We start from the raw sequence: 204,681 nt of genomic DNA, 5'->3' as shown, positions 1-204,681 counted from the left end.
ATCCACCGGGGTCAACGCGGATGGCAGGGCCCCCAGCACTGTCTTTTTGGCCACACTGCACAGCTTGCGGGATCTTAGTTCCCCAACCGCAGATTGAACCCGGGCCCTTGGCGGTGAAAGCACTGAGTCCCAAACCCTGGACCACCAGGGAAGTGTCCCCCCAGCACTGTTTTTTTGCAAAGATTTTTTTGATGTGGACCATTTTTTTAAAGTCTTTATTGAATCTGCTACAATATGCTTCTGTTTTATGTTTTGGTGTTTTGGCCACGAGGCACGTGGTATCTTAGCTCCCTGAGCTAAGGGATCGAACCTGCGCCCCCTGCAGTGGAAGGTGAAGCCTTAACCACTGGACCCGCCGGGGAAGTTCCCCCGGCCCATCCCCCGACCCCAGCACTGTCCTGACGGGCAGCAGCGGCCCTGGCCGGCACGCACAGGTCAGACAGTAGCAAGGACCAGCCAGGGAACAGCCCAAAGCCCAGGTATGTAACCTGCAGAGCCCAATGCGAAATGAAAATGCAGGGCCTCAGTCTTCAAAATTATTTAGAATTTCGGGACGGCAACAGCAGAGCATGAAATCAAGCATCAAGTCGTGCATGAGTCAGGCATCCACGAAGCTGACCCACCCACAGGCCTCTGCCCAGAGGTCTCACCCCTCCCTGTGGGAGCCTGATGGCAAGACGCCCATGCCCAGGAGGACAAGTGCACGACCCCGACAGCTGTCCAGGGAGGGCCAGAGGTCAGCGTTCACTCCGTGGGGACACTCAGCTCCAACACACACGGCATGAAAGAATGGCAATGATGTTTAAAAAAATTAGGTTTATAAATATTTTCTCCATTGTACAAAGTTTTCCCCACCCTGCCCACCCCCCATCACTGTTCACATTTCTCATGTTTTTAAAATCCCAACTATATTTATTTTTTAAATCATAAAATATAATTTTTTCTTTGTTCATATTTAAAACTATTTACAGGGGCAGAGAGAGGCCAGGGTGGCCCGGCCGAGGTCAGGACGAGTCCGTGCAGGGGGACGGAGGGGGTGGGAAGAGGTGGAAATAGCTCCTCTCCGTGGCGGGCGATGGTGGGCAGCTGTCCTCCGCCGACAGGTACTGGCTGTGGGGTGTGGGCGGAGGCGGGTAGGGGTCTGAGTCCGAGTTCAAATCCAGGTAGTACTTGCTGGCCTTCCAGCGGCTGGCGCTGTAGTCACTGTCACACACGTCTGTGCTGCAGGGCGTCGTAGGGGGCGCCATGCCACGGATGATATAGGGTCTGGAGGGGATACAGCAAGGGAAAGGGGACCTGGGTTCAGAGTGGCCCACATGCACGTCCACCTTTGGGCACTTGGGCCCCCCGGCTATGTGGCCTCGCTGAGCCTCAACATCGCCACCTTTAAAGTGGGTGCACTGGCACCTACCCTGCAGGCTGCCAAGCCCAGGCCCTGACAAGGACTGCAGCCCCAGGCCAAGGTTGCCTTTACGGGGAACGAGGCCTCCAGAGCCTACCTGGCTGACCTTGGGCAACTTAACCTCTCTGAGCTTCAGTTTCTCATTGACACAATGGGGAAGATGAAACAGTATTCATTTCAAAAGGAGCTTGTGAGGATTAAAATGAGATTCTGCCTGGAACGTGCTAGAAACAGCATCTGACACCAGAAAGTGGTCAACGACCGTTCCCCCTTCTACCATTACTGTAAATACTGGAGACCAGTTGGCCTCCCATCTTGATCCCGGAGATGCCTCCCGACCGTCCCCCGTGACATCACCCTTTGGCCTGCGTCCAAGGTGGGGATCACGGTGTGTGTAAGAGCCACAGTGGGGCTCGCAGTGGGCGGGAAGGTGGAGCCAGCACCAAAGGGCCAGCGAGGGGCCCCTACACTGAGGAAGGTGCAGCAGCAGGATATGCCTCGTGAGCCCTGGGAGCAAGAAGGGACGCCCACAGACAGTGGGGAGGGCAGAGGAATTGGAGGGGGACCGAAACCAGGGCAGAAGGAGCAAAGCATGCAGCAGACTGGAGGCTGAGGGGCCTGGCCTGGCTGGTGTGGAGGTGACAGCTCTGGGGACACACGGTGACAGTGAGGCACTGGGGAGCCCCCGCAGGTTCTTGAACAGGGCAGTGACCCAGTAAACGGCTGGGCCTCCCCGGAATCTGCACGGCTGCCCGGCTCCCCGGCCAGGCCCCGGAGTTCCCCAAACGGCCACCAGGTGGCAGGCGGTGCCGCGCCAGGAGGGTCCGCCGCTCCAGGAGGACCAAGGGCCTCCGCCACCCCCAAGCCCTGCTCTCTACACAGGGGGCGAGACTGGCGGGGCCGACCCTCCACCCACCCCATCAGGTAGCTCGCCCGGGGGTGGGGGTGGGGGCCCCAGCGCATCTGGTGGGCGGGCCCTGTTGGCTGAGACCACCAGGTGAAGGTCAGCAGGTTCACCAAGCTCACCCCGGCTCCGACCCGCCCCTGGCCACAGGCCAGCAAACCCGGATCCCGTTTCTCCTCAACGCTCTCCAGCTGGCCGCTCCCCACCAAGGAGGGGGTCGTGCGACCCCTAAAGGGACAGATGGGAGTGCGGGGTCGGGGCTGAGCAGGCCCGGGTGTTTCCTGGGCCCAAGCAGGCCCTCGCAGTGGGTAAGGGGGAAGGATCGCCTGCTCTCCCGCGGCTGTGGATTTGATGCTTCCCCGGACCGAGGTACCAAGGGGTGGCGCCCCACCGGAGTCCCAGCGCTGGATTCAGGCACAGAGCGCAGAGCCCTCCGGGGTGCGGGGCCGGCTGCGGTGGAGACCACTGGGGGCGTCATTCAAGGCCACGTGTGGCCCGGCTTACAAAATACCCCCAGGGCTGCCACCCGTGGTCTCCAGATGGTTTCTGAACTCAGCACGCCCACCGGCGCCCCGACCCCTCCGCGCTTTCTCCCGCGGAAATGGGGACCAGGCCCGGTACCGCGGGGCGCTGGGGCTCCGTACCTGTACGGCCTGGCGGTGGCGGGAATGCTGGAAGGGTAGAACACGTCCACGTTGTACAAGGAGGGGTCCGTGGCGGGGGACGGCGGCGGGTTCAGGATCTGAGGGGAGCCAAGCAAGGTCACACGGGTCCCCGAGCCGGCGGTCCCCACCGCCCACCCCCAACCGGCTGCCCTCCTCCCAGGGCCCCTCCTGGTCTGGGGAGGGGAAAGGGCAGCTGTGGCCTGAGGGTGGGCACGAGGAGGGGGAGAGCAGGGGGAAAGCCCGGCCCGCTGATCAGTGGTGACCCCAGGCCCGGGAGCTCGGCTGCGCGCTCAGGACCCCGACTCAGCCCCCTCTGCACCATGCCACCAGCAGGGAAGGGTCCCTGCAGGCCCGGGAGTGTCCCCACGCCACTGAGGCCACTGAGTGCCTCCCGAGGTTCCTCGGGGACTTTTCTGTCAACTCCCCTCTTTGGTCTTTTACTCCCCCATCTCCTCCCACGTGGTGCGAAGTCTAATCTCTATAATTCATTCCTTACTCCTAACACTCAGGGGACCCGCATCCCAGCCGGACCCCCGACAAGGCACAGGCACCACCACACGGAAGGAGGGGCCACAGACCTGCTGCCCGCCCTCCCCGCCCTCTCAGCAAATCAGGAAAGGGCGCCCCATTCTCAAGGGACTATACTGCCCCCAGACTGTGATAATAAGTACACAACTCTTCCCCGTGAATGCGCCCTCCAGAGCCAGGCGGCACATGACCGGCCCCACAAGAGGGACAGAGGGACCTGGGGCCCAGACACCCGCGGGGTCTGCACCTTCCCCAGCAACCATCACTGCCTGCGCCCCCCACCCCTCCTCTGAGCTGTCCCTGCCAGGGGCACAGCCAGACCTGGCAGTCTGAGAGCCCTGAGGGACTGAATTCCCCCAGGTCCCTGGGGCGATGGAAAGGGCACGGCCTTCCCTCGCCAACCCCCCTTCGGCAGATGTGGGTGGAGTCCTGTTTTATCACCTCCCAGCTGCTCCCTGGTGAGGGACTTCGCCTCTTGAGGCCTCAGTATCCTCATTCCTAAAATGCTGCTAAGAAGATCCGCTTCCCGAGGCTGTCCTGACACTAGGTGAGTAACCTGCAAGACGTGCCCAGGCCCCTCCCCTGCCCTTCAGGAACTGGCATGGACCCGTCTCCTTATTCTGCGGGGGAGGGCCCTCTTCAGCCCAAATAGCCAGCCTGCGGCTTCCTCAGGGTGTGACCCCAAAGCTGGGACGGCACGCCTGGGGGAAGAGGGTGCTGTTCAGAGAGGGGGCAGAAACCAGGCAGGGAAGCCCAGCAGAAGGGGCCTCCCCAGCTGCTCCCACACCCCAGGCCTGTGGGCTCCTATTTCCGCACCTGCCCATGAACTTGACTGGACCTGGCTTCTCTTCACTTCTGCCTCCAAGGAGAGCTCTGGGATCCTGCCCAAATCCCCTCCCCTGCTGCTGTCGGTGCTACTTCCCGCAGGGCGTTGGGGAGGTGAAGGTCAAGGAAGAAGTCTCCCCAATACTACAGTGGGCATATTTCTAGCAAGTTCTGCTAGTGCATAACTGGGGGGGGGGGGGCTAGGGGCTCTTCCCCGCTCAGATCATCTGCTTTTCCTGCGTTCTAAAGAGTTCTCTTTACCTCTCACTGGCCAATTCCCTGCAATTCTAATCCCTGATAATAATTCTGTATATTGAACTTTCTCTCTTCAAATCACCATGTGACTTCTGTCTCCTGATTGGACCTCGACTAATAAAGGCCGCCTTTTTTTTTTTCCTTTTGGCTGCACTGCTTGGCATGCGGGATCTTAGTTCCCCATCCAGGGATTGAACCTGTGCCCCCTGCAGTGGGAGCCCGGATTCTTAACCACTGCACCACCAGGGAATTCCCTAAAGGCCACCTGGTAGCCATCAGCACAGAAATAAAGTCGGATGCCTCCAGCCTCACTCAGTGCACCTAATTACATTCCAGGAGAATCAAAGTTAAATTTGATTCCAGGAGAATCAAAATTAAATACAAACACGATGGACTTCCCTGGTGGCGCAGTGGTTAAGAATCTGCCTGCCAATGCAGGGGACACGGGTTCGAGCCCTGATCCGGGAAGATCCCACATGCCACGGAGCAACTAAGCCCGTGAGCCACAACTACTGAGCCTGTGCTCTAGAACCCACGAGCCACAACTACTGAGCCCGTGTGCCACAGTGACTGAGCCCGCGCACCTAGAGCCCGTGCTCCGCAATGAGAAGCCTGCACACCGTGACGAAGAGCAGCCCCCACTCACTGCAACTAGAGAAAGCCCGCGTGCAGCAATGAAGACCCAACGCAGCCAAAAGTTAGAAAAAAAAAAAAATACAAGCACGAAACTTTGAGAACATGAAGAAAGAGAGCATGGAAAGAAACTTTTTTACGAGAAGGGAAAGCCTTTCTGGGCATGACCAAAAACCCCCCAAACTCCCATAAAAGATGAATAATTTCATTGTATAAATGGCAAAACACAACATAAACCAAATCAGAAGACAGAAAGCTAGGAAAAACATTTTCAACCCTTATCCCAGGCTAATTTTCTTAATATATCTCTATATAAAGAGCCCTTACAAATAAATTTGAAAAATACCAACAACCCAATAGAAAAAGGACATAAATGCACCCATCTGAGAAAATAAAGCTACAAGGGTTATTAAACATACAAAAAGATCTTTGACATCATACGTAATAAGAGAAATATAAATTTCAATTACACCACCATACCATTTTTACCCTAAACAGGACCTGAGGAGAGTGTGTTGAGAGGGACGGTCGTGCTGGTGTGGCCCTCTGCTGGCGGGAAGATGGACTGTCCCCTCGTGAGGGACCCTTGGCAAGAAACGTCAAGATGACCAATGCTCAGCCTTAGCTGCAGGGCATCTCCCTGCCGGCCCCTACCCAGGAGGGGAAATGAGGAAACCGCAGGAGTTCTGGGCATCGCCGTTAGGGTAACGAGATCCTGGGAATGACTGGACACCCACTGGTGCGGCCCAGCCGCACCCCAAATAAGGGCACTGTCCAGTCACCAAGAGGGGGACAGCGCTGCCGGAGAAGCAAAACATACTTCAGGGTGCAGGAGAGGCAGGGTAGAGGAGTGGTCAGCTTGGACAGAATGGCCCCAGGGAGGAGGGGGGCGGGTAGTCACCACTCAGTTCCTTGGCCTCATCTGCAAGATAGGAGGCCGAGAGCGCCCCCTTCTGGAGTCGGGGTGATAAAAGCACACGAAGAGTGTATTCCTCAGAAGTGCTGGGTAAAGGCCAGCTTTCACTGATCCTTGGTAGCAAAAAGCAAGGCTCAGAGAGGAGCTTCAGATGCTATCATGCAAGTTTTAAAAAGTACATATGAAACTACTCTGTATGAGACTAAAATGGTGGATACATGTCATTACACATTTGTCCAAGCCCACAGAATTATACGCCACCAAGAGCGAACTCAAGATGTAAACCATGGACTCTGGGTGATGGTGACGTGTAGATTCATGGACAGTAACGAGTGTCCCACTCTGGTGGGGGATGTTGATAAAGGGGGAGGAAGGGGGGTTTGGGAAGCCTCCCTACCCTCCTCCCAATTTTGCTGTGAACCTAGAATTGCTAGATAGATAGATAGATAGATAAAAGTTGTCTTAAAATAAAAGTGCATATATAAAACTGGTAAACTGTGAATAAAGTCAAAGGGTACCATATCAATGCCCTGATTATGCTACTGTACTATTGCTATAGACTGAATGTTTGTGTCCCCACAAATTCATATGTTGAAACCTAATCCCCAACACAATGGTATTAGGAGGTGGGGCTTTGGGGATGTGATTAAGTCACGAGGGTGGGGCCCTCATAAATGGAATCAGTGCCCTTAAAAAAGCGACCCCAGAGAGCTCCCTCACCCCTTCCACCATATACAGATAAGACGGCCACTACAGGGAGTTCCCTGGTGGCCTAGTGGTTAGGATTCCAGGCTTTCACTGCCGTGGCCCAGGTTCAATCCCTGGTCAGGGGACTGAGATCCTGCAAGCCTCGCAGTGAGAGAGAGAAGAAGAAAGAAAGAAAGGAAGGAAGGAAGGAAAGAAAGAAAGAAAAGAAAGAAAGAAAGAAAAGGAAGTGGGGGAAGACAACTTCTATGAACCAGGGACCGGGCCCAAACCTGCCAGAACCTTGAGCTTGAGTTTCCCAGCCTCCAGAACTGTGAGAAATAAATGTGTGTAGTTTAAGCTGCCCAGTCTATGGTATTTTTGTTAGAGCAGCATGAATGGGCTAAGACAACCATAGTTACGTAAGATGTTACCACTGGGGAAAATTGGTGAAAGGGAGATGGGACCTCTCTGTATTATTTCTTACAACTGCATATACATCTACAATTATCTCCAAAAAAAAAAAATTACTCTCTTTGTTGAGAAAATAAAGTTCATACTCTTGTATACTCGCTTATGTACAGATTTCCTCTGGGAGGACACACAATAAAACTCACCACAGGATGTGCCTCCGGGGGAGGGGTGAGCTCCTGAGCAGATGAGGGCTGGGCCCTTCTTTTCACTGTGCCCTTTGAATTCTGTACCACGAACATATATTACTGATTCAAACTAATGTAGTTAATTTTTAAATAGCTGGCTCCATGCAGGGTTTCTTTTTGGGATGATGAAATGTTCTAAATTTAACAATGGTGATGACTGCACAACTCTGTGAATATACTAAAAACCACCGAACTGTACACTGCAAGTGGGTGGGTGGATTGGATGGTATGTGAATTATATCTCAATAAAGCCGTTGAAAAAAATTGCTGGTGGTCAGTGTCATCTCTTGCTGTCAAATAAGATCTCCCCAGCTCCCAGCAGGGGCTGCGGATGGAGAAGCCAGTTTCCCGAGCATCCTCGTGTCTGCATGGGGGTGCCCAGGGGGCTGTCCTGGGGTAAGCTCAGTCTTACACGGGTTCCTGGTGCTTTCAGCTGGTTACATGGGACATCTGAAAGCCAGGTGACAGTAGCAGCAGGAAGGACAAAAGGTATGGCGGGGAGGAGTCTGAAACTCCAGGCTCCTGGCTCCTTGTTCCCTCTGCCCCTAAACACAGTCGGGCCCTGGAGCTCCCAGGAGATTTGGTTCTGATCCTGCCAACCCGAGATAATGACCCCCGCTGCCCCCCACTCCTTGGTCCTGCCAGGTCAAGTGTGATAAGGAGGGGCAACACCCCGGATATGGGGGACACCCAGAAGGGCAGGAAGGCCCAGCCCCGATGCGTGGGGCTCGCTGGCGACCCCCCAGGGAAAGCTCAAAGGGCTGTCTTCACATCAGAAGAGAATACCATCACAGGAAGTCGGGTTTTGAAGAATTAAAAAGCACAGAACCATATAAAGTCAGAACCTGCTGTGTATCCCCAGATTCACATCCGTGCATCAAGCTTGCCCCAGTTACCCTAGGGCCACGCTTTGGAAATGGGGGTCTTTTCCAGCCTCGAGGAGAGGGTCCCCCTGGGGATCCTGGTGTGGGGCTGGGATACTGGGGGCTTTGGCGCTTCACCCTCTGTATAATCATTTCGTCCTAGGGTGTGGCTCGGCCTAGGGCCAGCCCCTCACCCATCTCAGGCTGCCGGAAGCTCCAGGCAGCATTTCAGCCACAATAGTCACCCCAGGAGTGCCTGTCCTTAGAAAACCATCCAGCTATTTTCTGGGAACCAGCAAGGCTGTGGGCGGGAAAATAGAGTGTTTCTGGCGGGGACGCTGAGGGGAAGCTCGCTTCCATCCAGACAGGCCCTGCCGATGGGGCAGGCCCGAGGAACCAGACGGCCACCCAGACCAGGGAAACGCCCCCAGGAGGTGGGATTACGGCTGAGACTCCCACTTTTTAGAATTTTATGCGGCTTCCAGATTATCCACAATGAACAGGGAGTACTCTTTTCTAAACAGAAAACGATGTTGAAGAGAAAAACTACAGGTCAGGACGGGGAGAAGAGTGAACGCACCCACCGTTCTAAGGCACCCACCGTTCTAAGTGGTGGAACAGCAAGTACTTCTCGAAATCCTGAAGTCACAGGACGTGCCTGCCCCTAGTGGGCAGGGGGCACCCTGAGCTGGCCAGGCCTCCTCCTGCCCCTACTCACCGGCGGGTACAGCGTGGCCTTGGTGCTGGACGAGCTGCTGGACGAGGCCCCGGTGACGTGGTTCCGGTCGTAGAGGGGCACCCCGGCTCGGCCCCCCATCAGGCTCACGGAGCTCATCATGGACTTGCTGCACGAAATGCCTGTGGGGAGGGGGTGGAGGAACGAGGCCAGTTAGGGGCAGGGGCGCCCCACGGCCACAGCGCACTCTCCCCAGCCCCCGCTGCCCAGGAGACCCAGCTTCAGGTGAGGACGCCCTATGAGAGATGTGTCCCCGCCCAGCTGTCCCCGGGGTACGACTCAGGACACACCCCACGAGAACATCTCAGGTCAAGTCCAAAGGGCATTCCTGATGCACTCGCCCCATACCCCGCCCTGTCTGCCTCCGCACCGCCGCCCAGGGTCCTCACCTGTGAAGGGACCGTGCTGGGAGCCGCCGGGGGCGATGAAATTGAGGGGCACGTGGGGGGTCCCACTGACGTACTCATGCGGGAAGGGCCCGTTGGCCCCGGCGTAGCGCTGACACACCACGCGCTGGCACACAAAGTAGACCCCGCCCATGATGAAGAGCGAGAGGATGATGCCGATTACCGGCCCGATGGCGCTGCTGTGGGCCGGGCCGTCGTCCGAGGGCAGCTTGGTGATTTCTGCCAGGGCGCGGGCAGGAAGCGACGGCGGACGTTAACCCAAAGGGAGCGGGCCTCCTGCGGGGCAGGCGCTGTGCGCCCTGGCGGCCGGCTCCCGCCCCGGCCCAGCACCCGCACCCGCCGATAGAGCCGCAGCACCCCCCGCGCCCTCCTCCCCCTCCTCGGCCCGACCCAGCTCTGCCACGGCCCCCGGCCCCTCAGCAGCGGCCCCTCCGAAGCAGCCTCCTATTCATGCCCCTGACCCGGAGCTTCTCGGCTGGAAGCAGGCGCTGGGTCCTCCCACGTCCACGTCCCTAGTACAGCTGAGCCCGAGCACCAGGCCGCAGGAGGGGGCGGGGCGGGGAGACAGGACCACGCGGAGGGGCGGGGCTGACCCAGGCACCCAGGGCCCGGGGCCTCCCTCTGCGGGGCCTCCATCTGAGCCCCTCACGCCTGCCTGCCCCAGAGGCCAGGAGTCCTGAAGGCCCTAGGCAGGGAAAGCGTGAGAAGTGGAATGTGAAGGGCCTGGACTCAGGGGCCCAGTCAAACCCAAAAAGCCAGGAGCCAGCTCAGGGCTGCAAAGGTGTGCCCAGGGCTCCCGGGCAGGGGCACGCCACCTGCGGCTTGGAGGGCATGTCTGGGCTCTAGACTCCACTCTGACAAAAGGACATTCACTTTCCCATCAGGGTGGCACGTGTCTGAGGGCAGTCAACAACGTCCCCTCCGGCCGGCCAAAACCCCAAGGAAAGGGAGGAAAGCTGCTGGTTCCGGCGACGAGGCCTGACTACGGATAAATATCACCCCCAACGACTGGGGCCACGATCACATGGGAGCCTGAAGACAGACACTGTCACACTGGACACCTGCCCAGCAGAGGCACGGAGCTCAGACCCCCCGGGGCTCCCACTGCTACCCTTTGGCCCCCAGACCACGCTCTTGAGATGGTAGCTGAGGGGCCTGACCCGGGTTGATGTGAAGGCACAAAAGCGCTCAGTGAGTCCCCTGGGGACCGCTCCTTCTTCCCCATTCACAAGACGTCTCTATCCTGCAGTCAGAGCTCTCAGCCCCAGTCCCTCTGCAGTGAACGAAGTGGCCATATCCCCAGACACACGGACACATTCCCACTTCCTGTCTGGGAATCCAGCTCCCTTCCTGTCTGAATCAGACAGCCTTTCAAGAGCCAAGGCCTCCAGGAAGCCTTCTCTGACTGCCCTCGTTTCACATTCTCTAGCCCCTGCATCCCTGGCCGTACAAGCTACATCACTCAAGGGGCATGCAGCACATGTGTGTGTGTGTGTGTGTGTGCGCGCGTGTGTGTGTGCGTGTTCGTGTGTGCATGGGCACACATCGCTCCTCCTCAGCCAGACAGCAGGCTGCTAGGGAATGGACCCACCCACTACTCTGTCAGGGTGATCTTGTGACAGATGCTGCTGAGTGAGGGCTCTGGGCAGAAGTATGCCGCCTTACACTCAGGCCTGGCCTGGCACATCTATGCCTTCTCTGTGCCTCTGTCCCAGCTGAAATGCCCCTTGGCTCACAGATTCCCCCTCCCCCTCCTCACAGTCGCCTCCATCTCCAGGAAGGCTTCCCTGACTCCCTACCGAGGCCAAATACTCCTGACCTCCCAGCCTCCACCATTTCCTCCCTCTAGACCCCACGGTCCTGGGACAGAACCCCAGCATAGGGCGACCCTCCAACCCCGCCCTCTGGGGGAAGCCAGCTCACCGCACATGAGCTCGTCGGAGCCGTCGACGCAGTCAGGAAAGGAATCGCACTGCTGCTTGATGAGGACGCACTGGCCGCTGGCGCACCGGAACTGGTTGGGCAGGCAGACGGCTGCAAGGAGGGGCCTTGCGTTCAGAGAGGCTGGAGGGCATGATGCAGCCAGGAGCACTAAGCAGATGACCACCACCGGTGCTCCCTGCCTCGCCACCCCAGACCCAACAACAGAGGTCTGGGCTCCAAATACAGAGCAGACAAACGGACCCTTTCTAGGACCGGGTCGGGGCGTGGTCACAGCAAAGCCAGTCTTCACCCACCCCTCGAGGACCCCAGTTCCGAGGCCCATGCAATGCTGGGGGCGGGCTGGCAGGGAAGAGACCTCAACGACCCAGGGAGGGATTCATTCATCAGGTTCCTACCATGGGTCAGGCCCGCAAAGCACCAGGACTACCACGGCCCCTGTGCCCAGGCCCTCCCAGGTTACCAGGAAGGTGACAGCCAACTAGAGGACCACAAGGAGCCGGGCTCCTCGAGTGGGAGGGGCAGGGGACAGGGGATGCACCAGCAGAGCTCTGAGGGTCAGGAAGGGGGAGCAGAGCTCAACCGGGAAGGCAGAGGCGGGCCACGCAAGGAGGACGAGGAAGGCTGGGTACTGACTGCTGCCTCCCTGCCGACCTGGAAAGGGCTACGGCCCCACGAGGAAGGCATCACCGCCCCCAGTACTTGCCGTCTAAGCTCCCCACCCGCCCTGCCCCAGGCGCCCACTCTGGAAACCAGAGACAAGGAACCCTGTCCTTGCAATAAGTGGGCAGATCTGCTGGTGACCTAGCAGGAGAGGAGGCTTCTGAAACAGAGGGTGGAGCCCAGAGCCTGCACTAGGGCCTGCTGTCCTCCTGATACTTCCTTTCTCCAGGAGAAACAGTCACAGCAGGAGGAGGGAGGGGACGGTCCCTAATCAGGGCTCCTGCCACCTGCTGAGATCTTGGCCACACGACTGTGCTGGGGCCAAGGGTGTAAGGCAGGGCTCAGCAAACTTTTCTGTAAAGAGCCAGATAGGTCTCTTTTGTAACTGCTCAACTCTGCTGTTTCCGTGCAAGACCAGTCAGAGACAATATGTAAATGAATGCGCCTGACTGTGTCCCAGTAAAACTGCATTTACCAAAATAGGTGGTGATCTGGATTTGGCCGTCAGGCCGCAGATGCTCACCCCTGGTCTACAGTCTCCATCGAAAGACTTAACAACTGCGGCTTTAGAGAAACATGTGGGGAAATGACCCCCAGGCCTTCACCTTCCACAAAATGGCAGCTCATCATGAATGGGGACAGTGGGCAGTGAACAGATAACATCTGAGTTATCCAAGAAGAGGACCGGTGGCTGGGGGGTGGCGGCCAGAAGGACCCATTAACAGCTCAGGGGCAGTCATGGGGCCGTGGTGCTGATGGTGTGTGGCAGGAACCAACCGAGCAGGTCGTTTTATGTAAGAAAAACTCAGAGGGAGCACAGAGATTTGTTTCACTGTCACGGCCTAAAAGGAAGACCCTGCCAGTGAGCGTGGACCCAGGCTGACTAAGCAAACCTCTCTGTAACTCCTGGTTCGATGGGATACTAGAAACCACCCAGATGCAAGCATTATCCCCCAGACTGCTCGGTGGGGGACAGCACCGCCTTTTGGGATGGGGCTTAAGCAGGGTGTAAACCATGCAAATCCAGCTGACTACCGGACTTAACTTGGGTCTCTGTAAAATTCTTGACTGAAGGAGGGAAGGCAAGATAGACCCTCAGTCTGCCTTCAAGCCAAACTGCTTGGCGAGGCAGAGGGCAAGAGCCCTCAGTGGGCCTGCGACTAACACTCTCCCCTCCCAAGCGGAGGGGCCGCGGCAGCTTCGCTCCAGGCCTAGGCTTTACGTGTGGGCAGATGGAGCCCGAGCTCCAGGAGGGCGGAGGGCGGAGAGCGCGCGCCTCGGGGAGGGGCGGGGCCTCACCGTCGCAGCCCGCCTCGTCCGAGCGGTCCTGGCAGTCGGCCTCGCCGTCACAGCGCAGCCGCAGGTCCACGCACTGGCCCCGCGCGCACGGGAACTGGGCGGCCGAGCACAGCGGGCAGCCCTCCTCGTCGCTCTGGTCGTCACACTCCGGGAAGCCGTCGCAGCGCCAGGCCCCAGGAATGCAGTCGATCTCCCCAGTGGCGCACGCGAACTGGTCGGGGGAGCACGTAGGAGGCTCTGGGGAGGAGAGGAAGACCATCACAGGCCGCCCCGCTGGGCGAAAACTGGGCGAAACACCTCTGGGTTTCAAAGCGGGGAACACGCTCAATTCACAGGTGCTGCACCCACAGGGTCTCCACTGCCCTGCGTCCTGTCTGCGTCCCACCTCCAGCCCCCAGTGTGGGATGAAGCTGTCGATCCGGGCCCGTGTGCACAGTCTGGCTACGGGGGAATGTCCACCGCACCCCCGCCGGGAACAGGAGGGTCAGAAAGTGGGTGGTCAGCACCCGCACCTGTCACACATTTGGGGCAGCGGAGCCAGAACTCTGTGGGTGGCCAGCGAGCCCACAGGCATGGCTGGGGCGGGGGGGATACCGGTGGAAGACCCAGGCACCTTGTTGAAGAGTGGGCTGAGGAAAGGCAGGTGGTGAGGATACCACAGCGGGGGGCAGAGTGGATGAGGGCGGGGTTCGAAGGCTCCCTGGTGGAGGGAGTCGTGGAAGGGTGGTGAGCCAGAAGGGTGAAGGACAGGAGACCTGGGGCCACCTCCTACCAGGTGGCCATGGCAAGTCACTCCGCCCTCGGGGTCAGCTTCCCCAGTACAGGCCAAGGATGGGCCAGACGTGCAGTAGCACTCAGTGAGTGGCACTGTCCTGGAGGCTGGGATGCAGATGGGCACGGATGCCAGGGCACTGGCAGAGAGACGCAGGAGGAGCCCCTTGGCCCCGGGCTGCCCCCATTTCCCAGGGGGCCCGTCATCATCTCTCCCCTCCTCTGTCTGGAAAATCACAGAAAACTGAGCCCCATTAATTGGCCCAAACTTCGCTTTAACGTTTAGCAACAGTCCTCAATACGCTTGAAATCTGATTAAGGAAAAAGGTATCGGGAGTTCTCTGGCAGTCCAGTGGTTAGGACTTGGCACTTTCACTGCCGTGGCCTGGGTTCAATCCCTGTACTAAGGTACACAAGCCACACAGCACGGTCAAAAAAACAAAAAAAGATATCAATTTCACAAAAGTATTGATTTCAAGATGTACTAAGCCTTTCAACATTTGGAACCCATATGCCTCCCCCATAACTGCGGGGTCCACACTGGGCTGAATAGGGATGTGAGATGGGGGAGGAGATGTGAGCAAAAATGAACACAAGGCCGCTGTTCCCTCTGGGCTCGGCCACAGAGGACAGCCGGGGACAAAGGAGCCAACGACGGATGTGTGCACACTGAGCCACCAACAAAGAACACAGGGGTGCTGGCCACGGAAAGGTGCATGTGGGCAGTGGCCGAGGCCCCGCTCCTGGACTCCAGCCCCCCACAGCCCAGCAGGAAGGAGAGGGTCCACGTGGGGCAGGCTCTGATTCCCCGCAGGGCCCCCAGTCCTGGCAGCAGCAGCCGGAGAGCGAGGATGGGACAGGATGGGGGTTGCACAGACCTGGGGTTGAACCCAGGCTCCCCTAGCAGCTGTGCAACCCGAGGACCCCCCAACCTCCCAGAGCCTCCATCTCCTTGTCCCTAAAACAGAAGCAGCCACCCTCCATCACAGGCTCCTCGCGGGAGTAACGAAAACAGTGGAGAAAGCACGCGCACGCGCATGTGTGAGCAAGTATGTGCACGCGCGCGTGCGCCTGGTTCGGTAATGTGCGCGTGCACAGCATTGGCAGTGGCGCTGCTCTGCCAGTGCACGAGGCACGAGGGTCCATGGCACCTCCTGGGAACCTCAGTCAGCCCTTATCCTCCTGTGAGCCCCCAGAGAAGACGCCAGGGAAGAACGGAGATGGGGACACAGTAAATACAGGCCTCTTAGACCGTGAGGAAAGGCCTGGCATCCTCAAGTCTGAGGGCCAAAGCCCGGGGGTGGGTGACCGAGGGATGCGTCCTCCCCTGGGGAGGCCCAGGGCTGGGGTCCCAGGGAGAGCTGAGCGCCCTGTGCAGCTCTCTCCCCGGCCCCGTCTCCTCCAGGGCAGCCTGGACGTCTGTGGGACCTGCACAGCCACTCAGGCCACAAAGCCATGTGGGCCCTGGGGCCAGAACTCAGAAAAAAGCCACCAGGAAGCTCAGGAGGGTCAAGGTGGCCCCCACCAGGGGACAGTCATGAAATATCCCCTCTGTTCTTAGCCAAGCTCTCCAGGGTTCACAGTGTGAGGTGGGGCAGGAGAAAGCTCCAGAAGGACAGGCCCATGGTCCTGCTTCCTGACATGTGCTGAGCATATGCCGTGTATGAGACACAGCGTGGAGGTCAAGGGGGTGAGCATGAGAAGAAAAGGGACAGGGTAAAGACCGGCCCCCAGGAGCTCAGAGGAGGAGGGGAGAAGAGAGGAACACAGAAACAGCACAGCCAAGGTCACCTGGGGGACCTGCAGGAAGAGGAGAGGAAGTCCTTGGGATCGGGTTTCATCATGGTGACAATGACAATTATTCCTTTTTATTACTACTGCCATTCTCACAACTAATAGCAGCTGGCATTCCTGTGTGCCATGTGTCAGGGACCATGCAAAGTACTCTGTTACTTAATAACAACCCCATCAAGTAAGTGCTCTCAATTTCTCTATTTCACAGAGAAGGAAGTGGAGGCTCAGAAAGGTAAGTGACCAGCCCAGGGTCACTCAGCTGGGAAGTGGCAAAGCTGGGATTTGAACCCAGGTCTGTCTGACACTAAAGCTTACATTCTTGACCACTCCCTGTGCAACCTTAGGGAAGAAGAGGATCAAGGGTAGAAGGCGGAGAAAAGACAGAACTACTAAAAAATTAGACAAACCCACTATTGGAGACTTCAACACCTCCATCAGTAACTGACAGCACAAGCAGTCAGGAAGGATACAGACAACCTGAACAGCACTATCCATCAACTGGATCTAACCAACATTTATAGGACACTCCACCAGCAACATCAGATGACACATCTTCTCAAGCTCACATGGAATATTCACCAAGGTAGACCACATGCTGGGGCATAAAACATACCTGAACAAAGTTAAAGGATAGAAATCATACAAAGCATATGCCGTGTGTGAGACACAACGTGGAGGTCATGGGGGTGAGGATGAGAAGAAAAGGGACAGGGTAAAGAGCGGCCCCCAGGAGCTCAGAGGAGGAGGGGGAGTATGCGCACATACTCGCTCACACATGCGTGTGCACATGCTTTCTCCGCTGTCTTCGTTACTCCCGTGAGGAGCCTGTGATGGAGGATGGCTGCTTCTGTTTTAGGGACGAGGAGATGGAAATTAATTCCACATTAATTTAATGGAATTAAACTAGAAATCAATAACAGAAAGATAGCTGGAAAATTCCCAACCATTTGGAAATTACACAACACACTTCTAAATAACACAAGGGCCAAAGAATTATTGAGAACAATTTTAAAATATTTTAACTAACTGAAAATGAAAATGCAATTTATCAAAATTTGTGGGATGCAGCAAAACCAGTGCTTAGAGGGAAATTCATAGCCCTGAAATGCATATATTAGAAAAGAGAACAAAGAGACAGTCTGCTTGGGATACTGGATGCCACAGGGACTATGTATTAAAAGACTGCCAGGCAGCAACCTGGCAGGCAGAGAATCAGGTCCCTGTTCAATGTCCCAACAGAAAGTGCTGAGGTCACACCTACCACCACAAGTCAACAGGTTCTGCAGGAGCACGAGGTGGACTGGGCATGAGCACCGTGGCGTCCCATCACCCTTGGCAATGCAGATGTGGGAACAGCCGCCATTGTCCCGGGCACAAGGGTGGGCTGCTGTGGAGAGAAAAGAGGGAGGGGGTCGGGCTCTGCCTCCTACCTCAGGACTGTGGCCTAGAGGATGGAGGGGATGAATGCCAGGCAAGAACTCACAAGAACCGGCACTCCAACAGGAGTGTGGTAGATCCTCACACTTAATTCTTAGGGCAACCTATGGAGCCTGTTTCTATTGACACTGTGTTTTGCAGATGAGGAAACAGAGGCCAAAAGCACTTATAGAACTTTCCCTACATCCTACCCCAGCCTGTCTGCACCAGCTCCCACTGTGCCCACTACCATCATGCTACACTGCCCACCTGTGTGTCTGTCTCTCATGGTGTAGTGGGCTGAGTGGTGGCCCCCCAAAAGATATGTCCACGTCCTAATGCCTGGAATCTCTGAATGTGACCTTATTTGGGAAAAGGGTCTTTGCAAATGACGTAATCACGTTAAGGATCTTGAGATGGGGTCTAATTCTGAATTGTCTGTGTGGTCCCTAAATGCACTGACAAATGTCCTTATAAGAGACGACATAAGAGGTGAAGGCAGGGGAGAAGGTCATGTGACGACAAAGGCAGAGACTGCAATGATGCAGCCACAAGGAACACCGGCAACCAGAGGAAGTGGGAGGGGCAAAGAACCATCCCCTCCTCCTCCTCCTCCTCCCCAGCCCCCACCTCCAGCCTCCAGAGGGAGCACAGCCTTGCAGACACCTTGATTTTGGATTTCTCCAGAACTGTGAGAGAATACATTTCTGTTGCTTTAAGTCACCCAATTTGTGGTGACTTGTTATAGCAGCTGCAGGAAACTAATACACATGGAAATTAAAATAATAAGGGTGTTGAACCCTGGGGAACTTGACTATTTCAATTCAGTTAACTTCATGTGCCCAACACCTTGACAATGGTTAGGAGGCTGGGCGGGTGGCTGACGTCCCTCAGGTGAGAGGAGATGTCACAAAGCACTCTGCTCCTCACCCAGACCCCCAAAGACAAATCATAGTTTTTCCTCCTCAACCTTGAGGATTAGGTGTTTTTAAAATGACAGAGTCATGGTTTAGAGCAGGGTCAGCAAACGTTTTCCATAAAGAATCAGAGAGCAAATAATTTTGGTTTCATGGGCTAAGCCACCTATCTATCTAGGTGACCATGACTCCTGGTCGGCCAGCCGCAAAGCAAAGGCGGCCAGGATGACACAGACCTATGGGCTGCAGAGTGCCACCCCTGGTTTAGAGTTTAGTTGTGGGATCTTGTGGGGAGGCAGGATGGGTGGCCCACGTCCCAAATCAACACGGCAGAGCTCACCCAAGGACTTCCCGCCCTCACCCAAAACAAGGAGCCTCTCCATGTCACCCTAGACCCCACACATTAGCACTCATGGACACGTCCCGGTCTCCAACCTCAAATCTGCTCACTGAACGTCTCCTGGCCCTTCCAGCCCCTCGGTTCCAAGGAGCTACCGGTCGATGAGCCTGGCTTTCTGCCCACACCAGCAGGCAGTGGGTCTCGACATTTGTGGGCTCAGCATTCACCATTCTGACCATCTGCCAGCAACAACCAGGAATCGGGACTTGGCTGAGGATGGTGTAAGGGGCCAGGTGAACACAGGCATTCTAACCCATAGGCATGGGGTGCCTCAGTTATCCGTAAGCTAGTTCCTAGTGACTTCACTTATCCAGGATCCAGCTGATTACCCACAAGGACAGAACCCACCGCCCAGCAGTCAACACAGAAGTGACTGATTCAGAGGTCATGGCCCTCATCCTGAGCAGGGAGCCCAACAGAAAAAAAATCCCAGGGGCTAAAATGTGGGCTCTGGCCTCAAATCCAAGCCCCATCAGGTTTATTGGCTAGGTGACAGGGGGAAGTAATATCCTTTCTGAGCCCTACTTTCCTCAGCTGTAAAATAGAATTACTGTGAAATAACACATATAATGTAATAATATACTGAGCACAGGACCTGGGGTGCAGAACAGTCAACACATGGTGTGGCCGAGGCAGGAGGCCAATAGTAATGGGCTGGGGTGAGGCTGGTGGGGCAGCCCCCGGGGCCCTGAAGGCGGCCAGACCGTGGGCACCACAGGACAAGGACAGTGATGGCTCTGCTCACCCAGCTGGCAGCCCAGGTGTATTTACTGAATGAAGAGAGAAAAGCGAGAGGACAGAGGGAGAGGTAGACACTTACACACACACACACACACACACACACACACACACACACACACCCCTCCATATCCACATATAGCCATATACGGAGGTGGGTAGAGGAACCAGAGGTCCCAGTTACCAACGTCATCCCTCTCCCAGGCCCCTGGGCACAGCCAGACTGTGGTAGGCAGAATCCTAAAATGTCCCCGAAATATCCTGCCCTACTCCCCAGCTGGGGAAGATGTGATGAGCTATTACGCCCGTGGTTCTGTTACCTTACTAGGCAGAAGGGATTTACAGATATAATTAAGGTTACTAATCAGTTGATTTAGAGTCAATCTAAAGGGAGACTAGTCTAAAACTGGGCCAAATCTAATCGCAAGCCCTTGGAGAGCGGAGTGGGTTCCAGCTGGTAGAAAAGGAAGTCAGAGAGGTTCGATCTGCTGCTGATGGGGCGAGGGCCTGAGGGTGGCCTCCGGGAGCCGAGAGTAGACTTGGCCGACAGTCAGAAAGAAAAGAGGATCTCAGTCCTACAACTCTCACATTGGCCTGTCCTCCTGCCTTTTTCCAAGGGGGCCAGTTCAGGGGCCGCCGTGCTCTGTGAAGAGGCCCACCCTCCCCTCGGCGGCGTCTGCACACACCGCTGCCTGCTGCCCGCTGCCCACCCGCCACGTACAGAACTCCTCCAGGCTGATGTCCTCCACGGCGTGGATGCCGGTCAGGTGGGCGACACGGCCCTGGACTCGTGTCCGCGCATCCCCTGTGGTCTTGTCCACGCGCTCAATCATCTGCTGCTGGCGGTCGATCCAGTAGAGGTGCCTGCCCAGCACAGTCAGGCCCACAGGCTGCACGATGTTGGCGTCCTCCAGGGTCAGGCGGTTGGCCCCTGCAAGAGGGAGGCGCTCCCCCTGAGTGGCGGCTGACCCCTAGAGCTCGGCCCACGCTTGCCTCGGGAGAAGGGTGGGCTGCCGGGAGCCTGGGGGACGCTGGGCTCTGGCCAGGGCTAGGGGCTGGGGCACGTTCCCTGGAATCAGGCAGATCTGAGACCACCTCTCGGACAGCCCTGCTTCTACCTGGGCTGCCCTTCGACCAGGGCCATGGCCCCAGTCGCTGGCCCCCTGCAAGCACGGTGCCTCCCCTGCCCCCAGCCCACCCCAACTTCCAGAAGAAAAGTCCCTTTAAGCACTGATTCTCACTCCTCTCTGGCCCAGGGGCCTCCCGGACTAAGGCGGCCACGGCAGAGTAGCTGAGCGCATGGGCGCTGGAGGCAGAGCGGTCGGACTCCTGTTCCACCCGACGCTGGGGGCCCTGCACGGCTGGCTCACCCTCTCTGAGCCTCATCGGCCCCTGCCACCTGGGGATCATTTGGGACCCACATCCTGGAACGCGGCGGGGGGACTATACGTGGTGAAGCCCCAGCCCAGCGCCTGCTCGCAGTAGGTCCCCAACAAACGTGGCGGCTGCTATGCCGTGACTGATGACCAGGACGGCGGGCGTCCTGGCGGGTCGGACGTGGTGGTTGCCGAGGGACCGATCCCCGGGGAGGCTCCAGGGCGCGTACCTGACAGGTCGCAGCTTTCAATGCGCTTCAGGTCGGCGTCCACCCAGAAGAGCTTGCCCAGCATGTTGTCCACCACGAGGGCCACGGGGCGGATGAGGCCCGTGGTGAAGAGGACCTCACGCTCGGTGCCGTCCAGGGCCGCGCGCTCTATCTTGGCTGCTCGGTCCTGCATGTTAGTGAAGTACAGGTACCTGCGAGAGAACAGCAGGTGAAGGACGGGTGCTGCGTCCGCTACGTCCTCAGCAAAGCACCAGAGAGACCGGCCCCAGACCCTGCGGGCACCCAGCGGGGCTTCGGAAAGTGACCAGTCATATGACCCCAGCCTCTAGGGGCTGGACCCGGAGCTGAAAGGTCATGCCCTGGAGGGGCTGGAAAATGTCCCCCAAGACCTCATGTCTACCTGGAACCTCGGAATATGACCTTATTTGGAAACAAGGTCTTTGCAGATGTAACTAAGGATCAAGATGAGGCCGCCCCGGTTAGGGTGGGCCCTCAACCAGTGAGAGTGGCCTCAAGAGAGAGAAGAGGCCACACAGACACAGAGAGAAGCCCACGTGAAGACAGAGGCAGAGTGGAGGGATGCGGCCACAAGCCCAGGAGCACGTGGGGCCCCTGAAGCTGAGAAGCAGGAAGCAACCTCCCCTAGAGACTCCAGTGGGAGCACGGCCCTGCCGCCCTTGACTTTGGCCCCTGGAACTGCGAGGGAATAAACCTCCGTGTTTTAAGCCCGCAGTCTGTGGTCACTTGCGGCACCCCCCGGGACTAGTACACGCCCCCTCCTTTGATTCCTAAAGAACCGCCTTCAGTAACTGAGCCCCCGGGTGCTGCAGGGCTGGTACTCCCCGCTGTCCTCACAAGGAAACTGAATCCCTGGGAGGTCACGTCACCTGCCTGAGGTCACACAGGCAGTAGGTGACAAGAGTCGGGATTTGAACCCAGGTCTGCCTGGCCGTCCCCGGGCACAAGCTCCAGCACACAGTGCCTCGATGGGTCTGATTCCCGCCCTGAATGGCAGCCCCGCAGGTACCTGAGGTGGTCACCATGCTCCTGCCTTGCACCCCCAAACCCTCCCCGATTGGCTTTATTTCCCAATCTCACGTCACGTGGTTTTGGCCCCCTCACCCCCCCGCCCTGGTCCTTCCCTTTGGGACCCTCCACATCTGTCAACGTGTCTCAGGTGCTCTTCCACCTACCAGAGAACCTGAGGGCCCATCCGGGAGCTTCAGGGAAGGCAGAAGCTCCCAGTCAGGTAGTGACCTCCCCTAGGCAAGTGAATAACCCGCCACCACGTGGGACACTTTGGAAGGGATGGTTGAATAGGGTTCAAGTTTGGCGGGATGGTACCAGACCTATGAATGACATCCTGCCTGTGCCTCTCAGCAAAGCCCTCACCCCTGCCCAGGCTTTCAGTGCAGGCCATCCCTGGGCGTCTCTGCCTCCCTGCCATGCCTGGGAATGAGCTGGTGTCTCCCTGCCCAACTCCGGCTGTGGATGGGGGTGTCGGGGGTGGAAGATCCCGCCCGGCCCGAGAGGCCGGCATTCACGGGAGGGGCCCCTGGCACGCCCCAGCGGGTGCAGCACCCCACCCGCGCGCCCCGCACCCTCGCTCGGCGTTGACAACGATGGCCCTCGGCTTGTCGCGGTCCCCGCGGAGCACCACGCCCATGGCATCCCCGTTCAGCCGGTGGACGTTGATGGTGTCGGTGGCCTCGCACGTCCAAAACAGTGTCCGGCTGTAGATGTCAACGCTGAGGTCGTGCGGCTGCCTGTCCGCGTTCTGGCTTTGGCTCGGAGAGGTCAAAACGAAGGGCTGGAGGGCGGTAAGAAACGAGCACCGTCTAAAGTCACGGCGGCGAGGGCGGAGGCCTGTGCCCGAGTGCAGAGCAAATGTCAAAACCCCAACCGTGTCTGGGAACCTCTCCTTTCAAACCAGCTCTTGCCCACACATCCGCCTGAGAGTGAAGCTGATCCCTCCAGCAGCCTCCAGGAGAGCTCTCGCCCATGGGCTCCGAGGCCAGGCCCCACCACCAGTGACGGCACCGGACCCGGCTTCCTGGAAGCCACCCCACCCGGGCTGGCCGGCCTGCGCCCGCACGTGCAGAGGGACCACCCGGCAGCTGAGCGGTCTGCCCAGGATCACAGGCCCCCGGCTCAAGACATCTTCTCACTTCTTGTTTCCTTAGACTCAAACTTTTGGATTAAGGTCCTCAAATCTTTTTTTTCTTTTTTCCTTCCCTTGGATTCTTTTTTTTTTTTTTTTTTTTAACATCTTTATTGGAGTACAATTGCTTTACAATGGTGTGTTAGTTTCTGCTTTATAACAAAGTGAATCAGTTATACATATACACATGTTCCCCTATCTCTTCCCTCTTGCGTCTCCCTCCCTCCCACCCTCCCTATCCCACCCCTCTAGGTGGTCACAAAGCACAGAGCTGATCTCCCTGTGCTATGCGGCTGCTTCCCACCAGCTATCTGTTTTACATTTGGTAGTGTAGATATGTCCATGCCACTCTCTCACTTCGTCCCAGCTTACTCTTCCCCCTCCCCGTGTCCTCAAGTCCATTCTCTACGTCTGCGTCTTTATTCCTGTCCTGCCCCTAGGTTCTTCATTACCATTTTATTTTTATTTTTTTAGATTCCATATATATGTGTTAGCAGACGGTATTTGTTTTTCTCTTTCTGACTTACTTCACTCTGTATGACAGTCTCTAGGTCCATCCACCTCACTACAAATAACTCAATTTCGTTTCTTTTTATGGCTGGGTAATATTCCATTGTATGTATGTGCCGCATCTTCTTTATCCATTCATCTGTCGATGGACACTTAGGTTGCTTCCATGTCCTGGCTATTGTAAACACAGCTGCAATGAACATTGTGGTCCGTGACGCTTTCTGAATTACGGTTTTCTCAGGGTATATGCCCAGTAGTGGGATTGCTGGGTCGTATGGTAGTTCTGTTTTTAGTTTTTTAAGGAACCTCCATACCGTCCTCCAGAGTGAAGGCCCTCAAATCTTATTGTTTTTTAAATTTAGGGTGCCAGGACAATAGGTGTCCAGCACAGAGGTCCACCTCTCACAGCCTCTTCCCTGAGGGAGACAGGCCAGGGGTTCAAGGCCAGGTGAGGGTGCAGGGCTGCCCCACAGCGCATGCCGGGAGCCCAGGGGCAGCACGTGCCCCTCGCGGGGTCTGTTCTGCCCCTCACGCTCCCTGCGGGTCTCCACCCCGAGCCTCTCCCGGAAGCGCTGCCGGACTCCCTGCCGTCTACTGCCTCTCAGGGATGAGCCCTGGCTTTCGGAGCCACCGACAGAGAATCCCTTTAAAGGGGACCTTGTTTCATGAACTGATGCAGGAGAAGGAGAGCGCCCAGAGCTTCCCTCGCCTCCCTCACAGGCTAGAGGCCGATTCCCTGCTGGATCTGGTCCCCTTGGGTTCTCAGGTGACCTGACCTGGTGCAAAGGGGCTTCCCAAGCTCCTGGGCTGCTGCCACCAACGGTTTGGATGAAAAGTTCCTCCTCTGAGAAGGGAATCATCTTTAGATGATGTTCTGATCACAGCTCATTTGCAGACCCTCTTAATACACCTCTTTTCAGCAGTCAATAAAACAGGAAGTCTCCTGGTGGTCAAGAGGGGGCTTGCAGCCAAAAAGAAGCCCCCTTCCCCAGGCCCAGCCTCTTGGACTCAGCTGGAGAGGAACCCCCCGCCCCCAAACACACACACAGCAGCCTCTGGTCCCGCCCTGCTGGGCAGCTGGAAGCACGTCACTCGCATCTCTGCAGGTAACAACATCCACGCCCCCAGGAGCTGCGGGCCCTAGGAGCCAGGCGTCAACTCCAGTCGGCACATTCCTTTCCCAAGAGCCACAGAGCTCTCTGGCCAAAGACCACAGCCCAGTGCAGCCGACGGCCTGGGAGTAAAGCAGGATTCCAGCTAGCCCTGGCCAGAGTCAGGCTCCCTGTGGAGGGTGGGTGTGCGGGAGCCGGGCACACGCTCATCGGAACAACCAGCTGAGAGAAAAGTGCATGCTGTAACAACACACCACCCACGTCCCTCCCCAGGCACACAGGCACGAGGAGATAAACTTTACACGGCTGGCTGGTTTTATAAAACCCAAACTCCAATTTTACCATAAGGAACAGCACTGATGCCGGTGCAAAAAATCTTAGCAGAATCCAATTCAACGTCACAATCCACACCCCGCCCCCTCACCAGTACAAAGTGGTACTTAACCAAGTGGGAAAGTCTGCAGCAACGGCTCACGGGAGGATGCAACCCCAGGGTCCACTGATGGATGGACGGAGAAGCAAAATGTCCTCTATACAGACAGTGGAGTGTTATTCAGTCGTAAAGTGGAAGAAAATTCTGATACCTCCTATGATGTGGATGAACCTTGAGGACATTGTGCTAAGTGAAATAGGCCAGTCACAAAAGGACAAATACTGGGTGATTCTACTTATAGAAAGTACTTAGTGCTGTCAAATTCATAGAGACAGAAGGCAGGATGGTGGGCACCAGGGACTGGGGGTATGGGGGGGATGGAGAGTTAGTGTTTAATGGGGACAGAGTTTCCTCTGGAGATGGATGGTGGTGATGGCTGTACAACAATATCAATGTACTTAATGCCATGGAGCTGTACACTTAAAAATGGTTAAAATGGCCCATTTTATGTAACGTATATTTACCACAATAAAAGAATAAAAAATTAGGGCTTCCCTGGTGGCGCAGTGGCTGAGAATCTGCCTGCCAATGCAGGGGACACGGGTTCGAGCCCTGGTCTGGGAAGATCCCACATGCTGCGGAGCAACTAGGCCCGTGAGCCACAACTACTGAGCCTGCGCTCTAGAGCCTGTGCTCCGCAACAAGAGAGGCCGCGACAGTGAGAGGCCCGCGCACCGCGATGAAGAGTGGCCCCCACTCGCCGCAACTAGAGAAAGCCCACGCACAGAAACAAAGACCCAACACAGCCAAAAATTAATTAATTAATTAATTAATTAATTAAATTTTAAAAAAAGAATAAAAAATTAAATAGAAAAACGACAGCCGAGTAGATGATAGCTAAGAATACCATCCTTGGAGGTGGGGTGGTACCCCTAATAATCAAAGCCACCAGAGGGTGGAGTTTAGCAAGAGACACAGGAAGGGAAATGAATATTTTCCAGATTAAGTGTTCCTAAAAGGGCTTTTTCTTCAAAGTCTTCCCCCACTTCTGCCGGACACCATAAAAGAATGCAAAAGAACGCCTCTCCATGGGACTTTAAGGCAATTTGCGCCCAGCAACTTTCTCAGCAGGAAGCCATGGTCCATCAATTAACACTTCCTGTTCTCCAAAGGACTCAAAGGGACTGTCACCTGCGCCCAGGGTGGGATGAAAGAAATCCATTCCCACCATTTCCACCAGGCTCTGCCCCCACAGAGATGCTGATCACAGCTGCTCGGGCACAGCTGGGGCTTTTACCATCAACCAAGGACACACATGTCAAAGGATGACTTGTTAACTTCACATCGTGGGTGGATGAGGTATTTTGTCGCAAGTGAGGCCCAGTCTTACAGGCAGCAATGGCACCCAGTTCAGGGTGGGGAAGAGAAACACCTCCATTACAGACACGAAAATCTTCTGAAAATCTCCACTCACAAGCATCTGCATCGCTGTTCTAACAGTATCAAGATTTCACCACGATGACGTAAGCTGTTACACTGACCACTCGATTGAGAAAGAGACCATTGGGTTCTGTAGCTTTTGTGAAAGGAGTCTTTAGAAACTGGCATGACCGGCCAGGCACGTCCTACTGGAATTCTGGCCACAGTTCCCTGTCACATGGCTGGATACGCCGGGTGTGCCCCGAGGCTGCAGTGACAATGTCCTTCCTGGCATGGGTCACAAACACCTAACACAGAAAACTAGTCAGTTCTGCTAGACTCACATTTGGAAAACATGTATTTGTCCCCATGCAGTGATGTATCAGGGACAATGTGAGCAGAGAGCACGTTTCGCATGCGCTTTGCACAACTGCACCCAGGAGAAACACTAGGCAAGTGCAGAGGACACAGCAGCACCGCACCGAGCAGGGGCCCACGAACACACGTGCCTCCAGCGACCCCCAGCCCCTGTGCACTGGGAGCCACGCCATCCACGCTGGGGTTACAACGTTATGTCCCCTCTCAGACAACCCTCCTTCCAGCGTTCCACAAAAACCCACAAGCTGCAACCTTCCGACCCCCATGTCCTCCGCCAACTTCAGGTCTTTTCAATGTCAAGAGCCATATCTGCTGGAGCATTTATGTACCGAACCACTTCACATTCGAAGGACAGTGCCCCTGTATTGCCAGGTTCCTCTCTTTTTTTCCGTTTGTCACTGATGGCCTTTTGAGTGCTGCACACCTAACCCCCTTTCCCCCACCAGCCCTGTGGTCTGTACTGGGCGATTTTGTACAGTGCAGTGATTTTCAGAAACATGTACATTGCATTATAACAGAACTGACTATACAACTCCCCTAAAATAAAAGATAAATCTAGAATAACCAATATCAACTATCCCTGCACAGAACCACTATGGAAAGGAAAAGAAATCCCATGGGGTTTGACGCCCACCACTGCTACTTAAACAACTGCAAAACCCAGTTTCTACACAGAATCACAATCTAAGGGTTTCCCACTGCTCAGCCTTATACCTGGCAATGACATAATCGGAGCCCAATCACTGTTTACCCCAAACTGTGCCCTCTTGGCACCCCCTCTGCTAAGAAAAGGGGGCCCTAGCCTGGACGCCACCAGTGCGAGCTCCTCGTGGAAGGGCCCCCCGCGCACCCCCACAAGCACACTTACCTGGGTCCCATCGTCCTTGGCGCGTTTGATGTTCTGGCGCCCATCCACCCAGTAGATGAACTTGTCCAGTGGGTCATAGTCGATGGCCTTGACGTTCCTCAGCCCGTGCAGGGGCAGGATGAGGTCTGGGCTGTGCTGGTCATCAGGGATCATCCGGCTGATGGCACACTTCTGGCTGAAGAGCAGGAAGGTGGTGGGTGCTGGAGAGAGGCAAACGGGGGCGGGCGCACGTCAGTGTCTGAGAGCCGAACAGGGAGTGGGCAGGGAGGATGGCATTCCATTTTATGGTAAAATGTAGATTTGCGTGTGCACCTACGAGACGTACATGGAAAAAGGCTGGAAAGACGCAAAACTGTTTCTTGGGGGTGGACTACGGGGAATTTTATTCTCCATGTTACACGTCTCTGTTGTTTCCATATTTTATAAGAGTGTGTGTTATTTTAAAACTAGATATCCAGTTCTTTTCAGATTATCAAGACTTAAGTCAGAAGGAGGGAAAGGTAGTGAACATCAAACTCCCACCCATAAGTGTGTGTGATGCTCTGGTGACAGTGGGATTCGCCAGGGGCTTCTACGTGCGCCAGGGAATGGCTGAAAACCGTGTGACGTGAACAGTGACACCGGGAGGGGACGCTCCTCAGGGCTGTCAGGACCCAGGATGTGTAGAGGCCACCATCTGCAGCCACGTCAAGAGTTACAGCTGGGCCACAAGAATCCAAGTCACAGCCCTGGGTCTGCCGGCCTTGGGAGCCAGCACCCGAGTCACATCCCCTCTGGGCAGTGCGTGACCTGCACCTCCACTTGACCCTTCAAGGTTATGGCCCCCAGTAGCAAGGACAACAGGACCAAAGGGAGCCCAAGAGTGGGGAATCCCAGGCTGTGGCCCCAGGCCCATCACATACGAGGCCTGGGGCCTCGACCAAGCCCCTTAACCCTTCGAAGCTGTAGGTCCCTCATCCACATAATTGGGCCAAGGAAGCTCAGTCCTCTTAATGCCCAGGGCTGCGAGAGGCTCACACAATGCCCGGATGACAAAGAGCTTTACAAACTGTCTAGCGCTGCACAGAGGCCGAGTTATAACTAGCTCTCTGCTGATGTCACAGGAGAAAAGCCTGCCAACAGGACACAGCTGTTCTCCCTGCGGGCCCATGGGAAAGTCACTCTCAGGCTCTCTGAACCTCGCTTTTCTTAGAATTGAAAGTGAAAAGGCCTACCTCGTTCAGAAGGTCGGTGTGAGGATTACACAGTGGACACGAGGCCACACGCAAGGGGTCAGGGCAGGGACTCTGGAGCCAGCCTGCCTGGATTCAAACCTGGTTCAAGTCTTACCAGCTGTGTGGCCTTGGGTGGGTAACTACACATCTCTGTGCCCAGGGCCCTTGTCTGTGAAATGGGGACAGTGATACTCCCTACCCCATAGGCTGGAGGATTAAGTGCCATAAAAAGCACTTGGAACAATGCCTGGCCCTATAAGTGGGTGCTCTCCCCACAGGGACTGTTTTTCACATCCAAAGAGCCTCCCATGGGGCGTGCCAGCTGAGGGCTTGGACCATCTACTCGTGTCTTGATGAAGCAACAGGTCTTCCACCCAGCCTGAGCCTCCAGGTAACATTAGGCAACATGTGAAGTGCACAACCTGCCCAACTGCCCATGTGCACCAAGGTTTCCCCAGATAAAAAGCTTCTTTCCACCTTAACCGCCAGAGTCAGACTGATGATCTAATGTGGGAGTGAGGGACAGGGGGAGAGCGAGGCACTTACGGCTGCAGTTGCGGCTACTGGGGTCCAGGGTGTAATGTGAGGCACAGCTGCAGCGGTGGCCGCTGGGGACAGCCAGGCACAGCTGCCCACACTGCCCGTTGTTGTGCATGCAGTCATTGAGGCCGTCCTGGCGGGAGGAGTGGAACACCAGGATGTCCATCACGAAATCCAGGTGGCCCTGGATGAGGGTGCGGTTCCGGCCACTGGTCTTGTCGGCTCGCTCGATGCTGTGCAGGTTCCAGTCTGTCCAGTAGATGTAATCGCTGTACTGCGTCAGGCCGAAGGGGTGCGGGAGGTCATCGGCAATCACGACCCGTTCCTGACCTGCGTGGAGACACACGGGTACCGAGTCAGCAACGGGCACCGCACGGGTGTCCTGTGGGTGAACCCGTTCAACCTGCAGCCTGGCCACCTGCGTCGGGCTCATAAAGCATGTGACCGCTTTGGGAAACGAGCAGGGTCCACTGAGGCTGGATGTGCACCTGCCCTGAGGGCAGGCAATTCCCCTCTTGCAGCACAAGAGAAATGCATGCAGCATCCACCCAAACAACACAGATGAGAATGTGCACAGCAGCAACTATGTGTAACAGCCGCAAACAGGAAACAACCCAAATGTCCGTCAATAGTAGGATGGATTAGGGACTTCCCTGGTGGTCCAGTGATTAAGACTCCGAGCACCCAATGCAGGGGGCCCAGGTTTGATCTCTGGTCAGGGAACTAGATCCCGCATGCCGCAACTAAGAGCCCGCATACCGCAACTAAAAGATCCCGTGTGCTGCAACTAAGACCCAGCACAGCCAAATTTAAAAAAAAAAAAATAGTAGGATGGATTTAAAAATGGTAGGATCTTTGGGACCTCCCTGGTGGCTCAGTGGTTAAGCATCCACCTGCCAATGCAGGGGACGCAGGTTCGATCCCTGGTCTGGGAAGATCCCACATGCCGCGGAGCAACTAAGCCCGTGCGCCACAACTACTGAGACTGTGCTCTAGAGCCCGTAAGCCACAACTACTGAGCCTGCGTGCCACAACTACTGAAGCCCGCACACCTAGAGCCCATGCTCTGCAACAAGAGAAGCCACTTCAAGGAGAAGCCCGTGCACCCCCGCTCGCCGCAACTAGAGAAAGCCTGCACGCAGCAACGGAGAGCCAACACAGCCAAAAATAAATAAATAAATAAAATGTTGTAACTTTATAAAATAAAACAAATTAAAAACAAAAAGGTAGGATCTTCATACAATGGAAATGACGCAGCAATAAAAAAGAATAACAACAACGTGGGTGACTCTCACAGTTATTAGACTGAGTGAAAGAATCCAGACGCTGGAGAGCACACGCTGTACTGTCACAGTGATAGAAAGTTCTAGAACAGCACAAGTCAGGGCAGCACCAACCCCTGAGGAGGCTGGTGAGATTGACTAAAAATCTTTTGAGGGCTGGAAACGTCCCTACTTTGATCTGCGTGGGAGCTACACAGGCTATGTTGATGCTTCTGTGTATGTACAAGTATCTGTACATAAAAATTCTCCAACTTGACCACTTTTTTGTACTTGACTGTATATATATGTCAATCAAAATTTTAAATACTGATAAAATAAAACCTTCTGCCTAGCAGTCTACCACTGTGGTTGAAACCAGGTTCTGCAGTCAGCCTGGGCCCCCTCGCTTCTCCCCTGACCAGCATGTGACCTTGGGAAAGCTATGTAAGCTTCTTGACTCTTAGTCTCCCCATCTGCAAAATAGGTATTTTGGGGGGGGGCCACGCCGTGTGGCTTGTGGGATCTTAGTTCCCCAAACAGGGATCGAACCCAGAGCCACGGCAGTGAAAGTGCCGAGTCCTAACCACTGGACCACCAGGGAAGTCCCAAAATGGTTATTCTTAAGAGTGCCCTCATGGGTATCCATGATAATTAAATGTAATAAATTATGATAAGAAAAAAACAATGAGGTTTGTGATATAATTGTGATAAATATTCAATGAGATCATGCACGTAGAATGGTCAAAATGCCGACACAAATTAAGTGCTTGATAAAAACTACGTGCAGAACAACATTCCCCCCCTCCCCCCAAAAGAGGTCATCCTAATCTCCAAAATTTCTGAATATAGCACCTTACACGGCAAAAGGGGCCTTGCAGGTGTGACTAAATTAAGGATTTTGAAATGGGGAGACGATCCTGGATTATCCCAGTGCACCCAGTGCAAACACAAGCGTGCTTATAAGAGGCAGCAGGAGAGTGTGAGAGAGGCTGGTGGAGGCTATACAGCTGGCTTTGAAGATGGAGGAAGGGCCACGAGTCAAGGATGCAGGCAGCCCCCAGACGATGGAAAAGGCAATGGATTCTCCTCTAGAGCCTCCAGATGGAAGGTAGCCCCGCCCACACCCTGCTTTCATTTGGGAACGCTGGTGCCATTCTAACGCCAGCAGCAGAGGGCTTGTGAAATGAACCAGGGTCTGATCACATGACCCGCCGAGCAGTTACACGCAGAGCACACACCTGTGTGCACCTGCTAGAACTACTGTGGCCACACGCAGGCTCAGGGCTGCGTGAGGTGGGGAGAGCGGGTGCAGGGCCCGGTGACACTCGACAAGTTCTGTCCCTCCACCTGGGCATGGGTTTCTAAGTCTTCACTGGTCAAAGTGTGTGTGTTGTACGAGCGCCTCACGTATGCTCTATGTCACAGTAAAAACGGTACCAGTGAAAACACGTTGGCGACATGGGGACATGCTTCTCCTGTACAGGAGTGGGAGAAAGCCAAATGAAGATCATACATGGCACGATTTGAAACAACATTTTCAAAATGATTTTTAAAAAGGAAAAAAGTGAAAAAAATCTTCAGAGATGAACAGCTAAAAATATTTGCTTAAAAAAAATCAATCAAAAAAATTTTGAGGGCTTCCCTAGTGGCGCAGTGGTTGAGAATCTGCCTGTCAATGCAGGGGACACGGGTTCGAGCCCTGGTCTGGGAAGATCCCACATGCCGCGGAGCAACTAGGCCCGTGAGCCACAACTACTGAGCCTGCGCGCCTGGAGCCTGTGCTCTGCAACAAGAGAGGCCGTGATGGTGAGAGGCCCGCGCACCGTGATGAAGAGTGGCCCCCGCTTGCCGCAACTAGAGAAAGCCCTCGCACAGAAACGAAGACCCAACACAGCCATAAATAAATAAATAAATAAATAAATAAAATTTTTTTAAAAATCAATCAAAAAAATTTTGAGACTGGAAAGAAATATGCCAACAGGTGAATATACATTATTACTGACTGGTGAAATTATGGATCATTAAAATTTTTCTTCCTGTTGTTCTGCATTTTTAGAAGTTTTCTAAGTTGATTATTTTATCATTAGAAGAAAGATAGTTCTGAAATAAAGGTGCTCCCTGGCTGCCTCTGTCACGCACACGCTGCCCGACCCCACTCCGCCCCGGGCCCCGGACCGGGACTCGGAGTGGACTTTTCCAACAACAACCATCATTAACTAAACACTCAGAGGGCAGTGACTGTGCTCCAGGCTTGGTGAGAAGGGCCTTCACTCTCATCCTTTCAGTTAACTCTCACAGCAGCAGCTGTAGGAGGAAGGGACCACCGGCATTAGAGAACCGAGGCACAGAAAGGTTAAGTCACCTGGCTCAAGTCACACAGCAAGTGGCAAGACCAGGAGTGCAACCAGGATGGCGAGTCCCCAGGTTCACGCCCCACGCCCACTCTCGCCACGCCAGGCGACATTCCCACCCTCCCCTTGCCCGGGGCCTGCCCTGTTATTAACCAAGTGCTCCCTACACGTCTACGCCATTCAGTGGGAATATGGCCGAAAACAGCCTGGCTGGACACACACGACCACCCTCAACCTGCAGAGTCAAGGGGGTTTCCAGGGCTTTCGCTGCTTTTCCTCCGAGTGTGTCTTTACTCTGGGGTAATCAGGGAGCTTAATTATTTCGGGCAACCACAGCTGTGCTGTGACTGGTTTCCCACCTGGCACCAGCCTCCTGTAATTCCCTGTGGGGCTGGGGGTGGCGGTCTCAAAGACACATTCAAGCCTTGCTCTTGGCCTCATACACCAGGACAGTCAGCATGCAGGGGGGGTGCAGCCCGCCGCAAGCAGAAACCAGGCCACTGGGCTTCTAGCCCTGGCTCTGCTCACACAGTACCTGGGGACAAGCCGTTCAACCCACCTATGCCTCAGTTTCCTCATCTGTAAAATGGGCACAACCACACCCACCACAGGTGGCGGCAGCAGCAGCGATTAGGAAGGAAGCCAAATTCTCTCGGTTGCACAGGGCAGCCCCATCATGTGGTATCACCCAGGAGAGCTAATATAACCACCTCCCCCAACCCCGCAAGAAGTCCAGAGTCACGTGATTTCTAGGCTCAAATCCTGCCCTCACTGCTGGGTGGCTTGGAGCGAGGGTTTTTTGTTTCTGTTTTTAACCTAATCCCAGGTGTTGAGTGGTCCCAGAACAATGCTTAGCACTCAGTAGGTATTCAGGGTCAGATGGAGCTGTAGCACGTGGCCCTGGGGTCTGAGTGGCACTCTGTGACCTTACACAAGTCCCACGACCTCCCTGGGCCTCAGTTTCGCCATCAACGAAAACCTACGCTATGTGGTGCAGGGTCAAATTAGAATCCTGGCACGGGGCTGGCTGGGACCCGGCTCTCAGCTGGTGTGTAGGAAACAGCTGTCACTGGGGTCTCTATTGACACATCTACAGCAACAGCACCAGGGGCAGAAAGGGACAACCCTCAGGAGGGGGCAAGGCTGGGTCAGCACCCGGGGCGTGGCCGCACCTCCTGTGGGGCTTGGGCCTCACGGGCCCAAGGGCACAGCGCCATGGGGGCTGAGCGCGGCCAACGCCCGGGGCAGGGACGCCCCCTCGTGGCAGGGCCCACCGGCCCTCACCCAGCATGTTGGACGACTCAATCATATTGGTGTCCAGGTCCGTCCAGTAGAGACGCTGGTCGGCGTAGTCAATGGTGAGGTCGTTGGCCCGGCCCACCTTGTCCACCAGCGTCATGCAGTTGGTCCCGTCCATGAAGGCCCGCACGATCCTGGGCTTGCCGCCCCACTCGGTCCAGTAGATGTAGCTGGAAGACATGGGAGCAGGGCGGGGCTCAGGCACGGCCACCCTCACGGCAGGGCAGGGAGCACACCTGCCGCCATCTCCTCGGCTGTGCCGATGGCACCCCTGCAGGAAGCAGGGAAGGGGCGAGACCCTCGGAGCCCCCTCTACCCCACCGTCCCTCTGGGAGCAGTCACGGAGCTACATCCTGCCTCCCGGGGTCCCACAGCAGCCCCCCTGCAAGCTAAGCCCTGATACTCTCATTCGGGTGCACAGACGGGGTGACCGTGCAACAGGACATCCAGCCTGGGACACCTGTGTCAGGGACAAACGCTAACTAAGCCGGACAGGATGCCAGGGTGACCGGGACGGGCAGGAAGAACGTGGGCAAATCGGGGCGTACAGTCTCCTCTCCTCAAAGAAGGTAGAAAACAAGACCCTGAGGCAAACAGGCATCGTAGGGTCAGGATTCGAACTCAGCTCTGCCGTCTCCACCAACGGGTCCTCCTTCGTCGCTCTTCAGCAGTGGCTCCGGGGAAGGAATTCCCATTCCAGAATTGTGTACGTTTCACTGGTCCTTTCGCTAAAACCTGGACCTTTCTTTTTGTTCTGTCGAAATCTTCCCTTCCCTGGAAGAGCACGCAGCATGCAGGGTTTGGAGTGCTCCCTACACGCCACTAATGCTTTATGGTTCGAGCCCTGAGTGCAGAGGAGGACTCCACCCTGGCCCCTCCGGCCCCAGGGCAGGGCCCCCAGGCTGCCTGACACCTAAAAGCATGTGCCTTGCAAGGTGGGCTTTAAACCGCCGCTAAGTGGCCAGCAAGAAGCAGGAGGGGAGAAGCCCAGGACAGGAGCCCAGAAAGGACTGCACGGGACTTCCTGGCCCAGCCCTGCTCTAACCAGTTACGTGACCTTCAGTAAATCACTGAGCTTCTCTGAGCCTCAGTTTCTGCATCTGTAAAATCACCCACCCCTTGCAGGGCCCCTGGATGCCCAGATGAGATGACCCCCCCTGGGAGCGCCCAATGCGGTGCCTGATACAGAGGCTTCCCTTCCTGCCTTGTGCTCTGGGCCTCAGTGTCTCCACTATGAAATGAACCAGATGACCTCCAAGGGTCCCGCCGGCCCCGGCCACCTCAAAGCTAGTAGCGGTCATTACTGCTCTAACCGCAGAGTGCCAGGTGGGCAGCCGTCTGCCTCGGCCTCGGGTCATCAACGCACTGGCTCATGTAGAGAGGTGACGGGGACATGCCTGCTGGACAAAAACGGTCCTCACCCTTTGGTGGGGTCCAGGGCCAGCGACCTCGGGTTGTCCAGATCCCTCCACACAAGGACCTGCCGGAACTGCCCGTCCAGCCGGGCCACTTCGATCCTGTTGGTCCCGGTGTCCGCCCAATAGAGGTTCTTGCCCATCCAGTCGACGGCCATGCCTTCCGGGTAGTCGAGGCCAAACTCGATCACGTGCTCCACGGAGCTCCCGTTCATGAAGGCTCGGCTGATGGTCTGGGAGCAGGTGAGGAGGAAAGGGGCACCGGTTAGAAACCAGAGTTTTTGCAGATGTCTCCTGGAGCAACTACTGATCACATTTGGGACCAAATCACCAACATTCGAGTTTTTATTCTTTTTATTTCTTTTATATTTTATTTTAATTTTTTCCCAACATTTGAGTTTTTGAAGGAACATTTGAAAAGCAGCAAAATACAACCTTTTTAGAAGAAACAATTTGGTTATATACATAAAATATATACTTCATTTAAAAATATGTAAAAATATTTTATTTAATAGTATACAATTATAAAAAATATATAATTATATATAAGCTATATTATATATATATATGTATCATGACCCTTCAAAATAGTTGTAACCTTAAAAAAATAAAAAATCACTGTATCCTTTCACCCAGTAATCTTCCTCCTGAAACTTTATCCAAAGGAATGAAAACACAAAAGAGGCTTTACCCACAGAGATGCTTGTTACTGTGGTATCATTTAGAGTCGGAAAAAACTGGAAGAACATTTAAAATAAGGGAACGGTTAAGTATGATAAGGAATATATGTGCACTGGAATATTTTACACATTTAAAGAATTATGTTAAAGAGTTTGTAATAGGCTGATAAAATACCTGTTATAATGTGATATGAAGAAAACCAGGATACAGAATTCTACGTAGCATATGATTGTGATTATGAGAAATACTAACATAGGCAAAAACTCAAAGGAAATACACTAAAATGACATCAATGGCTGACTTGGGATGATGGGGATGTGGGCGTTTTTATTTTCTTCTTTATACTTTTCTGTATAATATACTTTTCTCTCTTTCTACAATGAACCCTGTGACTTTTAAAATCAGAAAAATCTTTAAGAGCCATGTAATACCAACAGTAGAATAAAAGACAGGTGATTAAACTGTTTGAGTTGTCCAGTGCTTTAGAACAGGGGTCAGCAGACCTTTTCTGTAAATATTTCAGGTGTCACAGGACATTTGGATCTGTCACAACCTAGTGGCACAAAAGCAGGTACAGACAATCCATGAGCAAATGGGCACCAGTGTGACCCAATAAAACTTTATTGACAAAACACGGAGGCCAGCTCACGGACCAGTATGCCAAACCCTGCTTTAGAAGATGAAAGAGGCTTTCCTGTATTCATCCAGGATGTTTATGTTAGCACCCGGAACAAAGAAAGAGCTTGCTAAGTAAGCGGGCACTCATGAGGGAGTGGATGGGGTGAATCGAAAAATACACGGACACCCAATCACTCTAGAAATGGCCACCTGGTGTGTCCACTGGACCTGCTCATTGTAATCATTCGTGCTTATTTATTAACGCAGGTTCACTAATGTTCTATTGGTGTGAATCGAGTTACAATAAATATTATAGTTCTTTTATTTTTTTTAAATTTATTTATTTTTTTGGCAGCACTGTGTAGCTTGCAGGATCTTAGTTCCCCGACCAAGGATCGAACCTGTGCCCCCTGCAGTGGAAGTGCGCAGTCCTAACCACTGGACCGCCAGGGAATTCCCTATAGTTCTTTAAAAAAAAACCCAAAACTTTTTCTACAAGGGAACACTACTCAGCCATGAAAAAGAATGAAATGTTGCCATCTGCAACAATATCGATGGACTGGGAGGGTATTATGCTAATTCAGACAGAGAAAAACAAATACTGTACGATATCACTTATATGTGCAACCTAAAAAATACAACAAACTAGCAAATATAACAAAAAAGAAGCAGATTCACAGATACAGTGGTTACCAGTGGGGAGAGGGAAGGGGGAGGGGCAACATCATGGTAGGAGAGTAAGAGGTACAAACTATTAGGTATAAAATAAGCTACAAGGATATATTGTACAACACAGGGAATGTGGCCAGTATTTTATAATAACTCTAAATGGAGTATAACCTTTAAAAATTGTGACTCACTCTATTGTGCACCTGTAACTTACATTGTACAGCAACTAAACTTCAATTTTAACAAACCGTTAAAAAAAACAAGGGACTTCCCTGGTGGCGCAGTGGATGGGACTCCGAGGGCCCAGGTTCGATCCCTGGTTGGGGAACTAGATCCCACATGCATGCTGCAACTAGGAGTTCCCATGCCACAACTAAGGAGCCCGCGTGCCGCAACTAAGGAGCCCATGTGCCACAACTGGGGAGCCCGTGAGCTGCAGCTGAGGCGCCCGCCTGCCGCAACTAAGACCCCACACAACCAAATAAATTTTTTTTTTTAAAAAAAGGAAGAAAACCTTTTTTCAGCCTCTGAGGCGATACCATCACCGGGTAGGTATTCACGGGAAAGGTGCACGGGGAGGACGCCCAGCCGCCATACCTTCAGGCTGACGTCAGTCCAGTAGATGTGATGGTTGGACACGTCGAAGTCCAGCGCAGAGGCCTCCTTGACGCCCGTGAGTGGGATGGCCACGTCGTTGTTATTGGTATCCAGGGAGATCCTGTGGATGGCGGCCCGGCTGGTGAACACGAGGAAGGCCTCGGGGACGATGCAGGTCTTCATGTCACTCAGCAGCTCCAGGCCGATGGGGCAGCCGCACTTGGCGGCGCGGGGCGTGAAGAAGCACAGGTGGCTGCAGCCCCCGTTCCTGTCCGCACACGGGTTGGTCCCTGGACGGAAAGACACAGGCTCTAGACGCCAGAGGCCCAGCAGAGAGGGGGTGGGCAGTGGTTCCACGGTTGTACGAGGCTTCGTTTCTGCCAGACGTCACACAGGGACAGCAGGTGGGTGGATGGAAACCCAGGGCCTCCCCAGGCATGGGGAGGGCACGTAACAACGGCTGGCTCTGGGCCCAGGGCATTCCCGCACTTGGACTCCTCCATCCTCATGGCGACCTGGGGACAACCGCACCCCCTGCTCCCCCCACCCCGCCGGGCCTGGACTCCCTGCCTGCTGACCTGACCGCAGCCCGAGACACCACCCAGACAGTTCCTCCTCCTGGTCCCCGGCACTCTCGGTGCCCTCGAACTCAGATGCACCCAGGACGGCCCAAGGCGCCTCTTTCTTATTGTAGCAGACTGTACTTAGCATTCATGTATTTTTGGCCAGGCCGTTAGTCTCACTCATCTGCCGCAGTGCTGTTAAAATTGGCTTTAATTTAGTGTCAAGTATTTCAGCTAGAAAAAGAATCCTCTCTCCCATCTTTCCCAGTAAATCCCTACATGAGAGAGAGAGAAAGAGGGAGGGAGGGGTCCGATTTCTCAACTTTAAATCACACCCAATGGATATATCATTTTTCTTATCTCTAGGGTTTTATTTTTTGTTTTTCAGACACTCACTCACCGGTGGGCCTCACGTTCCACAGTGGATGACAAACGTGTTTTCAAAGGCGGCTGGTAAACTGAGTGTGCTGATTCCATCGCCTTGTCTCAGGAGTGCGGGTTGTGACTAAAGGCCTCTCCCGGAGACCAAGATGCACTAGATCCCCCCAGGATCTCCGCCCACGGCCTCACCTCCAGGCCTGTGCTCAGCTGTCGCTTCTGCTGGGCAAACCCTGACCCCCACCTGCTCCCTAAATTCCAAGCTCAAATGCCCTCCCTCATATTTTAAAGCCAGGCATCCCTCTAACACCTCAACTGTAGTCACCAGCCTGGCAGCAGAGCTAACTAAGGGGTGTCTCACCCACTAGACTTAAGGGCGAGCACTGGGGCCTCTCTGGTCCTTTCTCCCTCCCTCCCTCCAGCAAAGGCTTGCTGAGTGTCTCTGATGTGTAGGTGCAGTACTAGGTGCTGGGCCCCAGCTGGGGACAGGGTCCCTGCTGCCACAGAGCCCACAGTCCCGTCCCCCCATCTGTCCTCCCACCACAGCTGGACACCACTGTCCCCAGTGTAGCCTGTCGACCTGCACTGGGAATCATATTCATAAAGAGACAAATCCTTGTGTTAAGGGAGCTTTCTGCAGATCCTGGCTTTCAGATAAAAGGTGTGTGCTTGAGGGTCCAGCCTGTCACACTGGACAACAATTCCAGCCCAGCCCAGCCAGGAGGTCGAGGCAGACCCGGGCATGAGTCCTGAGCTTGGCCACCCAATAGCTACACGGCTTTGCCACCCTCTCCCCAGCGCAAATAGGGCCACATCGTAATTCGCGTAGAGGGCTGCTCTGGGCACTAAGGCACTTAGCCACAGCCTGGCATGCAGCAGGCGCTCTGCAAGTGTTAGCCATCGTGAGAACAACTATTGCCACCAGTGCCCAGTCACCATGCCTGGTCAATACCCCACCCCCATGCCACTGGTCCTGGACCAATATTCTCACCATCTCCTGTGCTGTCCAGCCCCAGAGTAGTGCCCCAGCCGGGCACTTACACCCCCTGTTTTGTCCTCCAACTGGGCTGCCTGTGGACCAAAAGGGCAGCCACGAGCCTGTGACATGGCTGACCCATGGCTGGAGGCTGACCCGACTCACCGACGGCCTTGGCCACATTCACGGCCTTGAGCCCCATCAGGTCGGGCAGCTGGTCGATGATGACGTCCCGGCTCGCCTTGACCTTGTGCACGCGCTCGATGCTGCGCCGCTGCCAGTCGGTCCAGTAGATGAAGTCCCCCAGCAGCGTGAACCCGAAAATGTGTGGGAGCTTGTCCTCCAGGAGCGTCCGCCTCTTTGTCCCGTCGATGTTGATCACCTGCAGGATGGCAGACGTAGGGCTGAACCAGCGTCGGGCCTGAACTGCCTGGAACAGGTCGGGCCCCAGCAGCGTCTGCACCTGGCGAGGCCACCTAACAAAGCCACGACTCACTGGGGCAGCTGGATGAGTGACGTTTTCAGTGATGGGGACATTCAGCGGCTCTTCCCCACTGCCTCCCCTACCTGGGGGTGGATGCTGGGCTGAGAGGGGCAGGCAAGACAAACAGGTGTCCTCTCTCTCGCCATTGCTGATCGACTAGCAGTGGCTGCCCGGAATACCAAGGTGTGGGTCTCCGGCCCAGGATGGGCTCATTGATTAGTAATGTCTGCCAAGATGTAGAACGGGGAGGCACCAGTTCACACCCTTGACACGGAGCTCAATCTCAAAAGGCTGGACAGCTAACGTACTGCAGGCCCTGGGCAAAGCCTCCCACTTGTCTGTGGACTAACTTCTTGCTCGGTCAACACCAGGTGAACCTGAGGACGCTTCTGGTTCTAAGTCTGAGCCTACAGCTCTAAGATGCTTTCCAACACCAGACACACTAGTGGCTGTTTGCTCCGAGATGTAAAAGCTAAATCTTTTCCTTGAAGAGTCAGCACTGATTAAAAGCATCAACCACAAAAGCCACAGAGGAGAAAAATACTGTCAAACATAAAAACGCTTTAACCAACTGAAACACACAAACAGGATAAGATGTGGTTGTGATGACAGGTGACCCTGTAGGAGCTGATGCGAAAAAGAAGATAAAAACGTAACATCCAAACTCTCGGGCTCTCAAGCCAGGATGAAAGAGACATGATGAATCAAAGGCAAGTCTCAACAGGCCTCCTGCAGCCAGATTATATTCCCAGCTCATCAGAAAGGCTACAAACCTTCAGTTTTGCAGGTGGCAAACACAAGACAGATCGGGTGTGTGTTAAGCAGAAAAGACTTTGGTCCTCTGTTGTTGGACAGCACAGGACAAAACTGCTGGCTCAACCAGGAGTGGCAGGCAGCTCTGGGCCCTGCAGCCAGAGGTCCCACCCCAGCTCTGACCCACAGCCAAGTCCCTGCATCCCACATGGACCTCAACCTCTCCACCTGTAACTGAGGGTAGCAGCTAAAGGCACCCTGGAGGGACTTCCCTGGTGGTCCAGCAGTTAAGACTCCACGTTCCCAATGCAGGGGGCCTGGGTGTTTGATCCCTGGTCAGGGAACTAGATCCCACATGCCTCAACTAAGAGCCCGCAAGCCACAACTAAAGATCCCGCATGCCGCCACGAAGATTCCACGTGTTGCAACTAAGACCCAGTGCAGCCAAATAAATAAATAAATATTAAAAAATAAATAAAGTCACCCTGGGAACTTAACCAAAGAACAGTGAGTGGCTGGGCCCCAACCTGGGGCAATTACACCAAAACTGGAAGGCCAGGTATGAGTCCTGAAAGCAGCTCCCCACAGGTGGCTCCAATGAGCAGCCCAGATGAGAACACCGGATGGGACCACGTCCTGTACCGTGAGCTGGAGTGTAGACCTTGGGCTGTAGGATCTCTGTGCGGAGCTCTGGGCACCACACCTGGCCCACTGGTTAGCCATAGAGGGCAGGTGATGGATTCATGCTCCAAACTGGTCCAGGGTGCTGGCTCCGGCTTCGGCCCCACAAGAGGAAGGCACATAAAGGCGATGAACACACGCTTTGCACAGAACTCAGACCTGGGGAGGGGTCTCACCTGGGATTACCGCCGAGGAGGTGCACAGCAAGAGAAAGAGCGTCTCTAAGAACACACAGCCCATAAGAGGCAGGGCTCAAACCCCTGCTCCTTCCTTGACACAGAATAACCAGGGCTGGGCACCGGGGGTGGGGGCGGGGGCGGGCAGAATGGCAGATGTAGGACATGATCGCTACGAAGAAAACACCCACATCTGGAAGATAAAGACCCCACCTTTTATATACCAAAATGTCAACAGCATCTCTTGAAGAGATTTTTCTCATCCTTCTCTATGTTCATATTTTCTTTATTTCCTTTAACAACTCAATTCCAGACATAAATAAGTGCATGTTCTATTGACTGAGGGGAGGAAGTACATGTTCCCCAGCTTAGGAGGGACGAAAGTGAGCCCGCAGAGGACACGGGGCCAGACGGGGGAGCGGGGAGACAGCCGCTGCCGGCAGCAATCCCTCCCCCCACCTCTGTCTCCCACCCCCACCCCCCGCCCCACCCTCTGGTCGCCCAGAACAAAGTGAGGAGGCCGTGAGCTGCTCCCCCGGGGCCGGGCTGGCGGCACCCACCGCAAGGACAGAACCTTGGCTCTGGGCTGGCAGGGCCTCCCTCTGCCTCGGAAGCCCCCCCCTCACCCCATCCCACTTTGAACGATTACAGACCCCATGAAACACCTCTCAGGCCCTCCAGCTTGGAAGGACATCAAGACTCTTAACAGTTGAGAAAATAAATGATCCCAAAGCAGCCTTTTTACAGCAGCTTTCAACACACCTTGACCAAATCCAACACATCTGTAAAAGTAACTCTGCAGGACCAGGCCTTTCCCAAATCCTGGAGCAGACAAGTAGGAACTGTGGACTCCACGCTTTCACTGCCGAGGGCCTGGGTTCAGTCCCTGGTCAGGGAACTAAGATCCCACATGCTGTGCAGTTCCGCAAAAAAAAAAAAAAAAAGTGTAAAAACCACCGTGCGTTTGAAAGTGGCACAAAAATAGTCATTCTGGCCTCCGGTCCATAGGTTTCAACCGCTGCTCAAGAAGTTCTCCTGCCCTTGATTTTCAGGAGAGGAAACCAGATGCCTCCAGGAAGTTATGTCAAAACGGTCAAGCCAGATGCCGAAGGCGCCCGAGTGTCAGCCAGCCTTGCTCGCCGACCTTTCGGCCTCCGCCCTCCTGTGCTCGGCTGGCTCCACACACCAAGCCCAGGTCTGGAGCGGGGGAGAGGCAGGGCGAGCAGAGCACACACCCATCCCCTGGGCAGCTCGTTACACGACCCGCAGATCAACAGCTGCGTGACACGCAGAAGGGTGGGCAGACCCCAGAGAAGCCCACCCTCAGCTGTACTCCAGGAGGCAGAACCCACAGCTATGGGGTCTGCACGGCCACCCACAAAACAGTAGACCCCAAAAAGTCACCTGAGGTGCAGTTTCCTTACACTGAATCCTCTGTTTCCAATGACTTGGCCATGCAAAGAGGTGCGAGCCCAAGACCAACCCTTTGAAAGCACATGTTTAAAGAAAAAAAAGAGTTCTGCTCTCTGATGGAACAATTATACTCAGACACAAAGCCCCAAATTAAAACTGCTCTGGTGGGCTTCCCTGGTGGCGCAGTGGTTGAGAATCTGCCTGCCAATGCAGGGGACACGGGTTCGAGCCCTGGTCTGGGAAGATCCCACATGCCGCGGAGCAGCTGGGCCCGTGAGCCACAACTACTGAGCCTGCGCGTCTGGAGCCTGTGCTCCGCAACAAGAGAGGCCGTGATAGTGAGAGGCCCGCGCACCGCGATGAAGAGTGGCCCCGCTTGCCACAAATGGAGAAAGCCCTTGCACAGAAACGAAGACCCAACACAGCCAAAAATAAATAAATAAAAATGTACTAGGAATTTGAAAGATTTACATAAACTTGGAGGTGATTTCCTATCAATTAAAATAGAATTAAATTGTATTTTTTTAAAAAAATTGCCTCTTTAAAAAAAAAAAAAAAAAAAAAAACTGCTCTGGTTATTTTGTTTCACGTAACGAAAAAGATCTTACACACCCGCACAGCTTGTGGCCCCGTTGCCCGGAAGCCCTGCACCCTTCTTCCCCAGGGCTCATGGACCCGGACACACAGCCAATCTGTCACTCCTGTAATGAGTGTTTATTCTGTTCGTGCTGGAAGTCACCTCCATCGACTCAGGAAATGTCAGGAACAGGGGGACGGATGTATTTTTAACTTCTCAGGCTGTGATTCATCCTTGGCCCGCCTGCTCCACCGGGTGTGTCCCTCCCCACCGGGTACTCCCCACGAATGCCTACCCTGACAGCACACGGCCACCAGCAGATGTCAGCTGCAAGGAACACAAGCTCCCCATGGTCCTGGCCGAGTAAGACATCGGGGGGCTGCAGAGGGCCCAGGTGACACCCGGGGCCTCCAGCGAGTACAAGGCAAGCCACACACAGGAGACACTTCCTGCCCCAGAGACGGGCCAAACAGCCCGGACTATGGGTCGACCTGCGAAACTTCTGCTTCTTCCATCCTCGGGTCGGGGAAACAGCTGGGCAGGAAGCTTTAGAAAGACAGCTCAAGTCCACAGAGGGCAAGGCCCGACCTTGCTCTTACTCAGTAATGGCTAAAACCGCCATCCAGGGACCTGCCTGATCACCGTGTGAGCGCAAGGGTGTTTAAACGCTTTGCCTATTTCAGGATTAATAATGGGCACCATTCCTCCCTCTACTCTAGAAACAGAAGGAAATGGACAGGATATACACAAGTCAGTGGGAGGAGAGGGCAGGGCTTCAGGACCAAGGTGGCTGGAGAAGCAGCCAGGGTGCTGTCGGGGAGCTTGAACGACCCGCACCCCCTGCCCCCCGGGCCCTCATCCTCTCTGCTCGGCATCCCTCGAGAACGCTGACCACCTCCGACGGGCTGTGGTTGTCCCGGTCACTGCTGTCTACATCTCCCCTTCTAGAACACTGACCCCACCAGGGCATGGGTCTGTCCTGTGTTGCTTTTCCAGCACGAGGTGACATTCAGTGAATGCTGCAGGATGAACAGATGCTCGCCCAGGGGCGCGGAGGGGGTTGGGGGAAAGAGGCAGCGCGAGCTATGACAGGACAGGAGGTCCGCTCAGGGATGATCCGACAGGCAGCTGTGGGAAAGGAGGATGTAGGGACGGGCCGGTGAGGGGAAGCGGGGGACAGACAGAGTGGGGGAAGGACTAAGAGGGAGAGGTCGCTTCTGATGCAGACCCGGTGTGTCCTGACTCCCTGCCAGGGGATCAGCACAGAGACCCCAATTCAAGCTCAGAGAGCTCCCACCTGCTTTGGGAGACATGGCCGCTCACGAACAAGTGAAAAGATGGTGATAATGATGATTCCATAGCTAAGTGAGAGCACAAGCCCTAGACAGATCTGGAAGGCCTTACAGCTTCTGGCTGGGAGAGGCAGCCTCCAGGGAGGAACCAGGATGTTGCTGTTTCGGAAAGGAAGACCCTACACCGTGTGGCCAAGTGAGTGGAGGAGGTGAGCTGCCCCCATACGTGAGACCACGGCATGTGGCGGGAGGCGACTCAGGCTTCCGAGGGAGAGGGCTGGGGGCAGCTGGGCACGTGGGCTCGGGAAAGAGCTCTGGATGGAAGAATCTGCTTGGGAGAGGACCCACGCTGGGCTGTCACGGGCCCGGCACCTGCCAAGAAGCATGGTCAGAGGGAGAGGAGGGAAGTGCAGGGCCCGAGGGGCCATCAGTTAGAGACAGAAGAGGGAGACAGTGAGTCCGAGTTACTTTTACCAGTAAAGTTGAATCTTATGGCACAAGGCCGAAGAGCTGTGGCAGGTCGGAGGAGGAGAGGACCGGCTCTTGGGTTGGGAGCCTAGCTGGGCAGGGAAGGGGAGGGGGAAACATGCAAGCAAAGGGTGAGAGGCCGGGTCCTGAGGATGCGGCTGGAGCCACGGGAAAGGCTGAGCACCTGTGGGCAGGAACCTCCAACCCCAAGGGCTCTAGACTCAGGAAGTGGGTTAAGGAGGCGTCCCAGGGAACCCCCAGCCCAAGAGGGTGGGAAAGCAGGGAGCAGAGGCAGCTGTGGGGATGCGGAAAGAGGCGGGGGCTGCACCCATGTCCACCCCACACGGCTCCAACCTGCGCATGTCAGGACTGCCCTGGGGTCCATCCCTGGTCCCTGAGGATGGGGAGGGGACCTCAGGGCTGCCTCCCAGAGTGAGCCAGCCCCGAGCCCACCCCCACCCCCCAGACGGGGAGCCACCCCGCGCTAATCCCCCGAGGGGCTGCCGACCCGAGGCTGGCCTGAACCCGCTGTCCAGGATGCCGTCCCAGGCAAGGCGGCAGGAGGCCCAGCTGGAGGGCGGCGCGGCCCTGCCCGCAGTCTCGACTCCGTTCCACAAATCCATCTATGTGCCAGGACCACCGTCCAGAGGAATCCCCACTTTGTGGACTCGGCCTCCAGACCTTTGTTCTCCTCCCAGCTCGTCGGGGGATCAGCCACAGCTGCCCTGGGAAGTCCTTTTCGGGACGGGCGGGCGGAGCGGGAACCTGACTGATGGCTCTTCAAAGGGAAGCCGGTCGACACCGCGTGGAGCTCCTTTCTGCCGGCGCCTGCGCTCGGAGCCAGGCCACGCGCACGACCACGCGGAACGGAATCCCTTCTCCCGTCCAAGGCAACCCGGCAAGATATGCCCAAGAAACACGCCCAGGCTCCTTAGTATCTGTGTCGGGCATAACGTCTTAGAGACGTGACCACTGCTGGAAGCGTGTCCCGTCGCTGTGCTGACCTGGAAGAGCCCTCCCCTGACCGTCCCCCCTGCCTGGAGTCCGACTGCGTCCTCAGGAAAGGAGACACGGCCCCTCGCTCTCGGCTGTTCCCCCCGAAGCCCTCGGAATCCACCGTGACCCCAGCAGGGGCTTCTGCACCTGGGCTGGTGGCGTGATCCCAAGGTTCACGTAACGTGTACCAGAGGAGCATCTGTTGGGCGTATTTACCAAGGTGACCCAGCACCTGGAGCAGAGCTGACGCCCACTGGGTGTTCAGCAGCAAACCCTGAGGCCCGAGAGTGGGGGGAGGGTGTCCACAGCAGGAACACATGGGCAAGTCCCCAGGCTTGCTCAGGCCACCTCCAAGAAGCTCACCCTGGGGTATTTCATCACTGAAAAAAATGCCAGAAGGGTCTGCCCTGGGCTCCGGGCTCGACTCCAAGAAGCTGCCATGACCTGAACGCGCCTACGATTCATCGGGGCGCTTCCCACCCTTGGAGTTCACACGGAGAACCACCTCTATGTCCGTCCATGTCAGTGGCTTCCCTGGGGCAGGGGCGGAGGGTGAGTCCAGCACTAACCCCGAAGCTGGGGTCAGCTCTGGACGTGTGGGCAGGCGGCCTAGGTCAGCGTTCCCAAAGTGTGTGCCACCAGAGCCACAGCAGGGAAAGAAAGGGGACCGTAGATCGTGTAGTTTGAGAACACTTATGCAGTTTAGTCCCCCGTGGGAGGTCTGCTTATTAAAGTGTATTAAAGGCTCCAAAGAGAGAAGTGAGGAGGCAGGAAAGTCACCACATGTTTCCCAAGTTTGTTGGATTAAAGAATCCCAAACACTTCCAATTCTTCTGTCTCTCTTTTGGGGTCTCCTGGTGATTAGCTCCAACTCAACAGGTGATAACGCTTGTGGCGCATGTTCCCGGTTTGTCCGTATCAGCCACCGCGTACTCTGCCGGCCATAACTTTGTCACTTATGCCACGCCCCTCCCCCATCCTCCTGCTACCATGATGTCAGCATTTTAGGGCCTCTGCTGGTTACCCTTGAAGCTCTAACCTGCTCCTCCCTTCCCCACCTGTCCGCTCCTAACTTCGGTCCATCCTACTGTCCATAACCACGGCAGATAACGTTTATATTGCGTACAGTAGCCTAATGCTTCGGGGTCTGTCTGTGGATTGACTCTGAAAGCAGAAAATCAAAAAGCACCTACTTGCTGCATGACCCTGAGCAGGTTACTGCCCCCTGGGCCTCAGTGCCTCATCCACACACGGGGACGATGCCACATACCTCAAAATACTATTGTGGGACAGGCACATGGAAGGATGCTCAACATCACTCGTCATCAGGGAAATGCAAATCAAAACCACCAGACACCACAGCACACCCGTGGGGATGGCCATAATAACAGGAAAATTTTACAAGTATCAGTGAGGATATGTTGACATCAGAACACTCGCACACTGCTAGTGAGAATGTAAAATGGTGCAGACTGTGGAAGACAGCCTGACAGTTCCTCGCTAAGTTAAAGATAAACCTAGTATATGCCCGAGCAATTCCACTCCTAGGTATGTGCCCCAAAGAATTAGAAACAGATGTTCAAATAAAAACTTGTACACAAATGCTCGTAACAGTATTCACAATCCCCAAAAGGTGGAAACAACCCACATGTCCACCAACAGATGAATAGATGAACAAAATGTGGTCTCCCCATACAATGGAATATTATTTGGCCATAAGAAGGAATGAAGTACTGACACATGCTACCACATGGATGAACCCTGCAAACATTCTGCTGTGTGAAGCCACACACAAAAGACCACTGATCATATGATTCTACTCACATGAAATGTCCAGAACAGGCAAAGCCATAGAGACAGACAGGAGATTAGTGGTTGCCAGGGCAGAGGGGTGAGGAGGGGAGACTGGGGGCCAACCGCTTAACAGGTATGGGGTTTTGGGTGATGAAAACGTTCCAGAACTAGAGAGTGGTGATGGTTGGACACCAATGCAAATGTACTAGATGCCACTGAGTTGTACACTTTAAAATGGTTAAAATGGTCAATTTTATGTTTATTTTACCAAAAAAAAACACCCCAACCAACCCACTGCTGTGGGAGTAAACGGAGCGATGCCTGTAGCAGGTCCGGCAGTGTCAGCTGGACACACGCATCCCCAACCCACTCCCGGGGTGGGCGTGGCTACGGAGACGGTGGGCGTGGCCACGCCGCAGGAAACAAGGGTCTCGCCTTCAGGCTCAGAGGCTAGAGAGACAAGGGTCTTCAAACAAGATCCTTTCAAAAGTGACAGTTTATAGGGAACTCCAACAGGAAATGGTGCCAACTGCAGCTCCTTGGGTTTGCGTGGGAGAGGGATCTGCCCAGCCCTGAGTCCCCTTAGCGTTCCTGCTCAGAAGCGCGGCTTGGCAACCCGCAACACAGACGCACGGTCATAATCTCACTCCCGCCTTCCCCCTGCAAGCTGCCTGGTGGGGGTCTCCCCATGGAGCCGTGAGAAGAGCGAAGGTGACCCCCAGGTGGTGATATCAACGAGCAGTGATGTGACCAGAGCTGACGAGGATCATCCAGAAGCTACCGGAAGCGAGGGAGGCGTCCATGCCGAGGAGAGGCACCAACGTCAGGGACCAATTTAACTACCGTATTGTCAAGAGCACCGCAAACAACGCACCCCTGAGCAAAAAGCAAGATGTTAAGGAACGCCTACAGAACACCACTTTAATCATGTAAAATCACACAGAACAAGACTACGTGCTGTTCAGGGTGACATCCACATAGTAAATGTCTTTTAATGCTTGGGAATGAATCGTCAAATTTAGGAGAGTGGTCCCCTCTGCCATCAGCTACATTGATTATGTTTTACATCTTAGGCTGGGTGGTGGGTATGTGTTATTTCTTTCTTTTATTATGACTTTGTATTTTGAAACAGGAAGTTGCACACGGAGTTCAGAGGGTTCCTGTGTACCCTGTCCCGGTTTCCCCCTTGATAACTTTTTTTTTTTTTTTTGGCCATACCGCACAGCATGCAGAATCTTAGTTCCCTGACCAGGGACTGAACCTGTGCCCCCTGCAGTGGAAGGGCGGAGTCTTAACCACTGGACCGCCAGGGAAGTCCCCGGTGATAACATCTTACATAACCACATATACCCTATGGTGCTGTTAACTCAGCTACATACCTTCCGTATGTCAGAAACACATCATAGTAAGTTATTTCTTCAAGGATTCTATTTGGCCAAATAGCATAGCACAGACATCCGTCTGCTGCCCACCTGAGACGTACGACGGGCTGCAGGGGCGGCCAGGCCGGCCTCTGCGTAAAGCTCAGGGCTCGACGGCTGCTGTGCTGCGTCCCCACCTGCGCTGAACAGCTCCGTGCACCGACGAGGATGACTCACCTCGATTTTGTCCGTCTTGGCGTCTCCCCAGTACAGCTTCCCCTCCTGCAGGTCCAGAGCCAAGCCATTGGGCCAGCCCAGGGAGGTGTTGACCAGGACGTGCCGCTCCTGTCCGTCCAGGTTGGCGCACTCGATTTTGGGGTTCTCCCCCCAGTCTGTCCAGTACATGAGGCTGGAGAAGAAGTACATGTCCGTGACATTGCCCATCTGTCCCATCCAGGCTGCACCCCTAGGACTGAGAACAGCACCCACCCACCACGCCCGAGCCCATGTGCAGGACCAGGGGCTCCACGGGGACGGTGGGGGCTTAACTACACGGGGCCCTAGGACTCAAAACAGCAGACGCCCTGCCAAGGGACCCAGGGGAGGGAGGGGCTGAGAGCCCAGGGGGAGGAAGAGGCAGAGTGGAACCTCCTTCAAGTAGCTGAAGGGCTCCCACGTGCAAAGCAAAGCAGGCAACACGCTCTCTGCAGCCCCGAGAAGCAAAGCGAGATCCCGTGGGGTGCTGGGGGCCCTCTGGGGTGGGGGGTTCAGCCCAGAGAAAGCGGCCAGAGCTGGGCCCTGAGCACAGTGCCCTTGTGGGCTGGCGGCCTCTCCTCTCCCGCCCCTGAACCCTGTGATCTTATACTTGACCCGACCCCGTTTCCTGAGGTCCTCACACTCGGGGCTGGGGGGGACCCCACCCCTCATTTCACAGGTGATGCCCACAGAGGGGGGTGACTTGACAGAGTCCATCGGTGGCAGAGTGGGCGCAGGTCCCCATCTCCCGAACCCAGAGCCCGCATCCCGACACTGGAGCTGGCCACGAGCTCCTGCCTCCCTGGCCCTCAGACCCCCGGGGACCCGCTTCTCACCCCCACCCCACCTCCCAGGGGGACGGCCCTGCCCCTGACAGCCACACAGAGCAGCGTCTGTCTGTCCACTCCCCCCCAGGTTGCATGGTGCTGCTCGAGCCCTGGGCCCGTCCAGCCACAGCCCCGTGACCTGCCCCCGAGGGCTGTGCCGCTGGGCTTCTATAGACAAAGGCAGCTCCACAGCAAGAGCACGTCTGAAAGCCCCGGGGCGGGAACCAGAGTACAGGCTCCCTGGGCAGAGGGGCTGCAACCCCTGCGCCCCCCATACAGCAGGCACCTTTCGGGGTCGCCTCACACTGAGCCTCAGCCCTGGGGCAATGGGAGAAGCACCTGATGCCTCGTGGGCACTCTGGTTACCAGGGTTACAGTCAATGCAGCTCAGTTACTCCCCCCAGGGACCTTCCCGGGACCAGCTGCCTTCCAGGGTTGCCCTCCCAGCCCCTCCAGGCCATCCCCAGGATGCGGGCCCACATCACGCACTGAGGGCGGGGGGCTTCCCCTGCAGCCCCAGCCCCCAAGAGGTCCCAGCACTCCTCCCCTCTTAGGGTCTGCCAGTTTCGTGTTCTTGGTCATGAGGTCCCAGGAAGGCATTCAGCTGCTACCCTCTGAGCAGCTGAGGGTCTCAGAAAGGCTCCTACACTGATTGACCAGATTCACAGAATCCTAAATTGCAAAGTTGGAACCAGACTGCTAGGTCCAATCCCCACCTCCCAGCTGTGTGACCTTGGGCAAGTCACTTAACCTCTCTGGGCTTCAGCTTCCTCCTCCGTACAACTGTACCTACCCCACGGGGTGAGAGGAGGAGAAAAATGCGCTTGCTACGTGGAACGTGCCTGGCAGAAATCTGGCACATGTGTAGTAACTGTTGCAGTGGCCACCACTCTTGTTACCATTATTAAACCAGAAATCACCCCAGTGGAGGGCTCCATTTTACAGGTGAGGAGATTGAAGCCCAGAGGAAAAAATGACTTACCCAAGGTCTCCAGGGTTTTCTATAAATGTAACCAAGTTCTGTGTCAGAGCTTCTCAAAGTCTGGTCCCCAGATCAGCCCATCACCTGGGAGCTTGTTAAAAAGGCAAGTTCTCCTGAACCAGGACTCTGGGAGCAGGGCCCAGCCATCTGCTTCATCCTGATGTGGGAAGAAAGCTCCAGGACCACCGGCCCCCCTCAGCCTGGCTCCCAGCGCCCACCCCCAGCCTTACCCCATCACGGGGTGCAGCACGATGGCGCGGGGCTCGTCCAGGTCCTCGGACACCAGGATCTTGCGGGAGGTGCCGTTGAGGCGCGTCACCTCGATGCGGTCGGTGCCCGTGTCCGTCCAATAGAGGTTGCGGGCCACCCAGTCGACTGCAATGCCGTCGGGGTCGTTGATCTCGGTGTTGACCAGTGTCTGTGCCCCCGACCCGTCCAGGTACGCCCTGCGGATGGCACGCACCTCGTCGTCCGTCCAGTACACGTAGCCCTCCAGCGGGTCGTAGTCGATGGCGATGGCATGCCGGATGTCGTCCACCTGCAGCACGATGTCTGTGAAGTCCGGCATGTCCAGCGAGATCCTCCGCAGGTCCGTCCGCCGGGCCAGGAGCAGCACCTCCTCGGCCCCTGTGGACACACGAGCAGTGGGATCAGAGGCCAGCGGCAGGAGAGGAGACGGGGCCTGCAGTGGGCGTGGCAGGAGAGGGGCTCAGCCAGGTCCCCGGGGCTTCCTCGCAAGGACAGGTAATGTTAGGTAACGTTCGCCGAGATCTTCCTACACAGCCAGTAGTTCATCCTCAGGAGAGATCCGTGAGGCAGGCGCTATTTGTATCATCATCTTACAGATGAGGCAATGGAGGCACAGAGAGGTTAAGCAGCCAGCCAAGAGCCACACAGCCGTCCGGCTTCAACCACCGTGTAAGAGCTGCCTCACGCTCAGCCCCCTTCTCCCCTGCAAGCCCCTCTCCTGGCCACAAACCAGCCCCAACCACCAGTCCCACCTGGGCCCTGGGCTCCAGGCCCCGCTCGCCCACCATACTCCTCAAAGCCCCAACTGGACTCAAATGCCACCTCTTCCCTGAAGCCCACCCTGCCTCCCCACGCCCATCTGGCAAGGCAGCTTCATGACCATACACGTCCCGTGAGCATACACATCATCACAGGTCCATCGTTCCCAGGTGGCCGTCTCACCCATAGGGGTGAGCGCCCTGGGGGCAGGCGTCCCATCTCCCCCTTTGTCACCCCAGCAGTATTGTGTACTGTTGTGTATTGGTCTGTTGTGATATCCAATCCGCTTGTTTACGACTTAAATGAAGTTGTTTTGATCTAAAGGTGAATCTGTTTACGTGGAGGAAGCTGTGCCAGCATGACGTTATCGACATCTGTCCTTGTCGATACACTCAGCTGGCGACGGGCTCCACTGGGGCTTCTCGAGAAGGACAATGATGCAATGGACATTGAGGCTTTAAATACCGAGAGTCTGTGAGGACTGGGCAAGGCGACCCCTGGCTGAGCTCCTGCCGTGGACAGGCCACTCCTGGTCGGCAGTGCTGTGAGAGCGTGCAGCGGTCTCAGGAAGAGAGGGGACAGCTGTTCCTGCCCTGGTGAGGCGCCTCCTCGTAGGCAGTGGTACAGCCACGGAAGGGCCCCTGGAGTGACGACCTTCAGAGCAGCCCACCTGGCCCGCCGTCACCAGTGTGTCACCTGCTAGCTACATGCCCCGGCAGCAAGGGACCTGAGCCGGCAACCAACATCCAGCTTTTAGTTGGACGGACTGACTACGGAGAACCAACGTGTAGAAAGGTACACCTCAACTACATTTGGACTTGACATCCTTCGCTTTCCCTTTGCCTGGAACAACGATGTAATTGGTTTGGAGTACGTTATTTCTTTATTGACTTATTAAGAGACATTATCCCATAGGGTATTGGCTTGTGAACTATTATTATTAATATTATACATCATAATTCCCACAGCGAACCTGTGTTAGATAAATTATTGGCAAAGACAATCTCGGTCTCTGAGCATAACGTGCCCTAAACAAAACACATCTGACTCTGTCCTGGATCCTCCCTGGACTCATCAGAACTTCCAGCAGAAGTAGCCTCAGGTGCTACTACCTGGAGCCTCACATGGACTCAGGGACCCCAGGGGTGCTGGCCAGCCCTGACTCGGACACCTCCAGAGGCCGCTGGGGTCAGGATGTGGCCCCTCCCCCACAGCTGGGTCACAGCCCACGCATTTATTCTGGACCTTTCTAGACCTTTCTAGGTCTTGAGGCTCCTGCTTCCTTGAAGCAGGAAGATTAGGCTCAGAGACACCTCTGGCACTCTGGGGCCATTTGCCTGGTTTGATGCAAGGCCCAGAATGGGGAAGGACCCACCTGAAGTTACACAGCTGTGAGGGATGGGGACAGGGATGGAAGCAGCCCAGCATCTCCCTCACGCCGAGGCCCCCAGGCCTGGGCTCTGCAGCCGACTGCCTGGTCTCCTCATGCCTGGTCCAGCCACAGCCCTCGACAACTGACCGGCTTTTTGTCACAGGGGTGGAGCCCTCGGAACCCAGCGTTTTTCAGGGGTTCTGGGGCCCCCTGCCCTGCATTTCAATTACGGGCAGGAACCCCATCCGGACTCTGCTGCTCTGAGGCCCAGAGCTCATAACCCGATCCTCCCGCTAGAGGGCGCGCACGGACGGCACGGCTTCACGAGCCCAGTGCTGGGGAAACTGGGACAGACGGGGGGGGGGGGGGGGGGGGGGGGGGGTGGGGGGTGGGGGGGGGGAAGGGAGGTGCCCAAGGTGCCCGGCTACGTCGGAAACCTCCCAGATCCAAACTCAGATTTCGTTAGAGGTGTCCATGCAAGTTCTGGTTTGGTATGTGCTGGAGGGAGGGAGGGGGAATTCTGCATTTCAACCAATTGTCTTCTGCTGGGCTCCATTCCCAAAATGTTCTAGTGACATCAGACCTGTTTTACAAGGGCCAGGTCACAGGCCTCCTCCTCCTCCAGGAAGCTGTTCCTCCCTCCCCTCCAAGTGGATGGACTGATCACTGATCACACATACATGCCGCCTGCCCCTCTGCTTGCGCATCGCCCTTACTGGCTCACGGGGATTCTGGCACATGCCCCTCTGCGCTCCGCAGCCCCCAGCACAGGGCCATGCCCAGAACAGGTGCTAACGTCCTAGGACAAGCAGGGAGAATTCAGGGCAGAAACCTCCTGGCCCTGCCCCTGCTGTGTGACGCTGGGCAGGTCTCTAACCCTCTCTGGGCCTTAGTTGCCTCATTTATAGTGAAGAATCAGCCCAACCTGATGGCGTCTGCGTCCCCATTTAGCTCTGACATCAAAGGGACCATAAACCAAACTCTACGGAGGGCTCTGCCTTAATCTGCCACCATGGGGGCTGGGGGGGGGGAGCTCCCCAGAAAATGCTGGGTCCCGATGGAACCAGACACTTGGTCGCCAAACATATTTCCAGGCTGTTTCACCCGTCCCCGTTCCCATGATCCTCCAGACACAATCACCTGAAATAGCACAATCCTCACACCAATCTCTGAGGTGTGATCATGCCCCATTTTCCTGAGGAGGAACCCGATGCACAGAGAGGTTAAGCTCCCCGCCCAAGGACACACAGCAGCAAGGTACCACGAACACTTCAATCCCCGGAGCTGGCACACGCAGGAAGCCCAACATCGACGCGCTGGCCCAGCAGGCTCGGTCACCCCACCGGTCTCTTTGTGGGCAGCAGGCCAGGCCCCGGACCAGGTGCTGGGGTTCTGAGTGGACACAAAAGATGCGGGAATTGCCCCCACGGTGCTCCTGGGGTCACAGGGCAGAGACCTTCAGTGAGCAAGACCATTAACGAATCAGTGCTGGGAAGGAAAGCTGGGGTCACGGGCACCTGTGAAGGGGGCTGGCTGAGACTGGTGGCAGGGGACTGGCCTCCAGCTGCAAGAGCCTCTGGGATCCATGTGGCTGTGACCACGCAGCAGATTCCAGCAGCCTGTCCCCGTGGGCACAGAGCCACCAGGGGCGAAGTGTGCCTGGCGCCAGCCCTCTGGTAAGCCAGGTCAGTACAAAGCCTCAAGCACACCCCGCCATCAGGGAACCCCATTATCAGCATTCATCAGAATTAAGTCTCTGTGGCTGAGGCAGTAATTAAACGCTGGGATAAATCTGTAGGTGTTAATTGACTCCAAGGCTGGGGCGGGGGGTGGGGGGGGGTGTCTCCGATACCCTTGGGCTGCAGAGCCTTTGAGGTTTTTATTTGAGCTTTGCTGACAAAAATGCAGAGAACAGGACCCCCAGGAAAGAGCCACGGCCTGGCCCGTCGGCCTGAAGGTCTGAGGAGGCGGAGCCCAGCACAGAGGCGTGGGGCACGCCATCCAGGACCAGGCCAGCGGGGGCAGCTGTGAAGAGAGGACCACTGGCCTGGGCCCCTTCGTTGGCAGATGCTCATCAGGGCAACCTCCAGGGTTGTTTGTAGGGAGGTGTGAGCGGCAGCCTGGCGTCGGGCCCCCTGGGGTGGGCGCAGGGCGCTGTGCCGGGCCCGGAAGAAGAGAGGCCAACCCCCTCCCTGGGACCAGACACAGAGCCTGGGCAGGAGTTTGTTTAAACACCAGGGAAGTAAACTGTTTAGAAACTAACAGTTTGGCCAAATGGTTTCCTCTGGGTTTGTTTAAACAAATAGCCTGCCCCACAGAGCTGCCAGAGAAAGTGAAACCTTCCCTCCTGGCTGGGCAGAGGTCCCTGGGGCCTCCTCTGGGTAGGTTCCTGACCTCTGCCCCGCCCCCCGCACGCAGGCAGGAAAGAGGGGGGCATCCGTGCCTCGGAGCCAAGCGCAGGGCACGGGGCACAGGCCAGGCCAGGGCACTGCCTTCCTGGCAGCATGTTCGCCTCAAAACAGAAAAGCAGACTGGACAGAGGGCCCAATGCCACGGACAGGTCCAGCTCAAAGGCCTCCCTCCCTGCCAACAACCATTCAGACCAAGCCACCGTCCATTCTGGGGCACCGTCCCTGGGCCAGGCCCGGGATCGCACAAACAAGGGGACACAGAGAAGGGCTGCTGTAACATCCCCACAAAGCGGGTGGCTCGGATCAGCAGAGACTGATTCCCTCACAGTCCTGGAGGCCAGAAGTCAAAAATCAAGGTGCTGGCAGGGCCACGCTCTCGTGGAAGGCGCCTGGGAGGATCCTTCCTCGCCTCTTCCAGCTTCTGATGGTTGCCAGCAATCCTTGATGTTCCTTGGTTTGTGGCTGGATCCCTCCAATCGCTGCCTCCACCTTTACGTGACCTCCTCCCCTGTGTGTCTGTGTCTAAATCTCCCTCTTATAAGATGACCAGTCACTGGGTTTAGGGCCCATCCTAATCCAGCATGACCTCATCTTAACTTGGTTACAACTGCAAAGACCCTACTTCCAAGTTAGGTCACATCCACGGGCTCCGGGGTGGGGATTTCACTGTGAGTATTTGGCGGGGACACACACACACGATTCAGCTCCCAACAAGTGGGGAACAGAGGGTAAGGGGACAGTCCCCATGGAAGGATGGGTTCAAGGGCAGGAACTCCAGACAGAAGGGTTGGCGTGGGCAGCAGCGTGGAGGCCGGAGGGCGCAGGGGCCGCTCTGCAGCCCCGTGGGCAGGAGTGGGGCTGACCATCGACCGCCCCCTCCCCGTGGGGTCTGGTCTGAGTTCAGAGGCTGGGTGCCCCCCGAGGGTTTGAGTGGTCCCGCAGGCCACGACTCTTCCCTGAATACCTTCTGCCCGCGGGACGCCGGGGCAGCTCTGAGCCCAGCCCTGTCTGCAAGGAAGCCTCGTGCAAATGGCAGCTCGTGCTTGTAGCAGGAGCCCAGCCACGAGACACACAGAGAGCCACCTGGAACAGAGGCCAGCAGGAAACCCAGGTGAACACCCGCAGTGTTATCTCTGGACCGCTCCGGCTGGCCTTCCAGTCTCCAGCAGGGGTCTGTGTGCTTTCTGTCAAGGGCCAGGTGGCAGACGCTCCAGGCTCTGCAAGGCCACGGCCACCTCTCTCAATCCCTCGGCTCCACCGCTGCAGCTTGAAAGCTGCCACAGAGGACGGGTCAGCAAAGGTGTGCGAAGAAAATGTCCTCCGTGGACACTGAAATCTGAAGGTCCTCTCATTTCCCCAGGTCACAAAACACTCTTCTTGTGATGTTCTTTCAACCATGTAAAAACGTAAAAACGAAACTTAGCCCGCGGCTGCCCCAAAACAGGCAGCAAGCAATCTGGCCCATGGGTGGTGGTTTGTTAACCCTTGCATGGGAAATATGTGTGACTTTTACAATATTAGAAATAAATTCTAATAATAAGGGAAACCGCGTCAGGAGGGAGAGCAGGTATAGAGGGGCTGCCAGGGCTCTCTCCACTCTACTGTCCTGTAAACCTAAAACTACTCTAAAACACAAAGTCTGTTAAGTATTTTAAAGAAAGGTAAAAGGCATATAAATCAACAAGAAAACTACCCAGACCCCGACAATAAACAGGCAAAGACCATAAACACAAATTAACAGAAGAAAAAAAACACAACCAATAAACATGAAGAATGGGTAACTTCTCGGTAACTTGCAAGTAGAAGCAGGAGGCCAGTGGCTACCAGCTCGGTCGGAAGACGGGTTAACGCTCCGTGGGCGGGTAGCATGTCCCCCCCCACCTCCCAGGGGACTGTCCCGGGCACACGTTTCCTGGATGGCAATGTGGCTCAGGGACCCTCTGACCTGGCAACTTCCCCTCTGAGAAGCCAGCCCAAAGCAGCAGCTAGAAATGCACATGGATTCCCGGTCACAGAGGGTCACTGAGGCTTGGTGAAAACAGCGAAACCCACACCCGAAGGAAAGAACCTGTAAACGATCTAAAGATCCCACAAAAGGAAAGCATTACATAAATGAAGGGGCTGGGGTCCAGGTCAGTCGTTACAGACGCCCCCAAACAGCACACTCCGGAGAAGGGCAGAGGCAGGAAAAGCTCGTGACATGATAAGCAGGATAAGCAGGAAAGTCAGTCGTGATGCTGCAGGTACAATATGAACAAATCACGCGAAAAGAGTTGTCAACGTGTGCGTGGAGAAGGGACAGGAAACACCTCGAAACCTTAACAGCGGCTATCTTTGGGTGGCAAAATTATGGGTGTTTCTTATTTTCTCCAGTATTTTTTGGGATGTTTTCCTTCCTACAGTGAACACAAATGTTACTTTGTAACAAGAAAAAAACCAAGGCTTTAAAAGAGGGGTGCCCACATTCGTCCTTAGAGGATCGCACAGTCTAGGTGGGGAGTTGGGTCTGGACTCCGGGGACCCACCGGGTCTTTCTCACTAGGCCACCAGGGGGGGGAAGCGCCCTAGCCCTCCACTAAGTTGCCACAGGCCGGGGTTGGGGGGCGGGGGGCGATATATTCAGCCTCCAGATTCTGAGCTGTTTGAGGGGTGGGTAGAACAACAGGAGAAGGAAAGGATGGGGCAGAAGCACCCACAGCCCCCGCAAACAGCCCAGGAGGACACAGCTGGCGGTCGCCCAGTGTGGGAACCTACCTGAAAGGGCCTCACGGTTAAGCCCCTCCAAGCCCCAACGTGGGGAAAGGGATTTTTCACGGAAGGGCAAAATAACAGTGCATCCCAGGCAATAGACTGACCAAATTAACGCAGATGAAAGAGGCAGGGCCCTTGACCTCCCCGCCCTCCCACCCAGCGGGCAGGGTGGACATCACCTCCATCCCCCGTTGAACCAACTGCAGGTCCAAGGTCACGGCCCCCCGCGGGAAGGACTAGCCCCCCCACACGGAGGCTCACGCCCCAAGGTTCCCCCAAGGCCGCACCAACCCCAGAAGGCTCCTCCTGCCGACGTCTTTTCCTGCTGGAGACGGAAGCGGAGAACGGCCCCTCCGCCTCCCTCACACGTCCTCAGCCCTGGTCCCGGCTCTAGGGTCTCCTTGGCCCATGGGAGGCACAGTCGACCTCGACCATGGCCCGGGCCCGGAGCCACACGGGCAGAGCCAGGCCCAGCATAGGCCGCCCTCCACGCTGCAGTTTCTAAGGCCATAAACAGCTTCACAGCCAGCAGGCGGCTGGCTTATTTTTGTATCTTAGCAATTGATTTTCCCCACTGCCCCCCTGGGGTAAGTGGTTGGACAAACACTGAGACCACGAGCTGGCACCCAGGCCCAGGAAACCGCGCCGAGCGGCCGCAGGGTCACAAGGCGCAGAGGAAGCGGCCAGGCCGGGCACTGGCTCCGCTGGAAACCCGAGGCCCAAGTGGCTGTCCCCTCCGCACGGCCCACCCCCGGCCTCCAGGCCAGCACTCGGGGAGGCTGCAGGCCCTGGGAACCACCAGCCCGGCAGGCACCCCAGCCTGGAGCTGTGCCTGTGTGCACGGCGTCACCCCTGCCCTGCGTCCAGGGGCGGCCGGACAGCGGCCAGGTCAGTGCCAGCCCTGTGACCCCCAGAGACCAGCCCCACTGCCTCACTGAGCGACCCTGAGCAAGTAAGCTGGCCTGTCTCCTCACAGGTAGGACTCGGGTGTGGATAAGGCCCCCAGCGAGGCTGGGAGGTCCCATGACAAAGCGGGTGAGCCCCAGAGCTCGAGGACACCGCCCCAGAGCATGTCCCCTCCCAGCGGCACTGAATGAACACACACCCAGGTACCCATGGGGGGCGGGGAGAGAGAGAGACACGTTTGAACAAAGTGTGGTCGGCTGGGCAAATTAGAGGTGGGCAGCCCGGTCCCCTGAAAGGCAGGAGTGCGGGCTGAGGGCTGTCAGACAGCTGGTGACTTGCATGAGGAAGTCTGCGTCCCACCTTTTCAGGCAGGTGGCTCAGTTCTTTAAAAAGCCCACACAGGGGGCCTTTCTGGTCCACATGGAGGGCGGACCAGAGGTGTCCCACAGACGACCTTGGTGCACCACATGTGGATGCCCCCGGGGCCCAGGCGGTGCAGGGCAGGGGCTGGGGCAGACCCTGAGCCAGGCTGCCCTGGTTCAGATCCCATCTCTGTCCCTTCTTCCATGGCCTTGAGCGAGCTCTGACTGTCCTTGGGTATGAAGCAGGCCAGCCACAGACCCTCCCTCACACAGCGCCACCCTCCCCCCGCAGCCCCCAGGAGGCACCAATGAGCACAGAAACGTTATTACTGGGCTTGCCCACCCTGCCCAGCAGTAGAGGCCAAAATCACAGAGTGGGCTGAGCCATATGAAAATGCCGCCTCTCTAGCTCGAAGGTGGTCAAGCATCAGTGGTTTACACGGTTGAACCCAACTCAAGTGCCCTGCACTTGACAGTTTATAAGGCACTTTCAGAGACACGATCTTGTCCGATAACCCCCGGGTCGATGAGGCACGAAAATCCTGCACTTCATCGGGGTCACAGCCACATGCTGCAGGATCCGGGACAGACTCGGATGTCTCGACTCCCACCCAAGCCTGTCCCTGGGGGTGGCCGGGAAGGGACATGGGGAGGCCCCTATTGGCACAGTCGCCAGTCGTTCCCGGTCCCAAGACGACCAAAGAACCTCAGCTCTTGCACAGCAAAAGCTCTTGAAGGCAGCTAACCGACTTCCCAGCACTCTTCCTGGGCCTGGCGATGCCCATGGGAAGCCAGCATCCCTCCCTCCTTGTGGAGGTGGGAACAGAGCCTGACACAACTCCCAGGGGGGCTGGCAGTGTCTGAACGGAGGCCTGAAGGAGCCAAAGGGAAGGTGCTGCAAGCCGTGGGCACAGCACAGGCAAAGGCAGAAAGGCAGGTGCTCAGAAGGTGGTCTGGAGACAAGCCAGAGGGTGAAAAAGAGCCTCCTGTTCTCCCTCTAATGCAAGCCAGCAGCCCCAGGGGTCAACCCAGCACACCTGGGGCCTCTGGTCACCGCCCCCAGGGCACATGGAACTGGAGAGTCGTCCCAGGCACAAGGGCGCAGTTAGTGGTACCCAGACAGGGAATCTGCAGCTGTCACCAAAGCCAGAGAAGGCACGAGGGGCACATGGCCAGGAAGGGCAGCCTGGGGGCTGGGGGGTCTACCAGGGCCTGGACCCTGAGAGCCCAGAACTTGTCTCCAAAGCTGAGGGGAGCCGTCTGAGCTCCGGGGTCAGTCTAGGGCCAGGTTGGAGCTGGGCCCAGCTACAGAAGCAAGGGGCACATCGGACAGGCTAGGAGGGACGGGGCTAGTAGGGGAGGGGGGTGACCGCAGTCTAACTCTGCAGCCAATGGACACGGGCATCCGCACAGCTGACCACACCCAGGAGGCGCCGTCTGCCTTGGGCCCCAGCCCCACGATGACACTTTTCTCTTTCTAAGAATATGACATGCTCCCCTCTCCTTTTTTATTAGGTTTAAAAGTTAGTCTTCAGACTCAGACACAAAAGAACACATGCTGTGTGGCTCCATTTCTATGACGTTCCGGAACAGGCAAAACTAATCCGCGGTGATAGAAGTCAGGACAGCGGCTGCCTCTGTGGTGGGGGGGGGGGGGGGGGGGTGTGTGGTGGTTATGGGGCGGGGGGAGCTGCCAAGGGCACCAGGGAATTCTCTGGGTGGTGGAAACGTTCTGTATCTGTCGTGGGGTGGTGGTTATGCTGATGTATACAACTGTCAAAGCTCATCAAAATGTACACTTAGAATCTGTGCACTTTATTGTCTGCAAGTTATACCTCAATTTCTTAAAAAAAAAAAAGTTAGTGCTTGGGCTTGTTACACAATTTCCTGGGACTGTGCAATCTGATTTTCTTGCTATTAAAAATTCACGGTCCATGGCTGAGAACAGCAGCTGCCTTCTGTTTGCAGAGTCGACGCCAATCACAGCCCGGGCGGCGGCGGCCCCAGCCACAAGGGCCTCTTTTCTTTTCCCTTCGACCTACTTCCCTGATAAGTGACAAGACAGCCAGACTGGGAACAAACGCACCCCTTATTCCTCGGCCCTGAGCCTCGGCTAATCCTCCCGGACAGACGGATGGATGTGAGGGGCCCAGTTGTCAGTCTGCCCGTCAGACCCGACAGTGGACGCCTCTGTTCCTCCCGCTGCCTCTGCCGGCCACAGCCCCGCCGTCTTTTTGTTTCCCGTCCCCGAGAACATCTGTTAAAACTCCTTCTTGGCAAGGTGCGGCAGGCGGACTGTAAATCACCAAGCCCCCAACTCCCGCCCTGCCCCGACGGCAGCCTCATCTGGGAAGGCCGGGGCGGCGGGAGAGAATGATGCCCCAGCACAGCCTGGCCACCCCCAGGCGGTGAAGCCACATGCCCTGGACACGGACCCACGGGTCACTCGCCCAGGTTGCTCAGGCCCGGAGGAGGGGGGGTGCACGGCCCAGAAGCCTCCGGGCACGAGGAACACACAGGGACAAAAGTCAAAACAACAGGGCAGGTCCCACAGAGGTCCAGCCCCTGCGGGCAGCAGGAGGATCCCTCGGACGGTGGTGGCAACTCCCAAAGAAGGCCCCGCTGCTGCTGTTTTTAGCCCATTCTACATAATTGGAAAAACATGGGGAAAAACCAAAGCCAGCTGGGCACCTCCGTCTGTGCAGCTGCGAGGGAGGGTGCGGGGAGGCCGGTGCTTCAGGGTGGAGGGCACGCGGGCTCACGGCCTGGCCCAGGACGGGCTCCTGGCCCGCTCGCCTGGGGGACAAGAGTCACTCGGCCCCCCCAGGTCTCACCCAGCCCCCAGCAGAGCCAGAGCCGAGGAAGGGCCACTTGCTGTGACATCCTTCCCAGTCTCAGAACCTACAGGACCCTCCCTGGGGACCTGAGACACGGCACCCCAGAGCCAGTGGGTGTCACCCAACCCGCAGGGCCGTGGGACATGAGACGTCCCCCAGGTCAAAGGCAGGGAGTCCCGAGTCTCCCATCCTGAGTGTCCCGCCCCGAGCAGGGGGAGGTCCTCTGATCTCCCCACGTCACAGGCAAGGAAACTGCAGCTCGGAGGGCTGACGGACTCCGCGCTCTGCCGGCGCCCAGCAGCGAGCGATTCCACCCCCACTGCATCCTCTGCTTCTCGGGGGACCCTACACGTCCCTGGGATGTCGCAGGCCCCCATTCGCTGGGGTCCGAGCATCACCCCATCTCAGTTCCTTCCTTGGGGAAGGCCATGACCCCTGCACAGGGCTGGCTCTCATTTGCTCAAAATCAGGAAAAGATGGGATTCACACATGTCACAAAAACTTCTTCATATTCAGCTCCACGAAGCATAAAAGGTCAGACGCCTGGGATGAGAGCCCCAGGAATCTGCAAGTTACGCCCTGGCTTCAAATCTTGAGATGTTTCCGGCTGTGCGGGTGTCTCCCGACCCACTGCCCAGCAGCTGCCTGGGGCTTGTGTCCAGTGCAGAGGCAGCTCTCCATCTCCCACGCCCTATCCCTTGTCGTGGAGACTCTGATTTGCTGGGGCCGGGGAACCTGGATGTGACATAAGGGGCCGAGCAATTCCAACACAGCCAGGCCCCTGCCCCCCAGCCCAGAATCCCTCCAGCCCAACGCCGGCCTGCATCCCACAGAAAGGAGAGCCACATGCCTGGCGTCCCCACCGGCTGTGTGAGGAAGGCTCTCCAAACCCCACGCCTCCTCCCAGCTCCTCTCGGCACCAGCTGGCCTCCACGTCCACTTCTGGTTCCAAATGTCCAGGGAAGAACTGCTCTCCTGCCATCTTGCCTGCCTGGCTCCTAGTTCAAGTTCAAATTCAAGCACAGCTCATATTGGTTGGGCATCCAGGCCTTCCTCTCAACAACCCCATGAATCGGGTACTACGATCATCCCTTTTTACATCTGAGGAGACAGAAGCACAGACGGGCTGAGTCAATTTCCCAAGATCACACAGCCGGGACGTGAGTTAAGGTATCATAAAAGGAAGACTGGACATAGAAAGCCATCACATGATTGAAAATCACTCTAAATTCTGGGTTTGCCTGAGATGGAATTTCCTCGCCACCCCAAAAGTCTTTGGCAGGCTCTCAACTGCAGACCAAAGCCATGTTATACCTGGTGAATGTTGCCTCCGACACATCCCATTCTGGATGGAAGTCACACCTGTGCAGGCTTTGTCCATTTCTGTCTTTCCCGAAGGCCTTTCCTCTAGCCCAGGGCCAGTTCCTGAGCCTTCACCGTGTGGCCTCGGCTCTTCACCCCCCCAGCACACTGGACCTCACCAATTCCAAAGCCAAGAAGAGATCCCCAAGTGATCCCAGGGCCTCCTCGGCCAGCCCCGGAATTCCATCCTCCCACCGGACACGCCGGGCCTCAGAAGACCCTGGCGGCCCTCCATGGGCACTGTTCCCTTCCGGCCGGCGAGGTGCCTGCACCAGGTTCTCAGAGCTCGGCTGGTGACATTCAATAGGACTTAGTGTCTCGTTTTCTTCCTATTACCCTCGTGTTACCAGCTACTGTCTCCAGGCAGCGTTCACATCTGATACCCTGCACGTCGTCAGCACTCAAAACCCACATTCCACATGTAATTTATGTCCACCAGGATGCAAAACTACATCGCCAACGGATGCTGGCAGCTCGGAAGGCCACCTGAGAAAAGGAAAGCAGCTACCGTGCTCAGGTGATAGGACTGGGCCTTCTAATCAAACATTGTCTTTAACATGATATTTTGTGGCAAGGAATAGAAACTGGAGGGTGAGAGATCCGTGTCCTAAAGCCCCCAGTTTGCCATGGAGCCGTCATTTTTTGTGACATCTGAGGCCCGAGGCCCCATTAGGTCCTCACTCACAGAACCGTCTCTGACTCGCTCTGTCGCCCAAACAGACAGAAAGGCCCTCGGGGACAGAAGCCCTTTCTCACTCATGCCCAGTTGAAGAATATGGAGAGATGTTTGAGAACCACCTCGAATTTCCAGAAAACCATCTTAGGGGCAAACCCTTGAAATGCTCTGAGAAGCTTCTGGGTTTCTTCTCGACTTCAACGAAAACATTTAGAAAATTGTTTACCCTTTCCCACCCCAGCTGCCCCGGACCCCTTCAACTTCAAACAGGTCCAGGGCAGAAGGTACAGAAGCCGCCATTGACCCCCGGAACTAACCAGTGCATTAGTGGGAAGCAAGTGGGGTGGGAACCAGTCTTATAAAAACCAGGACCCCAGCAGTCACATTCTCATGCAAAGCAAGACTCCTGTCCCATGGCTTTTGTCCCTCTGTGAGCTCTTCCCTCCTTCTGACCTGACACCCTAGACAGGGCATCTGGAGCAAAAGCAGGAGGAGGCAGGCTCAGTGTAAAGACAGGCCCCGCCTGCCTCTGTGCAGACCCCCATCCAAGCAGGGGCCCCTCGGAATGACAACAAAAACGTTTTTCTTCCGCGCGCTTGGCATTCTCCAACTGGGTTATTTGTAAAAGTGTCCTTCACAGCTCGCGGGGTGCGAAAACAGTTCTGGTAAGACCAGGGAAAGTGGCCCCAGCAGCTGAATCCCGGGGAATCTGCAGGCTGGCCGTCCTCCTGAAGGAGGCTGGGAACCAGCTTCCGACAGGAAGGACAGGCTTTGCTGCTAATCCCCCAGTTCCCCCCCACCCCGCCGCCCCGTAGGTGTCGGTATCAGCACCCACTGCAGAGCTTCCGGCCCCTCCTCTAGGAAGCCCTCTACCCCAGGCCTCCTCGCCCTGCAGTTAATGCCTGCAGAGGGAACAAAATCCTCTCAAAGGGCTCAACCCCGGGCAGTGGTGCCCAGAGCTCAGAGGCTCCAGCTACTGGGATGCTGGGACCCCGAAAGGAGCCTACAGCCTCGGCTTCTTCTGGTTGGGAAAGAAATGGGGCCTCCCCCAGGGAGCGGCAGGACCCCTGGACAACAGAGGCAAACCTAGCCCCTTGGGCCTGATGAGCTGCCAGTGGTGTGAATGGTGGGCATGGCTGCCGTATACTGTGTACCCACTACTCACAGGGCACCTTGTAGGCACTTTCAACTCCTGTTAATGCACTGGGTCCTCCACAGCTTCCCTGGCAGGGGGTGGTCCGTGACACCCACCCTCATCTCACAGACAAGGAAGGGAGGCACCAGGCACCGTCCACGCCAGATGACCAAGAGCTCTCTGTACCCCAGGGTAGCCTGGGCAAGTCGCTTCTGGAACTCCAGGCTTCTCCAGCTGTGCAACTTCACTGGACCATGACTCTGGGCTTCTAAGAGGGTTCATACCTCATTTTTGCCCACACCCCACTCCTGGGCCCCTTAACAGAAGCGGCTGCACAAGGTCCCCCGTCGGGGCAGGCACTCCTGCAGGATCCACCTTGGTGAGGGGTTGTGTCCGTCCCTGCTCCTTCCCCACATGTCCACGCGCAGCCTGGCTCCGGACACCCGCAGTGGGCAGAGGTGGCAACAATGCCTGCGTCCCCCTCCCTCTCCCAGAGAAGACATCACCAACCGATCCAACACAGGGCTCGGGCAGACGGCACCCATCGGTGGCAGCAACAGACACCAGATCCAGATCCTTCTAGCTCCAGGGCCAGGCCCCAAGCCAGCACTCTCATGGCAGCAGGACTCGGAAATTGCAAAAAAATAGAACAGAAATGTCCAACAAGGGAAAGATGGTTCAAAGGTATGCCCGCTTGATAAAACATTCTTCAGGCACTAAAACGCAGGTTTTTGAAGCATACACACCTCTTGTCAATTGCAAATGCTCCTGCAGTAATGTCAAGTGAAATGTATAGACACACGTGGACAAAACAGCAGAGTTAGATACATGGAAATATTTAGACTGTCTCCAGATTTCCCTTAGTTTCTCCAATACACAAAGCAGAACTGGCACCATAATATGCAAGAACCACTGCAAAATGAAAATGCAGAGCCCCTTGTTCAAAACTTATTAAGCATTTCAAGTCAACAACGGAGCACGAAACCAAGCACGGGGCCCTTCTGAACTCGAGGCCCCGTGTGACTGCACAGATCAAACACCTGTGAGGTCAGTCCTGATACCAACTGGTTCCTGCCTCAGAGCAGCCCACAGGTTCTTCCTTCTCACTGTTCCTTCTCCCTCCTAATCCTCTAAGCCTCAGCTTAAATGGTGCCTCCTGGGAAGGACCTTCTCTGGCCGTCCATCTCAGGTAGCCAGCCCCCCCAACCCTCGCTGGGCTGTGCTGGGCCCTGGATGTCCCCAGGGACAGGCTGTATCCTGGATGCATATCATTTCTGGGAGAGCACATCCTGAACCCCACACCTGGCAGTAAAGGCCCCCAGGCAGTGCCACGGAGAAGGCACTTTTTTTCTTTAAAAATACCACGAGTCTTTGAAGCAGCAAGTGCCCGAAAACCAAAGGGGAGAATAAAGAGGTGGAAAAATACCTATAGCAAAGAAAATCACTTGTGTGGGGGGCAGGAGATCAACTGAACTTGGTGCATCCAAAGAAAACTCCCATTAAGGATGTGTTCACAACCTAAGTTTCCACGGCATGCCGGGGTATGGGGGTAGGGGGTAGGGTTATTACAGCACAAAGATTCCATGTGAATGGGATGCAAGGATAAAAATGAATTACAGGGACTTCCCTGGTGGTCCAGTGGTTAAGAATCCGCCTTCCAGCGCAGGGGACGTAGGTTCGATCCCTGGTCAGGGAACTAAGATCCCACATGCTGCAGGGCAACTAAGTCCACGCATTGCGACAACAGAGCCCATGTGCTCTGGAGCCCGCAGGTCTCAACTAAAGAGAAGCCCGCGCGCCACAACAGAAGATCCCACATGCCACAACAAAGATCCCACATGCTGCAACTAACACCCAACAAAGCCAAAAATAAGTATTTTTTTTAAAAAATGAATTATAAATTCCATATCAACGCTTATGAAAAAGCAGAAAAGCAAAGACATGAGCTCCCAGGAGGGCCCGAGGTACTCCAGCGGTGGGAGCACTGGGAAGGGGCGGGAGGAGAGGAGGGTGTGTCTGCCGGGAATCTCCTGTCTCACACTCTCTGACACCATCGCTCTTGTTACGATAAACACAGTTTTGGTTTAATAGCTAAAGACAGCCAGCTTTTAGGGTGCAATCGCGCATGCCGGCAGTGCGCTTGTTACCTGGGGTCTCTGCCCATCTGGCACGACCTCATCTTACAGACGGGAACCTGAGCTCCGAGGGTCGTTCGTGCATCGGGCAGCAGAGCCCAGATCTGACCTGAATCCCGGCTGCTGGGCTGCCAACGTTCAGAGCCCGGGCTGCATGAGACCCTCCCCAGGGAAGGCAGATCGTGGGGCACCCAGGCTGGTGGCTGCCCCTCCCACCAGCTGCTCCCCGGCTCACCTGCCTTGCACGTCTGGCCATCGTCCTGAAGCTGCACACCAGTGGGGCAGGCGCACGCGTAGAAGGGCTCCCTCGGGGACAGCAGGCATAGGTGCGAGCAGCCGCCGTTGTTCTCCTCGCACCGCGTGTGGTCTGGGCAAACAGGGCAGGTGGGAGAAGGTTCCGGAACGGGCCCTAGACACCCACGCCCGCCACTCCCGGTGTGGGTGTCCTCCCCGCCCTGCCCCCTCTTCCCGACCTCCTACCACAAGAAACCCCATCTTCTTCTTCAGGGTCCCTCGAAGGCCACCTCCTCTGCGGAGGCTGACCCCAGCCCTCCCCGGCAGGACCCCAGGACCTGCCTGCGCGGTAAGGTGAGGCCCTGGGTCGGGGGGGTCCTGCAGCAGAGGCCTGTCTTATCTCTGGGACATGCCTGGACCCCACGGGCTCGGCACAGAAGCTTGGTGGCCACACCTGGTCACTGGGCCGAGCCTCTGGTAGCTGATGACAATGCTTTTCATTCTCCCAAGCCCTTGCACAACCAACGTGCAGATGAACTGACAAATACTCCTGGCGTCTCACTCTGCCCAGGACAGGGTAGAGGGTGGTACCCATGAAATGTAAAGCATGAAACCCACCTGCGTGTAAGGACCACGATGTTCTCCCCAGAAAACCACTCCAGACAGCCCCACCCCTGGGAGCCCACTCTTAAGTACAAAGTTGGAACCTTCAGCAGCACCGTGGCCAGAATCCGCCCCTCTCCGTGGTCCCCATGGGAACCAGTGGTGGTCCCCGTAAGAACAGGTGGTGGTCCTCGTGGGAGCGGGTGAGCCCAAGGCCCTGGCCCTGCTTGCTGGCTGCCTGTCACAGGAGCTTTTCACCATCAGGGACCTCTGCCACGACCCCATGGGGACCCCAGGCTGAGAACTTTGACTTGGAGCAGATTTTTCATGAATAAACACGTAACTTCCACGGGGCCTTGAAAACAGGGCAACCTTCCTTGGGAATCCCTTTGCCACCCCCGAGGACCGCTGGGGCAGGGCCCTGCCTGAAGCAACCCCGACACCAGCTCTGCAGAGGGGCCTCTCCCAGCCTGGCCCCGACTTACAGTAAGGCTGCCGCTCTGGGCTGAGCACTTGGATATCCATGGGCGAGTAGAGAGCGCTAAGGATCTCCTTCCTCTTGTCTCCAGTCCTCTTGTTACAGGCGTGGATGGAGCGGGTCTGCCAGTCTGTCCAGTACAGAGTGTCTCCAGAGAGCGTCAGGGCAAAAGGGTGCGTCAGACTGCCCTCCACGACCTTCTGCCTGCGGGGTGGGGGAGGCGGGTGAAGGAGCCATCAGGGGGTCCCCATCGTGCTCCCCATTTTGAAAGCCTTCCATTGTCACTGCTGACCCATCGACATCACACAGGACAACAGGAGCAGTGATGGAGCAGCGTGAGACCAGGCCAGGGCATCCCAGGAACCCTCTGCCGGGGTGCGCAGGGCACCTTCCAGACCCAGCCAGCCTCCCGCCACCCCTGACAGTGACGTGGGGGGGCCCTGCACACCTAGCTGCTCCCTGTCTAACCCGTTTCCAGAAGGGGGGCTGTTGCCAAAGTGCCCCACAGAGAAGAAAGAAGGAAGAAGAGTGGCAGGGAGGAAGCCACACCTGGTGACAACAAGATGATGAGAAGCACACCTGTGCTGCCCTGATGCTTTAACAACATAACACAAATCGGAACAAAGGTATTGATATTTGCTCATTCCTACGATGCCAATAATTTATATTATCAAAGCAAATTAAACTTGTATCAGCGTTAAAAAAAAAGCTATTCTCATCTGTGTATTTATAACACCCAGCAAAGGAGAACTTGTTTTTAATGAGATTACGGACGACGGTAATAGAATCGTAATTCACACAGCTGGTAGTGTGCGATTATCTGGTTTAATGACCCGCGCCCCACTATAGGCTTCCTGAGGTGGACGCTGTGGATGGGTGGTCACCACCATGTCCTCAGTCCCCGGTACAGCACTGAGGAGGGAGTCACACTCAAAAGGTATCACTGAACAACCAAAAATCATACACTCGTGCTCTTTCCCAACCTGACCTGACATTGCCTCTTTCCTGTTTTCTTGATGTCAGTTTTTAAAAAGATTCATTGACTAAAAAGGATCATAAGAGAATACTACGAACAACTATATACCAACAAATTAGACAACCTACACGAAATGGATAAATTCCTAGAACCATACAATCTTCCAAGACTGAATCGTGAAGAACCAGAAAACCTGACTAGACCGAGAATTAGTAATGAAATTGAATCAGTAATCAAAAAACTTCCCCAAAACAGAAGTCCAGGTCCATATGGCTTCATAGGTGAATTCTAACAAACATTTAAAGAAGAGTTAATACCTATCCTTCTCAAATTATTCCAAAAAATAGAAGAGGAAGAACAGAACAGCTATTACCAAAAAGACAAGAAACGATAAATGTTGGCAGCGATGTGGAGAAAAGGGAACCCTCGTGCACTGTTTGTGGGAATGTAAATTGGTGCGGGCACTATGAAGAACAGTATGGAGGTTCCTTAAAAAACTAAAAATAGAACTACCATATGATACAGAAATCCCACATCTGGGTATTTTCCCAAAGAAAATGAAAACACAAATTTGAAAAGATATATGTACCCCTGTGTTCACTGCAGCATTATTTACAATGGCCAAGGTATGGAAGTAACCTACGTGTCTGTCAAGAGATGAACTGAATGGATAAAGAAAAGACGGTGTGTGTGCGCGCACGTGTGTGTATATATATATATATATGTACACACACACACAATGGAATACTACTCAGCCATAACAAAGAATGAAACCTTGTCATTTGTGGCAACATGAATGGACCTGGAGAGTATTATGCTAAGTGAAAAAGGTCAGACAGAGAGAAACAAATACCGTATGATTTCACTTATATATGAAATCTAAAAAACAAAAGAGAAACAGATTCATAGATACAGAGAACCAACAGGTGTTTGCCAGAGGGGGCGGGTAGGGGAACAGATGAAACAGATGAAGGAGATCAGAGGTACAAACTTCCAGCTACAAGATAAATAAGTCATGGAGGACTTCCCTGGTGGCTCAGTGGTTAAGAATCCACCGGCCAATGCAGGGGACACGGGTTCGAGCCCTGGTCTGGGAAGACCCCATATGCCATGGAGCAATTAAGCCCATGCGCCACAACTACTGAGCCTGCACTCTAGAGCCCACGAGCCACAACTACTGAGCCCATGTGCCACAACTACTGAAGCCTGCATGCCTAGAGCCCATGCTCTGCAACAAGAGAAGCCACCACAATGAGAAGCCCGTGCACCGCAATGAAGAGTAGCCCCCGCTCACCGCAACTAGAGAGAGCCTGCACACAGCAACAAAGACCCAACGCAGCCAAAAATAAATAAATTTTTTAAAAAACTCAAATCTTAAAAAAAAAAAAAAGTCATGGGGATGTATGTAATGTACACCTAGGGAATATAGCCAATAATACTATAATAACTTTGCTTGGTGATGGATGGTTAACTGTTCTCACTGTGACCACTTCATAATTGAATCACTATGTTTCACACTTGAAACTAATATAATATTGTATGTTAATTATAACTCAATAAAAAAAATATTAAAACCCAGACTCACAGATACAGAGAACAGAGAACAGAACTCAGAGATACAGAGAACCCCTGGTTCCAGGGGAGGGGGGTGGGCAAAATGGGTACAGGGGATCAAAAGGTGCCAATTTCCAGTTATAAGATAAGTAAGTCCTGGGGATGTAACATACAGCATGGTGACTATAGTTAACAATATTGTATTGTATATTTAAAAGTTGCCAAGAGAGTGGATCTTAAAAGTTCTCATCACAAGGAGAAAAAAATGTAACTATGTATAGTGATGGATGTTAACTAAACTTATTGTGGTCATGATTTTGCAATATACACATATAACAAATCACAACAAATCACGTCATACACCTAAAATGAATACAATGTTATACGCCAATTATATCGTAATCAAAAACCAAAAACAGGACCTCCCTGGTGGTGCAGTGGTTAAGCATCCGCCTGCCAATGCAGGGGACATGGGTTCGAGCCCTGATCCGGGAAGATCCCACATGCCGTGGAGCAACTAAGCCCGTGCGCCACAACTACTGAGCCTGCGCTCTAGAGCCCACGAGCCACAACTGCTGAGCCCGCCTGTCACAACTACTGAAGCCCACGCGCCTAGAGCCCGTGCTCTGCAACAAAAGAAGTCACCGCAATGAGAAGCCCGCGCACCGCAACGAAGAGCAGCTCCCGCTCGCTGCAACTAGAGAAAGCCCGTGCGCAGCAACGAAGACCCAACGCAGCCAAAAATAAATTAATTAAATAAATAAATTAAAAAAAAAAAAAAAAAACCAAACATACAAAAAATGTCTTGAGGTGAAATTCACGTATCACCAAATTAACCATTTCAAAGTGAATAATTCAGGGCTGCGTAGCACATTCACAATGTGCAACCATCACCACCAGCTATTTCCCAAACATTTCCATCCCCACAGGAAAACCCTGAACATACCAAGCAGGTACTCCTCATCTCCCCTCCCCCCGCAGCCCCTGGAAACAGCAGTCTGCCCTCTGTCCCTAAGGATTCGCCTATTCTGGACTTTTCACATCAATGAAGTCACACGATATGTGGCCTTTGGTGTCCAGCTTCTTTCACTTAGCAGCATGTTTTCAAGGCCCATCCATGGTGTGGCATCACCTGTGCTTCATTCCTTGTTATGGCTGAGCACCATACAGCTCAGATATGTACAGATATGCCACATCTTGCTTATCCATCCGTCATACATCTGTTGGTGGACATTTCAGTTGTTTCTACCTTTTAGCTATTGTGGATGCTCCTGCGACGGATATTCGCATACAAGTATTTATTTCGATACCAATTTTCAATTCTTTGGGGGCATAAACCTAGGAGCGGAATTGCTGGATCCTACATTAATTCAATGTTCACACCCTGAGGAGCCATGAAACTGCTTTGGATGTAGGGCTCTTTATAGTCTTTTCGATCCCACTTAGAATGAGCATTCTACATTTTGCTATAAAATAGATGCAGATGCCGCCCCAGACCCTGCTTGGGTGGGATATCAGACATGGTGTGTACACTGTTACGGATCTCAGCTCTGAAAAGGCCTGCAGGCCTCAGGCCCCCAGGGTTTCAGGTGTGAGACCACTGGCCTGAGTTGAGAAGGATCAGCCAACGCCCAGCTGGGACTGGCCAGGGACCCGTGGGGAAGGTGGGGGCCCAAGCCGGGCGGAACTTACCGGAAGGAGCCGTCCAGGTTGGCGCGGTGGATAAAGCTGAGCTTGGCGTCCGCCCAATACAGCTTCTGCTCCTCCAGGTCGATGGTCAGCCCGTTGGGCCAGTAAATGTCCGAGTCCACGATGACCTTCCGGGTGCTGCCATCCATCCCTGCCCGTTCGATCCGGGGTATCTCTCCCCAGTCTGTCCAGTACATGTACCTAACAAGGAGGACAGAAGCACGATGAGAAAAGCTCGCTTTTGTTTTGTTTTTGTTTTCTGTCTATATGAACGCAAGCATATGAAACAGGGACAGTGAATTTGCCCTGAAATCTCACCTAATGTTTAGGGCCAAGGGTATTATTACTTCCGATTTGCTTTCTAAGCAGTCAGTAATATATATATATATTATTTTAATTTTATTTATTTATTTATTTATTTTTTCTTTATGGCTGTGTTGGGTCTTCGTTTCTGTGCGAGGGCTTTCTCTAGTTGCAGCAAGTGGGAGCCACTCTTCATCGTGGTGCGCGGGCCTCTCGCTATTGCGGCCTCTCTTGTTGCGGAGCACAGGCTCCAGACGCGCAGGCTCAGCAATTGTGGCTCACGGGCCTAGTCGCTCTGCGGCATGTGGGATCTTCCCAGACCAGGGCTCGAACCCGTGTCCCCCGCATTGGCAGGCAGATTCTCAACCACTGCACCACCAAGGAAGCCCCTCAGGAATATATTAATTTTTTTTTTTTTTTGGCCACATTGTTTGCAGGATCTTATTAGTTCCCCAACCAAGGACTGAACCCAGGCCCTCGGCAGTGAAAGCACAGAATCCTAACCACTGGACCACCAGGGAATTCCCTGTAATATATTAATTTTTAATCAAAGTTGGATAATCAAATATACTTGTTTCCACTTGTTCTCATTTAGCAACATATTCTAGGTGTCCTCTTCTTACTAATCGAAATCTTCCTTGTTCTTTTAATGGCTATATAGTATGGTAAGTTATTTAAGTGATTCCACATTGAACGTTTGCTTTGCTTCTGATTTTTTGCTACTATGAAAACGCTGTAAATGAACTTCTAAAAGGCAATTAAAATATGTAAAACGGAATATTATTCAGTGCTAAGAAGAAATGAGCTATTAAGCCATGAAAAGACACAGAGGAACATTAAATGCATGTTACTAAGTGAAAGAAGCCAATGTGAAAAGGCTACACATTCTATGGTTCCCGCGTACGACACTGTTGAAGGTAAAACTATGGAGACAGAAAAAGATCAGGGGCTGCCAGGGACTGGGGAGGGATGAACGGAGCACATCGGATGGAGCACAGAGGATCTGTAGGGCAGCAAAACGATTCTGTAGGATAATACAACCATGGATACGTGACATGAAATCTTTGTCAAAAGACATTAAATGTACATGGGTATACAGGAACTCTCTGTACCTTGCCTTCAACTTTTCTGTGAGCCTAAAACTGCTTTAAAAAAATGAAGTCTGGGCTTCCCTGGTGGCGCAGTGGTTGAGAATCTGCCTGCCGATGCAGGGGACACGGGTTCGAGCCCTGGTCTGGGAGGATCCCACATGCCGCGGAGCAACTAGGCCCGTGAGCCACAACTGCTGAGCCTGCGCGTCTGGAGCCTGTGCTCCGCAACGAGAGAGGCCACGATGGTGACAGGCCCGCGCACCGCGATGAAGAGTGGCCCCCGCTTGTCGCAACTGGAGAGAGCCCTCGCACGGAAACGAAGACCCAACACAGCCAAAAAATATATATATATAAATAAATAAATAATAATTTTTAAAAAAAATGAAGTCTGTTAAAAACAACAGTGCGTAGGTGAGGTATACACTGAAACACACCAGTTATTCCTGGGTGGGTTGTGGGTGATTCGGCTCTGCTTAACCATGTTCTGAGGGTTTCCAGCCAGAAACCACCGCCTCCTTAGAAGCGTCCTTATTCGATGTCCCTTCCCATGAGCAGAGATAATATGCAGGCATCTGGGCTGATGGGTTCAAACCCCACCAGCGCCCAGATGTCCAGGCGGGGCGCCCTCTCAGCATGGCTCTTCAGTGGAAAGCAGAGGGAACCACACCAGCCTGGAGGACAGGAGTCCCTTGGGTTTCTGGCCCAGTCGGCTGTGGACAAGCCACGGGGCACAAGGGGTGGCAGACCTGTGTCACTTTACTTTGTCCACCAGTGTCTCTCCGCAGAGAAGGGGGACAGTGCCTGGATTTCCCTTTGAGGAACCCCCCCTCCACGCGAGGTCCCTGAACTCTCCAGGTGGTGTGTCTGCTCCCACACCCCCTCCTGGGGTGGGCACAGATCAGTCCTGAGCCATCAGCAAACCCCATTACCCTCAGCCTTAGTGGCTGCTTTAGAGACAGGCAGATGGGAGTCGGCCTGGAAGGGGAGGGCAGGGGGCTCCTGGGAGCCACCTGTGCCATCGTGGGAGGGCCTGCTGGGAAAGAGAGCACAAGCCCAGACGGGGAGAGGCGGGGCCGTGGGACATAGTGGGAGTGAGAAAAGGTCACTTCTCAGATGCCCTAGTTCCTTGGGCCCATAGGCTTGTTTCCCTTAGAGCTGCTTCTATTACCGATCAAGTCCCCTCCCCGCACTCCCTCCCCACTCCCGCTCTCAGCCTCCACATCTTCAGAGGTAAAACCTCAGCCCTTTCAGCAAAGCCTGAGCTGCCGTCCACCAGGGACCAGCAAAGTCATCAGGGACGTGGGGAGAACAGGCCCAGCCTTGCCCTTTGGTGGGGGTCTCTGTCCAGCAGGAGACAGCAAATGACACGCACACAAGCTGCCACTCCCCCGAGATGGGAGCTCCGAGGGCCACCCCCATTCATGGGGCCATGCGGCCTTCCCAGAGGGGTGTCATTTCGGAGCTGGCACTGTTGCCACCTGCTAGATGGGTTATGACAGATGATGAGAATGAGCTCCTGGGGCCTTCACGTGCGGCGAGGGGCCAACCACACCCCGCCATTGTCACCAAGCTCCCCTGCTCTCCAGCCCCCATGGGGACAGAGAACTCGGAACACCTCTCGAACAAGCTTTCCACTCTGCTCTCCAATGAAGAAGTGACGCAGGGACTATTCCCATTGGACAGGTGAGAAAACCGAGGCTCCGGAAGGCTGCGCTGCCCCAGGTCACAAGCTCTGGGAGCACAACACGGTTCTCCGGTTGAGGTCAGAGCCTGGCCGCTGTCTGACCCACCCCCCAGCATGGGGTGGTGGTGAACTTCTCCGGGCACCCGAGGCTCGCAGGTGCCGTCGGCCAGCTCAGCAAAGGCTCCCGCCGGCCTGGTGCAGGCACCTTTCTCTCCCTGTGCTTTTCCCACCCCCAGCAGCCTGGAAAGAGCCCAGCCCTCCCGCCGGCTGCCCAGAAGGTATCAGGAGAATCAATCTCAGAGCCATCCACTCACATGCTCCCTGAATGCTCCTCGGTGGCCAACGGGAAAGGCCGGAAAATGTGCAGGCTCAGGACCTCCGCGAGGAGCATAATTCAAATTCTTTCCCCCGGGTTTCATAACAGAGGCCCGGCTGGTTTCCTTAAATGGGGAATTTGCGAGCCACCCCGTTCCCAGAGCCCAGCTGGCGTGGATGTGCTCGTGCAGAGCCTTCAACGCTGCAACAGGCCCAGCCAAGCTCCACGGAGGAAAATCAACTCCTGAAGCAAAGCCCTGCAGCCTGGTCTCGGCCCAGAGGGCAGAGGCTGGCTGCGGTTGTGGTTGTGTGTTATTTTAGGGAAGGGCCATTTTGCGTTTTAAAGAGGGGGTTGGGTTTCAGGAGCCACTGCAGCCCCTCGTGGGCTGGGTCAGGCCTGGGCCACCCCCCAGCGCTGGGCCGATGTCTTCCCGTCCCCGGGTCCTCAGGGCCAGAGAGGCCTCCCTGGAGCCCGCTCTGCCGCCCACGTGGGCACCTGGTGCTGGGAGGGGAGGTGCCTCCCCAGCCTCGCCGGGACACCTGCCCTTTGCCACCCGTGCTGCTGAACCTGACCAAGTCCAGGCCCTGGGCTCTGCGGGCCCTCCTGGCTACGGGGCTCTTGGTCACGTGCACCCTGAGATGGACGTTCGGACTGAGAACCTTCCTTCCTGATGACGCATCCGGGGCAGTATCCCCTCATCTGAGGAGGGACCCTAGCTGTGAGGCAGAAAGGCTGCATCACAAGAGGACACACGGAGACCACAGAGGTTCCAACAGGGCCGGGAGGAGGCAGCGCTGCCCCCTGCAGACGCGAGTCTGTGGCCAGGACGGAGTATGAAGCCCGCTATCCCCGCTCTCAGGACAGCAGTCCTGCCCCCAGGACTCAGCTCAAACTCATGGCAAGGACCACCGCCAGGCCAGTATTTGGCAGAGTGGGGTGCTGCCCACGGTCCCTATGCACTGGCCTGGAGTCCTCGCCTCCTGGGCAACGGTGTCTAAGGGGACGGAGCGGACACTGCTAACCTCGACCACACCACAGACGAAGCTGGGACCAGAGTCCAGCGTTCTCACCGTCATTCGATCTGGTGAGTGGGACACTTAGCACCACCACTTCGCTCCACCACGCATCAGACACATCACTGGGGGGGCGGGAGATGTGGGGGAGAGGCTGGGGCCTCAGATATCCTGCCCAGGGCATCAACACCAAAGTCAACTCCGCCTCAGGGGCCGGGGTGTGATCCCAGCAGGATCCGGGGGAAGAACTCAGAGGCAAGATCAGAAAAGATTTCAAACATTTAATAAAAAAAGACAGAGCCAGAGACGGACCAACTCCTAGGGATGCTACAGGCAAAGCCAGCCTGGGTGTGAGCATGAAGACGACTGCTCCCAACCAAGCATCAAGCACCTCCCCACTGAGCACCTCCCAACCAAGTACCAACCACCTCCCAACTGAGCACTCCCCAACTAAGTACTAAGCATCTCCCAACTGAGCACTTCCCAACCAAATACCAAGCACCTCCCAACTGAGCACTTCCCAACCGAGCATCAAGCACCAAGCACTCCCAACTGAGCACCTCCCAACCAAGCATCAAGCACCAAGCACCTCCCAACTGAGCACTTCCCAACCAAATACCAAGCACCTCCCAACTGAGCACTTCCCAACCGAGCATCAAGCACCAAGCACCTCCCAACTGAGCACTTCCCAACTAAGTACCAAGCACCTCCCAACTGAGCACTTCCCACCCGAGCATCAAGCACCTCCCAACCGAGCATCAAGCGCCAAGCACTCCCAACTGAGCACCTCCCAACCAAGCACCAAGCACCTCCCAACTGAGCACCTCCCAACTAAGTACCAAGCACCTCCCAACTGAGCACTTCCCAACCGAGCATCAAGCACCAAGCACCTCCCAACTGAGCACTTCCCAACCAAGTATCAAGCACCTCCCAATGGAGCGCACACACACACAAACACTCAGCTTTTAAACCAGCAGCTCCAGAAGGCACCAGCTATTCCGACATCAAAAGCCAGTCTAGTGCACTTTCTCAGTCAACACGCCGAGAAGCCCCCCGTAAGGAGGTTTACTTGGCCACCAAAGCACCCCCTCACCCAGGGTGCTCCCCGAGCTACCCACACACCAGCACTGGCAAGACAGGCCTCCGCCTCCCAAACCTCATTCCACCCACCCCAGGGCGGGCTGAGAGGCCCCTCCATGCTGGGCTGCAGGCAGAGCGGCCAGTGTCACCACCCCTCCAGGGCAAGGAAGGGCACTGCCAGGGGCAACAGCAAGTCAGGGGCATCAGGACCAGAACCCAGAGTCCTATGGTGTTTCTGTTCCAGATGCGCAACAGCCGTTTCTGACACATGAACAGCAGAGAAGTGGGCAGACACAGCAGTGGGTCGAGCACGGCCAGGAGGCAGGCGCCTGGCTTGATGCAGCCTGGCTAAGAGTGTGTCCTTCCCAGCTGGCAGGAAGAGGGAATAGAGGGCCGAGGGATGAGTGAACGAACAGCTACCGCTCATGAAAGTCTGCAATGAGCCTGGCCTGGCCGTGCAGCTCAGTCATCTCCCCACAGTCTCTCCATCCCAGCCTTCAACTCTGCACATGTTCTTAGCTTTACCGCCACTCACAAAACCCCACCTGGAACTCATGGCTGGGCCCTGAGCCTTCGTAGGTCACGTGAGCTCAGCCAGACTGGGAGGCAGGGGGAAGCAGAGGGCTTCCAGAAGACACCAGAGAAACCATCCGCAGCAAGTTCCACTCCTGGACAAGGCGTTTCACTTTTCCACCCGTTTTCAGCTGATGCAGTCATAAAGGAAGCGAAAGGTGTGAGTTCTACCTGTCAGAACGCTCGCACCTCCTCGGACACCGTCACACACACATCTGAGACGTTTAATGATTCGAATCCACGGCCAAGCACATCAGTTGCCTCAGAGGCAGCGAGTTTTAAAAAAAACCCACACTACAGGGTTTCAAGGGGAAATCGTTCGCAACAACAACAAATTCTGAAAGCGAACTCATTTTAAGACTGCTGCGTTTTCTCTAAAAAAGGTACGTGGGCTCAAGTAAGTTCCAGAGGGAAATCACGACCCCACCCACCCGCACCAGGGAGAGGAGAGGTACTGGGTTTACCCGTGAGCGGGGTCCAAGGCGATGGCCCGCGGCTGGTCCAGGTCCTGCCAGAAGAGGACCTTCCGGGACGTCCCATTGAGATTGGCCACCTCGATGCGATTGGTCTCCGAGTCCGTCCAGTACAGCTTCTTGCCGACCCAGTCGCAGGCCAGGCCGTCGGGCGACACCAGGCCGGAGATGACCACATTCTGCACGGCAGCCCCGGTCTGGTTCAGGTAGGTCTGCTTGATGGCCTCCTCGCTCACATCCGTCCAGTACACGGCTCCCTTGGAGAACTGGAAATCCACCGCGGCCGCATCCTCCAGGCCGCTGACCACAATGGTGGACTCCAACTTGACTCCGCCGGCGTCCACCAGCCGTACGTCCCGGCGGTTGGCAAAGAGGAGGAGCGGCGAGGCTGTGGGGGCAGAAGCAAACCGTGAGGACCACAGGCTGAGCCGCGGGCTGCACAGCCCAGGACGGGGGGCTAGGTGCCCGGACCTTGCCCGGCCCGCGGCCGAGGCTCCCGGCTCCTTCCTTCCATCCCCAGCCACTGCCGGGAAGGCACCTGGGCGGGTCCAGCCACCCATTCAGACGCTCTTTCAACGCAGCAGACAGCACTGCAGTTACTGAAATCATGAAACCGTGTGTCCCACCCAGGCCCCTCCTCTGCAGGGCAGGAGGACACGCGGAGGGTTCGAGGTCAGGACGGTCTCCGGGGCTCCACCACTCCCACCATCACCATCATGATGTCACGTCTACAGTTCTTTGTGGCAGAAGGGACACGGCAAAAATCGAACACCGGGATGTAACAACTACATCTGAGCTGGGCATCCTGAATGCCTTGCAAGGAGGAGATGGCCACCAAAGAACACCTGTCCCTAATCTCACCCCTCCCTGCCCCAAGCAGGTACACACAGATAATAAAGAGTGCGCATCCGCACAGGCTGATGGCTCTCTGCAGGTCACACACAGCACACAGGGCTGGGCAGGCTCCTCTCTGAGCCCCCTGGGCTCTCGGCACGCAGGCCTGGGCCGTGGGTGACATGACAGTTCACCCATTTTACATAAGGGTAAGATAAGGCTTCGAGAGGAACAAAGTTCAACAGCACACCAGAGGTGCCACACTCTGGAACATGCATCGTGTGTTGGTTGCACAGGTGTATTTACTTTGTAAAAAGGCATCACTTTTCTGCGTATATGCACTTCAGTAAAAAGGTTTTTTTTAATTAAAAATGGAAGTTTCCCTGTTTTCCCAGCTGCTACAATATGCTGAGGGTCCCAGTGGACCCTGCACTCCAGGACGGCTTGTCTGCCCGTCTAAGAATGCCCTGCCCTGCCCAGGGCCAGCACACAGCAGCTGCTCTATAAATACATTTCATCCTCCCCACCCAGCCCCTAGCACCCTAACTTCAAGACAGTGAGTCACCTCTGCCCTGTGAGAGGTGAGAAGGGAAAGGGTGGGGTGCCCAGAAGGGTCTGGGTCCCCACTGCCAGCCAGAGGTTCCAGAGAGCAGAGTGGCAGTGACACACACCACGGGAGGCACTGCCGGCAGTCGGGTGCCATCTGAGGGTCAGAGGCCGGCCCGTCGGAGGACAGTGGGCAAGGGGATGATACCCAGGATCAGGGAGGGTCCAGACCTTCAGAGGAGGAAGAATCGTACAGACCAGAGGCAGAGGGCCTTCGCAGGAAGAGTCGTGTGGGATCTGGAAGCCTGTGGACCGAGGCAGCAAAGCTGCTGCAAACAGACACCCCACAGCACACGCAGGGCGACGGGTGCCCCCAGAGCACCTGCCCATTCATCGTCACCAGGGCCCCGCCGGCCACTGGAGCGCAGACGACCAGTAATCCCACCCCGCCTGCGAGGTTCACCGTGCCTGGCCTCCTGAGATTCCTCCCCTCTCATCCGGCAAAGGCAGGACCGGCCCGGGTGGTTCCTAACCTCGGAGGTCACAGAGCCCTCTGATAAGCTGACCCTCTCCCCAGAAACAGACACACACAGGTGCGCACACCAAGGCCCCGTGACGGTCCTCCACCAGGGTGGACCCAGCTCCCGCCTGAGAACCCCTTGCGAAGGCCAGCAGGGAGGACGCTGACTTCTCTCTCTTCTCTAAACTAGCACCTCTGGGCGACAGTGCAAGGGACCATCTCAGGAGAAGGCAAGCTCCCCGCTGCCACAGGTATTCCAGTGGAAGTTGGTGGCCACAGGTGAGGGACGAAACTCACCCGGCATCAGCGTCAAGAGGTGGACGGCCCCACAGACAGGAGTCTCCAATCAGAGGCGTTCCAGCCCCCAAGGGAAGCGCTTTGGAGGGAGGTACCCACGGGGCGAGTCGCCAGTCCCAGCTGTTGGCCAGACACCCAGTAAGTTAACTCTTCCCCGCAGCCAAAGTCCCAGAAGAGACCAGGGAGCCTGGGCTGCGGGAGAATCCAGAGGCAGGGAGCCCTGGAAGCTGCCCCCGGCACAACTGCCCCCGGCACAAAAAATCCTAATTCTGCTCCGTTCTTTCTCCCCAAACTGGAAAGACCACATTTTCCCCACAGTTTACACTCTGGGCAGTTCAGGTGCACCCTTCAAAGGCCACAGGTGATGGGGGGTGGATTTCAATTTCCTGCGCTTTTCCCAAACTGAGACTCCTAGGAGGGCCAGGGCGGGCAGGCTCTCTCCAGGAGAAGCCACTCCTGCTTCGAAGACATTTAGAAACCACCACACACTCATCTCCTAAGTTTGAAGAGGCACCCACTTCACTCTCCCGTCACCCTGGGGACTCATGGCGATGGGGGCCTCTTGTGGGGGGCTGCCCCCACCAGCTGGCACCTACCCGCCCACTGCCCCTCCTAGGGCTTGGGGAGCCCCGGCTGATGCGGCCCCAAGCCTACCAGGGGCCACGGGTACCCTGGCTCATCTGGGAGATGTGGCCTCCTGGGGCCCCTCCTGCCCCACGGGAGGAGAGAGGCTGGGGAGGTGGGCAGGATTAGAGTAGCCAGGTGAGGGGCTGGCGTCGGGACAGGCTGTCCTGAGGAGTGATGCACTGGGCTGAGTCCACGACAGAGCCGGCCAGTGGGCAGGCAGCGGGGTGTCGTGTAGCACATGCCAGCCTGGCTGGGACACGCAACCAAACCAAGAACCCACCCTCGTGTCCTGTATTACGTGGGGGGAAAAGACAACAAGCGACCCACATGATGGGTATGGCGATGTCAGTTATGCCTCGCAACATCAATGCTGCGGTTTGCAAAACAGAGCAGGGTAAAGGATTTGGGAGTGGGGTCTGCCGTTTCACATAAGATGGTCAGGGTGGCCTCGCTGAGAAAGCGACACCTGGGCAAAGACTTGAAGGGGGCGAGAGAGGGCCGGAGGGAGGGCATCCTGGCAGAGGGGATGACCAGTGCAAAGGTCCTGGGGCGAAGCATGCAGGAGGTGGCAGACACTGGTCCTGTGTGCTCCTTCCCAAGGTGACATGCCCACGGGCCCAAGACCCTGTAGGTCAGGGGGCTCAGGTGCATATCTCCCAGGTGAGGAGACTGCAGCTCTTGGAAGGGTGCTTTGACCTGCCCCAGGTCACTCCAGGGATGATCTCTTGACCAGTGGCCCAAGCTTTTGGGGCAGTGAGGAGAAGAAACAAGCAGTGTGAGGAGGGAGAGGAGTGCAGGGCAGAGAGGCTGAGAGCTGGGCCGGCAGCCCAGCCACCACTGCACCCCAGGACTCACGTGGGGTCACCTGGCCGCCACAGATGCAGGAACAGCCCTTCTAGGAAATACCACGGTATCTGGTATTAAGGACCATAAAACATTTAAACCCTCTCCCTAGGGATCGGCCTCACAGGACCTTATCCCAAGGAACACCTGAAGGAAGGAAAAGGTCCTAGACACAATATTTGCTGCAGCCTTCCTTATAATAAGAAAAATAAACAAATAAAAAATCTCCAACATCGGGGTGCCTAGGCTGTTCTCTCAGTAGAAAGTTGTGCCCATTAAAGTAGTAAGAAAATGACTGCAGTGACACCAGAAAATGTGTAAGAAATGTTAAGTCAACACACACACACAACGTAACTATAAACCCCGATTTGTACTAGAATTGCAGGTATGAGAAGGTGCTAGGTGGGGACAAAGATTGAAAAAAGGACTGCATAATGAAAGATGACTTTGTTGAGTCTCTGGATAAATATCTTTAAGTGTTTTAACCCCAGGTTCCATTTATGTTCCTATGACATTCTCTGTGCAAGTTTCTTTTTTTTTCAGGACCACGTATCGCAAGGGTACACAGACCGGGTCGGCCCCCCGAGCGAGCAGCCTGGAGCCAGCTCAGGGGCACGGCTCAGATCTGGGCCTCCCTGAGCTCAGCGTCCTGTGAGACAGGGGTCCTCACCGCAACCCCACCTCAGAGACTGTGAGGCTTCAACAGAACAATTCATACAAAGCCTCAGCCCGGTAGCAGCACATTTTAGGCACTCAGTAAACACCAGCCGGGGCAGCGCTGGTACGTGTAGCTCATTAAATGTTTCTTTCATCCAGTCCCGGGCCGGTCCTGCTACAAAGGAAAGCACATCAGCTCAGACTCTCGTTCAAACCCCAGCCTGGCCTCCAGCTGCGAGATTTGGGGCCAGACTTTTTATCTCTGCTCTGAGCCTGTTTCCTCATCCATCCAGCAGGAAATGGTAATTACTTAAAAGGCACCGCTGGCTGCTGTGGCGCTGCAGTGAAGAGCACCCAGCAGGTCCTCAAAAAGTTACCTGTCGAGGGGCTTCCCTGGTGGCGCAGTGGTTGAGAATCCGCCTGCCAATGCAGGGGACACGGGTTCAAGCCCTGGTCTGGGAAGAGCCCACACGCCGCGGAGCAGCTAAGCCCGTGCGCCACAACTACTGAGCCTGCGCTCTAGAGCCCGTGAGCCACAACTACTGAGCCCGCGAGCCACAACGACTGAGCCCGCGCGCCTGGAGCCCGCGCTCCGCAACGGGAGAAGCCACTGCAGTGAGAAGCCCGCGCACCGCAACGAAAAGTAGGCCCTGCTCGCCGCAACTAGAAGAAAGCCCGCGCGCAGCAACAAAGACCCAACGCAGCCAAAAATAATTAATTAATTTTAAAAAGTTACCCATCGAGCTACCACGTGACCCAGCAATTCCACTCGCAGGTGTGTACCCAAGAGAACTAAGAGGACTCAAATAAATACTTGTACATGCATGGTCACACAGCAGCACGATTCACAATCGCCCAAAGGCAGAGGTAGCCCAAATGTCCATCCACGGACAAATGGATAAACAAAATGTGCTCTATCCATACAATGAAATATCATTCAGCCATAAAGAGCAGTGAAGGACTGACACGGGCTACAACGCGGATGAGCCTTGAAAACATGACGCTCCAGAAGCAGACAGACACAAAAGGCCACACAGCATAGGATTCCAGTCACACGAAATGTCCCAAGTAGGCAAATCCACAAAGACAGACACACAGATTAGTAGTGGCCAGGGGCTGGTGCCGGGGGGGGGGGGGGGGGGGGGGCGGGGAATGAGGCAAAACCGCTTAATGGGGACAGGGTTTCCTATGGGGGCAATGGAATGTTCTGGAACTAGATCGTGGCGGCTACCCAACATTGTGAATGCACTAAAGGCCAATGGATTATTCACTTTAAAATGGTTAATTTTACATTGCGTAAATTTCACCTCAATAGATAATTTCTAAAGGCACCATTGCACCCCAAGCCCACTGAATTCCCCCCGTGACCTTCTTCCTTCGTCCTGGCTTCCCAATCGGCTAGCTCAGGCATGGATGACCCTTTCTGTGACCTTGGATTCACGCAGCCCCTTCTTGGCCTGGCCCTCAGAACACCCACAGAGTTCTGCGGGTTCTCCGTGTTTCCCTGCCAGGGGACGGGGAGTAGACCACTCCCACCTATTTCTAGGGTAGGTCTGCCGTTCCCAGCATCCTCGGCCCGTCAGTGTCAGAAAAAGGCCACTCTTTCCCCTCCTGGCCTGGGTACCAGGACCCGTGATTAACGTGCAGTCCCTACCACAGTGGAATCAGGAGTCTGAAGATCCAATGCCAACAATCCCATTTTAACTCATGTAAGCATAGCCAGTATTTATATATAGAATTCATAGCAGATGTCTGGGCTTCCATTCCAATAGCCTGTATTTTACACTGTTCACATGGTTACACTAAACACAACCCAGCTCACTGTAACCCAATCCTCTGCTACTACACCAAAATAAGCAACGTTTTTAGTACATGCCTTATTGATATTCACCAAGCGTTACATTGCTCACTGGAGCAGGCTGGAGGCTGGAGGCAAACTATGGATTTACGGGTCAGGAATGGTCCTTCGTCCCACACCAGCACCACGGGGAAGGCCAAGAAATGGAAGACAACGTGGGGTACACTCAGGGAGCCTACAGCGCAGTTGGGCAGGACACACATTATACACACGTGCGCACATGCAGTTAACCACCTAAGCAGGAAGAGAAGGCAGGTGAGTGACATGGACAGGGAGGTGCCTGGAGGAGAACAAGCTGTCTGGTGAAGCTGGGCGGCCTCCCTGGAGGAGGCAGACATGAACAAGACTTAGCGAATGCCTAGCATACGGAGGTCCGACCCCGAGATGCAGCTATGTGCTCAAGGCAATGAGTTCTACCCACAATTACTTTCCTGACGCCTAACGGCTCTGGGTGGCTTCTAGCTTGGGCTTCTCAAACTGGGCACTCGCCACCCCTCCTTCCCACTTGCTCATACCTGCATCCCCAGGGGCAGGAGCTCCTCCTCCAGCTGTGCCTGCGTCTGCTTCCACGTGCCCTCTGTTCTGTACTTGCCCAGCCCTGCACCACACCACGTGCTGAGCAGGAGGCTTTCCAACCAGCCCCGACTGCCGGAAGAGACAGTCCCTCCTAATTCGTGTCCTTCAGAAAGTCCCGGGTCCACTACATCCCTTTACACATTTTACAACCAGCTCCCCAAGTTCCATAAAATCCGCGTTGGGATTTTTCATGGCATTGCTTTTAAAGTGTTTACAATATGAAAAAAGCAAAAATGTCAGAGTTTAGCTGGCAGGACAGAGAGATGATGATGTTCATGACACTGTTGTCTGTGGTGGTGAAAGCCTGGGTTTACTAGTTTATTCAGTTATGGTGGGAGGTGGATGGGGGTGATGGTTGTACAACACATGAATGTACTTCATGCTACCGAACTGGACACTTTAAAATGGCTAAGAGGGTAAATTTTAAGTTATGTGTATTTTAACACTATTCAAAATAATAACATGAATAAAAACTGATGGTCTAGTAATACTGTAGAATATTATAAGCTACTAAAAAGAATGACTCAGAACTACAGCTACAGCCTTCATTCAGGATTTGTTATTTTACATGTTGGCTGGTCATTAAAGCATGTCTACTATGTGCTATTTATTCATTAACTGAAGCCAGTGTAGACTCATCTATACCTATTTCGTGAAATGGGTTAAGATCTAATCTTCCCATTTACTTTGATGTTCAAATGTTTCCTACGTTTGGACAGTGAGAGTCCCTTTACGTTGGCTCTTGGGTCCCCTTGACACGTCCCCACCATCGCTTGAGGATTTCCTTACTTTCTTTCTGGGACAGTGACACGCTCCAGGCTCACGTGTATCTCTCCCTGCCCCCGCCGGAGAATCGGCCCTTCCTCGAGGAGCTCTGGTTCCTTTGAGTGGAGAGTGATCCTTAGAAGCCAAGACCTGGGTGCTGGGTGTGCTCGCTGCTTCTGGACCTTCTCGGCAGACGGAGCTGGGAAACATACACACAGTCTCTCCTCCTTATTCACCGATGCCAGCCTGAAGGGTCGCCCACTGGCTCAGATTTATTTATAACCCCATCGATGCCCAGGAGCTTTCCGATCATTCCTGGACACACACATGCACAGAGGGGCGGAAAAACAGAGTCGCCTGATGCACCAGCTCCCAGCCAAGGTGGCACAGGCGAGCTCTGCCCTCCTGCCTCAGCTCACACTGTAAACGAGCGTCCTCTCCAGTCGTTAGTGCCACATTGTTGGCATTTCTGTGCTTTCTGTGGGTGATTTCACTGTTGAAAACGGCCCCAGGCACAGGGCTGAGGGGCTGTTGGTGTGCGGGGTAGCTGCAGTGTGGTGTACGCACAGAGGAAATGGGCGTTAGATGAGCTTACAGCATCACTGGTCATGGGCCAGTGTGAATGAACCAGCAATACCTATTACATCAGGTGTCTTTAAACAGAAACACAGGTCTAACAAGGTTGCATGTCGATCGGCAGATGAAAATGTGACCAGAAGCTCTGGGGGGGGAACCCAAGCCTGTATCTCCCCCATGACCAGTGGTTCAGAATTCACTCATTCAGTGTTTGCGGTGGCTTTATACACCAGAATTACTGTGAATAACGAAAACCCACTGTATATGTATATACGTACATTCCTACACATACACCCATAATATTTCTCTATTTGTGTGTGTGTGTGTGTGTGTGTGTACACGTGGTAAAAATCCATGACTTCATGGCTGTCCTTGCAATGTTAAACCTTTCCTCGGGGTACTTTCTAGTCTCCCCTCTTTCTACGTTTGTCAGTACGCTCTCCAAAGTGGAAACGTGGCTTTTGTGATGGTCAATATATTTACTTACCTGCTCAGTATCACCAACTCCCAACCACTCCCATAGGCTCTGCTGGCCTCCCCCCCACCAACCTCCCCCAGCCCATGTCACCAGTGGCACCTCTACGTGGCACCCCACCATGACCTCACATCCTCAAATGCCAGGCACCAACATTTCTGCACCGGGAAGGGAAGGGAAGGGAAGGGAAGAGCACTGCTGGGAATCGTGCTGAATCTATAGATCACTGAGGGGAAAACTGACATTTCTACGATATTGTCTTCCTATCCATGAACATTTATCTAGGTCTTCTTTAGCGTCCCCATAAAATTTTGTTATTTTTTTTTTTGCATACTATCTGGCACATTATTTCTTCAATATACCCCCAGGTGCTTCAAATAAAATTCAAAGCATTAAAAAAAAAATGAAACTAGCATGACTGTAACAGAGAGAGATTGCCAAATTCCCATGAATCCTATGATAAAACATGAAACTTCAAAGACACTTGGGTTGGGATGGGGACAAAGCCTCCCCCACTCCCCAGGCAGGAAAGCTCTATTTCCCCTCTAAGAGGAAACGGGCGAAAAGCACTGATCTGGCTAAAACGATAGGGACCAAGGAGAAACCTGTGCGGTCCCCCAAAGTGCAAGCGAACGAGCCTCCCCAGCTCCAAGCACAGAAAAGCTCCGTCCCTCCCCTCCAAGTGCAATAAAAGAACCACACGCGGCTTGGCCCAGAATGAGGCTCGGAGATCTTAAAATGGCTGGGAATAGTCACTGCTGTACCATTAGTAGCATCTCAGCAAAATCACACCTCAGTGTCTCATGGAACTTTCCTAATTAAGGGAGAAGCAATACTAAAAATCCAAGCTCACTTTTCTGTGGGAAGTTCCTCGAAGCCGAGGGCCCCCCGCCCCACATTTCCGTCCCTGCCCTCAGCTCCCGGGAGGCCCTCGCCACCTGTGCTGCTCTCACAGCGGGAGCAGCGGCCACGGGAGCCCTCGTGCAGCTACAGCGACCACAATTCCGGCCACAGAACCCCGTGTTTGATCTCGGGCTTCGACCCAACTGAGATAGGCTCTTTTTGGTGACACCATCCTGCAGTTGTCTAAATGTTCTAAAGGAGAGACTTGACATTTACAACAATAATAAAATCTTGGGTTTCCTTTAACTGAACAGATGTTCTGCCTTTTATGGAAAGCTCAGCAAACTCAAACTTGTAGGCCTGAAAGGGCTGAGCCCGAGTGATGAATCTTTGATAACATCTCCGAATGCCCGGGAATGATTCTACTCCCCAGTTTCCACCTCGGCTGAGTTATCACAGCCCCCACCCAACCACCCACCCAAAGACTCCTCACCATCCATCCATCCATCCATCCATCTATCCATCCACCCACCCTCCCACCCATCTCAGAACCCACTGAGCCAGGGAATATCCCCAAATTCCTCTCTCTGTCCCCCTACCAAGGCCTCAGGCCCCCCACCCTCCCCACCCCCATGCCTTTCACCGCTCCCACTCCCACCAAACCCTCCCTGGTGGCTACGCCGGGCCCCAGTGAAAGCCTGGGTCCTCCGTGAGCCCTCCCAGCCCACCCCGCTTCCCCGAGGGTGTTGTGTGTACCCTCACCAGGCGGGCCACACCCCACTCCCAAGGGCAGGGATGGGGGTGTCACCCACACGGTCCCATGCAGAACAGGGCTGGCTGCCAAAGGGGCAGTGGTCCACCCTTCCCATTCCAGGTGCTTTTTTGTTTTAATTTATTCATTCATTCATTCACTCATTCAGCTGCACCGGGTCGTAGTCGTGGCACGTGGGATCTTTCGCGTGCGGGATCTTCGTTGCAGCACGTGGGCTCTTTAGTTGCGGCATGCGGGCTCTTAGTTGCAGCATGCGTGTGGGATCTAGTTCCCTGACCAGGGATGGAACCCGGGCCCCCTGCCCTGGGAGCGCGGAGTCTTAACCACTGCGCCACCCGGGAAGTCTCCAGGCACTGTCTTGATGATGATCGATTGATTGATTGAGTTGCTGCCATTCGCATACAAATAACGAAGAAACAGCAGATTTCGTTTCAAATCTGTAGCAGATGTCGCCACGGTTGGCAGACAACTGTAAGCCATTCTGAAGGACAGCCTGCCTTTTCCCAAACCAAGGCTGCTCGGTTTATAAACAGCTTTTATCACGACCACAGGGGTGGGGGCGTTCGGAACAGACACAACTAGAATGCGGCTCCCGGGGCCGGGCACACGGGTGATGGCTGGGAAGGAGCTCGAGGAAACTTCTGGAACACTGGGAAGTCCTACGCTCGACCGGGGCTGACAGGTGAGCTGTGGATATTCACCAACCTGCTTTCCTAAGGTCTGTGCACATGGCTGGGTGCGGGACAAAGGCCACCCCCCACCCCCGTCCCAGCCCAGCCATGTGGTCACACCCTGCTCCCCGCACTCACCCCACACTTGTCCGGCTCCCAGTGCCTCCCCACCTGCCTCCCCCGTTCCGTCCACACGTTCCCCCCCACCGCCCCGACCCTCAGCCAGGCCCAGGCTCCCAGTGCCTCCCCACCTGCCTCCCCCACTCCGTCCACACGTTCCCCGCCAACGCCCCGACCCTCAGCCAGGCCCAGGCCCCCCACTCAGCTTGGAGAGCACCCTCTCCCTTCCAGCTCGGTCACCCCCGTTTCTGATGTTCCCCAGCCCCCATCCCAGTCTCTCTAATACATACATACATACATACATACATACGTACACACACACACACACACACACACACACACACACGCAAGCACGCATGCGTGCGGCCTATAGGAAGGTGGTAATTAACCCTGAGGCCCCCGGCAAGCTTCCCGAGCAGGGTCCACATTTCAAAGGTCAGGGAAGCAGGGACCACATTTCAAAGGTCAGGGAAGCAGGCGAACAGGAAACGGTCGGGGGGGCAGGTTTGGGGGGGTGGAGCAGGAAAGAAGAAATCAGCTGCAAAAGATAAAAAGAAAATAGGGTAGTTTGTTTCAGCCACCTTAGAGCACAAAGAAACTTAGGACGTGGGCCTCCCGGTCTTCATGAAACAGGGAGATGGGCTGGGGGGTTGTCCCCTGCATGGGGGGCTATGGCCCTGACACGGGGCCACTCAGGCCCTAGGGCAGGCAGGAGGGCACACTGGCCATGCTGAGGACAGGACTGAACCTCCGTTCTGGGAAGAGCCTGGGCTTGGAAGGTACTGGAAGACCTGGGGGACAAACAAAGGGCCGGAACCTGACCCAGGCCCAGTGCCTGCAGAGGGACCCCTGGGTGTCAGGGCAGCCAACCGCCCCCAAGGGCTACTCTGAGGGTCCCGACCCTGACCCAGCTGACCTGGCCTGTTTCAGGAATGACCGTGTGGCCTTAATTCCCACCCAGCAAAGGGTCACCCCCAGCCCAGGGTCACCCCCAGGGATGACATCAGATTGCCATCGAGCCCCCCACCTCGCAAGTGGTAACCACCAGTGCCCAGCCCCCAGCCCAACACCCACAGGGGACCACAGACCCAAGGGGGCCGGGCAGAGGAAGAAATGCCTGCTGTGTGCTCCCAACCCTCTACCTTTGCCCAACTACCCTCATGACCCCCTGCTGAGGGAGGAGCTAGCTTATCTACCTTTTTTAGTAGATAAGGTATCCAAAGCACAGCGGTCACCAAGGTCACCAAGGTCACATAGCAAGGCCACACGCAGCACGCAATTGGCAGGGGCGGGGGTGGAGCCCCGATCCTGCGCTGGGCTTTTCCCTCCACCACCTCCCCCGCCCCAAAACCCTACGGACTCTAGACTAAATCTGTGTGAGGGAACAAAGCCCCAAAGCAACCAACAAGTACCTCCAGGAACATAAATGTCGACAAATCTCACCAAATCCCTTGATGAGAACGGCTGGGAGCTTACTCTGACCTTAAGACTCAAACAGGACGCTGGGTCATCCCACATGGTCAGCGGAGAGAGAGAGGGTCCCCATCCAGAGGTGACAGCTTGAAGAAGCCACCCCAAAGCGAGGGTGGCAATAAAGAGCCGTGCCGGCGACGTCGTGTGTCACCCTGGGCACAACCCGGCTCGTAGGACAGTCACCGCCCTCTCTCCCCAACCTGTCAAGGCTGCCTAGGCAGAGGGGGACCCAGGGGCAGGTGATTACCAGTCTAAAGGCTCTGAGAAGTCCCGCAGTGAGAAACCTAGTTCACTTCCTAAGCCCCAGGATTCCCCAGATGCATCTGATCACAAATAGTTTCTAGTCTTGGCCCAGGGGATACGTTTTGCAAAACCTGGGGTCCTAGGATGTTGGTGATCTCAGCTCCACACCCTCACTTTCCACCACCCCAGCCGCCTCCCCCACCTTTCACGGACAAGGAGGCTGATGGCCACCGAGATCCGGGGCTCCCTGGGGAGGGGGGGCCTCACTCACCCCACACATGCAGCTGCCACGAGGAGCCCCTCCGGCTGTGGCCGGTGGCTGCCAGCCTTGATGGAGAGGCTTCCTCCATCTGGTTACGAGGAAATCGTTTACAACAGACCACCCGGGATACAGATGACCCAACAGTCTCCAAGGCATCGGTCCACACTCCACGACCAACGCAGCACAGAACCGGTGACCCAACTGACCGGGACCCCCAGGCCGAGGGCTCGCATCCGGCCTGCAGGCCACCCAGAGCTGGTTCACAACTACTATCTAGAGTCCAGTCCAAACACCAGTGAGGGGAGGACACGTCCCACGCCAGGGCCAGTCAGCAGAGACAGATGGCCTTTCCCCAGACCGGGTCCATTACTGTAGCCCATTGGTGGTGGAAGCCGGGGTCTACGGAACACTGCACAGCGGAGATTTTCCTGCAAGGGCAAGTGCTTCTCCATGAAAGCCATTTCCCCCATAATTATGTTTTAATTGGGCAAATATATATATTCCACCGCAGTGGCTGTGCAGGTGCTGATAGGGCTGGGGGGCCGGAAGCAGAGGCCCAGGGGCCTGAGAGGGAAGGAAACAGGTGGTGAGGGCTCACCTCAGGCACCTCTGTCCCTCCCTCCCTCCCCTGCACCCACAAACACCCCGACACACACACCCACACTTGCACTCACTCTGCAAGCCCTAATTCAGCGACGGTGGGATGTTACCCACTCGGTGATACCTAGGACAAGTTTTTAGGGAATATGACATTTGATTTATGTCTGCCCATGTGCGTTCTCACTAATTAGAAGGTTCAGGGCAGAGCAGGAAAAATATGTATTTCAGAGTCCCAGTTTGACTTGCCAGAAACCAGCCCATTCCTAACATTCTTATTTTCGACAAAATATAGCATTCTGATTACATACCATTTCGGTTCCATGGCTCCCGGCCTGCCAGGCTCCCAGAAGCGGCCCAAGGCCACGGCAAAGATGGAGAGACAGGTCTTGGGATGGGGACTGACTCGGGCCCTGGAGGATGATACGCCCGTCCATTCGGACAGAAGGCAAGTCAGTGGCTTTCAGCCGAAGGCCCAAGGCCCCAACCTTAACAGGCCCCAGGTGGCACCCCAGGTCTGTACAGGAGGCGGGCCACCCCGGAGAGGGGTTCTCGCGGCACTGCCCCCTCCAGGCCTGTTTCCTTGTCTGGACCGAGGGCCCAGCATCACGCTTATTTAAATGCACTGTGGCTCGTCAGCCAATTCAAATAGCAAGTAAGAGGTAGGCACTGGAGTCTCAGTCTGCCAACTGCAGTCCCTGTACGACCCTGAGAGTTCCTCAGGCTCTCCTAGCCTCAGCTTGCTCATCTGTGCGATGGGGTCTGATGGCACCCCGCCCCCAGAGAGGCAGGAAGGATTCAATGAGTCAATCGATGAACATCTCAGAGCCTGCCTGGTACACTGTAAGTTTTCAATAAATGTGAGCTATTTTTATCTATCGAGTCTAGAGATTTCTATCTCGGGTGTTCTAAGGCAGGATGTATTGACCAAAAAATAAAGATTTTCGTTAAATGCAGGCCTCAAATAAAGTGATCCCATAGAGATCGTTCTTAATGGAGACCAGTATCAGAACTGCCCTAAGTGCAAGCTTTCAGGGTCACTTAGCTGTCCTTGGGAATCAACCAAGGAGGCACTTCTAAGGGTACTGTGTGTGCGCCCACGTGTGTGTGTGTGTGTGTGTGTGTGTGCGCGCGCGCGCGTGCCTCTGTGTGGTTCACAGGTCCCTGAAGGAGCACACACGCCCTGTGTCTCAAGTAACGAAGCGAGAGGCCAAGCAGCGGAGGAGGGCCTGAAGCCCCCTGGGCTCTGGTGATGCCCACCTGGTTCTACCTGGCTCTCCAGCCAACTCTGCATCTGCACTGTGTCCTGGAGACCTGCCCTTGGCACAGGACTGGTATTTGATACAAGAAAGACAAAAAGAAGAGGAAAGGGGCCAGATCAACTCCTGGTAAGAGAGACAGTACCAAGTCCCAGGGTCCACAAACGCAATGCAGACACAAGAATTTAGCGCAAGGCCACACAGTTAACTCAAGGACTGGGGACAAAGGTGCACGCTGCAGTGCCTCTAAGTCCCAACCCTCAAATCCCCCCCACACAGGCAAGCAGACAGCCAGGCCCCCGGCAGTCAGCCAGGGCCTCTCACCAGGCTGGCACGGACTGGTCATTTCCACCGAGGTGGGGGAAGGTGGGATCGTCCCACCTCCCCCCATGCCCACTGGCAAGGAAGGTGGCGTGTTCCCTGTGTGGTTACAGAGACCTCATTGTTCTGCCCCGCAGAGAGGAAACTGGAGAGGTGAGCTCAGAATGCATTTTGGAATCAGCAGAAAAGAACATCTGGGAAAGGAAACACGCTTCAGAAACAAACATACCTTTGTACCAGCTTTTCTTTAAGTGTAGCAAAAAAATAATGATAATAAAGACGTGCCAAGTTGACCATCATTCTACAAAATCTCCTTTTTTTGGGGCAAAATTGGGAGGCTCTGTTTTCCAATGATCTTTTGTTCCAGGAAAAAAGCAGCCATCTGGGTGCCAAGACCCAGAGACTGCCCCAGGAGCCAACAGGACCTCGGGCTCAGGATACCTAGTCCCACAGAGAGAAGGGGACAGACGAAAACCATCAGATAAAAGAAAACTCAAACCTCTTGCCCCCGGTCCCTGCTGAAGCCTCTCAGGACGCTGACATTCTCTGAGGAGCTGGCAGTTCTCAATTCCAAATATTTATGTGAGTTTGCGGGCTGCCTATAAAGTTCAGCGCCGAGGATCAGCACTGATTATTTTTGGAACCAAGCTGAGCATCAGGTCTGGAGGTTCATAAGAACGTGGAGAAGCCCACGACTAGGGTTTTGCGGGGCCCCAGCTGAGCGCATCCAGCATGCTGGGGACCCTGCAGACAGGTAGGTAAAGACGGAGCAGGTTTCACCAAAGAGAAAACCTGGAGAAGCCCCCTCCTCCCCTCCCCCAGCCCCTCTCTCAGCCACTGTGCCTGGATGCCGCTCACTTCCCCACATCCGACCACCCTTTCTGAATCACAGCCCGTGATTCAGTCACACCTGATGTGACCTGGTCCCCGTAGCAGGTGGGGCTGCCGTCACCCCATTTTATGGACCAGGAGAGTGAGGCACAAGGTGACCAAAGTCACACTCAGCCAATCAACGATGAGCAATCAAAGCGCTCAGGTTCTTTCCACACTTGAAATCCATTCATTTTACCTAATGGGGCAATCGAATGACCCCAGGACTGTCTGCAAAAGGGCTGGACACCGGGGCAGCATCCAGACAGGGGGAGACCACCCCCTCAGGCACTGCCGTGACCGTCCCGGGAGGATGGCGGCCCCTCAGCCTCTGTCTGGGTCCCCTCGTGCGTTCCAGGACAAGCCCTCTGTCCTCGGGCAGCAGAGACGCGTGCTACAGCCTGATGCTCCTTGCTGCTCCTTCTGAGGCAGAGAGAGCAGGGCCCAGAAAGCAGGACACTGCTCCGGCGGGGGAGCCCGAACAGGCTGGGGGGTCAAAGCGCCTCCTGTCATCTCTGGGGCTCCCACCCCGGGTTCCCACCTGCCAGGGTGGGCAGGGAAGATCATCGTTCCTGTGCACCCATCCGTAGCCACACAACAACCCAAGAGCCCAAGTCCAAGCTCCTGCCCCCTGCCCGGGGACCCTCCTCACCAGGACCACATGGGCTCTGGGGGGGCCTCAGGGGTTCTAAGCGTGGAGCTACGTGTCTCCTGCATGATGAAGCCTTGAGTCTGGGGGTGGAGGAAGGGGGTGCGTCCCATCACTGGGTCACTCCACAAACTCATGCTTCCCCTCAGCCTCATCAGTGACCACGGAGATGAGGCTGACCTCCCTGCCTCAAGAGCTGGTCGAAGGAGTGGAGCAATAGACCTCCAGAAGGTAAACCTTTCGGGGAGAGAGGCCGATCCAGAGGAAGACGGGGTCCGGACGGCACCTCCGGGGAGCAGGCACGGGAAGGAAGGCCCTTCACAGCCCTCCCCGGTACAGTCGCCGCTGGCCTGGGCCAGCCATGAGGATGGAGCCCCTGCCTGCCTGTGCTCATCCGGCTCCCAGGGGCCTGGTGCTGTGCCGGGCACACCTGCCAGAGGCTTAAATTACTCCTGGGCTAGAGGCAACACCAGGGTCAGGAGAGCCGGGAGCCTCCCGGGTCAAGGAGGAGGCCGGTCCCACCTGAGCAGGTGGAGAGGGCAGGTACGGAGGGAGGGCAGGGAGCTCAGGGCTGCACAGGAGCGGGGGCTCCACCCTGCAGGCAAAGGGCGCTGACCGTCCACGTCCCAGAGAGGGAAGCCACAAGGAGCAGGGACTTCAGTTTGAGGGTGAAGAGCCAGCACCTGGGCTGCCTCGTCCGCCCTTCAGTGGGGAAGGTGACGGGGTAGGAAGGGGGGGGGTGGGCAGGCCAGCGATGCTGGGGGGCTGGGAGGAGGGATGCTGGTCAGCTGATGAGAGAGGAGACCCTGGGGGTCGGCCACGATGGCTCAGGGAAGAAGGAACAACATCCTCTGAGGAGGGAGAGGCAGGGATTGAGCTCCTGGCCACACCCTCCCGGCCATGCCTCCAACAGAGCACAGGTTCCAGGAGAGACGCTGCCCTCAGATACCTGTACCTGCGCCCCCAGCCCCAGGGTTCCCGGCACCCACCTCACCGGGCTTCCAGCTACAAAATGCATGCCGGATTGACCTCGGCAAGGAAGCAAGTCCAGCACTGGAGCCATCAGGCCACTCGGGGCAATTAATGCAACTCAACACTCACCTTCTCAAAAGAGATGGACTGAGTGGTCCGAGCGGAGACGGCTCCCACCAAGCCACCTTCCAGCTGGAGTTGAACCTGATTCCAGAATCCCCTGAGGGCCCTCGCCCCAGAGAATAACAATTATGATTGCCATAGTAACCCTAATAGCTAATAACTACTGAGGGCGCACGGGAGCTGGCCCCATGCTAAGCACTTTACAGCCTCACCTCTTTGCATCCTCAGGTGTGTCTAAGCGGCAGCACTACGATTACCCCCACACACACCCCAACAGGTGGGGAAACTGAGGCCAGAGGGGCAGCTCACTTGTCCGAGGCTGCAGAGCTGGGAGTGGAGCCAGGAATGTGAGCTGAGCCAGAACAGGTGGGAGGGGCCTGCTGTGCCCTGGGATTCCAGGCCGGGGAGGCTGGGCGGGCAGCCCCCAGGGCCCCCAGGCTCGCGGCTGGGATTCCTCCAGCAGCTCTCTCAGCTGTTCACAGCAAACCGAGGTGGGGAGACAACAGGGAAGGAGGCCGGGAACTCAGTGTGTCCTCTGTCCAGGGGTGCCTGAGACAGCGGGTCTGCTCGGAGGCCAGCACTGGACACGGCTGCTGGAGGGGACAACACATCACGCCACACGTGCCACGGTGGGGTGACCTTCCCGAGTGTCCACTAGGGACCAAGCTGGCCTTAGGTACTACGGGCAGGCAGGAGCAGCACGAGGCCCACCCGTCCTCTTCACACCTACAAAGAGTGGGCAGGGGACACTTGAACCAAATGTGTCCCTTGGTGTCCCTCACCACTCACAGATCAGAACGCATTCCTAACTGGGCACCCCCATCTGCGTCACCACCCTGCTTTGCTGACACCAGCTAGGGAAGTCTGGAAAAACCCTAACCTAGGCAAGTCCGGAAAAACCCTAACCCTCTCCAGTTCCCCACTGAAAACACAACATCCCCTGAGACCCCAGCCATCCAGAGACCTTAAACCTTACTGCAGTAAGATCAGACTAGTGATTAAACCCCCAGAGTTTCTGGAAAACTCTCCCCTCACAGGTCCAAAGTCCCTAACACGACCCTCTAGGCATCCAGGGCTGGGGGGCGGTGTGTGGGGTAGGGTCCCACCTTCAGCCACCTTCCATCCTGACAGGGCGGGGCAATGGGTACCTAGACAAGAAGCTCCAGAAAGGCCGGTGATGTTAAGACACAGGAGCCCAGGGGGAGAAAGGCTGGCCTGGCAGGTGCTCTGAGGGCATCTTCTTGGATCCTCACGGGTGGAGCAGAGCAAGGGGGCTGCCTGAAGCCCAGCACCCACCTTGCAGCCCGACCTGCCTGGATCCTGGAGCAGATCCCGCTTCATCCTCCAAATCAGTTATTCCCAGCCCGGGTCCACAGCCCAAGGGGCCACGCGGTGTGCTGGCCCCAAGAGGCACTTTCACGGCTGAAAAGCCAAATGGAAACTCCCCGGTGAGAGGTTGATGGAAACCCTGCAAGCCCCAGCAGCCCGGCTTGGCGATCGTGAGTGTCTGGGATCAATAAGCAGAAAAGGTTACTACTTAACAAATGTACTTTCCTTGGAAGGATAAACCCTTTCAAAGTAAAGGGGAAATTTTTAAAAAGCTAGACCTGGTAGCCAAAAGCATGGGAACTGCTCTTTGGCTCTGAGCAATCCTCTGTACATCTTGAACCGTTCACTGCTCAAGTGCCTTCTGAAAGGAGGTGCGGGGAGGGCTGCCTCGAGGGCAGATCACCGCCTGCACCATGGTGACCAGGACCACGCTCTCCAGGCAGGGGCGCACGCACGGGTCCCCTGGACCGCCCCCCAGCCCCACCCCGGCAGAGCTAGACAGCCAGCATCTGTGAGCTGACACTCCACTTGCAGAGAACTCTGCCAGCACAGACCACCCCCCCCGGCGGCACCCGGAGCAAGCGGTCAGCAGTTCGTGGGTTCTGGGCAGCCTAAGAGCTGCAGCAGGGAGCCAGGCAAGGACCCAGGCTGCGGTGGCCACGACCGGCGTAATGAGCCTCTTGAAAGAGAGGGCAGCAGCGGGAGGCCCCCGGCGGCCGGGCTCGGGAGCTGCTCTCCCACGATACAGCACGGGCCCCGGGAGTCAACCCGGGCTGAGCAAACGCATGCAGAGACCCGGGCAGTGACAACGCAACAGGAACAAGCTTCAGATGCTCAAGGGCGCGACCCTGAAGGGGCAATGTTCTCGTAAAAAAAAATTTTTTTTTTTGGATGCGCTGCGCGGCTTGCAGGATCTTAGTTCCCCGACCAGGGATTGAACCCGTGCCCCATGCAGTGGAAGCACAGAGTCTTAACCACTGGACCGCCAGGGAAGTCCCAGGGCAATGCCCTCTTAATGCTTAAACTCCTGAAAGCTCATTAACAATATCCTCACTCAGCTACCTACTCTGTAGTTGTAACTCAAAAGCACAGAAACCTTCTTTTTTAGCATAAAAATTCTTGTACCACTATTTCTACTTTTTTTGCATGACTGAAGACGTTCTACAGTTTTTTGAAAGATGATAAAAATGACGGGTGAAGGATGCAGACGCCAGGCCCCACTGTGACATCTCAGTCCGGGCTGTGGAAGGTGGGGAGGTATTACGTGGACCCAGGACATCGCGGTCCAGTGCGTTTAGGATGCACTGGGTTTCCCGAAGTAAAATAAAGGCCAGCTTTATTTGTTGCAGGCCATCTTAGAATCCAGACCCCGGAAATATGGGCTCTAGAGGGGGGAGGGGGGTCCCACACTTGGCCCCAGAAGCCTCTTGTCATGTAGCAGGACAGCTGTTTCACAGTCTGGGAAACAAAGCCAGGCTGGAGTTTGGGATGCACACGGGAGCTCGCAACGCTGTAGATTTAGGGGCCAGGGGAAGTAAGGATGGGAAAGATCCGCTCCCTGGACAGACAAGGCCTCGGGAATCCTCCGGGCAGCTACGCTGAGTGTCCACTGCACACCAGACACCAGGCCAGAGGCAGAAGGACGAAGATGAAGGTGATCTGTCCCCCAGGCCCTCTCAGGCTGGGTGGACCATGAAAGGTTCTGGACTCCGAGGAGATGGATCTGCCTGGAAAAGCGCTCACCCCGGAGAGCAGAGGCACATCCTCAGTGGCAGCATGGAATACTGGGCCAAAAAGTTCCAACTCTGGACACCACGAAACCAGTGTAGTTTTTCTTAGAAAGGGAAGGATATGATGAAACTAGTTTTCAAAAAATTAATCTGGCCAGAGTGAAAGCTAAACGGGCAAGGGGAAGGTTCTAGAAAGCAGAGACCAACTAGAAGCTGATGTAATCCTCCACCTGGAATCTAGTCCTCCATGGGGTACTGTGGAGGCCCCGGGGGGAAGCCTCAGAGCCCAGGGGTCTGGGTGCGGGAGGGAACGGAGACAGGCCTGAATCTGGACAGCAGAGGAAGGACAGTCATCAAAGTGCTCCCCGCTTCCAGCCTGAGTAAAGAGGAATCCAGCGGGGCCAAGGCGGGCTCCTGTCGCACCCTGGTTCCCCGCATTCAGTCTCCTTTGGGGAACCAAGCTCACTCTGGGGAAAGTTCAGAGAAATGGCCTCCCCCACAAAGGCCAGCCGGAGAACACACCTTGACCTGCAACCAGCTTGCGGGGAGGACATCCCCTCAGCTCCCATCGTGGACAACGCCTGCTCCTTCCAGGGCGGAGTCCCAGGTGGCAGCTGTCCGCACGTGGCAACTCTGGAAAGCACCCAGGCCCCCGGGGCTCAAGTGTCCGGGCCGGGGCCACGCACTCAGGTGGCCTTTAATGCCCATTGAGCAATTTCCTGAGAGTTTTGGGGACCTACCTAGGCAGGTACCACCTCCCCATCTGGGTTAATAGAGGGTACAGCCCAGGGAAGAAATTAAGGTTGCTCACATTTTGTTCTGGAATGAACGAGGGGAGGGGAGCAATCATTCACGCAGTAATTATATTTGCCTCCGGGCGAGCGCTGGGATTAGTTGCACTAGAGCCTGTTTCCTGAGCAGACGCTGCCGTGAGCCAGCCAGCAGGAGAATCCCAGGCAATCCAGCGTACACACCGCCTCTGAAGCACGCCACGTGCTAAGAGGAACCAAAAATGTGAAAACCAGCTCCGTTGCGGCCACAGGTGGACTTCCTTCCACAGCCAGAGACCAGCCTGCTTGGTCAGAGGCCACTTCTAAAGTCCAGCCCTCCGACACCTGTTGAATGTCACCATTTACTGTCCCCAGATCAAAGGATAGAACCTCATAGGCTGACTCTGAAGTTTATCCCAAAAGAATAAATGCACAAGAAGAGTCAACACAATTTTTTGAAAAGAGCAATGAAGGGGTAATTGCACAGTCGATCTCAAAATATACTATGATGCTATGGAAATTAAAACAGCAGCAGGCTGGCACAGAAAGACAGCCACAGGTCAAGAGAGCAGGACAAAAGTTTCCAGAATAAGGAGCCAAGCACCTGCGGACACTGCAAGTGAAAGAGTGCCATTTTAAATGAATGAGGATAGGATAGGCCACGCCATCAACTCCCTAACCACTTACTGGGGGGACAGTTCAGATCCCTACCTCATACCATATTCCCCCTCCCCACCAAAAACCAGAATAATGTCTGAATATAAAACAACAAAATAATAACAGTCTTGGAAGAAAATAAAGGAAGATGTATTTATAGTCTCGGGGTAGAGAAACAAGGCATAGAACCCAGAACCCATAAGAGAAAAGACTGAGTTTTGTTACATGAAACTTTCTAATGTCTTTGCCATAATAAACCACCAAAAACAAGGATGAAGGACTAGCTACAGATCAGAAGAAAAATCTGGAACAAATATAATAAAGAATTAACGTCCACACCAAATAAAAAGTTCCTACAAATCAATAAGAAAAAGGTAAGCAACTCAACAGGAAAATGGGCCAGGTATAAGAGTATGCAATTTGCACATAAGCCAGTAATGAAGGGAAGTGCACCCAAAATGTGTTATAATTTTTAACCAAATTGATTTTTAAAATAGAATCTGGTGATTCCCAGCACCGAAAGGAGAAGGAAAAGCATGTACCCTCAGAGATGCCTGGTAGGGTATAAATTGGTGCAGCCTTTTTGGAGGAATTTGTCAGTATCTTTAAAATTGTATAAATGGGACTTCCCTGGTGGCGCAGTGGTTAAGAATCTGCCTGCCAACGCAGGGGACACGGGTTTGAGCCCTGGTCCAGGAAGATCCCACATGCCGCGGAGCAACTAAGCCCATTCGCCACAACTACTGAGCCTGTGCTCTAGAGCCCGTGAGCCACAACTACTGAGCCCGCGTGCCACAACTACTGAAGCCCATGCGCCTAGAGCCCGTGCTCCGCAACAAGAGAAGCCACCGCAATGAGAAGCCCACGTACCACAACGAAGAGTAGGCCCCACTCGCCGCAACTAGAGAAAGCCCACACGCAGCAACGAAGACCCAACGCAGCCAAAAAACAAACAAACAAATAAATAAAAGAACACATGATCTTAACTCATTTAAAAAAATATTGTATAAATGGACATACTCTTTGACAAGGAAGGTATCCTACAAAAATGCTTGTGTACGCACATGCACAGGTGCATATGCAATGTTATTCACTGTGTCATGCCCTGTAATAGCAATAAAGCCTGGAAAAACTTAAGTGCTCCGCAACCGGGTAAAAGCCATGAAATACGGTGTGCCCATACTACAAAATACTACTTAGTTTTTAAAAAGGAACGAAAATCTAAAAATAAAGATATAGAAAGTGTTTGTCATACATTAGCAAGTGAAAAAGAGAGGCTACAGAATGATAGGATCTATGTAAAAAATATGAGTACACGTTCAAAACAAAAATAACACACTAAACTATGTGTTGAAGGTGTGGTCATCTCTGACCAGGACACTGGTCTTCCCAGAAAGAGGTACCATGCAGTTAAGTGTTTAAGCTGTTTATATGTATTCATGTAGGTCTTGCATTTTAAAATATACATATTTGTAAAAGAAAGTGGCCAACAAGCACGTGTGAAGATGCTCAACATCTTAAGCCACCAGGAAACCGCCCGTCAAAACCACCGTGTGGTACCACTTCACACCTACTAGGATGGTGAGGGCCAAAAAGAGGGAACGTAACCAGGGCTGGCCAAGATGGGGAGAAACTGGAACCCTCGGGTGTCGCTGATGGGGATGTAAAATGGTGCCGCTGCTCTGGAAGACAGTTTCACGTTCCTCAAAAATTAAATACAGGATGGCCACATGATCCAGCAATTTCACTTTTCTGGGTATATCCCCCGAAAGTGAAAGCAGGGACTCATACAGATTCTTGCACACCTGTGTTCACAGTGGCATTATTCACAACAGCCAAAGGTGGAAACGACCCAAGTGTCCATCAACAGGCGAATGGATAAACAAAGTATTAAAATAAGCCACACACAAAAGGATAAACATCATGTGATTCCACAAATATGAGATACCTAGAAAAGGCAAATTCACAGACACAGAAGAGTAGAATAGAGGTTACCAGGGGCTGGGGGTAGAGTGAGAAATGAGGAGTGACTGCTTAATGGATATGGTTCCTGTTTGGGGTGATAAAAACTTTTTTTGGAAACACGTGGTGGTGACGGTCGCACAACATTGTGACTGTAATTAATGCCGCCCTTAAATTGTATACTTAAGGGTGGGAAAAAAGCAGGCCGGGATGGCAGAGCTGGGGGCTGCCACAGCCTCAGGAGGCCACACTCCAGACCTGAGCGTGCAGGGTCCCGGAGGGGTAAGGGTGGAGCCGCTGGGCCTTCGGGGAAGCCACACGGCCCAGGCCCAGCAGAGGAAGGGCAGTGGGGCCCGGGGGTGGCAGATGAGGCACCTCCTGGCTTCAGTTTAACCACTAGAAAAACTACATGCAGGCAAACTGAAAGCACCGAAAAAATCTACATTGAATCAAATACCAACCAAGAAAGCAAATAAGAAAATACCCAGAAAGCACAGTTATCTCCCAGCCCTGCAAAAGGGCTCACAGGCGACGTCACCAGGACAACTTCCCAGGGTCCTGGGCAAGAGAGATCCTGAGTCAGGGGGACAGAGGACAGCGGACATGTGACCCTGGGCACAGATACCATCAGACCCTGAGGTTCCAGCCCCAGGCAGCTGCCACCACTGCTGGAGCCTGAGGTCAACACGCCCACAACACCTCTCCCCTCCTTCCAGCCCCCCACTGGAAGACGGTGTCTGGGACTCTGACCCTCGGACTCTTTTAAAAGGAAACGGCCGCCTAGGGCACGACTCCCCCTGCCACCACGTCCTTCCCACAATGGCCCGCCTCAGCTTCCTCCTCATTGAACCCCAGCCAGCACCCTGCAAGGCACACGCCATCGTCCCCATTTTGTGGATGAGGAAACTGAGGCCAAGAGCTAGCAGACCACCACTTCCCGAGCTGAAGAGAAAGCAGAGAGCAGCCCGCAGCGGCGGGTGGGCCCAGGGGGCCGGCTCTTTGTGCCTCTGCCACCCGCAGCTGTCAGCAGCGCTTGGACCCACACTGTCACCAGGACGCCCGCAGAGCAGAGAGGTCACTGCTTCCTGCACAAATGTGTCCCAGGCCCACAGGGGAAGGGGCTGCACGCGGCCCCCTGCTCCCGTCAGAGCCTCCCCATTCTGAGAGCGTGGTAAGTGACCATCCCAGAGGCCTGCTAAACCGCAGATGTCCAGTTCCTCCCAGGGCTTCTGTAATAATGAACATGGCACTAAGTCCACCTCCCGGCACCCCTCCCCTGCCAGAGGCCAGCCCTGGGCCCTTAGCTTGTCCCCTGGCCCGGCTCTCCCGGCTCTGAAGCTAATTTGCTCACGTCCCCGGCCCAGCTTTAAACAGCCTCCGCTGTCCAAACCCCTCAAGGACAACCGGCTCCCAGCCCGTGCCCACTGGGAGAAGTATTCAAGCAAGGTCAACCCATCAGCAGGTGGACGGATGAGCAAACGTGCTCTCTCCACATGACGGAAGGCTGTTCAGCCGTGAAAGGAGCGGAGCGCTGACACGTGCTACAGCGTGGACGCACCTCGAAAGCATCCCACTAAATAAGAAGCCAGATGCAAAAGGCAGCACAGCCTATGATTCCCTGTATACGAAGTGTCCAGAACACGCGATCCCATAGAGACCCCAATTCGTGGGGTCGGCGGACGGGAAGTTGTTGAAGTTATGGTTTAATGGGTACAGGGTTTTATTCTGGGGTGATGGAAATATTTTGTATCTTGATAGAAGGGGTACATGCACAGCGCTGTGAATGTACTAAGTGCCACTGAATGGTATACTTTAAAATGGTTTATTTTATGTTACGTGATTTTCACCTCAATGTAAAAAAAAAAAAAAAAAAAGATCAATTCAACACCTTTCCCCTGCGTTTCCTATCCTCCTCCTCCAACTAAAGTCTCTGGAAGCTTCCATCGCTTTCTGGACCATATCCAGACTCTGCAGCGCGATCCAGCCTCTTTCAGCAGAGACCCGCCGGTTCTTGAGGACAGGGCTCTGGGACTGAGCCCACCTCTCCCAGAGCTGCACAGTCAGCTTCTGTTTGCCTTCCTGTCAACCGGACACCCCGACAGCAAAGGCCCGGGCCTCCTCTGCCATTCTGTCCCATTCTCTCCCCAGGGCTTCACCAGGCACCAAGAGTAGCAGCAACAATAATAAGACATGATACAGGCACGCGTCAACTCACTGAACTATTGGGAGGAAGTATTGTTATACCCATTTTACAGAAGAGAAAACTAAGGTACACAAAGGTGGAGTCAGCTGCCCAAGCCCCCCCCACAAGCAAGGCTCTGCCCACACTGTTAACCACCACAAGAACCCTCACCCAGTGTTGCAGCGATAAACAAGTCAGACAGCGGGCTAGAGGTCCAAGGTCCCACACAGAAGAAAAATCCGGACTGTGTGATAATAGCTTCTAGACCTTCCAGGCAGAAAGATCAAGGACCCCATTACACAACAGGCACTGCAGCTCTGCCACCACCGGTCCCTCACCCGGGCCAGGAATGGTGCTAAGGGTTTCCCAGGCAGCATTTAACGTTCCGGACCATGCTGGCTGGGGGTTGGGGGGACCAGGTGAGGACACAGAATACAAAGAAGCTAAGTAAGTTGTCCTTAGTCAAACAGGTACTGAGCCTCTAGACCCAAGTGGTCTGACCCCAAAGCCCCCGCCCTCAGCCCTGGCAAGCCCAAGCTGCTGGGTAGGAAGCCACGCTGAGTCCTCACCTAACTGCACACACCCCCATCCCGTGTGCAAATTCTGCTAAATGCCTGAGCGGTGACACAGTGCAGCTGAAATTAAACGGGTTCCAAATACGACGGGATCTCCACAGCAAATGCTGGATCATGTGGGTGCACTGGGTAAATTCTTGGAACTGAACGGGAGGGTTCAAGGCACGTGGGCCCTGCTTTGGGAAGCAGAGGGTCCTTTAGGGGAACTCTCAGCGGACTCTCCGCAGCAATTAGTTAACTCAATACCCACCTGCCGGGCCCTCCCCGTGGGCCAGGCAGTGAGCATCTGCAGTAACCACCCAGGGGGCAGTCCTGGAGCAAGTTCTGTGGGGCTAAAAGGGAGAGGCCTGGGCCGTGGGGCTGGGGCAGGCCATTCCCAGCACGGGGACCACTAGAACAAAGGCATTTCCGTGGGCTCACCGCTTCAAATTGCAACAGGAAGCAATCAGGGAAAATAATTGGCTACCAACTTACTGGCTCCACTCCGGACTGTGGCATAAATCTAACACAGAAATCAGGGACATGACATGTCAAGAACAGTCAAAAGAGCTCTGCAGAAAGATCCCTCCTTTTCGTCCCATTTTAGGACCAGATTACCACATTAGCCGGTGCTCTAAAAACCTCGCGTTGACATGCTTTCTAATGTTAAAATAATCGAGTCTATTTTTGCCTCCTACACAACTGAACTCCACAGATGTGATTCCTTCTCCTTGGGGGCTCGAACCGCAGGACAGGCACTCGAGTCCAGCAACATCACCCCAAAGGTCCAGGAAATCCAAAACTGCAACACAGTGAAAAGCAACGCAGCCGGCTGAGAAACCCCACCTTTAAAACAAACATCTTCCCCAAAAAAACCCTTTTGCCTCCGTGATCCAGGCATTTCCGGAAAGAGAAGGAGAAGCGTTGGCCTGAACTACCCAGATACTGTCATTGTTTTGTCGTCACCTTGTTTTGCTAGTATCAGACAGGGCCAAGAATGTAAACACGCTCCTGAGACAGGCAAATTTGGGGTGAAACCGCCAAGAGTCTCCGGGCTTGGGCTGGGAGGCAAGAGGACTTGAGGAAACTACCCCCTCTCCGCCCCCCAAACCTCAATGGAGGGGCCGCAGCGCTGGGAATGTGACCACAGAGCCAGGCCAGGACACCTCCCTGCAGTGTCCACACTGGAAATATTCAGGGAGACAGCTGTTTGTCTTAAAGAGGCCCAGACAAAGGGACCCGAGCCGCCCCCCACCCACCCGCGACTGCCACCGGCAGAACAGCAGCCTGGAGAGCACCGGACTCGCAGTGCCGTGTCCACTTGGCCAGCCACACTCCAGAAAAACAGAACACTCACGTCGGAAGAGAATGATTTAAGTAGCGAGAGGCTTGCTTCAAAAACCACATGGCAATCTCCAAATTAAAAGAACATGTGTAGCTTTTCACAAGGCGCTTCGTTTCCTGAGTCCTCCTGACCTCAACTCCACCCCTTGGGACACACCAAAAGTTGGAGAGAAAGGTCTCCAGTCCCCGATCTCCCAAAGGGTGGGTGTCTAGCTGAGGCCCCACGCCGCGCGCTGCGACCACGTCACCCCGAGGCGGCCCCACGCAGCCGGCCCCCGGGGTGGACACCGGCCGGGTGTCACTGTTTGGGGCCCCAGCGGCCAGACGGGTCGTCCGGGCACCTGGCAGGTGTCAGTCCGTTTGGAAACCGACAGCAACGCAGATGAAAGGGGTAGCGCCACAGGCCAGGCCGCCCGGCGCCCGGTTCAGAACTTTCTCTGCAATTTAAATCAGTTCCCGGAGCTCGCAGGCCGGCCGCGCGGCCATCGGAAACAGGGTCGGGAAGAAGTTCCCGACACTGGGCGGCAAGGCCTGCCTCCGGGCCGAAAGTCCCCGCTCCGTGTCTGCCCGCGGGCCGGGGTCCCCCCGGTCCCCGCACGGCCTCGGCCGGCGGGCTTCGGGCGGACGCACTTCGGAGCGCGCCCCGGGGGCCGGGCAGGTGAGGACCCGCCCGCGCCGCACCTGGCGGGGTCGACGCCGCCCGCGCGCCCTCCTCGCCGGCCCGGGACGCGGGACGGGACCCGGCTTCCCCGGGAGGGGCTCGGGCGGGCGAGACAAAGGGCCCGCGCGCAGCCCCCGGGCGGCGGGCGCGGCGGGGGGGCGGCGAGAACCCGCGGCGCGCGCCCCAACTCGCCCCCAACTTCCAAAGTCGCTTCCGAGGCGGCGCCGCGCACTTGGCCGCGGGGGGGCCGAGCCGCCCGGGCGCCCGGGCCATTGTCCCTCCGGCCCGCGCCCACCTACCCGCGGCGGGGGCCAGGCTGCAGCAGAGCGCGAGCAGCAGCAGCAGCGGCGGCGGCGGAGGCCGGGGCGGCGCCGCCTCCATGTTGTCCGGAGCCGGACGGGCCCGCGCCGCGCTCACTCGGGCTCCATGGCGCGGCGGCCGCGGCTCCTCACGCGGCTCCGGGCGCCTGCCGCCTCCCCCCTCGGGCGCCGCGGACCAGGACGACGGGGGAGGAGGCAGGAGGCGCGGGAGCGGAAGCCGCGCCGCGTCTCCGCCCCCCGCCGCCGCCGCCGCCGCCGCCGCCGCCGCCCTCCCGCGCCCCACGCGCCGGCCGCGCCCTCCAGCGGGCGCCCCCCGGAGCCGGCCCGCGGCGAGGCGGCCGCCGCGCGAGGTCCCCGCGGCTCTGCCCGGGCCCCCGGCCCCCTGGGGCCGGCCGCCGGGGCTCCGCGGGGGCGCGGGGTCGGGCGCCGGGTTTGCACCCCGCGGGGCTCGGGGGCCGATCAAGTCCCGGAAGCAGGTGTGTTACCTGTAGAGCTGCCGGGACGGGGCTTGACCGTTGGGGAAACTGAGGCACGGGGGCGGGGCGTGCGAAGGGGGTTGCCCGAGAGCACACGGTGAGGCAGTTTCTGGGCTGGAAGCCAGGGGCCCCGAGCCAGGTGCGCGCGCTTTCCCGCGACCGCAGCCACCCCGGCAGCGTCCCGCCGGGGGCGGCCCCGCGACACCTGTTCTCACTGGGGAGGGCACAGGAGGGCGACCGCGAGTCGGTGCAGGGCAGGGACAGAGGCGGGTGATGGAGAGTCAGGTGGGGACTGCACGGGCTGGGAAGTGGGGCGGGGCGGGGTGGGGGGTTGAGGTTTTATTTTTAAACTAAATGTGTACCCTAGACGTTAATTATGGTACTCGAAGGCCGAGCGGTAGACACGCTGTTCTTCCAAATATGCTTGTAGGCGGCCTCTAGGGTGGCAGACCTCACCTTTGATCGTTCAACAAGCAGGCACTGAGCCCGGCCACCCCCGACCCATTCCCCCCACCCCGCCCCCCGCCGTGCCCACCTGAGCATCAAGCTCAGCCACTGAACCCTCAGGGCACGGGAAGGCCTGGGAAGGGGCAGCACAAGCTCTGGAACCCATAGGCCCAAGTTCAAACTCTGGTTCTGCGGCTTCCTAGAACTAGGTGTGCCCTTGGGTAGGTCCAAATATAACCTCTCTGGGCAGACTTTCCTCCCTTACAAAACAGTGAGAACAATGCTTACCTTGCAGGTGCTGAGACAACTATAGGCAACTCACATGAACAAGCCGGTACTACATGGATGTAGGTATTCTTCACGTGTTTGTGACAACTGTACAAAGCAAGTGGTCAGGCAGAATGTCTCTGTCCCATAGGGTTTATATTGTAGGGAAGGAGACAAACAAAAACAAGAAGATAGATAAATTTAAAACCAAAACAAACAAACCAAAACACCATTAACAGACCGAGGAAGGCCCCAAAAAATGAAGCGTGTTGGGCTGCAATGTCTGGGGAAATTCTGACTTAGCGGGGTAGGGACGTGTGAGCTACCACCAAGGAGTGGCACGGCCAGATAGAGCAGTAGGAGAAGCCAGCTGGGGCTGGTGCGTATCAGACCTGGAAAAGGAGTCAAGAATTTATCCCAAGTCAATGGGAAGCCATTTAGGCGTTTATGCAGCAAAATCCTTTCTGATTCCTTTCTCACACCCTATGCCCAACCACAGCTGCACATCCCATTGGCTCTACTTTCAAAATAGTGGCAGACTCTTAACACTTCTTATACCTCCAATATCACCACCCCGGTTTGGGTCACATCTCACCCCAGTGGGTCTCCCACTTCCAGCTTTGACACCCTTCAACCTAAACTCACAGCAGCCAGAGTGAGTCTGTCAAAACAAGTCAGCTTACATCCCTACTCTGCTCAAGAACCTGCTATGGCTCCCATACCAGTTAGAATATAAGCCAAAAGGCGTTATGGCACCTACAGGGCCTGATCTGGCTACATCTCTCCCTTTGTCTCCCCAACCTCCTTATGCACTCTTCTTCCTCTCCCTCACCCAGCTCTGGCCACAGTGGCCTTCTTGCTGGTCCTTATGCACACAGCACGCACTCCTGCCCCAGGGCCTTTGCACTTGCTGGTCTCTGTGCTGGAACTCTTTTACCACAGTTACCCACATGGTTTACTCCATTACGTCTTCAGCTCCTCAGCCAGACCTTCCCTGACCCGCTTTGGAGATTGCAAAACACACCCCCTCCACTGCCCATCCTTGCCAGCACTTCCAGCTCTATTTCTCTGCTCCACTTTTCTCCTTTGCACTGACCAATATCTGACATACTAGTGTTTACCTATCTTTCTTCCTTCCACAAGAACAAACTTTCACTTGTTTTGTTGCACGTGTGTCCCCCAAGCCTATACCAGGGCCTGGCACATAGTAGGTGCTCAATAAGTGCTTGTTGAATGACCGAATGAACTGGAAAGTCCCGATCTATATTTATGAAAGGAGCACTCTGGCTTCTGAGTGGGGACAGGACTGTCAGGAGGGAAGAGAGGATGCTGGGGACTGGTCAGCAGGTGGGTACCATGGTAGCACCCAGGAGAGATGGCAGCTTGGATGGGCAGCGGTGCGGGGATCGTGAATGGCAAGAAGGCACTGGATTCAGGATGCTTTAGGAAGGGCTAATGGGACTCGCTAAGGGCACTGGCTGTGGGGATGAGGGGAAGGGGGCCCAGGGTGGCCCACCACAGGGGCTCTGCTAGGGGACCTTTATTACAACAGCTGGTCCAAAGTTCAAGTCAAGGTTCTAAATCTGAGAAAGGATATGGAGGAGATGAAGACCCTGTGCTCAGTTATGCAAATGATTAAAAGGAAAATGAACGAAGAATATAAACTGACAGACATTGAGATTTTTTTTTTCAATTTTTGAACATTTTTATTGTACATAGTCACTAGTTCTACTACAACCCAGTTAATTTCAGAAAGAAGTAACTACCCTTGGATTTACATTTTTTAAAATCTTTTAAAAATATTTTACTTTTGTACAATTTTTCAAGGTTATTTTCCATGTACAGTTATTACATGGGATTCTTTATTCTCAAAGAGGGAGATAGAAAGCTTGAGTCTCAGAATGGGAGAATTTAGTAAATACGGAAGAGGTCATTTAAGTCAGGGAATGGCAGCTCTGGCAGCATCTCCTGGGGTGCCCTGGGGTTTCCTGTGGGAGGTCAGCTGTGCAGGGGCCACCAGAGATGCCCTGAGAGGGAAAGGACTGTGCCCCGGGTCTCAAGGCATCAGAGCGATAGCCCAAGTTGCCTGACTCTGATCAGAGCTTTGAGAAAAGCTGTTTGCAAAGAACAATGAGATTGAATCACTATTTGATTCTGCAGAACTCTAACCTCACAAGGGCAGTAATTTTTAGACTCTTCACTAAGGTAAGGAGCAACCGGAGAACGTGCTAAGCTTCCACTTCCCCAGAAGGCTGCCTGTCACAGATCATCATGCTACCAAACTTTTCTTAGGCCTTGCGTTTGGAAGTGTTCACTCTCAGTTCATTGCTCAGACGTGAGTTCCATCACAATGAAGCAAGGGGGGGGGGGTGGCTCAGCACCTGTCGGATCTAATTGTTTCTGGGGACAGGGGCTCAATTGGGGTCCATTTAGGGCCCATCACAGGTTGACGTCTCAGCCCCATGACACTTGGGGAAAAGTTCCTCTTTGGTTTCCCTCCCAAGCTGGAACATGCTGACTCTGGTGAGTTATTCTGGGCACGCGAGCCCTCCCGCCCGGCAGTCCTGGCCGCTGTGGTCAGAGGTGCGCCCTGAGCTCCAGCATTTCCGGGCTCTCTGAGCCTCAGGCATCCTCCCGAGGGCAGCTCAGTGGAGGCGCACAGTGGGAATGTCCACTGACTGGCCATCCTTCAGATCCCCACAGGCCTCTTCCTGCAGTGGCACCAGAGCCCAGCATCTGGCACCAGGAGCAGGCAAGGAAGGGCTGCCATTGGTGTGCGGTGGTGGGCAGTGCAAAGGCTTAGTGGGTAGCGTCCATGGTTTCTACGGAGACAGCTGGGGTGTGAAGGACACAGGTGAACTTCATTTCTGTGAGCCTCAGTTTCCTCATTCATAAAATGGGAATGATACGGAATTCCCTGGCGGTCCAGTGGTTAGGACTCCGGGCTTTCACTGCCCAGGGCCTGGGTTCAACCCCTTGTCAGGGAACTAAGATCCCGCAAAGCCGCGTGGCAAGGCCAAAAAAAAAAAAAAAGGAAGGAATGATGATATTGGCCCAACTTCTTATCTCTCTGCTGATGTGAACCTCAAATAGGAGAAGACTTGCAAAAGTATTCTTTATACTTTAAAGCCCTGCATTAGTGTGAATAGTGATTCACATGGGCCCACAACAGGGCATGGGGATGGTTGCACTAGGCACCCCTCCGTGTAAGCGCCCCCCTGCTTGCTCTTCTCCCCCCCAGTAGTTGTCATCCGTCCCTTGGTTTCTGTAGCCCTGAGCTTCAGCCCTCCCAAGGATTTGGCTTGCCTGTAACTCACCTCCTGGGGAGAATGCCCTGACCAGTCACAGGAGCGTCTGGTCCACTTAGCGGTTTTATTTTCACTGCAGATGAAATAGTCGACATTCAAATTTAAACGCTTTAAAGTCACCTGTAGTAGGTTGAATAGTGGCCCCCAAAGAGATATTTCCACATCCTAGTCCCGGGAACCTATGAATGTTAACTGATTTGCGAAAAGGGTCTTTGCAGGTATAAGTAAGGATCTTAAGAGGAGGAGGTCAGGGAATTCCCTGGCGGCCCAGTGGTTAGGATTCTGCGCTTCCACCGCAGGGAGCATGGGTTTGATCCCTGGTTGGGGAACTAAGATCCCACGTGCAGTGTGGCGTGGCCAAAAAAAAAAAAGGAGGAGGAGGTCACCCTGGATTATCCAGGTGGACCCTAAATCCAATGACATTGTCTTATAACAGAAGAAGAGGAGAGGGCCATGCAAAGATGGAAGTAGAGAACAGAGGGGTGCAGCCACAAGCCAAGGAATGCCTGGAGCCCCCAGAAGCTGGAAGAGGTGAGGAAGGGTCCTCCCCTAGAGCCTTTGGAGGGAGCTTGGCCCTGCCGACACCTTGATTTCAGACTTCTGGCCTCCAGATGGTGAGAGAGGACATTTCTGCTGTTTTAAGCCATCCAGTTGGTGGTGGTTTGTCATGGCAGCCACAGGAATCTAACACAGTCCTTAATCATCACAAACCCATTTTTCAGGGAAGGAAACTGAGGTCAGAGAGGTAAGGGCTTGTCCAGGGTATCATCTCCAACTTATTTTATATGATAACGGCAAAGACGAGTGGTCACAACAGAGGCCGTGTGGCCTGTGGAGCCTGAAGTATCTACCCACCGGCCCTTTATAGAAGCATTTGCCCACTCCTGCTCTAGCGGGGTGATAGCTGTTCTAGAGAAAGTAAAGCAGGGCAAGAGGGGCAAGGGCTGAGGAAGACTTCACGAGGAAGGTAACATTTGTGCAGAGACCCGGAAGAAGGGAAGGCCCGTGCAAAGGCCCTGAGGCACAGTGAGGGGCCAGAGGGGCTGAAGCAGGGACAGCCAAGGTCAGAGAGCAGCTGGCCAGCTCTGCGGGGTCTTGGGAGCTGCCCCCTCTGAGTGAGCTGGGGGCCCATCAGAGGGCCAGGAGCAAAGGGATTGTGGGACTTGATTTCCATGTTATAGACTCTCTGCTCCTGTGTGGGAAAGAGACTGAAGGGGCAGGAGAGGGACCAAGGAGGCCGGCTGAGGGGCTGCCATTCACTGAGACGAAAGCGTTGGTGAATGGAAGGGTGTGGAGTCCCACCTTGAACCTGTCTAGCTGAGATTCTAGTAGACTTCCCAGTGGAGGAGTAGCGTGGGCAGGGACCGGGGTTTAGGGAAGAGGGCTGGGCTGGGCTTAGAAACGTGGGAATCTTCAGCATTTAAGGCCATGGTCCCGGAGGAACGGTTATGAAGAAAGAGATTCAAGGGCTGAGCGTTTGGGGCCCCCCAAGCTCAGAGGTGAGGAAGACCAGAAGAGAGCAGCTCCCAGGAGCCAGGGAAGACAGTGAGTGGAGGGGAAGGGCCACGTGTGGTGCTGCCAGACGAGTGGGATGGGCATGGACACGTGTCCACTGGACCTAGTGGGCGGCCCGTCATCCTTGACCTTGAGGAGTTATTTGGAATTACGTGGTGGCTTGGAAACACCTGGCTTTTACTGAGGGTCAGGTGTACCACATTCACTTAGTTGAGCACGCAGGACTCCACGGGGCAAGGCAGGAAGACCTTTCCCTGCACCTGGATGGACACCTGGGCCAGACAGGTGTGCGGCTGCCTTCTAGTCCCAGGAATGGCATCAGCTCAGGAGCTGCAGTTCCAGCTCTGGTTTAATGATGAAAACGAGAGTTTATTCCAAGTGACAGCTTCTCCCCTCCTCCAGCTCAACTGGGATGCAGGCAGGGGAGCCACCGTGGGGGAGGGCCAGCTCGGCCTCCCTCTCGTCCTCCAGGCTGGGGCTGGGGATGGAGGGAGGGCCGGAGGGGACCGGGACCCTGTAGGTTTGGGGGATTCTGAATGTTGATCTTTCTCTTTGAGGCTCTTTGTGGGACCTTAGATATTTCTCAGGTGGTGCCTGACCCCCAGGACATAAGACCTTTGACCAGTCGTCCTGGAAACATGGCTACCTGTCCAGTTCCACGGCTGGCAAGGCAGCTACGGCACTGACCTTGGCCTTTAATGTGTCAGGCATGGAGCAAGCAGCAGACCCATGCGTTGTCCCCCACCCGGACCACAGCTCCAGGGGACATATGTTCACCTGGTTCCTCGAAGCCCCTCTTGCCAGTCTCGGGATGAAAGGGACTCTTTTCTACTCTCAAGGTGGGCGGCAGACTAATTAGGATGATCAATCATCTCGGTTTGCCCAGAACTGAGGGGTTCGCAGAACACAGAACTTTCAGAGCTAACGCTGGGAAGGTCAAGGCAAACAGGAGCGAGTCAGTCGCCCTCGGGCTGGAGGAATCAGGCTCTCCTCCGCAGGACCCTCACCCCAAGCACGTGGAGGGCCAAAGTACAAGGCAGGCCCGGCACTGTGCCTGCCACTTAAAATGATAAATCATTCTCAATACATCAATGCCATGATAAAAAAAAAAAAAAGGTAGAGGGATTTTTCTGGATAAAAAGAGACAAAAGGGAGATCCTCATGGAACATACCCTGCTTGAAAAAATAACTCTGATGATATTAAGAATCATGAGTGGGTTTTTTTTAGATGTGACAAAATTCTTCTGTTCGCATACGAGAGCGTTCTGAGGAGAGCTCTTCCAAACTATTTATTGGAGACACATCATACTGTCCGTGACATACTCTTGATATTTATGTTTTTGGCAAATGTGGCAAAACCTTAACCAATCTTGAACCTAGGTAATAAAATGATGGGTGGTCACCGTAAAAAAAAAAAAAAAGTTATAAAAGCAGCCCACAGACCGTGGAATAAAGAGTGTTCTTTCCCTCTGGCTGGACAAATACACAGTCATAACACCAGGAAGGTAGTGCCACGTAGAACTTTTTGGACCCCTCTGGGTTAGAACAAGGTGACGGAGACGCAGCCCCAGGCGAGGTCCGCGGTGGGAGGACGTGTCTGGGGGAGGCGCCCACACAGCCTGGACTTGGACCCTGTGCCGTTTGGGCAGCGACTTCCAGGCCCAGGTGCCTGGGCCGAGGTGCGGGGTGGTGAGCGCCAGGGAGCGTGTCCCCTGTGGAGGATGGGCAGGCTGGAGGGGTGGGGTGGGGCCCCCTAAAGCTGGGAGCCCCAGGCAAGATGCTACTTACTGATCTGGCTCAGACCTTCAGTATCAGATGAAATGGGGGCAGAAAGTCCCATCCTAACGCCATCCCTCTAGAGAGATACCAACAGCTCCACACTGGCGCGCCACCCGCCCCAGGTCAGGCAGCCGGGAAGTGGCCAGGCTGGAACTGAGACCCAGCCGCCGGCTCTGCTCCGGCCCTCCTTCCGCCAGGCTAACACCCCCTTTTCACCGACCACCTCCCCTTCCCCAGGTCCCGGCCCCCCTGCAGGGACCCCCTCCGGCCTGGCCACAGGCCAGCTCATGCCCCCTCTTCTGGCTCCAGTGGCTCAGCTTGTAAACCTGAGCGAGAGTCTCCCTTCTGAAGAAAGTACGACAAAAACTCGCCATTCCCTGTCGTTCTTTCCTCTCTGTCCCCGCAGCCGCCAAGCCCCTCCGGCCCACCATCTACACTTGCTGCCTGGCCTCAGCACCTGCTCGGGCAGTCCTGCCCCTGCGATGACCTTCCCATCGCCAGCTGCAAAGGCCATCCCTGCTGCATCTTGAGTCTAGATTCTGTGCCTCCACCGCCACCGCCACCCCCAGCCTCCCTCCCTTGCTGCCCTGAGTCACCTCCTGCCTCGGCCTCAGCAGCTCTTTCGCTCTCGCAGCCTCTGTCCCTCCTACACACACACACATACACACACACACACACACACACACACACACACACACACACTCCCCTGCTTCAGGCACGGCCCTCCAGGGGCCACTTTGCTCCATCTCCAGGGTAGCTTTGGGCCCCCTGGGCTCTCCCCACTGTAACCTGTCCCTCAGTGCAGCCCACATCATGGCCCTCAAACGCCCACCTGACAGTGGCCCTCCCTTCACAGGAATCCTCTATGGCTCCCCAGTGCCCTGTGGCTCCTCCTGCCGGGTTCCAGGATTGGAGCCCCCCTTTCCCGCTGGCCTCTGTTCCCTCCCCCAGGCCGTGCGCACAGTTCCTCTGGGCTGGCCACAGTCCTCCTGGCCCCTGGGTCTCTTAGGGTCACCTTTCCCTGGATGAGTTGGGGGGTGGTCACATGGGGATGGAGGTGAGGAGGGGAGAGAGTAACTGCTACAGAGCCCCAGGGGTATGAGGTCCCTCCTAGCCAATGGCGGGCGGAGGAGGGGCGGGCGGAGGAGGGGTGAACGAGGTGAGCTGAGCCTTCACAAAGGGTCGGCTTGAACAGGCAGCCGTGGAGGGGCCGGGTACTCTCCGTGGGAGGCAGGTGTGGCGTGGAACAGTGACCCGCAGCACTGGGGCCGCGAGCAGCTGGCTTGTGGGGGCCGAAGGGGGAGGGGATGGGAAGGCAGGCAGGCTGCAGGGCCGAGGACCCAGACGGCAGAGCTCCCAAATGGGAGCGCTGCACAAGTGGAACTTTGTGCAGGAACATTCCTGGAGCTCAGATGGGCGGGGGTGGGGAGGTGCGGATCTCACCATCCCCAGAAGCTGTGATTCCAGATTCTAGATTCCAGATTCTAGAGGGGAGTCATGGGAGCGCCCCCCCCCCGCATGCCACACGCACACACACAGGAGGCTTTGCCTGGAGGCGGTGGAGGAGGGCGCCTGGGGGTGTCTTGGGTCCCCGCTAGTCACACGAAGGCCCCTCCTTCTCCCTGCTGGGGTCTTAGAAGCTGCGGCAGCCCCCAGGCTCCGGTGAGAAGCTGCGGCAACCCCAGGCTCTGGTGAGAGTGGGTGGGTCTCCTCCGGCTGCATAGACTTCCCAGAATAGCTGGGCCTGGCTTTGAGCCTGAAGATACCCGTGCGGGGGCGGGGGGCCGCAAGGACACGAGCCCTCACAAGGCGGCCAGGCAGACCCTGCCCCTCGGCACGCCCACCAGGTGCAGCAGGCGAGGCTGAGAGCCGATGCGTGGGGCGCCCGACAGTGGGGGACGTGTCTCCTGCCAGCGCCCCTCCCAGGCCAGGACCACACATCCGACCAAAGATCACAGCGTGCAGCAGCGGGCAGGGCGCGCGGCGCCTTTGATGAGCAGCCCCACCTCCCAGTCAACAAACGGCTGCAGACTCTGCACCAAGACTCTTTCCTCCCTGCACTGACGGGGCACACCGCCCGCGGGCTTCCCGCTGCGCCCTCTGTGCGGGAGGCTGTCGGCGAGTCCTCCCCAGCCCGGTGTTCTAGGTCCTCCAGGAGGCCCTGCCTGCTCATGAAATCCTCCTAACTGTAGAGGGAAGATCTCACTTATGCCCATTCTACAGAGGGGAAAACTGAGGCCGGGGCAGGTTGGGTGACTTGACTGGGATCCCTCAGTGAGCAAGCGGTGGAGCTGCAGACTTGTTATTTCTCTTCCCCAACAGGCCTCGGGGGTCGGGGGAGTGGGGGGAGCGGAGAGAAGGCTGAGGCCCTCGAGAGCCAGGGCGGCTCAGGCACGTCCCTGCTCCCGGCGCTCCTGATTCAGGCCTGCCTGCAGTGATCCCTGTGGCCACAAGGGGACAGCAGCATCCTGCCCTGCCAGGCTCTCCAGGCGCTCCGGGAATCAGAGGAGAAAGCGCTTGTCAAAAGGGAGGGGCGTGGAGAAGAGGACCTCGCCAGAGAAGAAATGGCACTGGCTGTCTCTACCTGATGCTGTCAAGACAAAAGGAGAGAATGCGGCCCCCGGATCGGGAGACAGGCTCGAATCCCCACCTCATGCCCTTGGGCAAGTTGTGGAACCCCTGGGCACCCCAGTTTCCTAGTCTGTGCCTGTGGGGATAAGAGTAGCTGCCTGGCTCAGCTGTGCTGGGGATTAAGAAAACCAGGCTGCAGATAGAAAATGTTGCTACCGGGGCACAGAGGGCTCCCAGGCTGAGCTTCTCGGTAGGTGCCTGGAGGAGGGGGCCTGGGCACCGAAGCTTGAGCTTCATAACATCTGGTAGGTCCTCCTCCCTGGTCTGCCGGTGACTTTCACACGCAGGCCTTACACATCCACACATCCATGGCAGCACCGCCTGCAGGAAGACTCTGTTATCAACCCCACAAGGAAACTGAGGCTCAGAGAGGCTGAGTACCTGGGCTGGGGCCACAGCCTGCGTCAGCCTCGGAGCTAAGGAGTTGTAATCTGCACCTGGGGCTTTGCCCTCCACATCCTGCATGAACCTGTACAAACTACTGCTACCCGAGTCACCTGTGCAGGGTCAGGGGGTGTTAACTTCTTCCCAAATGCCCTCCACCAAGGTGGCGGCTGCTGTGGACAGTCTGGCAGCTGTCCTCCCCAATCCCTGTTGCCGTCAGATTTGCTGGACCACCTGGGAAAAGAAGCTCTAGGTAGATTTCCACTGCCAGCCTGCTCTGACTCTCCCCACTGGCTCAGGACCCTCAGCTATGGGTAAACCAATTGGCCGGCAGGGTGGATGCAGTCAGGATTCTCCCCCACTTGCCTCTTGCCAACCCCAATAATCTGAGGAAGCGTCCAGGGAATGTGCAAATGGCCTGAGGCGGCCCTGTGTTTGTGGAAGGTTGGTGTCGGTGAGGCTGAAAGACAGGGAGAGTGGAGCCAGGCTTACGAGGCAGTGCTTATGGTGTTAATTAGGTTCATTGACTTTATTTTATATTTTATATTCTGATTATAAAATCAATTCATGCTCATTGAAGAGAAATTTGAAAACATAGGAAAGGATAAAGAAGAGACCAAAAATCGTATATAATCTCATGGCTGAGATCTAACTACTGTTAGCATTTTCATATATTCCCTTCCACTCTTTTTTTTCTAGGCACATATTTAAGCAAAATCATGGGCAGGAACTTCTGTTTCTGGCAAAATAATAGACTAGATATCCAGAGAACGCCACTTGGTACAAAACACATAAAAATACTGGAAGCAATACTAATTAAACTGCTTTTTGTGTTTTGTGGGGTTTTTTTGTTTTTTGGTTTTTGGGTTTTTTTTTTTTTGGCTGTGCCACACGGCTTGCAAGATCTCAGTTCCCCGACCAGGAATCGAACCCGGGCCACAGCAGTGAAAGCCCAGAGTCCTAACTACTAGGCCACCAGGGAACTCCCACTAAGTAAACATTTTTTAATGCGTGGTAGAGTTGGCATGAAAGTAGGGGGTATCCTTAAGGCCAGAAATAATAAGAAAGCAAGAAAGCCATCTCATGGTTTTGAGGCAATTGACCATTTGAACACTAATTACAGCAGAAAACTGAACACTCATGATACTAGGAAATTATTATTTAAAATTTTAGGTGTGACTACAGATAGTGTGGCTCTGTTTTGAAAAGAGTTCTTATTGTTTGGAAATGCATATTGAAGTATTTTCAGATGAAATAGCATGATGTCTGGAATTTGCTTCAGAACCATACTGAGGGTGGGTGGGCTTCGAGACTGGCCATGGGTTAATGATTGTCAGCAACGTGTGATGAGTTCATTGGGGTCATTATACTATTCTTTGTATGTTTATATATATTTGAAACTTGAAATTCTCCATTAAAAAATATATATATATATTTTATAAATGTATTTATTTATTTTATTTTTGCGTTGGGTCTTCGTTGCTTTGTGTGGGCTTTCTCTAGTTGGCGGCTAGCGGGGGCTACTCTTCGTTGCGGTGCACAGGCTTCGCATTGAAAATATGTGTATATATATCAGGACAGTCTGCAGGTAGCCTTGTCCTGGCGGCACCTCCACTCCCAGGAACCTCCCTGAGCAAAGTGGAAAGTCAGATCAGAAACCCCCCCAAATCTGAGAAACCTCCGAAAACGGACATTTCCAGTGGGTGAACAACAGCAACAAAAATCTCCCCCACCAGGTGTCTTGGGGGTGGGAGGGAGAAGATGTCCCATGTTGGCCTTGGCTCTGAGTAGAACAGAAAAAGTTAAAAAGAAGAAAAAAGTCCCTGTGAGTGTCTCAACACAGTGCTACGGTCCCAGCCCGTCGGAGCCAGAAGCCACATCAAGACTCACTCTCCAGAGCCTGGCAAAGCAGAGGAAACTCCGGAACAAATGCACCTCAGACCCAGCCCTCAAAGAGTTCCCAGTAATAAAGCTATAAAACTCGCTGAGCCCGGCAGAAAATGAGCCACCATGAGCGAAAGTCAGCAGAAAAAGCGAACTGCAGTCCCAAGGCTGTAAAAACTGCATTCTCAAACTGTCGGTGTGAAGTCTTCTTCAAACATTTAAAGAGATGAAAGAGGATATTCAAAGTCTGACAAAGAAGCAAGAAACCATCAAATTTGCAGAAAAGGACTATTCCAGAAATAAAAATTACAATTGAAATCAGAAACTGAATGCGTAGGTAAAACGTCAGGCAAGACCTGAGAGTGTGCTGGAGAGGGATGGACAGAACTACCCAGAGGGAAGCACGGAGGGACGAGCAAATAAAAAAGACATGGACTCACGTGTTCCTGGGGAACGTGAAATGGTGCAGCCACTCTGGAAACAGTCTGGAATATTCTCAGAAGGTTAAAAGTAGAGTTACCATGTGACCCACCAATTCCACTCCTAGGAGTCTATTCAAGAGAAACGAAGGTGTAAATCCACACAGAAATTTGCACTGAATGTTCATAACAGCATTATTCATAATAGCCAAAAGGTGGAAACAATCCAAATGTCCCTCAACGAATAAACGAAATGTGATATACGTATATAATGGAATATTATTCTTCCACAAAAAGGAATGAAGTAACAATACATGATGAATCTTGAAAACGTTATGCTAAGTGAAATAAGCCAGGCACAAAAGACCACATATTGTATGATTCCATTTACTTGAAATGTCCCGAATAGACAAATCCATAGAGACAGGAAGTAGATGAGTGCTTACCAGGAGCTGGGGGGCAGCGAGAATGGGAAGTGACTGCTAATGGGTATGGGAGTTTTTGGTGGGGGAGGGTGATGAAAACGTTCTAATGTTTTTAGCTTTTTCTGTTCATTGTGGTGATGGTTGCACAACTTTGTGAGCGTACCAAAAACTGTATGGTACACTTTAAATGGGTGAGTTGTATGGTGTGTGAACTATACCTCAATAAAGGTTTTTTTAGGGAGATCGACACATAGATGGAGAGAGAAGATCTAATGGCCCAAATCGATGTCATAAAAGGAAAAATCAGAGAGGGGGGCAGAGGCAATATTTAACGTCATAATGGTTGAAAGTTTTACAGAAGTTATAAAGCAAGCTATCAAGTCTTTGGATTCAAAAAGTCCAATGAATCCCAAGCAGGATTTTCAAAAGAAAGAAAGAAAGAAAGAGAGGAGGGAAGGAAGGAAGGAAGGAAGGGAAGAAAGAAAGAAAGAAAGAAAGAAAGGGAGAAAGAGAGGGAGAGAGAGAGGGAGGGAGGAAGGGAGGAAGGAAGGAAGGAAGGAAGGAAGGAAGAAAGAAAGAAATAAAGAAAGAAAGAAAGAAAGAAAGAAAGGAAGGAAGAAAGGAAGAAAGAAAGAAAGGAAAAGAAAAGAAAGAAAGAGAGAGAGAAAGAGAGAAAGAGAGAGGGAGGGAGGGAGGAAGGAAGAGAGAAAGAAAGAAATCCACATCTAGACATGTCATAGGTGTATCATTCAGGGTCCCAATAAGGAGACAGAAATCACATAGTCACTGGACAGGGAAAGTTTATTCTAAAGAGTAATTAACCATAGCAGGGGATTGGAGTCCTGGGGCATTGGTTAGCAAGAGATAAAGACAACTATAAAGAATTCTGGAATAGTACATATAAGGAGCAGCACAACCCCAGAGCTGAGACAGAGGCCCATCCAAGAGGGTCCCTGGGCAGAGGCCGGACCTCGCTGAAGAGGGCGGTAGAAGGAGGAGAAGGCCACTGAGATGTGTCCCCAGCTCCCCCTGGAAACCCAGCCCCAGGGTGACAACCCTCTGCTGCCGCCCCTCCAGCCCCCTCCGGCCCCATTACCACAGAGCAGGCAGTGAGGGGTGGGTTTGGGGCTGGGAGGCAGTAAATTAACTGTCATACCAGGAAAGCAGCAGAACAAAAAGAAAACTCTTAAATCCTGCCGAAGAAAATGACAGAATGCCAAAGAAGAAATGCCCATTAGACTGACAGTGCACAGCAGAGAACGACCTTCGAGGGGCAGGAAGTAATCTCAACCCAGCATTCTAAACCCAGGAGAATGGTCCTCAAGAACGGGGCCAAATAAAGATTTTTCCAGACAAAACTAAGAGTTGACCGATAAGCCCTCAGTGGAGAAGCGGCTTGACAATGTCCTTCAGTGGGAAACAAGGTCTGAATTACAAGAGGGAATGGTGAGCAAAGAATACGGTAGACATTTGGTTAAATTGAAACAAATTACTGTACAAAATAATGGAAACATCTGATTCGTGGGAAGGAGGAAACGGGGTAGGCCAAAGAAACTAGATAACAGCATTCTTCCCCATTTATTCACTTTTTTCAGTTATTTATGCCAATATGGACTCATGGGTGTTGGTTTTATTCTCTGGGTTATAAAAGCATGCTATCATTATTGATTTTGTTACTTCAGTTGCTCCAGCTTTTGTCATTGGGACCACTTCAGTTGGCTCCTATGTCCCTTTGACTTCGTTGTGGGTACACTTTTTTTTTTTTTAATAGCACTTCCTTACTTTCTGGCTCTCCAGGACTATCTTGTATATTTATTCCCTGCCCCAGCACTAAAATCAACCAGTTAACCAGTTTTCCAAGGAACCTGGTTCCTTTTACAAAGAAGGATATTTAGAAACCAAGACCTGGGTGCTAGGTGTGTTTTGTTTTGTTTTGTTTAATTTTAGGTTTATTATCGTGGGCTTTCTAGCTATTTAATCATACCAGCTTTTAAAAAAAAGGATGATTTAACTACTTCTTTTCCAATGTTTATACATATTATTTCCTTCTTTTTCCTAACTGCACTTTTTATTTTGATCTTTATATTTTAAAGCAGGCACGTAAAATTCACATAAAATTCATGAGATACTAGAGTAATTGCATTTTATATGTAATTTTTATCTCTTGCTTTTTTTACACTTAACGCGATGTCCTGAGCATTTCCCAATATTATTAATGGTTCTTTAAAAGCATTATTTGAATAACTGTTTAATAATGCCTCTGATGGACATACTACAATTTACTTAAGCATGCTAGGTAACTTTTAGCCATCTTCCAGTTTTCCAGTGTTAGACCTGATACTGCCACTAACATCCCTGCACGTACATCTTTAGTTCTCTCCGGTTATGTCTTCATAGAGAGGTAGGTATGAGAGTCACCCTAGGTCAGACTTTATTTAGACTCCAGGCTACATAGCTGTGGCATCAGGCTGGAAGTTGATGAAGCCTCAGGGTTTAGGGTTCAAACCAGAGCCGAGATGAAGTTAAAGGTACATACCTTTACAGCTCCTGTGTGCTCCATGGGCGCAAGATTTGGATGCATGTTTCTTCTTTTCTATCAACCTGGCATTTATTCATCATTCATTTACTCACTCCACAAATATTTATTGAACACCTACTATGTGCCAGGCCAGTGCTTTGGATACCCAACAAAGACCCCTGCTGTCATGGGGCTTATACTTTAGAGGGAGGGGAGACAGATAATAAGTAAGAAATGTATCGATACTTGTGTAATATGTTAAAAGTACTACAGAAAAATGAAATGTAGAACAGGGTTGGGGGATCAGGAGAACATAGGGTGGTCAGGAAAGAAAGGAAGGATGAAGTCAAGATGTCATCTGGGGGAAGAACATTTCAGACAGTGGGTACTGCTAAGGCAAAGTTCTTGGGTTGAGAATGTGCCTGCTTTTTTTTCTTTTTAAAGAGCATTCAATTACAAGGACATTTTTCCATCTCATTAGATGTTACAAAACTGTTTTCTGAACTCTATGAAGTACAAGTAAGCCTGATGCTCTCCCCACCACCCTCCAGATAATTAGGGAAGAACTCTCTTTCCCACACCGCTGTCCATGTGCCCCTGGGCTGTAGGGCAGGCCCTGGGAATGGTGACTAGAGTACAAGGGCTGTGAAGTGTCCATGCTAATTCCAGCTCAGGGGGCAGGATGACAAATAAAAGAGTTAATTCTTGGCTTTTGACTTGCAAAACAGACTCTTGAAACTCACAGAAGAGGGAATAAATACAGAGAAGTCAGAGGAGGGGGTGAGCTGGACGAGGGAGCAGGGCAAGACCCTGAGAACAGCAGCCATTCCAGCACTTGGTCCCAAACATTGTGGTCTCAGGACCCCTTTCCACTCAAAATTGTTTCAGGGTCCCAAAGAGCTCTATAAGTGTTTGCTCTGTTGCTATTTACCACATTAGAAATGAAAACCAAGAAATCTTTAAATGATTTATTCATTTAAAAATAACAATGATCGGGGATGGAAAAAAATATTCCATGCAAATGGAAATCAAAAGAAAGCTGGAGTAGCAATACTCATATCAGATAAAATGGACTTTAAAATAAAGAATGTTACAAGAGACAAGGAAGGACACTACATAATGATCAAGGGATCAATCCAGGAAGAAGATATAACAATTATAAATATATATGCACCCAACATAGGAGCACCTCAATACATAAGGCAAACGCTAACAGCTATAAAAGAGGAAATCAACAGTAACACAATCATAGTGGGGGTCTTTAACACCTCACTTACACCAATGGACAGATCATCCAGGCAGAAAATTAATAAGGAAACACAAGCTTTAAATGACACAGTAGACCAGATAGATTTAATTGATATTTATAGGACATTCCATCTGAAAACAGTAGGTTACACTTTCTTCTCAAGTGCACACGGAACATTTTCCAGGATAGTTCATATCTTGGGTCACAAATCAAGCCTTGATAAATTTAAGAAAATTAAAATCATATCAAGCATCTTTTCCAACCACAACACTATGAGATTAGAAATAAATTACAGGGAAAAAAACGTAAAAAACACACACACGGAGGCGAAACAATACATTACGAAATAACCAAGAGATCACTGAAGAAATCAAAGAGGAAATAAAAAAATACCTAGAGACAAATGACAATGAAAACACGACGATCCAAAACCTATGGGATGCAGCAAAAACAGTTCTAACAGGGAACTTTACAGCAATACAATACCTCAAGAAACAAGAAAAATCTCAAATAAACAACCTAACCTTACACCTAAAGGAACTAGAGAAAGAAGAGCAAACAAAACCCAAAGTTAGTAGAAGGAAAGAAATCATAAAGATCAGAGCAGAAATAAATGAAATAGAAACAAAGATAACAATAGCAAAGATCATTAAAACTAAAAGCTGGTTCTTTGAGAAGATAAACAAAATTGATAAAACTTTAGCCAGACTAATCAAGAAAAAGAGGGAGAAGACTTAAATCAATAAAAGTAGAAATGAAAAAGGAGAAGTTACAATGGACACTGCAGAAATACAAAGCATCATAAGACACTACTACAAGCAACTCTATGCCAATAAAATGGACAGCCTGGAAGAAATGGACAAATTCTTAGAAAGGTATAACCTTCCAAGACTGAACTAGGAAGAAATAGAAAATATTAACAGACCAATCACAAGTAATGAAATTGAAACTGTGATTCAAAATCTTCCAACAAACAAAAGTCCAGGACCAGATGGCTTCACAGGTGAATTCTATCAAACATTTAGAGAAGAGCTAACACCCATCCTTCTCAAACTCTTCCAAAAAATTGCAGAGGAAGGAACACTCCCAAACTCATTCTATGAGGCCACCATCAACCTGATACCAAAACCAGACAAAGATACTACAAAAAAAGAAAATTACAGACCAATATCACTGATGAACATAGATGCAAAAATCCTCAACAAAATACTAGCAAACAGAATCCAACAACACATTAAAAGGATCATACACCATGGTCAAATGGGATTTATCCCAGGGATGCAAGGATTCTTCAATATATGCAAATCAATCAATGGGATACACCATATTAACAAATTGAAGAATAAAAACCATATGATCATCTCAATAGATGCAGAGAAAGCTTTTGACAAAATTCAACACCCTTTTATAATAAAAACTCTCCAGAAAGTGGGCATAGAGGGAATCTACCTCAACATAATAAAGCCATATACAACAAACCCACAGCAAACATCATTCTCAATGGTGAAAAACTGAAAGCATTTCCTCTAAGATCAGGAAAAAGACAAGGATGTCCACTCTCACCACTATTATTCAACATAGTTTTGGAAGTCCTAGCCATGGCAATCAGAGAAGAAAAAGAAATAAAAGGAATACAAATTGGAAAAGAAGAAGTAAAACTGTCACTGTTTGCAGATTACATGATACTATACCTAGAGAATCCTAAAGATGCCACCAGAAAACTATTAGAGCTAATCAATGAATTTGGTAAAGTTGCAGGATACAAAATTAATTCACAGAAATCTCTTGCATTCCTATACACTAATGATGAAAGATCAGAAAGAGAAATTAAGGAAACAATCCCATTCACCACTGCAACAAAAAGAATAAAATACCTAGGAGTAAACCTACCTAAGGAGATAAAAGACCTGTACTCAGAAAACTATAAAACACTGATGAAAGAAATCAAAGATGACACAAAGAGATGAAGAAATATACCATGTTCTTGGATTGGAAGAATCAATATTGTGAAAATGACTATGCTACCCAAAGCAATCTACAGATTCAATGCAATCCCTATCAAATTACCAATGGCATTTTTCACAGAACTACAACAAAAAATCTTAAAATTTGTATGGAGACACAGAAGACCCCAAATAGCAAAAGCAATCCTGAGGGGAAAAAACAGAGTTGAAGGAATCAGACTCCATGACTTCAGACCATACTACAAAGCTACAGTAATCAAGACATTATGGTACTGGCACAGAAACAGAAATATAGGTCAATGGAACAGGATAGAAAGCCCAGAGATAAACTCACGCACCTATGGTCAACTAATCTATGAAAAAGGAGGCAAAGATATACAATGGAGAAAAGACAGTCTCTTCAGTAAGTGGTGCTGGGAAAACTGGACAGCTACATGTAAAAGAATGAAATTAGAACACTTCCTAACACCACACACAAAAATAAACTCAAAATGGATTAAGAACCTAAATGTAAGACCAGACACTATAAAACTCTTAGAGGAAAACATAGGAAGAACACTCTTGGACATAAATCACAGCAAGATCTTTTTGACCCACCTCCTAGAGTAATGGAAATAAAAACAAAAATAAACAAATGGGACCTAATGAAACTTTAAAGCTTTTGCACAGCAAAGGAAACTATAAACAAGATGAAAAGACAACCCTCAGAATGGGAGAAAATATTTGCAAATGAATCAACAGACAAAGGATTAATCTCCAAAATATATAAACAGCTCATGCAGCTCAATATTAAAAAAACGAACAACCCAATCAAAAAATGGACAGAAGACCTAAATAGACATTTCTCCAAAGAAGACATACAGATGGCCAAGAGGTACATGAAAAGCTGCTCAACATCACTAATTATTAGAGAAATGCAAATCAAAATTACAATGAGGTATCACCTCACACCAGTTAGAATGGGCATCATCAGAAAATCTACAAACAACTAATGCTGGAGAGGGTGTGGAGAAAAGGGAACCCTCTTGCCTTGTTGGTGGGAATGTAAATTGATACAGACACTATGGAGAACAGTATAGAGGTTCCTTAAAATACTAAAAATAGAATTACCATACGACACAGCAATCCCACTACTGGGCATATACTCAGAGAAAACCATAATTCAAAAAGACATATGCACCCCAATGTTCACTGCAGCACTATTTATGATAGCCAGGTCATGGAAGAACCCTAAATGCCCATCGACAGATGAATGGATAAAGAAGATGTGGTACATATATACAATGGAATATTACTTAGCCATAAAAAGGAATGAAACTGGGTCATTCACAGAGGTGTGGATGGACTTAGAGACTGTCACACAGAGTGAACTAAGTCAGAAAGAGAAAAACAAATATCATATATTAATGCATATATGTGGAATCTAGAAAAATGAACCAGTTTGCAGGGCAGAAATAGAGACACAGATGTAGAGAATAAACGTATGGACACCAAGGGGGGAAAGTGGCAGGGTGGGGGGTGGGGAGTGGTGGTGGTGTGATGAATTGTAGGATTGGGATTGACATATATACACTAATATGTATAAAATAGATAACTAATAAGAACCTGCTGTATAAAAAATAATAAAATAAAATTTAAAAAAATAATAAAAATAACAGTGATAGACCCATTGCATGCTGATACAAATCACAAATTTAATGAAAAATAGCTGCATTTACCAAAAAAAAAATTAATGACGATGGCATTGTTTTAAATTTTTGCATATCTCTTTAATGTCTGGCTTGCTGTATCTGTTTCCGCATTCAACTTATTGCAAAATGTTATTTGCGTTGAAGCATAGGAGGAAAATGTGGCCTCACACAGTTATGTGGTTAGAAAGGGGAGAGAGTCCTGATACTTTTCACCTAGTTATGGATAGTGTCATTGTCACCTGGCCAGAGCTCAGCGTGGTCAAGGTGGATGCAGTCAACTTTTGGAACTTTGTAACATTCGAGTCCAATTGGATTGAGCTACCGTTGTAGCAGATAGTATTGTCCCAATACCCAAACTGGTGTTGGAAGTGGGGTGCTACTGCTGGCGGAAAGAAAAAGGAAGAAGAAAATTATAATGTGTGGCTGGGCTCAGCAGTCAGGCAGCAGGCAGCGTAGAAGATGCTGTCAGACACACTCACGATACACTGGCAAAACATCAAGTTCAATGTCTCCCATGATGATTCAGAAGGTCACCCATACTCCTCCTGAGCTTGTAGACCGAGGGGAATATGGAAGACGGAACACTAACACTAGTTACGTTTAGCCAAGAACTAGGAGCAAGAGACAGGCACAGGCAAATTGGACCCATTTTCAAACAAAAGGGAAAGGGAACCATGTAACTGTCCAGAAATTTGGGACCTTATAGATTAAGAAAATCCATTTGCTTCTAGACACCATGTAATAGGAAACAAGCCTGACCAAGGTTGTGAGCGGCAAAGACCCATCGACACTCAGGTGGGGGGCTTCCCTGGTGGCGCAGTGGTTAAGAATCCGCCTGCCAATGCAGGGGACACGGGTTCGAGCCCTGGTCTGGGAAGATCCCACATGCTGCAGAACAGCTAAGCCTGTGCGCCACAACTACCGAGCCTGTGCTTTACAGCCCGCGAGCCACAACTACTGAGCCCGTGCGCCTAGAGCCCGTGCTCCGCAACAAGAGAAGCCACCGCAATGAGATGCCAGTGTGCTGCAACAAAGAGTAGCCCCTGCTCCCCGCCACTAGAGAAAGCCCACGTGCAGCAACGAAGACCCAATGCAGCCAACAATAAATAAATAAAATAAATAAACTTATAAAAAGAAGAAAACATTCAGGTGGGTAACATGGGAATGAGAGGGCTGTGGTGGTAAGAATTGCGTTGAGGAAGGGATGGGGGTGTGTTACTTGTACATGTAAACAGATGGAAACTGGTCAGAAGTCTGGTCATTCTTCGAGGGAATTGTCCTGCCAAAGAAGCCATGAAACCAGACTTTATAAAAACCCTATGTTCACAGACATAGAAAACAAACCTACGATTACGAAAGGGTAAAGGGAGGGAGGGATAAATTAGGACATTGAGATTAACATTTATGCACTACTTTATATAAAATAGATAACCAACAAGCACCTACAGGACAGCACAGGGAACTCTACTCAGTATTTTGTAATACCCTATAAGGAAAAAGAATCTGAAAAAGAATAGATATATATTCTGTATATATATATATATATATATATAAAGAATCTGAAAAAGAATAGATATATATTCTGTATATATATATAAAGAATCTGAAAAACAATATATATTCTTTATATATATTTTTATATATATTATATATAGCTATACAACTGAATCATTGTGCTGTACACCTGACAGTAACACATTGTAAATCAATTATACTTCAATATAAAATCAAGAAAATGGGACTTCCCTGGTGGCGCAGTGGTTAAGACTCCGTGCTCCCAATGCAGAGAGCCCGGGTTAGATCCCTGGCCAGGGAACTAGATCCCACATGCATGCCGCAACTAAGAGTTCGCATGCCACAACTAAGGAGCCTGTCTGTCGCAACTAAGACCTGACACAACCAAATAAATAAATATTTAAAATAATAAATAATACAATAATAAAAAATGAATTAAAAAAAATTTTTTAATTAACAAAAAAACCCTATGCTGTTCGGGCATTGAAACAAAAGCCACGTGCAGACCCCCAAACTTGCACAGGTGGGAAGTGGGCCACCCAAGCTGGACATCCCCCGAGGAGGGCATGGTCCCCTTACGTACTTCAGATGTGGCCACAGGAGACAGTGGGCAGGGAAGGACGTCCCGGAGGGTGGAGCCAGTGCTTTGCTGTCTCTTCAACAACTGCGCCTGTCCCTCCTGCCTCTCCTCTCTGGAGGTGCTATAGTCAGGGCTCAGTCCTCTGGATCCGTTTCCAGAGCTCCTGTCTCTCTTGTCTGGATTTCCATTTTCACAGTCATTCTGCGCTACGTTGTCAGTTTTGCCACCTGATCTTTCAGAAGGTTCTCAGCGGGGACTCTCATTTTTTTCACTTCCTCTTTTGAACGTTTAATTTTGGAAGTTTCAGGAGGCCGTCTTCGCCTATTTGTACGTCCTTTGGGTTCCCCTTATTCTCTTTCAAAGCCTCTTGTGTGAGTTCCGACTTGGCAGGGGCCTCCTGGTTCAGCTGGCTGTCACCCCGTAGAGGCTGTCATTGTTTTCTCTGCTGATGTAAACGTGCAGTTCCTTTGGCTCCCGGATAGGCCGGGTTTGGGGCTTCTGTGGTGGACACCGCCAAGCTGGCCAGATCTCCACACCCCTCCTTGGGGACCTAAGCACTCTGTCCCCCCACCCCCCGGCCCTGCTCAGTGTGGGCAGCCGATCGCTCACAGGAGAGTCCCTCTCCTGGAAAACGAAAACTGCCTCTTCAAGATCGTGACCCCTTCCTGGGGCAGCCACGTTCAATAATGGGTCACTGTTGGGGTATAAAGGCCCAGGCCCTTTGTCCCAGCTCCAAAGTCCCCTGTAAGATAAGGTGAGGCCTTCTGCATATTTTTTCAACTTCTTCCTTTGCCCAGTTTTGCCTCTTCGGCTTCCCCACAGGTGTTGATCCCAAGAACCCTCCCCAATCAACCACCCACACACGAATCCCAGCATCTCAGAGTCCGACTTCCAGAGAACGTGACCAGCAAATGTGTCTCTTGGTCAGTAGAAAACCCGCAGGTAGTGGAAGACGAGGGATTCTTTGTTCTAGGGGCCTGCAAGACGGCACCCAGCAAGCTGGGCCCTCCACACAGGTGTGTGGGCAAGGGGCCGTCTTTTCTCAGGTGCAAGCATGGGAATGGGAAGTCTCTGCAGCCCCCGAGGTGGGTAACTTGTGCTGTAGTCAAAGAGGTGAATGGAGAGTGTGGAAATAAAGACCGCGCAAAGGAGAAAAAGCAAAGGCCACTGATTCAGAGCTGGTTATAGCAAGGGGGTCTGCCACCATCATTTGCATCTGGCAGAGACTTAAAGGCAGGCAGAGGAGTGGGAAAGCCTCATGGGGGGGAAAGGGAGACCTCAGGTGTGCCCTGACTGGAGGCTGCTGGCCTGGGGTGTTGGAAGTGGGCTGACTAGAAGTGGGGCGTCCCATGTGATTGGTTAGGGGGCATATTTGTTGTTCTCTTGTTGCTCTTAAATTGGAAACATGGACAAAAGTTGACAGTTCATAATCAAGTCCTGGCCATATGGGGCTGATTGTTACAGAAGTTATTGTCTCTCTGCCCGCATTGTTGCTAGAGATATGAATGTGGTTTCCTGCAAGTCTGACTGCCAGCAGGCTGGCTTCCTGGGCTATTCAGCGTGGATAAGGGGATTGGTTTCCTGGGCAGCTCGTGTAGACTGTGGGTCAGAGTTTTACTCTCATATATGGTTTGGTCATTGTCTGTTTGTATATTCAGTCTCTCAAAAGAGATCCTGGACAAGGGGCTCCTCCCTGGGAGCAAAATCAGGGTCTTGTCAAGGGCAGAGGGACCGCCCATTGCCTGCCCAGGAGGATTCATCACTGTGATGGACCACCAATTCCTGGGTGTCTTTCATTGTTTCCTCTCTGAAGAGAACTCTTCATTGCAATTTGCTAGTCCTGCTTCACGGTTGTGAATTAGGAGAGGCATGCCAAGGAAGAGCAGAGCAAGAAAAAGAAATTCACTCTGAGATACAGCGGACAATCAAAGACAATGAGAACATTCCTAAAAGCTGCAGTAATAAAGACTGATGGCCTTTAGAAGAGGAACAGGAAGACTGGCAGCTGACATGGCAGCAGCGTCAACGGAAGTAAGACAGTGAAAAGATATCTTCAGTGTACGAAGAGAAAGTAACTGTCAATCTTGAGGTTTTTATTTATTTATTTATTTTTGGCTGCTTTGGCTCTTCGTTGCTGCACGCGGGCTTTCTCTAGTTGCGGTGAGCGGGGGCTACTCTTCGTTGCGGTACGCGGGCTTCTCATTGCAGTGGCTTCTCTTGTTGCGGAGCACGGGCTCTAGGAGTGCAGGCTTCAGTAGTTGTGGCACGTGGCCTCAGTAGTTGTGGCTCGCGGGCTCTAGAGCGCAGGCTCAGTAGTTGTGGCGCACGGGCTTAGTTGCTCCACGGCATGTGGGATCTTCCAGGACCAGGGCTCGAACTCGTGTCCCCTGCATTGGCAGGCGGATTCTTAACCACTGCACCACCAGGGAAGTTCTTGAGTTTCATACCTAAGGAAAATATGTTTCAAGGGTGAAGGAGAAATATAAACATTTTCAGGCAAACAAAAGCTGAGAGAATTCACAAACAGCAGACGCTCACTAAAGTAGATTTGTTTAGGCAGAAGGAATGTGACCGCAGATGGGAGGCCGGGGAAACAGGATGAAATGAAAAGAAAAGAAAGCAGTAAACATACGAGTAAATGGAAATAAACATTGTCTAACAGAGTAATTTGAAAACATCAAATTAAAATACATGACAATGGTGACACACACATCAGGAGGGGAATAAATGGAGTTATAAGTTCTGAGAGTCTTATATCATCTGTTTAGACACTGGTAAGATAGATTATCAATGTCTTAGTTCAAAGGGTAACCACTAAAAGAATAGAAACACAGTGCATAAATTATATATTAGCAGAGGGGAGAAGTAAAATAATTTTTTAAATTAATCAATCCAAAAGAAATCATAAATGGAGAGACAAAGAAACACAGAAGAAGTGGGACATATAGAAAGTACAAAATAAGGTGGTAGATATAAATCCAAATAAATCCATAGTTGCATTAAACATAATTACATTACATGCAAATCCATAATTATATTAAATGTTTGAATATTCCAGTTAAAAGACAAATATTGTCAGGTTGAATTTTTTTTTTAATAAATTTATTTATTTATTTATATTTATTTTTGGCTGTGTTGGGTCTTCGTTTCTGTGTGAGGGCTTTCTCCAGTTGCGGCAAGTCGGGGCCACTCTTCATTGTGGTGCGTGGGCCTCTCACTGTCGCGGCCTCTCCCGTTGCGGAGCACAGGCTCCAGACGCGCAGGCTCAGTAGTTGTGGCTCATGGGCTTAGTTGCTCCGCGGCATGTGGGATCTTCCCGGACCAGGGCTCGAACCCGTGTCCCCTGCATTGGCAGGCAGATTCTTAACCACTGTGCCACCAGGGAAGCCCTGTGAGGTTGAATTTTTAAAAATCTAATAACACTTACTTAAAAGAGACATATCTAAAACATGAGGATGGTGAAATATTGAAAGTTGATGGGCAGAAAAATACATATATATATACATATACAAATATTAATCAAATGAAAGATAATTTATATATTAATGTCTGACAAGGTAGACTTTGAGCCAATACTTTAAAGCTTGCCTCATAAAGAAAAATAGTCAATTCCACAGGAAAATATAACAATTCTAAATTGATAGGTGTCTAATAACATGGCCTAAAAATAAGTAAAGCAAAAATTGATAGAACATCAAGGAGACATAGAAAATCTACAATCAACAGAAAATTTTAACACTTCTCTCTCAGTAACTGATAGAACAAGTAGACAAAAAATCAGTAAGGATATCGAAGATTTGAACAATGTAATTAACAAATGACTTGATTTACACATATAGAACCCTGAAGAACACACATTCTTTTCAAGCACATTCAGAACATTTACACAAAATGACTATACACTGATCCATAAAGCAATTTCAACACATTTCAGAGGACTGAAATAATACAGAATATATTTTCCAACCATAATGCAATTAATCTAGAAATTGAAAACAAACAAAAAACTGGAAAATTCCTATTTATTTGGAAATTAAGAAACACACTTTTAAATAGCAAACAGATCAAGGAATAATTCAGATGGGAATTTAGAAATATTTGACACATAATGAGAGTACTGTATCCCAAAACTTTGGGGTACAGCTAAAGCAGTACATAGAAGAAATTTATAGTCTTATATGCATGTCTTAGGAAAAAACGTTGAAAGTTAATGTGATAAACTTTCATCTCAAGAAGTTAGAAAAGTAGCTGTGTGTGTTTCACTGTTGAAGGGATGATGCCAGTGGCAGGGGAGGCGTGGGACATCCAGGAGGGAAGTAGTCAGTCAGTGGGGTAAGGTTCTCAAGGAGACAGGGGAGGATAGGATCCCCACACCCCAGGTGAGGAGCTAATCCTTGACAAGAGAGAACATCTCCTCCTACTTGACAGAAAAAGATGGATGCAGATTCAGGCTCATTTGCAGGTAGAGAGAGAGGGAGTTGAGAGAGTTCCCATCATTTTCTCTTTGAAGAAAGAGGCAAGACCTTCTGTTGAAAGTTTGAAGAGGGTGGAAGGAGTGGCAGTGATCCTCTACCAGGAAAGCATGGGATTTCTGGCAGCACAGAGGGCCTAGTTGAGTCAGGAGACCACAGATCTTCCTTAGCACCCAGGGGCAGGCATGAAAATGAGGGACAGCTGAGTCATGCAGGGGAACGGTGTCACCAAGTGGGTGCACCGGAAGGACAAGGACGATGAAGATGCTCTGCTGGCAACAGTGACTCACCTGCTGGATCACAGAATCCGAGCTGGAGGAAGAAGGAGGGGACGGCAGGGCGAGAAAGCAGAAGGGGGAAGGGGCTGCAGGTGTGCGGGAGCCCAAGATCACGTGCAGCGGGAGTAGGGAGGTTTGAGAGCTGCAAGGATGGTTCGAGAGCAGGGATCCTGAAGGAATCATCTCGAGATGGAGCCTCTCCACCTGAACCGTGCAGGGTCCCGACTGTGGCTTTGGGAAAGGAGGCTGAAGTGGAGAAGCCATGAAGGTCATTGAGACGGGGACAAAGAAAGAGCACACAAAGGGCGGAGTCCCCCGGGATGATATCAAAGTAGGGGTGGGGGAACTTCCCTGGTGGTCCAGTGGGTGGGACTCTGCATTCCCAATGCAGGGGGCCTGGGTTCGATCCCTGGTCAGGGAACTACATCCTGAATGCATGCCACAACTAAGAGGCCACATGCTGCAACAAAGATCCCTCATGCCACAACTAAGACCCGGTGCAGCCTAAATAAATAAATATTTTAAAAAATAGTAAAGTAGGGGTGGGGAAGGCAGTGGTCTGATGCCATCGGAGGCAGGATGAGGAGGTTGGTAGAAAGCAGTGCCCAGGAGCGGTGGAGGATGTTACCTCCGTGTGTATTCTTCAAGGCATAAAAAAGTTTTCCCTAGTGCTTCTCCCAGGCTGCCTTTCTGGAAACATGCAGTGGAAATTCTAAACCAGCTTTTAGGACAGTCAGACATCTCGAAAACACATGAAATCCACAGAAGACAAAATCTTGAGGATAGGAGTGTGTGTGTGTGTGTGTGTGCGTGTGTGTGTGTGTATAATCAGTGAAACCTTAAGTGCCACAGGGAAACTTAAATCAGAAATTTAAAGGAGAGACATGGGACTTTCCTGTGGCACAGTGGTTGAGAATCCGCCTGCCAGTGCAGGAGACACGGGTTCGAGCCCTGGTCCAGGAAGATCCCACATGCCGCGGAGCAACTAAGCCCATGCGCCACAACTACTGAAGCCCGCACCCCTAGAGCCTGTGCTCTCCAATAAGAGAAGCCACTGCAATGAGAAGCCCGCACACTACAACGAAGAGTAGCCCCTGATCGCTGCAACTAGAGAAAGCCCGCACGCAGCAACGAAGGCCCAACGCAGGCAAAAAAATAAATAAAAATAAAAATAAAGGAGAGGCAGAGTGCGGTATTTACCACTGGGGTCTTGGTTAGGGTTCACTGTGATGCCTCTTGTGACTTGGGTTATAATCGGGAACAGTGAGTGAGGTTTACTGTTTTGAAGTGTCAAATGTACCTGGGCATTCCGATCCGTTTGGCTGGAGATAAACAAATGACTGCATGGAACACAGATGAGACCATAGGGCTTACTGCTGTGAAAACCTCAAGCGCAGAAAGCAGCCTTTCTTCATTTCCCAAGTACACTATTGTTCAAACCAGTGACTTTTGTTGTTCACTTGCTCTGTTACACAGCTGATCAACATAATTCTTGGAAAAATCATTCAGGTTCTGCAAGACTGTAACTGATTTGTTTCTTTGTTTTTTCCTCTAAGCAAAACAGTATCAAATCATACCAAGTCAGATCAAACCTTCTCAAAGAATTATTTTTCCATTCCTTTGTCAGGTCTTTAACTTGAACTTCTAACAATAATCTAATAAGGAATGGATAGATCCAGAGAATAGGGAAAGGTTTGTGTCTCAGTGATTACATGTTATACTATTTTAAAATGTGTATTGGGATTAAGTTGTCTTTTGTTGTTGCTGAAGAACATTTTTCCTAAAAAAATTTTTATAATGGAAAACTTTTTTTACAATAAAAATAATATACATTTTATAGAAATTTTGCAAAATACAGAAAGGCATGATAGTTTCTTTGCTATTTTTACCGTTTAGAGTTACAGATGAATGTTAGCATTATTTTCTCAAGTTCCAAAAAATTACAAAATGAGTTTTTGATTAGAATTGTATTCAACCCATAAATTAATCTGAGGAAATTACATCTTTACAAGATTTTACTTTCCCAGCCAGGAACATGATATACCTCTCCATTTATTCAAGTATATTTTGAAGTCTTCCATACAAAGAACATTCCAAAACTTGACAGTCCTTAATGTTTCTCACTAATGTATCCCTAGCTATTTTATATTTTTGTCAGCAGAGTAATTGACATCCTTTAAGCTGTTTTTTTAATTGGCATACAAGAAATCTACTGACATATACTTATTTTGCATTGGGACAGATTATTAACTTATACATTTTAGTTGATTTTAAGGCGACTCTCTTGAGACATTCTAGGTAATTGACCTTATATTATGTAAATAATGAAAACTTGTCTTTAAAAAATATACCCTAGGCACTTCCCTGGTGGTCCAGTGGGTAAGACTCTGCACTCCCATTTCGGGGGGCCCAGGTTCGACCCCTGGTCGGGGAACTAGATCCCATACGCATGCTGCAGCTAAGACGTGGCACAGCCTAAATAAATAAATAAATAAATATTTTAAAAATAAAATAAAAAGTAAAAAATTTACTCTATTTATTGTTCTTCTCTCATTCCTTTGACTAGAACAATGTTCATTAGGATCTCGTTCCTGATCTCTCTAGGAACACCTCGAATTTTCAAAAAATTGTTAAGTCTAATGCAGGATAATAATTTGAAATAATTATTCTTTATCATATTGAGCAAATATCCTTCTATTCCTAGTTTACTGTGAGTTTTTATCCAACTACATTAGCCCTTTTTTACTAAATTTGTAATAGAGATTCCCATCACTTCCTCCCCACCCATGTCATATGTAGTGAATACATGCTTGCAATGACCACACACAGAGTTCCTGATCAAGATTTGCAGGATCTTAGTTCCCTGACCAGGGATTGAACCCCGGCCCTCAGCAGTGAGAGCGTGGAGCCCTAACCACTGGACCGCCAGGGTGTTCCCCCTGATCAAGATATTTTTCGTGATAACCTCTTCAAAATTTTGGGAATCAGGATATACAAGATATGTTGTTTGTATAAGTAGGAGATAAACATTTAAAACCAATTTTTTTTTAAACAACCACTTCTGACAAGAGTCCCTGCTTATCCTCAAAGTCCCTCCACCCTCGATTTTCCATTTCTTGGACTCTGAGCCATGTTCCCTGGGTTCCTGGAATATGAACACAGAACATAGAATCATGTTCTTCCCAATCCTTGCTACCTATTTATATCTTTTAAACCTATTTCCTTGCTGATATATTTACATATATATACATATGTTCTTGAGAACTGTATTAAATATATACAAGGGAGAATGCCAATGGCAATAGTTTTTTTTTTTGAAAGAATATATGTCACAGTTTTCATTTGTATTGAGATCAATTTGAAACAGTACACGGGAACATTAGTTATCACTTAACTCAGAAATAAAACTTTCCTATCAAAATAAAAAAACAAAAAAAACAAAACATGAACACCTCCAGCTGCACTGCTGCCCTTGTCCATGAAGAGCTCTGCAGCTGCTGCTGAAGGACATGCCATGTGACAGCCCCTCAGATTTACTCAGAGCTGTATTTGCTGCCTGGGGCCCCCAAGGTTTGCCATCAGATATTTCTCTGTGCTGCCACCCTCCACAGAACCCTGGACAAGGTGACCCTGTGGGGTCAAGCCAAGGGCTGAAGGTTGAAACTCCAGTTTTATCTGCAAATTTGATAAGCATATTCTTAATCCTTTTCCCCAGGACATCCAATAAAGCTATCAATTATCCAGTTATTAGATGGAGCGATCTATGTATGTTCATGAGGCCAGGATTTGTTAGTGATGTCATTCAAGTCTTTAATAATCTTACTGTTTTGTTTTTGATTTGTTTTTTTTTGGGTGGGGGGGTGTCTGCTTGTTCTATACATTACTAAAAGAATCATATTAAAATCTCTCCCTACATTGGGGATTTTTCCATTTCTTCTCTGCCAATTTTGCTTTATGAATTTTGAGGTCTTGTTATTGGGTGCATTCCAATTTAGAATAGTTAGAATTATACATCTTCCTGGTGTCTTTAATTTTGTATAATTAGGAAGTGAGTCTCTTTACCACCAGTAAAACTTTGTAAAAAATCAATTTTATTGGGGTATAATTTACATACAACAAAATGCATTCATTTTAAGTGTTTGTTTCCACTTATACACAAACACAAACACACACACTCATGAAACTACCATCACAATCCTGTTTTCACTTTTGCCTTTCTTTACAGCAGAGTGTTTTGTTTTTCAGTTAAACTCATTTAGGCAGAATTTACATTCAGTAAAATTCACACTTTCATGAGTTATGACAAATGTATACAGTTGTGTAACCATCACCATAAGCAAAATATATAATAGAATATTTCCATCAAAAATTTCCCTAATGCCCTTTTGTTGGGGCGGCCAGATTTAGCAAGTTTAGCTGAGCAACCTGCATTTTATCTGGCAACACTGAGCCAATTCCTCTTTTCTCATCCCATTCCCTGGTGACCACGGATTTCTGTCTCCATACTTTTGTCTTTTCATGAGTATCCTATAAATGAAATCATATGTCTCTTTTTTTTTTTTTCAGATGCTCTGTGAAGAAATTCACTGTAACACTTATAACTTTAAGACTTTGCATACATTACAACAGTGCATTAGTGATACAAGCTGTAAAATGCTTTTCCATTCCTTTGGATTTTGCATATGATAGTTCTGCATCAGTCATTGCAGGTAGACTGAGCAAGCTTTGTTTTTGTGTTTGTTTGTTTGTTTTTTAACATGCATTCAACTAGATATGATTCAGAATAGATTAATACTCCCTTCTTATCATTACAGTTAGCTAAAAAATTGCCTGGCAGCCCACCAAACAAGATTTGCTTTAAGACCAACCCACAAAGTCAGTTGGAGACTGAGGGCACTGGGACATGCTGGGCCGGCCGTAGTAGCATATGTCTCTTCTGTGTGGTTTCTTTCTCTTTGCATAATGCTTTTGTGATTCATCGGTGTTGGTGAATGTATCAGTAATTCGTGCTTTTTTATAGCTGAGTATAGATATAACACAATTTATATATCCATTCACCCACTGATTCATTTGGGTGTTTCCAGCCTTTGGCAATTATGAATAAAGTTGCTACATACGTTTTCATACAGGTCTTTGTATGAACACGTTTTCATTTCCCTTGGGTGAATACCTAGGAGTGAGATTGCTGTGTCATATAGCAAGTGTATATTTAACTTTATAAGAGACTGTCAAACTGTTTTCCAAAACGGCTCTACCATTTTGCATTCCCATCAGCAATGTGTAAGAATTCAAACTGTTCTGAATCTTTGTAGATACTTGGTGTTTTTGTTTTGGGCCTCGAAGGAGGACAAGGCGGTCCTAGTACTGCCCTTTCTTATCTGACTGATTACACAGGGGGTTCAGTTGGTGAAAATTCATCAAGCTATAAACCTGTATGTACACTTTTCTGTGCATATAATAATCCTCAATAAAAAGATTTTTAAACTACACAAAATACCTTTGAATAATTCTACTAAATTAACTAAACATGTGTTGAAATTTAAAACGTGCTTTTTAAAAAACTGAAAGAAAAAAAAAAAAAACCATCAGTGTAAATCCATAGTAGCCTGGCTTCATAATCTCTAAGATTTTTTTCCCCAGCTATCCATAGTAAATATCTGAAAGGCAAATTCATATTTCTGCACATTATAAGTGACAGGTCAGGAGGATCAATCCCATGTGTATATAATTATATTCCTGTCCTCGTCAATTATCCATTTTTATTCTAAAAATTCTCATAATTTCAATGTCCTTAGTTTTGTGTTCAGAATGTAAAAGTGAACTGTCAATGAATAAATAATGACCGGGGCTTCCCTGGTGGTGCGGTGGTTAAGAATCCGCCTGCCAACACAGGGCACACGGGTTTGAGCCCTGGTCTGGGAAGATCCCACATGCCACGGAGCAACTAAGCCCGTGCGCCACAACTACTGAGCCTGTGCTCTAGAGCCCGTGAGCCACAACTACTGAGCCCACATGCCACAACTACTGCAGCCCACGCACCTAGAGCCCGTGCTCCGCAACAAGAGAAGCCACCGCAGTGAGAGGCCTATGCATCGCAACGAAGAGTAGCCCCCATTCTCCGCAACTAGAGAAAGCCTGTGTGCAGCAACGAAGACCCGATGCAGCCAAAAATAAATAAATAAATAATGACCATAAAGGGTAGAGCGTGAGGGCAAGCATTGGTCTTTTCTTCCCTAGGAGCAATGGTTCACTATTCACTAAGTCAGCGTTCACGGTGACTTTATTAAACATAACAACCACGAGTCATGAGAATTGACTGTAGGATAAACTGAGGCACAGAGTGGCTAAGCCTCTCGCCCACTGTCACTCAGCTAAAAGTGAAGGAGCCAGGGTTTGAAGCCTGGCAATGTTACTCCAGAGCCCTTTTACATGGGGGATCTAGCATGGCCTTACATTCAAATGAGATTATAAATCAACGGCTAAGAGGACCAAGCTGGGGCTTCCCTGGTGGCGCAGTGGTTGAGAATCTGCCTGCTTATGCAGGGGACACGGGTTCGAGCCCTGGCCTGGGAAGGTCCCACATGCCGCAGAGCAACTGGGCCCGTGAGCCACAACTACTGAGCCTGCGCGTCTGGAGCCTGTGCACCGCAGCAAGAGAGGCCGCGATAGTGAGAGGCCCGCGCATCGCGATGAAGAGTGGCCCCCGCTTGCCACAACTAGAGAAAGCCCTCGCACAGAAACGAAGACCCAACACAGCCAAAATAAATAAATAAATAAATAAATAAAACATACGCAAAAAAAAAAAAAAAAAAAAAGTGTTTAAAAAAAGAGGACCAAGCTGATTTGTTATTTAGCTATTTCTGCATAGAAAGCACCCAAGAGCATCTGTGCCCTGAGACACAGCTTGAGGATTTAAGTGTATCCTTCTCTGTCTTTAATTCATCCGCTGCCATCAGAAGAAGCCTAGCAGGCCTTCTGTCGTCCATATAATACTCTACACAAGCAGCTATGCGGTTCCCAGAGCTGTGCTCAGTGGACGCTAGGTGCCAGGTGACCCCAATCTACTGAAAGTTGCCAGATTCTCCTATGAGAGAATGAGTTTCCCTGTATTCTGGACCATCTCAGCCAGATAGTTCCATTGTTCTCTGAAATCCATTTTCCAGCAACCCCCTAGACTGGGGGCTTGCAAGCATTTTCTCTAAAGGACCAGGCAGTAAATATCTCAGGTTTTTGTGGGCCATACAGTCTCTGCTGCAACGATTCAACTCTGCCCTCGCAGTGCAAAAGCAGCCAGATAATACATAACAGAGGCGTAACTGTATTCCAATAAAGCTTTATTACAAAAGCAGACAGAGGGTCAGCACACCTCTGCTCTAGACTATGAGCTCCTTGAGAGGCTGGGCTGCGTCTTATCTTTGTAATTTCAGCCCTAGCGGGAAAAATTTTTCCAATTTTTACCAAAGAGGAAATAAAAACACAGGATCACAGAAGCTGACTTTGAGGAAGGCAAGCACAGAACTGCAACTGGCTGTTTGGGTGTATTTTCACTTGTGAATTGAACAGAGATGCTGCATTTTTCATGTTAGACCTGAGCTACTTGGGAAACTTAAAGCAAAGGATCTTGTCTTGGGACTCCCCTGGTGGTGCAGCGGTTAAGACTCCACACTCCCAATGCGGGGGGCCAGGGTTCAATCCGTTGTCAGGGAACTGGATCCTGCATGCCGCAACTGGGAGTCCGAATGACGCAACTAAAGATCCTGCGTGCCTAAGACCCGGAGCAGCCAAATAAATAAATACTAAAAAAAAAAAAAAAAAAAAAAAAAAAAAGGATCTTGTCTTCACAAACCCTCCTACCTGGCCTGAGCCTCAGCAAACCTATGTCTTTGCAGGGTAAGTTCACCTACACAACCTGAAACCATGAGGTACTGGGTGGTGACAGTTTTAAATGGGGTTTCAGGTGCTCCCAGGGCTCAGAGCTGGCTAGCTGACCCTGTCTTCCCACACCCGCAGTTTTCTGTGTCTGGTTTAGTTTCTTAGCCCAGGACCCTGTTGACATAAAAAAACACACAACCTAAAAGTTGAGAATTATGTTTTATTTGGCAGATAAAACTGAGGACTTAAGCCCGGGACACAGCATCTCAGATAACTCTGAGAGGCTGCTCCGAAGACGAAGACGTAGTAAGGGAAGAGCCAGGATACATTAGTAGTTTTAGCAACAAAGACCAGGGAGTCAGAACATCAAAAGATTACTGTTAATTAAAGAAAACCAGACATCTCAAGTTAAGGAATTTAGCGCTTTTCTATATATGGGAAGATGCAAGAGTCTAGGCTCACTGAAATCATTCCTTTGATATGCACATTAGCTATCTGGGGCCAGTATCCTGTGCTATCTCAACCCGAGCCCCCTCAGGGCACACTGTCAGGGGTGGTTGCAGCAGCAGACTGCTATATTGCAGGGGGTGGAGGGGTGGGAGGGGGTTGGGGGGAGGGGGGGTGGACCCAGTTTCTATCCTGAGTTCCCTCAGGGCTCACCACTGGAGGGCTGTAATGTGATGGCTTGATGACTACAACATACTTTGTTTACGATAGGGCAGGCAACTTTTTTTTTTTTTTCCATTGATAACCCAAGACACGTTATAAAACTGTCTGAAAATAAAGCTTTTTGGTTTATTCCCATTGAGATGTCTTTCACAGACAGGCTTTGGTTCGGATTTGGGGGAACTTGAGAAGGTCTTACACAGACTGGGATACGGTCACAAAACTAGTAACTTACAAAGCCTATTTCTTTTTTTTCTTTTTTTCTTGATATTTTAAATTAAAGTATAGTTGATTTACAATGTGCCAATCTCTGCTGTACAGGGAAGTGACTCAGTTATACATATATATACTTTTCTTAATATTCTTTTCCATTATGGTTTATCCCAGGAGATTGGATATAGTTCCCTATGCTGTACAGTAGGACCTTGTTTATCCATTCTAAATGTAATAGTTTGCATCTACCAACCCCAAACTCCCAGTCCATCACCCTCCCTCCCCTCAAAGCCTATTTCTTTCTTGTTGTTGTTTTTTAATACACGCTTTCTTTTTTTTTTAATATTTATTTATTTATTTGGCTGCGCCAGGTTGCAGTATCCGGCATCTTACTCGTGGCATGAGGAATCCTTCGTTGCAGCGCGCCGGCTTCTCTCTAGTTGTGGCGCTCCGACTCTAGAGCCTGCCGGCTTAGTTGCCCTGCGGCATGTGGGATCTTGGTTCCCCCACCACGGACGAACCCGAGTTCCCCTTTATTGGAAGGCAGATTCTTAACCACTGGACCACCAGGGAAGTCCCCCAAAGCCTATACCTAATGAAGGTCAAGTCCCATTCGCTTTCCTTTATACTCCGTTTTGCCCCACTGTTATTCACATCTCACAATTAAGAAACATTCTGTGAGCCTCAGTTTCAGCATCTGTAAAACGGGTGCGAAGCGCGTCACAGTGCTATTGCAGAGTTAAATCACCCAACCAAGCCCAGGTCTTGGCACGAGTAAGCACTCAAAACACGCTGGCGGCCATCCCGACTATGACTTACTTCCAGAGCAGGCCCCCCCGCCCCCCGGCTGGATAAAGTCGGAGGGATGAGGGAGGGCATGTGGCCGGGGCACGCCGTCGGGGTAGGTCTGAGATCACCCAGCCCCGGTACCTCGGTCGCTACAGGGCGGTGTCCAGAGACTGTGAGACAAGCACCAGGAACCACCACTTCCGGCAGAGACCAGCCCGAAATAGCCGCTTCCAGCCGCTCTCCAGACGAAGGTGGAGCCGCTCCGCGGTGGGCGGGACCCTGCGTACAGCCACGCCCCTCGCTTCTGGCTCGCCTCCTGCAGCGCCAGGAGCCGCTGGGCGGCTCCCGGCTCCGGCCGACGCTGCCCCGCCCCCCGGACCCGCCCTCCCGTGACGTCACCTCCGGGGCGGGCGCGGCCGGGCGGGGCCAGAGCTGGGGCGGCTGCCCTGAGCAGTCGTGGCTTGTGGTCCCGCTGCTCCGGTGCCGGACACGTCCGCACGCCGGACCGCGGGCGCTTCCCCGCCGCCCGAGGGCCTCCGGGCCGCCGCAGGCCTGCCACGCCCGGGTAAGGGGCCCTCTCTGCTGTCCGCGGAGCTGTTGTCAGGGCTGCCTGAGCCGACTTGGGGCTGAGAGAGGGAGGTGGGGACAGGAGGAGGGGTGCATGGGGGCACGAGAGGCAGAGGAGGGGGACAAGAGAAAAGATGAATGGGGACACAGAATGCAGGCTGGTGACGATTGGAGGTGAGGAATAGGAGGAGAGGAAAGAACGGAAGGAATCAGTTGGGGGCCCAGACTCGGAAGGAGCATGGATGGGAGCCCAAGAGGCGGGAGACAGGAGGAGGGCTTAAGGGGATCCCAAACCAGAGAAGAGACCCGGGTCGCTCCAGTTTGGGAGCGGAGGAGGGGGAAGCTGGGACACTCCCGGATGGGTGGGGAGCTAAAGGGCCCTGCCCGGCCAAGGCTGGGCCCCAGGAGGTGTTACCCTCAAAGAAAGAGTTGGCCCTTTAGGCGACCCAGGCCTCCCCCAAGCCCGCTCTACCTGGGAGGGGGTTGTGCATTTACATTTACCTGCCCGCCTCCTCCAGGTGAGTCTGGGTGGCTAGTTAGTGTGTGCAATTAGCTGTTAGGCTAGTATGAGGAATCCACATCCACATGGTTTGCCATAAGACATAAATATCTACTTAGAAATCTGCCTTTAATAATGGGTTTTTTTTTTCTCCCTGGAGGAAGCATCTCTAAAATTTCAATACAGATGTTCTGCTTATACGCCAGACTTGCCTAATGGACAAAGGAATGTCAAATCTACCCAGACTGCTAGCAAAAACTAGACTCTTGATCAGCATTTAGCCTGATACCAAAAATTCCAAAAACCTGGAAGGAAGCGATGTAATTAAGACGCTCTCCAGTGCTCCGGGTTCCCATCTGCCACACAGACACTTCCTTTGGACCACAGGGCAATGTCTATATACATAAAACCACAAGCCTGTGTTCCTTGGGTTCTGATACCAAAGTTCGCCAGGTGACGTGTCAGGGCAGGTATCTGTGGTTTGCCCTGTATTTGTTTCCGCAATCCCTATTCCTTGGTATGTATAGTTTCTCCAGCTTGGAGTAGGGACTGGGACCACATTGCCTCTGATAAATAACTTACTAGTGTGATGGAATGTGGCGGGTAACACCTGTGGTGGGCCCAGGAAAAAGGAATTAAGCAATTTGGAGAATTGTAATCCAGAAAAAGGAATTAAGCAATTTGGAGTCTGATTTCAGGTAACTTGCACGCAGCACCCTGTGTATAACAAACGGTTTCATAAAAGTTAAAAGTCAAGCCAGGGTTGGGAACATAAGAAATTGGAGATGGGAGGTGTTGAGAGGTAGCACAAAGTCAAGGACCAGAGAAGGATCATGAAGTTGGCACCCAGAGCCACATTCTGAGGGTGCCTTTCTAATATCGGGTTGCCTGGCTCGTGGGGTGCTGCCCCTTCCCTGCGGAACTTGTGAGGGGCTGACCCCTGGAAACGGGAACTCCCAGCACCAGCCTAACCTCCTGTCCTTCCACCTGCCCTGCTCTCCTACTCAACACTTAGTCCTTCTTGCTTATTCCCTTCCTGCACAGGGGTCTCCTTCTGCGACCTTGATCTGCCCAGCCACCCTGCACCAGATAATGAGCATAACTGGCCAGACCCTCATTTAAGGCTCACTAAAGCCTTTGCAGGGGAGACTGTGATTCTAAGTCTTGTTAATGCTTTGTCCATTGTGAGTCAACTTAGATTAGCACAGGTCCCCACGTGGGAATCTTGACATTTAGAATACGCTGTTGGAAAGTGGAGTCAGGACCATACCAGAGGGATGAAGTCACGGCACGAGGGCCTGTTCTTGACTCCGCACAGCGGCCAATTCCTGTCTCTGTGGGAGTGATCACTGGCCCCACTGGCTGAGGGAAGAGGCAGTGATGGCATCCAGCAGAGGTCTCCTGAGAGACCAGTGGAGTTTCCTGAGATAGCTTTAGAGAGATGCTCCATGCGCACGCTCACCTCATGTATGTAACTGTGTGTGATTGCACACACGCATGTGTATGATTGCACATGTACACACATGGCAGTGTGCACGCAGGTGTTGCCATGTGCACATGGATACGAGTGCGTGTGTAGCTGTGTGCGCGTGTGACTGCATGCATACGCGTGTGTACCTATGCACATATGCGTGTGTGTGATAGAGAGCAGGCCCGTGGTGGTCCTCAGGCATCACCACCTACGCGTATCTGCCACTCTAGGAGGCGCTGAGTTTCTTTCATCTCCTCCTGAGTTTACACTAGAAAAATGCCTCCCCTCCTCACTGGATTTTTCCCCCGTGCTTTTCCTAAGGAGCGTTTATTCTTTTTCAAACCGTAGATGCATCTTCTACCAGAGTGGAGCATCTGCCTGGATCCCACGTGTGCCACAAAGCGTGCCATGGCCTGGGAGTGCCCTTCAAAGCCGTCCTCGCCTCCTGCAGAGCCAAACGTCGCCCGACAAGCGCACAGTGTCAAGCCCTCAGCCCCCCGAGGAAGATGGCCCAGCCTGGGCACGCGCCCTGAGCAGCTGCCTCTTGTGAGTGTCCAAAGCCCTGCGGGCAGGGCCGCCTGCTCAGTGACAGGGCAGTGAGCCCGGAAAGGGCCCTGAGGGGGCTTTGCAGGGACCGGGTGGGCAAAGGAAAAACAGCGAACCTCAGAGGGCCGAGCCGTCCAGTGAGCGGGAGGCCCGGTCTGTGGCATTTCCCCGTCGGAGCTTCTGCCTTCTGGGGTGGCCCTGGTGGGGGGTCCCCAGGCAGGTATGGGAACCGTGTGGTCCTCTGGGCCGTCTTCTGTTCCTGTGAGGTTGTCTCTGGGCCTCGTGTCGTGAGACCACGATACTGTGGGAGCCCCTCGCTGCACGGGCAGGGGTGCTGCATCTCACTGTTGCGGGGTGCGGAGGGGGCGCCTCGTAGCAGGAGGGGCCCTGGGAGGAGACCGACTAGAGTCTGTCCCTGGACCAGAAATGGGACGGCCTGTGTCTGTTCCAGGGTGAGGAGCTGGACGGGAAGGCGGAAACCCATTCGGGCCCTTGAATCAGTTCCTCCTGCCTCAGCTGGAGCGTCAGCTCTGAAGTGCCAGAGGCGGGGGTGGCAAACTGCTGCCTGTGGGCCACGTCCGCCCGCTGCCTGTTTTTGTAAATAAAGTTTTATCGGGACCCAGCCACACCCATCACATACCTATGGTCCATGACTGCTTTTGCAGACTTGAGTAGCTAAGACAGACCATATGGCCCACAAAAATCTAAAATAGCTGCTATCTAGCTCTCTATAGGAAAAAGCTTCCTGACTCTGCTCCGGAGATTTGTTGTGAGGTGGCAGTGGAAGGCCTGGGGTGCATTCAGGAAGCCCCTGTCAGATCCAGGGCTCAGACTTGGGGAGCATGTTGGGCTCCGTGGTGGTGGCATTTTTAATGCATTCAGTGGACGTGACTGGCCAAAGAGAGAGTCGTTTAAATACACTTATTTACGGAGAGCCCAGCTGCATTTACTTCAGCTAATGGGGGGGTGGTGCAGTGGGAGCTCTTTGTGCCTGAAACCTCCCTGGTTCAGTCCTTCCCCCTCATGACATTGGTCTGTTTCTTCTCTCCCCACCCCACCCCCTCTTGTTTCAGTCAGAACAAAGAATGCCTTTTGCTCTCGAGAAAACAGATGCAAATCTGTGGTTTGTAGGGCTGGGGAACCTTTTTAAACCTGTAAGACACCAGGAGCTCTTAGGGACAGTTTTGGCGGGAGAGTGCACCACGAAGCTAAACTAAAGTTAGTGACTCTCAGGAAGGGATTAGAAGCGCGGCGGAGGGGGGTGCCCAGCTTTCCAGCAGAGTTTGTGCTGGAAGGGGTTTTTCCAGTCGTGGGGCCACTTTGCAAGAGTCCCCGCTGCTCACAGGAGAAAGAAAGCCACCTCTAGATGCCCCTTTGTGCCGCACGGGGACTGCTTTCGCGTGGCTGCCGGCAGGGCTGGAAGTGCTCCTCGAGGGGGCCGGGCTGGGCCAGGAGCTGCAGGTATTTCACGTGTCCGGCGAGGGTGGGCGCACAGCGGGGAGGCCGGGGGGTCAGACTTTGAAGGCCGCCTCGCCACGTTAAGGAGCTTAGGAGTTATCCTGGGAGAGCAGGGGGTTTAAGCATTGGAGGCAGGGTCAGCGTTGTGGGTTACAAAGATCTTTCTGGCAGCTGTGGCCCGGCAGATGGAGCAGGCCCAGGATGGGGACGCTTGAAGGTGACCCTTGGGGCTGCTGGGAAGCCAGTGAGCCTGCCCTGCTCCGCGGGAGGGCAGCCGGGCCGCAGGGCCGTGGAGAGCAGCACTTAGCATCCGTGCCAGGGCGAGGAGTCCGTCGGGACGTTTCGTTCGGAGTGACCTGAAGGCTCCCTTCCAAGACGTTCTGTGGAACTCAGGAGCTTCGCCACGAGAGCCAGGGGAAAGGCCGAGGGCCTGGGGCATCTTCAGGCGACACTGATTGTGGAGGCACCCCCAGGAGTCGCCTGCCCTCAGACTCCCAGCAGTCTGTGCTCTGCTTGCCCTGTGCCCACGTCGAGTTTGAGTCTCGGGACTAGCCCTCGTTGCACGTGACTGGGCTGTTGTCCAAGGGGACCTGGGCCTCGCAGGCGGCCACGTGGGACTCCGGCAGTTGGGTGGGGCTGAGAACAGGATCAGGGCGCACCCAGGATCGGCAGGGCATGAAGTGATGGGGCACTTGCGGCCACCTGCCCCCTCGGTTCCCGTGTGGTGAGGGACCTGAGCCTGCCAGCACGTGGGGGAGACCTGGGGTGAGCGTGGGGAGACCCCCACTGTGCGCTCGGGAGGCCGGTCCTGGCTGCCCGCAGTCCGCATCCTGGTGAGGCTCAGCTGCGGTGGCGTCTCTGTAAGTTTCTGCAGTTGCACCGTAACCCTCGGCGACCAGGGCTTCTGCGACCAGGTCCACTCAGCCCACCCTCTGTCCCCTGCTGTGGAACCCCCTTACTGAGTCTCTCAGCCTCCTCAGGCCTTGCCCCCTATCGCCTGCATCGCCACCCCAGCTGCCCCTTGCCGGAACACCTCGCTTGTCACACCCCTGCCTCGGGCCTGCACGGGCTCGCCTCCCCCCACACCAAAATCCAGACTGCCCCGTGGTGGCCTCTCTCTCTCTCGTTTAAGCCCAGGTCTCACTGCACTGTCCCCGGGCCTCTGGCCCTGCTGTCGTCACCTGCTGCTCCTCCCACTTGCCCCCCCACCCCTTTCCCACCAGGTGGATCCCAACCGTCTTTCAGAACGTGGCCCAGGTGTTACTAGCCAGGTAACCTTCCCTGGCCCCCGCCCCCACTCCCCACCAGCTGAATTCCGTGCATCCTAGGGCCCTGCAGCACCCTGTCCTCTCCCACCCACCTCTGGGGCCTCTGCACAGAGGACCAGCCTCCACCTTACCCTTTGCAGCCTCCCAGGTGCCATCTCCTCCCTGTTTCCCGACACTCAGTCCCTCTACGCTGGCACCAGCCTGCACTGACCTCTTTTCTGTGTCTCCCATTGGAGGCAGGCTCCCTGGAGGAGGGAGCTGTGTGGCTTTCATCTTTCTGTGCTGAGTGCACCGCCTGGCACATGAGCAGGCACTCGGGGAGTACTGGACGAAGGGATGGGTGATGGGCGGTGGATGGGTGAATGGATGGGTGGATGGGTGATGGGCGGTGGATGGGTGGATGAATGGATGGATGGATGGGTGGGTGATGGGTGGATGGATGAATGGATGGATGGGTGGGTGATGGGTGGATGGATGAATGGATGGGTGGATGGGTGATGGGCGGTGGATGGGTGATGGGCGGTGGATGGGTGGATGAATGGATGGATGGATGGGTGGGTGATGGGTGGATGGATGGATGGATGGATGGGTGGGTGATGGGTGGATGGATGGATGGATGGGTGGGTGATGGGTGGATGGATGGATGGGTGGGTGATGGGTGGGTGATGGGTGGATGGATGGGTGGGTGATGGGTGGATGGATGAATGGATGAGTGATGGGTGGATGGGTGATGGGCAGTGGATGGGTGATGGGTGGTGGATGGGTGGATGGATGGGTGGGTGATGGGTGGATGGGTGATGGGCGGTGGATGGGTGGATGGATGGATGGGTGGGTGATGGGTGGATGGATGGATGGGTGATGGGAGGATAGGTGATGGGTAATGGATGGATGAATGAATGAATGGATGGGTGATGGGTGATGTGGGTGCATGGATGGATGGGTGGGTGATGGGTGGATGGGTAATGGGCGACGACCGCCTGGCTAAGTGGACTCTCTCCATGTGGTCAGCTGTCACGGGTGCAGAGAAGTGCTCTGGGCCTGCTTTGGGTCCTGCAGGCCACAAGAGAGGTTGAGGAAGAAGACTTGGATGATCTTGATGATTGGAAGTCTTGGCCCCTCTCTTGCTGCTCTTTCATACTCTGAACTCTGAGTGGGATAGTAAGACACATAGTGAGATTGGGTTAAGAAGTGCTATAAACCCGTCAGAGCAGGCACTGGGCAGATCCCTGAACACATGGCTGAGACATGTTATGCTCTTCCTGAATGCCAGGCCCCAGGGGAAGCATTTGGCTGGGTTTGCACCCTGGGACCTGTCGGAGCCCTCCACGGCCGGTGCGTTGCCAGGCCTGTGCCCCGTGTGTTACTGACCAAATGCCTTCCTTCTTGACCTTAGATTCCTCAGCCAAGCATCAGGGAACTGTTAACAGCCTGAGGAACGGCAGGCTGGGAGCCTCGGGCACCGCCCAGCCTTGCTCCCAGCTCACCTGCAAGATGTGGACAGCCCTCGTGCTCATTTGGGTTTCCTCCTGGTCCTTATCTGAAAGCCACCTGACAATCCAGCATCCAGGTAAGTGAGAAAGCCGTGTGACTGCTGGACGGGCCTGCAGGGGCCCCGGAGCTCCCAGGTGCTGGGCTGCGAAGGCTTGTTGGGCCAACATGGGACCCGGCCTCTGAGCCTTGAGAGGGTTACTTATTTGGCCTTGCAAAATTTCTTTCCTTCCATAAACCTCGTCTTTATTGGGGAGTTTGTCAATCCATACATCACATATTTAGTTGCGCTTCTCCTCTGTGCCAGGCACTATTCATCTCCAGGAATCCTGCTTTGAATCTTATCATAAAGCCAAGAATTCTTGCATGATGTGAATATCTGGGCAACGGTTTATCTGCTGTGTAAACCTGGGTGTGTGTTGGATAGGTTTTTTTAATGGCGAATCACACCTGTAATGCGAGATTATGATATTTTGGGAATTGGATCAAAAAATGAAGCTCTAAAGCCTTCCATGGGCTTGGGGTTCAGAGAGCACAAAGGAGATTTTAACTCAAAGTGCCGAGCGCCTCTGTGATGGGCTGCGGGCCAGATGTGTGCAGGGAGGGGATGAGAGGGAAACGTGTTTGCCGGGCTAAGAAGCAAGGCACCACACATCCGCCCCGGCCAGCCCCATGGGCCGGAAATTAAGACAGTCTCTGAATAATCCACCTGCACAGGGTTGAAGGTGATCGTATCTTTTCCTCTCTTTTCTGACTCTAACGGTACTCAGTCCTCAACAAGACGCTGGAGAATTCAGAACAAAACTCATCCGTGGAAGCCATTGCAAGAGTCTTGAATGAAACGTCTGAAAGAATGACCTCGGTGACACCTTCTCCCGCCACGTTGACCAGAGGGACTTGGGGAGGCGACCCCACCTCTCCTGCGGTCACAGCAGGGACAACGCACAGGACAGAGGCAGGCGCGTCAGCGACGGCAAAAGGGACCCCTAACAGAGCCACCTCCGGGGTGTCCACGCCGCCCGTCCCGGCATCTGCCTGGCGGACCCCGTCCTCACTCCACACACGGGCCCCTGGCAGCGGCACATTGTCTGGGCCAGCGACGCGCACGACACCCACGCCGGCCACGGGTGCTCCCACAGCTGCTGCAGCCCTGGCAAGTGTAAGCGGCCCCTTGGGCTCGCACGGTCATCCCGGGCACACCCCCGGCCACGCCATAGCCAGCCCCACGGTGCCCCTGAGTCCCCAAGCACTTAACGCGTCCACACGGGGCCCCACGGTCCAGGCGCCGACACCCCTGACTGCGGCTGACGCGGCAAGTAGGCCTGCGCCCACCCTCCTCAGCACAACCCCAGAACCCGGCTCCCCCACCTCGGCTTCCGCGTCCGTGACAGTGGGGACCACGGCCAAGGCCCCCCAGCCGGCTGCCAGCACAGCGCCAGCACCTGCCCCTCATGCCAGCCCGGCCCCCCCGACACGGCCCAGCCCCGTCACATCCACACCGGGGGCCACGGGGCCGGGCATCACTCAGACGCCGGAGCAGGGCGAGCCTGAAGCCGCGCCCGGTACTGCTTCCGTGGGGCCGACCCCTGGGAGCTCAGGGGACTCCAAGGTGCCAGCCACAGACGCGTGCCAGCTCAGCAGCCAAGGCCGGTACCTGGTGGTCTCCAGCGAGCCCCTGGCCCAGTCGCCAGTGAACAGAAGTTTCCTCCTGGCGGTGCTCTTGCTGGGGGTCGCCCTCTTCATCACAGTCCTGGTTCTGTTTGCCCTGCAGGCCTACGAGAGCTACAGGAAGAAGGGCTACACGCAGGTGGATTATCTCATCAACGGCATGTACGCCGACACGGAGATGTGAGAGGGCGCGCGGCCGGGCCTGGGGCTGGGCCCTTCCCCTCCTTCCATGTTGCCTCTGAGGCCAAACCAAGTGCTTCCAGATTCTTTTGGTGCAATTTAGGAGACATGCCAGTTGCTTAAACACATTTAATCGCTGTCTGATTAATTCCACGATCACTAAAGAGTTGCTGCTTTTTTCATATTTATTTTTGTAATGATCACGAGCAGACAGTGATTCTGCCTTGGGGTGGGGTGGGCGGCCCCGGGGTGGGTCCCAACCTGAATTAAAGCAATGACCCTTTCCGCTCAGACCCTGTCTCCCCGTTTGTGTGGGCTGCGTCCTGCCCCCCCATGGCGGCCGGGGAGCCTTTTCGAGATGCATGTGACGGGGTGTGTTCTTGTAAACGTTGAAAGTAACGCGAGGCCCTGGCCATCTGCTGTGTCTGTGCCGCTCTCCTGGGCTTCGCTCTTAGGCCCAAACCTGCCCCAACCTGGGCGGGAGGAACCCCAGCCTTTGAGGGTCTCTGGCACCACATGGAGATGGAGCCCCTTCCTCTAATCCTCCTTTTTCAGGACTGAGGTGGCGGATGCGCGGAGCCTGGTTTGGGCACGAGAGCCGAATGCAGCATGTAAACCACACCTGAGCTACACAACATGGCCAGGTCGGCGGGACCTGCCCAGACCAGGCTCTCGGTGACCCTGCACAGCTCATGGTGTGCCCTGGCCGAGTGGAAACCCAATAAGCTGGTGCCGTGGGACAGTCATTACTAGCACCTCGCTCCAGGTCACCCCGGAACCCAGGGGAGCGCCAGGCCCGAGCGAGCCCAGGGCCCTCTCCTCAGCAGCACGATTGCCCCGGGGCCAGGCCTCATGTCCCCAACAGCCCTCAGAGCCCACACTGTGCTTGTCCTGTGTCACACGCTGTCCTTGTGCTTCATGCACGAAACTCATTCAGCCCTCAGCCCCACCCCAGGAGATCAGGGCTCTGATCCTCATTTTAAAGGCGGGGCCACTGAGGCACAGAGGAGACCTAAGTCACCCACTGAGGGCCAGAGTCGGGGTTAAACCAGTTCCAGGGTCCAGCTCTTTCCTTAACGATTTTGTTTTACAGCCGCCGCGGCTGCACCTGGCTTTCTAGCTTCTCTGCTTACCGGCCCAAGGGAGCAAGAGAGCTGGCGGGCAGCACGTGAGGCTGCGTTCCCAGGCCAGGTCTGCAGCCAGCAGCTGTGTGACCCGGAGTGGAGTGTTGTGGACTCAGCTGCTCCACCTGGGCACCGGGGAGACAGTCTGTCTGTCATGGCCCCCAGGGGCATGCTGCCTGGAGCGATTCCAGGTGGGGAGTTGACTCTTGCTTTCTCAACTACTCTGAACCCTGAGGAGGAGACCATTCTACCTGGAGACTCCAGTTTCCCCATCACAGAGTCTCCTGAGCCAGGCCTGCGTGTCCACTTCCTCTTATTTAAATTCTGCCTCCTCCAAAAAGGATTTCAAATGGCGCATAATAAGAGACAACGATAGTGAACTCCCAAACCATTTGAAATAACTTAAGAGCCAAGGGTGGAGAAATATACAGAGTAGGGAGGAAGGATGGGAACGGTCCTCACCCATTTTCTGGCTGCATCCCGGGTTTCCCCAGCCCATCTTTTCTCACTGGTTGGTCCAGAGGGCCCAGCAGATCCCTTTCCCTCCCCAACAGCTATGCTGTGTGTTCTGACAGCTAGGCTCCAACCAGCCTATGCACCTGTGTTTCTCCCTGCCCTAGCGGACCCGTCGTACACCTGCGCCCATCTGCTGTGTGGTCACAGGTGCTGGCGCTGACTGGCTGAGGAAGTGTCAACCTCACTGATCTGAGCTCCAGGCCAGCCTGCAGCTCTGTCCTTGAGTCTGAGAGGCCACCTGCAGCCCGGATTAGGCAGCTCTGCACAGTGTGGAGAATCGGGGGGATTTAGGGGGCGCCCTTTCCTCTGCCGGCATCACCCCAGCCGCCTGTCAAGGGTAGGCTCCACACCCTGGCTGGTGGGGTCTCACTCGACAGAGACAGAGCCTTAGACCCACGTGAGCCGTGGAACACTGGGTGCCTTGTTCCTCTCCAGGGGTGTAGGGCAAGGGGCAACCCACGGGGCTGGCTTTCATCCTTAGCTTGTGACCAGTGGCCTCTGCCTGGCACTCCTACCTCCAAGGAATGGGGGCGTGGAGTGTCACAGGGCCTGCCTGTCCCTCTGCCCCAGCCAGGACTCAAGTCCTTTCCTCCCAAGAATCGGTTGTGCTCTCCACCCCTCCCTCCTTAGGGGTCCTATTCCCAACCATCCACAGTCATTTTGGCTCCCAGGGTGGGCCACAAATTCGTAACACGCAAGGCCAAGCTCAGCATCAACCCTCAGGGTTCTTCCTAAAACCAATGGCATCACTGCTTACCTGAGCTGGAGACCTGGGCTTCATCCTTGAGTCCGACTGACCATCCTAAGTATTCCTGTGCGTGGGCCTCTCCCCGGCCAGAGTCCTTCCTGCTGTCCTGCCTGGGGCCCCTCCAGCACCTGCCAGCTCCGACCCAGCTGTCTTCCACCCTGCGGCCAGGGCCCCCTCAAAATACAAACTTGACCACACCTTTCCCTGCCAACAGCCCTTCCCGGGATAAAGGCCAAGCTGCCACGCCAGGCATTCCAGGTAAACCTTCCAGTGTGTTCTGGCTGAGCGGAGCCTGAGGGAAGGAGCCAGCCTCAAGAAAGCTCATAGGAGATGGAGAGCACGGAGGGCCCCTCCATGCAGGCCTGTCCAGATCTAGAAGGGCTCGACTTCCCTGGCAGTCCAGTGGTTAAGACTCCGTGCTTCCAAGGCAGGGGGCCCTGGTTCGATCCTGGTTCGGGAACTAAGATCCCACATGCCACGCAGTGTGGCCAAAAAATAAAAAATAAAATAAACCAATCTAGGGGAGCTGCATGTCTGAGCTCCAGGCCATCCCCTGCCTTGGAAGCCACCAGCCTGCAGGGGCCAGCGGGGAAAGTCCCATTCAGACTCAGCTCATCAGGCCCATTCCACACTAGCTGTTTGCCAACCAGCTGGGGATTCAGACATGAAGCTGTCCCCCAGCCCCTCCGCAGCTCGCCATGTGGTGTGCGAGAGTGAGACGCAATGAGGAAGGAAAGAGGAGGCACACGGGGGCACCTGACCCACCTGGGATGCTGGGGGCCTCAGAGCCTCTTTCCCCTGGCTCTTTGCTCCAGCGACAGAGGCTGTGGCTGGTTCAGTGCGCAGAGCAACACCGGCACGTGAGAAGAGCAGCGTCCCTGTTCAACGGATGAGAGACCGAGGGGAAGGTGCCAGAAGGTCAAGGTCAAGTGAGCCAGATTTGGGGTTTGGTTCCAGTAGGGGCTTTCTTCCCTTCACAGTGAGGAAACCGAGGCACGGGAAAGCCAAGTCACTTGCCCAAGGTCACCCTCCCAGCACGTGGCAGGACAGGATTCACTCTTGGTCGGTCCGTCTGTCTGTAGCCAAGCATTGGCTACCTCCCAGAGGCTGTTTCCTCTTGGGGCAGCCCCGCGTCCTCAGGCCAGCGAAGTCCACGGGCTCCCCCTGGCGGCCGAGGCTCCCTCCTTCACCCTGGGTGCTGGCCCTGGCTGGAGACACTGGGTCCCCCTCCAGCCCACTGCACCCACCCCACCCACACCCCAACTTTGCCTGGGGTGGGGGGACTCCCTCCAGCCCGGCTCTCCTGGCATCGGGGCGACTTCCTGGTCCCCCCACCCTGGAAGAACTAGCCCACTCACTGCTCCTAGACCGGGTCTCTTCCACGGTGGCACGGAATGTTCTCGGTGGAATTGTTATTTGTGCCTGTAACTATCTCCCCACCGGAGGAAGCCAGGAGTCCAGGGAGTGCGCAGCCCCAGAAGCCCACCAGCTGGGTTGCTTGGGGCAAGCACATTCACACTCAGACACGACTTTTATTCCTACAACTCTGCTTTAAAAGAAGGAGACCAAGGTTTATCCAGCATGGGGACTGATGATAGCTAATATTTTTTGAGCACTTGCTATGTCTTGGCTTGATTGCCTTATAGCTCTCATCTCATTTAATGATCTCAGACCCCAGCCTTCCTGCTCCCCCATCCCACCCATAGCTCATCCCACCCACAGAAGCCAGATCACCATGCTCTCCTGCCTAGATCCCTCCACTGGCTTCTCACTGCGATTCGGAAAAAAATCCAAACAGGGCAACTGAGAACACATGTGGCCAGTGGGAGGCATTCATGCAAAGTCAGGGAAATGGGGGTTCCAGGTAGAGAGACCGTAAACACAGAGCCCCAGGACTGGGAACAGAGGGGCGATGGGGAGAGGGGAGGGGACAGGTTGGAGTCAAGGCCAGGGTGAGGAGGTAGGGGCCCAGGGGGGGTTTGGGCAAAGGAATAACATCATCTGATTTGGGCGTTAAATATTACTGTGCTGGGAATTCCCTGGCGGTCCAGGGGTTAGGACACGGGGCTTTCACTGCCGGCCTGGGTTCATTCCCTGGTAGGGGAACTACGTGGCCAAAAAAAAAATTTACTTTGTCGAGTGGAGTATTTACAGACGACGTGATGTGCTGTCTGGGGTGCAGGAGGGGAGCGTGGTGGGTGTGTGGAGGGAAGACACATCATCATGTTGCTGAATATGGAAGATGCATGTAAGTTCATCGCCGGTCATCCTACCCCCTCTGTGTTTATGTACGTCCGGCAGTTTCCATAATAAAATGTTAGAAGGGAAAGGAGGACAGTAGAGTTTGATTTAACTCTCTTAAGTGAAAGATCGCTCTGGCTGCAACCTGTGGAAGGAGTGGTAGACTGGGGGCAGCGTGTACGGGAGGCTGGGAAGCTGCTCCGCTGCCCGGGGGAGTGATGACACGGCCTGGACCAGGGTGTGCTCACAGATGGAGAGAAGCCCATGAACTTGGGGACAGGTTTTGGAAGCTGAGTCAGCAGGACTGCCACTGTTTCTTTACACACATCCCACGCGCACAAAGCAGAAGCCGGGATGACCCCTGTGTTTTTGGCTTGATGACCTGGGATGCTGGTGATGTCATTTCCTGGGAGGTGGGGAGCAGTGAACCGTGGCTCTTTACACGTTAATTCATTTCATCCTGACTACGACCCTGTGAGATAGCACTCTCCTGATCATTCCCCAACCCCCATCACAGAGGGTATGCTGAGGCCTGGCGGATTAGTGATCCTGCCCCACTTCACACAGCCGGCAGGGGGCAGATCCCGATTCACACCCAGGGATGCCACCCCGGTTTCCACACTCTTACACGAGGCTCCCCTGCCTCCTGATGGGGGGATGTGGGAGGACTTGGGGGTAGGAATGGGCAGGAAATCAAGAGTTCTTCTATGGATGTCCTGAGGCTGAGATGTCTGTTAGGTGTCAGGAGGACATAGGATATGAATCTGAAGTTCAGGAAGGTCCCCAAGGAGAGAAAAATCAGGAGCCATCAGCGCAGAGACGGCCAGGGGCAGGAGGGGAGGAGGAGATGGAGGAGACCAATCTGGCCTCGCGGAGGAGGAGAGAGAGTGCGGCTTCTTCCGCCAAGAGAGTCCGAGAAAAGAGACTGTTTCGAGAAGGAGTGGACAACCCTGTCAGCCAGGCAAGAAAGGGACAAAGGAGTGGTGGCCACTTGTCCCAGGACGTCCCAGGTAGCCTCATGAGGGCGACTTCAGCCGAGTCCAGTGGAGGAGGGTGGAGGAAGGCAGGCAGGTGAGCAAGTGGGCAGTGACCATGGCAACCATCACGAGAGGTTGGGGACCGGTGTAGGGCCAGGCAATTGGTGGAGGTGGAGGGGGGACCAGGAAGGATTCTTTTTTTTTTTTTAATTCCATGATTTCTTTTTTTCTAATGTTTATTTATTTATTTATTTATTTATTTTCTTATTGGTCGTCCATTTTATAAACAGCAGTGTATACACGTCAATCCCAATCTCCCAATTCATCACACCACCACCCCAGACCCCCCACTGCTTTCCCCCCTTGGTGTCCATACATTTGTTCTCTACATCTGTGTCTCAATTTCTGCTCTGCAAACCGGTTCATCTGTACCATTTTCTAGGTTCCACATATATGCGTTAATATACGATATTTGTTTTTCTCTTTCTGACTTACTTCACTCTGTATGACAGTCTCTAGATGCATCCATGTCTCTACAAATGACCCAATTTCGTTCCTTTTTATGGCTGAGTAATATTCCATTGTATATATTTACCACATCTTCTTTATCCATTCGTCTGTTGATGGGCATTTAGGTTGCTTCCATGACCTGGGTATTGTAAATAGTGCTGCAGTGAACATTGGGGCGCATGTGTCTTTTTGAATTACGGTTTTCTCTGGGTACATGCCCAGTAGTGGGATTGCTGGGTCATATGGTAATACTATGTTTAGTTCCTTAAGGACCCTCCATACTGTTCTCCATAGTGGCTGTATCAATTTACATTCCCACCAACAGTGCAAGAGGGTTCCCTTTTCTCCACACCCTCTCCAGCATTTGTTGTTTGTAGATTTTCTGATGATGCCCATTCTAACTGGTGTGAGGTGATACCTCATTGTAGTTATGATTTGCATTTCTCTAATAAATAGTGATGTTGAGCAGCTTTTCATGTGCTTCTCGGACATCTGTATGTCTTCTATGGAGAAATGTCTATTTAGGTCTTCTGCCCATTTTTGGATTGGGTTGTTTGTTTTGTTAATATTGAGCTGCATGAGCTGTTTATATATTTTGGAGATTAATCCTTTGTCCGTTGATTCATTTGCAAATATTTTCTCCCATTCTGAGAGTTGTCTTTTCATCTTGTTTATGGTTTCCTTTGCTGTACAAAAGCTTTTAAGTTTCATTAGGTCCCATTTGTTTATTTTTGTTTTTATTTCCATTACTCTAGGAGGTGGATCAAAAAAGATCTTGCTGTGATTTATGACAAAGAGTGTTCTTCCTATGTTTTCCTCTAAGAGTTTTATAGTGTCCGGTCTTACATTTAGGTCTCTAATGCATTTTGAGTTTATTTTTGTGTATGGTGTTAGGGAGTGTTCTAATATCATTCTTCTACATGTAGTTGTCCAGTTTTCCCAGCACCACTTATTGAAGAGATTGTCTTTCCTCCATTGTATATCCTTGCCTCCTTTGTCATAGATTAGTTGACCATAGGTGCGTGAGTTTATCTGTGGGCTTTCTATCCTGTTTCATTGCTCTATATTTCTGTTTTTGTGCCAGTACCATATTGTCTTGATTACTGTAGCTTTGTAGTATAGTCTGAAGTCAGGGAGTCTGATTCCCCCAGCTCCATTTTTTTCCCTCGGGACCACTTTGGCTATTCGGGGTCTTCTGTGTCTCCATACAAATATTAAGATTTTTTGTTCTAGTTCTGTAAAAAAATGCCATTGGTAATTTGATAGGGATTGCACTGAATCTGTAGATTGCTTTGGGTAGTAGAGTCATTTTCACAATATTGATTCTTCCAATCCAAGAACGTGGTATATCTCTCCATCTGTTGGTATCATCTTTAATTTCTTTCATCAGTGTCATAGTTTTCTGCATACAGGTCTTTTGTCTCCCTAGGTAGATTTATTCCTAGGTATTTTATTCTTTTTGTTGCAATGGTAAATGGGAATGTTTCCTTAATTTCTCTTTCAGATTTTTCATCATTAGTGTATAGGAATGCAAGAGAGTTCTGTGCATTAATTTTGTATCCTGCAACTTTACCAAATTCATTGATTAGCTCTAGTAGTTTTCTGGTGGCATCTTTAGGATTCTCTATGTATAGCATCATGTCATCTGCAAACAGTGACAGTTTTACTTCTTCTTTTCCAATTTGTATTCCTTTTATTTCTTTTTCTTCTCTGATTGCTGTAGCTAGGACTTCCAAAACTATGTTGAATAATAGTGGTGAGAGTGGACATCCTTGTCTTGTTCCTGATCTTAGAGGAAATGCTTTCAGTTTTTCACCATTGAGAACGATGTTTGCTGTGGGTTTGTCATATATGACCTTTATTATGTTGCGGTAGGTTCCCTCTATGCCCACTTTCTGGAGAGTTTTTATCATAAAAGGGTGTTGAATTTTGTCAAAAGCTTTTTCTGCATCTATTGAGATGATCATATGGTTTTTATTCTTCAATTTGTTAATATGGTGTATCACATTGATTGATTTGCATATATTGAAGAATCCTTGCATCTCTGGGATAAATCCCACTTGATCATGGTGTATGTTCCTTTTAATGTGTTGTTGGATTCTGTTTGCTAGTATTTTGTTGAGAATTTTTGCATCTATATTCATCAGTGATATTGGTCTGTAATATTCTTTTTTTGTAGTGTCTTTGTCTGGATTTGGTATCAGGTTGATGGTGGCCTCATAGAATGAGTTTGGGAGTGTTCCTTCCTCTGCAATTTTTTGGAAGAGTTTGAGAAGGATGGGTGTTAGCTGTTCTCTAAATGGTTGATAGAATTCACCTGTGAAGCCATCTGGTCCTGGACTTTTGTTGTTGGAAGATTTTGAATCACAGTTTCAATTTCATTACTTGTGATTGGTCTGTTCATATTTTCTATTTCTTCCTGGTTCAGTCTTGGAAGGTTATACCTTTCTAAGAATTTGTCCATTTCTTCCAGGTTGTCCATTTTATTGGCATAGAGTTGCTTGTAGTAGTCTCTTAGGATGCTTTGTATTTCTGCGGTGTCTGTTGTAACTTCTCCTTTTTCATTTCTACTTTTATTGATTTGAGTCCTCTCCCTCTTTTTCTTAATGAGTCTGGCTAATGCTTTATCAATTTTATTAATCTTCTCAAAGAACCAGCTTTTAGTTTTATTGATCTTTGCTAGTGTTTTCTTTGTTTCTATTTCATTTATTTCTGATCTGATCTTTATGATTTCTTTCCTTCTGCTAACTTTGGGTTTTGTTTGTTCTTCTTTCTCTAGTTCCTTTAGGTGTAACGTTAGATTGTTTATTTGAGATTTTTCTTGTTTCCTGAGGTAGGCTTGTATTGCTGTAAACTTCCCTCTTAGAACTGCTTTTGCTGCATCCCATAGGTTTTGGATCGTCGTGTTTTCATTGTCATTTGTCTCTAGGTATTTTTTGACTTCCTCTTTGATTTCTTTAGTGATCTTTTGGTTATTTAGTAACGTATTGTTTAGCCTCCATGTGTTTGTGTTTTTTACGTTTTTTTTCCCTGTAATTGATTTCTAATCTCACAGCGTTGTGGTCAGAAAAGATGCTTGATATGATTTCAATTTTCTTAAATTTACTGAGGCTTGATTTGTGACCCAAGATATGATCTATCCTGGAGAACGTTCCGTGCGCACTTGAGAAGAATGTGTAATCTGCTGTTTTTGGATGGAATGTCCTATAAATATCAATTAAATCTATCTGGTCTATTGTGTCATTTTAGCTTGTGTTTCCTTATTAATTTTCTGTTTGGATGATCTGTCCATTGGTGTAAGTGAGGTGTTAAAGTCCCCCACTATTATTGTGTTACTGTTGATTTCCTCTTTTAGAGCTGTTAGCAGTTGCCTTATGTATTGAGGTGCTCCTATGTTGGGTGCATATATATTTATAATTGTTATATCTTCTTCTTGGATTGATCCCTTGATCATTATGTAGTGTCCTTCCTTGTCTCTTGTAACATTCTTTATTTTAAAGCCTATTTTATCTGATATGAGAATTGCTACTCCAGCTTTCTTTTGATTTCCATTTGCTTGGAATATCTTTTTCCATCCCCTCACTTTCAGTCTGTATGTGTCCCTAGGTCTGAAGTGGGTCTCTAGTAGACAGCATATATATGGGTCTTGTTTTTGTATCCATTCAGCAAGCCTGTGTCTTTTGGTTGGAGCATTTAATCCATTCACATTTAAGGTAATTATATGTATGTTCCTATTACCATTTTCTTAATTTTGGGGGGTTTGTTTTTGTAGGTCCTTTTCTTCTCTTGTGTTTCCCACTTAGAGAAGTTCCTTTAGCATTTGTTGTAGGGCTGGTTTGGTGGTGCTGAATTCTCTTAGCTTTTGCTTGTCTGTAAAGCTTTTGATTTCTCCATCAAATCTGAATGAGATCCTTGCTGGGTAGAGTAATCTTGGTTGTAGGTTCTTCCCTTTCATCACTTTAAGTATATCATGCCACTCCCTTCTGGCTTATAGAGTTTCTGCTGAGAAATCAGCTGTTAACCTTATGGGAGTTCCCTTGTATGTTATTTGTTGTTTTTCCCTTGCTGCTTTCAATAATTTTTCTTTGTCTTTAATTTTTGCCAATTTGATCATTATGTGTCTCAGCGTGTTTCTCCTTGGGTTTATCTTGTATGGGACTCTCTGTGCTTCCTGGACTTGGGTGGCTATTTCCTTTCCCACGTTAGGGAAGTTTTCGACTATAATCTCTTCAAATATTTTCTCGGTTCCTTTCTTTCTCTCTTCTTCTGGGACCCCTATAATGTGAATGTTGTTACGTTTAATGTTGTCCCAGAGGTCTCTTAGGCTGTCTTCATTTCTTTTCATTCTTTTATCTTTATACCATTCTGCAGCAGTGAATTCCACCATTCTGTCTTCCAGGTAACTTATCTGTTCTTCTGCCTCAGTTATTCTGCTATTGATTCCTTCTAGTGTATTTTTCATTTCAGTTATTGTATTGTTCATCTCTGTTTGTTTGTTCTTTAATTCTTCTAGATCTTTGTTAAACATTTCTTGCATCTTCTCGATCTTTGCCTCCATTCTTTTTCCGAGGTCCTGGATCATCTTCACTATCATTATTCTGAATTCTTTTTCTGGAAGATTGCCTATCTCCACTTCATTTAGTTGTTTTTCTGGGGTTTTATCTTGTTCCTTCATCTGGTACATAGCCCTCTGCCTTTTCATCTTGTCTATCTTTCTGTGAATGTGGTTTTTGTTCCACAGGCTGCAGGATTGTAGTTCTTCTTGCTTCTGCTGTCTGCCCTCTAGGAAGAATTCTTTTTAAGCTAGAGATCTAGAGCATATTTATTTGTTGATGAGAATGAGCCAGTCGAGAGGGAGAGACGTTGGTGAAGGGGAGAAAGGGGGAGAACGGCAGGAGCTGAGTCCTTAAAAGGGGGACAGTGAAGGGGTTCAGCACTCAGAACAGTGCTTTACCACTTCCCCATGTAGTGGGAACTCCGATTATGCCTGTTTCCAGGTGGGGAGGTTAGGTGATTGCTCTCAGTCCTCTCTCTTTTCCTCTGCACTCGGCAGTTCTCTGTGCTCCTCTCTGGGGAGCCCCTACTTCTACAAGACTTAGGGTCTGCTTTCTCCAGAGGGTCTGGCTTGTAACCTTGGCACCAATTGTGGCCCATTTAAGCTGCAATGTCCAATTCCCAGGGTCCCCTGGGGTCCAATCCACTGTGGCCAAGAAGCTCTACCCATGGGCTGTGGGTGCAGTCCAGCTGGTCAGAAAGGGGTTGGACAGAGAAGAAAGGATACCAACATCTCGTTGGGTTCCTATTCCATGTGCCAGGCCTTGGGCTGAGCTCTGGGGCACCAAGATTCAAAGGATGTGGTTCCTGCCCTCAAGGAGTTGCAGGTGAGTGGGGAATGCAGACTGGGACTGTGATAGGCAATCAAAGGTTACGGGAGAAGCAGAGCCTTTGCAGGGCAATTGACAGAGGTATGAAAACTATAGATGCAGTTACGCATCTCAGTTTCTGCCCTACAGAAGCACACAGGAGGCACATATCAGAACATTCTCAGCAGCATTCTTTGTAGTGGTGAAAACTGCAAATGCTGTAAATAGTCTTCAGTAGTAGCCCAAAGTATGAACAGCAGTTAAAAAGAATGAGCTAGAGTTATCTGTAACTTAGTCAACAGTTTTGCGAGACAGTATTGAGCAAAAAGGATCAGTTACCAATAGTACTAAGTACCATACTGCTTGCATTTCTCCATAACAATATCACCACAAATTTAGTAGTTAGAAATCACACACATTTGTTATCACAGTTCCTGTGAGTCAGGGCTTAGCTGGGTCTTCTGCTTCTGGATCTCAGAGCTTTAATCAAAGTGTCAGCTGGAGCTACGTGCTCATCTGAGGCTCGCCTGGGGAGGGATCTACCTCCAAGCTCACGTGGTTATCGGCAGCATTTAGTTCCCTGCTGGCTGGAGGCTGGAGGCTTCCCTCACCAACTTGTCACAAGGCTCCCTCTGTAGGCAGCTCGCAGCCTGGCAGCCTGCTTCTTCAAAGCCAGCAAGGGAGAGCATCTCCAAGCAAGAAAGAGAGGAAAATATTTTATTTTATGGTGATGAAATATACATAACATAAAATGTACCAATTTAACTATTTTATTTTTTAATTAAAAAAAATTATTTATCTATATTTAGCTGCACCAGATCTTAGTTGTAGCTCGTGGGATCTTCATTGTGGCATGCAGGATCTTTTTTAGTTGTGGCATGCAGGATCTAGTTCCCTGACCAGGGATCCAACCTGGGTCCCCTGCATTGGGCGCGAGGAGTCTTAACCACTGGACCACCAGGAAAGTCCCCATTCTAACTATTTTAAACTATACAAGTTCTGTGGCATCAAGTACACTCACAATGTTGTGTAACTATCACCACTATCTACTTCCAGAAATTTTTCATCATCCTAAACAGAAACTCTGTTCTCATTTAGCAATAACTCTCAATTTCCACCTCCCCCAGCCCCGGGCAACCCATTCTACTTTCTGTTTTTATGAGTTTGCCTATTTTATTTTAAAAATTTTTTTTTAATTAATTAATTAATTAATTAATTTTTGGCTGCATTGGGTCTTTGTTCTGTGCATGGGCTTTCCCTAGTTGCGGCGAGTGGGGCTACTCTTTGTTGCAGTGCATGGGCTTCTCATTGTGGTGGCTTCTCTTGTTGCAGAGCATGGGCTCTAGGCCTGCAGGCTTCAGTAGCTGTGGCATGTGGGCTCAGTAGTTGTGGCTCGCGGGCTCTAGAGCACAGGCTCAGTAGTTGTGGCACAAGGGATTAGTTGCTCCGTGGCATGTGGGATCTTCCTGGACCAGGGCTTGAACCCGTGTCCCCTGCACTGGCAGGGGGATTCTTAACCACTGTGCCACCAGGGAAGCCCTGCCTATTTTAGATATGGTAGAATCATGTAAGCAAAACCAAACAATATTTGTCCTTTCACTTCTGATTTTAGTAATTTGAGTCTTCTTCCTTTTTTTCTTAATCAGCTACAGGTTTGGCAATTTTTGGTCTTTCCATTGACTTTTCCTACTGTTTTTCTGTTCTCTATTTTGATTATCTCCACTCTAAGCTATATTATTTTTCTTCCTTCTGTTAGCTTTGGGTTTAGTTTGCTCTTCTCTTCCTAGTTCTTTAAGGTATACAGTTAGGTTACTGATTTAAGATCCTTCTTCTTTTTTAACATAGGCATTTACAGCTATAAATTTCCCACCAGCACTGCTTTTTCTGCATCCCATAAGTTTTGGCATGCCATGTTTTCATTTTCATTCATATCAAGGTATCTTCTAATTTCCTTTGTAGTTTCTTCTTTAACCCACTGGTTGTTTATGGGCATATTGTTTTATTTCCACATATTTGTGAATTTTCCAGTTTTCGTTCTGTTACTGGTTTCTAGTTTCTTTCCATTGTGATCAGAAGAAACACTTTATATTATTTCAATCTTTTACAATTTATTAAGACTTGTTTTGTGGTCTAACAAATCTATCCCAGAGAATGTTCCATACCTACTTTAGAAGAACATGTATTCTGTGTTGTTGTATGGAGTGGTCTGTATATGTCTGCTAGGTCTAATTGGTTTATAATATTGTTCAAGTCTTCTGTTTCCATATTGGTCTTCTGTTGGGTTGTCCTATCCATTATTGACAATGACGTATTGAAATCTCCAAATATTATTATAGAACCGTCTCTATCACCCTTCAATTCTGTTAATTTTTGCTTCATACATTTTGGGGCTCCTTTGTATATGTTTATAATTACTATTTTCTTGCTGGATTGAATCTTTATCAATATGTAACATCCTTATTATTGCTTATAATCTTCTTTGACTTAAAGTCTATTTTGTTTGAAAATTATAGAGCCCTCTCAGCCCTCTTTTGGTTACTATTTGCATGGAATATCTTTTTCCATACTTTTACTTTCAACCCCTCTGTGTCTTTGTATCTGAAATGAGTTTCTTATAGACAGCATAGAGATGGATCATGTTTTTTTTTAATCCAATATGTCAATCTCTGCCTTTTAATTAGAGAGTTTAATCCATTTACATTTAAAGCAATAACTAATAAGGAAAGATTTACTTTGCCATTTAGCTATTTGTTTTCTTATCTTTTTCTGTTCTTCAATTTCCCCATTACTGTCTATTTTTTGGTATTTATTTGATTTTTTTTTTTTGTAGAAAACCATTTTGATTCCCTTCTTCTTTCCTTTTCTGTATAGTTTTAGTTATTTTCTTAGTGGATACCTTGGGGGCTACAGTTAACATCTTAAACTCATAGCAACCTAGTTTGAATGATATCAACTTTGTTTCAATAATATACCAACGCTCTGCTCCTATATATCCCTACCCTTACCCCTTTATATCATTCTTGTCATAGATTACATCTTTATACATTGCCTGTTCACAGAGATTTATAATTATTATTTTATGCATGTATTTTTATATCACATTAGAAAAAAATGTGAGTTACAAATTCAAAGTACAATAATACTGGCTTCTATATTTACCTATATAGTTACATTTACCAATGTTCTTTATTTCTCCTTACAGCTTTGGGTTACAGTCTGGTATCCTTGTATTTCAGCCTGGAGGACTCCTTTCAGCATTTCTTGTAGGGAAGGTCTACTGTTAATAAACTCCCTCAGCTTTTGTTTAGCTGGAAATATCTTAATTTCTCCCTCATTCTTGAAGGAGAGTTTTGCTGATGTAGAATTCTTGGTTGACAGTTTTTTGTTTTTTTTGTTTTTCTTCCAGGACTTTATATATATCATCCCGCTACCTTCTGGCATCCATGGTTTCTGAGGAGAAATCAGGTGTTAATCTCATTGAGGATCCCTGGTATGTGATGAGTTGCTTTGCTCTTGCTGCTTTCAAAATTCTCTCTCTGTCTTTGGATTTTGACAGTTTCACTGTAATATGTCTTGGTGTGGATCTCTTTAGATTTATCCTACTCGGCATTTGTTGAGCTTCTTGGATACGCATATTCATGCTTTCTACAGACTTGGGACGTTTTCAGCCATTTCATTTTCAAATACTTTTTCTGCCTCTTTCTCTCTCTCCTCTCCTTCTCAGACTCCTATAATGCATATGTTAGTATGTTTGATGGTGTCCTATAGATCCTTTAGGTTCTGCTCATTTTTACTCATTCTTTATTCTTTCTGCCTGGATAATTTAAATTGTCTCACTGATCCTTTTCTCTGTCTGCTCAAGTCTGCTATAGAGCCACTCTAGTGAATTTTTCACTTCAACTATTATACTTTTCAGCTTCAGAATTTCTGTTTAGTTCTCCTTGTTTATATTTTCTATCTCTTTATTGATATTCTCATTTTCTTCAAACATTGTTCTCCTGATTTCCTTTAGTTCTTTGTCCGTGGTTCCCTTTAGCTCATTGAGCATATTTGGGACAATTGATTTAACATTCTTGACCAGCAATTGCAATGTCTAGGCTTCCTAAGGGATGTATTCAGTCAAGATTTTTTTTTTTCCTGTGAATGGGCCATACTTTCCTGTTTATTTTTATGTTTTATAATTTTAGTTGAGAACTGGACATTATGAACATTATAATGTAGTAACTCTATACATCTGATTCTCCTAGTCCTCAGGAATTGCTGGGTTTTGTTTGGTGAGGGCTGGAACTGCCCACTTGTGACTTTTCCAACTATTTTTGCAAGGTGTGCATTTCTTGTGCATGGTCATGGAAGCATCTGTTCCATTAAATTGGTGGTCAGCCAGTGACCTGACAAAGCTTTCCTTGAATGTCTGGCTCCCCCACAAAATAAATAAAGGTTGTGTCTCTTTAAATCTCCCCATAGATCCTGCCAGGGGAAGCTGCTGCAGCTGAGAGGGCTGAAACCAAGGCAAGCATCTGCACTGGCTCCTCAAAGTACTGCCACACCAACCAACATGAACAACCCCACACTTTTGGAGAAAACAAGAACCCTACTGCCCACTCTGCCACCAGCCAGCCACTCCAGAAACATGAGCCACTATCCCCACAGCTGTGGCAGGACAGAGGAAAAGAAGGTGGTAGCTGGATAGTGCACACTTCTCTCTTACCAATGAATGCAGCATCTCTCTTCATTAAACATTCCTCTGAATTGATCCACTGATTAATCAATTTCACTGATTGATCAGTGTCCAATCAGGTTCCAGAGTTACAGAATGGTTGGTTCCAGTCAGTATTGCCTGCTCCATCTTTGCTTCAGTGGAGGGTCAATTCCCAGAGCTTCCTCCTCTGCCATTTTGTGTGACATCACAGCTGTACATAATATAATCACTTACATGTAATCACGTATATCCCGTCACCTTTGTTGCATTCTACTGGTTAGAAGAAGCAGGTCCCAGGTCCTGCCAATCCTCAAGGGGAGGGGAATATGCAAGGTTATGAATACCAGGGGGCTGGGACCATGGGGGTCACCTTAGTTCGTCCACCATACTGCTTACATAATACGTTATTTCTAAATAAACAAGCATACATGTATGTATGAAAGAATGGGGAAAGTTCTGGAAGAAGATGCACTGAACTCAATAATAGGAGAGGGACAAGAATTGTTTGCAGTGGATGGGGAGAAGTAAGGAGGTAAAGTTCTAATTTTTTTGAAAGAAAATATATTCAAGTGTTAACAAAAAAATGACTAATGAATTACAAGCATCTCCTTCAGAGAGGTGATATCTATTAATATTTGAGCAGAGTCTAGAGTTCCTCAGGAAGAAATAAACAACTATTAGCTTAAGAATTTCCAGTGATTCCCTTTGCCCCAAACATTTGCAGAGCCCAGCCCAGGAGTACAGACTGAAGCACAGAAAACATATGGCTAAACACTTAGAAGTTAGAAATCTCTTCCACTTTCCTGTTCTTTCGCTTCCCATTGTAAACAGTTTGGTCCAAAAACCATTAAGTAGGGCAGAAAATGGGAGGCGTTCATGCAGGTGGAGGTGGAGCTGTGATACCCTAGAGCAAGTGAAGATGCAGCGCCAGGACTAGGGTAAGGCAGGTGAGGCACTTGCCTTGGGGAGAAAATGTAAGAGGCTTCCCAAAAACTAGTAATTAAGGTAAATAACATTCCTTTCCTGGTGGTCCAGTGGTTAAGACTCTCCACCACTCTTAAGACTCCGCCTTCCAATGCAGGGGGTGCAGGTTCATTCCCTGGTTGGGAAGCTAAGATCCCACACGCCTCGCGGCCAAAAAAGAACCAAACATAAAACAGAATCAATATTGTAACAAACTCAATAAAGACTTTAAAAATAGTCTACATCAAAAAAAAAAAAACTTTAAAACAGATAAATAACATTTTAATAATTTTTTGAAAAAAATAAAAACGAATGCAAAAAATCTATGATGAGCAAAATATCAAAATGTTCAACTCAGGATCAGAATTGCTAATTTTTTTTCTTTTGCCTCAAGCTCCATAAGACTCACCACAGCACCATTACTGATCCTTCATGTGAGCGTATGGACCAATGTGGAGTGTCAGAACCTGACTAGGGTCCATGAGGTGCTCAGCATGGGGCTTCAGAGCCTGAGTGAGGAGGGTGTCCACATAGGAGGCATCTGGTGTAGAGTGTCAGAGCCCTAGCAAGGTGAAAAGGACACTTGTATAGTAGTGGCCAGGTGCAGGGGCTGGACGCTCAGGAAGGTAAAGAGGGTGTTCATGAAGCAGGAAGACTAACATGGATAGCTAGAGCCAGAGGGGGTTGAGAAGAGCTTCCAAGTGGCTGTGTGCATCCCAACATAAGCTGTTAGAGTCTGAGTATGGTAAGGAGGGCATTTGGGGTGGGGAGCAGTGACAGAGTTGGTTACATTGAAGGGAATTGATCAAGTCAGTAAATAGATTAAGGACTTAGGGAGACATGTTTCTCATAGTTACAGAAGGGAGGTACAAATCTGAAAAAAGAAGAAAACTAAAATGATACCTATAGTGTCGAATGGGAACTGGAGATGTTGGTATGATGTCACAATTTTCAATAAACATCTAATTTCTCCATCTCATTCTTTGTGCTATATTTTTGTCACACAGACTACTTTTACATATGCTATAAATTACACATTGTTAGTATTTTTGCTTTAAATAATTATATTTTAGGAAGATTAGAAATAATCTTAAAATGTACCTTCAATATAACTATTTCCAGAGTTCATTTCTGTGTGTTGATCAAGTTTCTGTTTGGTATCATAACTAACACAGGTCTCCCAGCAACAAATTCTCTCAGTTTTTAAGTTTTTCTTTACAAGTCTTGATTTCACCTTCATGTTTTAAATGTATTTTCCCTGTACAGAGAATTCTGGATTGACAGATTTTTCTTTCAGCATTTTAAAGATGTCACTCTACTGTCTTCTGGCTTAGTTTCTGATGAGAAGTTGGCTGTAAGTCTTACGTGTGTTCTTTTGTAAGTAATACATTTTCACCCCCCATGGCTGTCTTCAATATTTTTTCTCTATATTGGCTTTTCAGTAGTTTGAGTATGATGTGTCTAGGTGTGTGTGTGTGTGTGTGTGTGTGTGTGTGTGTGTGTTGTGTTTATCCTGGTTGGGGTTCTCTGAGATTCTTGGATCTATAGTTCGTTAGCTTTCATTGTTTTTGCAAAATTCTTGGAGACATTTAAAAAATATTTATTCTGCTGCATTCTGTCTCTCTTCTTTTGGGACTCCAATAACATGTTTAAAACTTTTTTATATTATCCCACAGCTTTTAAATGCTCTGTTCAATTTTTTCCACTCTTTTTTCACTTTGTATTTCAGTTTGGGCAATTTCTATTGACATATAATCAAGTTCACTGATTCATTCCTTGGCTATTCCAAGTCTTATGATGAACCTGTTGAAGGAAATCTTCATATCTGAGACTTTTTAACAATTTAATGCATTTCCGTTTGACTCCCTCCTATAGTTTCCATTCCTCTGCTGGAATTCACCATTTGCTTCCTGTAATTATTGATGTTTGCATTTTCTAAAGCTTTTTATACATGGAACAATGCAGTGTATGCTTTTTTTTTTTTGGTCTGGCTTCCTTCATTTAGTATGTTGTGTGTGTGTGTGTGTGTGTGTGTGTGTGTGTGTGTGTATGTGTATATCAATGATTCATTGCTTTTTATTTCTGAGTAGTATTACATTGTATGGATATACCACAATTTCTTTGTCTTTTCATCTATTGATGGACACTGAGTTGTTTTCAGTGTTTGAGCTATTAAGCTGCTATCAATATTTGTGTACAAGTTTTTTTGTAAGGATTTGCTTTTGTTTCTCTAGGGTGAATACCTAGGAGTGGTATGGCTGGATCATATGGTAGGTATGTTTAACTTTTTAATAAACTTCTAAGCTATTTTCCAGAGTGCTTGTACCATTTAAAAATCACATCATTAGTGTATAAGAGTTTTACTTGCTCTACATCCTCACCAACGTTTGATACTGTCAATCTTTTTAATTTTAGCCATTCTAATAGGTGGTTATGGTACCTCATTATGGTTTTAAATTGCATTTATCTAATGTCTAGTGCTTTGAGCATATTTTCCTATGCTTATTTGTTATGTATGTATCTTATTTGGTAAATTGTCTATTCAAATCTTTTGACTATTTTTAATTGGCTTCTTTGCTTACTATTGTCTTGAGATATATATACATATATGTATATATGTATATATATATATATATATATATATATATATATATATACTCTCAATATGAGTCCTTTATCAGATATAATGAGCAAAGATTTCCTCCCAATCTAAGGCTTATCTTCTCATTCTCCTAATGATGTCTTTTGAACAGCCACAAATTGTTAATTTTGGTGAAGTCACATTTATAAATTATGGATTGTGTTTTTTGGTGTTGTATCTAAAAAAGTTTTGCTTCACCCAAGGTCACAAAGATTTTTCTCCTTTTTTTTCTAGAATTTTTATATTTTTATATTTTACATTTAGGTCTATGATTTATTTTGAGCTAATTTTTTTTATATATTGAAAAGTATGGATTAAAATGTGTTTTTGCATGCAGATGTGCAGTTGTTCCAACTCCATATGTTGAAAAGACTACCCTTGGGACTTTGCTGGTGGCGCAGTGGTTAAGAATCCGCCTGCCAATGCAGGGGACACAGGTTCAAGCCCTGGTCCAGGAAGATCCCACATGCCACGGAGCAACTAAGTCCGTGCACCACAACTACTGAGCCTGTGCTCTAGAGCCTGCGAGCCACAACTACTGAAGCCCGTGTGCCACAACTACTGAAGCCCATGCACCTAGAGCCCGTGCTCTGCAACAAGAGAAGCCACTGCAATGAGAATCCCGCGCACCACAACGAAGAGTAGCCCCCACTCGCCACAGCTAGAGAAAGCCCGTGCCCAGCAATGAAAACCCAATGCAGCCAAAAAAAAAAAAAAGACTACCCTTTCCTCACTGATTTGCTTTTGGACTTTTGTCAAAAATCAGTTGTATGGGCTTCCCTGGTGGCGCAGTGGTTGAGAATCTGCCTGCTAATGCAGGGGACACGGGTTCGAGCCCTGGTCTGGGAAGATCCCACATGCCGCGGAGCAACTAGGCCCGTGAGCCACAACTACTGAGCCTGTGCGTCTGGAGCCTGTGCTCCGCAACAAGAGAGGCCACGATAGTGAGAGGTCGGCGCACCGCGATGAAGAGTGACCCCCGCTTGCCGCAACTAGAGAAAGCCCTCGCACAGAAATGAAGACCCAACACAGCCAAAAATAAATAAATTAATTAATTTTTTTAAAAAAACCGTAAATGAATTAAAAAAAAAATCAGTTATACATGTATTTGTGGAATTCTGAAATCTCTATTTGTTCCATGGCTCTATTTGTCTGTCTTTATGCTGATACCACACTGTTTTGATTGCTTAGGCTCTATATTAAGTCTTGAAATCAGCTGTTAGTCCTTCAGTTTTGTTGTACTTTATGAAAGGTGTTTTGGCTATTTTAGGTCTTTTGAATTGCCATGTAAATTTTAGAATTAGCTTGTCAATTTCTTACAAACTAGTCCACTAAGATTTTCATTGAGATTGTGTTGACTCTGTAGATCAATTTGGGGAAAATTGACATTTGAACAGTATTAAAACTTCCAGGGACTTTCCTGGTGGCACAGTGGTTAAGAATCCACCTGCCAATGCAGGAGACACGGGTGCAAGCCCTGGTCCGGGAAGACCGCACATGCCACGGAGCAACTAAGCCCGTGCACCACAACGACTGAGCCTGCACTCTAGAGCCCGTGAACCACAACTACTGAGCCCACGTGCCACAACTACTGAAGCCCGTGTGCCTAGAGCCTGTGTTCCGCAACAAGAGAAGCCACCGCAATGAGAAACCTGCGCACAGCAACGAAGAGTAGCCCCCACTCGCCACAACCAGAGAAAGCCTGCACGCAGCAACGAAGACCCAATGTAGCCAAAAATTAATTAATTAATTTTTATAAAGAACTTCCAACCCACGAATAAGGTGTGTCACTCCATTTATTTAGGTGTTCTTTCATTTCTGTCGGTAATATTTTGTAGTTTTTGATGTACAGGTTTTTCACTTTTATCTCATTTTCCCTACATATTTCAATCTTTGATGCTATTATACATAGTATTATTTGTTGCTAGTAGGTAGAAATACAATTGATTTCTGTATATTCATCCGGTATCTTGCAAGCTTGTTACACTCACTTATTAATAACTTTTTGGTAGATACCCGTTGGATTTTCAATACAGACAATCATGTCATCTGTGAATAAAGGCAGTTTTACCCCTTCCTTTCCAACCTGGATGCCATTAATTCCTTTTTCTTGCCTGATAACACTTGCCTGAAACTCCAGTACAGTGTTGAATAGATATGATGAGAGTGGACTTTAAGTATGATGTTAGTTGTAGGATTTTCATAGATGCACTTATCAGGTTGAGGAAGTCTCCTTTTATTCCTAGTTTGCTATGTGTTTTTATTGGGAATGTATACTGGATTTTGCCAAATGCTTTATGCATCTATTGAGATGAAAATATAGTTTTTCTTGTTTGGTTTGTTAATATGGTGAAGTATATTAATTTTTTAATGTTAAACCAATCCTGCATGCCTGGAGTAACACACTTGGTCATGATATGTTATCCTTTTAATATATCATTTGGTTTGATTTGCTGAAAAAGTGTTAAGAATGTTTGCATCTATGTTCACGAATATATTGGTTTGCAGGTTTTTTCCCCTGTAATGTCTTTGTTTGGTTTCAATATCAGAGTAATTCTGACCTCAAAAAAAATGATTTGGAAAATATTCTCACCTCTTCAAATTTCTGGAAGATTTTGTGTAGAACTGGTGTTTTTATTTCTTTCTTAAAAGTTTGGACTTCCCTGGCGGTACAGAGGATAAGACTCCCCGCTTCCACTGCAGGGGGTGTGGGTTCGATCCCTGGTCGGGAACTAACATTCCCACAAGTCACATGGCATGGCCAAAAAAAAAAAAAAGTTTGGTAGAGTTCACTAGTGAAGTTCTGGACCTAGAGTTTAATTTGTGGGAAAAATTTAAACTACAAATTCAATTTATTTAATAGACATATGTCTACTTAGGTTGTCTATTTCTTCTTGAGTGAGCTTTAGTAATTTGTGTATTTCAAGGAATTTGTTCACTTCATCTAAGTTATTGTTGAATTTATTGACAAGTTGTTCATAATTCTGCCTTATCACTCTTTTAATATCTGTAGATCCTATAATGAGTCACTTCTTTCATGCCTGAAACTGGTAATTTGTATCTTCTTTCCTTTAATCTTGATCAGTATGGCTAGAAATTTATAAATTTTATTGATCTCAAAGAACCACTTTTGGATTAGTTGATTTTTCTCAATTGTTTCTGTTTTTTATTTCATTGATTTCCAACTTGATCTTCATTATTTCCTTTCTTCTGCTTTCTTTAGGTGTGATTTAATCTTCGTTTATTGATTTCTTAAAGTGGAAGCTGAGGTCTTTGATTTGAGACCTTTCTTCTTTTCCAACATTCATATTTGGTGCTTTAAATTTCCCCTTGGATACTACTTTAGCTGCATTTTGATATTTTATGTTTCCTTTTCATTAAGTTCAAAATACTTTCTAATGTCTCTTCTGATTTTTTGACCCATCAATGAGTTTCCAAATATTTGGAGAATTTCCAAAGCTATTTCTGCTATTCATTTCTAATTTAATTCTACTGTGGTCAGAGAACATATTTTGTATGACCAAAATCCTTTTAAATTTTTTGAGGCTTGTTTTATGGCTCAGAATATGGTCTAGCTTGGTAAATGTACCATGTGAACTTGAAAAGAATGTATCTGCTGTTATTGGATGATGTGTTCTATAAATGTCAATCAAGTCAAGCTGTTTGATGGTGTTGTTCCAGTCTTCTATATCCTTACTGACTTTCCAGCTACTTGTTCTGTCAGTTGTTGGGAATGAGGTGTTAAATCTCCAGCTAAAATTATGGATTTGTTCATTCCTTCTTCTAGTTCTTTCACTGTTTTCTTCATGTGTTTTGAAGCTCTGTTATTAGAAGCATAAACATTTAGGATTGCTATGTCCCCTCAATAAATTTACCTATTTTTCATCCTGAAATAACCTTCTTGATATCTGGTATTATTCTTTACCCTAAGACTTACTTTGATATTAATATAACCTCCCAAGATTTCTTTTTATTTTTTTTCTGTTGGCCCTTATTTTTTTTAAACATCTTTATTGGAGTATAATTGCTTACAATGGTGTGTTAGTTTCTGCTTTATAACAAAGTGAATCAGTTATACATATACATATGTTCCCGTATCTCTTCCCTCTTGCATCTCCCTCCCTCCCACCCTCCCTATCCCACCCCTCTAGGTGGTCACAAAGCACAGAGCTGATCTCCCTGTGCTATGCTGTTGCTTCCCACTAGCTATCTATTTTACGTTTGGTAGTGTATATATGTCCATGCCACTCTCTCACCTTGTCACGTCTTACCCTTCCCCCTCCCCATATCCTCAAGTCCATTCTCTAGTAGGTCTGTGTCTTTATTCCCGTCTTGCCACTAGGTTCTTCATGACCTTTTTTTTTTTCCCCTTAGATTCCATATATATGTGTTAGCATACTGTATTCGTTTTTCTCTTTCTGACTTACTTCACTCTGTATGACAGACTCTAACTCCATCCACCTCACTACAAATACCTCCATTTCATTTCTTTTTATGGCTGAGTAATATTCCATTGTATATATGTGCCACATCTTCTTTATCCATTCATCCGATGATGGACACTTAGGTTGCTTCCATGTCCTGGCTATTGTAAATAGAGCTGCAATGAACATTTTGGTACATGACTCTTTTTGAATTATGGTTTTCTCAGGGTATATGCCCAGTAGTGGGATTGCTGGGTCGTACGGTAGTTCTATTTTTAGTTTTTTAAGGAACCTCCATACTGTTCTCCATAGTGGCTGTATCAATTTACATTCCCACCAACAGTGCAAGAGGGTTCCCTTTTCTCCATACCCTCTCCAGCATTTATTGTTTCTAGATTTTTTGATGATGGCCATTCTGACCGGTGTGAAATGATATCTCATTGTAGTTTTGATTTGCATTTCTCTAATGATTAATGATGTTGAGCATTCTTTCATGTGTTTGTTGGCAATCCCAGACACTATCAAACTCTTAGAGGAAAACATAGGCAGAACACTCTATGACATAAATCACAGCAAGATCCTTTTTGACCCAGCTCCTAGAGTAATGGAAATAAAAACAAAAATAAACAAATGGGACCTAATGAAACTTAAAAGCTTTTGCACAACAAAGGAAACCATAAACAAGACCAAAAGACAACCCTCAGAATGGGAGAAAATATTTGCAAATGAAGCAACTGACAAAGGATTAATCTCCAAAATTTACAAGCAGCTCATGCAGCTCAATAACAAAAAAACAAACAACCCAATCCAAAAATGGGCAGAAGGCCTAAATAGACATTTCTCCAAGACTTCTTTTTACTAGTGTTAGCATGGTATATCTTTTTGCTTACCAACTAGTTGTGTCTTTATATTTAAAGTTGTTTTCTTGTAGGTAGCATTTAGTTGGGTCATTTTAAAAAATACAATTGAACTATCTTTGCCTTTTAATTGGGAGGTTTAGACAATTTAAATTTAATGTGCTTATTGATATGGTTAGGTTTAAATCTATCATCTTGCTGTTATGTTCTATTTGTCCCATATGTTCTTTGTTCCCTTTTTACTTTTTTTCTGCCTTCTTTTGTATAACTGAGAATTTTTAGGATTCTATTTATCTCCTCTGTTGGCTTACTAGCTAAAACTCTTTGGTTTTATATTTAGTGGTTGCTTTGTAGTACGTATCTTTAATTTATCATGGTCTGCCTTCAAGTGCTATTTTACCAGTTCACGTATAAGAAACTTACAGTAGTGTGTTTCCAAATGTTTAATATTTTTGATTAAACAGTTAATTACCTTTTAAAGAAATTTAAGTAGTAAGAAAAAAACCCTTATAGTTGCCATTTCCAATGCTCTTCATTCCTTTTTACTGTTTCTCTCTGATACCAATTTCCTTCTACCTGGAGGACGTCCTCTGACATGTTAGTTCCCTAATCTTTTCTTCTACCATGTCTAATCTGGTGTTAATCCTCAGACATCGCATGCTTCATCTCAGACCTTGTAGTTTTAATATCTTGAAGTTCAATTTGGGTATTTTCACAAATAGTTTCCATGACTTTACTTAATCTTTCCTTTAGTTCCCTTAGCACATGGGATCTGATTTTGATAACTGTTTTAATGTCTTTGTCTACTAATTCTATTATCTGTGTTATTTCTGGTTCAGTTTCAACTGATTGCATTTTCTCCTCATTATGGCTCATAATTTCTTGCTTCTTTGCATACCTGGCAACTTCCTTTGGATGCCACACACCATTTTTGCTAGTTCTAAGAACAATTTTATTTTGTCGTGTGCTATTTTCGTATTCACACACATATTCTTTTTTTTTTTTTTTTTTTTCACACACATATTCTTGAACTTGTTCTGGGACATGGTTAAGTTCCTTGGAAATAGTTTGATTCTTTCTAGTCTTGCTTTATTAGGCGGGACCAGAGCATGTTTAGCCCAGGGCTAATTTTCCACCACACTGAGGTGGGACCCTTCCGAGTACTTTACCTAAAGATCTATAACATTTCCACTCTGGCTAGTGAGAGCAGGGAATATATTCCTGGCCCTATTTGAGCTACTGTGATTGTTCCCTCTGATCCTTTTCCTGGCTTCAGCATTTTGCTCACATGCATGCACTGATTGGTACTCAGCCTAATTACATCTCAAGGGCTTACAGATCTCCAGAGTGCAATCAGCCTCTCTCTTTCTGTCTCTCTCTCCTTTCCGGTGCTCTTCCTTGTGAACACTAGCCAGCTCCAGCTCCTCAACTCAGGAGGGCTGCCAGGCTACACCTCAGTTCTCCCTCTTTGCACCACACACTGGAAACTCTCTTCAGACAATAAGACAGTACAATCGTTAGGGCTTACCACATTTGTTTCTTCTCCCTCAGGGATCACTAGTAACGAACAAGGGCAATAAAACTCACACCGTTTAAATCAACTCCCAAAAGTTTTAAATATTTAAGTTTAAATCTAACAAAGTATGTATAGAATCTATAAGCTGCAAACTACAAAATGCTGATGAAAGAAATCAAATAAGACCTAAATAACGGATACTGTGTTCATGGTTTGGAATGCTTGATATATATATGTCGTTAAGATGGTGATTCTCTACAAATTAATCTATAGATTGCATTTGATCACAATCAAAATCTGATTTTAAAATTTATATGGAAAGACAAAGGAATTAGAATAGTCAAAACAAAGTTGAAAAAGAACAAAGTTGAAAGACTTACACATACTCCCCAGATTTTTAACAAAGATGAAAAGGCAAGTCAATGAAGAAAGAATAGTCTTTCAACAAATGGCACTGGAAAAACTGGACATCCATATTTAAAAAAAAAAAGACAGAGAGAGGAGGAAAAGAAAAAAATCATCAACCTGTATCTCACACCTTATATAAAAATTAACAAAATGTGGAGCACAGAGTTCAATGTAAAACATGCAACTATAAAACTCTTAGAAGAAAACATAGGAGAAAATCTTTATGATGTTGAGTCAGGCAAAGAATTCTTAGTTACAACATCAAAATCATGATGCTTAAAAGAAAAAAATCAATAAATTGGACTTCATCAAAATAAAAAACTTGTTCTGCAAAAGACATTGTTAAGAGAATGAGATATGACATAGATTGGGAAAAAATGTACAAATAACCGACCTGAAAAAGGATTTGTATTCAGAATATGTAAAGAACCCTCAAAACTAAACAATAAGAAAACAAACAATCCAATTTAAAAATGGGCAAAAGATTTGGGCAGACAATTCAACAAAGAAGATATAAAAATGACAAATAAGCGCATGAAAAAAGGTTCAACATCATTAGTCACTAGGGAAATGCAAACTAAAACTACATGAGGGACTTCCCTGGTGGGATAGTGGTTGAGAATCCGCCTGCCAATGCAGGGGACGCAGGTTCAAGCCCTGGTCCAGGAAGATCCCACATGCCGTGGAGCAACTAAGCCTGTGCACCACAGCGACTGAGCCTGCACTCTAGAGCCCACGAGCCACAACTACTGAGCCCACGTGCCACAACTACTGAAGCCCGCGCACCTAGAGCCTGTGCTCCACAACAAAAGAAGCCACCCCAATGAGAAGCCTGTGCACCGCAACAAAGACTAGCCCCCCCTCGCCGCAACTAGAGAAAAGCCCGCGCACAGCAATGAAGACCCAATGCAGCCAAAAATAAAATAAAAAAAAAAAACAAAAAAAAAGCAAAAAAATAAAATAAAATAAAAAATAAAACTACATGATACAGCATTCCAGACCTATTAAATGGCTAAAATAAAAAAAGACTGACCAAACTAGGTGTGGACAAAGATGTGGAGGAGCTGGCTCTCTCACATGTGGCTGGTGGGAATGCAAAATGGCACAACATCTGGAAATGGTTTGGCAGTTTCTTTTTTTTTTTAATTTTTTTTACTTTTGGCTGTGTTGGGTCTTCGTTGCTGCGTGAGGCCTTTCTCTAGTTGTGGCGAGCGGGGGCTACTCTTCATTGCAGTACGTGGGCTTCTCATTGTGGTGGCTTCTGTTGTTGCAGAGCACGGGCTCTAGGCATGCGGGCTCAGCAGTCGTGGCGCACGGGCTTAATTGCTCTGCGGCATGTGGGATCTTCCCAGACCAGGGCTCGAACCCGTGTCTGCTGCATTGGCAGGTGGATTCTTAACCACTGCGCCACGAGGGAAGTCCTTGGCAGTTTCTTGTGAAAGTAAACATATACCATTTGGCTCAGTGACCCCACTTCTAATGATTTATCCAAGGGAAATGAAAACTTACGTTCACACCAAAACCTGTGCATGAATGTTTATAGCAGCATTATTCATAGTCGTGCAAAACTGGAAACAACCCAAATATCCTTGAATGGGAGAATGGACAGACAAATAGAAGTACATCCTTACAATAGAATACTACTTAGCAACATAAAGAAACCAACTGTTGATACACCAACAACATGAAAGGCTCCACAAAGCATTATGCCAGGTGAAAGAAGCCAGTCTCAAAAGGTTACTTACTGAAGAATTCTATTTACATAACACTCTGGAAAAGGATGGAGAACAGATCAGTGATGGCCAGAGGTTAGGGGATGATTTGACTACAAAGAGCCAGCATGAAGGAATTTGGGGGATGATGGGACCATAGTACATTCTCACTGTGGTGGTGGTTACCCAAACCTATGCATATGTTACGTCTCACTGAACTGTATACCAAAACAAAACAAGACTGTATCTAATTTTTCAAAACTCAGCTATACATTAGAAATGATTTTTGATACATTTTATCCAGCATTTCCAGGTGTTTGTAAGCAGAGGGGTTTTCAGGTTACCGTATGCCACCTTCTTACCGGAGAACTTTGAACTCTTTATTTCCTGGGGGCTCTCCCCTCCAGCCCAGCTGTCCACTCCCATGTCCACGCCCTGGATCTTACTGTCACGAGGAACCACTCTTCCTCCGAAATATGCTGTAACTTAGACAAACTCTGAAAGCCAGTAGTTCTTCAACAGGGGTGATGTTGCCCCACCCCCGCCCCCAGAGCAATACCTGGAGACATTTTAGTTCATCGTGACTCGGGGTGGGGTGGACGGGGTGCTGCTGAACATCCTACAATACGCAGGACAGCCCCCAAGGCTGAGAATTGTTTGGCTGCCGATGTCAAGAGAACCAAGACAGAGACGCCGTGCAAGCCTGTCCTTTCTCCCTGCAGCACCTTTACTGCAACCCGCCCAGACCACCCACCTCTGTTCATCAGTGGGGAGTATTATCATCTTAGTCAAGACACTTTTATTATAAGAATACAAGACAAATCAAAATAGGTAGGGCCAAGAGTGAACGTCACTGAACACCTCAAAGGTAAAACGGTGGTGGCAGAATACGAGCTAATATTCACTGAGCGCTTACATGGACTATCCCTAAGCCTTCACAGTCCCCCTTGGAGGTAGGTACCACCCTCTCCCATTTTACAGAGGATGTATGGAACCCACAGGTGGGAAGGGAGACTAGGCTGTCCCAGAGTTTGGAACAGGAAACCAGAAAGACACGCAACATAAGTGGCTACTCTTCCAGCTCTGTCTGGGACCCCCTGGCCTTGACCTTCCATCTTTCTCTGAAAAGCTGCTCACTCCTCTCTGTAGACCAGCTCGTTCTGTTTGCCCTGGAACATGGCATTGGGCGGCCAGCTGAGGGCTGCCAGACTTACATGACCCTGATTCAGGAGACCAGCAGGGTACAAATGGCATTTCCGACTGGCAAATACAAATCCTCTGTTCAGCTGTTTTTTTACATTAAAACTTGAATTTTTTCTAGAACAGATTTAGATCTACAGAAAAATTGAGCAGATAGTACAGAGAGTTCCCATGTACACCCCCTACCCCCCCTAGTTTCCCCTATTATTAGCATCATGTATTACTTTCGTACATTTGTGACACTTCATGAACCAGTACTGATACACTATTTATTAACTGAAGTGCATCATTTACATCAAGGTTCACTCTTTGTGTTGTATACTTCTATGTATCCACCAATATGTGTGACACCCAACAGTTTTGCTGCCCTGGAAGTCCCCTGTGTTCTATTTATTCATCCTTCTCCACTCCCCCAAATCCTTGCAACCACTGATCTTTTCACTGTGGCTATAATGTTATCTCTTCCAGAATGTCGTATAGTTGGAATCATACAGTATGTAGCCTTTTCTCATTGGCTTCCTTCACTTAGCAATATGCATTTAAGGTTCTTCCATATCTTTTTGTGGCTTGATAGCTCATTTATTACATTTTTTTATTTTTTTTTAAAATTATTTATTTATTTATTTATGGCTGTATTGGGTCTTCGCCTCTGTGCGAGGGCTCCCTCCAGTTGTGGCGAGCGGGGGCCACTCTTCATCGCGGTGCGCGGGCCTCTCAACATCGCGGCCTCTCTTGTTTCGGAGCACAGGCTCCAGATGCACAGGCTCAGCAATCGTGGCTCAAGGGCCCAGCCGCCCCGCGGCACGCGGGATCCTCCCAGACCAGGGCTCGAACCCGTGTCCCCTGCATTAGCAGGCAGACTCTCAACCACTGCACCACCAGGGAAGCCCCCTATTACATTTTTTTAAAAAAATTATTGAAGTATGGTTGATTTACAGTGTTGTGTTAGTTTCTGGTATACAGCAAAGTTATTCTTTTTTTTGGCCGCACCTCGCAGCTTGTGAGATCTTAGTTCCCCGACCAGGGATTGAACCCGGGGCCATGGCAGTGAAAGCGCCGAGTCCTAATCACTGGACCACCAGGGAAGTCCCTAAAGATATTCTTTTTCATATTCTTTTCCATTCTGCTTTATTACAAGATAGTGAATATATCTGTGCTATGCAATAGGACCTTGTTGTTTATTTATTTTATATATAGTAATGTGTATCTGCTAATCCCAAACTCCTAATTTACCCCCTCCCCCACTCCCTTTTCCCTTTGGCAGCCATAAATTTGTTTTCTATGTCTGTAAGTCTGTTTTGTAAATAAGTTCACTTGTATCGTATTTTAGATTCCACATACAAGTGATATCATTTGATATTTGTCTTTCTCTGTCTGACTCACTTAGTATGATCATCTCTAGGTCTATCCATGGCTCACTTTTATCACTGAATAATATTCCATTGTGTGGATGTGCCACAGTTTCTTTATCCTTTCGTCTAATGAGGGACATCTTGGTCACTTCCTTTTGGGGTGATTATGAATAACGCTGCTATAAACATTTATGTGCAGGTTTTTATGTGGACGTACATTTTCAACTCAGGTGGGTAAAAACCAAGGAGCACAATTGCCGGATGGGGTGGGAAGAATGTGTTTAGTTTGGTAAGAAACCACCAAAACGTCTTCCAAGGTGGCTGCACCACTATGCGTTCCCACCAGCAATGACTGAGAGTTCCTGCTGCTTCACAACCTCACCAGCATTTAGTATCATTGATGTTTTGGATTTTAGCCATTCTGGTAAGTGTAGAGTGGCATCTCGTTGTTTCAGTTTGCAATTCCCTAGTAACACATGACGTTGGGAAGTTTCTCCTCTATTTTCTGAAAAGGATATGTAGGACTCATACGATTTCTTCCTTAAATGTACACTAGAATTGACCAGTGAAGCCATCTGGGACTGGAGGAGGTATTTTGTTTGTGTGTGTGTGTTTGTGTGTGTGTGTGTATGTATGTGAAGCTTTTTCATAATGAATTCATTTACTCTGATAGGTAGTGGGCTATCAAATTTTCATCTCCTCTTTGATCAGTGGCAGTACTTTTTGTCTTTCAAGAAATATGCCCGTTTTACATAACTTGTCAAACTTGTTAAAATAAAGTTGTTATAATATATATGTATATGACTTGCATCCCAAGTAAATTTTAAATACTTATAATTCAATAATAAGACAAAAAATCAATTTAAAAATTGGCAAAAGATTTGAAGAGACATTTTGCCAAAGGAAGATATACAAGTGAACAATAAGCATGTGAAAAAACACTGATCATTAGTCATCAGAGAAATGCAAATTAGAGCTGCAGTGGGATACTAGTACATACCCCTTGAAATGGCTAAACTTAAAAAAGGCCAACAGGATAAATGTTGGTGAGGGTGCGGAGCAAATAGAACTCTCACGCATTGCTAGTGGGAATGTAAAATGGTGCAGCCACTTTGGAAAAGATTTATGTGGCAGTTTCTTATAGTTAAACATACACCTACACTTGACCTCACAATTCTACTCCTAGAAATTTACCCAGAAGATATGAAAATATTTGTCCACAAAAGACTTGTACACAAATGTTCATAGTAGTTTTACTAATAATAACCAAAAACTTGAAACTATCCATTTGTTCTTTGTATCTGTGAGGCTGCTTTCATTTTGTTTTGTTTGTTTGTCTTTTAGATTCCACATATAAGTGAGATCATATGGTATTTGCCTATCTCTTTCTGACTTATTTCACTTAGCATAATGCCCTCTAGGTTCATTCATGTTGTCCCAAATGGCAAGATTTCTTTTTTATGGCTGAGTAATATTCCATTGTATATATATCTACCACATCTTCTTTACCCATTCATCTATCAATGGACACTTAGTTTGCTTCCATGGCTTGGCTATTGTAAATAATGTTGCAATGAACATTGATGTGCATATATCTTTTGAATTGGTGTTTTTGTTTTCTCCAGAAAAAATACTCAGAAATGAAATTGCTGGATGATATGGTTGCTCTATTTTAAATTTTTGGACAAAATTCCATACTGTTTTCCACAGTGCCTGCACCAATTTACAATCCCACCAACAGTGCACGAGGGGTTCCTTTTTTCCGTATCCTTGCCCAACACTTATTATTTTGATGATAGTCATTCTGACAGGTATGAGGTGATATCTCATTGTGGTTTTGATTTGCATTTCCTTGATGATCAGTGATGTTGAGTATCTTTTCATGTGTCTGTTGGCCATCTGTATGTCTTCTTTGGAAAAATGTCTATTCAGGTCCTCTGCCCGTTGTTTAATCAGGTTGTGTGCTTTGTTTTGTTTTGATGTTGAGTTGTATGAGTTCTTTGTATATTTTGGATATTAACCCCTTATTGGATATATTATTTACAAATATCTTCTCCCACTCAGTAGGCTGCCTTTTCATTTTGTTGATAGTTTCCTTTGTTGTGCAAAAGTTTTTTTATATTTTTAATTTTTTTTGCATGTATCTTTTTCTTCTTTTAAAGTTAATTGAAGTATACTTGATTTACAATGTTGTGTTAATTTCTGCTGTACAGCAAAGTGACTCAGTTATACATATATATTTTTTTCATATTCTTTTCAATTATAGTTTATCACAGGATATTGAATATAGTTCCCTGTGCTATACAGTAGGACCTTGTTGTTTTTCCAGTTTGCATCTGCTAGTCCCAAACTCCCAGTCCTTCCCTCCCCCACCCTCCCTATCCCTTGGCAACCACAAATCTGTTCTCTATATCTGTGAGTCTGTTTCTGTTTCATAGATATGTTCATTTGTGTCATATTTTAGATTCCACATATAAGTGATATCATATGGTATTTGTCTTTCTCTTTCTGACTTACTTCACTTAGTATGATAATCTCTTGGTCCATCCATGTTGCTGCAAATGACATTATTTCATTCTTTTTTATGGCTGAGTAATATTCCATTGCATATACAATATATACCACATCTTGTTTATCTGTTCATCTGGTGGTGGACATTTAGGTTGTTTCCATGACTTGGCTATTGTAAATAGTGTTGCTATGAACATAGGGGTGCATGTATATTTTTGAATTTTAGTTTTGTCTGGGTATATGCCCAGGAGTGGGATTGCTGGATCATATGGCAACTCTATTTTTAGTTTTTTGAGGAACCCCCATACTGTTTTCCACAGTGGCTGCACCAATTTACTTCCCACCAACAGTGTGAGAGGGTTCCCTTTTCTCCACACCCTCTCCAACATTTATTATTTGTAGACTTTTTAATAATGGCCATTCTGACTGGTGTGAGGTGGTACCTCATTGTAGTTTTGGTTTGTATGTCTCTAATACTTAGCGATGATGAGCATCTTTTCATATGCCTATTGGCATCTGCATGTCTTCTTTGGAGAAATGTCTATTTAGGTCTTCTGCCCATTTCTTGATTTGGTTGTTGTTTTTTTTGTTATTGAGTTGTATAAGCTGTTTGTATATTTTGGAAATTGAGTCCTTGTCAGTCACATCATTTGCAAATATTTTCTCCCAGTGGTAGGTTGTCTTTTTGTTTTTATTTTTGGTTTCCTTTGCTGTACAGAAGCTTGTAAGTTTGATTAGGTCCCATTTGTTTATTTTTGCTTTTATTTCTATTGCCTTGGGAGTCTGACCTAAGAAAACCTTGGTACAATTTATGTCAGAGAATGTTTTGGCTATGTTCTATTCTAGGAGTTTTATGGTGTCATGTTTTATGTTTAAGACTTTAAGCCATTTTGAGTTTATTTTTGAGTTATTTTATGGTGTGTTATTTTATGGTGTGAGGGTGTGTTCTAACTTCATTGATTTACATGAGGCTGTCCAACTTCAAAGGCTTTTTAATTTGATATAGTCTTATTTGTTTATTTTTGCTCTTGTTTCCCTTGGCTGAGGAGACATATCCAAAAGAAATATTTCTAAGACCAAAGTCAAGGAGTGTACTGCCTGTGTTTTCTTTTGGGAGTTTTACGGATTCAGGTCTTACATTTAAGTTTTTAATTCATTTTGAGTTTATTTTTGTTATGGTGTGAGAAAGTAGTCCAGTTTGATTCTTTTGCATGTGCAGTTTTCCCAACATCATTTATTGAAGAGGCTGTCTTTTCCCCATTGTATATTCTTCCTTTGGGTTTATTTCTGGGCTCTCTATTCTGTTCCATTGATTTATGTGTCTGGTTTTGTGGTGGTATCACACTGTTTTGATTACTGTAGCTTTGTAGTATAGTTTGAAATCAGGGAGCATGATACTTCCAGCTTTGTTTTTCTTTTTCAAGATTGCTTTGGCTATTCAGAGTCTTTTGTATTTCCATACAAATTTTAGAATTATTTGTTCTAGTTCTGTGAAAAATGCCTTTGATAGGTACTGCATTGAACCTGTAGATTGTCTTGGGGATTACGGTCATTTCAACAATATTAATTCTTCCAATCCATGAACACAATATATCTTTTCATTTGTGTCATCTTCAATTTCTTTCATCAGTGCCATAATTTTCTGAGTACACATCTTTTACCTCCTTGGTTAGATATATTCCTAGGTATTCTAGTCTTTTTTGATGCAATTGCAAATGGGATTGCTTTCTTAATTTCTCTTTCTGCTGGATTGTTATTAGTGTATAGAAACACAACAGATTTCTGTGCATTAATTTTGCATCCTGCAAATTTACTGAATTCATTTTAGTTCTAATCATTTTTGGTAGCATCGTGAGGATTTTCTATATATAGTATCACGTCATCTGCAAACAGTGACAGTTTTACTTCTTTCTTTCCAGTATGGATTCCTTTTATTTCTTTTCTTTGTCTGATTGCTGTGCGGTTTGGTAGTTTTCTGTGTATTCTAGACTTGAGCAAATGAGTACATATATTGAGGTTAATGATACTGGGGTCTCTCAGTGTTGGGCTATTTTATTTTTAAAGGTCAACAATACATCCATGTGGTCGATCCTCACTATTCGTGGATTCCGTATTTGCAAATTCCCCTCTAGCAAAAATGTATTTGTAGCCCTAAAATCGATACTTGGGTGCTTTTGCTGTCATTCGTGGACATGCATGTGTGCACGGAGGTGACAATGTTGAGTCTGCAGAGGCCACGGTGCCAGCCGAGGTCAAACTAGGTGATGCCCCTCCTTCTTGTTCCCCATCTCATACTGTAAATAAATGTCCTTTTCACAGTCTAGTTAGTGCCATGTTTTCACATTTTTGTGCTTTTTGTTTGTGATTTTGCTATTTAAAACGGCCCCCAGGCAAGGACTTCCCTGGTGGCACAGTGGTTAAGAATCCGCCTGCCACTGCAGGGGACACGAGTTCGAGCCCTGGTCCGGGAAAATCCCACATGTTGCGGAAAAACTAAGCCCGTGCACCACACCTACTGAGCCTGTGCTTTAGAGCCCGCGTGCCAAAACTACTGAGCCCATGCACCTAGAGCCCGTGCTCCGCAACAAGAGAAGCCACCGCAATGAGACGCCCTCGCACCACAATGAAGAGTAGCCCCTTCTCACCGCAACTAGAGAAAGCCCGAGGGCAGCAATGAAGACCCAGTGCCGTCAAAAAAATAAACTAAAAAAAAAACCAAACCAGCCCCCAGGCATAGTGCTGAAGGGCTGTCTGGTGCCCCTAAGCACAAGAAAGCTATGACGTGCTTCATGGAGAAATCACGTGTGTTACATGAGCTTCCTTCAGGCATGAGCTGTCATGCTGTTGGCCGTGGGCTCGGTGTTGATGAATCAACAATATATATTAAATAAGTTGTCTTTAAACAGAAACACAAAACAAGGTTGCCTATTGATCAGTTGATGAAAATGCTCTGGCCAGAGACTCGCAGGAACATAACCTTGTATCTCTCCCAGGAACAATGATTCAGTATTTACAGCAACTGTATAACTGCAACAGAGAAGGAGAATATAAATAATTAGTGAATATGAGGAATGGGTATACAGGAATTTCTTGTACTAGACTTGCATCTTTGTTTGGAATTATATAGAAAGAAAACATTGCCCAGAAAACTGGATCATGTCCCTCTTGGCTTCTCATTGTACTTCAAATAAAATCCAGGTTCTTCAGCAAAACTTAGCGGGTCCTATGTGATCCAACATCTACTCTTTTCTCCAACTTCATCTCTGGATGTCTCCCACATGCTCACCATGCTCCAGTGTCCATGGTCTTCTGACACTTCCTAGGGGACCACACCAAGCTCCTTCTCACTCTGGGCTCTGCGTTTGCTTGTCCCTTTGCTGGGAATACCTCTATCCAAGTTCTTTGTGTGGCTGGGTCCTTCTCACACTTCAGGTCTCAGCTTACATGCCACCTGCTCGGAGAGTTTGACCTTGACCACTCTGTCGAAGGCAGGCATCCTGGGAATTCCCTGGCAGTCCAGTGGTTAGGACTCTGCGCTTTCCCTGCCAAGGACCCGGGTTCAATCCCTGGTCAGGGAACTAAGATGCTGCAAACTTTGCAGTGAAGCCAAAAAAATAAATAAAAATTTAAAAACAAAAAGGCAGGCATCCGTCAGCATCATTCACCATCCCAACGGCCACCTTGCTTCTTTCATCCCCTTTATCACATCCCTAATTATTTTGTTTCTTTGTTTGTTTAGTTGTTGAATGTCCATCTCCCCTCTTAGACCATAAACTCCTTGAGTTCAGGAACCTTGTCTCTTGTGTTTGCTGTTATTTCCCCAGGACCTGGCACATGGTAGTATTGGTTGAAACCGAGAATGAGAATCTCCCTGGGAGAGAAATTGGCTGAACTTGGATCAGATGACCACCCCTGGCCATGGGGGCAGAGTCATGCCAGAAATAACCCCTGTGGAGGCTGAGGGCACGGTTCTTATGGATGAGGAGGTCATGGATTGGGCAGAGCCCATGAAAGGTGTCTAGTCCGATTCTTACTGCTCTTGGACCCTGTGCTTTCAGCCACCTGCCTGGAAAAGCCACAGAATCCAGCCGTCTGCCTCCTTCATGGAGATGCCAAGTGCTGTTGGAAACAATCTCATGGTGATGTAGATGGTTCCACCACCAATTCACAATTCCCTTCAGCTGCTTTGAGTTTTCTACCAGGTGACACAGCAAGAGGCCCATTGAACCAGAAGCTATGGCTTCCACCTGGGCACGTCAGGCTCCTTGTGTCCAGGGACCAGCAGATAGGAGAAACCACCACCTTGGCAGGGTGATGGTCAGGAGATAGAGCCACTGGTACATAATGGGCAGGGAGGAACGCACTTGGTATCCAGATAAACTACTTGGGCTCCTCTTGGTACTCTCTTGCCCAAGTGCACAACCTTAGCCTGAGAAAAACATGGTGACCAAGGATGAGGGTCTAGGTCACACCGAGACTGGCCCTGCAGAAATAACTGGAGACAATAAATATCATTGTGTCCCAAGACCAGCTGCAGTGGCCAGAGCTGTAGTTCACCCATAACCTTCTCTCCTAAGTCTCCCCTGGGAAAAGTGATCCACCTGAACCCTGCAGAAGCTGCTCCCTACATGGAGAGGGGTCCAAGCGGTAAAGGGGGGGACAATGGTGTGTGCTCCGTTGCACCACTTGGATCCCCTCCAGGAATGGAAGACATGTTGCCCAGCTGCTGGTGTGCTGTTGGCAGGCAGCCCCCTTTAGGGGTGGCCTCAGCTGCCCCACCCAGGCTCACGCTCCAGTGGCATCAAGTACATTCACATTGTTGTGCAACCGTCACCACCATCCATCTCCAGAACACTTTTCATTGTCCCAAACTGACACTCTGCCCCCTTTAAACTCACTGTCTATCCCCCTCCCCCAGCCCCTGGAAACCACCGTTCTACTTTCTGTCTTTATGATTTTCACTACTCTACGACCTCATATAAGTGGAATCATACAGTATTTGTCTCTTTGTGGCTGGCCTATTTTACTTAGCATAATGTCCTCAATGTTCATCTACATTGTCGTGCATGTGAGAATTTCCTTCCTTGTTCAGGTCGAGTAATGTTCCACTGTGTGGATGGACCACGTTTTGCTTATTCATTCATCTGTCCATGGACACGTGGGTTGCTTCCACCTCTTGGCTGTTGTGAATAATTCTGCTATGAACGTGGATGTATGGTATTATTATTTTAATTAAATAAGCAAGCATTTGCAGAATGCAGACCTGAACCAGATACTGGTACCTCTCCTGATAGAGCGCCTTTGCCCTTAAGTTATATTTCATCGTTGGAAACTCTGTTCCCAGATAAAATGAAGAGGCAGGGCTCAGAAGGCATGGTGGGAGCCAGGGGCTCCTGCCTCACCTGACACCAGAGCCCTGCGCCCTGTGCCCATGGCTTTACCTGCGTCACCCCCGGGACAGCCGGTCTTAATTTGGAACCAACTCTGTCCTTTTTCCTTTGCTGCAGTTACTTTTTCTCACTTCCAGGAAGGGTTTTAAACCCTTTTAAACCAATTCTGCTCTTCTTCTCCCTTTCTCCCTTCCCTTCCGTTCCTGAAAGTTCCAGTCTAAAAGCCATTAGGTGGGGCTTCCCTGGTGGCGCAGTGGTTAGGAATCCGCCTGCCAATGCAGGGGACACGGGTTCCCCTGGGCCGGGAAGATCCCACGTGCCGCGGAGCAACTAAGCCCATGCGCCACAACTACTGAGCCTGCGCTCTAGAGCCGGTGAGCCACAACTACTGAAGCCCGCGTGCCACAACGACTGAAGCCTGTGCACCTAGAGCCCGTGCACCACAACGAAGAGTAGCCCCCGCTCGCCGCAACTAGAGAAAGCCCGCGCACAGCAACGAAGACCCAACGCAGCCAAAAATTAGTTAATTAAATTTTTAAAAAATAATAAATAAATAAAAGCCATTAGGTGAGTTAAGGTGGGTGCCCACCTGCGTGAGGGGAGCCACAGCAGAGGGTGTCTGCACAGGAGGGCAGCGGGTCCAGGGTGTAAGGAGGATGCCCATGTCGGGAGGGGTCCATTGTGGGCTGTTGGAGCCTGAGCGGGGTGACGCTCAGCGGGGGGAGTGGGAGGGTGGCCCAGCACAAGGGGTCAGAGCTGAGCGAGGTGGGCGTCCACGGAGAGGGGTGGTCTGGCACGGAGTAGGGGGGCCTGAGCAGGCAGAGGAAATCGTTCACTGGGGGCCAGCTGGCAGTTGCTACACAAGGTCATTACCTACAGGGGGGTTGTATGTAATAACGACAAATAAGTATTAACTACAGTGGAGCCGTGTTTTCAACGGTTGGTGAAGGGAGTTACAAATGTGGAAAGGAAGAAAACTATCAATAAATTGAAACCGTGATGTTGGGTTGGAATTGGATTGAGATCTGTGTGGATTGAGATAGTTAGGTATAGAAATATAGATGTGACAGTGTGTGTGCATGCACATACACATACAAACGTGTGTGTATACTATATACACTTATACGTGTACACACACACCCACACACACATTCTCTGGCTCGGTCCACTGAGAGGCTCTGAGCACACCAGGCACCCAGAGCTTGGCTCCCCTTAAAGGAACCAGAGCTCCCTGGAGAAAGGACTGATCCCAGGCTGGGCCTCAAACAGCAAAGGAGACCTATAGAAAGAGACAGAAGTCAGTTGGAAAGGTTCCCACTGGTCCAATCTGGGGCAATTTGGGTACCAAAATGAATAGTGACACAGTGGGTTGAACGGTGTCCCCCAGAAAGATGTGTCTGCATCTTAGTCCCTGGAGCCTGTGAATGTGACCTTATTTGGAAAAAGGGTCTTTGCAAATGTAATTTTTTTTTTTTTTTTTTTGGCTGCGTTTGGTCTTCATTGCTGCACACGGGCTTTCTCTAGTTGCGGCCAGCAGGGGCTACTCTTCATTGCGGTGCGCAGGCTCTAGGCGCGCGGGCTTCAGTAGCTGTGGCTCACGTGCTCAGTAGTTGTGGTTCGCAGGCTCTAGAGCGCAGGCTCAGTAGTTGTGGCGCACAGGCTTAGTTGCTCGGTGGCACGTGGGATCTTCCTGGACTAGGGCTTGAACCTGCGTCTCCTGCATTGGCAGGCGGATTCTTAGACACTGCACCACCAGGGAAGTCCTGCAGGTGTAATTTTAAGTTAATGATCTCTGGATGAGATCATTCTGGATTACCTGGGTGGGTCCTAAATCCAATGAAAGGTGTCATAAGAGAAAGGCGGGGTGGGGGTGGGGCAGCAGTTCCCTGGTGGTCCAGTGGTTAGGGCTCGGCACTTTCTCTGCCATGGCCCGGGTTCAATCCCTGGTCAGGGAACTAAGATTCCACAAGTGGGGAGAGGGCTGTGGGAAGATGGAGGCAGAGGCTGGAGGGGTGCAGCCACAAGCCAAGGAACGCCTGGAAATCCCAGAGTTGGAAGAGGCAGGAAGGACCCTCCCCTGGAGCCTCTGGAGGGAGCGCGGCCCCGCCCACACCTTGATTTTGGACTTCTGACCTCCAGACTGTGAGAGAATAATTTTCTGTTGTTTTAAGCCACAGGAAACTAACAGAAGTGAGAAGACAGTCACCTCCCTCTGGGCCGAGCCCTTTCTGGGTTGAATGACTCTTCTCTGCTTGGTTTAAAACCCTTTGTAACGAGACGTACCCTGTGAAGGGCCTGTGCTGGGATCAGGCTGGAACAAGATCCCTACAACCAGGTCTCCCTTCAGAGGCTCAGAGGCAGGATGCAGCGGGGGCGGGTGGCTTGGACCAGCGTGTGACTGTGGCCACCTGCGGTGCAAGTCGTGTGGGAGGACCTGTGCCTATCCTGCTCCAACACTCTGGGGACTCGTTTGCCCTCCCCACCCTCTGGATGCATCTGTCTACACGTCCACCCGGACTTCTCCTGGAAACCTCCATCTCTCCAGCAAGTTCTCACCGGTCCCCAAAACTCACTGCCCCAAACTGGGCTCTGCTGTATTCCGTGGTTGACGGAATGTCCAGTCTCCTGAAGGCCGGCACTGAGGCCCGGGCACTGCAGGGGGCAAGGCCTGGGGGCCGTGGGGACAAAGGAAATGAAGGTTCTGCGTCTTTGGTGCCCACCCTTTCAGCTGCTCGTGGAGGGGGCTCGTCACATTTCTTCCATTCTTTGATTAAACAGCAGGAACGACCCTACGGAGAGACAGTTGAAGCCCCTTGTTTCCCCCTTGGTGAGCTAGCTCCTTCTGCCATCCTAAGGCCTTCTTGAACCTCTAGGGGCCCCCAACTCTGAAGCCAGGGTCTCCACTCTGAATGCCAGGGCCAGGGGCCCAGACACCTTCTCTGCCTGGCCACCCAGAATGCTCTGGCCGGAAATCATCTCTACCTTTGACTCAGGAAACAGCACCCCCAGGAATTTACCAGGGGACAAGCCAATAGCCCAAAGTGTACCTATGAGGTATGACAAGGGAAACATGGATGATGTGACGGAGCAAAGAGCTGACCCCATGTGCAACTCATATATCCTGGCCTGAGAAGACCAAAGTTGAATTAAATTTGGCTGGAGGTTCCCCGTTCGGTGCAGGTCAGAAGGCGTCTGGGGGATGGCCCAAGGGCCTGCAGCAGGGAAACTCACCTGGTGGTAGAAATTTCCATCAAGTCTATTAGAAGCAAGGGCAGCACCCCCGCCCCTTCAAACATCAGTCAGCAATAGCCAGGTCTAACAGTGCCAGAAGGCTGAGCAAGAATCTTCAGGTCCCTCACCTGCACGTTGAACCTGGAACATGCACTCTGAACCTGGGTCACTCCCAGAAGCAACGTCTGGGGAACAGCCGAGGAAACACTATTTTGCAAAATTTACTCAACCGCCAGACAAGTCATGGAAAAATTGGAGAGGTCTTCATTGAGCAGTAGCCCAGTTCAATTCACTTTTTTTCCCCAGATTGTTCCTCTTTTGTTTGAGTGTATAATTTACATTCAGTAATTTGTACAGAACTTAGACTTAAACTGTACATACCCAGGCAACCAGCCCCAGATATAGGATGTTTCCATGACACCAGAAAGTGTCCCTACCTAGTCAATCCCACCTGCCCGGAGGCAAATAATGCTTCAGATTTCTATCCCCATAGATCAGTTTCTTTCTCTTCTAGGACATCGTATGCTTGGAATCAAGCAATTTGTACTCTATAGTTTCTGGCTTCTTTAACTGCAACATAATGGTTTTGAAACTCATCCATGTGTAGCTCATTCATTATTATTTCTGAGTAGGATTTCACTGCGTGGATAGATCACACTTTGTTTATCCATTCTTTTGCTGGTTAGCATTTGCATTGTTTCCAGTTTGGGGCTATTATAAATAAAGCTGTCATAAATATCTTTGGAGAGAGAGAGAAGGGGGGGTGAGGGGGAGGGAGAGAGGGAGAGGAACGCAGATTATAACTATGTAACAAAATAAGAACCCATAAGTCCATACCGATATATTAATACTTTGAAAGTTTGATGAGAAATGGAATGTTTACATCCTCCCGAAGTTCCTCTCCACAGAATACTTACTTATTACAAAGGGAAAACAAGTGACTTTCCAGTGGAGAAGCCTGGCACACACCCCTTAAGGGACCCAAGTGAATATCATCAGCTATGGGTCAAATTGAAATCCCTCGCCACCTGAGAGGATGCAGTGAGAAAAACACAGCCTTGCTTCTGTGACATTCCTGCCAAAGATACCTGACCTTAATCTAATCACGGAGAACTATCAGAAAAAACTAAATTGAGGGACCTACTACAAAATCATTGTTCTGTAACCTTCAGGATTGCCCAAGTCATGCAATTAAAGGGAAGGGTGAGGAACTGCTCCAGAGTGAAGGAAGCTGAGCCCCCAACAACCAAGGTAACTTGGGGCTCCGGACAAGCTCCCTTGCTATAAAGGACATTACTAGGGTCATTGGGAAAACTTGAATATGGTGTGAAAATGAAATTTTGGCATCCACCCACCAACGTTAATTTCTCGATTTCGATCGTAGTTGCCTGGTTTTGTCGGAGGAAATCTCAGCTGCCTGGAAACACACCCTACTCTGCTCAGAAGCCTTGGAGCATCTCGGCAACAACTCACAGTTCAAGAAAATAAAATTCTTTGCGCTATACTTGGAACCTTCCTGTGAGTTTGAAATTATTGACTAATAATAAGAGTAAGCTTTCCCTGCCCTTGAGGAAACCAGTTTTTCAGCTGCCATTGGTCCTCTCTGTGTTTATTCCAGGTGTGTCTGAAAGGACAGGGGTGGCTACGGCTGGGCTCCTTTTTGGTGGTGGTGGGAACCCGAAAGAGTACCACCCCTCAGGGGCACAGGGCTCTTCCGGGGCCCAATGGATTGCCCCAGGCAGACACAAAGCCCAGGGCACCCCTGAGCTTGAAAGGCAGGGAAGTTTGTGCACTTGCGGGGGTGGGTGGTGGAGAAAACTCCTCGACTTGAGCTTGAGCCCCAGAAACAGGAGAGTGGTTAAAAACCTGCTTACACCTCCTTTTATCCCTGTAGCAATCCTGGAAGGTTAGCATTAGCCTTCATGAATTAAGCCTCTGTACCAGTGCCCCAGGCACTGTTCTGAATGCTGAGTACAGAGCAGTGAACAAGGCAGACAAAGCCCCCTGCCCTCAAGGAACTTACAGCCTGGAAGAGAGATGCAGTCAGTACATGCAATGAATAAGTAAAAGATACAGGATGCTAGATGGTGATGTGTACTAAGGAGAAAACAAAATAAACAAACAAAACACAAAGGACATTAAGGGAGAATAAAAGCTAGGTATTGGACCTGAGCAAGGGGAAGAATATCTCCCTGAGAGGTGGAAGCGTGTTTTCAATTTTAGCCTTGCTATATTTGAAATGCCTATTAAACACCTAAGTGTGGTGTCAGAAGTTCAGAGACATGCAGGCTGTAGATGGGAACTTGGGCATCTTCAGTACATAAGCGATTTTAAAGCTACGAATGAGACTACTTAGGCAGGTCCAAGGACTGGCACCTTTGCACAGTTGAGGGGTTGGTGTGTAGACAGGCTGCATCATTTGCCCCAAATCACATGGCTGGTGAGTTGTGGAACTGGGATTCAAACCCAGGTCAGACTCATGCCAAGCCCCTATTCACAGCTGCCGTAAAGTTGGCTGCTGTTGCCGCTGTTGACTTGGCCTTGGGCAGGTCACTCGACCTTTCCTCATCTATCAAAGGAGGGGTGGGCAGTGGAGGGGCAAGGATGGTGCAGCGGGCGTAGCGGTGCTCAGGCAGGTGGTGCGGGAGCCGCAGCCACCCAGACAGGTCCCTGGCATCATCCTGGGTGTGTCCCCGGCCCCTTTCCCCCGCCTCCTACTCGGGCACCTGCTTTCATCAGAACAGCTCTGCCTTCCGGGCAGGGGTGGGGGATGGAGGTGGGAGGCACGAGTGCAGAGTCCGAAAGCCAAGATATCACTTAACAAGGAGAAGCCACTCGCTACCCAGCCAGGAATTCTGGGCTCAGCGAGACCTGTGGGCCACCCCTCTGTGGGCACAGGATTCCAGCAAGTAAATCCCTGCCGGCCAGTTGCTGGGTGAACCTGGTATTTGAAGAAGGGGAGTTGGAGAGTGATGCAGGGTTGGTGGGATCAGGCTAGGTCTCTGGGGTGCCCCTGGGCCCTACTGGGGGGACTGGAATAGACTCTGTGGCCTCAGCCCACACCCTGGCAAGGGTGTGGCTCCCAGGTCAGCTCCGGGCTGGGCTGGCACTCCTGGCACTTCCGGGGCTGGCCTGGGCCCCTTCCGCCAGCTCAGTCTTTCTTTAGAGTCGTCACCTTTCCTTCTGTCCGGGATTGGTGGGGTCCCACGGCCTCTGTGGCTTAGCACCTCCACTTGGGGCATCCAGCGGCTTCCCGGTGTAAACGCCAATGGCTCCTGTCACGTGGGGGCTGGGCAGGTGCCTGGCCACACTACTTCCTGTCCCCCATCCCCCCTCCTCTGCCAGCTGGCAGGAGGAGGCCTCCAGCTGGCCACACTCCCTGTGGGGAAGTCGAATTTCCAGTCTCCCCCAGGAGGGCCGCTCTGGGCTCTGGCCTCTTCCCAGCTCAGCCCTGGCCTCCCTTCCGCGTGGCCCCATCCAGGTCCTGAGCTCCAGCTCGGCTCTGCAGAGAGCTCCGGCCCACCCTGGGCCTCTCAGCTGAGGCTGGAGGAGAAGCAGTGCAGAGGGGATGGGGGAGGGACAGAACCAGAACTGGGGAGCCAGAGGAACCTGTGTCTGGGTTCGCCCATCTGCCTCCCCTGCCCTTCCCCTGCCTGCTCCCTTGCAAGTCACCACCCAGCACACTTGGCCTGGCGCTGGGCAGTTAGGGGTAGTGAATGGGAGTGCCAATGTCTTGGGGGTCTGGGGGCTTTTCAGAGTCAGGGTTTGGGTGTCAGCCTCAGGGGTCACTGTCGGGGTGGAGTCTGGACAGCTTGGAGTGGGTAAGACATTGACGTTTGGGGCTGTGAAGGGCTGCCCAGGCATGGCTGGACTTGGGGCCTAGGCACTGAGACCCAGGGGGATCCACACAGGGCTGTGGTGCCCACTGTGCTCTCCTCCCTTGGGCATCCAGTGAGGAAACAGGGTGGCAAAGGCAGTCTCAGTGGGATGCAATTTGAGTATTTGGAGCCAAGCACTATGAAAATCTTGGAAAGAAAGTTCAGCGATAAATCAGAAGCGAATAAAACCAAAGCACTCATTCAATAGTTGTGCTTGCAGAGAGGAACGTGGCAAGGCAATTTCTGATGTCACAGATGACCCGGAGGCTTGTAAAGAGCAGAGGGTGCAGGGCCACGTGCCTGCATCTGCTTTACCGGAAGGGTGGTGAAGGCTCTGCACTCCCCAGCCCCCCAACCCCACCAGGTGGGCTTCCCCAGGGGGGAAGGTGAGAGCAACGGGAGGAGCTCTGTTTTGTAAGATCTAGACCTCCCTTCACCTCTGTTAGATACATGCCCTCAGCAAATCACTGTGCCTCAGTTTCCCATCTGTGGAAGGGGATAAGCATCATGTCTGCCACCCAAGGTCAAGGAGGAGGGAAAATGGGGTAAGCACGTATGTTGGTGGTTGGTGTTCGTTGGACCACAGACCTTGTGGTCATCCACACTGGCCCCTGAAGCACCCTTTCTGGCGTGCCTACTCTGTGCTAGGCCCTGGGGGTGGCAGGAAACCATGGCAGATGTGGGTCTCTTGCCGGAATAGAAGTAACGGCCTGTGCTGCCCGCCTCCTCTCTGCAGGACCACGCTGGGCCTCCACCCGGCCCCAGGGCCTTTGCACTTGTTGGGCTCACCTTTCCTAACCACTCCCTTTTCCTTACATACTCTAATCCACTCTTCCGGTTGGGGGAAGACCTTTAGGCATCTGCCCAGCTTTTGGCCACCTCAACTTCTTGACGTCTGAACTTTTGACCAGAGTACTGGGTAAGGGCTCTGGCTCAAGCCCTGACTGGCTGTCTTAGAGATCACCTAACCTCTCTGTGCCTCAGTTTCCCTACGTATAGAATGGGGAAAACGGTCCCCACCTCCTGGGGGGTCGTTGTAAGGAGTAAACGAGATAAGGCACCAAAGCTTTAGGACGGTGCCTGGTATCCAGTAAAGGCTGTAATACATGTTATTTGTAGTCATTATCATAAACTGCAGGATCCAAAGGGCGAGGCTTCGCACTCTCCCGGCAGGGCAGCACCTGGCCC

At 51.1% G+C, this 204,681-nt stretch overlaps 2 protein-coding genes across 3 annotated transcripts; one reads left to right on the top strand and one right to left on the bottom strand.

The window, feature by feature from the left end:
• Positions 1-842: 842 nt before the first annotated feature.
• On the bottom strand, positions 843-110,935 carry LRP5 (LDL receptor related protein 5). 2 transcript variants are annotated; one of them, XM_059932210.1, is made up of 23 exons: positions 110,725-110,935; positions 81,479-81,875; positions 74,958-75,155; positions 70,743-70,939; positions 69,656-69,787; positions 52,696-53,092; positions 50,639-50,810; positions 40,572-40,788; positions 38,490-38,779; positions 35,931-36,157; positions 34,495-34,679; positions 29,604-29,927; positions 27,844-28,043; positions 22,624-22,832; positions 21,023-21,213; positions 20,138-20,347; positions 17,207-17,332; positions 13,381-13,617; positions 11,401-11,541; positions 9,460-9,696; positions 9,053-9,192; positions 2,951-3,048; positions 843-1,266 (listed from the first exon to the last, which is right to left on the bottom strand). In XM_059932210.1, the coding sequence occupies exons 1-23, from the start codon at positions 110,804-110,806 to the stop codon at positions 1,005-1,007; spliced, it is 4,869 nt and encodes a 1,622-aa protein (XP_059788193.1). In that variant the 5' UTR covers positions 110,807-110,935; the 3' UTR covers positions 843-1,004. The 2 variants fall into 2 exon arrangements, with proteins under 2 accessions (XP_059788193.1, XP_059788194.1); XM_059932211.1 differs by having other exon boundaries at positions 11,401-11,511.
• A 37,577-nt stretch (positions 110,936-148,512) lies between these two features.
• Positions 148,513-157,507, top strand: C8H11orf24 (chromosome 8 C11orf24 homolog). The gene is made up of 4 exons (XM_059929844.1): positions 148,513-148,652; positions 150,973-151,170; positions 155,290-155,463; positions 156,155-157,507. Exons 3-4 carry the CDS (start codon positions 155,388-155,390, stop codon positions 157,234-157,236), a joined length of 1,158 nt encoding a protein of 385 aa, XP_059785827.1. The 5' UTR covers positions 148,513-148,652; positions 150,973-151,170; positions 155,290-155,387; the 3' UTR covers positions 157,237-157,507.
• Positions 157,508-204,681: the final 47,174 nt, after the last annotated feature.

Source organism: Balaenoptera ricei, chromosome 8 (assembly GCF_028023285.1).
Source record: "Balaenoptera ricei isolate mBalRic1 chromosome 8, mBalRic1.hap2, whole genome shotgun sequence".
NCBI classification, from domain to species: Eukaryota; Metazoa; Chordata; class Mammalia; order Artiodactyla; family Balaenopteridae; genus Balaenoptera; species Balaenoptera ricei.
The sequence above is the reverse complement of the archived record's forward strand: the minus strand, read 5'-3'. Positions and strand labels throughout refer to the sequence as shown.

Bases quoted from the DNA above. Each gene is read 5' to 3' on its own strand.
- LRP5 (XM_059932210.1), bottom strand. From the start codon at position 110,806: ATGGAGGCGGCGCCGCCCCGGCCTCCGCCGCCGCCGCTGCTGCTGCTG. The intron at 70,940-74,957 runs GTAAGTTCCGCC...CCCACCCCGCAG, and splicing joins AACCTGGACGGCTCCTTCCG to GCAGAAGGTCGTGGAGGGCA. The intron at 38,780-40,571 runs GTGAGTCGGGTC...CTTTCCGTCCAG, and splicing joins GAATGTGGCCAAGGCCGTCG to GGACCAACCCGTGTGCGGAC.
- C8H11orf24 (XM_059929844.1), top strand. From the start codon at position 155,388: ATGTGGACAGCCCTCGTGCTCATTTGGGTTTCCTCCTGGTCCTTATCT. The intron at 155,464-156,154 runs GTAAGTGAGAAA...AACGGTACTCAG, and splicing joins CCTGACAATCCAGCATCCAG to TCCTCAACAAGACGCTGGAG.